Source organism: Chanos chanos, chromosome 13, assembly GCF_902362185.1.
Source record: "Chanos chanos chromosome 13, fChaCha1.1, whole genome shotgun sequence".
Lineage (NCBI taxonomy): Eukaryota > Metazoa > Chordata > Actinopteri > Gonorynchiformes > Chanidae > Chanos > Chanos chanos.
In genome coordinates, this window is record NC_044507.1 from 15,538,898 (window position 1) to 15,797,003 (window position 258,106).

Below are 258,106 nucleotides of genomic sequence, written 5' to 3' on the forward strand. Positions count from 1 at the left end.
GCATTTCCGGATTCTTTATAGTCTAACCGCTCCCATTTTGTAGCTTAGGGTAAGCCGTTTGCTAAGGTTCTTCCAACCAAAGCAGGAGTGGCGATTAGGTAACAGTTAACTCAGTCTGCTCCTACTCCTCCTCCTCTTATACACCCAAAATGGTGTACACATTTTGCTGTTTCAATGTCAGTCTACGCGGCTTCCACTCCAGTCCCCTCCCCTGGTTGCTGCTGTTTTTGCAAGCCCTGCCAATTCGTCAGCTGATCGCGTTTGTTCACTTAACAGTGTAGCGTAACTATAAACGTCGCACAAAACCTTTCATTCATGTCTTGCATTCGTAGAATTCAAACGAGATATAAAAAACTAAGCCGTCTAATGGTTTCAAGTTTTGATAAAATGATTATATTTATATTTTTGCTGTTTATAGTACTCAGTAATGCCTGTACACACACTAGCTTTTTAAAATCAGAGGATTTCTTTTCTGGAATATAAGTAAGGCGTGTATTTAAATAGTTCTTTGTTTACATGCAGTCCCTTGCTCCGCGGAAGGAGGCATTTGGTAGTGCTGTGTGATTCCTACCAGCTGTTTCCCGCCTTGAAAGACATCCGATCAGCTGCAAATACACACATACACGTACATGCAGAAGGAGGGAGAGTGAGGGGAGGGAGATAGAGAGCGCCACACACTACGAGGGAACCCCATCAGCTGGAAGTAGAGTAACATTACAACTCTTAACAGTCAGCTACATTCATATGCGTAGACTAAGAAAATCATAATATTCACATTCGTGAGACTGCATATTAAACACACAATTGCTTGCATGATTTTACACATCGACACCACGAGAAAACATCATAAATAAAACTAGAAGAATCGAGGAGTCAAAGCTGGAGAGGAAAGCATGGAGTATTTCATGGTACCAGCTCAGAAGGTGCCCTCCTTGCAACATTTTAGAAAAACGGAGAAAGAAGTCATAGGGGGGTTGTGTAGGTATGTATGCGATTCTTCTTCTTTTTTTCAAAAAAGAGATCGTTTTCCGTTTATCTGCTTTGTGCTTTCAGCACCCGCCAAGCAGCAGTAGTGTGTAACATGCTTGATCTGATTCGTGTGTTATTGTGTACACGGGCGAATCCCATGGAGCCAGACGGATATTACTCACATTAAGACCCATTTTTTTTCGCTAATTAAGCACAATGAGATTCAACGCAAACCTGAGACGTGTTAGATCACTGTTACTTTGTCAATTTCTTAGTGAAATCGAAACATTTTGTGTCTAACAAACATAAACCACGTGGTTCCATGCACACCACGCTGCTGATCTGTTGCATGGCGATTCCAAATCAATGGGTATATTTTGAGAATATATCGTCATGTTTCTTTGAAGTTGATTGTCTTTCTAAATATATAGACATGATCCACAGCCATTGTAGGCATGTTGTAATCAAGTTTGACCGGAAAGATTCGATCTTACGGGTCAGTGTTTGTTAAGCTGCGAGAGCGGGCTGAAGTTATTGTGGGCAGTTGCGGCCATGCTTGTGGCTTCTGCTAAAGTAGTGAGGGATTTGGCGTCGTCTGTTTTTTCGGTACGGTCAAATGTGTGCCCATTGTGTACCTAAATATTGGAGGAGTCGAAGAATATGGCCTTGTAAAGTGCTTTGCCTTCGAAGAGGCACCAGTTCGTATCAATGTAGTGTACTGTTTTGCGATTTGGATTGCGTCTTTATCCCCGCTGCTCTGCCATGCTGCCGCATGGACAAGCGAAGAGGAAGCAGTAGTCGCATTGTTGTAATGGCGGAGGGCTAGAAATGGTGTCTTCGAGCGCGACTATACAAGGTTAAACTGTTGGTAAAGAAGGTGAAATAAGCTATTTTTTCTTATCCCCAATTATAATGCAGTTTTGTGTAGAGCAACTGATTCGTGTATTAATAAGTTGTCGTTTTAATAAGGGGGTGTGTATGCAGAGGAAGGCCCGTCAATGCGTCCGCAATCCTTTCTCTAGAGGTAGGCGGAGGACGAATATGCCATAGCCCCATGAGCATTCTGGGAACTGTAGTCCTTCCCTCTAAAGCGCATTCTATTCACCCGCTGTGGCTTGATCTTAGAATTCAGATGAAATTTACGCAAGCTTTTGAATCGTGATTTGTAGAAAAATAAGTGCACTCAATTACGAAAACTGGAGAATGGAAATACATGTGAACAAGGTTTTTTTTTTTCGTTTTGTTTTTTTTAACAGGAGAGTTGAAGTGTGCATCAAATGAAGATATTTCTGTTCCAAGTGCATGGTTCTGTTAAAAAGACCGCTGCTGACTGATTTGAAACAAATGTGTAGTTGAACATTTTTTCCTCGCAGGCCCAGAACGACTACAGCCGTGCTGTTTGCGTTTAGAACCGAATGTATGATGTATAACAAGTTTATAGTTCATCAAAATTTGTTTAACATAAATACATTTTTGACATGGGAACGTCTTTCATACATCCAGTTAAGTTTTCTAGTTGTTTTATTAACATTATGTCCATCTAATTGATTATGGCACGTGGAGTGCAGCTCCTAGCATAAACTGACTTTTGATTTTGAAGAATATCAAATAACAATGTTTACTATCAAAAATTTATGAAGAAAGGCAGAAAGACGACATGTCTTTTAAATATATGTAGCAGCGCTTACTCATAGCCTACGCCAAACTTAGGCTGTTCACTCTTGGCACTGATATTTTGTCTCGAGACAGAGAAGAGTACCTATAAACATTTCAGATAAATATCAATTTCGGCAAAATAAATACCTTGCAGTTTGCTGTCTGATTGCTTGTGATATCTCTGGTATGGTTGGTGGTCCCATTTGTGATTTGGCATTTTATATGGTTGATGGATTTATGTTTTGAGTATGCAGGTAAGCTTAGACACCGTCACTTCACTCATCTGTGTTTGCACAATTGTTCCCTGTGTTTGCGTTGAAGCAGCTGAGTCACTACTGATAAGGAAGCTGCTAGAAAGGTTTCCAGGAGGATGCAGAGGGTCTGGGCTAGTTTAGTAGAATTTTTTTTCTTTTGTTTCTTGTCCCTCATCCAAAGCGTGATTGAGTTAGGCTGAGCGGCACAAGCTTTGATGGGTGGAATGTTCACATGCTAAGCTTCTGTGAGTCCGGTTTTTGAGACAATAGGGTAGATTGGAATTTACTGGAATTTCCAGGAAAATCAACATAGTTTTCATATCGGGGGACATATCTCATCCACGCAAAGAGATTCAACCACAGATTTCTGAACGTGGTTAGCCTTCCTTTAAACTTCAGCGGTAGTTGAAGTTTACACTTCTTTCGGAAAGTCTAAATGGTGTTTATATGTAATTTAAAAAGCTCTGAGTGAAGTTTACTCCAGGATTGTTTTCAGTCTGTCCGCGACTGATATCCTGTCACTTTTCTCGCTGCAGCTTGGCAAACATCCCCCTTACACCTGAGACAGCGCGGGACCAGGAGCGGCGCATACGCAGAGAGATCGCCAACAGCAACGAACGGCGGCGCATGCAGAGCATCAACGCTGGCTTTCAGTCACTCAAAACACTCATACCGCATAGTGATGGAGAGAAACTGAGCAAGGTGAGGGAGACACACAATAATAATAATTAAAAAAAGGTATATAAATGGAGTTCGTATTTGTATTGTGTTTTTCCCTGCGATATTTGAGAACTGTTCACAAACTGTAACGCAAACCATCCAAAAAGGCTTGTGAGGAATAGATGAACGTTTGTTGCGCAGTTTCTTCATTTAGCATCTGGGGGATATTCTGAAAAATATTTCTCAGTTAGCCTGATAACGTGAGCCAAAAGTCAAAACTGTCCAACAAGGACGACAGTCCTGATGTTAAGGAACGTTTCTCTTGGATTGCCTCGACTTTTGGCTCAAGTAATCTGGCTAACTGAGACAGTCTGTTCTGTGGAATACCCCCCAGGGATCTCCACCTCATGGGGAGCTGTACCAAAAATTTTGGTAGAGTTAGTTGGATCAGATGGAGTGGTGGTGATGGCTGTTGAACTGAAACTGTTGGTTAATACTGTGGCTCATGGTAGTGCATTGCAAAGAATGTAATGTGATCTCCTCGCTTCCCTCCCTCCCTCCCTCCCTCCTTCTACCCAGGCTGCCATCTTACAGCAGACGGCTGAGTACATCTTCTCCCTGGAGCAGGAAAAGACACGGTTACTGCAGCAGAACACCCAGCTCAAACGCTTTATCCAGGTGAGCCATACACATTCCCACCTACTCTGTAACATACTTGTCATTCCTCTTGTCAGTCACCCTTTTACAAGTTCAAAGGTTTAAGACAAACCATCAATATTTTGATACCTTTGTGTATGTATCTTGATATTTTATGTCATTGGAAACCTACAGAAGATTACAGCTGAATAACTGGACAAGCTGAGTAGTTAAGTTAGTTGACAGGAGAAATGATGATGGGATCCATGATGGGTGACCTGGGGTCTCTTGTCATCTCTTAGCTCAGTCCTCAACGTTCTGCACGGTTCTTTTTCCTATTCAGGAGTTCAGCGGCTCCTCTCCGAAAAGGAGGCGCGTAGAGGAGAAAGATGAAGGAATCGGGTCTCCAGACATCCTGGAGGAAGAGAAAGTGGAGGATTTACGGCGAGAGATGATTGAACTGAGGCAGCAGTTAGATAAGGAGCGCTCAGTCCGCATGATGCTGGAAGAACAGGTGAGTGACGGAGCAGAGCAGGGTGGAGCATAACGCAACATTTCAGCTGCTTTTAGTTTACGCAGAGGCCTGGGGAATATGACCAAAACTCCAGGTCAGGTTAAATTTTCAGATTTACTGCAGTAACAATAAGTGCATGTTTTTTGTTTGTTTGTTTGTTTTAAATAATCTGGTCCACAGTTATGGCATCTCCATTAGCACTATTGTTAAAGAACTGTGATTACAGTCATCTGAGAAACATGAGGGTACGGTGGTTAAAAGCGGCTTCCGAAACAGGGCGCAGTCACAGTTTGAATGGAAAGAGATCCTTGTTTGTTTTGAGAAAAAAAATTGATATACAGTTGAGCAGTCGTGCACAAACATTTAGTTAACAGCGATGCATGACTCAGCGCTGACATATACCATGTTTATTCATGGAATTTCAGTATCCTAAATAATGTTGAATATATATATATATATATATATATATATATATATATATATATATATATATATATATATATATATATATATATATATATATTTTTTTTTTTTTTTTTTTTTTTAATCTAAAATTAATCACAGCAGTAGCTACACCCAGAGGATTCAAGGAAGGAAACTGTTCACAGAAAATGAGGGGGTTTTGCTGTTTTTGGACTCCATAAACCAGAAATATGATTAATGTTACTTTATGGATAGATGAAGTTCAAGTCACAGATCTTGTGGGTGGAACTGGCTTTGTTTGTACTCTTTCACAGGCAGTATATCTAAAAAATATTTTTCAAGCTGAGGTTAAATGAATGAGGAATTAAAGTCCTCTTCCAAACCAAATATCATCAATGGCTAAACTCCTCTAGTGTATGGAAACACCCCAGAAAAGTGTTTGAAGCACTCTGATCTTCAGAGTCCTGCCGGATTTGCGCTTTCCATGTATTTAGAAGCACTTTGTGTGAGTAATGGCTGTTTTGTTGCCTGTGGGAATCAATATTACTCTGGTCATTAAAAGCACTAGTTATGCAGCCAGAAATAACTCTGACATTGTGTATTTTCATAAGGTGTTCACAGAAAGGACGACATATTCTTTGTCGTAATTCATCATGTAAACTGCGTTTCTCTTTTCTGGGTCCCCCCCCCCCCCCCCCCCCCCCCCCCCCCATGTCATGTGAATTTGTGAATTCTTTATTTTCGGTAGTGTTCTGACCCTGTGTCGTGTGTCTGACAGATTCGTTCTCTTGATGCTCACCTATACCCTGAGAAGCTGAAAGTGATTGCCCAGCAGGTGCAAGAGCAGCATGTTCAGACACAAACACTGCTCCGCCTGCAACAGCAGCAGCAGCAGCAGCATGAGCATGAGCAGCTGGAGAGAGAGACAACCCCAGCCCGAAGCCCTCAGGTTAGACATCTTCGCACGCCGCACACACTGACGTCACGAAAGAACTGTCCAGAGCCGAAAGCCACGGAAAAGGTGTCACACCACATTTTTTAAATAAAGGCAAATGAAGCGACGCCATATTGCGGCGTTTTATTTATTTTTTTTGGCAAGCAGCCCACAGATATTGGCAAAAAGCCCTCATTAGAGCATAAGGCACATGCCAAACGCAGTCTCGTTTCACTTGTTAATATTCAAATCATACCGTGGCTCCTTTTTTTTGTGGCCCTTGCCCATGAGAATTTGTGTCTCACAGACTAATTGTTAGGATTGTGCACCTAGCCTACAGGCTTTATTCTGTAACACACCTGCTCCCACTGCTGGGTACCAACTGACAACCTTGTAGTGTCTGTGTGGGTATAACCAGCTTTAACAGGGATTTTAAAGTGGATGTTGCAGTTTACTTTTGAGCCACCAGAGGGCATTAGTGATTCTTCATATAGTTTTCTTACAGCGTGCTTGGCCGAGCCTTCCCTCTATACATATTCTGTTTGTTACCTTGACGTGTAATGACCTGCATTTTTTATTATTGTCAAACACATTCTGCAGGCATTTACCCCTGCCCCCGCTACGCCCCCTGCCCCAACTCACCACGCTACAGTTATTGTTCCTGCCCCAGCGTTGCCACCCCCTCCACACCACGTCACCGTGGTAACCATGGGCCCATCATCTGTCATCAACACAGCATCGACATCACGACAGAACTTGGACACCATCGTGCAGGTACGATACAGAGCTCAGCAGCCATGTAAATGTTTCATTGCAAAACATTTTCTTAAGGGTCTATGTTTTATAATCCTTTAGAGGTCCTCCTAAGAATTTTTTTTTTTTTTTTTGGCCGTTGCCATCCGGGTCTGAACTGCACGTCTGTTCTCTTCTAGGCCATCCAGCACATCGAAGGCACACAGGAGAAGATGGGCGTGCCCGAGGAGGAACAGCGTCGGGCCGTCATCGTCACCCCGGGCCGCGTCCAGACAGACACCGCCGATTCCGACACAGCCTCCGACACCGAGGGGCTAGAGGACTGTTAACTGCCCCCATCTCTCCTTCTCAGCAACAGGGCATGGGGAGCGGGTCACAGGAAGGGGCTTCCATAGACACTCTCCCTGTCTTTTCTCTTCTTCTCTCACACACACACATGCACGCACACACACACACACACACACACACACACACACACACACAAACACACACAACAACACAGCTCTTACGTGGCAGACAGTTTTGCCTTTATCGAATATTGACACGCAGTACTCTAAAGGTTTGTAAAACAGTACCAGTAGGTTCAGACTTCATAACAGTTTTCATCCGGAGTAACAGTGTAACCCACCGAAACACAGGTAACAGATACAGTAGAGTTATAGACTCACATTATGGATTTAGTCATTCCCGCTCGGCCAGATATCCACGCTACACGCTCTCCTTCCCGTCCCTCTGTTCACGCGTACTCGTTTAACTGCAGTTTGATATGACACTTGACAGCATCACTAAGAATTTGAGTGTTCTCACCGGTCTCTTCCCCACATCACCGCTCGGTCACGTTCTGTTCATGCTTCGAAGAAATCATCACAAAGAAGGCGAGAGAGTGCTCTGATAGGAAGCATACCCAACACAGCAGAAAAAAAAACATCTCCACTCCTTTGACATCTCATCTAGCTTACAAACTTTTTTTTTTTTTTTAAACTTCCTTTTCACCCCACTCCTCCCTTACCCCATCTTCCTTTTTTGTTTGTTTGTTTGTTTGTTTGTTTTTCTTGTTCCGGGGAGGTTTTGTACAGCATCACTGTGAGCAAACAAGACTTAAGAAAAATCGGTTCCACACCTATGGCTTCCAAGCTTTAGAGGAAATGTTACTTTTTTTTTTTGTCTTTTTTTAACGCAAGTGTCCGTTTTGTTTGGCGGGTGCTCTGGGGACACCTTGTAAATTTCAGTAATTGTACTACAGCGAAACTCTTCTTTGAGTTGTAATTTTGCGGAGGGCCAAAGACACTCATTGCTTTGCGGAGCTTCATTGTGCACCTTGTAAATAATAAAAAAAAAAGCGAAGTCTGTTGAGGATATTTAGAAGAGAATACGTGCACTTCATCGCTCACCACATACTGGGCTGGGTTCCCAGTAGACACACTAGTGTGGGTGATGCACTCTTTACTCTTCTATCGCGTCAGAAAAAGACACACACACCCACCCCTACTGTTTTAGATTTGAGTTCTACAAAATCTGGCCTCTCAGACATTTTTTTTTGTCTTGTTTATGTGTCAAATTGAATAAGCTAAACCCGCAGGTACACAGTCCTGCTAGGAGATTTGTGTATTGCCTTTGTCGTGTGTGCTTAAAGAAGAAAAAAAAAAAGGCACACAGATACACGCTGGCATAGACATGCGATTAGAAGGTTGCTCTTGTTTTGAAATAGCACTACCAGGGTTCCCTACCATGTACAGCCTATGCAGCAAAAAAAAAAAAAAAGAAAGAAAAACTTTCAGCTGTTTTTTGTCTTCTTTGTACCCTATTTTTCATACCCCCCCACATCCCCAAGTGTAGTGTTTTGTTGCCCTCTTTTTTTTTTATTGTTATCACTCATGTAAAAATCAAAAGGATTTTTCATCTGTGTCTGTCATTGTTTTTCCTAACTAGTTTAGATACTTGGCGCCCATTGAAATTGTTTACAGTTGCGCTTAAGAGTGGCTGGCCTGATCACATCCTGCACACTTGCTCTATGCACTCAATGGTCCGCTCCTCTGGCATGAATGTTTCTCTTTTACTGTGTACGACGAGAAGTTTTTTTAAATTTTGTACACGAGCCACAGCTAAGCCCTTGGATCACGTTCTGTGGAGCGAGAGGCGCGGGTGCCTCCCCCCCCCCCCCCCCCCCCCTCCCCCCCAATACATGAGTCTTTGCTCCATTTTTGTTTTGTTTTTGTTTTTTTGTCCCTGAATGGCCGTAGCCTGCCATGCTTTCAAGCCATGTGTCACTGAGGACTCTGTTGCCCCTGGTGGGTAGAGAGAGAGAGAGAGAGAGAGAGAGAGAGAGAGAGAGAATGCTGACTGAAATTAATACTGCTCCAATATGTCTAGAGAGAAAGAGAGAGAGGCAGTGGCTTGCCTTAACACCACCTTAGCATGTGTGACAAGCACACAGGCCAGCCTTAACCTAGCCCTGGAGGTGGTGCTAGAGAGAGACGCTGGCACGACGCACTCGGTATTCAAACGGACACGTGTACGGCAGGCCTGTCGTTCAGAATCTCTCAGAATCCTCGTTTCACCTTCCCCGCTCACTCAAACTGAGTACGGGGGGAAAACTCCAAACATTCCAGAACATTCTACCGTTTAATTTGTGTCGCATCTCTTCACAAGCCCTTCCCAGGCCTGCAAGCTTGATTAGTTCCTGATGCTGCAGTTGTTTAAAAGATCGTGTAAAAATTGTTGAATGACTTTGACTGAAAAATATGGAAGAATGCATGTTTCTCTCCCTTTTTTTTTTTTTTTTTTAACAGAACAGGGAATCCTATGCTGCTGGACAGATTGCTTGTCCTTACTGACTTATCAAATGTTGTCAGCATGCTGGCTGAGGCACCTGTTGTAGAGTCTGCTGTGTCGTCTGCTGGCAGTCAGGGCCAATCAGAGACATGGGTGGATAGGTAGTGGATAGTTCTGTTCAATATTTCCTTTTAAAAAAAAAAAAAAAAACTAGAGCTATGGTTGAATTGAGTCATGATGTGCTGATTTTTTTTTTTTCGTAGTCAGTATCGAAATTTATAACGGTTTTAAGTGTGAAGAACATGGAGGACCTTCTTAGCTCTTGGATTTGAACATTTCCTCTACAAAAGCCACAGGGTGTCTCATTTTTATGAGTGTTTTTTTTTCCCTGCTTTCTACTCTAAGCATGGAGAACATTTCAGAGGTGTGGGAGCAGTAAATGAACGAGGGTAAAGATTATTCTCTAGCACTTAACTCTATTAAAGAGGAATTTCTCTTATTTTTCTAAGAGATGTCTCCTCTGGCAAAAGCTCTTTTTGCTGTGAATTCAAACTGCACAGCTGTCTAACCCTCTCCCTCTGTCTCTCCACTCTGCATCCTACAGCTGTCTACGTATCTGTAGTCAGCAGCCGAATTTCGTTTATCTCTCTCTTTTTTTTTTTTTTTTTTTTTCTTTTTTTTTTTTTTCCCTCATCCACCCTCCCCTTCTCATCCTTATCTGTCATCTTTACTTTTTGTCCTGTTTTTCTTTGTTGGACAGTCAGTCCAGTTGGTTGTTGAGAAGCTATTATATATTTTTTTTTTTTTAAGAAAAAAAAAAACTGGGGAAAAGAGGCTTGTGCCTTTGTAAAGACAGAATAATAAAGTTTGTACTTTGTTTTTTACAGTTTGTGTTCCTGTGTGTTTTTCTTGTGTTTTATTCAGTTTGAGTATGTGGCTGTCAAATGACGTTTATAAAAAGAACATCAGTCCACTTCCAAGTATAATCATTGGACGGCTATAATAACTGTAGTCAGTATGCTAAACCATAAAAGAATATATATTAATTCATCCTAATTTCACATCAAAAGCACTGTTTAGTCCATTTAGTCAGTGAGTGACTAAAAAGACCCCCACATTTTATATGCATCCATGTTTCGTGGAATCTTAACAAAAGACATAATTATGGTCGTGAGAGGTACAATCTTATAATCCAAAACCATGCAGGTCAACATCTCTCAAATACTCCAGGTGCTTACTCACACAGTGTGCCTATTCTACAGATGCGTACTCATACAGTTTACCCATTCTACAGATGCATACTCATACAATGAACCCATTCTGCCGATGCATACTCACACAGTTTATCCATTCTACAGTGAGATCAGGAAATGAGTCAGTAGTGTGTGTTGGTAGCAGAGCTGTAGCAAGGTGATCATTCACTCTCACCAACACGTTTTTGTTATTTGTCTGGCTTTTGTTATGAGAATTTGCAAATACAATCCAACATGACGCAAATCATCTAATTTGCCTTTGTTGTGTTTCCTTGAATGGTGATGTTAAATGATTGCAGATGCCAGTCAAGAATAAGATTTGGGTGGTTTGCATTGTGGGACGGAGTGGGTAGCGTTTTTCACCTCACAGCAAGAAGGTCCTAGGTTCAATTCCTGGCCAGACGGCCAGGGTCCTTTTTGTGTGGAGTTTGCTTGTTCTCCCTGTGTCTGTGTGGGTTTCTTAGCTTTCGCCCCGTGTCTGTGTGGGTTTCCTCCAGCAGTCCAAAGACATGCAGGTTAGGTGGACTGGAGACATTAAAGTGCCCCTAGGTATGAATGTGTGTGTGTTTGTTTGTGTGTCTGCCCTGTGATGGACTGGCGACCTGTCCAGGGTGTTTCCCCGCTTCTCACCCAGTGAACCCTGTGACCCTAGTTAGGATAAGTGGCTTTGAAAATGAGTGAGTGAAAGTGGTTTGCATTGTAACATTGTAACAAAATTGTCATGAAACACAAAGTCTGTTAATGGGCTGATATTTACATTCTCTTGTGACACATCCTACAATTGCCCTTTTGCTTGTCCACTGTCAAAGACTTTTTCCAAACTCTGTCAGTGACACATCTTATCAAAGCACATTAGGTTCACATAAAACCTCAATGGGCTCAAGGCTCCGCAGGGATCATATTCATTTTGCAGGTAAATCTAAAGATTGCATTTGGCTGTCTGACCTATGAACCACACCAATATTCTTTGCCCTTTGACGGAATTTGTAATCTCCACAACTTCATACATGGAAGCTTTATCCTTATAGGAGAACTCATTCAGAATCATCCATGCCTGTTCTGATGTTGGAATCGTGCGTTTTGAAGACGTTTGAGATTAAACATGGATAAGTCTTTAAATGACCCCCCCCCCACAAAGATTCAAAACACACACACACAATTAAAAATTGCAAAATATCTTGTGCAAATGAAGCATTTGTGGAAAATTCTGATTTATATTCATGGATTTATATTGGCATAAATCCCGGAAATGGTGATTTTGCTCAGACCATGTCTGTTTTAGTGTGATAAAGCATTAATCCGCTACATCCCGCTGCTTCGGTAAGTCAGAGGCACTGCTATAGTCTTACTGCACGTATTCCTCTCTGTGATCCACTCTTGTTTAAACCAGCGACACGCTCTGCTGCTTTGTTGCCACGATATTTTTTTTTTAATAGCTTCAGAATTACGCAGGTATGGTTTCAGAATGGGTGACTCCCTTTCATAGTAAATCTCATTATTAAATGAAGATATTCACTATGAATTACAGTTACAATAACAAACATAAATAGGCTTGATTTTTTGATGCCTGAATTTTACTAAAGAATGTAAAGCGGTCTCATAGCACCAACATTGCTACAATAAAAATAAGCCATTATCGATGTTAAATGATTTTAATGGTAATTAATGTAAGATTTTTTCTTTTAATTATCATTTCAGTAATTCATAATACAGGATTGACCTAATAGTGTTTCTAATCGTAGGACAACAGGCCAATGCTCTCTAATAATGAGAGTAGGAACAATGGCGATACAGCCTTGCTTTGACGTCACAGACATGACTGCATTGCTAAAAGAGACAATCAGCTGCTCTTGTGCGTAAAGATCCTCTGTGGCATGCCATCCTGCTCTGACGCCTGTTACACCAGCACCCTTGACACACACACACACACACACACACACACACACACACACATACACGTCCACCCCCTTGCCACCCGACCAGTCACTGCCTTAAGCCCATCCCTCTCTGCATGCCCTTTGACCTTATCTGTCCAGTATATATAGTCACTCAGGCTATCAGAGTTCTCCTGGCAGCCATAATGAAGGGTCTTGTCTCCATCTGCTGCTTCATCTCCCTGCTGGTCTTGACCACAGCAGGTAAGAACGTTCAGTATTTATGTTATTCGTTTTTTAAATACCTGTTGTTGTGGGTTTTGAATGAGTGAGGGAACAAGTGGAGGGATGTCTGGTAGAACTCCATCTGTTTCCTTGAAGTGAAAACCAACCAACACTGAGTTCTGTAGCCTTGACGATAATTCAGAATCTGGCCATGCTAACAATACCCAAACAGTACCCTGAATTTTGACTGTCAAGTGGAAACTTGAATGTATGTTACAGGGACAACAGGTAGATGCTACTTTAACGTCATGTCAGTAGAAATCAGTGGATCACATGATAAAACATTAACGTTGACATGCATTTAAACAACTATATTGATGACATGTGGGCTTTTAGTGAACAGTAACAGCTGTTTAATCAGTATTTATTGTCTCTGTAGATGTTTGTTCTACATGATGGAAATTGATTTATAAGGCAGTCATGGAACTTTATATAAAGCTGCGTTGGGACAAGAATATTTTCTTCAAGTGTCGGTAACTTTGTCATCTATTCTAGATTATATCAACACGTGCTGTCCTCTGCCACTGGCCAGACATATTTAAACTCAGAGGTTCAAATATAACCTGAATCTAAGATGCACACTATATTTAACTCATTTCACTACGGACTATCCTAAGGGCTTATCCTTCTCTCGTTTTTACACTGTTTGTTTCTCTGTTTTAGAAAAAAAAAAAAAACCTCACCCGTGGATTTTGGTTACCTCTTAAAACGTAATAAGTTAGTGCGTATTTCTTTCTAAGTGTGTGAAGGGAAGCGTTCGTCTGCGTGCAGGAGTGTATTTTAGTTTGGCTGGGGTACTAGCTTTAGCTGTAGGTGTCAGCTGTCCTGAAGCATGGCACCAGCTGATGGAAAGTCCTAGAGTCTCAACACTGGAAGGCTAAAGACAGCAGTCTGTCTGCCTGTTTCTGTTTCTAGGCCTCCTCTTTTCCGTTCTTGAGAAGCACGCATGCCATTGGTCATGATTTATATGTCCCATGTTTTCTTTTCTCTGTGACTGGTCTTGACATTGTGTATAAAAAATTTAGCTGCTGTTCATTATGGGCTTGGCATTTGGATTATTTTACGAGCGAGATTTCACAGATTTCTAGAAGGTTCTTCGTGTCCGAGCTGGCTGAGGTATTCCTGAGACCGCTAAGAGCTCTGAGTTGTGAGCCGCTTCTCTCTGCGACAGTCGTTGTTACCCTTGTCCGTCCTTGGGCCCATCTCAGCCCACGAGGCAGGTCTTCAAATCCCGAGCTCCCATCAGGTGTCTAAGATTGGAAGGCGTTCTGTAACTGGACACTGTCTACAATAGATCCCCATCACCCTCATCACCCCTCCTCTTCCTCATCAATGCCCCCCACCCACAACCCCTCCCATACTACCCTCAGGACACACTGCACAGCTGCTGTCACCCTGTACTGTCACAATCACGATTTATTCCCAGCTGCTGGCCATATAGGGACATGCATTATTTAACCAGGAGGAGCCTTTTACTCAGGCCTACTCCAATGCCAATGCATAAGCACTGCTTTATATGTGGGCATATATTGTCTATATGTATGAAGAAGTGAATAGGTTTTATATGATATGAATGGTATTGACCTGTTTGGAATACAAAAAAGTGAGTGTACAGATAGTATTAAGTAAACTTCATCCAAATCTACAGTGTTTAATTTTGAGTATATACTGTTATGGACAGTATTGACAGTATCGACAGGGTTCGAGAAAGGGGACCGCTGATGCATATTGTCATAATGAGTGATCGTGTTACATGAATTAAACGAATAAATGAGAAATATTGTGGGAAAAAAAGGTAGGGGGGCCATTCTCTAAAAATGTCGTTGAATTACGTATACATGGAATGATCACAATATATTTGTGTTTGGTAAGGGGCTATTATGAATACCTCTTCACAAGCTATTTATTTTGTCATGTGAACAATGAGTTGATATTGATATGTGATGCCCCCAGTTGACACTGTAGATGGTCTAATTACACTCAAAGCTCAGAGGAAATTTATGTCTTCATCGGGTCTATAAACAGATCTGTGTAAGTGATACAGTGACACGTCCTGAGCATCACCATAAGACCTAGTATTGTGATGATGATGATGATACCCTTTGTCTCATTTTTTTAAGGCTAATTGACTCTCTTTGAAACAGACAGGGGTATACTTACATTTAGAATTCTCAGAGTTTCTTAGATCTTCAGAATGGTACGTACAGACTGGGTTTGTGTTGACTTCCTGTCATTTGGAAAAGCAGTTACTCAAGGAACTTAAGACATGATGATTGATTAGTCTGAGTGGTGGACTCAGTTGTCACAACAAGCATTGAATCCAGTTGCTGGATTTAGGGCTTGAATAGTCTTGAGTGACCACCTGCTTGAGCAGCAGTGAAGTTTAGTCTCAAAGTGGTAAGCCATGTCACGGTGTTTCTCAGGAAACTGCTGACACAACAGGTGGCTCTGCTCTCAAGAGGTGTCCTTTGCATCCTGAGGTAAAGTGTCCCCTACTTGGAGTTTGGATCCGTTCTATTCAAAATTGAATTGATTACCAAACTGAATTGCTCAGGTGTGAACACGGTCACCACAAAAAGCAAATCATTTTCCTACTTGTTCATTTTGTGTTTAAGTCCCCTGTTGAATTACAGGTGCTGAAGTTTACAGACCAACCAGCTTCAGGGAGTGAATTAGTTAAGAGAGATAGATATGATGTGCTCATGAAGAGGTTGGCTGCCTGTTCCTTGCTGGAACCTGCATTAATGGCATATGATGTTATAGAATGTTGGGGGCTTCCCCAAAGCCTGCAGGACACCCCATCAGTTAAAAAAAAAAAAAAGATGAAGGGATAAAGGACAAACCTCATTTAAAGGTCATATGAGGAGCCTCCATGAATCTGTGACAATGACGTCTGTATCCATTGACTTTCCTTTTGTGCCCTTGTGATGATCCTCGGTAACCCTTTGTGGAAATAGCACCAGGATGCGATCCAGTGGGCTTCTTCCCTTTTCACAAGAGGCTTGCTCCTACAGTGTGTGATACTGACTACTGAGCTTTGAAGTCTGCAAGAGAAAATCCTAAAAAAAAAAAAAACCAAACAAAAAAAAAAAACAGGCCAGAAGTACTACTCAGCAAGGAAGACTCTCCTGAATTTTCTGAACCGTGAACAAAGGTTAAATTTGTCTTTTATCTTATGTTTGGAGGTATAACTTTTGTACGACATGCACATGGCTTTGTGTTGCATGTGAGCCGATAGTATTTGTACATTCAAGTCTGTATATAGATCAGCATCAATACATTCTACTATGAGCTAATGAGCTGTTTGGACTCAAATTTAGGCAGAAATTTTGAACCTTCAAAAAGGAGATCCATTCTCCTCCTGCTCCTCCTCCTCTTTCCATGGCTTGACTCATTGTGGAGTTATTTTAGTCCTCGTGTGGGACCAGCTTTCATAGCCGCAACACCTGTTACCATCCATACCTCAAATACAAATACGCTGCATTTGCCACTTGGTACACCCTGCATTCTCCATTTGGTCTACTCTTACTGCACACCATAAGAGCTGGCCACGGTTTAATGTCACAGTGAGCTACAAACCAGAGTTAGTTTTACTCAGCTAAAATTGCTAACCCAGACACTAGAAGATGCTTTTTTTGTGAACTGTTGATAGTATGTGAACTGTCCATACTATCGGCATAAACCTACAGATAGGAATTCTGAGCTTTGTCAAGTTGAGCCAGTGTGTAATGGAACACTTTTAATCCTGGTGTAGCTCCCCTCTCATGGAAATCCCTTGGCCCACTTTAAAGGTTGTGTGAACCTCCCTTTAGCCAGCGGTAAATCCTGTGGGTTAGGAGAGGGCTCAAGACTCACCTCCCTAATCATGTTAAACTTAATTGAATTTGAATTTCTCTGGGGTATAGCAAGCACGACTCAATCTGGGGGATTTCATCTCCGTACTAGCTCGCATTCACAATCACAGATGAATTTTATACCAATGGGAAGAAAAGAGACCATTCAGCAGATTTATTATAAACAATGTTTCACACACACACAAAAAATAATTTATTCAAGCATTAAATGTCTGTTCCTCATCCTGGTCCTCTGTATTAAGATACAAAAGTAAATAAACTGATTGGTTTGATTGGTTGGTCACTGCTTTCTATTGTGGTGTAACTAACTCTGCTTAGTGAGCATGATCTTAAATGAACACCTGCACCAGTCTTTTAGAGCTGCTGATGAAATGATCAAATATTGCAATAAAATTTGAGTTTCATTGGAGATCTCTCAAATGTACAGTTTTGCTGCAAACCTCAGTACATCAGCATGCTTCTAAAGTTGCCTGGTGACACTAAACTTCCAAGCCTGTGTCAATGCATCAGCGTGTATTTAACCAATAAGCCAGGGACTAGAGCAGATGTATTAAGCATTCCAAATGGATGAGCTGTTGCAACCACTGTTTTTTTCCAAACTGAACTTGTTGCCTGGTAACTGACTCATCAACTGCCCCTGGTCCCTGTGGCAGATGTCGAGAGTCCAGATCTATTTCGCTTTGCACCTAGGGAGTTGATTTAGAGTTTACACTTGCTGATTGACATCCTGTCTCTCTAAAATACATTGTATCTGATATATGATTTTGAAAGATTGTACTTGAATGAAATGAGTCTTTGACATAACTTGTAACGGGATAAGTTTTAAACGGAGCTGACTCTAAGATTACCTCAGCTAATTTCCCCAGTTACAGACAAGTTAATCCCCACTTAAAATGCAAATGACTGCCTGTATTTCATTAAATTACACTGTTGATAATGTTGTCCCCCAGGCAGTCAGATGTATACTCATCTTAACTCAGCCCACAGATGTCCAGACAGTCCCTATCACCAGCAGCAGCAGACAGGAGCAGAGAGAATGCTTTTGAAATGGCCTATAATCAGCACCTCCCTGAGCTGCGTTCCTCTGTTGTTGCCTCTTCCCTCTCCTCCACATACTGAATTGGAGAATTGCCATCTCACTTAGAAATATCAGGCTAAAGACATATATCTTAGCTAAAAAGATCTTAGCTAAAATCTTAACTAAAAGCAAGAGAAAAAAAAAATGACAGTAACAGTGCATTGTTCTTGGCAGTGTTAAATCTCCGTACCTCCCTACTAACCTTTAGTCAGTCTTGCATCGTGCTACGCCTAGCATTATACCGCGTATTTTTAGCAGCTTGACTCGGTGAGCATCGCACATACACAAGTATGCTTTAACCAGCACGTTGTGTCATCACTACGGGTTTGCACGCTGCAGCGCTGAAAGGTTCATCTGTTTAAAGCTCTTTTTAGGCAGAAGCAGGATGATAGGCTCTCATGAATACATGCAACAGTTTCTCCACAGGGCTTTGCTGTTGTATTATATACACCCAATCAGAGTCCCGTCAGCAACAGGGGGGCAAGCTTAGTATGCAAATAGATTTACTCTGAGTGTAACACATATGCATTCAAAACGATTTGATGTGTCTCCAAAAGTACTTGAATCATTCACTTGGAATAATATATGAACCCCTATTGCAACAACTAGAGTATATCTGTGGCATTTGTGTATTTATATGTCACATATATACATGTATTTATATCACTCATACATTTATCATAAACAAATAAACAACCACATGTCAGATCTGGTATATTAATTTTCCTTGCGAGTCTGTAATGTGATTCCAAGACCTTTAGATTCTTGGCTGAAGTAGGTTCATAGACAGTCTGTATGTTGTCACTCCTGTCACTACTTTGATATTGGACAAGATGTGTTACAAAGGTCATGACCTAGTGGGAAAGCAAATTTAAGTAGGTAAATATATGCCAAGTAACACCCAGGAGAGCTAGACTGAATGTTTACATCAAGGGTCTGCAAAGGGGGTTGTAGGAGTGTGTGTGTGTGTGTGTGTGTGTGTGTGTGTGTGTGTGTGTGTGTTTGCGTAGTCTGAATGTCAGGGCTGATGTGGATTTCTTCCACTTGAAGGGTAGAGTTACCTGTTTACCCCCTACCCATCTATTCCAGAACTTTCGTCAGGAACTAGATTTTTTTCTCCAAGAAAGTAGCTCAGGATATAGATGATGACACAAAGACTGTCCTCTCATGTGTTTCAATATAAAATTTTAGCCGGTGATGAAATACAAAGCAATCAACATTGGCTGATTTCAGTTACTTGCTCTAACAGAATGCGGAAAGAGAAGATGCACGCGAAGATCCCTTGCCAAACTGCCATGAGCTGTTATCAAACGCAACTTTTTTGTATGAGACCTTTTCTTTCCCCTGAGATAAAGCTGATTAATGTGGACATAAGGCTTTGAATGAAAAGCAGCCACAGAGACTCAGAGCAGCCTCATAGCTCTTTGGCTCTCTGTTACACTGTCCAAACCCGTGTCTGACCCGAAAGCAGACTGCCCTCATAAAAACTGTTACGCAATCTTAAAGGGCATGTGTGCGGCTGTGCTGTGAGTTCAGTTATTATCTAGTTTCATTTGCTGATGCATTGCCAGACGTAACTCGTTATCTTGTAATATTAGTGCTTTTTACATACTTCATATCATTGTCATGGATTTTAGATCTAAGCATTCATTTAAAGGTTTTAATGTTTCACAGAACTCCTTGGAAGAAACCCAGCCTCTTCAACTTCATATGAACTTTGATTTCTGTAATAATGATTTCCCGAAGAATTAATAGCTTGCTGCCATATCTTTAGACAGTGGAATAGACTAGATTTTTGAAATTGGTTACCCAACAAGGAAATTATACAAATGAACCTACAACTTCTCCTTCAAAACAGACTTGCTGTTGATACAGTTTTCTTATAGAAGGACAATGATGAATATCCCTCGCAAATTCAGCAGTAGTGTCACGTTTTACATTAGCTTATCATTTTCTTTGCATTCATATAACGTTCATCTCTTTCTGGTATCCAGGACATTATACTTGTTATCGCTGGCCTATTTCTCCTTACATAGACATAGACTTAGATTTAGGATTAGACTTAGACTGCTCATATTGTCATTTCTGCATATGCATACAGGGGAACGGGATTGCATTTCACATGGACCACAGTGCCACATAAAACAAATAACGCACAATAAATATTAAAACAAAAAGTACTGCAGGACTGTACAACATACAATATACAATATACAATATACAATATACAAAACCCTGAACAATACACAAAAACCCTGTACATACACACTATACAACAAATGCCACTATACACATTGAACATTATTTTTACAAACCTAAACATAACAAACACACTTAGCACCTGACACAGAGACATAATATTTCTCTGTGATCTGTAATTGTGGTATTTCTTCATCAGTTGAAAAAGTGAAACTCCTTGAGCCCTGAAATAACTCTCATTTTTCGGCAGTATCAGATATGAGATTAATAGACAGACAAGGAAACCTGGCTTAATGTCAGCTGTATGCATAAAGTTATCGTCTGAAATAGAGAGATGGACAGAGAGAAGAATACCAACATCTTCTTCAATCCTTATATTACCATTTTCAGCTTGTTTGATCTGGACAGATAGTGCTGGTGCTATGTATTAGCACTACAGGGAATTAACTTGGGCTTACTAGTTAAATTCAATTTGTTGTTTGGTTTTGTTCCATGAGGGAAGGTATGAAAAAAAGTACAAAAAATACATTTTAATGTGCCTTGAGAAAGTTTCCGTGAGAGAGTGTTTGTCCAGACACAGTACGTATGGGATAAAAAAACAACAACAAACAAACAAAAAACAAACCTTGTATTTCAATTGGATCACACTGTGATGTCCAGCATTGAATGCATATTGGTGTGGATGCCTGAATCTGTCCCTTTGTCTTACTTAAGCAAGACATCATAAACGGTATGGTCTGCACGCAGAATAACACAGCACAGACATCGAAATGGAGTGGTACTGGCACAGACATCGAAATGGAGAGGTACTAGCACTGACATCGAAATGGAGAGGTACTAGCACAGACATCGAAATGGAGTGAAAGACCCAGAACTTCCTTCCATCCCCCTCAGCCCCTTTGGGCATGGAGGTGTGAATCAGGAAGATATTCTGGCAGTCCCTAAATATAGCAGTGTCCGTAGTGGCACTGTGAAACCTGACCCGTGGCCTGCTATTCAGTGACCATAAAATGATCCATGTTCCTGGGCACACAAGGACAGTCTTAACAGGCTGATAAGTCCTCATCTGTGGGTATATATAGAGTGGGATGGACAGGGGGAGAGAGGCTGCTGTTATCTGTGTCTGTCCCTGCAGGATGGTGGCCGTTTGGGAAAAGCCAACAGACTCTGATGTTATGAAACGGGGGAGTCCCCCTGCATTCAGCAGCCTCTGGTGTTGTGAAACCATGGTAACGTCATCCAAAGCCTTTGTTTAGGTTTTTATTTTTGGATATTGATCTCTTAAAATAAAGAGTTGATCAAAGCGGCTGCAAGGATGATATCAATATTGGAATTCAGATCTGGCTGTGTCAGCGGTGACTGACTTTGTCCCATATCCTGAGAGGGTCAAACAGAATTGTTCTCATTGTATTGTAATTACCTGCCCCCCCCCCACACTTACCCAAAAGGGGTCTGATAAAGTGTATCAGTTGCAGTGATGTTCATGCATGAGTGAATTATTATTATTAATACTACAGGAGGTTTGATGCCTTCCAGCTGCTTTTCATTCCTGTCATCACATCTGATATCAGTGGGTGGGCAGGAAAGACTCTCAGGCCATGCAAGAAAACACGTGAAAAAATGAGGGAGAGTTCGTGCTCAGAATATGAAAAAATACCAGATTAGCACTGCAGCGGTGCGCTGGGAATAGACGAGAATGCAAGTAAATCATACCATCAGGTCAGACATTACATGCTCCACAAAACCTGTTATGACCGAATTTAGTAAATGCATCCAAGAGTCCAACATTCCTCTATTTTACTGTTAACTCTATATTTGACTGTTAATGTTATTGGCCCTCTCTTTAAAAATTACACAGGCACAGAATTATATGTCTATTGAAATTTGAAATGCATCATAGTGACCATATTTTGCAATGTTGTATATTTAGTCTGTGACTGTCTCCTCTATAAACAACACTGTCTGGCTGATCAGCACCAGCTTTTGTTTCAGTTATTGGTTTCACATGATTGGGAAGAGAAATGATGCATGTGTCTTTCCTCTAGCAAATGATCATTACAGCAATCAGACCTTTGCATTATAAGATATTATATGAATGGTTTGGTGTATTGGTAAAGGAAGTGTGTCACTGACTGGAGGGCTTGTGAGTTTGGCTCACTTTTGATGTTTTTCTTCAGCAAAGCACGTAACCCAAAGGTCTCTCCAGAGGCGTCTCTAACTTATAAAGTAATAAGTTCAAGTCTGAGCATGAGCTGAAATGAATAAATGTGATTTAAATATTTTTTTACTCCATGACTTTGTTTAACCTGGGTGTGTTTTTCCATCTTACAGAGGAGGAGGTGTTGGATTCAATCCTGAGAGACAGATCTCACATTGAGCAGACACTGAGGCTTGCAGCTGAGGAGAACTCAGGAGACTATGCAGGTGAGAGAGGAAACTCCTGTGCCACGTAGCACTAAGTTACTCCAGATGACTGCAACACTGAAAATAATGGAAGCAGATCAAGTATTTTAGCGTTTTAGATCTTAAAGAAAAAAGAATTAACCAGCTGGAGGGGGCCGAAAGCCGAAAGGAATAATTTGAATTCTCACCTGCCAGATTGACAAACTGAAATCTGGTGAGCGTGGTCTTTGCAATGCAATGTCTGTCAAATGAAGGGGGGGGGGCATTATATCGTAATGACGTATGAAGTGCAGAACTTTGAAAGTACATCTGTGGTAGAACTGGAGTCTCAGATTGATAGAGTATGTGAAGATAACAAAAAAAAGAAAAGAAAATGTTTCTTCAAAGTTAGATTGTGATGCAGCAGATATGACATACATGGATGAACATGTCCTCATTCACTGTATTTCTCATGTCCCTCTTCCGGCCTCCATCTGTTCACTCTGTCAGATTTTCTTTTTAATGACCACTTCTATTCTCTCATGCAGTCCCGCTCTTAAAAAAACAAAACAAAACAAAAACCACTCTTCCCATTTCCTCGCTGTGACTCCTACCACATACACCTGTTCTTTCTCTTTTTTCTTTTCTCTGCTTACTTTGAATTTTCTCTCTCTTAGCGGCTCTGCAAAAACTGAGGAAGATCTACCACTCCTCCATCAAGCCCATGGAACAGGCTTATAAGTACAATGAACTGAGACAACATGAGATCTCAGGTATTGCTCCTGCTTGGTTACTAGCTTGGCTTCTGCCCCCTGTGCTGTGCTGTCTATGGTTTCACATTGTGTCTGAATGTTGATTGGGTGCTTTTATGTCCTCATTTTTCCACAGTCATCAACATCCAGTTGATTACTTTCCAAAAACAATTTTTTTTCTTATTTTCTCCTCCACATCTGTTCTATCAGGCTCTTAGACTGGCAATCTCACAGCAAGAAAGAAATATTCATAAGGAAGAACCCATAGCCAACAAATGTGGTGATGCTACTAAACACTAAATCTTTTTTCTTTTTCTTTTTTGGTGTTACACCAATTGAACTGGTATGGTTCTTTCATATGAGTATAAGTTAAGGCACTTATATAAGGTGGAATTAAAAAAAAAAAAAAAAAAAAAAAAAAACTTAAAAAGGGAAATTCTTTTTATTTCCAACTTACACTCCAGATATTTGAATAGTGAGACAATTTACATTGCACAGACATAAAAAGTATATTATCTTAACTAACACTTCCTCATTGCTGCGGAGCAAAGTTTGCAACATTCCTGGCTCAGTGTTTATTTTTACACATTTATGGGACAGTTGATGTTGTGAAATATAAGTATAAGGGAACTAGTTTATTGTTTTATGATCAAAGAGCACAGAATCACAGAACATATCATTTCATGACATATATGCAGTGCAGTTAATATGATGTCCTGTGCTGGCCAAATGGTAGCAGACCAACTGCTGTGTATGAATACTGGCTACAGTTTTTCATCAATGCTATACCAAAAAAGACCTCTTTCTCTGGTCAAAATTTTTATTTACTATATGAAAACCAAGAGGTAATCCGTTGACAATGCAGGAACATACATATGTACACATAGAGAAACGGACAGAGCCACATACACAAGCAGACTCATCCTCATAGACCCTCCTCCCACAGCACTATCTCTCACAGGAAATCCACAAAAACGGGTCGAAAGAAAGAAAGAAAGAAAGAAAGAAAGACATGAAAACGTGATCTTTTTTTGTCTGTACCCATCTACCCAAAATTTCAAGTATGGTAGTCCAGGCCATACCTAAAAATGAAAAATGACAGAAAAGATTAAGCTAAAGACTTTTTGCTCAAGAACTTTCCAGGACAATGCCACAAATTTTGTTTTCTAACAATCTGTAAGCCAAGAACACCTTTCCTCAACAACAAGTGAAGAGACAAGTGACTATTTAACGATAAGACAGAGGATAAATTTAGTTGTTGATGAAAAAAGATAAAATTGATGATAACTTTGAAGGACAGATCTCCAAAACTAAAGACCATGTGGACACTCCCACACCATATGTAAAATGTTCCTGGGGACTCTTGAGAACACATCATGCAGCTTGGGCTGGGCAATCTTATAATCTCAAAGCAAACGCAGAATACTCTGTAATCGGAGAAAAAAAACGACACCATTTGACGATATGCATTTGCATTTATCAGAGGATTGGTAGCATTTGCCCAAACAGAGATTGAGGTGATAGAAATTTCAAGAATGGCTGGATCTTTACTCCATACTGTATTAAGTGATCATGATGTACAGAAAGGTTGCAGTAAAAGGAAGCACAGACTAGTAATTCACCTTTTGTACTTACTGCTAAAGACAATTTTAAGGAGCACAACCCTTTTTTCTATGGTACATAAAAGCACAAACACACACACACACACACACATACACAATTGCAAATAGAAGGAAAAAGATGCCTCATTTAAACTGAATTGTATCTGAATGTCCTTGAGAGCAAGAGGATCATTGCCAGTAATAACTGAGAGAATGTGTACTAGACTTGTGCTCCACTGCAGGAAGGAGTTAAGAATTATAAAAAGGAAGAAAAGGGTTGAATTAGATTTAATTTTTGACAAGACTGTCAGTAGAAAGCCCAATATTAATCATAGCAGAAACAATAGGGGAAAAAAAATTGGGTTTCAGAAAGTTTGAATGAGATATTTGAAGGCCGTGACATCTAGTTATATCTAACTATTTTCTGCTGGACTGTCTGGATTCAGCCAGAGAGAATACAAAGGACCAAGCATCAAATTTATTGCAAAGTTGTAAGCCTCCTGCACATTTTGGCTTTTGCAGAGCCGAATATTTATTCTTAGGATGTTTGCCCCCATTTGTCTCCACTAAATGTCCCACTTTGTTCAATATCTGAGGGCACATAGATCTATCAGTGCACCACAGAGACAAAACAAAACAAAACAAAACAAAACAAAACAAAACAAAACAAAACAAAACAAAACAAAACAAAACAAAACAAAAACAAAACAAAACAAAAGACAGGCATGTTTTTAAAGATACTTATATAGTCATCATTATTCAATTACTGTACAGTAAGTATTCATCCTTCTTTCCACCTGTTTTCTTCAAGTTTTCCTCAAACACTCAGTTCTGTAAAGACTGTATTTCTTTTTTCCACCCTGTTGCGTTAAAAAGCTTCTATGTTTGATTCAGATTTAAACGAGTAAACCATTTGCATTGCATTGTGGCCACGTTGCAAGATAGGCAAAACAAATGACCACAGATAGCATATGAAACAAAGTCTATATTTGTAACTGGACATGAAACAATGCTTATCTGAGATGCCTTTAGTTGCAGGTTGGCACTCCACAGCTGTGAGACTGGCGCCCATCCACTTAGATCAGAACAAAAACTGTGAGGGGGGGAGAGAGAGAGGGAGAGAGAGAGGGAGAGAGAGAGAGAGAGGGAGAGAGAGAGAGAGAGAGAGAGAGAGAGAGAGAGAGGGAGAAACCCAAAATAGAAAACAGTCAACATGCTCATTAAGGAGTGAGAACAAGAGCAGAGGCTCCATCTGAAAGTAATCATGAGTTTCTCAACAACGGTCTGTCTGTGTGAGACTAAAAGCCAGTGCTCTGTGTTTTAAATCCCCTTTTCCGTGAATAACATGAGGTTAGGCTTAAAGAACCATTTTGGAACTCCGGAACAAAAAATCACTTAAGCCAATGCAATGCTCAGCTTTATTGTACTTTATGGTTCAGCTCAGTTAATTGTCTGCAGTGAGACGTTGACAGCGGAAAGGTTTCATTAAGATCTTTTAATGTTTCATTCAAACTCATTTTGGTCCAAAATGTTACACGTGCACTTTAAACATCCATGTCTGGATTAATAGTGCTATGCCCTTGCTGTCTTCATGGTATCTTTCAGTTTCTCAAGTGTTGTCCAAAAGTCAAAGAATCTATAGTAAAAATACTTTATACATCTAGTCTACATGAAGAATTGCAACTGACGAGTCTTTCTTTAAAACCAATATTTCAAACCTTACTTAAGGAATATGTTTAAGAAAACCTCCATTGTAGTGTCCTCTACAGGGTCACTTTCATGGTGTTTGTCACTAACCTCTGTGGCTCTGAATTGAAGCCAAATTATTCTGGTTCCTACTGAGCCAAAGCTTGCCCTCTTGTGGCTCAGCGTGGTACATAACCCTCACACCTCAAATAACATGTAGCACTACTGATCCAGTGTAGTTTTTATGACCAAGTAACAGTCTCAAGATGACCATCAGCCGATGAAGTTATTCTTGAGAAAAAGGATGTCTGTGCTCCATGGATACATTATTAGTGCCCTTATTTGAATTCTGTGTGAGAATACATTACTTGTACTTGTGTGGCACATTAATTAAGGACCAATATGATCCCGTGGGGTGAAAAACATGTGAAAAATGCTTCAAACATAGATCAGAAATGCAGAGGTGTGTCACTGAACTGCCAATTTATTATTCCATATAAAACCTCTACATGTTTGACTACAACAGTCAAATATGTCTTTTTATTCAAACTCAGAGCAACCCATTTTTTCTTCTCCTCATCATGCCAGTCAGATCTCAAGTACATGATCTCAACATCCTTCATTTGTGAAACAGGATGACATGTACTGTACATTTATTCACACTCATCACACATACTCCTCCTTCTTCTTCACAGAAAAGGTGTGCTTTTCTTTTTCTGTCTTTCTTACTCTCTCTCTCTCTCTCTCTCTCTCTCTCTCCTTCTCTCTATCGCTCTCTCTCTCTCTCTCTCTCTCTCTCTCTCTCTCTCTCATTCTCATTCCCTCATGTTTCTGTTCATCTCCATTCCCTTTCATTGCACCAACTCTTCCTGTGTTGCTCTACATGCCCCCCTGCTCACCCACCCTCCACATAACAGCCTACCCTGGACGAACCCTGGGGGATTCAGCCACAGGTGGGTATGAAGGGGCAATCTTATGCATGGCATTGCCTGATCCTCTGCCCCCTCCTCCATACAGAACACTGGCACACCACGTAACACTGGTGCATCGCCATAACGATCCATCTGCGAAAATCAGCCTTCCTCCAGGGCATCCGGATTATTGTCTCAAGTTCATGTATCATTTTGGACATGACATGAATATTCATCCATCAACCACTGGAGTAACCAAGTGGCCAAACTCATCAATCCAAATTTACTTACAAGCCGTGTTTGCATTCATAATAAAAACGCAGAGCTGTTCTGCAAGAACAGTTTTCTACCATACCTCTCATGATCAATAATGAATCTTTACGAATTCAGTTCATTAAGTTTTTGAGTGCTTTATTCCAAAAAAATGTTTTGAATAGTTTCTTTAGATATTTGAAAAGGGCAGTGAGCTTTTTAAAAATGTGTTAAAATTGTGTGAAAGCTCTTGATCAGCTTGATCAGCAGTGTGATCAGCTCTTGATTTTTATGTGTGTGTTATGTACATTTTATCCTAATAATCATCCATTTCATCAATTTCTCAGCAGTGATTCTAATTACCACCTAATTGTCCAATTGTCAGTCAGTTGTTGGCAGTCCAAAGGGCCTTATAGCTAGTAGTGTGTGTGTGTGTGTGTGTATGTCCATAGACTGCTAGTGGTGGTGGGGCTGGATTTGATGGGCAAAGGGCTCTTGATGGGTGCATGTGCAGTTATGGCATGAGTTGAAATTGTTTTTCTGGGAGCAGGCATGAGTGTAAGTCTTGTTCTCGGTCTTAGGTGTGTAATGTATGTATTACATTTCTCAGAGTTAGAATGCTGATCTGGGATGAGGTTTAGTTGATCATAACCATAATAAGTACAGATACATGAACCCAACGGAAGTGGTGTGAGATCAGCCCTCTCGCTCTCAGATGTTTGATCTTTATAGGCCTAGGTCTCATACAGTACAGATGGCCTGAGAAAGACATCAGTTAAACCTCAGCATTAAAGGCTACTGTAGGATTTGATCTCATAAAGTTTGAGGAGGAACTGTTACGCTTGCAAAGTGTTTCTTCCTTTGTTTGCCATGTCCATGCCCCCACCCCCCCACTCACCCAACCGCTCTTTCAGCTTTTCTGTTACAATGGGGAGCAGATGACAGGATTAAATTATGGATATAAAAAAACCCTTCATACCTGTTTTAGGCTTGCTGTGGAGACGGTGCTTATGAGCTTTTGTTTACTCTACTGCTATGCTTCAATTTGTCATTGCGTTTTAGAGGTGTCCTATTTTCTCCCGCTGTTTCTGGTTTCACATTAATTGATAACACCAACAATTTCCTTCTTGCGGTGAGATTTGGGGAAATTTGAAATTATTTACCTATTGAACATTTATGTGAGCTATATTTAGGACGTATCTTAAATAATTATATTAAGACCTGAACTCCAGTCTATGCATGTCTGTCTATGTGTATACCAACACAGTGTTAATCAGATCTACGGCACAGTAGGTTTTCTCTTCACAAATTTACACTGCAAGATAAAGTTACACTTAGTGATGTAACAAATGAAAAGACACTATCAGCTGTCGATTGAGCCCACAGAGACTCAGCCTGCAGCTGTTTGTGTCTATTTGAAGAAATCTCACATACGCTTGTGCTGGTGCTTTCTTACAATGCATGAATTTGTCTCTTTTGGCACATAATACATGCTCTGTTCAGCTTGTGTTTGAGGAATGTATCCTTCTCATCCTTTTTTTAGTGTTTGTCACGACACAGCAGTTTGTCTCCTGTGGTTTTTTGACTCCCGAGGACATGTAAGTGTGGTAAGGTTAGGAGGGTCCTCAGGCAAACCTTTAAAAAAAATCCCTTACCATTGTAACTATAAAGGAATCACGGACACCAGGAGATGAGTTTTTGCTGTGGGAGGCTCTCTAAAAGCCAGCAAGAAATTTAAAAGAACCACTCAAGTTTTTTGATATGGCAAAACAATTTAACAAAATTATAATTTCAAAAAAATCTAAATAAAAAAATATTTTCCTGATGACTATTGGTAGAACTGGAACAGAACATTGGAATAAAAGAACTTGAGTTGTTCTGTGATTTTTGGTGGAATTTTATTTGATTTTTTAAGGTTGACCCATTTCCATGTTTCAATTTGACAGATGGAGAAATCACCTCCAAACCTATGGTGCTGTTCCTTGGGCCCTGGAGCGTGGGCAAGTCCTCCATGATTAACTACCTACTGGGCTTGCAAGATACTCCTTACCAGTTGTACACAGGTGGGCTTCAGTCCTTATTTTGAATTACCCTGTTCGTTCATGGTTCATTTATAATTCTTTTGCACTACTCCACATAATTTTTTCACCCTCTCCATACTGTCATCCTTTCGTCCTCATGATTTTTCCTTTTTCTTAACCAGGTGCTGAGCCCACTACCTCAGAGTTCACTGTGATCATGCACGGGGAAAAGATCCGCTCCATAGAGGGCATTGTCATGGCTGCTGACAGCTCTCGCTCTTTCTCACCCTTGGAGAAGTTTGGCCAGAATTTTCTAGAAAAGCTGGTTGGCATTGAGATGCCCCATAAGCTCCTGGAACGCGTCACATTCGTGGACACTCCTGGAATCATTGAGAACCGCAAGCAGCAGGAAAGAGGTAACTGAAAATTTACTTACAGTCAGGATTGTTTGTGGTTTTCACTGCTTTACTTATCCTGTAAGGCTAAAACAGGAAATAACAGAGGGTGACATGTAGACATTATCAAGTTTTGTTTTAGAATCAGTGTCAGAGAATCACTCAACGGGCTTGGTCTTCACGGTAGTTATCATACGCTTTTTTTTTTTTTTTTTATCTGTCTCCACATCTACACAGGTTACCCCTTTAACGATGTGTGCCAGTGGTTCATTGATCGTGCCGACTTGATCTTCGTGGTGTTCGACCCCACCAAGCTGGATGTTGGTCTGGAGCTGGAGATGCTGTTCAGGCAGCTGAAGGGCAGGGAGTCTCAGATCCGTATAATCCTCAACAAAGCTGATAGCCTGGCAACTCAGGATCTCATGAGAGTCTATGGCGCACTCTTCTGGAGCTTGGCACCACTGATCAATGTGACTGAGCCCCCACGTGTCTATGTCAGCTCTTTCTGGCCCTATGAGTATGCACCTGACACTAGTCGGGACCTCTTCAAGCGTGAGGAGATCTCCCTTCTGGAAGACCTCAACCAAGTGATCGAGAACCGACTGGAGAACAAGATCGCCTTCATCCGCCAGCATGGCATTCGTGTACGCATCCATGGCCTTCTGGTCGATCGTTACGTGCAGACCTTCAAAGACAAGATGAGCTTCTTCAGTGACCCAGAGCTGGTGTTCAAGGAGATTGTGGAGGATCCTGACAAGTTTTACATTTTCAAATCCATCCTCGCCAAAACCAATGTCAGTAAGTTCGATTTGCCAAACCGCGACGCCTACCGTGACTTCTTTGGCATCAACCCTGTGAGCAGCTTCAAACAGCTGTCGGCTCAGTGCTCTTACATGGGCGGATGCCTGCTGGAAAAGATCGAGAGGGCCATCACCCATGACCTGCCCACCCTACTAAGCAGCATCAACTCAGGCAAGAACCCCTCCCTGTCATCCTGTGAAGTCACTGGCTGCGGGGAGAAGCCTAAGAACCGATATCGGAGAAACTGAGAGAGAAGAGAGAGAAGAAGGAGGGAGAAGGTGGAGGAGGAGGCTGTAAGACAGATAAGAAGTGTGTGTGGGGAAAAAGGTCAAGGGGGAGCAGTCGAGGTAATCCTGCTCCTGCCACAGGTCCGTCTCAGTGTCAGAAGAGATGGAGAGGGGATGAATTTTTTTCTTTTTCTTTTTTTTTTTTTTGTTTGTTTTTTTTTTCAGAGGAATGAAGGGATTGTGTGTTAAGGGTTTGGAAAAAGGGGACAATTGGGAATGGATTATGATAGTGGTCTTCTAGTAAGGTTATAAGGCATGGGTGCTTAAGAGATGAGGTGAATTTACTTACAAAAAAAGTCCATCTTTTCTTTGATGCACCATGTTTCTGAAGTATCGGCATCTCTGAAGGATGTGTGTACACATAAAAATAGCATACACAAAAATTGTAAAAGAATAAAAATGGAAAAAAAAAAAATCTAAGACTGAAATAAGTCATTACCAGCTCCCTTGTATGCAAATAAAATGGGAAATTGGAACAAAGGATTGAAAAACTTATTTGCAATTTTTATTTTCAAAATGTTTATTTAGGTTTGCCCAATTGAACAGCTCAGCTCTCTCATGCACATGCTGTATTTTTTTTCTAACTTTTGATGTCCATTTCAAAGACCCTTAATATGATTTTTTTTTTCTTTTATGAGGAAATAAGCTAATCCTATCTCTGTAAAGATCATTTTGGACACTGCATGTCAGGTGACAGATGTTATTAAAGGTGCATGTAATACCTTTTTCACATTTTCCTTTATTCTCTTCAATACACTTGCCTTGGTACTAATTTCTGTATATACATATACACTGCGAGTTGAACTGGCCAAGTATGATCATGGTTGACTAGTCAGTAGAACTGATTTTTTTTTTTTTTTTTTAAGATTTTTGAATTATTGTTAGGAAAGGAAAACATATCTTCCCCCACCTTAATCCTATTAATGCTAAATTTAGCATTCCTGTTTTTATAATTAGGGTTTTGTTAGTGTTGAATTCAGCAAAGAGTAACTGTAAGGTCAAAAGGATAGCATAAATTCTCAGTTTGTGAGCGGGTGAGCATGATAAACACCTGGTGACATAACAGCCAGATTTTGTGACCATACATAATCTGTTGAACTGACTCCAGCATCCCCAGTGATTCAGTGAACTGAACTACTTCTGGGGCCCCTTTTCCAATCTATGTACTGAATATCCAGGCTGTTCTCAACATCACCCTGTCAGCTCCCTGAAGCACAGAGGAAAAGAACAAACATAGAGAGCAGTTTGACCCCTGATCTCTGTGGCAGGTAATTGAGCTGGAACCATTTTGCTCCCTTCCCAATTTAAGTGCTCTCTATATGAACAGGTGAAAGACTGAAATATTTATCAGACGCGCACAGATACCATTAAATATTCACAAGCCATTCTTTTTCACTGAAAATGCATTTTGCTCCCTGGGTTTGACATATTAATATTTATCAAGGCAGGTGGTCTCCTCAGTAAGGAAATCACATTGCTGCTTAAGATCAGTCAAATTGTATGATGATAATACTATAATGAAATCTAAAACTTAGCTCACTATTCCTCTAACCAATTACATACACATCGCCACGCAAAGTTGGCACACTCCCCCTGAACAGACAGGGGGTAAAAAAACCCAACTAAAACTAAACTAAAAGCACGATTTGCCACATCGTTCTTCCATAAACTAATCAAAGTGTAAAAATTGACTGATTTTACTTTGGCCAAGACATTAAATCTGCCATTACATGAAGTGTCCACCAGAGTGAGCAATACGTGTGAAAATGGTGCCTCTACACAGCCCCAGTTGCTATATAAATATCACAACAGAGTCAAAAGAATTACAAACCCTCACTCTAACACTTTGTGTTGCCAGATATTTGAAATTAAATGACTAAGTACAGTAGAAAGCCTGAGCTGATAGGCTCACATTAACCAAACACAATCTGTAAAAAGGCATGTAAAACTACACTAAATAAGAGCTTTGTGTCTGTATGTTGTTCAGCGTGCAACAGCCTTTTTGTTGTTGTGTATATGATAAAAAAAAATAAACAACACAAACCTGTTAGCGGGACGTCTGTTAATGAGATCTTTTTTGAATGAATGTGGAATTAAGGAATGTATTGGTCTTTTTGTGATTTTCAATAACATACAGGGAAAAAGAATGCATGCAAACTTCCAATAATACAGTATGGAGCAGAGCATGTGAGGGATTCTACAGTTTTCTCTCTCATAAACATTGACCACTTCTTGTTTGATCAAAGTCTCCTGGCACAGACCCAAGCATCTCATCATTTCAGTAATTACCAGCCCTCCAGAGTCAGAGGCTGTCAGTTCAGAGGCATGCATCCAGTGTTCACACTTTCAAGTCAGGGATTCTTGGCCAGGCTGAGTTTCTTGCCGCGTCAGGGAATGCCCAGCTAGTAGATTAGTACCGCCCCCACCTCCCCCACTCCTTGTCCCCATCTCTCTCTCTCTCTCTCTCCATCTGTCATCGGAGAGCAGGGCAATGTCTGAGATGATCACCAATGTGAACACTCTCCCAAGGACAGGCTGAAGTTTTTCTCATGCTTTGATGTGATTGGTGAGGATATCGGGCAGCTGCATTGCAGCAACACCAAGTCTGTCGTGACTCAAACAGTGTGGGAGGTGTGGGAGGGAAGAGAGAGGGAGAGAGGGGAGGGGGTTAGACAGAGGTAGATCCTTCAAGTCATTCAGGGTTCATATGAGTTATGAGGTTAAGTTATTTTAATCAAAATTGTTTTTATGGGGAAATTTTCATTCAACAATGCAGCATTGTCAAGAAGAGCTTGAACTAGGCTCTGTATACATGTGTTTGTGTGTGTGTGTGTGTGTGTGTGTGTGTGTGTGTGTGTGTGTGTGTGTGTGTTTGTGTGTGTATGTCTGTGTGTGAATGAAACCAGATAGTATGCTCCAGTGTGTCAGCATTTTTTAACAATGTTCATGCCTGACATCCACCTGCCAAAACGTACTTTTCCTCAGTTAAATCACTCACAGAGGAGAGAAAGAGCTGGGAGACCCTTGGGGCTGAGTCTGTCACTGGTCTGTGTAGTGCAACATGCACTCTCTCTCTTTTCTGCAACGCTCCAGGGAAGGAGACAGCAACTTGCTCCCCAGGGATGGAGTTGTTTCAGGCAGTCGTTTTTTCAGCGCACCAGACCAACTCTGGCACTGCGTGTTCTACCAGAGATAGAAAGAATATAAATAAATTCAGATGAAAATGCGGTGCAAAAGTCCAAATACAACTGGATTAAGGGAGTGGATGACTGACAGTGACCAAGGAAAGACATGTCCACATCAAATAACCATGATAGTGAAAGGCATACACACTGGACATGTGAAAAACAAAGCTAGCTAACAGAGCTTTTCTGCCATAAGTGCATCGACATACTTTGTTCCTGTGAATAAACTGAACACCAAGTTTTCCAAACACTTGTTTGACATGTAATATTTGTGTGATACTACAGAATTTTGCCATGCCAGTTTGACCCTTTGAAAACTTACCCCATGCTTTCAGTGAAGATTGACTGATTTACAGACTAAGGTAAACTATCACACACACTATCTTTCTCTCTCTCTCTCTCACACACACACACACACACACACACACACACACACACACACACACACACACACGAATTCATGTAACATATTATCTAGGTGTTGCTAAAATACAAAATTAAAATAAAAACGAAGACAAACGTAATCTTCCTTTACTATCAAATTACCACTGTATTGACTATCAGAGATTTGATAAATTAACGGATGACTTGGCAGGATCTACCTATGGCATATTCCGTTCTGGACAGGGTCATCGGGTGCACAGCTCTTTACTGAAATTTTGGGCAAATCAGCTTTTCTGATACTGCTGTCTGGCTCTGACAGTTAGCTACCCCGCCCAACAACGCCCCGAAATATACGTCATTATAACTGGAACCCTCACACCCCGTTGACAGAATGACGGTAACGAGCGTAATGTTAGAGAAAGGCAATGATGGGGGCGCGCTCGGACGCGCTCATTGCGGTGTAAGAAAAAAAGAACACCCCACCTCCTTCCGAATGCGTGCTCGCCACCCTCTTGTATTTCTCCTAAAAACGTGCACGTACCTCTGTATCCCCTCCTCTCCTTCATTATACTGACATAGCTCGCCTCACTCTTCGATACGCACAGACAAGTCGTCGGATCGCGTATTCTGAAATCCTGTAAGAAGAGGGTGGTTGCAGCTACGGCGTTGTTAAATGTGTCTAAACCGCTTTCACTGTCCTAGCTGCCTTCTTTAGCTGCTGACAGAACCGAAGAGAATGACCCAAGGGATGGTCAGTCAACAGGGATAAGATAATTATGACGTGAAATTGGTTTTGCCATTAATAAGGAGTGTAAGGGAACGTCCTGTTGAAGAAAGCCACTGATCTGCTCAAAGAAAATAAGGCGAGCATTAAGAAAAACAGTTTACCAGTCATCCCATGTCAATTCATTTGCGCCGGGGACTAAGAAGACACTTTTACATGGGACTCAGACAAAGCAGCGCGTAAAGGAGGGAAAGCTTTTAATTAGCATTCACTCTCCACGCGCCTACTGTCTGTAGACTGATGAGGAGAGGCGTGGTGTGGGAAAACTTCAGATTCCGGATATGAACTGAAGAAAGCAGACAACTCGCACTGTATAAAACACCCCATTAAACAAAGAAGCGGGACGTTTGCTGATAAGGATGCTCAAGAACATTTTGCAAAGTGGTCCTGGAGTACAGGAATAGCATATGGACACTCAAAATAAATAAAGAAAAATATTAAGGTCTTGGTATGTGACATTAAAGCAGTATACAAGGATGGATCTTCGGAGAACAAGTTTGTGGACACATGTGCCAAAGCAACTCGAGGTTCGCTGCGAGACCGCTGTTCTGGTTATTGACAACCTGCAATAGTTAATATACCTTGTGTTTCTCATTTTTAACTCCAGTATTCACGCCTGATCTGGAATCCAAGGGCTGGAGATCCGGAGTGGGAACTCAGGAAAGGTCGGGGCTCTTTTCAAGGGAATACTTCCGAACAGGCCCCTTCTGTGAATAAGGGGTAAGGGTAACGGGAGTTTCAACTGAATGTTGTTTACGCTTCTCATTTACGCAATATTAGTAATAATAAAGGCCACAGCGATGAAATCTACTGCACTATAAAGACCAGTGCGACGGCAGTTAGTTTGCAAAACAAGTCTGGCGGAAGGTTTATTTTTAGGAGACAGGACGAAGTTTGGTGTTCTACATAAATAATGTACAAAGCCAAAAGGTTTCAATGAATTACTATACAAGAGGCAAAGTTTAGACTCCCACATGATAACCCTATGAATTCTTTTTCTTCAGGGGGCGGAACTCTGTCTGGAACTGCTTGAATACTCTTTTTCTGCATATGGCTTTACTGAAAGGAAAACAGCTATAGTGCAATGTTGAGAAGACAGACGAGCAGAGACAGACCTTGGAATTCCTGGACTTTGAAAAAAAGTGACAGAGATGCTCTTTCATATACAACTTTTCGCTACAGTGTACGAGGGGAACATCTGACTGGTTTGTAAAGTTAGAGGGAAAAGGAAGATTAGCGGTTTAAACTTTTAAACCTCAAATCAAGTATATTTGAAATTCTTGGCATCGATTCAGAACGTTTTAGTGTCCCTGTAAGTGAGTAGAACTTCGTTAAGACAGCAGCTGGATGCGTTTGGTCGAACCTTGACGATCCTATTGCGTCAACACGGGAAAGCAAGTAGTGGAATGCGTGTATTGACGTCATGAGGTGGAATAACGAACTTTTAAAATGCTGGAACAGTCGAAATACATGAGTGTACTTCTCCAAAAGGACACATCAGTGTATTTTAAAAGAACATTTCTCTCCTGCTGCTCTTACAGTTAGAATTTTCATCGGATTATTTTACTCTGATTACTTTGAAGATTCCTTTTTGAACTTTTAATTTTTTTTATAAGTGGTTCCAGGCTAGACAAGCATCTGATTAAAACTTAGATCATGGCTTCACCGCAACATCAGCAGCTTCTCTTACACAACAGTGAGGTAAGCTGTGACTCCAGTGGAGACGGGGCAGTGTCTGTCCGAATCAGCAGTATCAAATCGCACAAACAGCCTCATGGCCCCAGTGGCTTGGGTAGCAGCACCGTGTGCAGTATAATTGGAGGCTCAAAGCACTGCAAATACAGCATTTCGTCCAGCTGTAGCTCAGGTGAGTATGGCGTGCGCAGGCCAGTTGTCAAAGGGCTGCGGTCACAGAGGAAAATGCCTCAGCTCTTTGAAAGATCGGCTGGGCAGTTTTGGAATCCAAAGTTTGACTCTAACATCTTGGAGGAGGCATGCCGCGAGCGCTGTTTCCCACAGACGCAGAGACAGTTTCGCTATGTGCTCTTTTATCTGGCCACTGCCAGCCTTCTGTGGGGCGTGTATTTCAGCGTCAGCCCTGCCCGATGCGATCGTGTCACTTTTTTGATACCCACAGCTTCATTCCTCCTCTTCTGCCTCTTGCTGTTTCTCTTCACGTTCACACAACATTATGCCCAACACTACAATCAAGTCTCTCTCCTTCTTATAGCTGTAACATTCGCACTGACCCTTGCACCCCAGATCCAAACACATGGCTTCAGAGACGAGATCATTCCTGATGAGGAAGAGGGAGATGGAGGGGAATTCAGTGGGATGGGTATTAGAAACCTCACAGGTCAAGAGGCCCAAGATGGAAGCTCTTGGACGCCGTGTCTGTCCCCAGTTGGGACTTTCTCCCTTGGCATGGAGGTCCTTTTACTGCTCTACAGTGTTCTCCATGTCCGCCTGTATGCCTCTGTGCTGCTGGGACTGCTCTACTCGGTTCTCTTTGAGGCACTTGGATGGATGCACTTGGCTAAGGGCTCCACTGAAAAGCAGAGTTCAGACTGGAATACACTATGCTGGCTTGGCCCAGCCAAAGCTCTTCTGCACCTGTGTGCTCATGCTATTGGCATCCACCTTTTCATCATGTCTGAGGTGCGTTCACGCAGCACTTTCCTCAAGGTAGGCCAGGCCATCATGCATGGGAAGGACTTGGAGGTGGAGAAGGCGTTGAAGGAGCGCATGATCCATTCCGTGATGCCCCGCAGGGTGGCGGACGAACTCATGAAACAGGGTGACGAGGAGAGCGAGAACTCAGTGAAGCGCTACTCCACAGGTGCCGCCTTGGCCTCGGCCTCAAGTCCCAAGAACACCAAACGTAAGAAGACCTCCATCCCCCGCGGTCAGATCATCTTTCGTCCCTTCAACATGAAGCGCATGGAGCCCGTCAGCATTCTCTTCGCAGACATAGTGGGCTTCACCAAAATGAGCGCTAACAAGTCGGCACACGCTCTGGTTGGTCTTCTCAACAACCTGTTTGGCCGTTTCGACCGTCTTTGTGAGCTGACGTGCTGTGAGAAGATCAGCACGCTTGGTGACTGCTACTACTGCGTGGCTGGCTGCCCTGAGCCTCGTGAGGACCATGCTTACTGCTGTGTGGAGATGGGTCTGGGCATGATTCAGGCCATTGAACAGTTCTGTCAGGAGAAGAGGGAGATGGTAAACATGAGGGTTGGGGTCCACACAGGCACTGTGCTGTGTGGCATCCTGGGCATGAAGCGCTTCAAGTTTGACGTCTGGTCCAATGATGTCAACCTGGCCAACCTCATGGAGCAGTTAGGTGTTGCTGGGAAGGTACATCTGTCTGAGGCCACTGCCAATTTCTTGGATGACCGGTATGTTCGAGAAGATGGAAAGGTCACAGAGAGAGTTGGCCAAAGTGTGGTGGCAGATCAGTTAAAAGGTAAGTTAGGCTTGAGGGTCTAATATAACACTTGTAGACACATAAGACACTCTGAGATAAAAATAAAAAACAACGACTTCTTAATCTAGCTTAATCTTTTTGTGATCTTGGTTATTATTAGATGAACTTTGTTAATCAAGGTACTCAATATTCCTTTAACTTCAAAAGATGTGGTAAGTCAGGCATTCACTTACTCACTTTGTATGAGGTGACACTATTGTGCTTAAAATATCCAGAAATAATTATTTTTACCTCCCCTGTTTAATCTGCTAAGAGCGCACTTGACTTTTTTTCTTTTCCACAGGTTCACTAGTCTGTAGATATCCATTAGCAGTAATTTATCATTGGCTGTGGTCTGGTTGAATATTATGTTCTTGCAGTGATGTAGTTATTATGCTCTTGTAATTATGTGAGTAGATAATAATACTGGCTTTGTAAAATCTCTTTATTTCCCACAAAACGGGCCACAGTCATCAATAAATGGACTTTTCATTATCATGACCTTTATAATAGGATTGTACTGTTGGATAGCTAAACCTCTTAAAAAATTTGACCTCTGCATGTCACATCATTCAAATGTACCATAGACACAAAACCGAAGTCACAGCGTAGGATCAAACATACAGTGGATATATATGGCATGTGTTTTTTACAGACTAAATGACCATTTGATTCCTGTATGACCGTTTGCCAGGCTAAACGCGTGTCTGTGTTTTGAGTCAGGGCTGTTGTCTCGGTGGAGAAAAATCAAAGCGCCATTGCAAATCTCAGTGCTGTGGCACCATCATCACAGCATGAGGGGGCAGAAGCCTCAGCAGGTGCAGTAGGTCATCTCCAAATGACAGTGCAACTCCCACTGCTCAGCATGCTGCCCTCTCTCCCTGCCACACTTTCATGCTGGTACTCCACTATAGCAAAAAAGCCTATGATCTTGTGAGGTTTAGGTCCTCTCTTTTACTTTTTTTTTTTTATGTCATCCTTGGCTCCATTCATGCCCTCGTTTAAAGGAGCTAAAATGGACTCCTTCAAAAGCTCCCTTGGTGCCTGTTCCAAAGAGCCTGTCAGTACTTTTCTCAGTTTATTTTTCCTCATTCTGTCGTTCTCTCTGGTTCCAACTGCCACTCAATTCCACTGTGTATGTATTTTTTTTTTTTTGTGAGCTCTCAGAGCATGGCATACTTTTCATTTTATTTTTTTCACCACTTTTTAATGACTCATGTTACCGAGAGGACAGTTTAACATTACATAACAAGACATAACAAGACAATCTTCATTTCATTTATTCCAGTAAACTGCCTACATGTTTTACTGCCTCGGTCAGCTGCTTTAAGCATCTCCTGGCAGAAGAGCTACTATCAAAAGCTTAGCTAGCTTAGTGGAATGTTTTCTGGCTACCCTAATGTAAACTGCTCTTTGCCTTATCATCAGCATAACGATTTTGGAGGTCCACGTTATTCTACAATATCTTGGTTTCATTCGATTTCTGCCATTGCAATCTTTCATTCTTTTTTTCCATGGGATGAATGTGTAATTCCCACTTTCACGCCGCCTTCTTCATTGATGTGTGCAGTTCGCTGGCCAGGATTTATACCTTTCCTGTGGATTTACTGGCCCAGTGAGAAAGCTCTCTGTCAGAAGAGAGTTGTGCTCCAGTGCTGTTAAAAATCCTCCAGAGGCTCACAGTAGCTGCATAAATCATGCGGGGAGGTAGCTCTCGTGGAGTCTGGCAGACTTGTCTGCCCGATGTGTTTGAATGTTAAGTGTTGAAATCCTGCCCACATCTGCAAGTAAATCGCTGTGACCCAGACAGCAATCATAAGACTACAGTCTCTACTTTGTTGGTAATGCTGTTTTTGTCTTTGACCTGTATCTATGAGAACGTCACTGTCTGCCTAAGATCTGGTGATTACTGTGTTATAACCTGTGTTTGATTTGTCAGGTAAACAGCTTTCAGACATGGGCATAGAGTGAGGACATGCATGTGCAGTATGTAGATTTCATATGATGAAAGATGGCCATTTTTCCCTCTGTGTCCTGGCCTGGAGTCAACAGTATTGCCTTGGTGAGCGTTTACATTGATTCCTAGCATTAGACATTATTCCTGATTGTCTCCCTTAAAATATAATATGTTTTTATTAAAGATCATAAATGGACAGTCAGGGATTAAAGCCTTTACCAAGAATATCAGTTTGACCAAGATTCTGCTTAAAGAAGGGGGGCGGGGCTGAATCTTCTGGTGCTCAAGTACGTCCAAGAGAACATTACTAGTGATTGATCAAGATGAGGAAAGATGTTTGGCCCTCAGATGAGAACATCTCGTCATTAAACGTTCTTGAGCATCTCGTTCAGTTCTTTGCATGCCCTCTGTTCCCATCAGCCCCCTCTGGCTCTACCCACTCTGTGTGTGGCAGACCAACCCCTGCTGTGTTGTGTGTTTACCTTAGTGGAAATTGGAGCTATTTTTGGTTGTTTCCCTGGAAAGTACCTGACTGTGCCCTGCCTCTGTGGCTGTTTCACAGCCATGCCACCTTTGTCTGAAAAAGCATCAAATCAGTGTTTCTATATTTTCTTTTAGGGCGAGGATATGGGTCATGTTTTCTTTTTTTTTTTTTAATTAATCTTAACTCATGTCACCGTTATGCATTTTCTGTGTTTCATTTCAAGCGTTTTTTTTTTCTTCACCATCTTAGACCCATGTCACAGGCCAAAGATGTCACTGTGTTTTATCCATTGAGACGAGCTGGTCAGATTCTTGTCTAAGTGACCTTCTATAAGCTTCATTTGCTAAGCCGAGTCACATAAGGTTCAGCTTCCCTCTCCCAGGGGTGTTTTTTTTTTTTTTTTAATTACACTAGACAAGGCAATCACATCTGTTAAAGTGATTAATGTATATAATTAATACTGGTTATTTCCCTCACAAGAAATCAATGTGAAAATCAATGTACGGTGTTGGCAAACCAAAACTACATCAGCTGTTGTTATCTTTTGATTATTTCAGTGTTTTTTTTTTGATCAGTTGTTTGTTTAGTCTAGTATTTAATATAACCACGTTGGGTTTTACAGTCTGACTCAGTGGTGCTGATCATAAGAAGCTGTGTTGAACTGTAGTAATCCACTTCCCTATCTTTTTTCGTACAGCGCTGTAGTCAATAGGCCAACCCCAGAGGGACTGTGTTTGCATTGGCTTATAATCACATTAACTCCTCAAAGACATTTACTCATTGGGATCAATATGTGTAAAACCTCAGAAGAGCTTTGATTAATCATACATGACCCAATTGATTTTTATGTTCCATGTCCCTCTCAGCTGAAGCACAGGCTCATTTCTGAAATTCACCACCTTCACCCAGAGGGCATTTCGAGTCATTTTTCCCGACCTGTTTGTGATTCAAGCAATACTCTTAAGCTTTAAAGCTAACAACATGGCTAACGTTGACCTTCACAAGGAGAACTGAGGAGACTGGAGGAATGAGAGGGAAATGAGCAATGGAGCGAGCTCTTTGAAGGTGAAGCGAAAAACACAGAGAGCAGTTTCTGTTGGGTAGTGCACTGCCTGAGGCAGTTTTCCTCCTGGGGTTTGATGAAGTTGGTTAGAACCACAGATATGCACACATAGCCTACATCATTCAGTGTTACAATGCACTATGACCTCAGAGCACAAACAATAATGTAAACTGCAAACAGGAAGACATGGTCATTTTAGCCTGTGGATTTAGCATCTAGAGATAAGTGTGTCTGTGTGTGTAAGAGAGAGGGAGAGAGGGTATGAGCTTATGGGTACAAATGTATGTCAGAGTAAAGAGTTAGCAGGAGCAGGAAAGAGTTGACTGCATTGTTTTATCTCAGCGCTGTGAGCCGCTGATGTAGCCCTGTGTGAAACTTGGCGAGATGCGAGGTAATTTGTCGAGCCATTGAAATCGTTTTGTTGTGGGGGTATTAGAATCTGAATGGGAAAACAGTTGGGGTGAAGCGGGGAGTCAAGAGGAGGGTGAAGTAGAGGGAGATGTACAGATAGGGCGCTTAAGCTGTGTTGGCAGCTGCTTTGGCACTTTGTAAGGCCAAGAGTAAATAGATCCTAGAGGGCAGACATTACACGATGTACTGTTAGAGCTGAGGTGCCTTAATCTGAGACTGAGGCGTGATTGTGCGATGGTTAGATGGAACATAGTGCAAAATCGCTGCCCTGCCAAGCAGCACTGAGAGACAAACTGTTTCACTTGGTATTGTACACGGACTATGCCTGTACAGCATGTTGTAGAGAACTACCATTACCTGTCTGTATTGTAAAAGTGATAGCTGTTGATCAGCTTGGTTATTTGGTTGTTTCTCACTTGCTAAGTGGTCTGTCTCATGCAGCTCTGGATTTGCATACCGTATCTGAGCCACTGAAAATAGTGAATAGTCAAATTTTTTCCTGGTATGAGGGACATTTTAAAATGCCTTTTTTCTGTTCTCCTCCACAAATACAGCCATTATGCATCAGTTATTGATAACACTGTGAAAACTGTATGTGTTAATGTTTAATTAACATTAAACAAAACAGGGTGTCCATGTGTAGCTGATTCCTGGTGAAATGGCGCCTTCATAATTACGGTGTGGTGGGCTCTATCAGTTTTGTTGTGTGTAGCACATTAGGTCTGCAGAGTTCACCGTGCATGAAACCATTTCTGGAACTCCATACTGAGTCAGCACAACAAGCTGTCATTCAGTTTTATAGCTTTGCATGGTGATGTCTTTATTCAGTGTTAATCCCAGTAAACTCAAATGTATTGCACTGTTCTTGACATTAGCTAAATTCAGCATTTTATAGCAAAAGTCAGCAAACAAAGGAATTGTTTATTTCTTAATCTCGATCATGACGGAGTAGATGCTGAGGGGTTTGGAGGAGGATCATAACGGACCCTGCATGATGTGTCAAAGCGCAGTCATCTCTGAAAATCCCATTTTACATATGAGACATAGAGAGGGCATCTGCCTTGGAAGGCGAGTGTCATCTTTGCTCTAACAGGAGGCCTTAGTCAGACACAGGCTATTAGAGGGACAGCAGCCAGCTGGAGCCTGAGAAAAATCAGCCAAGCTGCTCACCAAGCATCCCTGGGTTGCCCCTGACAACGGGGTCAAAGGTCGGACGGCATGGACGTGAGCGTGGCAGGACGGCAGCAGGGTGCCACTGGGTGCACGCTGGCACAGGTGGGCCAGACACGCCCAAGGGCCCGTCAGCACCAGCTGGTCCCTCCAAACCATCCTCTAATGAGGACATTGCCAGTTTACTCCACTCTCTAAGAGACTAGAATTGAGCAGTGGCTTTTTTCATGCCTATACAGATAGACGTTGAAAGGGGATCTGCCCTTGAGTCAAAAAATGATGTTTTGTAAAACTTTGTTGTTGTTTTTTTTTTTTTTTTTTATAATGAGTGCCGAACTGTGGATGCCACAGAAGAACACTTGAGTGTAATGAATCTTCCACAGTGTAAAAGGTTTTTTATTACAGAGCTTGATTTGTTGCATTAGCCTGAAATCTTGAGTATGACTGATTCTGTTGAGGAGAGCATTGGCTTTGTGAGCTTGGATATGGGAGAGGAATGAGCTTCTAATGTAATGATCTGTATAAATCACTAGAAAGCCATTACTGCAGTTGATAGGTTCAGCCCCAGCATACAGTAATTGATGGTCTTTGTGTTTTTTCTTCTCAGTATTCTCCTGCTTATGGTTTGCTGGTTTGATTCTTTTGTATGTCTGTCAGCTGTGTTTTGTTATCTGTGAAATGTTATTGGTTGAAGATTGTAGATAAAGTTGCAAAAGTTTAAATCCACAATGTTAGAGTTTATGACTTATGTCACAATGCAGTGTGTAATCCTCTCAGAATGACAAGTGAGGGTATGATGTCGGCCTATCAGAAAACAAGTGGTATAAAAGTTCTATGGGTTTTTTTTGTTGTTGTTGTTGTTTTACTGGCTGATATGATCTTGTGTCCTTAGTTTCAACAGCATTGCATCCAGCTGAGAGTGTGGTTCTCCTTGATGTCCTTTCACAAGCCCTTAGTGTTGACACAGCTGGCAAAAAGTCAGAGTGCCAGCCTCAGCCAAACACATGACATGACATTTCCCAGATCAGGGCAACAGGGACGCATGAACCATCCCACCACCGCTGTGTCCCATCCCGGGGGAACTGAATCGCCATGGCAACAGACTACTGAATGCTTGGGGAGGGGGGGAGTTAGATGTTGTCTGAAGTGTCATTTTGGAAGCCGGACTTTCTGGAGGCCTGATGTAGTAACCGCAGAGTTTTGGGGGAAATTCCACGTTTTGAATGTATTTTATGTAAGTTTCTTTGGTAATGATATCAGATGTCCCATGTAGTATGTCTTATCTGGTGCCTCCCTTAAAAACACACACTTTGTCACATGTGCAGGCTCGCACAGACGCACATATTTCTGACCAGACGTTTTCTAACCCCAACCCACTTATACTCCTGATGTTGCTTTGGAGTAGCTCTTTAGCACACGCTGCAGGGAAGTTCTGTGATAAAGGGCTGTGTGAATAATTAATGTGAGATGCCAAATGGAAGCCACTACACACTTTTTTAAACAACCATGAGCACACCAGCAATGACTCCCTCAAAATGTGTGCAATCTTGGCAGACTATGAATAGAGCGCAGAATTTGAGGGTGAAGCGTAGCCAGAATAAAACGTGTCAGAGAATTGCTGAAAGAACAAGAGAGACCCTGGCAGAGGAGGAGACAGATAGCGCTATTATGGGCCAAATAAATGAGTAACTCGTATGAGAGAAGAAGAGCAGTTAAATGTCTATTGAGAACTTTTTGTTTTTGGAGCTTGGCCTTTGTAAGACTTTTAAATTCGCATGGCAATATAAACTGGTTTATCATTCCACTCAGTGCCCCTCCCACTGCGCTCTTTGTCCCGTAGAGGTTAGCACTCCCTGGCACCCCTCCAGCCGACTGCTGCTGCTGCTGCTGCTTCATAATTTATAGCCAATTTCTCAAGGATTTCCCACAGTCACATTTACACTGGAGCCAGGGGGAGGGGCCCAGGCTAATACAGGTTCTGTATGTGGAAGGGGAGAAGGGGGGGGGGGGGGGCATTGATATATGAGAGCCCAGACACAACTGACCTTTATGTATCTTGTCTGCAACGCTCTCATTCCACACTCTCATCCTTTCTTTTGTTTTCTTCCATTCTTTTTCCATTTTCTTCTCTCTCTCTCTCTCTCTCTCTCTCTCTCTCTGTTTTTCTGTATCTCCTTTTTTCTATCTCTATTCTTTCCTCTCTTCAGTTGCTTAAGTCTTCCAAGTTCACATCTCCCTTCTCACTTAGGAAACCTTTGCTGAGCGAATGGGTTTTTGACCTTCATTCAGAATGACACAAGTGCGCCTTTGGCATAATGACATGGAAACATTTTAAAAGCAAAGGGAAAACTTTCTAAAGGATTGCGCACTCATCCTAAATTCAGCCGCATATTCTAAATATAAACAACAGGTTATTGTGAAGATATGAAAATCGTTTCACCTTAGCTGTACCTCTGTGGGAAACAGATATTAGAACTCACAAAATCAGGATGAATAATGCAGTTGAAATAATTTATGGCTCAATCACTTAGTTTAAAATGGTCTCTTGTGAAATCAGGAAAAGAATGAAAGCCTTGAGTGGTAGAATGGACCTTTTGGTTTTTTTTCCCCCACACACACAGAATCACTGCCTAACACAATATAATCCAAATATAAAACACTAAGTCTGTGTCAATGAAATACTAAGCTGTTGCCCTTTAATCCCACAATGTCCTGCTCTGTAGATCTGGGCACCTTGAAAATGACTCTGTAGTGGTACCCACCAGTGTCTCCATATCTGCAGTCGTTTGTACAGACCCATATTGACTATTAGCATCCTACACCTTAACTGCTCTGATCACCCTCACAGTAAAGTCAGAGACTCAAGGTACCCACTCCTCTCATATCTGTTAACTGGCTCCCTGCTTTCTCTGCCGTCCCTTATCTCTGAGAAGTCCTTGCTGTGCAGCGGCCCCTGCAAGGCCAGTGTGATAGCAGTTGGGGTTCACTCAGGGACGTAGAGAGGAGAAGCTACGGAGCAGTTTCAAGTGCGGTGGGAGGTGATCTGGCACTATCACGTCTCTTTAAGACCTGAGTGTAAGCATTATCACAGCATCATTTTCTCCTAGTCAGCCATCCCAGACGGACTTTTGGGGATTCAGCATCCTTAGCATGCGGACATTTAGCCATGTGGAGTCCGGCGTTCTGGCTTTTAGCACAAAAGCAGGTCTCTCTGCTCTGCTGTTCCAAAAGGAGAAATAGTAGAAAAGAGACTGAGTCAGGCCTGTATTCAGTCCTTCAATAAAAGCACGGCTGCACGGAACAGAAAGCGCCTAGGTGCTTCTGCAGTCTAACTCTTTCATGTCATCAAACCTGTTGCGTTTTTTTTTTCCAGACTTTGACTCGGTGGAGTCTTTGTCAAAAGTGACAATTAAGGAGAATAAAAAGAAAGAACTAAGAGATATGAAAAGAGACATGTGTTTGGTTCAAATACAACAGAGCTGCACTAACAGATGATTCCTGTGGCTTAATATGGTAATCATAGAGGAAGTTTTTGGTTTTTTTTGGTGGGAGCGTTTGTGTGGCACGACCTGGTTTTCTTTGCCATGGTGCCGTGTACAAATAAGGCTGTGTCTCCGTAACGCTGGCCACGCTCGCCGAGACAGACGTGAAGAGGAAAAAAAGAATGTCTAAGGTACTAGAGCTTTGGTGTATGAAAAGCAGAGTGCTGACTCAGAGAAAAATGTAAATTGAGTTTTTTCACACTTGGCCTGGTGTGTGTTTGTGTGTGTGTGTGTGTGTACGTGCGTGTGTGTGTGCGCGTGTGTATGTCTGTTTCAGAGCAAACTGCATTATTGCTCTGAATGAAATCACATCGTGAACAATCTGAAGACTTAAGTTAGAAGCAAAGTACTACAATTTTGGGCATAAAAATGAAACCTTTCATAGATGAAGGGGTGTGGGTGTGGGTGGAAAAGAGCTTATGGGAGATGTGTCATTAGTTGGTGATTAGGTGAGCACACAGTGAGAGAGAGCAGCTTTTGTGCCTGCAGTCTCACTCTCTCCTGCAGAGAGATGGCTGCCTGTCTTTAGTTTGACATTACTGAAGATGAGCCTCAAATATTTGCTTAATCTCGTTTGAGTGCTGGCCTTGCCTCATCAAACACTCACACACACACACACACACACACACAGCACGCACACACGTGTATGCGTGTGTGTGTGTGTGTGTGTTTGAAATATAATCTTTCAAATATATCTTTTTTTATTTGTTACATTAGTTATGCAAACATGCGCTGTCTTTTTTACAGACTTGAGACCCCTCTCTCCTTTCCATGCAGAGAAGCACATAATAAACCTGCACTTAACATCGCTGGAATAAACAAAACTCACACACACTTGTATGGTCTTGTGTAAACACTATCTGTTGACTTTTTTTCTACACTCTCACAAGCAAAACCTTTTCACAGCGGTTTAAGATCTCATCTCTGTTCTCTGCGGTTGGCTACATGTAGCGACAAATTCCCAACATGAGATGAAGTGTAATTTGGCTGGTAGCATTAATTATTCAACGGCCAGCGCTTTGTTTGAAAACAAAGCATTTAGAAGTTTACACAGATTCTGCTCTTTGTCTTTACTCACAAGCTTCACTGTCTTTGCTTCCACTGGGGAAAAAATGCAGAGTATTCTTGACCTGATATATTTTTTAAAAACGTTTTCAGTTAGTCTGGGGAGTCTGTCAAGCACCAGTAGCAGTACTTAAAATAGTGCCATTCAGCTTCCTTTATAGGTAGGTCACTGTTTTGCCCTTGTGAAGACTGTTCCCTTACTTAAATTTAACTTTTCCCATTCAATCCGCATCCTCCCGTCAGTAATAGATTCCCTGCTGCGCGCAAAAAATAATGTATTCTTGTCAAACCCTTATTCTGTCTCTCCATCTCACTTGTTTTCTTGTCTTTCTCTGTCAGAATCAGAAATCGGGTGTTTTGGTGTACATCCATCATGAAAACTGAATGCCGAGCCCAAGGGATCAACACTCTCTCGTTTCTTTCTCTGTCGCTCAATTTCTCATTTCGTTCTCTGTCGCTTTCACAGAGTCACCGTGCCTCCTTTTCATTCATTCTCTCTCTCCTTCTATCTCTCCCTTATTCCCTTATGCTTGTAGCTCTGCTCTCTCTCTCTCTCTCTCTCTCTCTCTCTCTCTCTCTCTCCTTCTCACTCCCCCCCTAACCCCTCACTGCATTCGTCTCCTCTGTCACATTGCATAGTAATTTGTAATGTGTGAAATCTCTTTTAATGAACTGGCCAGGCAAGCATGCAGGTCCCCTCTTGTACCAACCACACCCCCTAACAGTGCCGGATAAGCTTTCTGGGTGGGAAGATGAGCTGCTTCCAAACGCTGGCATTGCCAACTGGCCGAGTGCCCCAAGCATGGCTGCCAGTCCTGCCACCTGCTCACACTGCTCTACCTGTACCCGCTCGGTTTGTCTGAGATAGTGACACCACCAGGTTCAGTCCCCATCCACATTACTGTTTTATGAGGCTTTTTCATAACTATAATCTAGTCTCTGAGCTCAGGGCTGTCTCTTTTCATTTTAATTTAGTGCTCTATAGAAGTGATCTGAATGTTGGAGAGAGAGTGTGTGTGTGTGTGTGTGTGTGGATCTTGAATTGTGAGGGCTCTTGTCTCAGCCTGTTCTCATTCTATGTCCTGATTGAAATATAAGGACAAGAGGCCTTTAATCCAATCCAGTCACGACACGTGTGTGTGCACGTGTGTGCGAGTGTGTACGCGTGTGCGCCCGTGTGTTTATGTGTTATGTGCTGTTTTTGATTTGTTTATACATGTATTTTCTTTTTTTTTTTACGTACGGTAGGGAGTGCATTTGACATTGAGAAACTCTCAACACTGACCTTTCTCTGGGCTGTGGACAGGATGGGGTCAGGGCCTGCTATTGTCCTGTAAGTGTCGCAGATGAGAGAGGTGAAGAGGAAGGGTGGGGGGTACAGGCAGTGCTTTGGACTGAAGTGCTGTTCTCATGTGCGCTCCTCATTTTGGGACAAAGGCGATTGTTTGTGAAAAATGGCAGAGTTGGCAACAGGGAGGGTGATCTGTTCATGTACTCTGTGGGAAGGGAACTCACTACTTCACATCCACCGAGAAAACGGCCGGCAACAACGTGACACGGACTCTTCTCAGTTTTAACAGCATTATAAACACGCCAAGATGAATCTCCAGACAGGGGCTAAAGCAGACATTGATGAGGACAGGCTGGAGGAGAAACCTTTGGATTTAAGGATATTTACCCCAACCATGAAGCACCATAATACATATAGCCTCTTTGTTCAGGGATCTTTATTTGCCTTATTTAAATTTAATTGGTCCAGTACAGCCTGGTTTACAGGCCGCAGCTTCTTATGCATCCCATTGTGTCCAATGGAGCATTTTTTTAATGGGAGAGATGCGGTGAAGTGATGTACCGAGCTCAGACTCGTCCAGTGATCAATAAGATCGATCGGCGTGTTATACGGCTGTCAGAGGCGGGCTGTGTTAAGTATTGCTCTGTGAGAGCGGAAACCCTCTGGAGGCATCGATGTGAGATGAATGACTGGTCCGTTTGTAACCCCTGACTGCCGCTGCGATTTGTCCTCACCTCTTCAAAAGGACTGACAGCTGGAGGCAGTTGTTCATTTGCCCTCGCCCCAAAAAGGGGCGGGCCGGACCGGAAACGGCAGTATCGGCTGTCGCGGACACTGAGAGATGGACAAACGATCTGTCCTGTGTTTTTTTGTCTAATTTTTTAGATGGCTGTTGTTTGTCTTCAGCAGTTTCAGACAGTGAGGTTCTCACAACAGCCCTTAGTTTAGTAAATCAGATTGCAGTACTGAGCAGTATTGAAAAAACTGTGGGGGGGTTTTTCACCTCGAGTTTACACAGCACACAGACACACACACACACACACACACACACACACAGACGAGACATAAACTCTAAGGTGAAACTTAGAAACATCACCAGCTATCATAATATTCCACTGATGAAAAATTCTTCCATTCACTGTGGCATGCTTGACTGACTCTTAGGACAGGACGTTCGCAGTGTGTCCTTGAGGTTTCAGTTGTGCTCCTGGCATAGCTGTATGGTGTCTTTTTTCTGTCTGAAGACCTACGTCTTTGTGCATGCTGTTTAACCTACACTAATTTGCATTTAAATTATTACGCTTTTGTCCTGTCCTTCTCCTTGTCTCTTATACACAAGGTTTGCCTACCACATGGAAAGTCTTAAAAAGAACCCAGTTAAAAAAAAGGAAGATCATGTATGATATTAAAGATTAGGAGTCCTTGGCCCCTTGCCCGTGGCTGGTTGACACTCCCACGACTCGTTGCAGCTGGGCTCCAGGGAGAGCGGGCAGCTGAGAGAGAGGTCAACTCGTCCCTGGGACAGAGAGCCAAGGACTGCCCTCAGCTAAGACATGGTTGACTGTTACGTCACTGTTTGTCACAACTCTGGTCCTCGACCGGAGCCGCTGTTGTTGTGTTGCGGTGGTTGTTTTGCTGCAGGTGATGTTGATTAGAAAGATGTTGACATGCAGATGTCTGTCTGATATTGTTGTCGCTGTGTCCGGAAAAAAATGACATCTTCTGATAGACGTATGTGCTTACTGTGGTGTACATGTGGCATAATACCTTGCTCTTTCCTCATACTTATTCTAGACTTTCTCCTGTCATCTCTGTCCCTTTTCTGTCATCCATCTTCCATCAAATTTCTCTCTCTCTCTCTCTCTCTCTCTCTCTCTCATACACACAGTTTCTCCCCTGCTTACACACTGTAGGGAGTTATTGTCAGGGTGCTATCCTGAGATATGACCTGCTTGTCATCTTTGCTCCGTCCTTTTTAATTATGTGCCAGTTTGCAGGAGGTGAGGTTGATTGTCTGTTAATTACTGTGAAGATAGATCCTCAATTCCTTTAATTGCCAGCTTTTCTTTCACAATCCCTGGATAATGATAAATGTGAATTAGACTTTAAAAGTCCTCTCAGATTTTATATGCTCAGGTTATTGGAGTCATACACTTCACTGTCTTCAGCTATATTTAATCCTTATCGTTATCGTTGTTGTTTTGTATTTATTTGTTTTTAGTCCAGTTCCCACGGGGTGTGGGGTGGGAGAGAATCTGTCCGTCTGACTGTTTTCTTTGAGTTAAAATAAGATAATCACATCATCATTCATAGTCAGACTAGATTTGTTCTTTTCTCTGAGTTTCCTCTGAAAACATGGATGAATGCATGAATGGATGGATGAGTGGTTGAATGAATGAATGAATGGATGAATGCATTTCTCTAGGTTTTTAGAACTGCACAGGCAAGGATCAGTTGTATATATAAAGAGATCAGTTTGGCTCTCATGATGTAAACATAACCCGCTACAGGCCCTATTGGGTTAGCTGGTGAACAGTGCTGACAACTGCTGACAACAAAGCTAGGCCAGATATTGATAAACCCATTAACCAATCTGTTGGGTGACAGTAAACAGCCTAATGATTTCACGTGTCTACTTATTGTCATGTTGTTGTTGTTGTATGAGTGTGTGTGTGTGTGTGTGTGTGTGAGAGAGAGAAAGAGATAAGACAGTAGTAATGGACCTGACATGCACCCTTTTTGAACAAGCATATCAGCATCTGCCCAAAAATCAGAAAACTTGCTTGTCAACAACAAAGTGCTTTTTGTGATAAAGATGTGTGAATTTAAATGATACCTACATAAAACCGACACTTTACAAAGTGCATGTCTGTTCCTAGTCACCACAGCTCTGTGCCCTCAGTGAGACAGTTAAGTGACTGGAGCAGGCTGGCTGTCTGTGGAGCTTGTGGCTGTCGTGCTTTGGGGGCTGTTTTCAGTGACAGGTGAATTATGTGCGTAAAGACAGCCACGCAGATAGTTACCAGAGCTGGTGACATTGGCCTAGACATTTTACTTCCTCTGCTGTCAGCTTATTCGGTCTGGCTAGAATTAAGAGCACACGGGGCATGTAACACTTGTACTTGTCTTATGTTACAGTGGAAAAAGAAAAAAAAAAAAAAGAAAAAAACAATTCTCACCTTCTTATAGTGTCTCATGGCACTCTGTCAAGCTGCCATGTAGAAGCACTTTATTTCCTACCCAGCCTCCTCAGGAGAGGCCTTTCCAGACGATAGACTTCAGGTATTCACCAAGACACTCTGAGAGAGGTTTATCACCTCAAAGACAGCACAGGGACCTTTCATGAAACAATATTTCTCAACTGGCTGCCTAAAGATGGTGCCAAAAGCCAGCTCTGGCCAGTAGGAGACACCATAAGAACCTGTTTCTTAATAGCAGAAGACTGATTGAATAAACTGACAGACAATATAATGTCCATTGTATTTAATGCTGTTTCTGTGTATTATTTGCTGTAAACATCCTATGCTGTCTCTTTAAGCAGAAGAACATTGAGTGGATTCTCAAAAGCTCTTGGAGAGCACTCATTTCCTTTTCAAATCAGTATGTATTTAAAAAAACAGATATCAGCATAATTACATAACCCTGGGACTACTTATTTGTTTAGTGCTGAATTTGCCTTAATGTGGTTAGAATTGATTCATTTCTCTTTACAATTTTCTGTCTTTCTCTCTCTCTCTCTCTCTCTCTCTCTCTCTCTCTTTCTCTCTCCCTCTCTCTCTCTCTGCCCCCTCTCTGCTTGTGACACACAGATGACTGATGATTGTATTTGAGCATTGTCAGTGGAGGTCAGTGAGTGGAACATCGCTCATACTCTGTGCTGATGTATATATCCCCATGCCTGTTTTTGTTTTTCAGGCCTGAAGACCTACCTGATCTCTGGGAGAAAGGTAGAGCACTCCCAGTGTAGCTGCTCTCAGCTGGGTTTGGCTGGGGCAGAACCTGGAGAGTCCCTTGGTACCACACCCAGTACCCACAGCCCTGAGCTCCAGCCTTCAGATTCGACTCAGCCTCAAGGTCCAGACAGAGCCAAGGTCAGCCCCTGATCACCCTACCGCTGCTTCTCTGTATATGTACAGTCTTTTGAGTCATGTGATTGGTTGCAGTGTTGCAATGTAGTTGTCGCTGATTGCTCCATGATATTTTGGTGGTGAAAGGTGATTTTTGTGTCTCTTTTTCTTTTTTTAAAGTTAAGTTGAAACTTTATTGTAAAAAGTTAGGGATAAACAAGCAAGCTGTGCTTTGCTGATTTGCAATTTTCCCAAAGGGAACAGCTTCTGATGAGACCTCCACATCATTAACTTCCTTTGCTGATTCATTGACAACACCACAGCAATGATTTAAGAGGAGGCTGTTAAGAATCACAATCATTCAGTCACTTGGTGATTGACATCAGTTACTCAGGTTTAGTTGTAGAAGTGGTAGGTGTAAGTGCTTCTGCATTTTGCAGATGTCCTTATCTGAAGCTACGATCAAAAAGCGCATTCAGTTAGGCTGCCAAACCACCATAATATGTACAGGCTCCGTTATAAAGCAACCGCTGAATGCATCCAGGAAAACAACCCTTAAAACGACACCAATTACCCCCCTGCTGCTGCAGTACTAGTGGCCCATATTATGGCTACATTCTTTGGGTCTGTTGGTGGGGGGTGATGCTTAGAGAACGACAGATCTAAAAAAAAAAAAAAAGAAGGAGGAAGGGAGAGGGGTGTCGGCCCAGCTCTTCTTCTTAATGAGGTCTCATGCTGAGAGAGCATGAGGCTTTCACCTTTTTCTAATGACTCCTCTTTGAAGCCGTATCTTTCTTCTGTTTTTGTCCTTTAGACATGCACATGCACACGCACAGCTTGAGAAGCAGGTTTCAGTTTGTGAATTGATAGTTTGGTGTACAGCTGCTGGTTGCTTCACTGCTTCACACCAGTTCGGAACTTGTGCTAGATCTTAAAGTGAGATAGCATTTGTTTGTGTGCGAGAGTGTGCGAATGTGTGTGTGTGTGTGGATATATGTGGGTGTGTGAGTGTGAGAAAGAGAGAGAGAGAGAGAGAGAGAGAGAGAGAGAGAGAGTTGAAGTCTCTCTGCATCTTTCATCTGTGGGTAGCTCTGCTTGTTTGTGGTTTTTGTTTGCCTTGACCATTCATGTCAGGGCCGTTTTATTTTCTCAGCGGATGTGGAAGAGCTTTTCACACACTGTGAATGGGGAGAGAGAGAGAGAACCAGAGAGATGACAACAAAGCTCTGTAGTCAGCCTCGTCCTCCTGTGTCATTCCATCTCATTGTCATTGTGCCTCCTCTTTTTCACACTGTACCAATTTGACTTTGATTATTTTTCTACAGGTAGATTGGGCTTAAATTATTTTGACATTATGATCCTTAAAACCTTTCTATGCAATGTTTATCCCCGTCTCTGCTGGTCTCTCCATCAGTCCCCGTGCCTCTCATGCAGTGCAGCACTGCTTCCTGGGGAAGACCCGCCTCTGGACGATGGAACAGTCCAGAACGGTTGTGGCGAGGACCATAAGAGCAGCACCAATAAAGTAGGCATCTCAAGACTCAACCAAACTTCTCTAGGTCATACTAAACTTGTTCTGACAGCCCTGACCCAATACAACCAGAACTTCACTCTGTGCTGTTGCCTTTCCCAGGGTCCTCCAGGCAGGGGGGCCAAGGCCCTTAACGGTTTGTTGAGCCCCCATCTGGAGGTGGCAATGACCAACAGTCAGACCTCCCTGTGCGAGATGCTGCAGGAGAAGGAGAAGAAATGGGGAGGTGGAGGGGGCATTGGCACCATGGACCACTCCGCCCTCATTCCTCTGCGCTCTAAAAACTTCAGAGAGAGGAGTGATGCACATTTTGTGGATGTCATTAAAGAGGACAGGTATTTTACACTCTTATAGGTTCAGACTTGCAGTAACGACTGGCAAATTCTGAAGAATGTCTGAGAGTTAAGTTGGAAGGCAGTGATTACTAAATGAAAGAATATATAGTACTGTCTGCTCCCCAGGGACAATACCGATTATGGTTTATAATCTGTATCCATTACCCTCTTAAGTATTTTTTATCTCCTCTTTTTCTCTCTCGGGTGGGCAAAAAAACTTCTCGCTCCATTCCACAGTTTGATGAAGGATTACTTCTTTAAGCCTCCCATTAACAAGCTTAGCCACACCTTTCTGGACAAGTCTCTGGAGACAGCCTACCGAACCAGCTATCAGGAAGAGGTGAATGCCTGTCTGTGTGTGTCCATTTCTGTCTGTTTGTGTGCTCATCATCAGTCTTTCTGACTGCTTCTTGTCTGTGTGTTTCTCTTTTTTTTTCAGTTGTCTCTGTTTGTTACATGTCTCAGGTTGACTTCTTTTGACTAGAACAACTTTTCTTATATATTGTTACATGAGTGCAACACACACACACACACACACACACACACACACACACACATATGTTGATCACTGGTCAGTCAGGGACTGCGGCAAAAAAAAGCACTGCAGGGCACCACACCAGAGCAGTCACATAAGAAGCCTGTGCTGCCACCTGCTGGTCAGCCCTATAACATGCTCTGTCACCCCCCCTTTGATAGTTGAACGTTTATAAACACGGCCAAAAAACAACAACAACAACAACAACAACATGATTATGAGTCTGAGTATCATCAGTTGTGCTAAGAGAGCAAATGCAGCACAACCTTACTGTTTATTTCAGCTTTTTTGCTTTGTTTGTTTCCCAATGTTTCTATCACTTTCTCTCTCTCTTGATATCAGGTGAGAAATCAAGCAGCAGTCCAGACGTTTGCCAGTCCCACGTTCAGCTCTTTCCTGGACATGCTGTTGTGCTGCTGTGTGTTCCTTGCGCTATCCCTGGCCTGCTTCCTCAGGCCCCTGGTTACCCAGCAGCCTCTGCCCACCCCTGCCCTTATCCTGACAGCAGTGGCTTCCCTGCTGGAGTGTCTGGCACTGGTGCTGACTGTCCGGTGAGTGGGGAGGCTGAATAAGAGAACTGACATTCTCCTTCTTTATGTGTGTTTGTGTGTGTGTGTGTGTGTGTGTGAGAGAGAGAAAGAGAGAGGGAGAGAATTATTTACATTTTATCAATTTGCTGCTGCTGTAGTTACACATATCAGTTGTTTAGATTTAATTTACACCTACATAGGTTGTTTCTTGCATTTTGATTGACTTTTGAATGACACTTACTTGCGACGACACGATGGCAGTATTTATGACAGGTTACATGACTATGTGGTATGTTGAAGAACTCATACAGTTGTCGCTGTAGTTTTAGTTTTTATGTTTGTCAGTTTTGGACAATGAGGTCTCACTAACATGAAATCCTCACGTTCTAGCATGGCCTTTTTCCTGGACTACATGTTGAGCTGTACTCGCACCTTGCTGTGGGCAGTCTCAGGATGGGTCCCCAGACACCTGATCCTGGCAGTCCTGGTGTCTCTCCCTGCAGTGTCTGTGTTCTCACACATCACTTGTGACATGAACCAGTCCATACAGGTGAGACAGAAAAATAAAGCATTTTAGAGCAGTTCTGCCTGCCCCAAATGAGAAGAACTGGTCTGTCATGGAAATATAGGGAGTTATACTGTAACAACAAGAAAAAACAGAGTGATAGAAGTCACTGTTACATTGCTACAGCTCTATCAGAAACTTTTTTTTTCACTTGTCTTTCATATCTAGAGTAGATGTTGGGAAGAGAACCACGAGAAATGTATCCACGTGTAATCTTTTTCTCTGTTATGGTACTGATTAGCTTCCATCATTTGATTGTCTAGTTCACAATGTTCACCTGCTGTGCGGTCATCATTGCCATCATCCAGTACTGTAATTTCTGTCAGCTGAGTTTCTGGATGCGATCTACCCTGGCCACACTTACAGGACTTGTGCTGCTTGTTTTGCTTTGGAGCCCCCCCTGCAGGTTGGTCACAGTAGGCACAATATATCGCATGCTTCATAATACAATTTAAATGCTTAGTACTAAAGTTTGAAAATCAGTGACAGTAAATATCATTATCGATTCTGCTAAAGGAAGTCTTTAATTTTTTCTCATCTGTACATTCAGCAGTTTCTGTACCAATCACAGCAAAGAATGAATTGCATGAATACCTCTAATATGTGATTGCTTTCCTTGATTAATCTCTAACTGTCATGCTTATTTTTTCTTTCTAATATCTCATCTCTCATAGTACTTTGGATATTTTGTTTCTCCGGTAAGTACTAAGCTGTGTTTTGTTGTATATGTAATATTTAAAGTTTAAATGTTAATATTAGACCAGAATGCCCAAACGTTAAAATTAAAAACATTATTTCCCTACTTTTTGGACACTGACTTCAGTAAGAGAAGTTTATTTACAGACAGAGACATTTAAATTTGTTATAATACAGGAGCTATTTAAATTTCTCTCCCGCTTGCTCTAGGTCCAGTGACTTGGGTAATAACAACAGCAGTGCTGCTCAGACTCCAACAGAGCCAGTGCCTGATCTACAAGACTTGTTGGGGCCTGAAGTTTTAGTGGCCTTTTTTCTGCTGTTGCTACTTGTCTGGTTCCTCAACCGGGAGTTTGAGGTGAGCTACCGGCTCCACTACCATGGCAATGTAGAAGCAGACCAGCACCGTATCAAGATCCAAAACATGCGAGACCAAGCCGACTGGTTGCTTCGTAATATCATCCCCATCCATGTAGCTGAGCAGCTGAAAGTGACACAGAGTTACTCCAAGAACCACGATAATGTAGGTGTCATCTTTGCCAGCATAGTCAACTTCAGCGAGTTCTACGAGGAGAGTTACGAAGGCGGAAAAGAGTGCTACCGAGTCCTCAATGAGCTCATTGGTGACTTCGATGAGCTATTGCGCAAGCCTGCCTTTTCCAACATCGAGAAGATCAAAACCATTGGCGCCACATACATGGCAGCGTCAGGTCTTAACACACAGCAGTGCGGTGATCAGGCCCACCCTCACTCTCATCTACAGGCCCTCTTCGAATTTGCCCTGGAGATGATGCGTGTGGTTGACGATTTCAACAAGAACATGCTCGGTTTCAAGTTCAAGTTGCGTATCGGCTTCAACCATGGCCCGCTCACTGCTGGAGTCATTGGCACAACCAAACTGCTTTACGACATCTGGGGTGACACCGTGAACATAGCTAGCCGCATGGACACCACTGGAGTGGAGTGTCGTGTGCAGGTTAGTGAGGAGAGCTACTGTGTACTCAGCAGCATGGACTACGAATTTGACTACCGCGGGACTGTTAACGTCAAAGGAAAAGGTCAGATGAAAACCTTTCTGTATCCCAAGAGTGCCGACAGTGGGCCTGTACCGCAGTACCAGCTCTCCGTCTCACCGGAGATCCGAGCTCAAGTGGACGGCAGCATTGGGCGTTCACCCACGGATGAGATTGCCAACCTGGTGCCTGCTGCTGCTTCTGCCAGTGGCGTGGGCACATCCTTTTCAATTAGCTCAGAACTCACTGCGCAGGAAATTTCTGTTAAAGAATTTGTTGGAAAAGTTCCTTGCGGTGAGGTTTGTTCTAGCGAGACTAAAGCTGGACGATCTACATCTACCAGTGGGCTGCCGTCTATACCAGAAACCTCCTTTAACAGAGCTCCTGAGTTGTATATGAAGCAAACAGATGCAGTCTTGTCTGTGCCTACTCAGAATCCCACCCAAACAGGAAGCTTTGAGTCGGAAAAAGGGGTAGCAGAGGAAGAGGAGGACATCGGAGAGCTGACTAGACTCTAAAACTATACTAGTATCTCCGCTAGTGCTTTTCGTGCCAACCCTCAACCCTTTAAGTGTGATCCTGCATCCCTGCCACTCTCATCTCTTTATGGATTAGGTGTGTGCGTGAGTGTTTTTTTTTTAATGCTTGCGCATGTAAGCGTTTTTTCTATGTGAGGGATGAAAAAAAAATCTCCTAAGTACTCAAGCACACCATTTTGGTGAAACGCATCTTAAGCAGTCAAACCAATCTGGCAGCATATAGTTTAGAGGCCCTCAGCTGGCTTTCACTTACCATTCCTTTGGCTGACATTTGCATCAGTCCTGGACGCTGTGTGGATTGCAGTGAGAAAACATGGCACAGAGAAAGCTGTAGGTGGGATGATTACACAGGGGTGGAGGAATGGGCCCTTAATGAGCCAGTGCCTCACCAACTTGACCTACTTGATTCTCACACAAAACATTTTGTTCTCCTGTTATATTATCTTTCATATTTGTTTGCCATTGTCAACATATTCTTTTTTTTTTTTTTCAATTAAGTGCCTTTAAGGGTGAATCCATAATGCGCGTTGGACAGTTTGGAAAGTTAATACTTTTGGGTGTGAAATGGGAAGTCATGAAATATCGGGGCGATGGCACTTCATAATTCAGCATTACCTTTTCATCTCTGGAGCTGTTTTATTGTGTGAGAGAGAATTTCCTGCTTAAATTGTTTTTAGTCTTATTTACTATTCTCTTTTTGTTTTGATTTTTTAGTACTACAGTATTGTGTCTCTTTTAAAGTTCCAGCAGTGAAAAATAACTGTAACTTGCAGTGGGATAACAGCAACAGGATCACTGAAAGAGAAGGATCGTGAGAAATATTGCATTGTGTGAAAAGTCCAAGTGGTTTAAGAGCAGTTTGAACAAAATTCCTCTTTTTATGTGACATACATACAGCATTGAGGTTCAAAGGTCTATTTCGTGAGTGAAAAAATCTAAAGCAATGCACAGTAATCTTCTATAATCAAACAGTAATTACATTGCAACTGGCACGCACGTGCATGTGTGTCTCCGCTCGTGTCTGATACTTCTACTTGCCATTGCCAGCCTCTTCTTGTGAGGTGCCTATTAATATTCATCTTGCAGCTTAAAATTAGGTGGGATGACTAAATCCTTTGGATTGCAGGCAAGAAATACTGAGTTTCCTTTTGCTGATGTGGCCAGTTCACCTCAAACTTGTGAGGACTTAGCTTGTATCTTCTCCAGACACTGTACAAGATCAGCTATATTAAACTTTTAACTGTAGCATTGTTGTGATATAGAAAAAGAGAATGTTAGAATAGAGATTCATAAGACTGTACAGTAAGTTAGTTCATAGCACAAGACAATATTGCAGTTCATTATAGAATCATGATTTTTGTCATCTTTCCTTTGAAGTTAAACTGAAGTTCAAGGGAAGCAGTTGACTATTATGAATATGAAGAAGGATTATCAAGGGAAAACAGTAAGAAAAAAAAGTGACTAAACTTTTTTCAAGGTAAATGCACTTCGCAATGGAAAAACAGATGATTTGTTGTAGACAGTTTTAAGTATTTCTAAATGGTAGGAGAGAGGAAATGTGCAGAAATGATGCAGAATCGAAAAGTCTGTCAGTTCATTTCGACGCGCAGTTTTGTGAAATCAAAATGAGTTCCTTGTTAAATTTTGATTTCGGCACAGTAATTGTGTGTAAGAAATTGAATACATATCACATGAAAAAAGCCAAGGATGAATTCATTGATTGACTCTTTATCATTAGTAGATTGCAGTGACAGCTGAATTCATTCATGGAACATTTTAAAAGAGACTTCTAAAAAGTGGAGCAAGAAAAAGTGGAATTAGTAAGTGTAGATGAACAAATTCACAATTTCAGGAAGGTTCTTCTGCACTGATAATAGTTGCATAACATTTCAAGCAGGACAACACTGGGCTAAGTGGTCATTCTCTTAGCAGTTACTACTTACTTAGCAGTTGTTTCAGAAGAAAACGTTTGGATTACATTTTGATAGCTTCAGCATTTTTTAATTTTCTAGTTTTGGTACAGTTTCTAGTATTATAACTGGGCCAACTTTCTCTCTATGTGTGGACAAGGGTTGTGTGCTCAGAGTTGTACTCTCAATTCACATGATCTTTGTTTTATTTCCTTGTGGGAGGAGAGGCAAGAAATCCACTTCTGTGCTTTTTATAAGTGTCATATTGTAGAATATGTGCAAGTGTATGTTTACTGAGGAAAATGTTTTTATTTACGTATTTACAAAGTTGAAATACCATACATCGATTTTAATATTAGTGTTTGTGGACGAATATATTGCATTTCTCATTCTTAACAATTGCATTTTCATCAACTGCAGCACTCACCTTTAGTCAAAAATACATCTCAATGTAAATATTTGTCAGTGCCTTTTATTCGAACAAGATAAACATTTTGCGCTTAACAGCATGAGTGCAAAAGGCTTGTTGGATTGTTTTTATGATTTCTATTTTCGATTCTTATTTGGTTTTCACATAAGCATACATAAAGTTTTTTTTTTTCCATGATCACTTTAGTTTAATTTTATATGAATCAGAGCACCGTGCCTTTCACTGAGGTAAGGGAATTGAGCTACTTTATTGAATTTATACATTATAATGGGTCCGTTTTTGTACTGTGCAAAACTGATACATCGAGGAAGTCACTTAAAGTGCAATAAACCACTCCTGTGTTACAAACTGTAGAGCAAAAATCAAAAGACAAAAAAGGGAATGATTCTGAAGTTAAAACGTTACCTGTAGGGACTACGAGCACACAACCCTTATGGCCTTCTCTATTTCAGAGTTGTAGAGCAATATTAACCTGTAAATAAAGCAAACGCTTTAGCCTGTGTTACAAATGTAGTGACTTTTCAAGGCAAAACACAAGGGAAATGCATAAACTTTTGCTAATGATTTTGGCAAGATAAGCACAGGCATTTCAGGTCCTCACAACGTATGTGAATGGTCTTTTATTGAAATGAGTTTTCCACAATAACATATAAAGGGGATGTAAAATTATCTATGGTGCAAAAAGAAGTACTGAGGGGATTGTATGTATACATAGAGATGTCCACATCTTAACTGCTCATGAATTCCTCCTTTTCAGTGTTATTAAATGACCTATTTCTTGCCTTCGCTGCAAAAAGTCCTCATTGATAATGAATGAGTTTGGTCCAGCCTGTGTGTATACATGCAGGAATTTGTGTGTGTGTGTGTGCATGTGTCGAATGGAGAATGATACACTGGGAATTCTTGTTGCCAAAGAATGAACTTGTTCAAATATGTATAATTTTGCCTTATTCTTATTTCATATTGGATGCTCTGTTGGACACATTCTAAATGAGTCATTTAGAAACTCACGGATAAATATGTGTACATTTGCACAAAGCACCCATTCATTATGTACATATTCATTTACATTGTACTGTATCATGATTTTTTTTTTATTATTATTTATACATGTGCATGTGCCAACTTGTTACGTTGTCAGAAATGGATGAAAATGAGGGAGAAGTACTAATACATTGCTTTAGTCTCTGCCAAGTTGTGTATAAGTGTCTTAATCTTTTTTTTTTTTTCTGGAAAAAGGTCTAGCCACCTCTATATTCTGCATGGTGATGTCCTCAGAGACATTCATGCAAAAGGTGGAAGTCGTCACCATTCTCTCTTTGTCACTTACTCAGGCTCTTAACTCTTTGCTTTTACTTGCAATGATTTTCTATGAAATGAACTACAAAATCACTTAACTGATAGATGTATAACATGTATCCAAGATATGTGTGTGTGTATTTATATATATATATATATATATATATATGTATATATACATATACATATATATATAGGCAGATAGATAGATGTCTGTGTATGTGTGTGTGTGTATACTTATGTAGTAAAACATTAGTTTAAAGCAGTTTCTCTCAATCCTGCTCCTGGGGGACCCCTGCTCTCTGCATATCTTCTACCTGTCCTTGCTCCGAACACACCTGATTAGTGTGATTAACATGCTCTTGAGTAAATTAGGTGTGCTCAGCCAATCAAAAGTGTCACTGATGAGTTCGGCCAGGTAGGTGGATCAGGGAAAGATGGAAAACGTGCAGAGCATGGGTCCCCCCAGGAACAGGATTGAGAAATACTGGTTTAAAGTAACATCCTAGGAACACCAGCTTGCGACTGGTTGCAACACAATTTCATTACAATTTAAGAAACTTTGCTAAAATAACTTAACTAAACAACTACACAAATGGCATTGCATCAAAAAGTATTAGAAGTAGACAGTGTGCATATTTCAAATAAAATTAAATGATTTTTTCCCCAGTAATTCTTAACTTTTATCCCGGCTTCGGAAAAACATAGCTCCTTTCGCCCCTAGCGGCTATTCGCTTTATGTCCGTGTGACGTACATACAGCAAGGCATGGCTTTGCGTAAAGGGCGTGATTGCGCGTCCCCTCCCCCTCCAGTCTGGCTGGAAAGAAAAAAAAAACTTTTTTTTGTATCGAAGGAATCAACAGCCGCCATCTTGTCGCGGCTCAGAATCAGGTTTTCGGAAGAGCATTATTATTTTTTTACAGGCACAAGTCACTTAGAATTAGACGAAATAGCTTCATTGCGATACATATTAAAGACAGTTCAAATTTTGGAGACATTTCTTGCGAACAAAGGTGGAATGGAGCGATTTTTGACGGCTGGAAAACCCCCGTATATCTGATTTCCCCCTTCTGCGAGCGCCGCTTCTCATAATTTCGCTCCGATGATGCGAAATTTTAACAGGGGTTTGCGGATAGCAATTTATATCGAATCTTAGAGAATAGTTTCCAGTGTTTTTTAATCTGATTACAGTCCGAAATGGGGCTTGAATGTATTTATTTGGACTCGAAGAAAAACGGTTCTGTGAAGATACTCATGGTTACAACTTAAGAGGAAACGGACAAAAGCCAGTATAATTTATGCTTTTATTATGTTTTAATTTATTTTTTGAACCGATGAAAAATTAGTTTGGGTTAATATTACGGATAATTATGAGGGTTTTGGGTGTTGGATTATCATGGGGTGAATGGCGGTGGCGGAGCGGGGCGCTGTTGCTTATCTTTTGAAGCATTTTACTGGATGGCTAGTGCTCGCTAGCTAATAATTTGCCCCTGTCTTACGGGGTGTGCTAACGTTAGATAGAAAAGTCTTCTGATTGTTTTCATTTATCTTCGCCTGGGATTTTTTCATTATACCCCAATTGCAAATAATATTCAAAGCACACAATGGCTGACAATATACTGGACATGGGACCTCCCAACGCGAAGCGACCAAAGCTGAATTCACCTGCTCTGTCTACATCAGACGGCCCAGGTAAGGAAGGCCCGCCGCCTTAACGTAGTAACTCAGCTAGCATAGCTGTCGTTGGTTAGTTAGACTTTGCTTTACTTTTCGTGTGAAAGTGACATGACTTTAAGTAGGATGTCCCCAGCTATTGCAAGCGGACTTAAAATTTGATTAAGTCAAAATAAGGTTATATAATCTTACTAGATAGAGTTCAGCTTGAGAGTGTAGCTAGTTCGAGTCGATAATTCGCCTAATGTCTGGCAATGTAAAGTTTAGGTGCTTGAACATCAGCTTACTAAAAAGCGGTAGCTGATTAAAAAGTTACCTTATCAAGTCGACATTTGTGTCGATGATACTTCACCCCTTGAGCGTAGTACTCAAAGCTACTAAGTTTGTTGTTTCGGCTAGTTATGCTACTACCAAGTTAGTCATCCTACAAAGTTACCTTGATAGCGACGTCATTTGGATAAGACTGGTAATTCATGTTGAGGTTAATTAGCCTGGCATTCGTCCTGTTCCAACGCATTACATAGCTATGGTGCTAACAGTATTGAACATGTAGCAGATTTACATGCACTTACAAACTATGACTTGTCGTGTGCATCCTATGTAACTATTAAGATATACAACGAAGGATAATATATTAAGCAATTGTTCGCTTAAGCTGTTGTCTTTGACGGCTTATTAGGCCATTATGTATCGAGCTCGATAAGCGGTGTAGTTTCCCAGCTCTGACAAAGAGTTTCACGGCACCGTTGTTTGTACGTTTTGTCGCGAAACCGAAACATCATATTTTGTATATTACGACTTCGCGGAGGCCTAATTGTCGTGTAATTTGAGACAGTAGTGACGAGAGACTAACTTTGTTGCATTTACAGCATTTCATTTTCTTGATAAATTGTTTTCCTACGTGTTGCAAGAGACTAATGTCAGTATGTTCGTTTGTAATGCAGTTACTCTGAGCAATAATGGTCTTAAAAGCCGCCGTAGGAATTGAAAAAGCAGTACAAGTAGCAGTTGCCCAGCTTATGTTTGTCGCACTCCTGACCATAACATTGAACTTTTGGTGGGAAAGTAGGTATATGAGGCAGTAAGATGTGAATTCTCACACGCAGTGGGTAAAAGTTTTGTGAAACTGGTGAGTCCTGTTGAACGGCGGCACCTCATTGAATAAAATGGCAGTGCATCGTGTTTGGTAAGCCAAAGTGCGGGCAAAATCGCCAAAGAGACTAATTAGTCAAACGAATAGACTCATAGAAATAAACAAACAGTTTCTGTGAGCGATAAAGGCCCTTGCTAATATCACAGAAGATATTTTAGAAAAGGTGTGTCGGCGACCTTATTTGAATGTGGTCATTTTATTCGGTTGAACATGCTAACCAAACTGTCAGTACATCTAGCATCACCGCAGAGTCTCAAATGGTCCCTCACTTTAATGCTCAAACAGCATTAGCCTATTTGCTATGGCAGAGGCCTAGAAAATTGTAGAATTTTAAAATTGAATGAATTCTCTTGTTGCGGGTTCGTATTACGTTGTTTGCGATTGAATTGTTATACTCGCACTATTTTGGATTACTGTGTTCATTGAGAGAATCTCGTGCATCTGGGGGTGTGCACAGATCTCAGACCTGCCTGTGATTTCAAGATTAATTTGAAAACGCTATTAAAATACCGTTGAAGTCAAAGATACTTAATGGTAAGAAAAAATGACTTAAATGTTCCTGAGGCTGTGTTTCTGTGTGTTGGTCCCTGAAGCTGTGTCAGATTAAGTTGTTAGAAGTTGATGACTGACTGAACCACAGATAGGTTAGAGAACCATGAGTCAGGGACTTGACAGCCACCTAGCCTGTATGGATCACTCTGCAATGTATTTTTTGCTTATCCTGACGAGCATTCAGTCTGCTTAAAACCTTTTCTCATTTCTGATGTGGTATAGTTATAGCTGCAGGGACTCCAACTCACGTGCACTTACAGATCACCTGCTACTTCTGAATGGCAATATCGTTTTATATGAGTATAACGACCTCTTAATTTTATGACTGTCATCTTGTATGATATAAAATAATAATAGTATGCCTGCCTACCAGTGTCCAGTGTTAATGCATTCTATTGTTACTGCTATTTTCCTAAACCTAAAAGAGTATATTGGTCTCCAGGGCTGGTATAAAGCAGAAATGACTTTGTGATGTCACTTACCAAACTAGCAGGATAACCACAGTGATGAGGCCTGAGTTTCTAGATATACAATCATAAAATTTTGGTTTTGCTTTTGCTCCCTTTGCCCTGGTTGTTGTTGTATGGAGCCCCTGGAATTGACACTGTAACTTTATTTTATTTCACGCCAACCCTGTAATGGAGATGGAATCTTCAATGGCTCTCATATCAATCCACAGTGACACTTAGTGTACCTGTTAATATTAGATTATGTTGTGTGTGGGAACGTTAAGAAAATGTCATTTTCCAGAATGTGGTATGTACGTCTAGCTCACATTGTATAAATTTCGAAACTATGAAACCGCCTGTCTTCCAGTTCGGCTTCCTTGATGTGGAAGAAAAGTGGATAAAGTTAAGGTTTTTGGCTGTCAGTATGTTAGGCTCAGTGGTATATTCTGCTGTGTTTTTTATTTGGCAGTGAATCTACAAGATTAAATGTTTTATTGTGAGCTAGTAAGTTACTATTCACCCATTATCACTTGCACTTAGGCTAAATAATGTTATGTCTGAAAAAAGAAACACTGGTCCCTTTACAGTCAGGAACGTCTTAAGGTAGCATGTGTTTGGGGTGCCTGCGTGATGTGGTTCTTGTGCTTGTCTGCGTGTGTTGCTGAACACATGTTTTTGTTTTTGTGTTGTGCTTTTTTGTGTCTGAAATGGTTTGTCGGAGATGATTCCAGCGGGTATGCTGCTTGCCAAATGGGTGTTCCTCCTCTGTCTGGATGATATGAATGAATACTAGCCATGGGTGAGCTTTATTCCAGGCATGTTTGCATTAGCGTACATACAAATACAGTCGAGCGTAAAAACGCTGTCTTTCCTCAGCTTAAGGCAGGCTGCAATCCGTGATGTGCTTGCCATTCGGGTTAATGTCTCGGCTGAAGTGGAACTGATTTGACAGAGGATGCAGTGGGGAGGACTCCACTGTTCCCCATGCCGAGACAGAGAGATATCCAAAGCGAGACCCCCCCCACCCCCCCGTCTCTGATACATGGAACGTTCTGGCCCAAGAGCGTACTAATACTCTGATGTGCGACTCTCAAGATTATACTTAGAGCACTGTATTCTCGTTTAGTCTGTGAGGGAAAATAGGGAGAGAGGCTGTTCTTCTTTTTCGGATGGCCACTCGGATCAAATAAGACCCTTTGAGTGTCTGCATAAAAGTGTTTTGGTCCATGCTTGTAGCATGCCTTCTCAAGTGAGCTATGCTGCTAATTTTGGCCATCTTGAAGTCATCACACTCTGTGTATTAAGCACCTTATTAAAATTTTTATAGGGGTTTTGGTTCACCCTTGAACCGGGGAAGCTCTGGAAATGACGCTCTCATTATCATCATCAAGTTAACTAATTGAACCTGACATTTTCTCTTAAACTGCCTTGATCATGCAGATGAACACATCTCAATAAACCTGTTGGTAATGAGCCTTGAAAACGTTTACAGATTACATTGAATATTAAATGCTTAGAGGCGTTGTAACCAAATATTTTCTTCTGTATGATTTTTCTTAGTTTCTGGCAGATCAGCCATCCTGATTATTGTCTATTTTTTTTGTGGGCTGTTGTCAGTTGTTGGCTTCTTCTCAGTAAGTTTAGTGTCTTGGAAACATCCTAGTCTTGTGGTATTTCAAAATACTGAACAGTTGATTGGTCCTATGTTCAAGCAGACTGTGTGGTTCACTGAAGCATGTTAACTTCCACTTTACAGTGCCATTGGTCAATTTACATGCAGCGTTTTAGTCTGAATAGTCAGAGACTGAATAGCGTCACTTTCAAGCAACTAAAAGAAAATATGGAGAATACTGTGGGTTCTGTCTGTGGGCCAGGTTTCAAACAATTTAACTGTTCAGTCTGTGCTTTTAGAGTGGTTATGTAAACGTAGGTGTGTCTGTGGCTTGGCGTTTCACTGATGTGATGTGTTCATGGTTTTCAGACCACCTAGGGATAAATGTGAGTGCTCTTTTCAAGATGGAAGTGGGCTCTCTGCTCGGGTTTAAGCATGTGTCAGACTGTCATACTCTCATGAACCAACCACTGAGCTGAGTAGATCAACCTCTGACTAAATCCTAAATTTATGTACTTGGCCAGCTTTAAACTTCATTTCCCCTGCCTGTCATTTACCCAGTCTTAGCACAGAGTGTATGCAGAATTACCAAGATGATTTGAGGAAATGGGATTTGAGTGCACGAGAAGCCACTTTGTAGCAGTTCGGTCTTATGGGCATGTCTCTAATGTGTGTGTGTGTGTGTGTGTGTGTGTGTGTGGGGGGGGGGGGTTCAGGGCCTGGTGAAGGAATTTCATTTGAAAGATGAAGGCAGCAGATTGCTGTCACATCTTTGCACCAGGGGGTCTCAGATCAGCACTATTCTTGTAACAAAATGATGCTTGAGGATTTCCTCTCTTACCTGCCACTCTGTCATCTTTGAATTAATTTGATGGGGGTGGGGGTTGTTGATATAACTCTTTGTTTTGGGCAGATACCGTCCAGGCAGTGGCACTCATGTGCAGGGTGTCTCAGTACCCTGTGATTTATCTGAAAGAGTAAGGACAGAAACATTTCTGCAGTTGAACTCATCTATTCTCTGAAAATTTGTTCACCCTGCAGTCCAAGTTCACTTCTCCCTAAGACTCCAAAAACCACAAGAATGCACACTGCTCTTTTGGTGAGCTTGTTGGTCGGTTGCTCGCAGTGTGTAGTTGATATACCTCAGTCTGAGTCTTCAGCCCCCGACTCACTGCATGCAGCAGGAATGAAATGCTAGAGGACCAGTTTTAAGCAGAACATCGGATGGCTTCTCGCCAAGGTCGTTCTGTGAGTAGAAAAGAGAGAAGTACTCTCAGATGTGGTTATTTCTTTCCTAATATTATGAGAATTTTCCCACTTGGTGTTCTTTATTGTTACCAACAATAAAGTTGGAGGTATGGAGTTGGAGCTTCAGGTGTGGTCAGAGACAACCAGAAGTTTTTTTCCTCAACCTTGACATTTTGGACTATGGCATGATGAACGGTAACACCTCGCGCACGTGCATGCACAAGCGCACACACATGCGCAGAGTTTATTTGAATTTATTCAAGTATTATCATAGTGGTTAACTGCTGTGCGTGGTGCAGTAAAGTTGTTTTATCTTGTTCGGTGGTTTCCTGTAGTATAGTAAATATTACAAATATTATGTAGCCAAAGGTACTTACATATGTTTTTTCAAATGTCATGGCTGTTTTACATGCACAGAGAATCCTGTTAACTATTGTAAATTGCATCTAAATTTCTTTTCTGTAAAAATAAAAAAAATAAGAGAATAGACTGGAGGCATTAAGGAACCTGGATGACTTCAGAATGGCTGAATGCCTGTATGTGGTTTGAACAGAACAAATGATTGAAATGAAAGCATATTTGAAGCAGGTTAAATCACTGTAGAAGCACTTTTTTAGGGTTGGCCTTGGAACGTGATTGCTGTCAAACATAATAACGGCACACGAGGTGGAGAGTGGTTTAACTGGCTCCCCGAAGCAGAAAAACAAAGCAAGAGATTGATGTATTCGATAAATACTTTTTCAAGTGTTAGGATAGCTTCTTCTTTTCTTTTTTTTAATCTTAATTCTTTAGCTGGTACTGGCTGCTTGTCTGATGCTTATAAATGGATTTAACAAGATTTTGGTTGTTCTGAGCACCTTTATCCTTAGCTAACTGGGGCTACTAGTAGGCCTACTGATCATGCTGAACTGATATTGTGGTCATTGACCTGTGAGATTACACACCCACATAGCTATTTCTGCTGCTGTGTTTGGGTTATGGCTGTCACTGTAACCAGAATTTATGTGTCAGTGACAGTGATGCAGAGATCCGCGGCAAGGTTGGTTTTGCAAATCATGTGATTTGAAAAAGAAACATTAAGCAAGAAGTTTGCCCTTGTTAAAGTATGGACCCATTTTGGCAATTACATCATAGTATTTAAATTGTCAATTTTTTTATGTGTTTTTTTGGGCACTCTGTAGTTACCAGTGTTCTTTCAATTTCAGTATTTAGTAATACAGGCTTCTGCTGAGATGTGTCCTTTTGAGTTATGAGAGTTTGACTTGGAGGAGTTTAATTTCATACCACTACTTCGGTTTGCAAAGCCTTTTTTTTTTTTTTTTTTTTTTTTTGGAACTTACCAGGGCAAATTTTGGGTTTCTGTGCCTCACAAGCAGCCAAGTACAACCACCAAAGGTTTGTGAGCACTCGCCCTGTGAACAGATTAAACATTACATATTATAATGCAGCGTTGGGTGTCGTGGCAGCTGAGGAAGAGACAGCAGTAAGAGAAAATTTGTTGTCTTACAGTAGTTTGCGCACAGTATCTTTTCAAAGAGACTGTTGAGCAGAATTGTCAGTAAAATGTCTGTAATCATCAGCATATCACAGTAAGACACCATTTATGGGCAGGGTAAACACAATTGCTGTTACAAGACAACACATGACTATTTACACACAACCATGATTGACACGTGGAATAGCCCTGTAATCTTAATTGTATGGTGTATTAAAAACTATGAAAGAGCTTAAGGAGAGCAGATAAACATCTGTGTTACCCTGCACTCACACCAGCAGTGACTTTTTGTAGCCAAGTCGCTATATCACTGTGCTTGTGTGCGTTGCTAACGCAGTTTTGAGGAATCGGGCTGCAAATGTGCTGACAGGAGATGCATCAATTTTCCTAAAAAAAAAAAAAAAAAGCAAAAAAAAACCTATATGCAAATAAATATTATAAATATATATTACTTGTTATATTTATTTATATGCTATATTTATGTCGTCTTTAATATATTTGTCATGGAGTTGTATGTTTATTTTGTGAAAGGTAGGCCTATTAATATATAGCCCACTATGTGTGAACAAGTCAAATTTTGGAGGCAATTTATATTGCTATAAACAGTGTGATCTAGCTTCAAATACCACCGTTCCACCATGAACCGCAAAGTAGCATTCGCAATCGCTGCTATCAATGTGCGGAGACAACGTTGGGAACTAAAATGCTAATATAGGAACTAAGATTTAAGAAAACATTTCACAGCAAGAGAATATCACATCTGCCCTCTGATTGGCTAGACTATTTCGCTGCTCATTTTCATAAAGTTTAACGTTGGTCAACTTTCTTTTGTCGCCAAGTTGCGGTGATTTTTTCGCCAGGCGACGAGGCGTGCCACGTCGCCCAGCGACCATTGGAAATGAATGACTTCCTGTCACTTTGTTGCTTGTTGTCCCTGCCAGTGTGAGCGCAGGGTTATAGAGCAGTGTTTCTCAATACCCCCCCCCCCCCCACCTGAATCAGTCCAATTGTGAGAGCATTTTAGGACATTTCAGAAAATTACAAAAATAGAGGAAACAGCAAATCAAATGGTTTGTTTTAAAAACATACAGTTGAGTCTCTGACAAGGATCAAGGCCAAGGTTGTAATGCATTTTAGAATTGTAGCTGAACGCATCTACTGGCATACAACAAAGCTTTTTGTAATTTACAGATGTGTTGGCTTTGCTACTTCGTAATATTTGACAAATTTGCACACCAAACTGGGTGTAATGGTAGTATACTGGCCTGGAATTTCCCATTGACAGTCTTGTCTTCAGTGATGTCTTGGTGCATGCTCAGTGATATTTAGACAAGTGTATTGAGGCTGATTTCACATTCAGCACACCTAAAATGGACCATTAAATGTATTGGCATTCAGCTTACAGAAAATAGAAACTGACAGGCAAGGTTCACGCAATCACCAAAAGAGTGTTGCCATGTGAAGCACTGTGGCCACTGCACGTCACTGTCAGAAATGTCGCTCATAGCATTTTTTCATTGCTGCTCTTAAAAGAAATTAGAAACTTTCTGAGGAAACAGTGACGAGCCTTAGGACGACCACAGTTTTTAGCCTCATTGTCATCATACTGTATTAGTCAAGTCCAAAGTGAACAGAAATGATAATCCATCACACTGGACACTCTCAGAGCTTGAATAGGCATGGAGTTACTGTATGCTAATGGTCAAGAGTACTGAAAAGCAATACAGATTTGTACAGCTTATGCACATTAGCATGTCAGTGTCAGACATTGTCAGTTTGCACCAAGTTATCTGCACGGAACACTGGCTGGTTTTACAGTGCGTATGTTCTCTGCCCCCAGCAATGCTTTAGTTAAATAAATAGGCTAATGTTGTGTTAAATTTAAACTCGGATGTGATTTCCCCCTTTTTCTATGCAAGTTTAAAATTGTTCCAATTAGGGCTGTGCGATATGACCAAAATCTTGAATCCCGATAACTGTCATTTTATATCCCGATAACGATACAAATCACGATATAGCACATTTTCTGTAAATTCAATGAATAAATAGTTTGTCAAATGACCACATGGAAAGGCCTACTTCTTGTTAGGCTATATTTTGAATTATATGTTCCACCAATAAAAATACGACGGAATAGGGCCACATTGAAGGGGAAAAATTCTGGGATTTTAAGAATAAGGTCAAAATATTACGAGAATAAAGCTGTAATATTATGAGAATAAAGTCGTAATTTGACAAGAAAAAGTCATAATATTATGAGAATAAAGATGTAATTTTGCGAAAAAGTAGTAATATTAAGAGAATAAAGTCGTCATTTTAGGCTACAAGTTATTTTAGAGGGGAAATATCAGAAGAGCAGCCTGTCGCCTACATTAAAATGAGGAATGTGGAGCATCTTGTGAAGTTATACTTCAGTATAGGTTTCACAAATAATGAGATACTTAATCCTTTGGCGCGTCAGCACCACATTATCATAAGTATCAGGACTTTGAAAAGATGAAAAGAAATATTGCCGTAAAGAGCGTGATTTGTGATACAACGCAGTAAAACATAGTATGGAATGATAGACGTTTTTCTGTTGTCACACGATATATACCGTCATATTGCACAGCCGTAGTTCCCATGGAAACCGCTAATGAATATGAACGAGAATGATTTAATGCAGACATCTGTTGCAGGGACTACTAGAATCATGATACTGGTGTGATTGTATGCATCAAAGGGGTAAATCAAGCATTTATCAAGTGCTCTAGAGGAGATTTCAGAATATCGAGATGTATACCGTGTATTGCGATATAGCCTAAAATATCACGATATTATTTGTAGACCATGTCGCCCAGCCCTACTGTGTAGGGCACCATACGGTGTGCAGGTTTCATCATGCAGTGTAGACAGATCTTTGCTGATACAGAATGCATTGTTTGGCCTCAACAGCTATGTGATCTGCTATTTCCTGACCAACATGAAATTTGCATTTTTGGCATTTCTCCAGTAGTGATGTGGTTCACTGATGTCTTGCTCTATGTGTAAACAGTGATGTCTGTGGCCCAGCATCTGAATTAGTGTCTAAATGTTTTAATGGACCAGGCTAACATTTTTTCTCTTCCGCTTTGCCTTTCCTCCAGTAGATTTGGGGTCCCTGTTTGAATTGGAGAATGACCTCCCAGATGAACTGATTCCCAATGGGGACCTGGGTCTGATGGGCATGCCCTCCAACGGTGATGGAGGGGTCGGAGCCAGAATAGGAGCGATGGTCCCAGATGCCGCTGCCAAGCACAAGCAGCTGTCTCAGCTCCTGCAGGCAGGGAGTGGCCCCAGCCTGGCCAGCGGACTCAACTCAGTCAGCCCTCAGCCTGGCATTGGCGGCCAGCTAGGCGCTTTGGGAAAGAGTCCCCTGGGCCAGGGCTCTCCCAGTCACCCATCTCAGCCTCAGAAACCTGTGGGCACTCCCACAGGTCAGGGCAACAACGGCAGCCCTGGCATGGGCCTCAACACGGGCTTCAACCAGGCCATGATGAACAACAGCCAGGCTCATGGGCTCCTGGGCCAGAACATGCCCCAGCCAGGTCAGATGATGAACGGCGTTCTGGGACCGGCTGGGCGAGGCCGTGCGGCACCAGGGATGCAGTACCAGGGCCAATCCATGCAAGGGGCACCGGTGGGAGGAGGAGGTGCTGGACCGGGGGTCAGTGTGTCAGGCAGTGCACTGGCAGAAACCCTCACCCAGGGGACACCACAAATGGGGGCACATAACGCCATGAATGCGCAGCAGACTGGAAACATGAACAAGGTTAGTGAGCTCTGATTAGGGGTGTACGATATTGACCAAAAATGATATCTCGATATTTTCTGGGATTTTGTCGATAACGATAAGTAGACCATATTTTGCTTCCTTCAAAAATGTGTTAGTCTTATGTTGTACCAGCTCGCTCTTGTTTATAGGATATTAGTTGCTGCTTACTAATGATAATAATGGAAACAATATATTTAAGGAAAACGGGTCTTATTTATTTATTTAAAGCTGAAACATTCAAGTAAAAGTAATCCAAAAACATTGAAATCACCAGTGCAAGTATTATTGAGATCAAACAGTTCGAAGATGGTGAATCAAGTTAGTTGTTGAGCTGTCTTTAACGGCAACCGATTTCCAACACAGTTTGCAGATGAGCAACATGTCTTTTCAAAGCCAAACCACCTCCATGCGAGTGAGGATGGTACACGTTTAGCAATTAAATCTATTCTAGATTACAAGGCTGGTGGTGTCAATATTTTGTCTCCTCGCACTGTTTGTTCACTCATTTTTAATTTCAGGCCTGCATTTTCAGGCAGCTACGTGAGTTTAACTTGTGGTGCGTTGACCATGTATGCCTATACTAGCACACTGTTTGCACTCTCAATGTGCATGCACAGTAGTCTGTCCTACTAGGCTACATGACACAGTGAATGCATGGACTCTCAAGGCGTGTTTGTGATTGGTTTTTGCAAAGTGAGTGACATACTTGATAATGTCAGCTCGCATGTCGTTAAAACAACAATGAAGATGTTACTGTAGACAATAAATATTGCACACCCCTAGCTCTTACTGGGTTTGTGGTTTTCTTAAACCTTTCAAGAAACTGAAGAAAAGAGTAGTTGTTCAGTGTTTGTTCTGGATCTGGTAGACAGACACTTCATATTTGATTTAGTGTCATTTTTATCTGCCTCTGGAAATTGGTGGTGATTTTGTGTGTTGAACTTTGGAGCCAGTCTGGACATTGTTTGCATAAGTGAAAAATTTGCAAGGTATGATTGTCTGTATGTCTCCATATGCAATTAGGCGTTTCCAGTAGTTGACTACACCATCAGCAAATGTTGATGTTTTATTTTGTTAATTATCCATGCTTAGTCAGTTTTGCCTTTAGAAAATGGCACAGAAATATACAAGCTTTCATAGATGTTTCTTTGAATCTCACTGTTGTGGTTTCACGGGGAAACCAATGGGAAACCCGTCTACTGCTTCTCACAGAGACTGATCAGGCTGATCCTCACCACATGAAAAGTAAACGTCTCATGAGGACTTCCGACATGGCGATGAATATTTGAACGCATTTCACAAAGAGATCACTTTAAAAGTGCATGTAGTAATGATGCCAGCTCAGCAGTACATATCCACATAATAACCAGCCTTTATTAAATTGTCATGCAGAACTGTTTGATGATAGATGTGTAATATCACTCTTGATACAGGTCATATGCAAACTCTGATCTTGAGCCTGAGATGTAACCGCAGTGTAGAAGCATTATGCTTGTGAAATGCACGTATGTTTCCTGGCAGGTTTTCTTCTGCCTGCTCTGGTGCTGTGCGTCTGATGATGACAGCAAGTCTCTTATTTATTTTGCACTTCTGTGCTACGGCAGTAACGAGTCCTGCTGAAGTGTGTAGGCTTAAACTGCAACAACATGACAGCGCTTTGTTTGAGCGATCTGCTAGCTTGTTCAGTTCAGTGTCTGGTCTGTTCTGTATTGCTCTCCAAGTTTCTGTGTGCCTCAACTTTGTCTTTTACTGCCTTGTTTTCCTCTCCAACTTCCTTGTTCTGTGTCTTTCTCTCCATTTCCCCCCCTGTTAAGCTGTGACTTGTGTCGTCTGTCTGTGGGCCTCTGGGCTCTGAATAACGGGATACTAAATCATGCTAAGTGGTGTGTGTGAAAGAGAGAGAGAGAGAGAGAGAGAGAGAGACTGACTGTGGAGCAAGAGAGAAGTGAGTGGCTGAGTGAGCAAAAGCATTAGAGGGAGGGAGGGTGGGAGGCTGTCTTAGAGGCCAGGCGGTAAGAGTAAAAGACTTCCTCAGTCTTTCTCATCTGGTTGTGGAGTGCAGAGCAGAGTGCGACGGGTTTTTCTGCAGCATTGTGTCTATTGCCTGTTTGTGTTTGCTGATATGTGTTCAAGAAGGAGGGGGGAGGGGCACTTACTGTGCAAGGCTCAGCTGGACAGAAAGCTGATTTCAAGACGCCTAGTGGATCTTTTATCTGGTCTGCTGGAGCAGAGACAGCAGCAGGGAACCTGGCCAGCACAAACAGCTGCTGCAACTGCGCAGGCAGAGAAGCTGTTATGCTCTGAAGATAATCAGCCCGTCTGCGTGAATGTTTAACGAGATAATGAAGTGATTTACAGCTATGTAATGGCCTCAAATACATCTTCCTGAGCAAGTGGCTGTACAGGTCAGGTTAAAATCTTATTAAGCAACTGAAGAATGGTTTAAAAACTTGTCATTCTAACTCATTCAGGCATACCTGTATTTACACAGACAGCTTCAGTGCTCCTTAAGGATACATACACATTACAGGTACAACCAAATACTGGGCTAAATTTCGAATTAATTTAAAAAAACAGGTCTGACCTGATATTACCTTGTATAGTATTTTGTAGCTACTTTTCAGCCCCTGGGTGTTGGGGCAAAGTATGGTATGCTTTGAGGGTTCACTGAGGTACAACATGGTATTTTGTCAAACCCTTTTTTCTTTTTAAGAAGACTTCCTTTGGTGTTTGTGTTCTCTGTAGCATGTTTTCTCAGGTGTTTTGGTAGTGATCGCATGTATGTCCTGTGACCTGTTTCTTCCATTTTTAATACAGCTGTTGCAGCATGGATCTGTCCTGTCCTCTAAGAGAAGCTTTGGTTACTATTGTTGCTCATTATTGTTCCATTATGTTGGAAACTATAAATTAGTAAGAAGCATCTGATCTACAAATTCTAGATTGTCTAATACCCATCCCTTCACTTGGTTCCCATGTGAAATGTGTTGTAGTCTATCTAAGTTTGGCCTCGTCTCTTTCTGTAGATGGGTCTGCCAGGGAATAACAGTCCATTTGGGCAGCAGTACGGGCAGGGGGCGGTTCAGCAGATGACCGGTCCTGGGGTTAATGCTCAACTCCAGAACAAGGCGGCTCTCCCCAGCAGTCTCCCGTCCAATCTGAAGGGTGCCTCCAGTGTCCCAAATCTGGTGAGTAAATCCCAAAGCCTTGCTTATCTCAAAGCGCGTACATTCCATTGTCAAAGTCAAACAACGTATTTGTCAGTTTTTCGCCTGTTGTTTTTTTCTTTGCCTCCCTATTAGGGAAGTGCTCTCAGATGATTATTATTATTTTTTTTTTTTATGTTTTTATTTTTTTCCATCAGTGTTTCTTGTTCTGAGCTTTCAGCTTCTTTAGAAAGCAAATGTGTTTATGCACATTTGAATGCATCTAAATATCTGAATGGAACTACATAACTTTGCTTTGTTTCCTCATATACCCCATACAGCTGCAACAGCAGGTACAGCAGCAGGTACCTCAGGTGGGCATGGTTCCGGGCCAGGGGGTGTCTACAGGACCCACTGCTGATCCAGAGAAGCGCAAGCTGATCCAGCAGCAGCTGGTCCTGCTGCTCCATGCACACAAGTGCCAGCGGAGGGAGCAGGCCAATGGAGAAATGCGTGCCTGCACCCTACCCCACTGCCGCACCATGAAGAACGTCCTTAACCACATGACCCACTGTCAGGCCGGCAAGTCCTGCCAAGGTGAGTGCCTGTGATTGCCTGTCATTCCAGTACTCTAGTATTATACAGTCAGAATGTCTCCAATGCTGTGGTAAATTCATTCAGTAGTGAGAACAAAAAAACTCCCATCTTTAAAATGGATAAGCAATGCTGTCCTTTTTTTGGCAGACCAAAGGAGCGTGTATAAGCTCTGTATCTTGGTCTCTCTAAAAATAATCCCTGGAGAGAAAGCAGAATTAGGTCTTTAACGTGCAGTCCATGGTAAAAATTGAATTAATGTGGGCAAAACTCACATGAGAAACTATGTGACAAGACTGTGAGAAGCTATGTGCTCTCTGATACTATTGAATTCACACAATGGTATGATCATGCATTTATATACCTAGTTGATGTGGACACATTTTGCAAGTACTGGAAACTAGGATGATGCGTTTGGTAGTTTGTGTTGGGTTCAAAAGATTTCTTTGATGTCTTTTTGGGGAATTCAAGGTCTGCTGCACATTAGGGATGTTTATGTGAAGAAATATGACAGAATACGGTGAGAGGAAACCCAACAACACTGAGACACAGCTTCAACTAGGGCTGAACAATTAATCGATTTCAAATCGAAATCGCAATTTGAAACAATCCGATTAGCAAATCACGAAGGCTGCGCTTTAAGATTTATGTTATGCAGCGCGTCTAAACCAGGGCTTTAGAGTGTCGTGTCTATGGTGTTGCAAATTTACGTCATCCTCCTTGTGTGACAGTCACGCTAACCAATCAGAAGTACTGTGCTTCTCGTGTGCCAGTTATGTTAACCAATCAGAAGTGACCCAAGGCGACTGCGTATACGCCCACCAACAACAAATACGTGAAACCCAAGGACAACGTTGCATTCGTGGTGCGGAAAAATCGCCTCGGCTGAGCTTGAAGCAGCGTTGGACGGTTTAGTATGGAAGAAAAGCAGCACTTTGGTGGTATGGGACAGGCTTTCTGCTATGATTTTTTTTTCTTGCCGTTCCAGTGTCCAGAGAGAATTTATTTTTCAATTTTATCCAGTAACTTACCAGTCACGTTTCAATAACAGTCTATGTTACAAACACAAATATAATGTAGGTTACACCTAGGTTAACAAAAGAATGACAACAACCTCAAGTTAGTTTGACTATTTAATGAACAGTAACGATTAAGCAAAATGAACCATAAAGATTGGGCAAAACCTTGACATTAGCCGCTAAAATGTAGGCTATTATGAAACATCTGTAACCTATAACATCTGTAGGCTGTTTTTAAAAAAAAAAAAAGGCTAGGCCTGCATGGCATCATATGTAGGCTGCTAGGTAACATTTTTTTTCTTCTTTTTTTCATTGCGGCAAAGTCCTCTGCTGCCGACTTGAAACCAAACGTGTCCGGTGTGTCTTTGCAGCTTGCAATGCGCATAAGCAGCGTCAGTCTCTCCTGCTCTGGGCTGTCAAAACACAGATGTCTTGTTTAGGGATAGCCTTTGTTATAGCCACTTTTCTTATGAGCGTTATGTTCTGTGCCAATTAAAGAAATATAATAAATACATGTTGGAAGCAATTCATATCTTTAAGTTCTCATCCTTGCGTAGAAATATAGAGCAGTTGATATTTTGATGGTTTCTCATGTGGTAATGCTCTATCACACAGTGAACACTGAGCTGAAGCTTGACTTAAAAAATAATATCGCAAATCAAATCGCAATCGCAATATCTGTCAGAAAAATCGCAATTAGATGTTTTCCCCAAATCGTTCAGCCCTAGCTTTGACATTCTAGTATTGTGGTGGAAAGAATGCAAGTGAAAGTGAAAAACAGCAGTAAACTTTTATTGGGGATTAGTTATCTAGTTCTGTTTCAATTCTGTTCGTACCTTTTAGAATTTTTCTGGGATTGTGTTTAAAGCGTGCAGACTTCTCCTCTGTTGGTGGCCCTAGAAGACATTTGTCGTCATAAGTCTTAAAGTTGTCTTTGTGTGGCTAGGTCTGTAGACCTTATATAAACATTGTATTGGGCCTGGTCTTCAATTATCATTGTGCGTGTCTGTGTGTGTGTTATTCTTTTTTAATGTGAGCTGTGGATGCTTAAGTGTCCCTTCTGTTAATGACCTTTACCCTGCTTATTGTCACAACCTTGTGTTATTATGCCCCCATGCCTCCCTATTCAGTTACAGTAGACTTTTATTGAATCATGCATTAAATTGCAGGATTTCTAACTGTATATTAAAGGATAGAATTGTATTTAAGTTTATCAAACAAAATAAGTGTAAAAGTGGTATTTATTGTATAGTATTTACATATAGGATACATTTTTTGTTTTGTATATCATGTTTTTATATTTTTCAAACAGGCTGAGAAATAAACTAGTACTGCAGCTATTGCATCAACAAAAGAAAGCATATATAAGTGACAATGCAAAGATCACAGAAATTGATGCAAACATCTCAAAGAAGACATGAAATGTTTTAGTGCTCTAAGAAGATTAAAAAAATACAAAACAAAACAATTACTGAAGATTAAGTGACTGAAGTTAGAGCAAGACCCTATGTACAGTTTCTCTGCTTTTAAAATCACTGGTGTTACATGGCTAATGCATGGCTTGCATTGCACATCATTATACATTAAAAGTTGTGGTTTTATCAGCATCGAGGACAAAGGCTGGGAGCCTTACCATAGTGTCACTGAGAGATTCAGATGGTGTTCAGTAGAGCAGCAGGCACGTGACCCCTGTCTGAACATTTTTTCTCCTTTTGGTCGCAAATTCACGGTCACAAACAGCCATATAAATGTCTGGGGCCAGTTCCATGCTTCTCCATTATAGGAAGAGCAGTCCTACTGAAGTTTAAAGGACACCTCCAGCACATGTTTCTCATGGCAAGTCATGCTTAATTTCTCATGGTTAACTATACACTGCACATCTGTGTGATCCCCCAGCTTTAAGAGATGAACGAGATCACCTTCTGACAGAAAAATGATTTGCACTTGGGAGAGAGACTTTATGTATTTTGAAGTGAGAGTAATGTGATCCACATGCAGTGCCCAGGTCTAAAATAGCTAGAATGCTGAGGTGACAAACATCTGTACCAGGCTGCACTAGCCAGCTGCCAATCATTGACCAAATGAATTTAAAATGGTAGCGTGGTGTGGGCAAGAGCCAATCTGATATTTCTGTTGATTGTTTATTGTCTTTAACAAGTTGTACAAGTGCAATCTTTTCTCATTCTTCTCATTCTTAATAAAGAAATTGATGGGGTTTTTTTTGTAATGGACTACAGTTGCCTAAAATAGTGATCATTGAACTCTTGAGCTAGGGTCTGAGGAGGACTGTGTTTTTAGATCTGTTTCTGAAGATCCCTGTGGACACTGAGCTGTTTACAACAACCAATCTCTCTCCAGTCAGAGTATAAGAAAAGGCTTTAAAAATTGTTCTAATTTTCAAAGGGGTCAGCTGTTTTATGTATTATGCATTCCTGTGTGGTTATTGTCTTGGCCAAGGTAAGGGATAATTCAGAGGTTGTCTGTCTCTTTTATTCTGATTGCTCTCTCTCTTTTTGTCTCTTTCAGTGGCTCACTGTGCATCCTCTAGACAGATCATTTCACACTGGAAGAACTGCACCAGACATGACTGCCCCGTGTGTCTGCCACTGAAAAATGCCAGCGACAAAAGAAACCAACAGCGTAAGTCCTGCATTTCCTCACTCTCTTACTTCAGTTATATCATCGCCACCTTCACTCTTTGGTTTTGCCGTGTCACGTTATTCTAGACCATATGACTTCACCACATCTCTGACTTCCCCTTTCTGTTAAGGTGTTTTCTCTTGTTTTGTTTAGTCTGCTGTTTTCTTAACCAGGGTTTTTTTTTTCTCTGTTGGGCTGTTCTCATCTTCTGTAACTTTATGGATATGCTGTGCAATTTACGGCGTTACTTGTGCAGTTAATGTCATTTTTGATGCCATCTCTGCCCTTTTGTTTTGATAACGTATTTCACTGTGCAGCTGAGGAATGAAGGAAAGGGAATGAGAAAAATGAAGTTTCTGTTTTGAAGTCAAATAGATCAATAAGAAATCAAAATGGGGAGCTTGTTTCAGTATTTTGGTTACAATCTCTAATACTAGCTGATGGTTTCTTTTAGCTCTAGAGGAACGGATGCGAGTTGAGCTTTGAGAACAGTGCTGCCACCTGCAGGCTGTAATCTTTGCTCTACTCCACATTGGCTGTGAAAGCATGAGCAACCCTTCAGATTCCTGCAGGCAGCGGGGGCGTAATCTGATACCTTGGGGGCGGGACCTTGCAGCTCAGTTGTCTGAATGGGCAGGGCATTTAAATATTCTCTTCTCTGATTGGTTTGATGGTCTCTGACTCGTTTAAATCCCCCACAGCAGCAACAGAAGCACGCTCCTTGATTCACTCAGCCTTTCTAGTCTGCCACTGTTGAACTGTATATTCACAGTAGTTGACTACTGAAGTTATATGTGTTTATTTCAACAAAAAAATTGCCTTTAAAATTTACTTTCTCAATTTAAAGAGATCAACCTTTATTTATTTATTTTTAAATTTAATTTAATTTTTTTTGTTTTTGCTCATCCTTACATTTTCATATTTAACTCTTCCTCTTCTTTCCCTCCAGCTATGCTCAGCTCACCCAATGCTGGCATGCAGACCCCGATGGGCACAGTTGGCACAGGCCAGCCGACAGCAACTAGCATGAACAGTGCAACACACATAGACCCTAGCTCCATGCAAAGAGCCTATGCAGCACTGGGCCTTCCTTTTGGTAACCAGTCCCCTGCGCAGACACAGGTCCCAGGACAGCAGGCGGCACTGCCCCAGCAGCAGCATCAGCAGATGCGCACCATGAATGCACTAGGTAAAGCACAGGACATTCCGCAGACCTGTATCGGTCTGAAAATGTCAGATGACATGGTTTCACCATAGCTAATCAAACACATGATTTTTGATCAACATAATTTGATAACTGCTGATGTATATGTTAGTTATTACATAAGGTAAAGACAGAGTACTACAGTACTTTTGAAAGACACTGAAGAGATGGAAGGACATCCATCTCTTGGATGAACTAGTTTAAGAAAAATGCATTCAACTTCATGTCTTTTCAGCTTGAATATTAACAATAGGCATGCAGGAGTAATGTGACAAATTTGTATAGAATACTATTTTGTTAAGGTTCTTGTAGTTTTGATGGATATTGGGGTCATTATTATTTGTTTTGGTTATCGGTATGTTTTAAAATGTCATGGTTGATTGTGTCTCATTTGGTGTGTGTGTGTGTAACCCCGTCTGGTCTCCCTGACCCCTCAGGCACTAACCAGATGAACATAGGAGGTAACGGTATGGGCGTTCCCACATCAGATCAGACGAACCTCCACACTGACACATCCCTTCCCTCATCTCTCAACAAGTGAGTCTTTTCACTTTTCACCACTCACCTCTAACCCACTTCAGACAGCAGCTCGTCTGAGATATCATCCTCTAGGACAGGATTTCAAATTTAATTATTCATGTTCAGTGTTAACCTGCTGAAATGAAAGGGATTTCATCCTTTGCAGGCCAAACGAGACATTTCGATAACTATGTTTCCGTGTTGAGTCGCCAGTCATTTGTGTGCTTTTGTCTGTCCTTTGTCCTTCAGTCAGCTGATGCCAGATGGGTCAGGTGTAGGTGGCACTGGGAACCTGCCTACTGCATCTCCACTCTCCATGCCTGGAATGAAGAAAGCATGGCATGAGCATGTCACTCAGGATCTGCGCAACCACCTTGTGCACAAGCTGTGAGTCTTTAGAACCTATCGTCACAGCTTCTGCTGAATGAACTCAAGTCTGTCTTCACATTATGACTTGCTCCTCTTTAGAGCACACCCACTCATTCTGTTCATTTCTGATGTTTTCATGCAGAGTACAAGCCATATTCCCCACTCCTGACCCTGCAGCACTGAAAGACAGACGGATGGAGAATTTAGTAGCTTATGCCCGTAAGGTTGAAGGAGACATGTATGAGTCAGCCAACAGCAGGGTATGCAACTGCTTGATTTAATATCAGAACTCTTTGTCTAACTGTCACAGCTTCATCCTAAAAATGCTTAGCGTAAGATCTTTGTTTTGTTCATGGCTCTTCAATTGGTTTTTTATCAGGATGAGTATTACCACTTCTTGGCTGAGAAGATCTATAAAATTCAGAAGGAACTGGAGGAGAAGAGAAAGTCACGGCTTCAGAAACAGCCTCCAATGGCCACACAAGGGACCCAGCAACCTGGTCTGCCTCAGCCCAATGCTATGGGAACTACACAAGCCATACGACCAACCAGTGAGTGTCCAAACACGTTCATACACGTTATGAGTTAAAGTTGTTTTGATTGGCTTTCAGTATTTCCTGAATGTAATGCCTGAGACATGATTGCTAACAGTTTGTGTTTGAAGGTTCTTGTCTGAATTTTCCTATTTCTCTTCTAGATGGACCCATGCCCATGCCCAATGTGCCAAATCAGATGCTGAATCGCATGCAGGTCACTCAAGGTACTCTATCTGACCCGTCTCTCTTTTTCTTTTGACTGATGATTCCAGTCAGATTGGGCATACAGACTTTGAAGATCCAGAACACTGTATTCAGCTATCATTAATTAACAAACCATTTATATGTAACTGAGTGGCTTGAGTCCATTTGCTCAACCTAAACTTTGTATATTGCAGTTTTTATTACTGTATGTGTTGGATTGTTTGCTGTAATGATTAGGATGGCATTTTAATTAGCGGTCAATCAAATTAGCTTATAGTGGCTCGGGATGTAAAATTGTCATTTGCTCTGGAACTATGTTTATGTACTGATTTACTGTCCTTCTCAACCAACAGGAATGAATCAGTTCAACCCCATGACGATGCCAAACGTACCGATGTCTCAGTCACCCGTAGGGGCCCGTGCTGCCTCCCCCATGAACCACCCGGCACAGATGAATATGACCTCTGTACCAGCGGTGGGCACTCTTCTCCACACTTACTATTGCTTTTACATTTCATATGTTGTTGAGAGACTCCCTGTTTTTGTTTTAATGTGATGTTACAACTATACTTGCACTCAAAGGTTCTTGCGTTGTTCTTTTTTTAGTTGTGTTCTAATTGAGCTATACAGGTCTTTTTAGTCCTTTTCTTTCTTCCACTCCCAGATGGGCATGTCACCTTCTAGGATGCCGCAAGGGCAAGGAATGATGGGAGCTCACACTAACAACATGGTTGGGCAGACGCCTAACCAGAACCAGTTTATGAATCAGACCCAGTTCCCAACCTCTGCAGGCCCCATGAATGTGAATGTAAGCCTGGCACAGCCGACAGCACCGGCAGCTATCACACAGGTATGCACGTTCACCTGCACTGTGACTGCATGTCTGACCAATGATCAATTTTCTCTGAGACAAAGTGAGAAAAGACTGTCTTAAATCATATGAAGTATATTTAATCACCTGACAGTGGGAGCCTCTGAATTAGTCAAAATCCCAAGTAAACTTGTCAGTGTTTTTCCATAGATGATGCCATGTGCAGGTGTGAAAGCTGTTGCCCAGTACCATTAGGAGATGTGCTGTGGGAGAGAATGGGATTTAGTGATGGTTGAAAGGGTTGAAACATGCTGAATGGGTAGTGATATGTGTGGAGGTGTTTACTTTAACTCAAGCCTGTGTGACCTCTTTCTCTCCAGCAGCAACAGCCACAAAACTCTAACCTCCCCCTGAATGCATTGGGCTCCTTGACTCCTTCACTGCTCTGTGGTCCCACTGGCCAACCCACGCTCTGTCCAACGCCTCCACCCTCTGCCCCCACCCAGTCAGCACCTAACCTGCAGCAGCACCAGACTCAACCCTCCACCCCTGCCTCAGCAGGCGGGCAGGCTACCCCCACACACATCCCCAGCGGCCTCCCCCGTCCTCCCTCTGCCATTGGCTCCTCGCCCGCCCCCTCCCAGCCGCTCACACCCATGCAGTCCCAGCCTGAGCCTTCAATGCAAATGCAGCAGCCCAGCTCTGTCCAACCGCAGCCCCCAAGCACTCCGGTGAGAAACCCTTTGCTTCCTCAGTCCACAGCATGCAGCCATGTGGTGTCAGAGATCATGTAGTTAGTGCAAAGTGCAGCAGTAGATGCGAATTTGTTAGTGGATGATGAGGGGAAAACCTCAAATTTTTTGTTGTTGTTAAGTTAGCTTCACCTCTGTTAACCCTGGTGAAGTTTTGCGTCTGTATTATTGATTTCTTTTGGCTGTAGCTCATGTCCACCCTGTGTTTCCAATGTTCCAGCTCTCCCAAAAGGCGGCTAGTGTTGACAACAGAGTTCCCACACCTGCATCCGTGGCTGAGACTCACTCCCACCAAACTCTGCCTGATTTTCCTGCTGCTGAGCCCAAACCAGAGCTCCGTGAGGACGATCAGGACTTTGAATCTGGAAAGAAGCGACCTGAAGTCAAAACAGAGGTGTGCAAATCACACAGAATTCACTGTCTCCAGTGATCCATATCACACACCACTCAATGCCATTCATCAACTCAAACAGTTCATCCTGGACCCAAGGGTGAATGTCTTTTAGACACTGGATAGTTTGATACTAGTAGATCAGTTACAGTTTTCTGGACTACTAGTAGTCGTTCTGTCAGCGCAGATACATATCAGAGAAGCCTGTGAAATGAATTAATGTGTTTATACCACTTCAGGACGAGGATGTGAAATCCTCTGAGAAGAAGGAGGAGACAGATGGTGTGGAACCAAAGCAGGAGCCAATGGAGGTGGAAGAAAAGAGGCAGGACATGAAGGTGGAGCCCAAAGAAGAGGAAGAGAGTGGAGCCAGCAGCACAGGATCATCTACTCCAGCTGCACAGTCACGCAAGAAAAGTGAGGAGTTCACAACAGTTTTTAAATGCATTGTTAACATGTCCTTGAGACTAAAGATGTACAGTTTCATCAAGAAGCATGAATTAGTAAAATTTATTTAGATAACATTTTCTAACCAATAGTACCTTGAATTATACACATTATTTGCTCTACCTGAGTATCAATGCAATAACTTGTTCCCACTGCAGTCTTTAAGCCTGAAGAACTCAGACAAGCCTTGATGCCCACATTGGAGGCCCTTTATAGGCAGGACCCAGAGTCACTGCCGTTTCGCCAGCCTGTGGACCCCATGTTGCTGGGTATCCCGGTAAGGTCCTGCTGACCTCATGGCCACATGACCTGCTGTCATTATATTTACCGTTCATGTGCTTGAGCTAGTTTACAGATATGATGGCATTTGATTAATTTCAGCAAGAACAAGAAAAGGAGAGATCAACCCTGGTTACACATAAACATGGGGATATAATTTAGAAAACAAATGGATGGTGTGGAGTATTATAGGATATTAGTGTACACTAAAAAAACAAGCCTGGATTTGTGTATACGTGCCCTTTAGGACCAGTGTGCATAAAATATAGAAAAAATAGGGCATTCATCCTTAGTCCATATCAATTTTAATAACTAAAACTGATCCTTTATCAGCCCTTCTGCTCTGAGAAACTTTAAGAATGCCAACCCAGATGGGAAGAAGAGTTAATGATTGCACACTTGTGTTAGCAGCTTTGAAAAGATTGTTTGAAACTGTCAGAACAGCACTGACCAAATTAAGAGACATCTTTATGAGCAAGAATTATTTCCGCTGAAGTCCTCTGTGACGGAAAATGTTTTTTCAAGATAAAATTGAAGTATTTGGTTGAACTGAGTGCAGCACTGTTTTTTCTTCTTTCTGCTCTCTCAGGATTACTTTGACATTGTAAAAAACCCGATCGACTTGTCCACTATAAAGCGAAAGCTGGACACGGGGCAGTATCAGGAGCCCTGGCAGTACGTGGATGACATCTGGCTCATGTTCAACAACGCCTGGCTCTACAACCGCAAGACTTCACGTGTTTACAAGTACTGCTCCAAACTGGCCGAGGTGTTTGAGCAGGAGATAGACCCTGTCATGCAGGGCCTGGGCTACTGCTGTGGAAGAAAGGTGAGGACCACACATGATGTGTGAAAAGTGTGAAAAACTCAAAGTAGAAAACCTCCTAAGAGAAGAGCCCTATGACTTTGTTCCCCTAGCAAAACAAAGGCATGCGCTCTTCTATCAGAAGGTTTACTACTTGCTGTGAGTTAACTAACTCAGAGTTTTCACTAAACCTGCTTTCTGGAATACCTCCCTGAACCCTTTACTAATTTAGTTACCTGTAGCTGAGAGTGATTTTGGGTTGTTAATCTTTGCATTTGGACTCTGAGTAAGATTGGTATAGACACCGGAGAGATTGTGTACAGAGATTATGAAGGCCTATATTAATGTAATGATCTGCTGTTTGTATGTCTCCACAGTATGAATTCTCACCTCAGACTCTGTGCTGCTATGGGAAACAGTTGTGTACTATTTCCAGAGATGGCACATACTACAGCTACCAAAACAGGTAAGAGCATGCTGAACTGTGTGGAGATGGGGAAGCTGTGGTTTTGGATGGAGGCCGTGATGTACGAAGGGAGTGAAAATCGGGCTGGTCGGTTAGGCTGATGATTATAGCATCCAGCTAGTCTACACTATCAAAACAGTTGTTTTCTCAGTATCTTAAAAGGGTGGCAGGTAAATTAAATGTCTTGCTTTGTTAAATCTAAATGAGCCATATCTTGCATGTCTCTTTAAAATCTCCTGAGTGTCTACACAAAACGCAGCTCCTCCTGGTGGTCAGATGGTGCCACTGAAATCCTTTTTCCCTCTAAGTGTGTTACCACCACCTCACTAGGGTTGGGTATCGTTTGGTTTTTTCCAACACCAGTGCTAAAACAATACTTTTAAAATGGTGCCGGTGCCTGAACCGGTACTTTAAAGGAAAAAAAAGCACAAAACAGAGGCTGACGCCATTAAAGAACAGCTTTTTTAAAAATCTCTAAGGCAACTTTGGACTTCAAATTGAACAGTATATTCATTTAACTTAACACACTAAATAGGTAAGTATAAATATATGCAAAACACTCAATAAATTTACCTAACTAATTCACGTACTAATTAAAACCTAACCTAACTACAATAATTTAACACTTAATAGCAGTTATAGTAATTCTAACAGCGAAATAAATTTAGTGTTGGAGTTCTTTGTATTCTACAAACTCCAGGTTCAAACTTCAGCAATTCTTTTGCAGAAACATTATGTTTGCTTTCTCCGCCATGTTGTGTCACCTGACCTGAATACTGCGTGCTGATTCACTGAACGAATTTATCGGGTTGTGTTCATGAACAGCACTGCCGTTTGACGTTTCCAGCTGTAAAATGTGAGCTTGCAAAGCCTTGACAATGGACAATAACGGCTTTTGTCACAAAATGTTTTTAGGGTTCAGAATGTGCTATGTGTTAAGAATAACCCACGACAGTCAGTTCGTTTTTTTTTTTTAAAGGGTGGCGTTTATTGGTTTTTGCAATAATGCAGTCATTTTGCAATATTTCGAATATTTCAATCGGCAGCTCGGGCATTTAAGTGGCACTGAGGTGGGGCACTGAAACCTGCGTTGTGCTTCGGTCTGGTAGATACCAGTCGTATAGGTTTCGGTGCCCAACCCTACTCACTATTCAGTTTGTGGAATATACACTTTCTGTTTGGTGGTGGACAACTCGCTCTCTTACTCAGTGAAAATAGAATATGAAGTGTAGGGGAGAAAAACGGCAGTTTTACTGTTTGCTCTGTGTTTTTGAAATCCGTTTTCAAGCATTAGGAAATGCTTATCTGCTGGGGAACAAAAGATCTGGTTTGAAATTGAAAACGGCGAACTGTTCCCTCAGCCGTTCATTTTACCCCTGGTTCTACTGCCTCTGTGTGCCTCCCCATCAGTAACACCTGAGCATGCCCACTAATCATTAAAGCACATCTCTGAGCACAGCACATATCTTCTGTTAGCACTGAATGAACACATCATGTGTCTCAACATTTTTATTTTTTATCCCTCAACTCCAAACATTCAGTTTTATAAGCAAAATATACATACATATTTCCATTTCTATTTCAGACAGATTTTCTTTGATTTATTAGTTTGATCTTTAATGATTTAATCTGTTCATGAATGCATGAGTAGAAATTCATTAGTCATCTGTAGTTCATTCTGTAACATCTTCTCTGTTTCCCATTGTATGTTTTTTTTTTTTTTTTTTTTTTGATGGTTTGCCATTGTGTCATGACTTTGATTTTCTAACCTGTGCTCTGCCTTGGCTTGTCTGCTCCGTGTCGTCTCTCTCCACCTGGCCACCTGTTCTGCGCTGTTGTGCTGTGCTGCCTTCCATGGTTTGCCTGTGCTGTTGTGTGCTGGGTCCAGTTCACCCAAATATGGCCTTGTTGCCGACAGGTATCACTTCTGTGAGAAATGCTTCAATGAGATCCAGGGGGACAGCGTCACCCTGGGAGACGATCCTGCACAGCCACAGACGTAAGTACTGTCTTATAGAGAAAGAATCAACTAGAGAATGTATTTACACTTCAGTGTCTGTATGTGCTCCTGCCAGTAGTATTGGTGTTGAAGACAGTGTGCTGTTAAAGTGCCAGTGGTACTTTTGGGTAGAGCACAGCTGGAATCTACAAGAGTCTGGGCTGAATCAGCACCCGATTAAACATTGCATTTTTTGTTTGACGGCTTATGCTAAATACCATCTCACATGTCTCCATCCAGTATGATATCCAAGGATCAGTTTGAGAAGAAGAAAAATGACATGTTGGATCCTGAACCGTAAGTGATGCTATAGGTGTATCATAATGTTTGGTTTTTTTTGTTGTCATTCCACTGTTTTAATGTAGAGTAGCTGTGTTCATCTGAAGTCAAACGTAGGTATGTTTGTTTTCCTTTTTTCTTCAATGCCCAGGTTTGTTGAATGTAAAGACTGTGGGCGTAAGATGCATCAGATCTGTGTACTGCACTACGAAGTCATCTGGCCTTCAGGGTAAATGCATTTTGTTTTTTCGACCAACGTGTTTGCAGGTGTTCTTTTTCTATTTAGCGTTTGAGAGGAATGTTAAAACTGAAATCTTTCTCTTTGTCCCCGGCCTCTTAGCTTCATCTGTGACAACTGTCTGAAGAAGTCAGCCAAATCAAGAAAGGAGAACAAATTTACAGCTAAAAGTATGTTGATTCGTATTGTTTTTCTTGTTTTTTATTTACTTTGTCCACTGTCGTCTTCTGTTGTACCGTTATATAGTATGTATAGTTGTATTCATTGAAGAATAGTGGATAACGAATCTGTCTAATGGAAATGGCAGGATTACAGAGCACAAGGCTGGGGAACTACATAGAGGACAGGGTGAATAAGTTCTTGAAGAGACAGAACCACCCAGAGGCTGGGGAGGTGTTTGTGCGAGTGGTTGCCAGCTCTGACAAGACTGTGGAGGTCAAACCTGGCATGAAATCCAGGTAAGAGTTTCTAATGACTCATTAAAACTGACAGCGATGTGTTTCTTCCTGTTTAACCTGAGGGTTTGAAATGGAGAGCTGAGTTCTAGGCTGATATTTGTGTAAAAGGCTTGCGCTCTCGTCTGTCTAGACCAAATCTGGTGACAGAAGAGCAGAGATGCTTGTCACAGTTCCTCTCAAACAGATCTGTTTGATGGTACACGCACATAACATGGTTATGACATTTGCAGTTCGGTATCTGAAGCCTGCATCATTGTTCTGTTTCTACAGGTTTGTCGACGCAGGAGAAATGTCAGAAAGCTTTCCTTACCGAACCAAAGCACTTTTTGCGTTTGAAGAGATAGATGGGGTGGATGTGTGCTTCTTCGGCATGCACGTCCAGGAGTATGGATCCGAGTGCCCTTTCCCCAACACCAGGTAACACTACTGCACACAAACTGCTGTGTGAATAACCCATTTGTGTACTATATGAGAGTTAGATTCCCAGGAAGAAGGATGAAGGTGAAGTCCTGTCCTCTGTTGTACCTTTCCACAGACGGGTATACATATCGTACCTCGACAGTATTCACTTCTTCAGGCCTCGGATGCTGAGAACTGCAGTCTACCACGAAATTTTGATTGGCTATTTGGAATATGTGAAGAAACTTGGGTATGTTGCGCACTGTGGTCAAAACTTGGGGTTTTAAACAGGAAAAAAAAAATTACAGTTAATCAGGAGAATTTGCAGTTTGTTTGAGTAAGATGAAATGTGTAATGAAAAGCAGAAGATTCTAGACTGTAGGAGCATTTTCTAGAGTCAGTAAGACGTGGTTAACCCTGACGACTTTCTTTACGTAGATATGTGACCGGCCATATCTGGGCATGCCCGCCCAGTGAAGGAGATGACTATATCTTCCACTGTCACCCTCCTGATCAAAAGATCCCCAAGCCCAAGAGACTTCAGGAGTGGTACCGTAAAATGCTGGACAAGGCCTTTGCAGAAAGGATCATCCATGACTATAAGGTAAGCATGTCTGACAAATGTGTGGGGTCTAGTGCATACAGTAAGTGACATTTCATAAGTGATAATGACACATAATAGCATGAGGTGTTTACTTACTTCAACAATCAGGCAGAACTCATCTTTTAGGTATTACTTTAACATGTCGTCTGTACGTTGGTTCAAGAATACATATTACAGTGTTCTACAGCAGTGCAATATACATGACTGGTTAAGGAAAAATTTGTTACTTGTTTAAAAAATTAGTGTTACATTAAATTTCGTTTTCATTTTAAATGAAGAGAACACTGATCATCAGTTTGCAGTTCTACATATAAACCAACAGTAGTACAAATGATTTATATTTTAATTTAGAAATAGATCATATTTCGGCAATAGTCTCTGTTTCTAGATGCGCTTATTTGTGGAAATGCTCATAACTTAGTGATGGAAGGCGTTAGCATTTGCCATTAGGCAGGATTTATTATAGCAGCCAGTGTTTTCAACAGTTTGCAGCTTCTCTTCAATTCAGAATTTTGGCCAAACACAGACCTCTTTGTTTTGTTTTTACTTGTGTGATTTAATGAAGTATGAAGTACAGATGTGTGAGAACTGTTTGTCTTTACAGTGTTCTTTATTCAGACCAAGGGCAGCGAGTATGAGTGCCAGCACTGGGCATAACTAAATCCTTTGATTTTGCAGGACATATTTAAACAGGCCACTGAGGATCGTTTGACAAGTGCCTATGAGTTACCCTACTTTGAAGGCGACTTCTGGCCCAACGTGTTGGAGGAGAGCATCAAGGAGCTGGAGCAAGAGGAGGAGGAGAGAAAGAAAGAGGAGAACACTGCTTCCTCCGAGACAACAGAGGTGAGTGTGAATGATGAAGTGCTTTTTAGAGAGGCAGAGGAAAAGTCATGCCAGGCTTTTTTCTCAGCTGTCTGACTTCCCTCCCTCTAGGGAACCCAAGTCGACAGCAAGAACGCCAAAAAGAAGAACAACAAGAAGACCAACAAAAACAAGAGCAGCGTGAGCCGAGCCAACAAGAAAAAGCCTGGGATGCCGAATGTAGCCAATGATCTGTCCCAAAAGCTTTACGCAACCATGGAAAAGCACAAGGAGGTAAGAGATGAAAACCTTTCATTTCTGTGATGCAGATAAAACCTTAGAGCTGTGACTCAAATCTCCTTCTCTCTCCCCACCCTCTCTCTCTCTCTGTTACCAGGTTTTCTTTGTGATACACCTGCATGCTGGTCCAGTAATCAACACTCTTCCTCCTATCATGGACCCTGACCCGCTGCTGACTTGTGACTTGATGGATGGACGAGATGCCTTCCTGACACTCGCACGGGACAAGCACTGGGAGTTCAGCTCGCTTCGCCGTTGCAAATGGAGCACCATGTGCATGCTGGTGGAGCTACACAACCAGGGCCAGGACCGCTTTGTCTACACGTGCAATGAATGCAAACACCACGTGGAGACACGCTGGCACTGCACTGTTTGTGAGGTCAGTCACTCTTTTATGTCTAGAGAACACAGTACATCCCATAGAGTATACTAGTATGTTGATGAACGAAAGATATCTTAGATTATTTTAGCCAGCCAAACATGCGTGCTATTAGTTGACATTAGCCCTGTTGCTTCTTGATTTAATGGTTGGTAATTTCCTCTGTTTGGTCTTTTTCAGGACTTTGACCTATGCATTAACTGCTATAACTCAAAGGGCCATGAGCACCAGATGGTTAAGTGGGGTCTGGGTCTGGATGACGACAGTAACAGCCAGGGTGGAGAGGCCTCCAAGAGTCCGCAGGAGAGCCGCCGCCTGAGCATTCAGCGTTGTATCCAGTCCCTGGTGCACGCCTGCCAGTGTCGCAATGCCAACTGTTCCCTGCCGTCCTGCCAGAAGATGAAGCGGGTGGTGCAGCACACCAAGGGCTGCAAGCGCAAGACCAACGGCGGCTGCCCCGTGTGCAAGCAGCTCATTGCGCTCTGCTGTTATCATGCTAAGCACTGCCAGGAGAACAAGTGCCCCGTACCATTCTGCCTCAACATTAAGCACAAGCTGCGGCAGCAGCAGATGCAGCAGCGGCTGCAGCAGGCCCAGATGATGAGGCGGCGCATGGCTCTCATGCAGGGCAGAGGCATGCCTCAGAGCCTGCCCTCTCCTCCTACCTCAGCAGCCCCTGGCACGCCCAATTCCCAGCAACAGCAGCAGCAGCAGCAGCAGCAGCAGCCCCCGCAACAGCCCAACACACCTCAGACCCCTCAGCCCTTACCCAGCCAGCCCCAGCCTCAAGCCCCTAATGTGGCAGGCATGGCTCACGCTTTCCCCAACAACGGCCGCAACAGCCAGCCCCCCACGCCGGGCTCTCAGGGCAAGCCGGGCTCGCAGTCCTCCCCTTTGCATCAGCAGCAGTCCCCTTTGCCCATGGCACCCCAGCAACAACCACAGCCACCCCAGCAGCAACAGCAGCCTCCTATGGCTGCCCTTACGTTTGCACGGCAAATGGAGATGGCGACCAAAGCCAAACAGCCGCAACAGCAGCAGCAGCAGCAGCAGGACTTCAGAATGAACGGGCTCCCCATGAACCACCAACGCATGGTTGCACCCATGCAAATGATGGGGCAACGGGTTCCACAGGTGATGCAGGGCATGCAGCCTGGCCCGTGGGGCTCTGGGCTCCAAGGTCCCATGCAAAATCCGCAGGCCCCCGCACCACAGCAGGTGCCGCCGCAACAAACTTCCATGGCGCCGCAGCAGCAGCCTCAGGTAACTCAGGCAGGCCAACGATCACCACTAATAGGGCGACCCATGATGCAGCAGCCCCGCCCGATGCAGGGCGTCATGCCTTCGCAGCAGGCGGTACCACATGCTCCGCAGCAGCAGGGTATGCAGCAGCGAGGGGTGGCTAGCAGTATTGCCCCAGGGGCCCTTCAAGACCTTTTGCGCACCCTCAAATCTCCAAGCTCCCCTCAGCAGCAACAGCAGGTCCTCAACATCTTGAAGTCCAACCCCCACCTCATGGCTGCCTTCATCAAACAGCGGACAGCAAAGTACCAAGCAAACCAACCCCAACAGGCTCAGCAGCAGCAGCAGGGACAGAACCCACAGGGCATGCTCGCCGCTCAGGCCGGGATGCAGAATATGGCAGCAATGCAAGCTGGAGCAGTGCAGAGGCCTGGAATGCCCCCGCAGCAGCCTCAGCAAGCTGCACCTCAGGGCATGTCTGCTATGGGGCCTCAGGGACAGATGATGAACGCTGCACACAATGGAAACCCTCAACTGTTTCGCCGGCAGCTCATGCGACACTTGCAACAGCAGCAGCAGCAGCAACAACAACAACAACAGCAGCAACAGCAGCAGCAACAAGGAGCTTTGCCCCAAGGCCATGGGAAGTTCCCCCAGCCACAAGGCACAGCTAGCTACTCCCAGATACGCATGCAGCAGCAGATGGCGATGCAGGGAGGCAGTGGGCCCATGGGCCAGATCCCAGCCATGGCACAGATGGGCCAGCCCGGCATGGGCATGGATGCCTCTCCGAACCTCCTGCAGCAGCGGATGCTCCAGCAACAGCAGCAGCAACAACCGCAACTGCCCCAGCAGATACTGAAACAGCAGATGGGTTCTCCGGCGCCACCCAACTCCATGAGCCCGCAGCCCCACATGCTGCAGGGACAGCCCCAGGGGACTCACATACCAGGGCAATCCATGGCCAGTACGCTGGGCAACCAAGTGAGGTCACCGGCCCCAGTGCAATCACCCCGTCCCCCGTCACAGCAGCCCCCGCATTCCAGCCCGTCCCCGCGTATGCAGCCGCAGCCCTCTCCTCAACACGCCTCCCTTCATTCCAGCTCGCCACACCCTGGCCTGTCTGGACCCATGCCTGGCTCCATGGAGCAAGGCCACCTGTGTACCCCGGAGCAGAGCGCCATGCTCCCACAGCTTAACACACCAAATCGTGGAGGGCTAAACAGTGACTTGAGTATGGTAGGGGATACCACGGGAGACACGCTAGAGAAGTTTGTGGAAAGATTGTAGCATTTTGAGAGACACTCAAAAACAGAGGATGCCCGTGGTTTTCATTGTGATCTTTGTACTGTCGCTTACAGAAATCTAAAAAAAAAAAAGGAAAAAAAAAAAAGAAAATGAAATGAAAAAAAAAAAAATTGATGACAAGATTGTGGACTGTGAATGGTTATCTTAAACCAAGGGACTGCTACTTTCCTCTGACATGTGGAGGGACTGTTTGAAGAACAGAATCACAAAGAATATTTTTTTGGTTCAGACCAGCCATGAAAAGAATCCTGGTCTTTGTATTATGTTGTTTTTAATTTTTTTTTTGTTGTTTGTTTTTTTTTGTTATTTTCTGGTATGGACTTTTTAATGAACATTTCTCAAGACAAAAAAAAGAAAAAAAAAGATTTGATTTTATTATTAAAAATTTTCATTTTGTACGTTTGCAAACTGCATTTTTGTGTTTGAGAAACTGTAAGATAATTAATATGGGAATATGATCCTCATTCCTGTCTGATTTGTTCTGATGCACCGGGTTTCAAAAGGTCATGCCTTTGGGAGACAAACCCTTTTTTCTCTCTCCATACTGTAGAGTCTTTATAGGAGATTGGTATTCATTTGTACAGAGAAGAGCTAGGCTATTGCACACCGAATGTGGCAATAGCTCTTTATTCTAAGGTGCCCAAATGTGTAATATACTGGCCAGGATCCAGTATCTGTCTCTCTGATGTAGAAAAAAAAAAAGTTGCTTTGTTTCTCCTTTGATTTCTGAAATCCGTCGATTCTAATCCTCAGCCTGCTCTTTGGTGAGATGGATTACCTGTTTGACTGCTGATCTGTGCAAAGAGAGCTCTTCTGCTCGATCCCTTTTCCTCCCACATTAAACTTGAATTGAGGGTGAACTATTCTCTAATGTAAATCATGGGACAGGTTGATGAGATACTGTACATACAAGGAAAAAAATTGAAATCACTGTATAAACTGGTTAAAAGAACTCATTTCGTACTTATATACCACGTTGTTAAATAAACTGTGTGCAACAGACACTGTGGTCTTATTCCTTTCGTGCATGTGTGTTGGCCCTTATGCATGTGTAGTTCAGTGTGAGCTGATTGTATCACCAAGTGGTATTGTTTCCCAATCCCAGTCGTTGGGTTTCAGAGGACTGCATGGTTTGTTGTTGTTGCCCAACACTAAGGGCCCTTATTCAGCTTATGACTGGCTTGTTGAGTAGTTGATGGGATGGATCCGGTTTGTTAATGCTTGGCTGGGAAAAGTCATTTAGGTTCCCAGTGCAAGATTGGGAAAGGACTGATGGCCGTCTGCACCGCATCCTGTCTCTTAACACTTGTAAGCAGCATTGTTTTAGGGTTAGGGTTTGTTTAGCGGTAATGCCTATACTGTTATGAATTCCACGTGAAAGCGCTCTGGGCGACAGATTCGACTTCGGCTATCTTGACTATTATCTCGAAAAATCCCTATGCTGAATTATTAGCCTTGACTACTCCTTCAGCTTTGACTGCTTTATTTTTATACCCTGGATTCAGTAGGCACACAGGTTTTTACGTCAGTGCATCAAAGACGGCAGTTCGTGTTCATAAGCAAACAGGACACTTCGGTTGCAGAAAATGGATTGTCATCCCAACTAGAATACCTTGCTCTTCTATCAGTGCATGACGGCAACTGCCAGCTTATTAATCACGACTACTCTCACAGCTCTTGGGCAATTGGGTTTTGTGTCAAGTATCGCATAAAGAAACTTCACAGAAACAATATAACCAGGTTCTCAGTCTGGAAGCACATACAGGAAGCAGACCAAACAATGGAAACACCTCATGAAAAAGCATTTCTTTTGGAGTAACCAAGTCAGTTTAAAACGATTCTCTATTAATTTCAGTATTATTTGTCATGTTGTTTTTGCTGTATGAAACGTATTAAAATACTGTAATACATGCGTTTCTTAAACATAAAAGATCGAGCAGATTTGAAAGAATTTGAATGTTACTGCCGGAATTGCAGGTGCGTCAGTCATGGAACTGGCAAAATTTGAAACGTCTAGAGAAACAGGGTTGAAACCTGAAACAACGAGCACCCAACATTTTAAAACGCATGGAGAGAGTCGGTGGTAAATTGACGATAATCGACCACGACACGCGGATACTTTAACAGAACAGCTTCTGCAAACCAACATAAAATTCACCAGAGAACTAGGCTATATCTATACTTCCGTGATCCAGTTGCATCAAATACTGTCCGTCATTAGCCTCTCAACGCTTGAAGCACGACGAAAATGTTTGTAACCACGGTAAACACGTAGCAGCGTACAAAATGAAGCAATCACCACAACAACCCACTCTATGAGCGATGGAACAAAGTAAAATGGCCAAATGGGTCACGTTTTACTCAGTTTCAGTCAGTGGGCTGTACTTGGAAAAGTCTTAAGAAAACTGGGAACGGACACTGTGAGTTTTAACATGGTGGTGGCCCTGTTTGGAACACCGATCTCGTTGGAGCAACTGGTAATGTTTATTACTTGCAGCGCAGAATTACAGTGAAAAAAATGTTAAATGATTTTATGCAACTATGTACACATTGTTTCCACAGTACATTCCTGTGTTCCGAGATAATAACGTCCAACAGTCCGCGCTTTGGATTCGAGACTAGTTGTATGATAAAGAGGAACATGTCAGATATTTTGCATGGCTTCTCCCAGACCTGGACGATAGTTCATTTGAGAAATAGTGTACGGTGCGAACTAGATTTCCAACTTCGTGAAGAAAGGTTCAAAATCCTACTAAAAGAAATTAAAATCTGTGCAACAATAAAATGAAAAGTATTGTGGGCTCTGGAGAGTATACTTCAGTTCTTTATCGGTTAATAATCACTTATTGTTTGGCGTTTCCATTATTTTGACAACCCTGAGTACGTCAAACCCATCGCACAAGAACACGATTGGACTTCACCCTCAAAGACGACTAACAATGGAGAAATGACAGTGTGCGGCCCCTTGGCCTCTCATGATGTGCATATTTCTGGTTCCATTGCTCCTCCTTGTGTCCAATAAGAGCAACTGCAGTTCAGCGAAGGCTAATGTTAAGTCATTTGCTGCAATATTTTAAGATTCACATCCATCGAGGATTTGATATAACGTCTGAATTTGTGGAATTATTTAGAACTTTAAGTAACGGGACTGGTTAGAGCAGGTTAAACATTTAGCGTAGAAGAAAAACGTCTACCCAAGCTAATTGGTGTTCATGAAACTAGTCAAACAAAATGGCAACTAACACATTTCAAATAAACTTTATTATATACATCAATCTTCCATATAAAAAAATGTTGGCTGATAGAGGGGTGGGGGTCAAGAAACAGACATTATCATTAGATTTTACCAAAATTTTCATAATACGGATCATTTACTAACAAAACACAATCATGGAAAGTAATATGTAAATAAAATGAACAGGTAATAATGACAATACAGATCTCTGTCACACACAGGCCTACCGGCCTTTATCCTTGAAGAGTTAGCAATGAATCGACTTCTCCTGTATGGGATACTATGGAATATGAAATCTTTTTTTTTTCTTTTCTTAAAACGAGTTCTCGGGTACAAACAGAGCCCAGTCTGACAGAGTCGCATATCATTCATCAACCAAAATACAGAATTTTATATGGTCGCTTTCCTTTTCCACACAGAGTGCCTCTTCTTGCTTTCCGTCATCCCATGGCTGCGAGGCTGTTTCATCTCACTGAGGGGGGTGCAGGGTTTAGTGAGACCAGAGTGAACTGTGGAGGATGAAGCCATGGAACAGTGTGGGACCACTGAGAAACGGTCCTAAGGACTAGCATGGTAAGTTAATACAGACACAGGAGGCGGAATCAGTGCTTCTCCAGGGCTTTAGTTAACAGGTCATTCAGACGTGAAATCATAGGCCGAGGGTCGTCGTTAAGCCCGGCCGCAATCATGGCGTTATCATAGATCTGCGAACATGGAGCAAACAGAATTTTGTCACAGAGCCATTTTAAATGTACAAGGGGAAAATGTACAAATTAAAATAGTGGTAAATATTAATTATAAAAGCTTACATTTACAGCTAAAGTACTTGATGACATGAGGTATCAGATTTTAAACTGGAATTGCGAGTGTTGCCCACAGGTGTGTCTTACCTGCTCAAGCAACAGCTGGGCCAGGTCAGGGTTTGAGTCTTTCAGTGCATGAAGCTTCTTTATCAGGTCATGTCTAAAATCCAAAATGAGAGAAATGTCCTCACGTGAAGCTCAAACATACGGAATCCCACACATAAAATATTTCGTAATTGCACGTTTACAGAAGCGCTGCTGCAGAGAGGGGTTTAGTCTTGTCAAACAAACTGATGTAGTTTAACCGATGAATATTTATGCTGAACATAAGAAACACTGTGTAGATCTTCTGTCTATCATAACACTCCCTGTTTTCACAAATTACGTAAATATCCGAATTCCTTCCATGTATCCAGAGAATTCGTCGTGTGTTCCTCATTGTTATTCTCTCTCTGTTCCACTCTTGCAGTCTCTGTCTTTTCTCTTTACCCAGCGTTAATCTCCAGCGTGGGCTGCAGTATCTGTGCCCTCTCCTCTGAGCTACGGGCCAGCTGTTGAGTACGTAGGAAGTGACGCGCTGCCCCCATCTCCAGCACCGTGATCATGGCTGGATGCGTGTCCAGACGGGGGGTCACCTAAGTGGATCACAAGCCAGAGAAAACCATTCACTCACCGGGCAGCACAGAGTGCCATTAACATACATATGAACACGTTCACTAACCTATGGAGAATTTAATGATCCTGTGTCATGGAAATGAATGAACTTTTCTGTGAAGTGGCTAGAAACTGTGTTAGTATGTGTAGTTGATGTTTAACACAGAACTGGATCTTCTGTTACCTTGATGTTTGTCACTTTCTGGCCCAGTAAGTTTCTCATCCAGGCCATCAAGTCTTCTGCCTGCTGTTCTGTAAGTCTCTCAGATGCTACGACAGGCACAGATATATGAATTTCACTAAAATTCTGTGCTTAATCTTAAAGTGAACTGTTTAAATGATCATGGGAGCTTACCAGGCTTGCTATCTTGAAACTTCTCTTCTTTGTAGTGGTCTACCACAATGTCTGTTTCCACAGAGATGAGCTTCTTCTTGTCAAACTCTCTGAGGTGGAGCATGGTGAGCTCATCAAACTGCTCAAAGCAAAACAGAACCTGCAGGGGGCGAGAGTGGGCCAAGAACATCAGGTTCCGTTCAGCATTCCTCTGTATATCGTAAATTTGAGTAATATCCAAAGAAACCTAACTCCCTTAACACAAAACACAGATATTAAACCCAAATGTAACCCAAATCAGCGTTGCCCACTGTTCAGTACATGTTAGACAGTGTTAGCTTCACTCTCACCTCCATGTCCTTCTGTTTCATGGCTTCAAAGTAGGGGGAGTGCTCAGCTAGGTGGCGATTAGGAGCACACAGGTAATAGATGTTGCGGGTGCCTGCCTTCATGCGAGAGCCATACTCCATCAGACTGGTCTGCTGTCCCGCGGGCAAGGCCGAGGACTCAAAGCGCAGAAGTTTTGCTATATCTTCCTGTAGCATATATAAAGACACGGGTCAGGATCGACATCGACGAATACCTGTATCACCTAACGCAGATGGGGAAACTGGCCGACTGAATGCTATCGTCAAGCTTTGAACTAAAACCCATGTTTAAAAAAATTCCAATCTTCCCCCAGAACGCTCGTGTCCTGTCACCTTGACGTCCTGCTCAGGGGTGGTGATGATGCCCTCCCTAATGAACAAACCGAAGTCCTCAAAGAAATGGCCGTACTTCTCCGGCTCCTTCTTGCTCTGGTCCAGCAGAAATTTAATGACTCGCTGCTCCAAAACATCTCTCAGCTTCCTGAAGGGGAAATTAGTTGAAAAATCAGATACAAGTGTTCAAAAGAAAGACAGGAGAAGGAAATAAGTGGATGGGGAACAGGAGTTGAGGGGGAGGAAGGTACAAAGAAAGAACAGGAGGAGAAAGGGAGCAGTTGGGGTAGAGGAGAAGATTATGAGAAAGGAAACAGTAAGAAAATGCAATTGTAATTATGTTTGGAATGGACAAAGCTTTTACTATGAAGAGAGGGATTAGAGATATGAAATAATCTTACTTGATGAGAGCACTCTCCTGAAGTAACTCTCTGCTGAGGTTTAAGGGGATGTCTTCACTGTCCACCACGCCTACAGATTAACACACACAAACACACCTTAGCAAATGCACTAGCTAACACAAACTGAGCTTAAGTACTTTTCTGAGGCTACTTCTTCAAATCAGAACGGTTTTTGACAACTGGCCAAAAATCTCCTACAAGCTTCAGATGTGGGATGGAAATAAGTTTGATGCCCAAATTTAACCAAACGATTACTGAGAGAGAGACAGGACTGTGTCATGATTGTATTGAGCAGGAAAACACTGAGAGAAAATAATTATGCTGTGATGTGTGAGGGCACTCAAAGACAAGAGAGAAGTCAGAGAAACTGACCACGTAGGAAGCGTAGCCACTTAGGCAGGATGTCAGTGGCTTTAGTTTGAATCAGGACCTTCCTGCTGTACAGCGCTACACTGGAGCCCATCTCCCTGCTCACATCAAACATAGATGGTTTCTGTTTACGAACGAGAGTGAGAGAAAGACAAGGAGAGAGAACAACAGAAAAAAAGATTGAATACCTCCATCTTACTCACTATATTTTAAAATAACGTCAAAAAAAAAAAAAAAGGCGCTGACCCTCCGTCAAATGTTTGCTGACTGGTAAAGTACAATTCCAACCCGTTTCTGTGAAACGGCGCCACCTCCTTACCATTTCGGGAACGTAGAAGATGCTGCGAATGTTAAGCGGGGCGTCGGCACGGTAGTGCAGGGTGTAACGGGGCTTGTCGTACGCCTGTGCCACATAACGATAAAACTCCTCATGCTGCCATTCACTGATCTCTTTAGGTTCCATCATCCAGAGAGCCTGGATACACAGGCAGAGAGAGAGAGAAGAGGCCAAATGAATGTGAGGGAACTGACCAAACAGTACTACCAACATAAGTATATGAGAGAGAGAGAGTGAGAGAGAGAGAGAGAGAGAGAGAGAGAGAGAGAGAGAGAGAGAGAGAGGTTTCAGTAACAGTGCCAGACTGAGCTCTCGCCTGTAGTGTGTTGAGTCGTCGACCATTCAGAAAAATTGGGAAATTGACAAAGTTGCTGTACTTGGTCACAACCTCTGCAAAATTAGAAAAAAGCAATTGTATGTAGGAACTCAGACCACAACTGAATTGATGCCTGTAATACAAAACTGATACCGTCACTGAAAGTAAAAGTAAGTTGATAAAATAAGTTGAAATATCCTTTAAAGTCTCATAGAGTTCTTGTACCTTTCACACGGTCCTCAGAAGAGAACTCTTTGCAGTCGGCTTTGAGATGGAGCACAATCTTGGTGCCCTGTCTGACACCGGTAGCCTCTGCAATCTCAAACACTCCAGACCTGGAGAGACAAACATCAGATACTGACCTGTAAATAACTGACACACAGATTGACATACACAGGCTTCCCACACCTTCTTAAAGATCAAATTCAAGGACTTTCCAGGCCCAATTTCCTCAAATTCAAAAACCCAACACGGCATAGTTTGAGACATGGATCAAGGTTAATTATTGTTACAACACTGAGAATTTTTATACTGAGAACTAGCAGGCTTTACAGGAGCTCACAGACAACAATTAAAAAGATTAAATAAATATACTAAATATATAAATTCAAGCACTCTCAATAACCCATGTCTATTTATGTCTATTTTCAAAAACTTTCATGGATTTGATTTTTTTTTTCTCAAATTCACAAACTTTCAAGGATTTCAAGGGCTCGTGGGAACCGTGCATTCAAATAACTGACAAACGAAGTCATCATGATGCTATAGTTATATTTATTTAAGAAAGTGAATTGGTTTCAAACATAGAAATCTGACAAAGAGAATTAAAAATATTGTCTATCAACAGAATAAGAAAAGTATGTCTCTCAAATACATGTAACGTCTGTTTTAATAACCTGATAACTTTCTAAATGATTCTATTTTTATGATATACTTCCTTCCTTAGAAGCCAATGCTCATGTTATTGAATTCTCTCTCCTTCAGTCCCTATTCTCTCCCATGACAAGCAACTATTTCTAAATCTTACCCATCCGAGGACCACTTGTATCCAGGACTGCCTGGCTCCGCTGACTGGGAATAGACCTCCACTTTGTCTGCGACCATGAAGGCTGAGTAGAAGCCCACACCAAACTGTCCAATGATAGAGCTGCTGGCCTCAGCTTGATTCTGCAAGGCATCCAGGAATGCCTGCGCAGGAAACGACCGACGCAACAGACAGTAAACGGAAGAGGTCAGAACACAAGAGAATGGAAAGGAAATGGAAGAGAGAAAAAAATAAGAAAGTGAAAGGAGAAAGACATTTAGGAGCAGGTGATTTAATTGTCATAATTTGAGATTTAAAACACGAAAAAACCCATTTGTGAAAGAGGTGTAATGGACATGATCAACAAAGGGAAGACATCACAGAAATCAAGACGTGCCTTTGAGCCAGAACGTGCAATGGTACCCAAATTTGCCACCAGTTCCTCTTGAGTCATCCCGATCCCAGTATCCTAGAGGAGGGAAAATAAGTATAGTTGGCGACAGTGTTCTCCTGTGGTCAAACAGGTTTAAATTCATTTAGTCTCACAGAACAATAATACAACACCACAGTGACCAGGTACAGTGTTAGTAATGGTAAACATACGAGTGATAAACACCTATACAAGTATTCCATAAAAGACACAGTGGGATTGTGGATTTCATGCCTGCATATACCTGAATAGTGAAGGTGCCTTTAGCTGCATCAGTCTGTAGATGGATCTCCATGGATGCAGTTTCTCCTCCTCCGGATATCAGCTTATGTCGTAGCTTCTCCAAGGCATCGCTTCCGTTAGAGATGAGCTCTCGGATAAACACCTAAACAAGGGACATGTGGGATGTTAATAAGTTTGTAGTGAAACAATGGAGACTGCTGCAGAGAATCTTAAGATAACAGTATTACAATCACAGGGACTTTTCCCTGTGATTGTAATATTATTCCTAGCAACACTGGGATGGGCAATTTGGTATATTCTCTTATTATGACATCACATACATTAATCACCAGCAAGAGTGTGCTCTCTTAATCAAAACTGTTTTGAAAAAAGATGCTAGATTTTGACACCAAAACAACATTCTAACCTCTTTCTCTGAGTACAAAGATCTTGCCACAATGTCCAACAGTTTCTTAGTCTCTGCCTGGAACTCATGTTTAGAAAGGGAACCTTAACAGACAGGAGCAAAGCAGAAAAACACAAAATGAAAAATGATCAAACTTAGTTTGTTACACATATCCCGAACAGACTGGAGGACAAAAAGTGAATATTTAGCTTTTCTGTCGTATGGTGGAGTCTACGAGAGACAAATGATATGTCCGTTACCTTGAACGCTCTCAGTATCGCTAATGATGGTGTGCAGCGGTTCCTCCTCCGCACTCTCTGCCTGCTGTGTGCTGTAGGCGCGATAGGTCACACTGGCACCGGGATAGAGAGAGCCCAGCAGTCGGGATCTCGTATGATACTGGAGCCTTGCATTTGCATCAGCTGTCAGAGATATTAGTAGTTTATATGCAAGAGCACCGATCTGAGTATGCATGTAACACAGTCTGTCGATGTCAGCGAGCAATGACACCTTATTTAGATATGAAGATACAACTGATTTTCATACTTTTTGCATGCCATTCTACAGTCAATTAAGCAGACATCTGTCAGTCATGTATCCGTATTTCATAAACGCGTTTAAAAAGTCCATAAATCGGCTCATACACATCGTGACGTTATACCTTGACAGGTGGACAGGTTTCATATGACAGCTTAAAGTTTAACTGCATAACACCTAGATAAAACAGTTTACCTCTGCTGAGCGCTCCTGTCACAATCCTACTTCTTAAACTTCGAGTGGAAGAAACGAGCCGCGAGCTGACCCGTTGAGAGGCTCCAAGAGCAAATTTCGCGAATGTTAGGCAACGGGACATTTTTGCTATGTGCTATGCTTTGACCTACCGCTGGAAAATACAGCGTGAGTGTTAACCAAGTATGCGTCGTCGCTGAGCTCGAGGACCCTTTCAGCGCTTGCTGATGATGTCATAGAGTAACCAAACCTTTGCCGGTGTAAAATTACTCGTTTTTATAAGATCCGTTGCATAATATATACCATTAATTAATTAGGAACATAAGGTATGATAGAAAATATCTCATTAATTTACCTCAAAACATTAAAATCGGGGGATCTAAAGCCTTTATTTGAAACAAGCAGACAGCGGATTCAAAATACTAAAATTAAGAACTGAAGGACTGTACGTTCAGCACAGTAAATTGGAAAAAAAGCACTATAAAATTTTTCTAGTTTCGCCATATTGCCAACATGCAGCAATATGGTTCCTATATAAGACCAAACAAACATCAAGTGATTTTTGACAAAAGAAGACTCTTAATAGATCGGCCTGGTATCTGTAACGTTGAGGAAAACTGAGTTAACATGACTGGCTAAATTACATGACTGTCAGAATACATAAAGAGTCATTTTAATGATGCTTAATAAAGAAATAAATTCCATAGAGTGAAAGGACCACCAATATTTATCTCGTAATTAAAATAGATAAAAAGGGAAGTTTACTTAAACGAGAAACAAACAAGTACAAAATATACTTTGAAAATAGAATTTACTGCATATTAAGGAAATACAGGCATATCATTTTGTTACAATGTGCGGCTCACATAAAGATATGGAAAAAATATTAATCAACAAACTTTTTTTGTTCTGACTGAACAAATGAGAGAAGGTTAGTGTGTAGCAGAATCTACTTATAGGACAAAAGGTTAGACTTCACATGGATGAAACGCCTTGGCAATGTGTCAGTGTCCTAGAGGTTCTTAGATGTCTTGCATAATGCCTGTCTGGCTGTTCAGTGTCATCGGTCACTTTTTCTGCTGGATCTTCAAAATCACTCAGTCAACTTTGTGTGACACTGTCCTGTTTTAGGCACTTTTGGGTGCCTGCCGCTCTTTGATGCGTCTGTCCATCATGAAAGGCTGTCAATGTTGGCCAGGAAACGCTGAGCCCACCACTCATCCAGGTCAATAGGCACAAAGTCTGTGGAACAAAAAAAGACACAATTATAAAGTACTCTAATACCAACTACCATTGTCATCATTACCATCTTGCTAATTATCATTGTATTTATCACATAATCTACCAGCATATATGATCAAATACATGTTTAGGAAAGTACCACTGTTTAGGTGATAAATATTGCATTTGTTATCTGAACAGACCATTCACTTATCTAGGACACCAGGCAAAAAGTTCATGGAAAAGACTGATATTTGAATTTGGATATATTTGAGAGGTACAGTTATGGTTATCCTGTGGAGCTACAGTCATTAAAAGAGATCTCGGTGAAATATTCTATTTCAATTATACCTGTGTGTGTGCATCTTCTTATTGACTAAACACTAATCACATCTATTTCTATCAAAGATAATGATGTCATATATGGCATATAGGATTTTAACACTGATTGTCTTCTGATGAGCATCTCATGCTGAAGGATGTTTTGCTTAATCATGACTGAGTCTCATGAGCTCATTGCGTTCTGGATTAATTAACCAGGTCCATTATCCTGTTGCATAATCTAGGAAGTGAAATGCAGGTTTGCAGTATAGACAGAAGGATAGAGAGGTAAAGTAGAATGAGACTGAAAGCCACTCACTTTTCAGCTCTGGGTTGGGAGTTTTCTCAGTGTATTGCACTGGTCCCTGACCACTCGCTCCCTCACCATCATCTCCTAACTGCTGCTCTACCTCTTGCCAGGCTGCAGGAGAAAACAAAAACAGTAAACTCTCATCAGTCTCAGCAGAGTGAAATTATGGAGTCCAAACAATTCATTGATATGAATTTGTTGAAATGAGAATCGCGCTGAAGCATATTTCCCTGTAATTCTACTACACTGTAAAATCTATAAACATCAAAAAGTATCAAGGTAAAAATCAGTTTACACAAGATGTAAAAGCAAATAATAAAAAAGTTCAAGGTTTTAAGGTTTATTTTCTCATATAAATTCCACTGGCTTTGTTTTCAGTGTCATGGTTTTGATGACAGAGAAACTTCCATATTAGTGACCAGAGAACAGCTTATGTATTAGCTTTTTTTAATGATTAAATTTGAGTTGACATGAATGCTACACCTATCTGTAATCCTTCTTTTGAGAATATTTCCTTTTTTATTCCAACAATTTATCAGTCACAACATATTAGTCACAATAAATCTGTTTCTTTTGTTCATTCTTTCTTTTTTGTGCATTCACGCAGTTAGCAGGAGAAAGTGTGTGCACTAGCAGTGACATTGACTGAGTGTGAGAAGTAGGACTTGGCATATGACTATCTATAGTGCTATCTGTGTCAGTACAAGTGCGTGAAGATAGACCAGCAGCACAGTAAGTAGGCTACATAACATTATGATTGCAGTGAGACAAGAGTGACATAAGAGAATCTCCATATGTTTATGTGATCTTCATTTGTCTACCACAGCTGGGGCAGTCCAGCTCACAGGAACAGTTGAATGAAAGATATATGGTCAAAATCAAGTTTAAGTATGTGACAACCAACTTGCACTGACTTTAACAGAATTAGGCTTACCACCATTAAACTGTATTAACATAAAATTATTTGATTCCAAAATGTCACAAGAGCACTGGATCACCTTCATATACGAACTTGACATTCTCTTCATGTGCTGAAGTGAAGCCCTCAGTTTGTAAGTTGAGTTGAGGGGTAGGCAGGGTGTGATATTTTTTCTTGTTCAATCCATTGAACACAAGTTTTGGTGAAGGGGAACTGTAAAGAAATTATATTATTTTTATGTCACCAATATTGATCTTCACCGATAATAAGAAACCAGGACTATAAATGCAGATGTTATATATTTATTTACTTATTTACTTACTTACTTATTTATCAAACAAAAAACAAATCAACTGTACCTGTTCTCAGATATAATATTCATTTCATTCCATCTGTACATAACTCATATATGCCTTATCCCTTGCACATTATCTGTAAATATTGCCTCATCAGCACCTTATTCTACCATTTGCACTTTCTGGTAAGATGTAAAATTGCATTTCGTTGTACTTGTACTATGTGTAATGACAATAAAGTTTAATCCAACCTACTCTAATCTAATAATTAACTTCAACTCACTCAAAATGAACTAATCCAAGAAAACATTACACTGGACGGGACTGTTCTTGAAATGTGAAACAAATGGAGAACAGTGCGCTTTCTTAAAAGAAGATACTGTCAAGGTTTGGCGTGAACGGCCAGGCATTTTTGCATTTGAACCTTCGTTGTTGCCATACTTCCGATACATCCCAAGTTACTATGGGGACGCAGTTACGAAAGGCAGGCATGCTGAGCAGGCTACAAACAAAATAACGATTTAAGAATTAAGAATTCTTCCCTATCCTCTGTTATGAATTACGATTCGTAAATATTAATCGGTTATTTAACCGGGTCTTTCCATAAGCTCCACCTTTGAGATCAGACTAGCTAACTATCTGCCTAGCTAGCTACCTTTACTCCTAAATACTTAAACACAACCTTTTAGCCACCACACTCCATTTAACTCGCTACTTTTTCCACACTTATAGAGATTTCCTCGACTGTCGGACAACAAAACTAGATGACGACATAATAATCTGTGGGTAAAAAACTGCTATAAGCTCCAAACAGATTTTGTAACTGTTAATGGTAACAGTGAAGTCTCACAAGCATGAATAGCAGTGCAGTGTTTTGACCTAGCAGCACACTTGCAACGTAACCTTGCATCATGCAAGGTCATACCATGCTTCTGTTAAATGGAAGTATTTTGGAAACAGTCTCATTGACAGTATTTAAAGAGTCAAACTGTTTAAAGAGTCAAACTGACGCTCTACGGACAAAATAGTACACTTGCTCCGAATTTTTCTGTGCTAAGATGACGACTCGACTGGCGTAAAGTAATGTAAATTTAGTGCCATAACACAGATCAGTTAATTGATAGGCAACGGTAATTCGCTCGATGCTGACTGTCTCTGTTACATTAACAGTTAAATGGACATATATACATATTCGCGTGTGTCCCACCATGGCTGCATTAATTTGTCTTTCTCAGGTGTCCTACCCACGTGCACAGACTTGAGCTGAAGATATGGTTACCAACCTTGATACTGACCAAGAAGTTTGTTTATTCTTGAAGCCGTTGTCAATCTGTTGTGTTGGGCCTGTAATAAAATATTTTAATTATACAACTAAGTGACATGCTAAACATTATATAATTGCGACAACACAACATTAGTTGTTTTATTTTCATGTTTCACATCATCGTGGAATGGAAACGAAAAAAGTCTGAGATGGCCAAAATGATAAAATGATTGCATTTGTATGGCGAATAAACTGTGAGAAATGATTCCGATGCAGGCCAAAGAGTGCTTAACACTCACCTGTTCGTCGCTGTGTTACAAGTTTGCTGGGACCTCTTGTTATTGTGTACATAATGTGGTAACAAACTCCGCTCAAGGGTCTTTCAAGTACCCCGGGTAATGTATTAGTTCAGTGTTCACAGAGGTTCCGTTGATAAGAAATATGTGTAAATGAGAACCAAACTAAGCTCTCTTTGACAAGTTGCCCGTTGTCGCATCCAGTGTGGTAAAAGAAAAAAAAGATATTTGATAAATTTGTTATTTATTCGTCCAGTCTCCTTTAAATGGGAGGCTTTAAAGTTGTCCTGGCATGATAACACTTCTACGCTCAACGCAGACAACTGTTCTGTAACTTACTGATCGACGCAAAATAACCAGTGGAGTGTATGAATATATAACTATATATGTTGATATTTGTTGGTCCGCCCAAGTTGCATTCGAAGTTTGTCTGCTGGATTTGTTCGGTTTGCACCAAGCTCGAACTGGCGTTTTCTTGCAATATCTGCGCAGAGGCAGTCGTGACTGTGATCGTAGAAGTCCTCTGGGGGTGCGATACCAAATTCTGTTGAAACAGAACTTGTCATTGAGCTGCGGACTGTTCGCGCACACCGACAGCCAGCTGACGTCGCTACACGCCTCCTTTAAATCTTAAAGGACTCGCGTCTTAATTCTTGACTTCTGATATCCCTTCTATGAATTTTTAGGGCGCATTATATCTCTTATTCATTATGATTAACGAACAAAATACCATGGCTCAACTCTATAGTCTGATTCTGCAGATAAAGTTCTTTAACGAGGAGAACCATTGCTGTATAGTATTCTTACCTCAAGTTTTCAGAATCATACGTACATATTATATGTTATATGTTACTGTGTTATTAACTCTTTCGCTCATGCTAGGCCACAGAACGAGCATGCTTAGTCATAACTGTGTTATAGAGCAAACATACTGAGAGTATATTTTACGAGTGGTGTTTTAAAATGTTTTGTCATTTCTCATATCAGTTCTCATGTCAGTTTGTCTGGCACCCTTTATGTCCACTGTCAACAAATAGTGGAAAGAAGAAAAAAACCATTGTGTTTGTTGCTGAGGGATTCCTATCAGACCAACTGTGAAGAACAGCTGTTTTCGAGGAGCCAGCAATACTAACGCTCTGTTTGGTTGAATTCTTGTGAATAACTGCCTGAAACAGCAGGTGTTCACATTACTTTGATATCTCCCCACATAATAGTGTTGGATGTGTTCTATTACCACTCTAGATAAAACCCTGATTACACTGTTTGTGGTTGTGTCTGGTTACAGCACTAGACAACAGGCTGATCTTTACACTGGCAATCTTTGTCACGTAACTTTATCCACAATAACTTGGACTTAAAGCCACATCATGTGCTGCTAGCAGTAATACAAAGAAGCCTATAAAGTTCAGAATTTTAATTTAGTAAATATCAACTAATTTATACCAAAGATGTTGGACAGTGCCTATACATTTCACCCAAAAATGTTATACTGTTTTTGTCTGGAGGAGATATTCCATAAAAATCATAACAGCAATTGATTCATTACTGTACTAACATCAGATGATAGCAGATGTATTGGTCATGGTCTGACCTGAAACTTTTGTTACATAGCATGACCTCTCAATAATTAACTCACATGACTAAATAACAGCATGTAAGTTGCTGGACACATTAGGTGGAGAGGGAGAGAGAGAGTTATAGGAACCTTTTAGAAATAGATAACAATTCACACTGCACGATAATAACAAAGACATCATTACATTGTTTATATCATACCAGCCGCAGCCTCTGGCATAACTGTGAAATTAACATTAATTAGACTTGAGAGTGCTCAGCCTCAGGTATGAAAAAGTTGGATCACTATAAAAAGAGAAAAAGAAGTTACACTTGGGCTTTTACACAGAGGTGATGGCTACATCTAGTGGTACATATAACAAAATGCAGCTAGTATCTTCAGATTAACAGTGTACCAATGGGTTTGTTGCCATGTGTCAGGGAGTGAGCTGTATATATATATATATATTTTTGTGACACAGTTTCACTAGTGTCAGTCGTGCACTGTATTCACCACAGTGTACCAGATTTCATTAATGTGTTCCTGTGCTGTTTGGATTAGTTTTTGAGTCCCTGTGTGTGTTGAAATAATGCCACTGTTTATTTATTTAAATAACACTAACTCTAAAAAATCTTTACTGTAGTATATGGGGAAAAAATGAGATGATAACAGTTTTTTTCCCTTGTCTTCGCAAACGCCATTGTAATATGAGAGTTTGCACTGATTCACTTCTCTGTGATCAAATCTGTCATTTGCCCATTAACAAGACTCTTTGTGACCATGTGCTCTACGATCAGGCCTTGGGAAACGTGGTCTGTCTCAGCGTGTACACATGTCTCCTTAAACAATGACACACCTCAGACGTTTAAGTAAGGCTTTAAAGGGGAAGAGGGATGAACAATAAAAGCCTCATAAGGTGCTGAGACCCATACAGCTCACCGTTACGCACATGCAAACTAGGACACCCTGCCCAATCATTAGAGAGAAAGGGGTCCAACAGAACTGCTGATCACTTTTCCCAATCTTGTGAATCTGTGTGACTGTTTCCATCTTAGAACTATTTTCTTTTACCTGTTACATCCTTTAGTAGCCAGGTTGCGTTCGCAGTGTCTTAGTAGAATGCTTTTATTCCAAAAGATGGTGACTGTCCAAACTGATTAGAATGGTTCAGTATCTTTGATGATGAAAACCGAAAATTCTCAGGCTGTGCTTTTTGTTAAAATGAATTACAATAAAATTTCAATGCTTGCTTCATTAAATGTTTATTCTCTGTTTTTGTCCAGCTTTGTGTTTACCGCTGCATTGCGGAATACACTGAGATCTGCTGGATGTGGGGTTAATCCATAGTCTGAATGGGTGGAGACGCTGGGATTACCAGTGGTGTGCACAGAACACAGTCTGTGACACTGCTGATGAATAAGAACTGCGGAAGGTGTAAGTGGGCCATTGAGAAAAGGGTTGCGTAACTGTGATACCGGGGATAAACACATGGCGCCTGGGAAATATGCATCGCATTCTGGAAAGTTCTGACAGATGTGGTCAGGGCCAGAGCCTCTTAAAGCTTTATCAGCAGATCTAAGATGCTTCCTGTTGTATGTATCTCTGGAAACTTCTAGTCTTTAAAAAAGAAATGGTGTTCTTTGTAGCTTTATACTGCCACACTATAAAATATGAAATTTCAATTTGTTAACATTGGTTTCAGCTCACATGTATATATATGTGTGTGTGTGTGTATATATATATATATATATATATATATATATATATATATATATATAAGTCCTATGATCTTAAAAAAGAAAGTAGGATTTCTAGTAATCAACTTGCTGTATGTAAACTGCTGCATCCTGGGAAACTCATATGACCATATCTGCCACTCGTCACTCTTCATTTAATTTGCATCTGCAATGGAAAACAAAAGGGGATTGTTTCTCTCTGAGACTGCACAAATGGTTGTGACCACATAAGCCCCTTCTCTATCACCCTATTGGTACAGGTATCAACAACACTGTTTGGGAGGGAACATTTTCAGGACAGGTGCGAGGCACAACCATAATCCCCATAAGATTCCGGGGGGGTATAAAAGGCTGTCTGAAACATTCTCCCATACAACACGCTTGGACCTGCCAGCCACATCATACCTAGAGGAACTGAAATCTACAGCCAAAGTAAGTCACACTGGTGCCCAGAGCAGAGTAACTGACAAGAGTAAATTATATCTCAATGATAGCTCCTTAACAGCTGACAGATATTTATTCTGCAGATTGGGAAAAATATGACTTTTTTAAGGGTTTTTTTTAATGCTTTACTGTGACAACTATATTCAGTTGATGTTGGTGCATTGCTTAGGAGGATTGTATTAACTAAAAACGTCAGCGTTAATCATATGATTTTTAAATGTATTTGGGTTTTTTTTCTCCAGTTCTGTCTTTTTGTGACTACTCTGGGTTTAGTCTGCCAACACTGCAGAATCTGAATGCAAAGACAGCAAGGCCTCTATTAGTAGCACATGCACTCATGTGAATGAATTGATCAGATGAGGCAAGAAACTGAGCTCCAGCGAATTCAGCATAATGGGCTCTGCCCTTTCTCTAATGAGATTAATGCAGATCAACAACAGTGTAGAGGGCTGCTAGATTATTTAAAGTGAGGATTAGAGAAATCTACCCACTACTGTGGTACTACATAGAATCTGCACCCTGCCAAGGATTTCTGATTACAGACAGAGAGAGTGATTTACTTTATGCAGGTAATGGAGAGGGACAGACTATCCCCTATTGTACTCAGCACAAATTAAGTATCACTTAATTTAACACATGTTTTTATAAACAGACAGGGTAGACAGGTGAGAAGCAGAGTCTGAGACTGTGCCCTGTTGTTAGTAAGTGCTGAACTGTCGGGTTGTAATGACAGGTTGCTATGACTTTAAATTAGCTGTCCCTGATAATATTGCGAGTACATAATAATTCCACAACTGCATAGTAACCATTCTGTACGTATGGACTGTTCTAACAGAATCAAATTGTTACACAAGACTTCACTCTGCGAGCAGACTCTCTGAGCTAATGCACGACTAATTGTAAAATTCAACATGAAGCACATATGATATATCGAAGTGACAGAAAAAAAAAAATTAACTTTGAGATGGAGATGCTGTTTTGTAGATTTTTTTTTTTTCGTCAAATTTGTTTCTCTTTTAGACAAGCACCCCATTTACGGTTCATTTACAAATTTCAACAGAGCCTCTTACCAATCGCAACATAAAATCTTGAACATGGACATCTCCAAGGCGGCACCTAAGACTGCCAGCAAACCCGTCACCAGGGTCTCGGGTGTTACGGCTCCTGGCAGCCCTCGCAAGGGACCCCCTAAATTTAAACAGCGCTCAACACGCCAGTTCAAAAGCAAGCCGCCAAAGAGGGGCGTTCTTGGGTAAGCCACTTTGATGAGCTTTTTATGCAGTTGTGTTGATTAGATGTTTTAAATATAAGATTTGATATTAAGCATGCGTTCTGATTACATACTTTTGTCTATTGTGCTCAGGTATGGTGAAGACATTCCTGGAATGGAGGGCTTGGGCACAGGTGTGTATTCATTTTGACAATATTTTAAAAATATGTGTTATGTTTTAAGCAGTCCAAAATTTTAAACAATTTCATTGATCGCCAGGGATGCGTGTTTACGTAGACATGTTTGGGTTTTACTCACTGGTGATTAATGTAACTGTGATATTGATGATATTGGTCTTCTCCACAGATATCACAGTGATCTGCCCATGGGAAGCCTACAGTCATCTGGAGCTGCATGAGTTAGCACAGTATGGCATCATTTAGGCTGGAAACCTGTTCAATAACACACAACAGATCTGGCTCCCCTTCATCAACAATGGATTTAAATCACTTTCATTCACTCAGTCAGTTGATTGAAAATATCAAAGAGGATTATCACGACATCAAAAAGGAAGCCAAGAAAAACATTAATCAAATGGATTATTATTCCCTTTTGATTAAGCTGTACTATCCCTAATACTTTGTGTGTCTTTGTGTATCCTGTCAGTCCACACTCATTTGTAAAGATATTTTCTCTTAGTGGCACAAATTCAAATGTGTAATACTTCAATCTGTGGACCCGATCCCACGAAAGAGAAAACTAATTCACGTCTGAATCTAAATATCATGTGCCACCTATGATATGAATAGGCATATTGTCAGGCTTACAATGCTAGGCTGTATAGACATAGTATTTATATAAGAGCATATTATGTTCGATTTTAGTGTTTGACTCTCACTCTCTCTCTCTCTCTCTCTCTCTCTCTCTCTCTCTCTCTCTCTCTCTCTTTTCATTTTTGCTTGAATGGTACACATATCTATGAGTCCTTCTCAAGCTGCCAAGTTGTGCAGATTCTGTTGAGTGCTGGAATTATGAATGCCTGTATCTGCCTGTGGAGCGTAAACAGGGAGCAGCTCTATCTGATGAGCCTGGCCCAGTTTACTGGCCTTAAGGGTGTTTGTTTGTCAGGGGACTCTTAGTCTGTATGTGAGGAGACTTGATTGGGCACAATTCTCAGCAGCGCAGTAATGGCACAAATTCAAAATAAAGCTTATTTTTTCATATTTTTGAAATAAAATGAGTTTTTGAGTGTTTTTGTTCAAGAAAAATATTAACTTACAGAATTGCATCATTTTTGGACTTGGCTGAAAACATTTAATTCTGCGGACTGTAGAATTGGATTGAGTAACCATTACTGAAAAAAAGGACTGAATGGCCATTTTGAAAACTCTTTTGAATTTAGAACCTCCACTTCTTTTGTTCGCTATTACGTCAAAAGTCATGAAATGAAGTGAAGATTATTTAGTGCACTATGAAACAAGAAATTTAGTTCATATCAACACACAAGATTAAAGAAATATAAGAAGTCAAACCAGTGACATATCACCATAAATTAAATTGCTTTGAAATGTTCTGTTGTATTGTACAGTTACGGACAAATTGAATATGCAAATCTTTGACACATCAGCATTATGTGAGTTTCAGCTGTACTGTGACTTATTAACATGGAAAACGCAGCTTTTAACATTTGTTTCTGGATCCCAGCATGTTCATTTCAATTAAAGTCCACAATGTTCAAGTAACTTTACGAACTGCATCCCATTGACATCACGACTGTCGAACGGCTTGTCTTGCTATTGCCTTACTCCACTGAATTTTATCCAACAGTCGTGCAGTTACGATAAGAGTTAGGATCTGAACCCCTAAAAGAACGATGGCTACGGTTCCGATGAGTCCGGAATGCTGCTGAATCCAGCGGGACATGCCTCCGAGGCAGCCTCCCAGAAAGATCACACTCTGAGCGGAGAACTCATCCAGCTGCTGAGCCCCCACACCACACTGGGAGTTCCAGACTGTTCCATTCTCCATAGGGTCCACACAGCATGAGGGAGGCACGCTACAGGCTTGGATGCCAGGGGCTGAGCAGTTAAAATAGCTGTCATAAAAAGACCACAAAGAGTTACTCATTCTACAGTCCACAATGCTGCCTCACATCATGTTTATAAATTACACAGGTCTTAGAGTGTACAAGTGCAAAACAGTATTAGTGTTGGAATGGAGTGTTGGCAACTGCAGAGCAGTTAGGATAAGCAGTTATATAATTTCCTACACAAGTCGGAGATTATCATGCAAGCACTGCTGAAAAAGAACCATATCCAGAATATTTAAAAAGTCACTTTTCTTTTTTCTTTCTTTCTTTTTTTTTTTTTTTACTATGATGAACTTTTTTCTAGTTTTTCTGCTGGGCTCTGTTAGCATATTAGCTCCATACTGACTCACATGTTGATTTCCCAGTCACGGTAGTTGTCTGCTCCACAGCACTGCAAACCCGTCTGTATTTCATCCGTGATGAACCTCAGGTCCAGGTCATCCTGGTAACGGACCATGGCGGCCAAAATTCCGGACCGCATCAAGCCCACGATCTGGCCCTGAAGGCTGTAGGCCACAATGGCGACTAGAACCTGTGCCGTGACCAGAATCAGCACAGCCGCGGAGAAAGAACGGAGCAGGCAGCTGTTCTCCCTCAGAGCTCCAACACAGCCCGTGAGACAGAGCAACGACAGCACGAACCCCAGAAAGACAAACAGGAACATGGGATCAGTCCCAATGCCACCAATCTTTTCCTGGGCAAAGCTCTCTTTAGCCACCAGACCCCACAGACCCAGGACCAGAGTGACCAGACCCAGAGCAGTAAAGAGCAGGTTACTTGTGAAGAGACTGTACTTCAGCAGGTAGTCACACAGGCCGGATAAACCATAGACTCCGTCCCTCTCCCCTGTCTCAGGGAGATTTTTAACTTCTGGCTGGTGACTCTGTGGGGATTGTGTACCATCCTCAGGGCCCAGGTTCACAATGGATGAGGTACCCTCCTTTACTGCATCTCTCTTAATGGTATTACACAAAATAACCAACTTATCAACAAACAGGATCGGAAATTACAAAGAAAATTTACTATACTTTGAGGATGCAATAAGAATTTTCATGTAAAATTGCATCTTGAAGTTTTTTTTACCAAGCCTATAGATGTGCCGCATATTGAGATGTCAGAGAGCAGGAGAAAGGAGGCAAGCAGATGATGTTTTACCTTTGGTATGAGCGGACTGGTTTCCTCATTCTGTGCATTTCCCCTGTGCTTCCAGAAAGAGCGAAAGAGTGGAAACCAGCTCATATTTCCCAATTAACGGGAGAGGACTCTGTACACCCTCTCAACCGGTCTATCCTGAGATTTCTAGCCACGTGAAAAGGAACAAGAGAATGAGAGAGCAGAGAAGAAAGTGGACTTCTGAGTAGGCTTCCACTCACTAATGTCTGTGTTGCTGTGAATTGCAGAATCATGTGACAGTCAGCACACTGAGATTAAGGAGCCCTTGTTGCGCTCTATTGATCATGTGTGTACGTGTGTGGACGGGAGGACCAGTGGTTCAGCCTGCACGGAACCGGTGTGGATCACACGGCCCACAGCCTGAGGCTATGAATTTATTTCAACGACGTCAAAGGAAAGCACTGTGTTAAGACAACGGCTTGACATCAGAATTTTATATAATGAATATGTGAATAATCCTTTTAATGAGTGAAGAAAACCCTCTCTCGCAAAATATTAGATAAACCATCTAAAATATCATACAGGCATATAACTAAAATATATGTTTGTTTTTTTTTTAAACAGCACTTTTCAAAAGAAATTCCTTTAAAATGACGACCCCTGCGGTTGATTCTTTTATGCCCAGAAATGTCATGGCAACAGTAAACTGTAAATCCTGTGACGATGGTAATATATGTGGTAATATTAATAAATCTGTCCCTTTTAGGCCTATTGTGTCATGTAAATCAGTAGCATCTGTATGCCTGAGAATCTCAGTCCGCACTACATAAAACATTCTCCAAACTTGCCAAACTAGCAGCACAGGGCCTGAGACAAAGCAACGCAGGATACCGCAGGACTGTAAATTTCCAAGTCCAGTTCTCATAAATTCAACCAAAGTGTACAGTACAAAGTTCTCGCAATTTCTACTTACTGAAAAAGCACCTAAGAGGATAGTGGCAGATACATTTTTTTTTGATATTTTTCTCTGAAACAAACACATTTCAATTCTGATAAAAAGTTAAAATGGCCTTTAAATGAGCCTGAATGTACTTAATGATCATTAAGGACACTCTCTCACCCTCAGTAATGACCTAATCTGCTATTTTCCGGACTGACAATATTTAACCTTTCACCTAACACTTTATGTTGTTAACTGTATGTCCACGAGGGGGCACCAGAATGACACGATAACTGGAAAACTGAAATCTTTTAATCTGTTACAGGTGCAACCGTTTGTTACATTATCCAACAATCTCCTTGCAAATTCTCTTAGGGGAATTTCAGTGACTCTACACTCTCCAAGAATAGAGAGGGAAAAAATGCAGAATGTTACAAATCATACTCTTTGGCTCCAAAAGTACCTACACTGCAGACTCACATGGCCTCAAATACCAGATTTGCACCCATTACAGCTGCTTTTTCAAACTACCTTGTCCATTATCAGAATTAAAGCATACCACATTTTTCTCCTGACAGTGGTTTATCGGGTATGCTGATGAAGAACTCTTGGCTTTCAGATTGCCTGGTAGTCTTGGCTTGTATTGTCACTAAGGAGGTTGTTAAGAGGATAACCTAACGCAGTAGGCATTTAAGGAATGAGATGAACAGATTTTCCTTCTCCAGAACCAAATGTAAATTTCACCACTTTAAGACAGTCCCAGCAGGGCCTACAGCTATAGTGCTACCCCTGTATTTCCAATCAAACGTAATGAATGGCCAATTTATCTTGTCCTTTAATTGGCACAAAATCACTCATTAATCTAACGGCAAAAAGTTATTTGACTTTACTCACATGGATCCTGTATGACTCTTTAATAATTCAATATGATTCCCAGGTCATTGCGTTTTAAAAAGTTTATTTAAACATTTGCGATGTAGAAATGTATTTCAATACATTTTTTTTTAACCAGCAGCAATCATTTATATTACGCAATTATGTGGCATTAAAAATAATTTAATTAGCAAATAATTCAAATGTACATTGGCAAAAATAAAAAAAAGAAAACTTTTATCTGTATTCTAAAGCAAATTTCAAGTTTCATGGGTTAAACGGCGAGGAATTGTAACTAAAGGGGTTTCCAAAAAATACTACATAAATGAAATCACGATATGGCTCCTTGGATATATTTTTTCTCTTCTTTTTTCTTTCCTCCTTTTTTTTTTAAACAAATCTAAAGTTCCCTCTCTTATACAAACAAAACCGGTGTGATAATTGCATATTAGCAAGGGGGAGAGTAAGAGGAAAAACAGAGGGAGAATGAAAGAGAGAGAGAGAGAGAGAGAGACAGAGAGACAGACAGAGAGAGAGAGAGAGAGAGAGAGAGAGAGAGAGAGAGAGAGAAAGACTGTTTTCCACCTCGCTGGCACTGCTGAACCTGTGTGCTGTCATTCTTTCCTCAGGCCTATGCTGGTCAAGGTTGGAGAGAGTTTCTGGATTTACCCCAGGCATTTGCGCATGATTCGGCTGGCTGGCCATGCTGAGAAATAGGGCCAGTGTTGTGATCTGGCTGGCTATGCTGAGAAATAGGGCCAGTGTTGTGATCTGGAGCTCAGCGTGCAACTGAAATAGAAAAACGGAGATTGAAGCTGTACTTGAGCCTACTGACACAAGGTCAGCTCATCTGCGTTCATACGTCCTCGTTTGGGTCGCGAACTATTGGCTGTTACTTCTCAATCCAGACTGTACCAAATGCTCTGCCGTATGGTCATGGTTTTATCGATTAAGGAGTATATTTTTTCCCAATAACTCAAGATTATAAATGTCCTGAGTGTGTTCAGGGCTGCATGGACACTAAAACAGATGGTGGTCTGTCTTTAGATGGGATAAACACAACTTTTAAAATGATCGCTTGGCGCTTGTGTATTCCCTCAGCAACATTTCTGTTGGATGGACAATGTCAGCATGTGTATCTCACATCCCTGTGATGTTCCACTGTTTTGGTCAAAGACTTTATGTCTTCTGACAAGAGAATCTATTGTGCCCAATAGAAATTAACTGAATTGTTTGAACTGATTTTTTTTTTTGGCCTTTTTGAAAAATGTAATTTTTCTTTTCAATGGCTACACAATGTTCCTTCATGCAAATGGTTTTGTGTAAAAAGGATTTATAAAATATTGTTGCCATTAATTTAATTCATCTCCGGTTTCTTCCCCATCTGTGGAGACCCTTGAGATTTACAATGACTGCTCACTGGATAGATTCCCAGCACTTCTGATTGGATGGTTGCCATGGCATTATTCCACATTGTGCTATGCCTGTGAGGCAAACCAACCCATTACCATTCTCATTTTGGCAGAAGAATTATCTTTTTTGGGGGTATTTGTCTATTTTTTTAACCCAGATTCAATTTGTGATCGTTGCCCAAAGATGATGTTTTTGCTCTGGTAATGCCAACGGCTGATTAGTGGTGAATCTTGATGAGAACTCCTTTGTCATGGAGATTTTAGGTCATTAGAGATTATAAACACTTGTCATGTTTGTTGTCATGAGTCATTCCCTGAGGCATTTATTATTAAGAATTATCCATTACTGCATGTAACCTGACCACTGCAAAGTCTCTTCTCTTCTCTTCTCTTCTCTTCTCTTCTCTTTTCTTTTCTTTTCTTTTCTTCTCTTCTCTTCTCTTCTCTTCTCTTCTCTTCTCTTCTCTTCTCTTCTCTTCTCTTCTCTTCTCTTCTCTTCTCTTCCCCTCCCCTCCCCTCTCCTCTCCTCTCCTCTCCTCTCCTCTCCTCTCCTCTCCTCTCCTCTCCTCTCCTCTCCTCTCCAAGAATAAAAATAATCTTAACTTGTAATGCAAGACATGACATTGACCAACATAATCTTAACAATTACCCATTTCCTGTCTCCTGTGTCATCGTAGTTTGAGAGGAGAACATGCCAGAACTATTTGAGTTATATTCTATTTAACCCATACATAGCAAAATGATCTGTATCATGCCTTATTTCTCTCAGTGGGTTATCTCTCATCATGGCAAGCTGTCGCATTATGGTTTCAGCTGCTTGTTTTTGCGCAATGGCTACTGATTCACCGAGTCAAAGTTTCCATACCCAGCTCTGACTCTGTGCAGTTTTCCATCAAATGATTTATTCTGATCACGTGGCTGCTTCGGAGTGTCTGCATGGTTTCTTGAACTAATTTTTCCCCCATTTCAAATAAATCTCAAATATGCTGCTAATATTTTCTGTAGCCAAGAAGGTAGATCTGCATTTTTTAAATGACCTTATTTTGCTTACAGTAATGTAATTTTTTGCAGAGACACAATATCTTTTCGCTACTTTCTCCAAACAGATGCAATAGAGGTCCAAACATCTGTCATAAACAAGTTTATTTGGAGCACAAGACCTAAAAGTACTGCATATATGTGTGGTAAGATTTCATGAAAATAATGTTATTAAAATCTGATTATCACTGTAAACGGGGTAACAGTATTCTGTTGTTTGTTATTGAAACGTTACATAAAAAGAGTTCTGTTGACGTATCCTGTTATTTTTTGCTAAATTACTCAGCCGGAGACAAAACTTTTTGTTCCGAGCTTTTTTTTGTTTGCTGTGATATATTACATAACTGAAACTAACATGTCCATGTCCGACGACTCCAAAAGCCTTGAGACTTGCATCATTCAACAGAGAACAGAGAACCTCAACACACTCACAGCACATTGGGATTATGCAAGAACTGGACTTTTCTGTTTAAAGCACGCACATCTGAACAAACAGAAATCAGACCCCCACACTCCTATGAACAAAGGTTCGTATTAAACTCACTCTAAAGAACTGAAAATCCCCACGACTGCTACGAAACCACTCATCGACCAGTACGCAAGATTCAACATAATATCTTTTTAAAACCTGTTTACAATGCTTGACTTTCAGAGACCAATAATGTTGTCACCTGAATTCAAAGTTTTCAGCAGCACAGTCTTTAGCACCCTCTTCCATGCAAAAATTGGCTTTACATGTTTGTCACAGGACTTTTATCACATTTCATGTACTCTGTCCAGACCATGATGTAAGTTGTTATTCTCCTTTTTAAAAGCTTGGCTGTACTTATATGAGTCGTCACAGAGAGAACGGGAGAACTTGGCTCTGCTGTCACTTGGCTTTACTGACATTCTCTCTCACATACATATTTAAATGTATATGAGATTGACTTGGCTCTGAGTGGTGCAGATGTTGGACAGACAGCTACAGTCAGCTGTAGGAATGCTGCATTGGAATGATGCTCCCGCTTCAAATGCTTTGACTGGACACCAGCCTGGTCCTGGAGATTAGGCAGGGCCAGATATGATAAATGCTTTACGCCAACTCCGTCTTAAATCAGTGAGGACGATTACTCTGAGCCAAGTATCCGGCTGTGTGGTGTCATTGGTCAGTACAGACATGAAAGGAGGAAATTCTCATTAAATACACATGCTCTTCTGGGGGATGGGTAATCCTGTGTAGACAGACACATCAGGACAAACTTTTTTGGGCAAACTTTCAGCAAGAGAGTCAAACAGCATGTTGGTTTTTCCCCCACCGCCCATGCTTATCTGATTCTCTTTGGAAAATTGATCAAGAATGCCCAAAGGACAGGGACACTTATCTACACACCAGTCTGAGCAGAGACCTATGTATGAACATTTTTGAACTAGCTAGTGTGGTGTGCAATTGTATGGAGTAGGTGTGTGAGTGAGAGAGATGGCTACCATTCAGTCAGAATGAATATATGAGTGTGCGTGTGTGTGTGCGTTTGTGTGTGTGAAAGGGAGAGAGAAAGAGAGAGAGAGAAAGAGAGAGAGAGAGAGAAGGAGACAGAGACAGAGAGAGGGAGGAAGAGAAAGAGAGAGTGAGAGAGAGAGGGAGAGAGAGAAAGAGAGAGAGAGAGAGAGAGAGACAGAGAGAGAGAAGGAGACAGAGACAGAGAGAGAGGGGAAGAGAGAGAGAGAGAGAGAGTGAGAGAGCACAAAAGGATGCAATATTCTCCTTGGGAGTGTCCATCCAATTCTGGTGAAGGGGTGGGAACAGCGTGGATATGAGGATTAGAGATACACTTATAAAACTGCAGTTCAAGTGAGATTACATCAGTCTTAAAGATCGACGGGATTATACAGAGCAGGAAAATCATACGGCTTATTACAGCTAACCAGCCAGGTATTTACAAACGCATTTACATCATAATGAAGAACTTTTGATTTAAGCTATAAAATAAAAATATGCTCTTTACTAATTAAACATATCTCCTTGTGAATGCTAAATAAATCTTTAATAAAGATCTTTATTTGCTGATGCAGGCATATAAATGTTAAGCTTTACTTTAGATAAAATGTCTTTTCTAAACTTGATCATGTTTTTGTTTCTGTCTATGCATGATAATCCTTGTGAGCTAATCTTAGATCATTTTATTTTATGATACTTTCATTGCATCCTCAGAAGCCAAGTTTTGCTTTGAAAATGTGCAGCACAAAGTTTGGCAGTGATTAGTGATGATGTGAGCTATGCAGCGTTTCCAGGCTTTTACTAACATGATGCAGATTTCCAGTTACCAGAGTAACCGCAAAACTTCTATGTAATGTTTTACCAAGCATGCACGCAACCTCAGGGCGAGAATGTGCACAGCACATGTTGTGTCTTAGCGCTTGTGACCGGAATGAAATGGGCTTAACTTGTTTGTTTGTTTGTTTGTTTGTTTGTTTTGTTTATCTTTGGAACGCAACTGAAGCTGTAATAAGAGTGTCATAGGTTAATAGAAGTCTGTTATTGTTTTTCTGGGAAGGACGATGATGAGGAGTTCTGTTGCCTTGCTGTGTCTTCTCTCTTTCTCTGTCGCTCAGAAGAAGTGGAGTCAGGAGACATCAGAGTGGGAGCTCGGAGGTAGGAACCGAAGCTTTAGTTGTTTTTTTTTCACAACCCGCCCAACTACCTCCGCACCCCCACCCATCCCCCACCCAAGCATTTCACCACCCACCCAACTACCTCCGCACCCCCACCCATCCCCCACCCAAGCATTTTGCTGCCCCCCCCCCCACACCTCTCTCCCCTCCAATTTTACCATTGTTTTGTTAGCAAGTACAAAATTGCATACCATGACTTTCATAAAGCATGAAGGCGGAGACTTCTTAGACTCTATCCAAAGTCTGATTACCAATAAATAAAACCCTGTCCACTTTTTGTCTCTTGACATTTGAATGTCTTTAAATGTCCTCCTAACTTGGCTAAGGGGAAAAATTGGTTTACATGCAGGTCTAAGGTGTCACTCCATATGTTTTTAACACACGGGAAATGAGTTTATGATGAGTATGAAATGTTTATTCTTCGAATGATTTTCTCTGCAGCAGACCAAACAAATGGCAAAAGTTGCTCCAACCTAACTCAGGTGTTGGATAATTGGAAGTATGCTATCATGTACCAGGTTAAAGATCTACTCATCAATGACCATGCCTCTGTTTTACCTGAGTATGTCAGGTAAGTAAGTCCGAATTCTGAGTAAAATCAGTAAATTCCCATTCATTGAGCAGGGGGGCGTGGGGGGGGGGTAGTGTTGAAACTAGATCCTGAATGTTGGCATGGTGTTTGCTCCATATAATGTGTTGTTCCATCAAGAATGCAATTGAAACTCACATTTTCATATGCTGCTGAAAAGCCTTTGATTTTTGGTGATGAGTGTGCTGATTCAATATGATGGCTTTGTTGTTGTAATGAGCTCATTATGGAACTATCCTGTTTTTGCCAGTAGAAGTAATGAGACCTGCTTCAGGCTGCAAGACTGATATGTGCAGTCTACTGTGTGTGTGTATGCGTGTGTGTATGTGTGTGTGTGTGTGTGTGTGTGTGTGTGTGTGTTTACTGCAACAACTGAGTAGACGATTAGACACATACATGAATATGAGTGATGCTATAAATGTGCGTTTTGGTCATGGGTCTTTTGCACCGCACCATTTCTTTATAGTTCCTATTTTTTCAGTTCGCTTTCCTCAGTTTTAAAGCTCTTTAGATCTCAAGTTGCCACACTGTTTTGTGCGAACTGCCATTTATGTTAGTCCTTTCTCTAATACTGTGTTTCTGTTTGTGCTTGATGTAGAATCCAACAATTGTCTGAGGCAGTGGGAGATCTCTACAAACAGTTCAACACGCTGAAGGACAACTTGGTTAAACTCACCTCCAAGTTTGACAAAGTGGAGAGCTTTGTAGATGACATCCAAGCAGGAAACCTCCCCAAGCCTCCGCTGTGGATTGCTCCAAGACGCCCTGTAAGGAGGGTTCCTCCACGGGCACCACTCAGAGTGCCTCTCAGAGCCGCTGCCATGGAAGCCTCATCTCAGAAATCAAGAGGACACAGAGTTCCGAGGGTTCAGAGGACTGGGTGAGGCTAGCTCTGGACAGGAACTCAGACGCACACAGTAAAGATTAAAACTTGGAGTTCAAGACGCTGGCGGAGGCCTGTGAGAAGACTCTTTAATCCTTTTCTTCCGTTACACCTTGAATGATAACCATACCCTTCATATTCTTAAATGTTTTTGGGATATGTATGTTTTGTAATGACAGAATTGTTTTTTTTTTTTACAATTACCTCACGTTTTAAATAATTAAATGATTATATTGCTTTATATTGCTTTGACGTTATGCTTTTCTGCCACAGGGTGGCAGTATATTAAAGGACATAAAATGATAGCAAGCCTCCAGATGTGACAGTAATTTCACAGTTTATCTTAAAATGAGAGGCTGTTATGGATATATTTAATCTTTGCCTCAAATATACTTAGGGAAATTATGTGATACTGTTTTGATACTACTTTTGTGGTGATTTTGTCCAGGCGGGGATTCAAAAAAATATCTGGGTTCATTTCTTTAAATGAGCTTGATATTGATTTGATTACTGCATAATGATTTAGAACATAATTAATTTGAAATTGAGAATTGCTAAGGTCAGCTGTTGGCTCCATAGAGCACAATTAGTCATCAGCTGTTTTGATTCAAAACTCCTACTTTTAGGTTGATTAAAAATATTACAAATACATTTTTATAGATTTATAAGACAAGATTTTTGTAAAGAACTGAAATAAATTTGTGAAAAAAAGATAATGATGCTCATTTTTTTATTACACACTCACACAAAAGAGGATAAACTTCCCTCCCTTCAGAATGTTTTGCTGTGGTTTCCGCACTCAAAAATCGTGAAACGTCAACACTGTATAATCATATGTCATTCTGCTTAGATTGTAAAGGAATGGAACACTGACTATGCTTATGCTTGAAAGTCCGTGAGAATGTGCACATAATTTTTTAATTAGTTATTTTACAAAAACTGAATTTGAGAGCAAAGTTTTTGATCGCTGAGACTTCATTTAAAATCTTCTCAAACTTCAAAAGTTTCACAGAGAACAGAAACTGACACTTACGTTAGAAAGAAAAGAAAGGTTTGGTGCTTTTAAGGATTTGCTTAGCGGACAATCGTATTTACCATTCAAAGAAGCAAAACAAAATACAATTTTAACATTCAGCCCTTCACATCAGTTACTGCAGTCAGACTTCTTTATCTTTTTCTCAGAGGATTTGGATCCAACTGACATTTGACATGAAACCTCCTTGTCACTCTCCCACTCAGAGGTTGGAAGACTCAAATAACTGCTCACTTTGAATTTCTGGTTGCTCTGTTTTTCAGCAGAACTGGTGAAAACTCCATCAGTGACTGATTTCCCACTCACAGTCCAACTGACATCAGCAAAATCTACAGAGAGGTCATTAGCCACACAAACCAGAGTGACCTTGTCTGACTTCAACTCCTCACTGGATGGAGGGAAGAGAGTCAGAACAGGAGCTGGGAGGACAGAGTCTGTACAGAGACAGAAATTTAAATCAGAGATAAATTATTCAGAATTTGAATCAAATTTAAAATAGGCTAAAAGGTAAATTAAAATCATGGACTCAGCTATTGCCAGAGACAGTTTCATCTGAGGACAGACATAAACTTTTATAAATACATTATTAAAAAAATCTGATCGATACCTTTTGTTGCATATTATTTACAGGTACCAATAAGGAAATCAAATAATGAAGAATAATATTCTAGCTGAGAACAGCAAAGAATATTCAAAATTCTATGGGATGATACAACAAGACTGTCCTGACAAATAATCTGGTTGAATTATTTTTAGCAGCTGTCTAAATCACATAATACAAATTAATTGAAAAACTAATTATAAATTATAAACTATAAATTGATATAATTTCTTACTACAATCATTCATGATGCCTCTTTAAAACTCTACATTTCAATGTTTTTAACTGTCACATTTAACAAATCTTGCAGTAATTTTTAGTTCATCAACAACTGTGAAATGCCTCAGAGATATGAGACATGTCAGTAAAAACAATTCTTCTACTGAAAACTACAATTCAACTGATATCAAATTAAATTTAAAAAAGCTTTAGCGTTGAATTTCATGAAAGCGCTCTGAGAATTTTAGGCCCTTAAACTGTTACTATTAAAAAATAAAGAAATGTTTCTTTACAGTGACGATGAGTTTTGCTCCTTGGTCGAATACCACAGTGACTCACTTTCATATCTTCACTTGTACAAAAACCTCCCCAGTTACAGATGGAAGAGGAGTGAAACTGAAACTTCTGCTTCACTTCAACTGATCAGGTTCTCCTATAGTACAGTGAGAAAACAACTTTTAATCTTCTCTTCTAAGCCATTACAGTGTTCAGAATATCAGTCTCTTCTATTGCTTACATTCCTCTCACACTGGATGTGTAGTGTGAAAGGATGTAGAATTCCTTAAAGGTAAAGAAAGGAGACTTGTCGTGCAAATCATTGTTTCATGTGGTCATTAAAAATGGCATCGTGTGTGTTATAGAGCACAATCTTCCTGCTCCACTTTTATTGATTATCATATCATAATCTATTTGACATGTTTTTGTACATGATTTCGTTAAGGGAGAAATTTGATCCATACTTCAGAGAACTACAGCCATTTTAAGGCCTTTATATGTGCACAAGAAGTTTTCCTTGCCAAGTGTCTAGAGAGCTGACCTTTGGTTTCAACATCTCATGTAACATGACATTTACCAGGGAGTGTGTCCCCATTTTGTGACAGTGAGTCCTACAGATGTCTGTGTGACCATCCCCTGACATCTCTGAAAGCCAGAGAAACACATGTAAATAAATTTTATATATCAAATACCTCACAAAGACATTTAAAGTTTTAACTGAAATTGTGAAATAAACACAGACATAAAGTAACATGACAAAAATGTGAGAAAGTAGTGATGAAGTACAGAACGCTGACAGCTTGTTGTCAGTGTGTGGCATCAGGAGATATATCTAAAAGTCCATACCAACTAAGAGATATGTTGGGGAGAGATATATTCTAGCCTAAAGACTGCAGACTCTTCTGAATTCTTATGACATGAAAACACAAATGAACAGAGTTTGAGACCTGAGTAGAGAAGATTGAGAGAACTTCATTTGCTTCATTATATACTCCTCATAATATGACAATAAATTTATATTTGCACTGCACTGTGTATTACAACGAATTCATTGCTTTATGATATGAAAGATCAGCAAATGTGATTTAAGAAAAACACTTGCAGCTTAAATCCACTTTTCAATCACAGAAAGAAGAATATTGCTGTATTATAAACTTGAATATAAAATGTAGACAGAGACTGTAACTTGCCCTGGACTGCCTGTAAATGCTGTTTAAGATGTTAACTATACTGTCAAATTTATAACTGCGTAGTTTTGTCTTTCTTCGGCGAGTGCATAACAGTAGTTTTTACTTTTTGGATTGTCTTCTGCAACTGAGCGGTTCGAAAGCAGAAGTGAATGTGAGCAGTGAGGAGGTTTTTGTCATGGTGTGAATCACTGTGATATATTCTCTTTAGCAGAGCTGTCCCATGTGTTACAGTAATACACTGCAGAGTCTCCCACCTCCACATTATTAATGATCAGACTGTAATCTGTTTGGGATGAGTGCTTTGATGTGAATTTGGGAGAGGAGAAGCCAGAGCCATATTCAGGAGAGCTCCAGCTATGACTGAATCTTAACACATGCTGAGGGGCTGTTCCTGGAACCTGTTTATACCAACGTGCACTATTGATAACAGTCCCCAGATTACAGTCCATAGTGGCTGTCTGTCCTTTACTCACTGTGAGAACAGGAGGCCTCTGTGTCACCACAGTCACACCACTGACACCTGAGAAGATTACATGTGAAATATATGAAGATGTAACATTAAATACTGCTTTAATAGCTTACTCTTCTACTTTGGCATACAGAGCTGAACAAATGAAATATCAAAGACTTGATCGCATCTTACACGTCAAAGCATTGACCAGAGTACAGAGTGTTCTCAACATTTTAGTAGAATATGGTCTAAAGAGTTTTGACTGTCCTTTTGAGAGAAGATCAGTATTGAGGTACGAGGAGGAGACAGCACCATTGTCCTATGAGAGACACGTCAGGATATCCAGAGGGTGGAGCTTTAAAAATGTGCCAATCAGAGCATGACATTTGTCAACATGTCTGACTATAAAATTGCGCCTTCAAATATATTCAATGTAATAGTTTTTCTTGTCACAAAAATTGCGACTGATGTGCAGCATTTTCTTTAAACACATTCATAATCATTTTTTTATGAATCAATAAGTAAGCTGGGTTCCCTAGTTCTGTGACTCTAAATCGAAGTTCAACTCAGCGGAATAAATGGAACCGACGGTTACATATCTTTCTTGCTTATTTCACAAAGTAAGAATCTAAAATCATTTACCATGGACTTTGTATTGAGGAAACTGAAACACAACGACTGTGAATGAAAGAGTGATAAAGTGGATGACAGTTCTGAGTCATGATCTCCTCAGAGTCACAGGGCCATGACCAGACTGGGTGTGTCCCTGTTCATCCTTAGAGAGAAACAATAACCTCATCATTTACATACAGCTAAAATTAATCTCATCAACCTGCAGGTGCATCCTGGGTAAGAGAGGACCAGTCATGCAGATGTAACAGACATTTCACTAACATTAGCTCAGAAAATCTCCTCTTTTAGGTCCTCCAGTGCCCTCTTATGGTCACTCACATGCATGAGGAGAAGAGTTCCCTTACAAATTTGTGTTATGACATTGTGACACTAATCTCAAAGATTTTGTGATTATTGCTCAAAGTTGCAGTAAAGAAGGACATGTTTCCAAGGCTGAAACAGAAACAGGCCAGACAGAGTGTGTGGACCCTTTTCACAATCATCATAATCATTTTGATTATTCTTTTTATTTCAAAAAGAGGTGTTGACACACAATTAAGTATTGGTCAAAACCATCCACACAGGTAATTTGCAGAAATATTTGTTTATTTGTAAGAATTTCATTAAAACATATAACACTTACAGGAAACTGAAATGAAATGTTATTTCATAAAAATCAAAGGTGGGAGAAAGATTTGCTGTCTTAGTAACATTGTTTCTACCTTAAGAACAAAGCAAAACAGAATCAGAGACATTTCTCATTTCATGCCACTGATTTCAGTTACTGCAGTCAGACTTCTTTATCTTCTTCTCAGAGGATTTGGATCCATCTGACATTTGACATGAAACCTCCTTGTCACTCTCCCACTCAGAGGTTGGAAGACTCAAATAACTGCTCACTTTGAATTTCTGGTTGCTCTGTTTTTCAGCAGAACTGGTGAAAACTCCATCAGTGACTGATTTCCAACTCACAGTCCAACTGACATCAGCAAAACCTACAGAGAGGTCATTAGCCACACAAACCAGAGTGACCTTGTCTGACTTCAGCTCCTCACTGGATGGAGGGAAGAGAGTCAGAACAGGAGCTGGGAGGACAGAGTCTGTACAGAGACAGGAATTTAAATCAGAGATAAATTATTCAGAGTTGGAATAAAATTTTAATCAGTCAAAATGTAATTAAAATCACTGTCATCATAACTGCAAAAAGCAATTTCTTTGACTGGACAGAAATAAACATTGATTGAAATGACTTCAAAAATCAGATAAAAATCAGAACAAAATCAGAGAAACTGTTTCACTCGCAAATAATTCACAGGTTTACTTTAGGAAAGAACGAGTCTGAGATTTCACACCCGTGAGGAAATCGGTTAAGGACGCTTAACATTTTAGTCTTAAGGTCACAGAGTATTGAGAATTCAAAAGATGTAAAACAACCAAGTCTTCTCGACAATTGATCTGTCTGAATTATTTTTAGCAGTTGTCTAATCCAGATAAGATAAAAATGTTTTCTAATTATTTTTACTGTTCATGATGCTCCAGTGAAAGTTAATATTTGAATGTTTCCAACCTTCAAACTCATAAAATCTCATCCCAAAATTTCAGTAATGAAATAGCTACTTGGGGGGCTACAAAACTATGTAATTAATGTAATATATTCAACTGCTCTTTCACGTCTCAGGAATTTCAAACGTAAACAAAAGTGAATTTCTTTTGAAAACCACAATTCAGCTCAGATCAAATGAATTGTAAGAAATACATTTTTATTGAAATGCCATGAAAATTTCAGGCGCTTAAACTGTTATTGTCAAAGGAAAAAGAAAAATTTCTTACCAGTGACGATGAGTTTTGTTCCTTGGCCGAATACCACAGTGACTCACTTCATATTTTCACTCGTACAAAAACCTCCCCAGTTACAGATAGAAGAGGAGTGAAAGTGAAACTTCTGCTTCAGTTCAGCTGATCACTTTCTCCTCTGGTGTCCATGATCCACACAGAGACATCAAACTCCTATAGACCCTCTTTTAATCTTCTCTTACATGTCATTAAATTAATAATAATCCCACTCTTTGTTGCAGGCCTAATTTTCTTCTCACATTGAGCGTGTGACAACTATGAGATAAATAATTGGGAAACATTTGTTCTATTAATCCTCAGGACACATACTCCTTAGCAGAGATGTGATACCTATTGCTAGGAAAACCGTTGTATGTACATAGGAAGTTTTTCTTGTAAGTGTTCATTCACCTGACCCTTGATAACATGATATTTATAGGGGATTGTGTCCCCATTTGAGACAGTGAGTTATACAGGTGTCGTTGTGATCATCCTCTGGTACATAACAATTATGAATAAAGTGTCAAAAAACACACTCAATAAAACATGCATTAATAATTATCTCTATTGATACTCATAGCGATATACTGCATGCATGTTCTCTCCTTGGCTGTCTGATGACATAAACAGCCATGTTCCACAGAGATGAAGAAATAAAAAGCACATGAAAAGAAAAGAAAACATGTGAATGTGACAGGACAGACATATTGAGTTTGACTCCCCATTACTTACAGCATCTTTTAAAACTTGCATAAAACTTGATTAACTCATTAGTTCTTGGAATAAATTTATTTCAGTTGTAATTGGACTATATATCACTATACTGATTGAATAGAAACCAGATATTAACTCACCCTGCAGTAAACATAATAATGATTAAGATACAGATGATATTTCATTCCTTACAACCATATTTCACTTTTTTTTTCTGGGGTAAGGGCACTGGAGTGTTTTTTTGCACTTCTTGTCTGCAACAAAGTTGACTGAAGAAGCAGAAGTGAATGTGAGCAGTGAGGAGGTTTTTGTCATGGTGTGAATCACTGTGATACGTACTCAGAAGCAGAGCTGTCCCATGTCTGACAGTAATACACTGCAGAGTCTCCCACCTCCACATTATTAATGATCAGACTGTAATCTGATTGGGATGAGGACTTTGATGTGAATTTAGGAGAGGAGAAGCCAGAGCCATATTTAGGAGAGCTCCAGCTACGATAAAATCTTATCACATACTGAGGAACTGATCCCGGAACCTGTTTATACCATGGTACATTATTAGTACCAGTCCCCAGATTACAGTCCATAGTGACCATCTGTCCTTTACTCACTGTGAGAACAGGAGGCTTCTGAGTCAGCACAATCACACCACTGACACCTAAACATCAAATCAGACATACAGTCTTCATTAAAGATCATTCACTCATCAAAAACAAACAAATGCCTTCTAGAGAATTCTTACATGACAGAGCAGTGATGAGAGTACAGAGAGTCCCCAGCATGTTGTCAGTGTGTGGAGTGAATGGATCTTCCAGTTGAGTTTGAATGTGAGGAGAGGAGAGAGTGACAAAGCCTTTCTTAAAGAAGCCAAAGATGATGTGGGAGGGGCTTTGTCAAACAGTCAAACAGTTTCTCCATTTCTTCTCTGTATTTTTCAGAAAACTGATGTCTACCCACAAAAACGTAATTCAGAGGACATAAATGAATGGCTCTGAAACACACTGGTTTCTTGAGTTCTGATCTGCTGTAGACTGAAAACAAAAAATAGCTGAGAGAAATGTGGAGCCCACTACTACACCACTTAGGCAAAGGATAAATGGACATTTAAATTTGTTCATTTAAAAAGCAACAATCATTTCGAACCACAGATGATAGTACATTGTTAAAGCTTTGTTGAGAGGCTGGAGATTTCAAAAGTATGTAGGGCAAAGACATACCAATGACTATGATGAGATTCCCCAATATACTGTACACACTTAAAATGTTTTTTGCAAAGACACAGTTCATGAAATCTAATCAAAGTGAAAAAAAAAAATCAAAACTAAGGACACCAATTGTCATTTTTTACCATTTTAAAAAATGACCACTTCATCCTGAATCCTGAATTTTACCAGATTCCAACACAAACAAGCAAATTGTTAATGTAACGAAGTCTGTGTTAAATTTATACAAATCATATTATTGTTAATTATAGCTGACCATTATTTTTCTAATAATTGATCTTGATCTTAATTATTAGCGCACTGTGTGAATCACTGTGATACCCACTCCTCAGCAGAGTTTTCCCATGTTGTATAGTACTACACTGCAGAATCTCCCACCTCTAGATCACCGATTTTAAAACTTCAGTCTGATTGTTTAGAATCGTAATACATTCTAAACAAAACATTTAGTTACTATTAAATACTGTTAATACTCAAATGATATTTTTTTCTAAAACACTGTTGTTCAAAGAACGTTTTGGAGTTGACTGAAAAAGCAGAAGTGAATGTGAGCAGTGAGGAGGTTTTTGTCATGGTGTGAATCACTGTGATACGTTCTCTTTAGCAGAGCTGTCCCATGTCTGACAGTAATACACTGCAGAGTCTCCCACCTCCACATTATTAATGATCAGACTGTAATCTGATTGGGATGAGTGTTTTGATGTGAATTTAGGAGAGGAGAAGCCAGAGCCATAGTCAGGAGAGCTCCAGCTATGATAATCTCTTAGCACATACTGAGGAGCTGATCCTGGAACCTGTTTATACCACGCTGCATGATAATTAGTAACAGTCCCCAGATTACAGTCCATAGTGACCATCTGTCCTTTACTCACTGTGAGAACAGGAGGCTTCTGTGTCACCACAGTCACACCACTGACACCTAAACATTAAATCAGACATACAGTCTTCATTGAAGACCATTCACTCATCAAAAACAAACAAATGTCTTCTAGAGAATTCTTACATGACAGAGCAGTGATGAGAGTACAGAGAGTCCCCAGCATGTTGTCAGTGTGTGGAGTGAATGGATCTTCCAGTTGAGTTTGAATGTGAGGAGAGGAGAGAGTGAAAAAGCCTTTTTTAAAGAAGCCAAAGATGTGGGAGGGGCTTTGTCAAACAGTCAAACAGTTTCTCTGTTTCTCAGCTATATTTTGCAGATAACTGATGTCTGCCCACAAAACATCATTCATAAGGCATAAATCAAGAGTTCTGAACACATTTGTACCTGAGGAGTGACATTGGCCGTAGACTGAAAAAAACATTTGAGAGGAAAGTGGAACCCACTACTGTATCATTAAAGCAAAGGACAACTGGACAGTTCAATTTGTTCATTTAAACAGCAACATTTGTTTCAAACTGCACCTGATCATACATTGTTGAAGCTTTGTTGAGAAGCTGGAGATTTCAAAAGTATGTAAGCAAAGTTATAGCAATGACTATACTGAGATTCCACACTATACTGTGCAGAGTTAAAATGTTTTTTTTTTGCATTGACTCAGTGTATGGCATCTTATTAAATTAAAAAAGGTAAGTAAACTAAAGATGCCAATCTTTATTTTTAACATTTTAGAAAGTAACCCTTAATCCTGAACTTTGAATCTTAACTTTGTTTGATATGTTTACACAGTGACAAACTTTCAACACATATAAACAATTTGTCAGTCTGTGTCAGATATAAACAAGTTATATTTTATTTTCTGATCATTCTGAGAGAAGATACTGTTTTGAATTGAGTGAGTGGATAGCATTGGGAGAAAATACATTTTTCCACATTGCACATGAGTATATGTCTGACATGAGGGAGTCATGCATTTTTATAACAGAAGTAAATGTCTTCTCTCAAGTCAACTAAAAGCAGAAGTGAATGTGAGCAGTGAGGAGGTTTTTGTCATGGTGTGAATCACTGTGATATGTACTCAGAAGCAGAGTTGTCCCATGTGTTACAGTAATACACTGCAGAGTCTCCCACCTCTAGATCACTGATTTTAAAACTGCAGTCTGATTTAGACTGGTATGATATGGTGAATTTGGGAGAAGAGAATCCAGATCCATATTTTGGGGAACTCCAGCTGTGATGAGAGTTTAAGACAAACTGAGGAACTCCTCCAGGGATCTGTTTATACCAACGACAACCATCATCAGAGGTCCCTGTGTTACAGTCCATAGTGGCCGTCTGTCCTTTACCCACAGTAAGAACAGGAGACTTCTGTGTCACCACAGTCACACCACTGACACCTGAGAGAATAAGAACAGGAGTCGAGTTAAATTCATCTGAACACCTTACTGAATAAAATGTAAACTAAATGAATCCAATAACGGGACATATCTCACATGACAGAGCAGTCATGAGAAAGCAGAGTTTTCCCAGCATAATGTCAGTGTTTGATATGAGCAGTTTTTGCTCTTCAGCTCAGAGATGAGGAGATCTGAGAGTGGATGAGGAGAGACTGAGTGACCTTTATAGACACAAAAAGGAGATGAAAGGGGAGGAGCACGTTCCGTACTTCACATATATCACATCACATCTTTCAGTACAGTGTATAAAAACTCTATGGATTTGGTCCAGAACTATGTTTTACAAAGTAATCACCACTTTTATCTTTTATTTAAATCTAAATTCACAAAAAACACTTCTCAATAAAAATCAGAGTAAATGAAGTTAAGTCAGTTTATACCACAGTTTATATAACATCTGCTTACATCATTTATTAAAAAAGTAAATAAAACAGATAGACATATGCATTGTGTATTTATCCATCATAAAAAATATATATGTTTGAAAAGATGTTAAAATATGTATATATGCACAAAAAAAATCCAAGGAACAAGACGTGTAATTGGAACATTGTCCTGCCTTGAGAGATTTAAGTGAGACATGTGAGATGTGACAGAGCAGTGATCTAAATACAGTGTGTTCTCCGCATTTTATCCAGGACTGTAATGTATGGGTCTTGCAGTTCACTTGATATAGCAGTCTTAAAGAATGAGAACTGAAGAGAATTGAGGAGATCTGTTCCATAACAGAGAGAGAAAGGAAGGGCCATGTGTTCATATTTCCCCTTTTCCACTTTTGTAAAGGTAATGCTGTCAAACTGATGTGGAAATGGATCAATATATTGACCACCCCCTGCTGTAACTATCACTATAGTGGTACTAATTAGGAGAAAATAAAGACCAGACTCATTCACCTGAATGGGAAAGTGTATCCAAACTTTTGACTGGCACTGTATGTCTATTTTAATTGGGTGACAGCATGAAATACTTTTAAATGAGCAGTTGATGACAGTCATAATTTTAGCATATGACAATTTTGACAATGACACAGCTGAAATTTAGCCAAGATGGTAAGTAACTCAAGGGAGAGACTGTTTCAGAGATACAGATATCAGGACTGATCACCTTTAATGCCAGTGGTGACGGTACAAATTCAGTGAATGTAGGAGCTGGAGGCCAAGTGAACAGGATCACATAAACAGTCATGACACTCTTTATTAAAAACATACTAGAGTGAAAATAAATGGTTAAGTCTTATGCCTTGTGGGTTTATGTAAAATTTCAGTGTAAGAGTAGCACAACAGAAAAGCCTGGAATAAATGGTGCTGCACATAATGTCTTTTCTTTTCTTTTCTTTTTTTATTATTTTAGCCAAATCAGTTATTGTCTGGTCTTAATTGGGGTCGCGTGATAATGCATTCCCCTTCTAACTTGCGGTGAAATTTAAGTATATGTCACTTTTTGTTCCTGTTGTTGCGCATGTAAGGTTGACAATGGTTGATTGTCAGCCAATGGCTTATTTCTTTCCATTCAAGTTTTGGTTGTGTTACAGCTTTCTTAAGGTCTCTTGGCTGTTGCTGCAGTGTTAACGGTAATGAATGTTTAACCAATGCTCATTGCATGATAGCGCACAAGACCGTCCACTGGTGGTGTGCGAGAGAGCGGGATCTAAAGAAAAAAGTAAAAGCGATGCAAAATAGTTTTATGCACTTTCCTCTGCAACAAAGTCGACTGAAAAAGCAGAAGTGAATGTGAGCAGTGAGGAGGTTTTTGTCATGGTGTGAATCACTGTGATACGGTCTCTTTAGCAGAGCTGTCCCATGTGTTACAGTAATACACTGCAGAGTCTCCCACCTCCACATTATTAATAATCAGACTGTAATCTGACTGAGATGAGTGCTTTGATGTGAATTTGGGAGAGGAGAAACCAGAGCCATAATAAGGAGAGCTATAGCTATGGTGAAATCTTAACACATACTGAGGAGCTGATCCTGGAACCTGTTTATGCCAACGTGCACTCTGATCAGTAACAGTCCCCAGATTACAGTCCATAGTGACCATCTGTCCTTTACTCACTGTGAGAACAGGAGGCTTCTGTGTCACCACAATCACACCACTGACACCTAAACATCAAATCAGACATACAGTCTTCATTAAAGATCATTCACTCATCAAAAACAAACAAATGTCTTCTAGAGAATTCTTACATGACAGAGCAGTGATGAGAGTACAGAGAGTCCCCAGCATGTTGTCAGTGTGTGGAGTGAATGGATCTTCCAGTTGAGTTTGAATGTGAGGAGAGGAGAGAGTGACGAAGCCTTTCTTAAAGAAGCCAAACATGATGTGGGAGGGGCTTTGTCAAACAGTCAAACAGTTTCTCTGTTTCTCAGCTATATTTTACACATACGTCTGCCCACAAAACATCATTCATAAGGGATAAATAAATAGTCCTGTACACATTGGTACTTGAGAAGTACAAGTAGGGACGACTGGAAAATTAATCTTGTTTATTCAAACAGCAATGTTTGTTTGGAACTGCACCTAATCATACATTATTAAAGCACTGATGAGAGGTTGGAGATTTCAAAACTATGCAGGCAAAGATAAAGCAGTGAGTCACGACTATGTCGAGATTCCACAAAGATACTGTACACACTTAAAATGCTTTTGCACTGACAGTTCATGACATCTTGTCAAATTAAAAAAGATAAACAAAGGATGTCAATTTTTATTTTTAACAGTTTAGAAAGTGACCCTTAATCCTGAATTCTGAAACTTTAGTTTGACTGATATGTTTACAAAGTGATAAACTTTCAGCACAAATAAGCAATTTGTCAGAGTAACAAAGAGAGTCCGTGTCAGATATAAACAGGTTATATTTTCTTCACTGATCATTCAGAGAGAGGATATTTTGAATTGAGTGAGTGGATAGCAATGGGAGAAAAGAAATGATTCCACATTGGACTTTTTTTGTTTAACAGTGGGTCAATATCTTCCCTCAAGTTGTGTGAAAGCAGAAGTGAATGTGAGCAGTGAGGAGGTTTTTGTCATGGTGTGAATCACTGTGATACGTACTCAGAAGCAGAGTCGTTGTTGTCAGTGTGTGGAGTGAATGCATCTTCCAGTTGAGTTTGAATGTGAGGAGAGGAGAGAGTATTAGAGTAATACACTGCAGAGTCTCCCACCTCCACATTATTAATAATCAGACTGTAATCTGTTTGGGATGAGTGTGCTTTGATGTGAATTTGGGAGAAAAGAAGCCAGAGCCATATTGAGCAGAGCTCCAGCTATGATGATCTCTTAACACATACTGAGGAACTGATCCTGGAACCTGTTTATACCATTGTGCAGCACTAGTAGCAGCAGTCCCCAGATTACAGTCCAAAGTGGCCGTCTATCCTCAGCATTTTGTCAGTGTGTGGAGTGAATGGATTTTCCAGTTGAGTTTGAATGTGAGGAGAGGAGAGAGTGACAAAGCATTTCTTAAAGAAGCCAAAGATGATGTGTTTGGCTTGTGAAACAGCCTAGTGGATGACTGAAGTTTGCACATGAAGCATAATTAAGGATGTATGAATTTATGGCTCTTAACATGTTTGTCTCTTAAGGTGTGACATCTGAAATGGCACCCATTACCAGGCCATTGAAGCGATCGACAACCAGACAGTTAAATTTCTTCACTTAAACAGCAAGATTAGTTTCAAACTACACATATTCACTGCTAAAACTGCTGAGAGTTTAAATATTACAAAGTTTGTGGGGAAAGGCATACCAGTAACTATGCTGAGATTCCACAAATATACTGTACATGCTAAAAATGTTTTGTTGCGCTGACATATTGTCATGAACTGAAGGAGATTCTGGATGCATGTGCAGATCACTCAGTTTATGGAAACAAAACAAGGTGAAACAAAAGACTTTTTGAAACGTCCGGGTTTCTGGTTTCGTGACAGAGGCTTCACGATTCTCAACTCAATATTCACAACACATTGATTATGTGATTCCACACCAAAAACAAGAGAAAACTGTTACGGTTTCAAAGAGAGAATGTGTTACAAAGCCATGTGTTCATTTCAGCCATCTTTATTCAACAACTGTCCATTCCCCCTTTTACCACTAGATGTCACTTGACATATCATTACACCTTCCCTCTTAAAAAATAAACCACTGACAAAGAAAAACTTTGAAGAACTGCAAACTTGTAAACACATAATGTCTTTGGAATGAATTGTGATCAACATCAGGTATCCCTATATAGTCAGTGTCTTTAACTTACATCAAAACAAAACTTCTAAAATATTGAAAATATAACAAAACTTCAGCACATGTTCTTTGCCATGTCCATACAATTATCAACACTAAGACTACTGCCACAGCAGTAATGACAGTATTGCTGAACATTGTAATAGAATAAACACCCATACATTCCATTATTACCCTATTAAGGGTTACTTCTTACTTTTCAGTCTCTGTACCTAGCTGGAGTGTGAACTTGTCGTCCACTTCTTGTGCGTTCGACCACTGTGTCGCTCTGTGTTTGCTGTCCCGTGTTGTTACCATGCGTTTCTCCAGATTCCCCACTGGAGTTGTCCTGAGTTATGAGAGCGGATGATGGTGACGTTGTCAAGGATCTTTTCTTAGATCTGATCATGACGTGAGCTATGAGGGATTTTTGCAATGTATCAGTGAACAGCTGTGAACTTCATTTCTGGCTGAGTAATAAATAAGAGATTTCATTTGAACTGAAGAAATGCATGAACACTGATGCTACACATTCAGGATTAAGGTTTTGTTCATTCATGTATTAAAATGAAAGAGTGCATTTAGGTGTTCTTAATCACGTGAAGTGAGTAAATGAAACAGATACATAGGAATAACAACTGCTAGCCTCAAGATAAAGTCAAATATCCAGAATAGATATTAAATATGTTTATTGCAATGAAACAATTTAAAGCAACCTGTTCAAGTAAAAAGTTAAGGAAAACTACAGACACCAGTTTGTATTTTTTGATGTTGTAGAAAGCTACTCTTTACTCCTCACTTTTATAATCTGGATTTTGTGTAATGTTTTTAAAAAGATACAAAACTACAGCACAAACGAGCAAATTGTCAGGGGTCTGCATCAGCAAGACATCCAACAGTACCAGCTGGGTGTGGGTTAAGATTTCACTCTTGATTCTTTTTACACAAAGATCCAAAATAGCGGGACAGGTTGCCCATCTTCATCAGATGCTTGGACATGTTGAGCACATTCAAAAAAATCCTTCAAAACTTACCTCTTTCAAATTTTTAAAAACATATATAAGTAAATATGTTCCATTTTGTATTCTGATCATTCAGAGAGGAAATACATTTGTGAAATGGACTGAATGAGTAACAACTGGAGAAAGTGAATCTCTCAGAGTAACATGTCCTTACCAGAACCATCTATTGTCTTCACTGAAGCTGACTGAAAGCAGAAGTGAATGTGAGCGGTGAGGAGGTTTTTGTCATCACTGTGAATCACTGTGATACCCACTCAGTAGCAGAGCCGTCCCATGTCTGACAGTAATACACTGCAGAGTCTCCCACCTCCACATTATTAATGATCAGACTGTAATCTGTTTGGGATGAGTGCTTTGATGTGAATTTGGGAGAGGAGAAGCCAGAGCCATAATTAGGGGAACTGTTACCATGGTAAAAGAATATAACAAACTGTGGCATTCCTCCTGGAACCTCTTTATACCATCGTGCACCACTACTAGTAACAGTCCCCAGATTACAGTCCATAGTGACCATTTGTCCTTTACTCACTGTGAGAACAGGAGGCTTCTGTGTCACCACAGTCACACTGACGCCTGAGAAGATAACATGGGTATTATATGAAGATGTAACATTAAATACTGCTTTAATAGCTTACACTTCTACTTTGGCATACAGAGCTAAACTAATGAAAAATTAAAGATTTGATCACATCTTACACATCAAAGCAGTGACCAGAGTGCAGAGTGTTCCCAACATTATGGTACAACGTGGTCTAAAGAGCTCTTACTGTCCTGTTGAGAGAAGATCAGTATTGAAGAATGAGGAGAGGAGAGACAGCACCATTGTCCTATGAGAGACATATCAGGATATCCATAAGGAGGAGCTTTAAAAATGTGCCAATCAGAACATCACATTTGTCAACATGCCTGACTATGAAATTGCACCTTCAAATATATTCAGTCTAATACTTCTTGTCACAAAAATTGTGACTGATGTGTAGTATTTTCTCTAAAAACATTCATATGCAATTTTGTTTATTAATCAAGAAGTAAGCTGGGTTCCTTAGCTCTGTGACTCTAAAACACAGGTTTCTTGCCTATTTTGCAAAGTAAGAATCTAAAAACATTTGCCATGGACTTTATATTGAGGAAACTGACACACAATGACTGTGAATGAGAGAGAGATGGAATGGATGTAAGTACTAAGTCATGATCTCCTCAGAGTCACAGGACCATGACCAGACTGGGTGTGTCCCAGTTCATCCTTAGAGAGAAACAATAACCTCATCATTTACGTACAGCTAACATTACTCTGATCAACAGATAGGTGCATCCTGGGTAAGAGAGGATCTGGCATGCAGATGAGGTTTGTTCCATGGCCGAATACCACAGTGACTCACTTCATATCTTCACTCGTACAAAAACCCTCTTTTACTCTTCTCTTACATGTCATTAATGTATTCAGAATCCCTGTCTGTGTTGTGTGCTTCTTATTCTTCTCACATTGACAGGTGACAGCTATGAGATAAATAATTGGAAAACATTTGTTCTATCAATCCTCAGGACACATACTCCTTAATAGAGATGTGGTACATATTGCTAGGAAAACTTTTGTGTGTAAATAGGAAGTTGTTCTTGCAAGTGTTCATACACCTGACCTTGGATAACATGGAATTTATAGGGGATTATGTCCGCATTTGAGACAGTGAGTCCTACAGGTGTCTGTGTGATCATTCTCTGGTACATAAAACACATAAAAAAACACGTATCAATAATTATCTCTATTGATACTCATAGTGATTTACTGCATGCAGGTTCTCTCCTTGGCTGTTTGATGACATAAACTGACATGTCCCACAGAGATGAAGAAATAAAAAGCACATGAAAAAGCAGAAGTGAATGTGAGCAGTGAGGAGGTTTTTGTCATGGTGTGAATCACTGTGATACGTGCTCAGAAGCAGAGCTGTCCCATGTGTTACAGTAATACACTGCAGAGTCTCCCACCTCCACATTGTTAATGATCAGACTGTAATCTGATTGGGATGAGTGTTTTGATGTGAATTTAGGAGAGGAGAATCCAGAGCCATATTTGGGAGAGCTCCACTCATGATAATTTCTCAACACATACTGAGTTACTGACCCTGGAACCTGTTTATACCAATGTGCAGCACTAGTAGTAACAGTGCCCAGATTACAGTCCATAGTGAGCGTCTGTCCTTTACTCACTGTGAGAACAGGAGGCTTCTGTGTCACCACGGTCACACCACTGACACCTAGGAGAGAGTGACGAAGCCTTTCTTAAAGAAGCCAAACATGATGTGGGAGGGGCTTCATCAGTCAAACAGTTTCTCTGTTTCTCAGCTATACTCCGCAGATAATTGATATCTGCCCTCAAAACATAATTCAGAAGGCATAAATCAATTGTTCTGTTACACTGGTTTCTCGAGGTCTGACATCTGCTGTAGAATGAAAACAAAAACTAACTGAGAGGACAGTGGAACCCACTACTACACCATTAAAGTAACTGGCCAATTAAATTTGTTCATTTAAACGGCAAAAATCATTTGGCTTAAACTGATTTCTCTGGACACATAAGGTGTGACATGTGTGGTAGGGTGAAAAAATGTGGAACCCATTACTACAAAATTAAAGCAAAGGACAACTGGATAATTCAATTTGTTCATTTAAACAGCAACATTTGCTTCAGACTGCACCTGATCATACATTGTTAAAACATTGTAGAGAGTTTGGAGTTTTCAAAAGTATGTAGGCAAATATATAGTAATGACTATGATGAGTTTCCACTATATATGGTACACACCTAAAATATTCTTTGTTCTTCTTTCTGCACCAAAAATGTTTATCTTATCAAATTAAAACAGATAAGCAAACTAAAGATGCCAGTCTTTGTTTTTAACAGATTAGAATGTAACCTTTAATCCTGAATTCTGAATCCTGAATTTGTTTGATATGTTTACAAAGTGACCAACTTCTTGCACTCATTAGCAATTTGTCAGTTATCGTTAAAAAGTTGACCTCATCTTATGTTACATAGCGGTGACAAGAGTGTCCCCAATATGTTAGCAGTGTCTGGTTCAAGGAGCTCTTACTGTCATACTTAGAGATGATCAATTCAGATTTGAGAATGAGGAGAAGGCAGACAGTGGGATGGTTCGATAAGAACTCATTTTGACATCTAGAGGGAGGAGCTATTAAATGTGCCAATCAGAAGATCACACATATTATCATGCATGAGTATGTACTCATAACCTTAAATAGAATCAGTCTGATATTTGCTCCATAAAGTCAGGAAAAGTGTAAATTAATCAACAAATATCCATTTGAATCCATGTACTGTATAAGTTACTGTAAGTTGATAAACTAAACAAAAATGTATTCTTTACTTTGGTCAGAAATCTCATTTACTTTGTCCAGACATTTCTTCAACATCATCCAGTCAATTTATTGACTGTGAATGAGAGAGTGATAAAATGGATGTCAGTACTGAGTCATGATCTCCTCAGAGTCACAGGGCCATGATCTGACTGGGTGTGTCCCTGTTCATCCTGAGCGAGAAACAATAACCTCATCATTTACATACAGCTAAAATTACTCTGATCAACCTGCAGGTGCATCCTGGGTAAGAGAGGACCAGCCATGCAGATATAACAGACGTTTCACTAACATCAGCTCACAAAATCTCCTCTTTCAGGTTCTCAAACGCCCTCTTATGTTCACTCATATAACTGCAGGAGAAGAGTCCCCTTTCATACCAATTCTATGACACTGTCAAACTTTACTATTAATGTTTCTGAGACTGTTGCCCAAAGTGTCAGTAAAAAAGACTGTAGTTCCCAGGCTGAAAGAGAAACATGTCAGACAGAGTGTGTGTGTCCTTTTCACAGTCACCTCAATCATTCTGATTTCTCTGAACAATTTCACTTTGGCCTCCTTGTTCAATTTACAATTTAAAATTTGGTATTTAGCAGACGCTTCTAGCCAAAGCGAAATTACAATTCAAAATACATATGTTGATTCACAACTAACGGTTAATCATAGAAAACAACACAGTGAAATTGCATAAACAGTCATTTATTTGTAAGCATTCAATTAAATTTAAACAAAGTGCATTGCATAAAAAAAAAGAAAATATTTCAGACATTTCAAAAATGGAAAGGTTTTGCTATATAAGTATCATGAATAGAACATAGGAAACTCAGGAAACATTCATCACTTCATGTCACTGATGTCAGTTACTGCAGTCAGACTTCTTTATTTTTTTCTCAGAGGATTTTGATCCAACTGACATTTGACATGAAACCTCCTTGTCACTCTCCCACTCAGAGGTTGGAAGACTCAAAAAACTGCTCACTTTGAACTTTTCTGGTTCTCTACTGAAAAGCCAGGACATAAAATTCTGGTTGCTCTGTTTTTCAGCAGAACTTGTGAAAACTCCATCAGTGACTGATTTCCCACTCACTGTCCAACTGACATCAGCAAAACCCACAGAGAGGTCATTAGCCACACAAACCAGAGTGACCTTGTCTGACTTCAGCTCCTCACTGGATGGAGGGAAGAGAGTCAGAACAGGAGCTGGGAGGACAGAGTCTGTACAGAGACAGAAATTTATATCAGAAAACAATTATTCAGAGTTGGACTCAAATTTAAATGAATCAGAATGTAAATTAAAATCACTGCCATCCTATCTGCAAAAAGCAATTTCTTTGACTGGACAGAGATAAACATTGACTGTAACTGTTAAGTCACTGAATTCATAAATGAAAAAAGATAGTTTCATATATTGTGTAGAGATAAACAATGAGTGTATTTTGAAAAATCAGACTTGAAACAGCTTCAGCTGCACATAGTTAACAGGTATACATTAGGAAAAGTAATATATAAGATTTCACACCAGTAAATCTGCTATTATAGAATGATGTTCTTGCCGTTGAACCACAGAATACTGAGAAATCAAATGGTGCAAAACAACACAGTCTTCTTCACAATAGATCTGTTTGATTTTTTTAACAACTTTGTTAAGTACACGATAGAAATTTTTCTTCTCCTGATTTTACTACCGCTATTCTGGACAATACAATGACACTACTATTATGACACAACAATTTCAGTGTTTTTGACCTTCAAACGTATAAAATCTCATTCCCAAATTTTCATAATGAAATGCTACTTCAAAACTTAAATGTAACATGCTTAAGCAAATCAAGAGCTCCAACATGTCTCGACAATTTCAAACATGTCTGCAACAGTAAGATTATTTTATAAAGTACAGTTCAGCTCAATTCAATTAGCTGCTGGAATTATATTTTATTAAATATTATTGAATCATCATGAGAATTCCAGGTACTGAAACTGTTGTTGGAAAAAGATTAAAAAAGTATTTCTTACCAGTGACGATGAGTTTTGTTCCTTGGCCGAATACCACAGTGACTCACTTCATATCTTCACTCGTACAAAAACCTCCCCAGTTACAGAGGAGTGAAGAGGAGTGAAAGTGAAACTTCTGCCTCACTTCAGCTGATCACTTTCTCCTCTGCTGTCCATGATCCACACAGAGTAGACCTTCTTTTACTCTTCTCTTACATGTCATTAAAGTACAGAATCCAAGTCTTTGTTGTTGTTGGTGCCTCATTTTCTCCTCACATTGGATGTGTGACAACTATGTCATTCTAAATAACTGAGAAATGGTTGTTATTTTACTCAACAAGACACATACTGAGATGCCATATGTATTGCTTTGCAAAATCTCCCTGTTCCACCTTACCACTGACCAGAGTAGGTTCCATAAGAGATCCTTTTGTTCAAAATTTTGTTTGGGGAGAGCGTTTGACTCATAGTTCAGAGATCTCCAGCCATGTTAAACCCTGAATATGTACATAGAAAGTTTTCCTTGCAAGCGTCCATACAACTGACCTCAGATAACATGACAATTATAGGGTACTGTGTCCTTATTTGTGACAGTGAGATCTAAAGGTGTCTTTATGACCATCCTCTGACATAACAACTATAAATAGAGTGTTAAAAACCAAATTCAACAGCCCCCACATATTAATAATTATCTCCATTCACACCAGTGTACTGCATGCAGGTTTCTTCTTTGGATGTATGATGACATGAAAAGCCATGCCCCAAAGAGATGATGGAATAAAAAGCATATGGAAAGAAAAGAAAATGTGTGAAAGTGTGCACAAGATCGACATACTGAGTGTGGCTACCCACTATTTACAACATCTTTTAAAACTTGCATAAAAATGGAGTAATATATTAGTGTTTGAGATAAATTTAATCCAGTTGTAATTCAACATTCATGAGTATTAGTAATGATTAATGGACAGACTATATTTCATTCTTTACAGCTGTATTTTTTTTTTCTGAGGTAAGGGCACCACAGCTGATTTTAGCATTTTCTTCAGCAACAAAGTCGACTGAAGAAGCAGAAGTGAATGTGAGCAGTGAGGAGGTTTTTGTCATGGTGTGAATCACTGTGATACGTTCTCTTTAGCAGAGCTGTCCCATGTCTGACAGTAATACACTGCAGAGTCTCCCACCTCCACATTATTAATGATCAGACTGTAATCCGTTTGGGATGAGTGTTTTGTTGTGAATTTAGGAGAGGAGAAGCCAGAGCCGTAGAGAGGAGAGCTCCAGCTATGACGGAATCTTATCACATGCTGAGGAACTGATCCTGGAACCTGTTTGTACCAATGTGCAGCACTATCAGTAACAGTCCCCAGATTACAGTCCATAGTGACCATCTGTCCTTTACTCACTGTGAGAACAGGAGGTTTCTGTGTCACCACAATCACACCACTGACACCTAAACATCAAATCAGACATACAGTCTTCATTAAAGATCATTCACTCATCAAATACATACAAAGATCTTTCAGAGAATTCTTACATGACAGAGCAGTGATGAGAGTACAGAGAGTCTCCAGCATGTTGTCAGTGTGTGGAGCGAATGGATCCTCCAGTTGAGTTTGAATGTGAGGAGAGGAGAGAGTGACAAAGCCTTTCTTAAAGAAGCAAAACATGATGTGGGAGGGGCTTTGTCAAACAGCCCCAGTAGATGACTGAAGTCCACATGTGAATCATAATTCAGAACACATTGGCTTAAACAGCAACATTAGTTTCAAACTGCACATAATAATGCACTGCTAAAATCTTGTCTCTTGAGGTGTGACATCTGAAATGGCACCCATTACCAGGCCATTGAAGCAATCAACAACCAAACAGTTAAATTTCTTCACTTAAACAGCAAGATTAGTTTCAAACTACACATATTCACTGTTAAAAACATTGTTGAGAGTTTAAATATCACATAGTGTATAGGGAAAGACATACCAGTAACTATGCTGAGATTCCACAAATATACTGTACATACTTAAAATGTTTGGTTGTACTGACAAAGTGTCATGAACTGAAGCTGACTCTGGATGCATGTGTGCATTGCTCAGTTTATTGAAGCAAAACGGGGTGTAACAAAAGACTTTTTGAAAGTTTCTTGACATAGGATTCAGGATTCTCAACTCAGTATTCACAACACATTAATGACACAAATCCACAGCAAAACCAAGGGAAAACTCAGAGTATTTATAAAAACAAAACAGGACTAGATAAACTGAACCAAATGCAACTAATGTTACTAAGATTAACTAAGGGAAGTGCGCATCTAACAAAATGAGCAGCAGAGAGGGGAGAGGAGAATGAGGGCCTGACATAGTTCATAACATCTTATTAAAGTGAGAAAGCAGAGCTAGACATGCCAATCTTCATTTCTAATACTTTAGAGAATAACTCTGAATCCTGAACTCTGAATCTTGATTTTAAAGTTACCAAAATCCAGTCCTAAAAAGCAATGTATCAGTGTAAGAAAGAAAGTCTGTGTCAAATATAAGTAAGTTCCAATTTCTTTGCTGATCATTCAGAGAGGAAATAGCATTGTGAAATGGACTGAGTGGGTAAGGATTGGGGAAAGTTAGTTGTTCCACGTTAATTACACTTCTATGCCTTTCAAGAGATAGCCCTTTATTTTTATAGCAGCAGTTCTTGTCTTCTCTCAGTTTGACTGAAAGCAGAGATGACTGTGAGCAGTGAGGAGGTTTTTGTCATGGTGTGAATCACTGTGATACTGAGTCCTCAACAGAGTCATCCCATGTCTCACAGTAATACACTGTAGAGTCTCCCACCTCCACATTATTGATTATTAACTGATAGTAACTGGATGATTGGGCTTTAGATGTGAATCAGCTGGAGGGAAAATTCTCTCCATATTTATCAGGGGCACTGTGAGAGGGATACAGTCTCAACACAAACTCTGGACTCTCTGGATGAACCTGTTTGTGCCAACTAACATGATAACCTTCATCCTTTGCAATGTTACAGTTCAGAGTGGCAGTGCTCCCCTGAGTTAATGTTAGTCCTGGAGGTCCCTGTGCCAGAACTTTCTGACATGTGATGCCTGCAAAGGGGAAACAATCATGAACAACCATTCACAGAACATTACTTGTTTGAGATCTTTAAATAATACAAAAACTCTCAACAATTTGTAACTGCAGGCTTGCATTGGCTATCGGGGGAGGTGCGACCTCTCCTGGAGGGCCACTGGCTGGCATTGGTTGGCTGCAAAACTATATGGGACCTTATTAAATTCAAATTTACACTTTTGTTATTACAATTTGTATTTTTAATCTTTTCTATTGCTGCATATACTACATTTAATGCTAAATATTTTGGGGGAAAAATGAATTTCTACATGATCTTTTGGACCTCTCACGTCATCATTATGTTCCAGTTAGCGAACGCATGCATTTTGGGATCGGGAAGCTCTTTCAGAACACACATAAGTCATTGGAAGTGCAAGATATGTACTGCGCATGCGTGCGTTTATGGTCAGGGTTATGGTTAGGGTTAGTCGCCTTTTGTGCAAGTGCACACATGTACAGAACGGATTAGGCAGCCAGGACGGATTGGGCATATTAGCTATATACAGGACAAAAATTCGACTGCAAAAAACGGAAAGGAGGGGCTGAAAAAATAAGACTAAAACGAAAAAACAAAAAAAACCCTTGGAGATTGATGCACTAAATTGTGCTTAACTGGCAGACATGAGAACATGTTACTTTAAAGAAAATGTACTTAACATAAAAAAATTACTCTAATCCATAAATCGCAGAAGTATGGAGGATTACATGCCGTTTGTACTTCTCGTAGTCTGATCTTGAATAATTTTTCAGAAACCATGTCATTCGAAATGCTGTGACAGAGGTAGAAAACTCTCCATTATGTTGCGAAAATTATTCTCTCTGTACAGGATAGAATAAACAGAACTATTCAAAGCAAAACTAACATATATCTACAATGCAACATTTAGTCATCTTTATGACTACTAAACACCTTCACAGTGTGCACAGGGATATCACAATGCATGCTGGAGAAAGACCGGTCACAGTACTTTGGTGAGAGTACACCTGATATTGACTGAACAGGGACACAGGTGTAGAAAGTGTTCGTTGTTTTGTTCTTCTGTAAGGTTCTGAAACTTTCACTCTTAATGTGAAACCCACATTAAACTCTAAACTCACACTCAATTGATTGACCAGTGGGTAACGCGAGTCTGCAGTGTTCAGGTTAACATACCGTTCACTACTTTGACGCTGTTTTCTTAGAAGCAAGGGGCTATTTTTGTACCAACGTTTCTCAATCAGAGCCGCATGGCTTACCACTTATCACTTTTCGCAAACTTGCTTCTTTAGCTACTATAAGCCACTCTTCTCTTCAAGTGCGCTCAGCTGCCCCAACTGGTCAAACAGCGTAACTGTATGTAAATCTAGCTTACATGTGGAAAAAAAATGAACAATGCAGTGGTGCTGCAGGTGAATAGAATGCACTCTATATGACTAGTATGTAATGTGACAACATTTCAGTTTGTTGCAGGTCCTACATAAGCAGTTGCGGATTTAGGTATGGGTGACATGGGAAGCCGCCCAGGGCAGCATCTTGCCGGGGGCGGCACAGAACGCCCCCACAAAAAATCGGTATGGTTACATTCGCGCGATTGGTTTTCTATTGCTCATTTGCATGTCGCATCACGACACGTGAAGTGATATCAAGTCAATGTGAGGGTCAGTTCAAGTTGTCCAAGTGGGCGCCCTGATTCTAGTTTGTTAGCTAGGCAGGTTACTGCCTTAGTAGTACGAGATGGAGGAGGAGGAGGGGGGCAGGGGTAGGTTGGCCTCAGGTCTGATCTGTTATGATGGCATCTATAGCATGAGGGTAAGACATGATTTTCTTCTTCTTATGTGTGTCTTAACATGCTGCTATACACGGAGAATAACTTTATTTGATGGTGGTTTATTATTGGGCTTTTATTCTGCAATGATATGTGAAAGCACGCAATATATTATTATAATTTGGCTATCCTGTCAAATTACAATAATATATAGTAATACACTATAGAGTCTCCCACCTCCACATTATTAATAATCAGACTGTAATCTATTTTAGATGATTTTGTTGATGTATATTTAGGTGAAGAAAACCTAGATCCATACTATGCAGATCTCCAGTCCTGGTAAAAGCGTATGTGAACTGAAACCTGTTTGTACCAGTTGGCACTGGCATCATCATCCCCTTTCAACATTACACTGAAATGTGACTGTGTCCCCCTTGTTTACAGTGAGGACTGTAGGTGCCTGTGTTATGACCACTTTAATTTGTACTATTTTTACCTCCTGACCACTTCCATCTGTAAAGAAATGTAGAGATACGGTTAACATAATCGGAGCATTTAAATGTTTCGTTTAAGTATGAAAAGCAAAAACACAACTACATGATAAATGTTTCATATTAGTAGCGTGTTATCAGTATGTGGTGTGAGATCCTTTTGGTCTTTAGCTGAAAAGTGAACAGTGTGAGGGTTGTTGGGGAGAAACTGAAGGAGAAGTTTTAAGGGGAAAATTAGGAGATGATAGAGACGGAGCTTCTCAGAGAGCCAATCAAACAATTTGCATCTAACAATTAAAGCGGTAAAAACAAAACAAAGCAAAACAAGACAAAACAAAACAAATAAGTTCACACAGATATGGAATGCCATTCGAAATTTGAAAGAATGCATGAGCACTGATGCTGAACAAGCTTTCTGAGAAAAGGGAGAGGGGTTCATCTTCAGGATTAAGATTTTGTTAGTTGATGTATCAAAATGAAAATAGGTGTTCTTAATTACTGGGAGTAACTGAAATACATACATCAGAATAACAACTGCTAGTCTCAAGGTAAGCTCAGGTATCAGGAAGAGTTACCAAAATGTATTTATTGAAACAATTTTTCACACCCTACTTATTAAAAAAAAAGATAAGTAAAACTAAAGATACCAATTTGCATTTTTAAAAATGTTTTACAAAGTACCTGTTTACCCCTAAATTTAAAACTAGATTTTGTGTAACTGTCACACTGGTGGAGTGGTGCAGGACCCAAGCGCAAAACACGAAGGTTGTGGTGACAAAAAGAAGGACTTTACTTGCAAAATGAAGATAAAAATACAGGTGCAAACTGGAACAAAACCGATGACAAAAAGATGCAGCCTAACAGTGTGCACAAACACAAACAACGATAGACAAAGGACAGGTGAAACACAAGGGCTTAAATACAAGAGGAAAACTAAACAGGGCAAACATGAATGGATAAACTTAACAAGGGGGGAACGAGGTTAATAAATACAACAAACAGGATCAGGTGAGGGGTGGAAACACACAAGGAACAGGAGCACAAGCCATTTCAAACTAAAAGTCTAAAATGAGGTGCAGGCCGTGACAGTAATGTTTCTAGCAGGTTATAAAATTCCAGCACAATCAAGAAAATTGTCAGAGGCCTGCATCAGCAAGACATCCAACAGTACCAACTGGGTTGGGTCAAGATTTCAGTCTTGATTCTCTTCACACATAGATCCAAAATAGCAGGAGAAGTTTCCTGTATCCATCAGATGCTTGGACATATTGAGCACATTCAAAAAATATCTCAAAAAATACCTCTTGTGGAATGGACTGAGTGAGTAACAGTCAGAGAAAGTGAATCTCTCAGAGTAACATGTCCTTCCTGAGAGAACCATCTATTTTTATAGAAGCAGTCGGTTGTCTTCACCGAGGTCGACCGAAAGCAGAAGTGAATGTGAGCAGTGAGGAGGTTTTTGTCGTGGTGTGAATCACTGTGATACGTACTCTTTAGCAGAGCTGTCCCATGTCTGACAGTAATACACTGCAGAGTCTCCCACCTCCACATTATTAATGATCAGACTGTAATCTGTTTGGGATGAGTGCTTTGACGTGAATTTAGGAGAGGAGAAGCCCGAGCCATATTCAGGAGAGCTCCAACCATGATAATTTCTTAACACATACTGAGGAACTGATCCTGGAACCTGTTTATACCAACGTGCACTCTCATCAGTAACAGCCCCCAGATTACAGTCCATAGTGACCATCTGTCCTTTACTCACTGTAAGAACAGGAGGCTTCTGTGTCACCACAGTCACATCACTGAGAAGATAACATGGGTATTATATGAGGATGTAACATTAAAGACTGCTTTAATAGCTTACACTTCTACTTTGGCATACAGAGCTTAACTAATGAAATATTAAAGATTTGATCACATCTTACACGTCAAAGCAGTGACCAGAGTGCAGAGTGTTCCCAACATTATGGTAGAATGTGGTCTAAAGAGCTCTTACTGTCCTGTTGAGAGAAGATCAGTATTGAAGAATGAGGAGAGGAGAGACAGCACCATTGTCCTATAAGAGACATATCGGGATATCCAGAGGGAGGAGCATTAAAAATGTGCCAATCAGAACATCACATTTGTCAACATGCCTGACTATGAAATTGCACCTTCAAATATATTCAGTCTAATAGTTCCTGTCACAAAAATTGTGACTGATGTGCAGTATTTTGTCTAAAAACATTCATATTCAATTTTTTTATTAATCAAGAAGTAAGCTGAGTTCCTTAGCTCTCCTCAGAGTCACAGGACCATGACCAGACAGGGTGTTTCCCTGTTCATCCTTAGAGAGAAACAATAACCTCATCGTTTACATACAGCTAACATTACTCTGATCAACCTGCAGGTGCATCCTGGGTAAGAGAGGATCTGGCATGCAGATGAGTTTTGTTCCATGGCCGAATACCACAGTGACTCACTTCATATCTTCACTCGTATAAAGAGCTCCCCAGTTACAGATAGAAGAGGACTGAAACTGAAACTTCTGCTTCACTTCAGCTGATCACATTCTCCTCTGCTGTCCATGATCCACACAGAGACATCAAACTCCAATAGACCCTCTTTTACTCTTCTCTTACATGTCATTAATGGATTCAGAATCCCAGTCTGTGTTGTATGCCTCATTTTTTTTTCTCACATTGTGGACGTGTAGAATGACTTGATATATGAGTATATGGAGATGTTACTGATATTAATCATTCTGACTCTTTAACGTAGCCATCAGGTGTGTGATTATATTTGACAACAGCATCTCCTACATCCACCTTACTGATTATGAGCTTGTAATAAGTTTGAGATATTTTTGTGGCGTTTGTGAAGGAAAGAAAAATGATTCCTACTTCAGAGACCTCTATCCTTGACAGAATTGTAAACGTACATACACACACACACACACACACACACACACACACACACACACACACACAAAACGTTTTCCTTTCACATAACTGAACAGGGACTGCATCATCTCAAAAATCACATTTGTGAATGTGTGCCCTTTTTTCAATGTGAGTCCTGTATGTGTGTGTGAGACCACAACTTTGATCTTTTGTTGTGAAGCTGATAACACAAAGGAAGCAGAAACTAATTCAGCTATTTGCACACCTAATATATACACTGTGAGACAGTTTTGAGATGTTGATTATGTAATTCTCTTTGTCATGGAATCTCTGTTGTGAAGTGGACTGAAGAAGCAGAAGTGAATGTGAGCAGTGAGGAGGTTTTTGTCATGGTGTGAATCACTGTGATACCCACTCCTGAGCAGAGCCGTCCCAGGTGTTACAGTAATACACTGCAGAGTCTCCCACCTCCACATTATTAATGATCAGACTGTAATCTGATTGGGATGAGTGCTTTGATGTGAATTTAGAAGAGGAGAAGCCAGAGCCATAATAAGGAGAGCCCCAGCCATGACGAAATCTTATCACATGCTGAGTTACTGATCCTGGAACCTGTTTATACCACGCTGCATGATAATTAGTAACAGTCCCCAGATTACAGTCCATAGTGACTGTCTGTCCTTTAGTCACTGTGAGAACAGGAGGCTTCTGTGTAACCACAGTCACACCACTGACACCTGAAAAGATAAGAGTGCTTTCATTAGTATTATTTTTAACATTTACAAAGACTGATTTGAAGCCGCAAATATGTTTTTTTCTTTGGTTGTTTGTAATGTTTACTGACAAAACTGAATTTCAAAAAGTTGAATTTACCTTACATGACACAGTGCTGAAAAGAGTGAGGAGTGTCCCCAACATGTTGAGTGTGGTTCAAAGAGCTCTTTCTGTCCTATTTAGACAGGATTAATTTACATTTGAGAATGAGGAGAAGACAGACAGCGGTATGGCCCTATAAGCAGCACATTCAGACATCCAGAGGGAGGAGCTATTAAAGTGTGCCCATCAAAATATCATACATTTAAAAATGTTTGAATCTACCCTCATACCCTTAAGTAGAGTCAATCTAATATTTCTTCCATAAAGTTAGGGGAAAAGTCAATCAATTAATAAATAAAAAATAAATAATTTGAGTCCATTAATACTGTCTAAGTTATTGTAATTTGTTGAACCAAGCAAAAACAAATTTTCTTGTCATTTACAGATCATTTATTGTGGTGAGTAATTTCTTCAACATCATCCATTCGATTTAATGGCTGTGAGTGAGAGAGTGATAAAATGTATATTAGTACTAAATCATAATCTGCTCAAAGTCACAGGGCCATGTTCTGACTGGATGTGTCCCTGTTCATCCTGAGAGAGAAACAATAACCTCATCATTTACATACAGCTAAAATTACTCTGATCAACCTGCAGGTGCATCCTGGGTAAGAGAGGACCAGCCATGCGGATATAACAGACACCTCTCTCGCAAATGAACTCAAAAAATCTCCTCTTTCAGGTCCTCCACCACCCTCTTATGGTCACTCACATAACTATAAGAGAAGAGCCCCCTTCACTTCAATGGTATTACATTGTCAAACTTTAATTTCATGGATTTTTTTTTTTTAATTTTTGTGCTTGTTGCTCAATGTGGCAGTGAAAAACATCCATGGCTGAAAGTAAAACAGAGTGTGTGGATCCTTTTCACAATCATCGCAATCGTGTTTATTGTTCTTTTTATTTCAGAAAAAGGAACTGACCCATAGTTAAGTATTAGTCATAAAAATCGACACAGTTAATTTGCGGAAATATTTGTTTATTTTGTATGAATTTCATTAAAACACAATGAAACACACAACACTTAGAGAAATCTGAAAAGAAATGTTATTTCAAATATTTCAAAGATGGAAAAAAATAAACCTTAAAGCATTGTTGAGCAAGTAATATTGTTTCTCCCTTAAGAAGAAACCAAAACAGAATCAGAAACATTTCTCATTTCATGTCACTGATTTCAGTTACTGCAGTCAGACTTCTTTATCTTCTTCTCAGAGGATTTGGATCCAACTGACATTTGACATGAAACCTCCTTGTCACTCTCCCACTCCGAGGTTGGAAGACTCAAATAACTGCTGACTTTGAATTTCTGGTTGCTCTGTTTTTCAGCAGAACTGGTGAAAACTCCATCAGTGATTGATTTCCCACTCACTGTCCAACTGACATCAGCAAAACCCACAGAGAGGTCATTAGCCACACAAACCAGAGTGACCTTTTCTGACTTCAGCTCCTCACTGGATGGAGGGAAGAGAGTGAGAACAGGAACTGGGAGGACAGAGTCTGTACAGAGACAGAAATAAAAAAAAAAAGATTTACAAAAATCAAATTTAAATCTTTTAAGAAGTCAATTAAAATCATTGACTTACTGCATTACTCTAAAGATCAGTTTCATTTAATGTATAGAGATAAACATTGACTGAATGTATTTGCCAAGATCAGACCGATAGTTTCTACTGCAGATCGTTAACATGTATACAGGAGGGAAGAACACAGCTCAGATTTCATATTATTTCATAATGTTTCATATTTCATGGAGAAATAATATTCTAGACCTCAGTCCTCAGAGTTCAAATGTCATAAAACTGCAAAATCGTCCTGACAAGCAATTCTGTTCAGTGATTTTTTTTTTGTTTTGCAGTTGTCTAATCCAGATAATGTAAATGTGTTTTCATATAATTTTTACTACAAGTGTTCACAAAGCTTCTATGTAGTTTTAGATTTGAAATTCTGATCTTCACATTTATAAAATCTCATCTCCAAATATTGATAATGAAATAGTTAATCAAGGACTCCACAACAATGCAATACATTTTAGTTAATGAAGAGCTTTAACATGTCTCAGCAATATCAAACATGTCTGCAACAGAAGAATTCTTTCAAAAACTGCAGTTCAGCTCATATGAATTTAATGTTAAGAATGACCTTTATCTAAATGTTATGAAAGATTCATGAGAATTCTGGACACTGCTATTGTTAAAGAATAAAGAAAAGTTTCTTACCAGTGACGATGAGTTTTGTTCCTTGGCCGAATACCACAGTGATTCATCTCATATCTTCACTCATACAAAAACCTCCCCAGTTACAGAAGGAAGAGGAGTGAAAGTGAAACTTCTGCTTCACTTCAGCTGATCACTTTCTCCTCTGGTTTCCATAATCCATACAGAAAGATCAAACTCCAATAGACCCTCTTTTACTCTTCTCTTACATGTCATTAATGTATTCAGAATCCCTGTCTGTGTTGTGTGCTTTTTATTCTTCTCACATTGACAGGTGACAGCTATGAGATAAATAATTAGGAAACATTTGTTCTATTAATCCTCAGGACACATACTCCTTAATAGAGATGTGGTACGTATTGCTAGGAAAACTTTTGTGTGTAAATAGGAAGTTGTTCTTGCAAGTGTTCATACACCTGGCTTTGGATAACATGGAATTTAAAGGGGATTATGTCTGCATTTGAGACAGTGAGTCCTACAGGTGTCTGTGTGATCATCCTCTGGTACATAAAACACATAAAAAAACACGTATCAATAATTTTCTCTATTGATACTCATAGTGATTTACTGCATGCAGGTTCTCTCCTTGGCTGTTTGATGACATAAACAGACATGTCCCACAGAGATGAAGAAATAAAAAGCACATAAAAAGAAAAAAAAAAAGTTTGAACCTGTACACAAGATATATATATATATAGAGAGAGAGAAAGCATGACAACATCTTTTAAAACTTGCATAAAACTCAATTAACGCATTAGTGTTTGAAATAAATTTATTTCACATGCAACTGCACTGCATTCGACTATACTTATTGGATAGAAACCCGTGATTTTAACTCACCCTGTGCTGTGTATTAGTAATGAGTAAGAGACAGACAGACTATATTTCATTCTTTACAGCTGTATTGTTTTTTTTCTCCTTCAGGGGTAAGGGCACCACAGCTGATTTTAGCATTTTCTTCAGCAACAAAGTCAACTGAAGAAGCAGAAGTGAATGTGAGCAGTGAGGAGGTTTTTGTCATGGTGTGAATCACTGTGATACGGTCTCTTTAGCAGAGCTGTCCCATGTGTTACAGTAATACACTGCAGAGTCTCCCACCTCCACATTATTAATGATCAGACTGTAATCTGATTGGGATGAGTGCTTTGATGTGAATTTAGGAGAGGAGAAGCCAGAGCCATAATTAGGAGAGCTCCAGCTATGATAATCTCTTAACACATGCTGAGGAGCTGATCCTGGAACCTGTTTATGCCACGCTGCCGCAATATTAGTAACAGTCCCCAGATTACAGTCCATAGTGACCGTCTGTCCTTCACTCACTGTGAGAACAGGAGGCTTCTGTGTCACCACAGTCACACCACTGACACCTAAATATCAAATCAGACATACAATCTTCATTAAAGGCCATTCACCCATCAAATACATACAAACAAACGTCTTCTAGAGAATTCTTACATGACAGAGCAGTGATGAGAGTACAGAGAGTCCCCAGCATGTTGTCAGTGTGTGGAGTGAATGGATCTTCCAGTTGAGTTTGAATGTGAGGAGAGGAGAGAGAGACAAAGCCTTTCTTAAAGAAGCCAAACATGATGTGGGAGGGGCTTCATCAGTCAAACAGTTTCTCCATTTCTTCTCTGTATTTTGCAGAAAACTGATGTCTACCCACAAAAACGTTATTCAGTAGGCATAAATGAAGGGCTCTGAAACACACTGGTTTCTTGAGTTCTGACATCTGCTGTAGACTGAAAAAAATAACTTAGAGGAAAGTGGAACCTACTACTACACCATTAAAGCAAAGGACAACTACAGTATTACATTTGTTCATTCAAACAGCAACGATCATTTCAAACCACAGATAATAATCCATTGGTAAAGCTTCTTGAGATGTTGAAGATTTCAAAAGTATGTAGGTAAAGACATACCAGTCAGTATGATGAGATTCCACAATATAATGTACACATTTATTTTTTTTTTGCAAAGACACAGTTCGTGAAATCTAATCAAAGTGAAAAAAGTTAAAACTAAGGACACCAATTGTCTTTTTTTTTTGTTACTGTTTTAAGGAATGATCACTTCATCCTGAATTTGGTGAGTTTCCAACACAAACAAGCAAATTACTAATTTAACAAAGCCCGTGGTAAATATAAACAAGCCATTTTATTATATTTATAGTCGATCATTATTATTTTAATAATTGACCTTCAGGATTGATCTTGATCTTAATTATTCGCAGTTTGTTTGGTGAGGAAACACTCTTGAGAAATGGACTGAGCGATTAACAGTTGAAGAAAGTGGTTGATTCCAAATTGCACAAAACTTATACTCTTCATGATGGAATCAGTTTTTTAAAAATAGAAATTGTTCACTTCTCTCAAGTAAAAGTAGAAGTGAATGTGAGCAGTGAGGAGGTTTTTGTCATGGTGTGAATCACTGTGATACCCACTCATCAGCAGAGTCATCCCATGTTGTACAGTAATACACTGCAGGATCTCCCACCTCTAGCTCACTGATTTTAAAACTGCAGTCTGATTTAGAGTGGTATGATATGGTAAATTTGGGAGAAGAGAATCCAGATCCATATGCTGGGGAATTCCAGCCGTGATGAGAGTTTAAGACAAACTGAGGAACTCCTCCAGGGATCTGTTTATACCAACGACAACCGTCCTCAGAGGTCCCTATGTTACAGTCCATTTCAAAGACAAAGTCTCTTTAAAAGATGTAAATATGACACTTTTTAAACATGTGTTGAATGTATTTAGCAGAAAACTGAGGACTACATGAAAAGCTAGATTCAGACTGTATGAAGAGGGAAGAGGAGGTCTGACTTATACTGAGTTTATTGTGTCGATTAGTTTGGCATGTTGTCGTGATGCAAATTATAATCTTGCATCCACTATTGCTTCGGTCTCAAACAAAATCTCATAAATGACCAAATGACATTAACCCAACTTTATATCCAGACCTCAAAGTTCCAAAATTTCACACTGCTGATGATGTGTACTTATCCCTGTGATAAACAATGTCAAGACAGTTATCTAATACAACAAATCTCTTGACAGAATTGTAATATATTCTCAACAAAGCATTTAGTTATTATTGAATACTGTTAATACTAAAATGATATTTTTTTCTAAAACACTCTTGCTCACAGAATGTTTTGGAGTTGACTGAAAGCAGAGGTGAATGTGAGCAGTGAGGAGGTTTTTGTCATGGTGTGAATCACTGTGATACCCACTCCTAAGCAGAACTGTCCCATGTCTGACAGTAATACACTGCAGAGTCTCCCACCTCCACATTATTAATGATCAGACTATAATCTGACTGGGATGAGTGTTTTGATGTGAATTTAGGAGAGGAGAAGCCAGAGCCATATTGAGGAGAGCTCCAGCTATGATGGAATCTTAACACATACTGAGGAACTGTTCCTGGAACCTGTTTGTACCATTGTGCACTCTCATCAGTAACAGTGCCCAGATTACAGTCCATAATGACCATCTGTCCTTTACTCACTGACTACCCTTTTTCCACTGACACGGTGCCGGTGCTGGTGCCTAACCTAGCAATGGGGCCACGCTTTTCCATTGAAAAAATACTGGTGCTGGTGCCAAAAAGCTGGCACTGGCATGGCACCGCAGAATAGCTGGTCCCAAAAGTTGGAACCCCTGACATCAGTGCCTGTGCAAATAAGAACTGTGTGAGAACCAATCAGTTTGGCGTGTGATGTGTTTGATACGTGACGTTCTCTGACCAAGATGGCAGTAGGCTAAAGGCTATATGTAGCATGAAAATGTGTATGATTAAAAGATGTATGGGCAACCAGTTGTGTCCACATCAACACAGGCTGTTGTTTACATGTTGCATGGGCATAGTCAGAGCCAGAGCGGTTGAGATCAAGAGAGATCAACCTACACTAGACCCTCTTCTACTCTTCTCTGATATGCCAGTATAATATTCAAAATCCCAGTCTGTGTTCTATGACTCATTCTCTTCTCACATAAGATGTGTAGAATGACTTGATATTTGCATATACGCAGATGTTAATGATCTCAATCATTTTGACACAGACCCTTTAATGCAGCCACCAAATGTGTGATTATATTTGACAACAGCATCTCCAATATCCACTTTATTAATTATCAGTTTGTAATATGTGTGAGATATTTTTGTTCTATTTGCGAGAGAAAGAAAAGTGATTCATACTTCAGAGACCTCCAGCTGTGATCAAATTTTAACACACACACACACACATGCAAAGTTTTTCTTTTACACAACTGAGCAGTAGGCTCATCATTTCAGTCAAACAGCACATGTGATCGTGAATGTGTGCCCTGTCATCACAGTGAGTGCTGTATGTGTGTGTGTGACCATCCTCTGGGATTAATGAGAGAAGACACAAATGAAAGTGAGAATGCACGTGGTTCAACTTTTGTTATGAAACGTGCAACACTTAAGCAGAGATTAACTAATTCAGCTGTTTCTACACTCAATATATACAGTGTGGCACAGTTTTGAGATGTTGATTATATAAATTGCTTCATGATGGAGTGTTTATTGTGAAGTTGACTGAAGAAGAAGAAGTGAATGTGAACAGTGAGGAGGTTTTTGTCATGGTGTGAATCACTGTGATACGACCTCCCTAGCAGAGCTGTCCCATGTGTTACAGTAATACACTGCAGAGTCTCCCACCTCCACATAACTGATTATTAACTGATAGTCTGTGGATGATTGGGCTTTAGATGTGAATCGGCTGGAGGGAAAATTCTCTCCATATTCATCAGGGGCGCTGTGAGAGCGGTAGAATCTCAACACAAACTCTGGACTCTCTGGATGAACTTGTTTGTGCCAACTAACATGATTACCTTCATCCTTTGTGAGTAGCAGTGTTCCCCTTAGTTAATGTTAGTCCTGGAGGTGTCTGTGTGACAGCTTTCTGACAACTGACGCCTGCAAAAGAACAAAAAATAATGACGATGATGAAAAGCTATTCAGAGGTGTTTAGTTTCACGAGATGTTGAAATATTATAAAAACTCCTCTAACTTACATGACAGAGCAGTAATCAAACTGTAGGAATATGCCCAACATGTCTCTCTGAATCACTCTTCTACTGCTAAGACATACAGTGTAGGAGACCATGAGCTGAAAACAAATTAAATATCCTCCTATATGACAGAGAGAGAGAGAAAAAAGGAAGGAAGGGTAATGTGTTATCAACCAATAGGATGTCTTACTGCTTAAGGAAAGAACAGAGGGCGTGTTTTTTCATTTTTTTCTACCTTGCATAGATGAATCTTATTTCAAAACTTTTCTATAGTTGTTGAAGTTAGTGTACTGTAGACAGCTCCAAAGAGCGGATACTATGCAGTGTGTTTACATGTCATCCTGATGAGAATGTTAAATCTAACGAAAGCACTGTCACAGTGAAGAAATTACAATAGAAAATTAAGAGGGGTCTTCAGGCTTAATATATACAGTTTGACACAGTTCTGAGATGGTAATTCTCTTCATTATAGTCTCTGTTGCGAAATGGACAGAAAGCAGAAGTGAATGTGAGCAGTGAGGAGGTTTTTGTCATGGTGTGAATCACTGTGATACGTTCTCTTTAGCAGAGTCGTCCCACGTGTTACAGTAATACACTGCAGAGTCTCCCACCTCCACATTATTAATGATCAGGCTGTAATCTGATTGGGATGAGTGCTTTGATGTGAATTTAGGAGAGGAGAAGCCAGAGCCATAGCTGGGAGAGCTCCAGCCATGATAATTTCTCAACACATACTGAGTTACTGACCCTGGAACCTGTTTATACCATTGTGCAGCACTAGTAGTCACAGTCCCCAGATTACAGTCCATAGTGGCCGTCTGTCCTTTACTCACTGTGAGAACAGGAGGCTTCTGTGTCACCACAGTCACACCACTGACACCTAAACATCAAATCAGACATACAGTCTTCATTAAAGACCATTCACTCATCAAATACTGACAAAGATCTTCTAGAAAATTCTTACATGACAGAGCAGTGATGAGAGTACAGAGAGTCCCCAGCATGTTGTCAGTGTGTGGAGTGAATGGATCTTCCAGTTGAGTTTAAAACTGAGGAGAGGAGAGCGATAAAGCCTTTCTTAAAGAAGCCAAAGATGATGTGGGAGGGGCTTTGCTAAACAGTCAAACAGTTTCTCTGTTTCTCAGCTATACTCCGCAGATAATTGATATCTGCCCTCAAAATGTAATTCAGAAGGCATAAATCAATTGTTATGTTACACTGGTTTCTTGAGGTCTGACATCTGCTGTAGAATGAAAACAAAAACTAAACTGAGAGGACAGTGGAACCCACTACTACACCATTAAAGTAACTGGCAAATTAAATTTGTTCATTTAAACAGCAAAAATCATTTGGCTTAAACTGATTTCTCTGGACACATCGGTTTCATAAGGTGCGGTAGGGTGAAAAAAAAAAAGCTGAGAGGAATGTGGAACCCATTACTACAAAATTAAAGCAAAGGACAACTGGATAATTCAATTTGTTCATTTAAACAGCAAAATTTGTTTCAGACTGCACTTGATCATACATTGTTAAAGCATTGTAGAGAGTTTGAAGTTTTCAAAGTATGTAGGCAAATATATAGTAATGACTATGATGAGTTTCCACTATATATGGTACACACCTAAAATATTATTTGCTCTTCTTTCTGCACTGAAAATGTTTATCTTATCAAATTGAAATAGATAAGCAAACTAAAGATGCCAGTCTTTATTTTTTAACAGTTTAGAATGTAACCTTTAATCCTGAATTCTGAATCCTGAATTTGTCTGATATGTTTACAAAGTGACCAACTTCTTACACAAATAAGCAGTTTGTCAGTTATCGTCAAAAAGTTGACCTCATCTTATGTTACATAGCGGTGACAAGAGTGTCCCCAATATGTTAGCAGAGTCTGGTCCAAAGAGCTCTTACTGTCTTACTTAGAGATGATCAATTCAGATTTGAGAATGAGGAGAAGGCAGACAGTGGGATGGTTCTATCAGAGCACATTTTGACATCTAGAGGGAGGAGCTATTAAATGTGCCAATCAGAAGATCACACATATTATCATGCATGAGTATGTATTCATAACCTTAAATAGAATCAGTCTGATATTTGCTCCATAAAGTCAGGAAAAGTGTAAATTAATCAACAAATGTCCATTTGAATCCATGTACTGTATAAGTTACTTTAAGTTGATAAGCCAAACAAAAATTATTCCTTACTTTGGTCAGAAATCTCATTTACTTTGTCCAGACATTTCCATCCAGTCAATTTATTGACTGTGAATGAGAGAGTGATAAAGTGGATGTCAGTACTGAGTCATGATCTCCTCAGAGTCACAGGGCCATAACCAGATCAGGTGTGTCCCTGTTCATCCTGAGAGAGAAACAATAACCTCATCATTTACATACAGCTAAAGTTACTCTGATCAACCTGCAGGTGCATCCTGGGTAAAAGAGGACCAGCCATGCAGATATAACAGACATTTCTGTAACATCAGCTCAGAAAATCTCCTCTTTCAGGTCCTCCAGCGCCCTCTTATGTTCACTCATATAACTGCAGGAGAAGAGTCCCCTTTCATACCAATTCTGTGACACTGTCAAACTTTACTATTAATGTTTCTGAGACTGTTGCCCAAAGTGTCAGTAAAAAAGACCGTAGTTCCCAGGCTGAAAGAGAAACATGTCAGACAGAGTGTGTGTGTCCTTTTCACAGTCACCTCAATCATTCTGATTTCTCTGGACAATTTCACTTTGGCCTCCTTGTTCAATTTACAATTTACAATTTACAATTTGGTATTTAGCAGACACTTCTAGCCAAAGCGACTTACAATTCAAAATACATATGTTGATTCACAGCTAACGGTTAATCATAGAAAACAACACAGTGAAACTGCATAAACACTCATTTATTTGTAAGCATTCAATTGAATTTAAACAAAGTGCATTGCATTATATAAATGTAAAAAAAAGAAAATATTTCAGACATTTCAAAAATGGAAAGGTTTTGCTATATAAGTATCATGAATAGAACATAGGAAACTCAGGAAACATTCATCACTTCATGTCACTGATGTCAGTTACTGCAGTCAGACTTCTTTATTTTTTTCTCAGAGGATTTTGATCCAACTGACATTTGACATGAAACCTCTTTGTCACTCTCCCACTCAGAGGTTGGAAGACTCAAAAAACTGCTCACTTTGAACTTTTCTGGTTCTCTACTGAAAAGCCAGGATATAAAATTCTGGTTGCTCTGTTTTTCAACAGAACTGGTGAAAACTCCATCAGTGACTGATTTCCCACTCACTGTCCAACTGACATCAGCAAAACCCACAGAGAGGTCATTAGCCACACAAACCAGAGTGACCTTTTCTGACTTCAGCTCCTCACTGGATGGAGGGAAGAGAGTCAGAACAGGAGCTGGGAGGACAGAGTCTGTACAGAGACAGAAATTAATAAAAAAGATTTACAAAAATCAAATTGAAATCTTTTAACAAATCAAATAAAATCATTGATTTACTGCATTGCCCTAAAGATCAGTTTCATTCAATGTATATAGATAAACATTGATTGAATGGATTTATCAAAATCAGACTGATGGTTTCTATTGCTAATCGTTAGCATGTATACAGGAGGAAAGAACACAGCTCAGATTTCATACCAGTTAGGAAACCTGATATGGAAAAATAATATTCTAGCCCTCAGTCCTCAGAGTTCAAATGTCATAAAAGTGCAAAATCTTCCTGACAAACAATTTTGTTCACTAATCTTTTTTTTTTACTACAAGTTTTACTACAAGTGCTCACAAAGCTTCTATGCAGTTTTAGATTTTAAATTCTAATCTTCAAATTTATGAAATCTCATGCCCAAATACTGATAATGAAATCGAGGACTCCACAACAAGGCAATACATTTTAGTTAATGAAGAGCTTTAACATGTCTCAGCAATATCAAACATGTCTGCAACAGAAGAATTCTTTCAAAAAATGCAGTTCAGCTCATATGAATTTAATGTTAAAAATGACTTTTATCTAAATGTCATGAAAGATCCATGAGAATTTTGGACACTGCTATTGTTAAAGGAAAAAGAAAAGTTTCTTACCAGTGACGATGAGCTTTGTTCCTTTAGCCAAGATGGTAAGTAACTCGAGGAAGAGAATATTTCAGTGATACAGATGCCAGGACTGATCACTTTTAATGTCAGTGGTGACGGTACAAATTCAATGAATGTAGGAGCTGGAGGCCAAGTGAACAGGATCACATAAACAGTCATGACTGTCTTTATTAAAAACATACTAGAGTGAAAATAAATGGTTAAGTCTTATGCCTTGTGGGTTTATGTAAAATTTCAGTATAAGAGTAGCACAACAGAAAAGCCTGGAATAAATGGTGCTGCACATAATGTCTTTTCTTTTCTTTTCTTTTTTTTATTATTTAGCCAGTTATTGTCTGGTCTTAATTGGGGTCGTGTGATAATGCATTCCCCTTCTAACTTGGGGTGAAATTTAAGTATATGTCACTTTTTGTTCCTGTCGTTGCGCATGTAAGGTTGACAATGGTTGACAATGCAGCATGAAACTGCATCTGTACTTAACTGCCGAAATACATAGCTGGCTAGTCTTTAATAAGACAAATGACTGCTAGGATAATAACAGTGGCAAGATGAGCTTATTTCTTTCCATTCAAGTTTTGGTTGTGTTACAGCTTTCTTAAGGTCTCTTGGCTGTTGCTGCAGTGTTAACGGTAATGAATGTTTAACCAATGCTCATTGCATGACAGTGCACAAGACCGTCCACTGGTGGTGTGCGAGAGGGCGGGATCTAAAGAAAAAAGTAAAAGCAATGCAAATGCACACACAATGAATGGCGACTGTGGAAAGCAAAAGCCAAATCCCGGGAATTTCTTTGCCGATTTAGAAGTCCGAAAAAGAGGGCATGTCCGGGAAAAAGAGGAGGTATGATCACCCTAGTTTATCAGGACGTGACCCCATCATAAATTGAGCATTACCTGTACACTGTAGAGTCTCCCACCTACACATTATTAATGATCAGACTGTAATCTAATTTAGATGATTTTGTTGATGTATATTTAGGTGAAGAAAACTCAGATCCATACTATGGAGATCTCCAGGAATGGTAAAACCTTAGTACATGTGCTGGAAATTGTAATTGTATACATCCTGGAACCTGTTTGTACCAGTTGGCACTGGGGATGAGTGCTTTGATGTGAATTTAGGACAGGTCAGAGCCATACACAGGAGAGCTCCACCCATGAAAAACTTAAAATAAACTAAGGCACTGATCCTGGAACCTGTTTGTACCAATGTCCATCTTCATTAGTAACAGTGCCCAGATTACAGTCCATAGTGGCCATCGGACCTTTGCTTGCTCTGAGAACAGGAGGTTTCTGTGTAACCACAGTCACACCAGTGACATCTTAGAAGATATGAACAATTTCATAAGTATTATTTCAAACATTTATAAAGGCCACTTTGAAGGCATAAATATCTGTTTTGTTTGTTTGTTTGTTTGTAATGCTTTCTGACAAAACTGAATTTCAAAAAGTTCATTTAATCTTACATGACACTTCAGGAGTGTCCCCCAACATTTAGAGATGATCGAGATTTGTCAACAAGGGGAAGGTGGACAGTTGATTGGTCCCATAAGTAACATATTAGGACATCCAGAGGGAGGAGCCATTAAAATGTGCCAATCAGAGGATCATACACTCTACTACGTATGAATATGCACTCATAACCTTAAATAGAATCAGTCTAATATTTTCTCAGTAAAGTCAGGAAAAGAGTAAATTAATTAACGAATGTCCATCTGAGTGCATCAATACTGAATAAGTTACTGTAAGTTGTTAAACCAAACAAAAATGTTCTTTACTCTGTTTAGAAATTTCATTTTTGTTCCTGTTCATCCTGAGAGAGAAACAATAACCTCATCATTTACATACAGCTAAAATTACTCTGATCAACCTGCAGGTGCATCCTAAGTAAGATATAACGCAGATAACAGACATTTCTCTCACATTAGCTCTTTAAGGTCCTCTACCGCCCCCTACATTCATTTACATAACTGCAAGAGAAGAGTTCCCTTTCAATTAAATGCTAAGACATTGTCAAATGTTGAGTTTACATACTTTGTGATTGTGCCTCAAAGTGGGAAAAAAAATCATGGTTCCAAGGATGAAATAGAAATGGATGGGTGGGTGTCCTTTTCACAATCACCTCAATAATTCTGATTTCTCTGAACAATTTCCCTTCAGCCAGTTATTTGAAAATACATTTGTTGATTCGCGACTAACTGTTAAATACAGAAATCCACACTCTGAATTTGCAGAAACATTTATTTGTCATTTATTTGAATACATGTAATTAAACTGAAAGAAAATACATTTCATTACTGAAATCAAAAGACATTTCAGATAAGTCAAAAATGGAAGGCTGTCAAAGGTTTAATATAACATTTTTTTCTCTATTATGAACAAAGGAAAAAAAACTTGGAAACATTTCTCATTTCATGTCACTGATTTCAGTTACTGCAGTCAGACTTCTTTATCTTCTTCTCAGAGGATTTTGATCCAACTGACATTTGACATGAAACCTCCTTGCCACTCTCCCACTCAGAGGTTGGAAGACTCAAATAACTGCTGACTTTGAATTTCTGGTTGCTCTGTTTTTCAGCAGAACTTGTGAAAACTCCATCAGTGACTGATCTCCCACTCACTGTCCAACTGACATAAGCAAAACCCACAGAGAGGTCATTAGCCACACAAACCAGAGTGACCTTGTCTGACTTCAGCTCCTCACTGGATGGAGGGAAGAGAGTCAGAACAGGAACTGGGAGGACAGAGTCTGTACAGAGACAGGAATTTAAAAAAAGATTTACAAAAATCAAATTGAAATCTTTTAAGAAGTCAATTACAATCATTGACTTACTGCATTACTCTAAAGATCAGTTTTGTTTAATGTACAGAGATAAACATTGATTGAATGCATTTATCAAGATCAGACTGATAGTTTCTATTGCTGATCATTACCATGTATACAGGAGGGAAGAACACATCTAACATTTCATACCAGTCAGAAAACCTGATATGGAGAAATAATACTCTAGACCTCAGTCCTCAGAATTCAAATGTCATAAAACTACAAAATCTCCCTAACGAACAATTCTGTTTTGTGATTATTTTTTTTGCACTTGTCTAATCCAGATAATGTAAATGTGTTTTCATACAATTTTTACTACAAGTGTTCATGAAACTTCTATGCAGTTTTAGATTTTAAATTCTGACCTTCACATTTACAAAATCTCATTCCCAAAATATTGATAATGAAATAGTTAATCGAGGACTCCACAACAATGCAATACATTTTAGTTAATGAAGAGCTTTAACATCCCTCAGCAATATCAAACATGTCTGCAACAGTAGAATTCTTTCAAAAAATGCAGTTCAGCTCATACGAATTTAATGTTAAAAATGACTTTTATCTAAATGTCATGAAAGATCCATGAGAATTTTGGACACTGCTATTGTTAAAGGAAAAAGAAAAGTTTCTTACCAGTGACAATGAGCTTTGTTCCTTGGCCGAATACCACAGTGATTCACTTCATATCTTCACTCGTACAAAAACCTCCCCAGTTACAGATGGAAGAGGAGTGAAAGTGAAACTTCTGCTTCACTTCAGCTGATCACTTTCTCCTCTGGTGTCCATGATCCACACAGAGACATCAAACTCCAATAGACCCTCTTTTACTCTTCTCTTACACGTCATTGATGTAATGATGATCTCAGTGTGTCTTGTGTGCCTCATATTCTTCTCACATTGACAGGTGACAGCTATGAGATAAATAATTGGAAAAACGGTTGTTATATGACTCACTTCTGCTGACCAGAGATTCCATATGAATTGTTTTGCAAAATCTCCCTGTTCCACCTTAACGATGATCAGATTATGGTCTATTTTTTTGTGAAAGATCTTGTTTGGGAAGAGCATTTGATTCGTAGTTCAGAGATCTTCAGCCATGTTAAAACCTTTGTAAGTACATAGGAAGTTTTCTTTGCAAGTGTTCATACACCTGACCTTGGAAAACATTACATTTATAAGGGACTCTGTCCCCATTTGTGACAGTGAATCATACAGGTGCCTGAGTGATCATCCTCTGGCACATAATTGTGAATAGTGTCAAGAACCATGTATAAAAAGACACACATTAATAATGATCTCATCTGATACTCTATTGACCAATAGAGATACCGGTTTACTGCTTGTAAGTTTCCCCTATAGCTGTGTGATGACATAAACAGTCATGTCCCATAGAGATGAAGTAATAAAAAGCACATGGAAAGAAAGGAAAACATGTGAATGTGAGCACAAGATAGATTTGTTGAGCGCATCAATCCATCACTTATAACATCTCTTAAACCTTACATAAAACTGGATTAATTCATTATTCATTCATTCATTCATTATCTAAACCGCTTATCCTGATTAGGGTCGCGGGGGGTGCTGGAGCCTATCCCAGCGCACATAGGGCGAAAGGCGGGGAAATACCCTGGACAGGTCGCCAGTCCATCGCAGGATTAATTCATTAGTTTTTGAAAAACATTTATTTTAGTCATAACGGGACTACATTTGACTATTTGGATTGGATAGAAACCAAAAGTTTTAAGCTGCCCTGCTCTGAGTATAAGTAATGAATAAGGTATTGACTATATTTCATTCCTTACAACTCTATTGTACTTTTTTCCTTGTGGGAAAAGGGCACCAGACTAGTTTTATGCACTTTCTTGTGCAACAAAGTCGACTGAAGAAGCAGAAGTGAATGTGAGCAGTGAGGAGGTTTATGTCATGGTGTGAATCACTGTGATACAACCTCCTTAGCAGAGCTGTCCCATGTGTTACAGTAATACACTGCAGAGTCTCCCACATCCACATTATTAATGATCAGACTGTAATCTGATTGGGATGAGTGCTTTGATGTGAATTTAGGAGAGGAGAAGCCAGAGCCATAATAAGGAGAGCTATAGCCATGATAATTTCTCAACACATACTGAGGAGCTGATCCTGGAACCTTTTTATGCCACGCTGCCTCAACATTAGTAACAGTCCCCAGATTACAGTCCATAGTGACCGTCTGTCCTTTAGTCACTGTGAGAAGAGGAGGCTTCTGTGTCACCACAATCACACCACTGACACCTAAACATCAAATCAGACATACAGTCTTCATTAAAGACCATTCACTCATTAAAAACAAACAAATGTCTTCTAGAGAATTCTTACATGACAGAGCAGTGATGAGAGTACAGAGAGTCCCCAGCATGTTGTCAGTATGTGGAGTGAATGGATCTTCCAGTTGAGTTTGAATGTGAGGAGAGGAGAGAGTGACAAAGCCTTTCTTAAAGAAGCCAAAGATGATGTGGGAGGGGCTTTGTGTAACAGCCTTGTAGATGACTGAAATCTGTACATGAAGCATAATTAAGGATGTATGAATTTATGGCTCTTAACATCTTTGTCTCTTGAGGTGTGACATCTGCAGTGGCACCCATTAACAGGCCATTGAAGCAATCGACAAACAAACAGTTAAATCTCTTAAACAGCAACATTAGTCTCAAACTACACATATCCACTGCTAAAAACTGCTGAGAGTTTAAAGATTACAAAGTGTGTGGGGAAAGGCATACCAGTAACTATGCTGAGATTCCACAAATATACTGTACATACTTAAAATGTTTTGTTGCACTGACATATTGTCATGAACTGAAGGAGATTCTGGACGCATGTGCAGATCACTCAGTTTATTGAAACAAAACAAGGTGAAACAAAAGACTTTTTGAAACGCACTGGCTTCTGGTTTCGTGACAGAGGCTTCACGATTCTCAACTCAGTATTCAGAACACATTGATTATGTGATTCCACACCAAAAACAAGAGAAAACTGTTACGAGTTCAAAGAGAGAATGTGTTATAAAGCCATGTGTTCCATTCAGCCATCTTTATTCAGAAACCGTCCATTCCCCCTTTTACCACTAGATGTCACTTGACATGTCAGTACACCTTCCCTCTTAAAAAATAAACCACTGACAAAGAAAAACTTTGAAGAACTGCAAATTTGTAAACACATAATGTCTTTGGAATGAATTGCGATCAACATCAGGTATCCCTGTATAGTCAGTGTCTTTAACTCATATCAAAACAAAACTTCTAAAATATTGAAAATATAACAAAACTTCAACACATGTTCTTTGCCATGTCCATACAATAATCAACACTAAGGATCCTGCCACAGCAGTAATGACAGTATTGTTGAACATTGTAATAGAATAAACACCCATACATTCGATTATTAACCTATTAAGGGTTACTTCTTACTTTTAGGTTTCTAGCTGGAGTGTGAACTTGTCGTCCACTTCTTGTGCGTTCGACCACTGTGTCGCTCTGTGTTTGCTGTCCCGTGTCGTTACCATGTGTTTCTCCAGATTCCCCACTGGAGTTGTCCTGAGTTATGAGAGCGGATGATGGTGACGTTGTCGCCTCCTCTGCTGTCTGTCTTTCCCCGTCATCCCTGTCTTTGCCGTTCCCACATATGTGGCAGCGGTTCCTCCTCAACAGCCGACTCTCCTTCTTTCTCAGTGTATATGACTGTGGCGTATCAGCTATGTCCTTGACCTCTGCAGGTTGCCATTGACCGCGTGAGCGGTTTTGTACTCTCACCCTGTCACCTATGTTAAGAGTTGGGAGATCTTTTGTTTTTCTGTTATAGAGAGTTTTCTGTTTCTGTTTGATCCTACTCAATCCCATCCTCACTTCTTCAGTGTCTTTTACAATCTGGGGCCTGGGATGCTTTTCTGAGCATGGTGTGAGTGACTTCAAACACCTGCCCATCAGCAACTGTGTTGGTCACCCACTCTGCCCTACTGGGGTATTGCGATATTCTAAAAATCCAATATATGGATCAGAGCCATCCATGTCCGCTTCATCCCTAATTCGTTTGACAATTACACTCTTTTCAACAAGTCCATTTGACCGACAATGTCTTAGGGAGACAGCTGTGTCTTTGAAGTTCCCGTCTTTACTGAATCTCTTGTATTTTGTCAAGAATTGAGGTCCATTATCTGACTTGATCTCATTTGATCTCATATCTAGCTAGTATAGACTTTTTGTGTGTGTGTGTGTGTGTGTGTGTGTGTGTGTGTGTGTGTGTGCATTCGTGCACATGCATGCATCAGGCAGACAGTGGTATTTCTGTAGATGCAGCTTCCTCAGAAAATAAAAAATAAATAAAACAGCCAACCTACCTTAAAATCCCACACACCTCTAGCTTTATAACTGCCCAACAGCAACACTTCTTTAAGTAAGACAAAAAAAAAAAAAAACCCTTAATAAGAATTGTCTTAATACACAACCAAACAAAACATACACTTCTACTTTCAGACAAAGAAGTATTGCAAACAATTTGTTTTGACTCACTTCTACTGTACTGTCAATCTCACAGGTCTGTAGTGGTGAAAAATGTTTACTGAAATTGAACAATTGTTTGTGTAGCTGTATGGAAAGTAAGGTTATAATTTAAGTTGATACATTCATAAAAAGAGTAAATAGTATAACAAGAATTAAAAGATTAAAAACATTCAGTGTGATATCTTACAGTTTGTGCATATTTTGCAGAGTGGATGTAATTTCATGGTTAAATTCGTGGAATATATTGTTTATATGGTGTGAAATATATTTTTGTTGTCTAACACAACATTTATAGTGATGGCCATGCTGTAATATTACTTGATATTGTGCACAAAGAATGTGTAATTAATTGTGTAATTTTGTGTTATTTGTAATTAATGAACCAGTCAGAAGTGAGTTGGAGGTCATGGGGTTAGCTGGAAGTGCATAAGAGACCGAGTGAGGGAGCTGTGAGCTCTGTTCGGCCGTAAACTACGGGGATGAAGGAGTTGGAGAGATAAAATGTTTCTTTTGTTTATGAAAACATCGTAACAGTTATGCAATGATTTTTGTGTGAGTTAATCAACATAATCATTTTTTCTTTATCAATAATCATTTTGTATTAAGAATTCATAACTATATAATCATTTATATTAAAGTAAATGTATGAAGTTCTTTTATAAAGATGTGATCTGTAAATGGAGGAATATTGAGGTAATTCGAATTTGTCTCTGTGCAGAGAGTGCTGATGGTCAGACATTCAAGGTTACATGGTGTGAGCCTTTTTTGGAGAAAATGAGAACACTGGCTGTTTTGGAGTATAGCTAAGGGCACTATGATAACCACTATGATAAATAGTGCTCTCAGTTATGCTTTGTCTTTTATTCTCTAACAAGCGCTCATTCATTTTGTATTTTAATCATCGCAGGTGTTAGTGTGAGACCCTATTCCTTGTATTCACCTTTGTTTATTTATCAATGCAGGTGCTAATGTAAGACAGTATTCTCAGTTATTTCTGAATTAGGCCTAGGTCAAGGTGTCAGTTTCTGACCACGTCATTAGGAAATGATGGTGTCTAGCAAGATTGGCAAAGAGGAAGGGGGAGGCCAAGATGGCGTCTAGCTAGGTGGGCGCATTTTTCAGCGCTCTTCAGGTTCAGGGAGTAATTGCAGGAATTGCCGTTGTTTCTGAATGCCCTTTATGTATTAACTGCTTAAACTAATAGCTATTAGTGGTAAGCTGCTTTGCTGATTGATGGGTTGAAGGAAAGGGAGAAAGAATCAATCCTTTGAAACTATGTAGAGCGACGACAGCATGAATGTTACACAAGATACGGATGCTTAGTGGTTCGATTCAGATAGCAACTCCCAACCTGATACTCTTGCCATGCCACTGCCCGAATCACCTCGATTAATACCCTCCCCCAAAAGGGCAAAAGCTGAGGTAATATCTGAGTCCAGCAGCTCTGAAAGAAATGTCGCTTATAATGATGCAGGCGAAATTCTCGTAGCGATAAAGATGTTAAGCGACAAACTTGACCATACTTTTACCAAAGTAGCCACCATCTTCTCAATTGAGGAGACTTCAAAGATTTCATCCTCAAAACTAACTGAACTCGTATTGACTGCGCAAAAACTTGCCTTAAATGTCAAAGAGCATAGCGACAAAATGTGCTCTTTGGAGCAAGAAATTACCAGACTGAAAATGGAATATTCTACACTGAAAGTTAGCAGGGCAGATTCTCAGCACTACACCAGAAATTGGGCACTGAAACTCCATGGCTTGAACGAGGATGATCGGGAGGATGTCAGAGCACGGACTATTGATGTACTGTACAAGGTTGCACTGAATATTCAGGTTGAATTTGAAGAAGTGATTGATGTTGTTCATCGGGTTGGAAGAAAGGAAAACACACCAAGCACAATGTCACAACGCTCAATTATAATTGAGGCTTCCTTTCGTAGCCCATTTGGATTTGTGGATGGGAAAAGAATCGACTCCAATGGCACATGCAGAGGACCCGAGAGGACGAGACTAGAAGCTACGTTGATGGATCATATGGTCTATACTGCTATCCCATCTGTAGGTGTAGGTTAACTTTAGGCTTGCCTAATTATAACTTCTTGACTTTTGTCTAGGTTTTTTTTGTTGTTTTTTTGTGCCTTTTTACTCCTTTTCTTGTTCTTCTTGTTCTCTCTTGATTATGGTTCTTAAATTTAATTCCATGAGTAAATGTTAGGAGACTTCATGACTGTTAAAAGGAAAGCACTTTTTCTTTATTGCAAATGTACTGATGCAGATATCATTTTCTGCCAGGAGACACCCTCTACTGACTCTGATGTCAAGTTCTGGAAATCTCAATGGGGAACTCTGTTTACTTTAGTCATGGAACTTCACACTCAGCAGGAGTAATGGTGCTGTTACACAACTTTAAAGGTAATGTTATAGACTCGGTCATCTCAGATGATGGACTTGGATAATTTTGACTCTTAAGGTGCACAGTATTTTCTTTATTATTTGTAATGTTTGTGGGTGTAATTCTGTTTCACAAAATAGGAATTCATTTTTTGAAATAAATAAAGTGGTTCAGGAAAGTTCCTCAAAATATAATGATCCTTACATTATTATCCAAGGAGATCTCAATGAGTGCCTCGACAATTCTACTGACAGATACCCTTGTCGTTCCAGGTTAAGTCTTAATAGCAAAAATAACATTACAGCACTGTGCACTAAATATGCCTTTTGTACCAATTTTGAAGAAAAATTATTTTTGCTAATGATGTTACAATTATTCCAAAGAAATGCACTATGAGGAGAAAAATTGTGAAGATAGCAAATTTTCCAAGCCAGAAGTGCTTGTTTCACGCTTGTTTCACGCTGTACCACACAGGCTACAGACAATATAGTTTCAGATTTGTTAGACAGTAAGGGTGATACTATCATATGAACAATTCATGACTCAACATAATTTCCCACTACCTTTTAAAGAATTCAGAATGGTTACTACTGCTATTCCATCTGGGTTGAAACAACTACTGAAAAACCATTGTAGTTATAATTCCCCTCACGGTACATCCTCTAAACTAACACCGAACAGTATATCAGTAACTGAAAATGAATGTAATAATAAACATATCCATAATATATTGCAGGAGAGAAATAAGATTACCCCTAGAGGGAAATTGTTTTGGGATGCTGTCATAGGATCCATAAACTGGCATAGAGCTTGGTTAACCCCCCTTAAATATTGTATAAATGATAAGATAAAAGAGGTGCACTTTTAAATATTACATGCTATTTACCCTGTTAACTTCATACTTCATTAACGAGTAGTCTGGTAATACTGCATTACCCTTAAGGGATGTGAGCAGGACATGATTTGGTGGAGCATAACTCATGGAGGTCCAATACATTTAAAGTGATTTAAGTATAGATAAGTTAAAAGTGTGAGCAAAAATAGACATACAGGTAAAAATATACAGTTTATTTACATTTAGTTTATTGGAGTAAGAACTACAACATAAAAAGGACATTCGATTTAATATAAAGGCTACAGAACCCAGGGCGCCCTTGCAGTAACAAGTATATGGTCTGGGGGGGTGTTACATCTGCATACCTCGACATGCTTACTCTGGTTGGATGGCAAATTTTTGAAGGCATTCAGGAAGTTTGGGCACGGTAAGCAGAGCAAACATTTAAAACGATACAAATCTTTCTTCATTTCAAAAATCTCAAACATGGACTTCAGATATGGCCATGGGTGCTCTAGTGAGGAACCTTTGTTCTTATCATCTTTTTCTGCTGTAATAGTAGCCATCATTACAACCGCCAAGTTCAACTGTTCAAAAAATGCAGCACAAACTTAGATCTTGACAGACTGTGTAGGAGTAGCTAACTATAATTATTTTTTCTCCTGTGACGAACACAATATGGCCTATCATATTTTAGAAAAGAGGATTCATCTGCTGACTTCAAAGCTATGCTTCAAAGTAATGAGTAATGAGAACCTTCATAGAAATGTAGTGGAGTCAAGAGTACAATATTTGTCTTTCAAATGTAGTGGAGTGAAAGTCATTAGTTTCCAAAGAAACTGAAACTCAAGTAAAGCACAGATACACAAAAAATTTACCTAAGTACAGTACTCCAGTGAATGTACTTCGTTACTGTCCACACTTGAATATGACACCTGAAGACAAGCGAGAATATAGAGTTCTCATATGGGAGGTGAGGTGAGATATGAACCAATAAGATTCAACAATTTTCTTCAACCATTTTAAAGACAGATTTGTCCAAAAATATTTTTTGCTGTACCAAGATCAAAACAGAGAATCCTACTTTCCATTGTAAGACCATGTCAGGCAGCGTATTTTGTCCCTTCACTGACTACAAACACAGAATACCTCTAAAAACCTCTTTGTTCTCACGGGTGCCATGGTGGAAGTGTATAATATGGTGTCTGTCAGTTCTCACTGTCATGCTGGAAGAAGACAAAATCTAAGGATCTTTTCTTAGAGCTGATCGTGATGTGAGGTATGAGGGATTTCTGCAATGTATCAGTGAACAGCTATGAACTTCATTTCTATATATAAATAATAATAAATAAGAGACAAATCATATCATGCTTCTCTCATTCTCTTCATAAGCACTGCTCTTTTGGCTGATACTCAAGGACATTCCCCTGCAGAAAACTGAGAAAGAATGAAATATAGACAATTTCACAAAGATGTGGAATTTCATTTGATCTGAAGAAATAAATGAACACTAATGCTGAACAAGCATTTTTGAGAAAAGGCAGAGGTGTTCATTTTCAAGATTAAGGTTTTGTTAATTCTGGCATTAAAATGAAAGAGTGAAAGTCTGTGTGCTTAGTCACTGGTGAGTAATTGAAATAGATACATCAGAATAACAACTGCTAGTCTCAAGGTAAGGTCAAATATCAGGAAGAGATACCCAATATATTTATTGGAATTAAACAATTCGTAACATCCTATTAAAGTAAAAAAGATAAGGAAAACTAGACACCAATTTACATTTTGAAATGATTTTAGAAAGCTACTGTTTACTCCTGATTTTTATAACCTGGATTTTGTGTAATGTTTTAAAAAGTTACAAAACTCCAGTGCAAACAAACAAATTCTCATAGGTCTGCATCAGCAAGACATCCAACAGTACCAACTGGGTGTGGGGTAACATTTCATTCTTGATTCTTTTCACACATAGGCTAGATCCAAAATAGCGGGAAAAGTTACGTGTCTCCATCAGATGCTTTGACATGAGGAGCACATTCAAAAAGTCCATCAAAACTCACCTGTTTCATGTTTATTGTCTTTGCTGAAGTCAACTGAAAGCAGAAGTGAATGTGAGCAGTGAGGAGGTTTTTGTCATGGCTTGAATCACTGTGATACCCACTCCTTAGCAGAGCTGTCATATGTGTTACAGTAATACACTGCAGAATCTACCACTTCCACATTACTGATCATCAGAGTATAATCAGACTTAGTTTTATGATTTGAGTTAAATTTAGGAGCTGAGAAGCCAGAGCCATATGTAGGGGAACTGTTAGGATGGTAAAAGTATAGAATGAACTGAGGAATTCCTCCTGGAACCTGTTTATACCATCGTGCAGCACTATCAGTAACAGTCCCCAGATTACAGTCCATAGTGGCCGTCTGTCCTTTACTCACTGTGAGAACAGGAGGCTTCTGTGTCACCACAGTCACACCACTGACACCTGAGAACATAACTTGTGTTTTATAATCTAATGTAATATTAAAGACTGCTATAACAGCTTATTCTTGTATTTTGTCGTACAGTGCTAAACAAATGAAATGTTAAACATTTGATTGCGTCTTACATGTCATTGCAGTGACCAGAGTGCAGAGTGTTCCCAACATCTTAGCAGAACGTGGTCTAAAGAGCTCTTACTGTCCTGTTGAGAGAAGATCAGTATTGAAGAATGAAGAGAAGAGAGACAGCACCATTGTCCTATAAGAGACATATCAGGATATCCAGAGGGTGGAGCTTTAAAAATGTGCCAATCAGAACATCACATTTGTCAACATGCCTGACTATGAAATTGCACCTTCAAATAAATTCAGTGTAATAGTTTTTCTTGTCACAGAAATTTGGACTGATGTGGAGTATTTTCTTCAAAAACATTTATATGCAATTTTTTATTAATCAGTAAGTAAGCTGGGTTCCTTAGTTCTGTGCCTCTAAATCGAAGTTCAACTCAGCGGAATAAATAGAACAGACAATTACACATGTTTCTTGCCTATTTTGCAAAGTAAGTATCAAAAATCATTTACCATGGACTTTATATTGAGGAAACTGACACACAATGACTGTGAATGAGAAGGTTATAAAATGGATGACAGTTCTGAGTCATGATCTCCTCAGAGACACAAGGCCATAACCAGACTGAGTGTGTCCCTGTTCATCCTGAGAGAGAAACAATAACCTCATCATTACATACAGCTAAAACCTCATCATTACATACAGCTAAAATTACTCTGATCAACCTGCAGGTGCATCCTGGCTAAGAGCAGACCAGCTACGTGGATGTAACAGGCATCTCTCTCAAATTAACTTATTGCATGGTCAAACTTTAATTTCACAGATTTGTATTTTAACTTTTGTGCTTGTTACTTAAAGTGTCAGTCAAAAAAATACATGGTTCCAAGGCTGAAACTGAAACAGAGTGTGTGGATTCTTTTCACAATCATCGCAATCATGTTTATTATTCTTTTTATTTCAGAAAAAGGAACTGACCCACAGTTAGGTATTAATCATAAAAATCTACACAGTTAATTTGCAGTAATGTTTGTTTATTTTTAATAATTTCATTAAAACACAACGAAACACAACACTTAGAGAAAACTGAAAAGAAATGTTATTTCAAATATTTCAAAGATGGAAAAAAGTAAACCTCAAAGCATTGTTGAGCAAGCAATATTGTTTCTTCCTTAAGAAAAAACAAAAAACAGAATCAGAAACATTTCTCATTTCATGTCACTTCAGTTACTGCAGTCAGACTTCTTTATCTTCTTCTCAGAGGATTTTGATCCAACTGACATTTGACATGAAACCTCCTTGTCACTCTCTCACTCAGAGGTTGGAAGACTCAAATAACTGCTGACTTTGAATTTGTGGTTGCTCTGTTTCTCAACAGAACTGGTGAAAACTCCATCAGTGACTGATTTCCCACTCACTGTCCAACTGACATCAGCAAAATCCACAGAGAGGTCATTAGCCACACAAACCAGAGTGACCTTGTCTGACTTCAGCGCCTCACTGGATGGAGGGAAGAGAGTCAGAACAGGAGCTGGGAGGACAGTCTGTACAGAGACAGAAATTTAAAAAAAGATTTACAAAAATCAAATTTAAATCTTTTAAGAAGTCAATTAAATTCATTGACTTACTGCATTACTTTAAAAATCAGTTTCATTTAATGTATAGAGATAAACATTGATTGAATGTATTTATCACGACTAGACTAATAGTTTCTATTGCTGATCATTAATATGTATACAGGAGGGAAGAACACAGCTCAGATTTCATACCAATTAGGAAACCTGATATGGAGGAATAATATTCTAGCCCTCAGTCCTAAGAGTTCAGATGTCATAAAACTACAAAATATTCCAACAAACAATTCTGTTCAGTGATATACATATATATATATATTTATTTTTTTTGCAGTTGTCTAATCCAGATAATGTAAATGTGTTTTCATACAATTTTTACTACAAGTGTTCATGAAGCTTCTCTGCAGTTTTAGATTTTAAATTCTGATCTTCAAATTTGTAAAATCTCATCTCCAAATATTGATAATGAAATAGTTAATCGAGGACTCCACAACAATGCAATACATTTTAGTTTATGAACAGCTTTAACATGTTTCAGCAATATCAAACATTGTCTGCAACAGTAGAATTCATTCAAAAACTGCAGTTCAGCTCATATGAATTTAATGGTAAGAATGACTTTTATCTAAATGTTATGAAAGAGTCATGAGAATTTTGGACACTGTTATTGTTAAAGGATAAAGAAAAGTTTCTTACCAGTGACTATGAGTTTTGTTCCTTGGCCGAATACCACAGTGATTCACTTCATATCTTCACTCGTACAAAAACCTCCCCAGTTACAGATGGAAGAGGAGTGAAAGTGAAACTTCTGCTTCAGCTGATCACTTTCTCCTCTGGTGTCCATGATCCATACAGAGAGATCAAACTCCAATAGACCCTCTTTTACTCTTCTCTTACATGTCATTAATGTAATGCTAATCCCAGTGTGACTTGTGTGCCTCATATTCTTCTCACATTGACAGGTGACAGCTATGAGATAAATAATTGGAAAAACTGTTCTTATATTACTCACCAAGACAAATACTGCTGACCAGAGATTCCATATGAATTGTTTTGCAAAATCTCCCTGTTCCACTTTACCAATGATCAGATTATGGTCTATAAGGGTTTTATTTGTGAAAGGTTTAATTTGGGGAGAGCATTTGACCTATAGTACATAGATCTCCAGCCATGTTAAAACCTTTGTAAGTATACAGGAAAGTTTTCTTTGCAAGCGTTCATACACCTGACCTTGGATAACATTACATTTATAGGGGACTCTGTCCCCATTTGTGACAGTGAATCATACAGGTGTCTGAGTGATCGTCCTCTGGCACATAATTGTGAATAGAGTGTCAAGAACTATGTATAAAAACAAATATTAGTAATTATCACCTCTGATACTCTATTGACCAATAGAGATAACAGTTTACAGCTTGTAAGTTTCCCTTTCAGCTGTGTGATGACATAAACAGTCATGTCCCATAGAGATGAAGTAATAAAAAGCACATGGAAAGAAAAGAAAACGTGAATGTGAGCACAAGATAGATTTGTTGAGCGTATCTATCCATTACTTACAACAGCTCTTGAAACTTACATAAAACTGGATTAATTCATTAGTTTTTGAAGAACATTTCTTTTAGTCATAACTCTACTACATTTGACTATTTAGATTGAATAGAAACCAGAAACTTTAAGTCTCCCTGCTCTGAGTATAAGTAATGAATAAGGTACTGATTATATTTCATTCCTTACAACTCTATTGTACTTTTCTCCTTGTGGGAAAAGGCACCACATTAGTTTTATGCACTTTCATCCGCAACAAAGTCGACTGAAAAAGCAGAAGTGAATGTGAGCAGTGAGGAGGTTTTTGTCATGGTGTGAATCACTGTGATACGTACTCAGAAGCAGAGCTGTCCCATGTGTGACAGTAATACACTGCAGAGTCTCCCACCTCCACATTATTAATAATCAGACTGTAATCTGATTGGGATGAGTGCTTTGATGTGAATTTAGGAGAGGAGAAGCCAGAGCCATAACTAGGAGAGCTCCAGCTATGATCATTACTTAACACATACTGAGGAACTGATCCTGGAACCTGTTTATACCAACGTGCAGAACTACCCGTAACAGTCCCCAGATTACAGTCCATAGTGACCGTCTGTCCTTTACTCACTGTAAGAACAGGAGGCTTCTGTGTCACCACAGTCACACCACTGGCACCTAAACATCAAATCAGAAATACAGTCTTCATTAAAGACCATTCACTCATCAAAAACAAACAAATGTCTTCTAGAGAATTCTTACATGACAGAGCAGTGATGAGAGTACAGAGAGTCCCCAGCATGTTGTCAGTGTGTGGAGTGAATGGATCCTCCAGTTGAGTTTGAATGTGAAGAGAGGAGAGAGTGACAAAGCCTTTCTTAAAGAAGCCAAACATGATGTGGGAGGGGCTTCATCAGCCAAACATTTTCACCATTTCTTCTCTGTATTTTGCAGAAAACTGATGTCTACCCACAAAATGTAATCCAGAAAGCATAAACTGATGGCTCTGAACAGACTGGTTTCGTGAGGTCTGACATCTGCTGTAGACCGAAGAAAAAATAACTTAGAGGAATGTGGAACCCCCCACTACACCATTAAAACAAAGAACAACTGGACAGCAAAATTTGTCAGAGTAACCAAGACAGTCTGTGTCAAATGTAAACGAGTTATATTTTATTTACTGGTCATTTAGAGAGGAGATACTATTTTGAACTGAGTGGGCAGACAACAATGGGAGAATTAATTACTTCACACTGCATATGAACATGTTGGTCAATACAGAGTCAAACATTTTTTCTGACAGCAGTGAATGTTTTCTCTCAAATCATCTAAAAGCAGAAGTGAAGGTGACCAGTGAGGAGGTTTTTGTCATGGTGTATTTCACTGTAATACGTTCTCTTTAGCAGAGCTGCCATATGTCTGACAGTAATACACTGCAGAGTCTCCCACCTCCACATTATTAATGATCAGACTGTAATCTGATTGGGATGAATGTTTCAAGGTGAATTTAGAAGAAGAGAAGCTAGAGCCATATACAGCAGTGCTCCAGCTATGATACAATCTTAGCACAAACAGTAATTCCTACTGTAAGCTGTTTATACCACAGCACCTCAGCATCAGTAACAGTCCCCAGATTACAGTCCATAGTGACTGTCTGTCCTTCACTCTCTGTGAGAACAGGAGGCTTCTGTGTCACCACAATCACACCAGTGAGCCAGATAAGATAAGAACAATTTCACAAGTATTATTTCTAACATGCATAAAGGCCACTTTGAAGGCATAAATATTGTTTGTTTGTTTATAATGCTTCCTGACAAAGCTGAAACATCAAAACGTTGACCTCATCTTACATTACATAGCAGTGACAAGAGTGAGGAGCGTCCCCAATATGTTAGCAGAGTCTGGTTCAAAGAGCTCTTACTGTCTCACTTAGAGATGATCAATTCAGATTTGAGGATGAAGAGAAGACAGACAGTGGGATGGTTCTATCAGAGCACATTTTGACATCTAGAGGGAGGAGCTATTAAATGTGCCAATCAGAAGATCACACACATATTATCATGTATGAGTATGTACTCATAACCTTAAATAGAATCAGTCGAATATTTCCCCCATGAAGTTAGGAAAAGTGTAAATTAATTAACAAATGTTCATTTGAATCCATGTACTGTATAAGTTACTTTAAGTTGATAAACTAAACAAAATTGTATTCTTTACTTTGGTCAGAAATCGCATGTACTTTGTACAGACATTTCATTTACAGATCATTTATTGTGGTGAGTAATTTCTTCAACAACATCCTGTCATTTAACGGTGAATGAGAGAGTGATAAAATGGATGCCAGTACTGAGTCATGATCTCCTCAGAGTCACAGGGCCGTGATCTGACTGGGTGTGTCCCTGTTCATCCTGAGAGACAAACAATAACCTCATCATTTACATACAGCTAAAATTACTCTGCTCAAAACCTGCAGGTGCATCCTGGGTAAGAGCGGACCAGCCATGCGGATGTAACAGACATTTCTCTCAAATTAACTAAGAAAATCTCTTCTTTCAGGTTCTCCAGTGCCCTCTTATGGTCACTCACATAACTGTAAGGCAAGAGCCCCCTTCAATTCAATGGTATTACATTGTCAAACTTTAATTTCATGGATTTTTTTTTTTTTTAATTTTTGTGCTTGTTGCTCAACGTGGCAGTGAAAAAATGGAACTGAAAAGGCTGGAACTGAAACAGAGTGTGTGGATCCTTTTCACAATCATCGCAATCATGTTTATTATTCTTTTTATTTTAGAAAAAGGTAATGACCCACAGTTAAGTATTATTCATAAAAATCTACACAGTTAATTTGCAGAAATATTTGTTTATTTTGTATGAATTTCATTAAAACACAATGAAACACACAACACTTAGAGAAATGTTATTTCAAATATTTCAAAGATGGAAAAACATTAAACCTTAAAGCATTGTTGAGCAAGTAATATTGTTTCTCAATTAAGAAGAAACCAAAACAGAATCAGAAACATTTCTCATTTCATGTCACTTCAGTTACTGCAGTCAGACTTCTTTATCTTCTTCTCAGAGGATTTGGATCCAACTGACATTTGACATGAAACCTCCTTGTCACTCTCCCACTCCGAGGTTGGAAGGCTCAAATAACTGCTCACTTTGAATTTGTGGTTGCTCTGTTTTTCAGCAGAACTGGTGAAAACTCCATCAGTGACTGATTTCCCACTCACTGTCCAACTGACATCAGCAAAACCCACAGAGAGGTCATTAGCCACACAAACCAGAGTGACCTTGTCTGACTTCAGCTCCTCACTGGATGGAGGGAAGAGAGTGAGAACAGGAGCTGGGAGGACAGTCTGTACAGAGACAGGAATCAGAAAAAAAAGATTTACAAAAATCAAATTGAAATCTTTTAAGAAGTCAATTACAATCATTGACTTACTGCATTACTCTAAAGATCAGTTTCATTTAATGTATAGAGATAAACATTGATTGAATGTTTTTATCAAGATCAGACCGATAGTTTGTATTGCTGATCATTAATATGTATACAGGAGGGAAGAACACAGCTCAGATTTCATACCAGTTAGGAAACCTGATATGGAGGAATAATATTCTATAACTCAGTCCTCAGAGTTCAAATGTCATAAAACTACAAAATCCTGACAAACAATTCTGTTCAGTGATTTTTTTTTTCTTCAGTTGTCTAATCCAGGTAATGTAGATGTGTTTTCATACAATTTTTACTACAAGTGTTCACAAAGCTTCTATGCAGTTTTAGATTTGAAATTCTGAGTGAAAGTGAAACTTCTGCTTCACTTCAGCTGATCACTTTCTCCTCTGGTGTCCATGATCCACACAGAGACATCAAACTCCAATAGACCCTCTTTTACTCTTCTCTTACATGTCATTAATGTAATTATGATCTCAGTCTGTCTTTTGTACCTCATATTCTTCTCACATTGACAGGTGACAGCTATGAGATAAATAATTGGAAAAACGGTTGTTATATGACTCACCAAGACACATACTGCTGACCAGAGATGCCTTATGAATTGTTTTGCAAAATCTCCCTGTTCCACTTTACCAATGATCAGATTATGGTCTATAAGGTTTTTTTTGTGAAAGGTTTAATTTGGGGAGAGCATTTGACCCGTAGTTCAGAGATCATCAGCCATGTTAAAACCTTTGTAAGTACATAGGAAGTTTTCTTTGCAAGTGTTCATACACCTGACCTTGGATAACATTACATTTATAGGGGACTCTGTCCCCATTTGTGACAGTGAATCATACAGGTGTCTGAGTGATCATCCTCTGGCACATGACAATTATGAATAAAACGTTACGAACCATGTATAATGATAATAATGATCTCATCTGATACTGTATTGACCAATAGAGATAACAGTTTACTGCTTGTAAGTTTCCCCTTCAGATGTGTGATGACATGTCCCAAAGAGATGAAGTAATAAAAAGCACAGGGAAAGAAAAGAGAACATGTGCATGTGTGCACAAGATAGATTTGTTGAGCGCATCAATCAATCACTTACAACATCTCTTAAAACTTACATAAAACTGGATTAATCCAGTAGTTTTTGAAAAATATTTATTTTAGTCATAACTGGGCTACATCTGACTGTTTAGATTGGATAGAAACCAAAAATTTTAAGTCGCCCTGCTCTGAGTATAAGTAATGAATAAGGCATTGACTATATTTCATTCCTTACGACTGTATTGCAATTTTTTCCTTGTGGGAAAAGGGCACCACACTAGTTTTATGCACTTTCTTGTGCAACAAAGTCGACTGAAGAAGCAGAAGTGAATGTGAGCAGTGAGGAGGTTTTTGTCGTGGTGTGAATCACTGTGATACGGCCTCCTTACCAGAGCCGTCCCATGTCTGACAGTAATACACTGCAGAGTCTCCCACCTCCACATTATTAATGATCAGACTGTAATCTGATTGGGATGAGTGCTTTGATGTGAATTTGGGAAAGGAGAAGCCAGAGCCATAGCTGGGAGAGCTCCAGCTATGATAATCTCTTAGCACATGCTGAGGAGCTGATCCTGGAACCTGTTTATGCCACGCTGCCACAGCATTAGTAACAGTCCCCAGATTACAGTCCATAGTGGCTGTCTGTCCTTTACTCACTGTGAGAACAGGAGGCTTCTGTGTCACCACAATCACACCACTGGCACCTAAACATCAAATCAGACATACAGTGTTCATTAAAGACAATTCATCCACTCATTAAATACAAATAAAGATCTCCTAGAGAATTCTTACATGACAGAGCAGTGATGAGAGTACAGAGAGTCCCCAGCATGTTGTCAGTGTGTGGAGTGAATGGTTCCTCCAGTTGAGTTTGAATGTGAGGAGAGGAGAGAGTGACAAAGCCTCTCTTAAAGAAGCCGAACATGATGTGGGAGGGGCTTTGTATAACAGCCTTGTAGATGACTGAAATCCGTACATGAGGCATAATTAAGGATGTATGAATTTATGGCTCTTGAGGTGTGACATCTGAAATGGCACCCATTACCAGGCCATTGAAGCAATCGACAAACAAACAGTTAAATCTCTTCACTTAAACAGCAAACTACACATATTCACTGCTAAAAACTGCTGAGAGTTCAAAGATTACAAAGTGTGTGGGGAAAGACATACCAGTAACTATGCTGAGATTCCACAAATATACTGTACATGTTTTGTTGCACTGACATATTGTCATGAACTGAAGGAGACTCTGGATGCATGTGCAGATCGCTCAAAACAAGGTGAAACAAAAGACTTTTTGAAATGTCCGGGCTTCTGGTTTCATGACAGAGGCTTCACGATTCTCAACTCAATATTCACAACACATTGATTATGTGATTCCACACCAAAAACAAGAGAAAACTGTTACGATTTCAAAGAGAGAGTGTGTTACAAAGCCATGTGTTCCATTCAGCCATCTTTATTTGAAAATATTTTAAAATAAAAGATTCATAAATGGTTTATAATTAAATTGTTAATTAAGTTGTAAACACTTTATAAATGATTAATAAGCAATTCTAAACAAGTTATACCTCAGTTTTCAAACATCGATTTATATTTATAACGGGAAAAGGGAACTTTATCGTAAAATATAAAACATATTACCATGAGTTGCTGGGTTTTTTCTAGAGTGATGACACGGCCTCTTATTTTGCAACAATGCAAACCAGTAAACAGCATACTTAAAATGCTTAGATGGTAGGAGGGAAGTACATCATTCACACAGACAATTACATTTATGGTACACAGATAACATTAAACTATCACAAGAATTAACAACACAACACAAAGACTACATGATGAACAATACACATACAGTTCTACTAGCCACAACAGGAAACATAAACTGAACAACAGGGAACTGGGGTTAAACAACAGTCCATTACCCCAAAGAATGCTGGGAAGCTCCACTCATCCCCCCCCCCCCTTCCCATGTCATATCAACACCCATGATAATAATGATGACGGCTGCAAATAGCATGCTGAAAATGTCAAGGTAAACAATATTGCAGCCTTAGTGTATGAATCTGGTAATTTGATATGAAAATTTAATATGCAGTAATTTGATATGCCAAATGAAACTTTTTGACTATTAAGATATGCTATTGGTAGTTAAATGCTAGTAACATATTAACAAATAAATGATGGGGCTGACAGTTATAAATGCTGTCTGATGGAGAAGACAAAAGAAGCTAAGTAACCAATGAGATCAGAGGCTTAAAGGCACAGATAAATGTGGGAACTCTATTTGGCAAACAACAGGTCAATGTCGTGCTTTTTATCTAATGGTTTATAACAGCTTATTAATTTATAAAATGTCCACTATCTAATTAATAATCTAATTATGAACCATTCGCAAACCCTTAGGGTTGTCTTATTGTATAGTGGTACCGTCTATTGTGATCGTTTTTTCTCCTGTGACGAGCACAATGTGGCTCATCACATTTTAGAGAAGAGAATATGTCTGCTGACTTCAAAGCTGGATTTCAAAGTAATGAGTAACGAGAACCCTCATAGAAATATAGTGGAGTCAAAAGTACGTTATTTGTCTTTCAGATGTCGTGGAGTGAAAGTCATAAGTTTCCAAAAAAATTGATACTCAGCTAAAGTACAGATGGTCGAAAAATGTACTTAAGTACAGTACTCCAGTAAATGTACGTCATTACTGTCCACCCCTGAATATGACACTATAGGATAAGAGAGAATATAAAGTTCTTATATAGGAGGTGAACCAGCTTATGGAGTATGGCAGCAAATAAGATTCAATGATTTTCTTGAACCATTTTAGAGACAGATTTGTTTATTACTGTATATTTATTTATATATATATATATTTATTTATTACTGTACCACAATCAAAATACAGTATCTTGTTCCTTCCATTTTAAGACCATGACAGACAAGGCATTTCCTCTCTTCACTAACTACAAACACAAAATACTTCCAAAAGCCTCTTTGTTCTCACGAGTGTGATGGTGGAAGTGCATAATGTGGTGTCTGTCAGTTCTCACTGTCATGCTGAGATCAAATTTAAGGATCTTTTCTTAGATCTGATCATGAAGTGAGGTATGAGGGATTTCTGAAATGTATGAGTGAACAGCTGTGAACTTGATTTCTAGTAATAAAGAAGAGACAAATCATATCATGTTTCTCTCATTCTCTTCATAAGCACTGCTCTTTTGGCTGATACTCAAGGACATTCCCCTTCAGAAAACTGAGAAAGAATGAAATATAGACAATTTCACAAAGATGTGGAGTTTCATTTGATCCGAAGAAATAAATGAACACTGATGCTGAACAAGCATTTTTTGAGAAAAGGGAGAGGGGTCACCTTCAGGATAAAGGTTTTGTTAATTCATGTGTTAAAGTGAAAGAGTGAAACTCTGTGTGCTTAATCACTGGAAGTGAGTAACTGAAAGAGGTATTTCAAATGTCCCTGTTGGGGAAGCTGCACCTCCGTTCCCGACCTTCGTAGACCTGGCTGCTGTTATGTGTGGCGCACTGTGCGTTCTATTTGTGTGTGTCTGGTTTCGTCTGTTTTGTTTTTTTTTCCCTCTCCCCTCTCCGCTCTCCTGACACAGGTACCCAGCTGTGGCATGAACCTCTGTCAGTCACATCTGGCCTGGTGTGGCGCCCCGCCTCCTCGCTCTGCTTGCTTGCGTGCTTTAATTTTTTTTCCCCCTCCTTGTTTTGTTGCTTTCTTTAATTTGGTTGTTGTGTTGGTGTATTGTTTTTTCTTTCTTTCTTTTTTTTTTTGTTAACTTCCCATCCGTGTGGGTTTGTGGGTGCATCCCCCTTTCGTCTGTGCGTGTCTTAATGTATCCGCTGTAGTTACCGCTGCCCACGGTGATTGTGTTCAGCTGGAACATGATGTTGGGGTGACAGGAATACAACACCGGTGTTCTCCTTTTTAAAATATAAGTGGTATTAACTGAGGACCTGGCCATTACCAGTTTGGGTGCTTTAATTTTTTTTTTTATTATAGGTGGATTCGCATCTCTGGCCTCTTTAGGACCTACAAACCTGTGTGACCTTGGTTTCAAAAGTGTTTAACCCTTTTAATAACTTCCTGGGGGTGAGATTCCCCTAGGTGGCGTTGACGACGTCAAATTTTTTATAAATTAAACAAACCCTCTGCTCCACTGGCCACACTTGGACATGATGAGCACATTCAAAAAATCTCTCAAAACTCACCTCTTTCATGTTTTTAAAACAAGTAAATATGTTCTATTTTGTATTCTGATCATTCAGAGAGGAAATATGTTTGTGAAATGGACTGAGTGAATCTAGTGCCGAAGGTGAATCAAAGTAACATGTCCTTCCTGAGAGAACCATCTGTTTTTTATAGAAGCGGTTACTTTGTCTTCACTGAAGTCGACCGAAAAAGCAGAAGTGAATGTGAGCAGTGAGGAGGTTTTTGTCATGGTGTGAATCACTGTGATATGATCTCTTTAGCAGAGTTGTCCCATGTGCCACAGTAATACACTGCAGAGTCTCTCACCTCCACATTATCAATGATCAGACTGTAATCTGTTTGGGATGAGTGCTTTGATGTGAATTTAGGAGAGGAGAATCCAGAGCCATAACCAGGAGAGCTCCAACCATGATAAGAACTTAAAACAAATTGAGGAACTGATCCTGGAACCTGTTTATACCAATGTGCACTATAATTATCAACAGTCCCCAGATTACAGTCCATAGTGACCGTCTGTCCATTACTCACTGTGAGAACAGGAGGCTTCTGTGTCACCACAGTCACACCACTAACATCTGAAAGGATAAGAGCATTTACATGTGGTTATATAACATTACCAAAACATGCTATTAGTTCCAAAGCTCTTTACTTTTATTTATCTTCTAACAACAGCAAAACAAATTACAGATATGGTCATATCTTACATGACATAGCGGTGACAAGACAGAAGAGTGTTCCCAACATGTTTGCTGAGTGTGGTTCAAACAGCTCTCACTGTCCTATTCAGAGATGATCAAGATTTGTTAACAAGGAGAAGACAGACAGCAGTATGGTGCTATAAGCATGTCAAGACATCAAGAGGGAGGAGCTACAAAAATGTGCCAATCAGAATATCACACATTTGAACATATTTGGATATAAACTCAAACACTTAAAAAGAATCAGTCTAATATTTGTTTCACAGAGTCAGGAAAAAGTCGGTTATTTAACAAATGTTCATTTGAGTCCATTGTGACCAACCAAACAAAAATGTTTTCTGTTCTCATTTACAAATCATTTATTATGGTGAGTAATTTAATCAACATTATCCAGTCATTTTAATGACTGTGAATAAGAGAGTGATAACATGGATGTCAGTACTGAGTCATGATCTCCTCAGAGTCACAGGGCCATGACCAGACTGGGTGTGTCCCTGTTCATCCTGAGAGAGAAACCATAACCTCATCATTTACATACAGCTAAAACTACTCTGATCAACCTGCAGGTGCATCCTGGGTAAGAAAGGACCAGAAATGCAGATATAACAGACATTTCTCTCACATCAGCTCAGTAAATCTCCTCTTTCAGGTCCTCCAGTGCCCTCTTATGTTCACTCACATAACTGCTGAAGAAGATACCCCTCAATTCAATTCCATGCCACTGTCATACTTTCCTCTAAAAAAATTGTGATTGTGGCTGAAAGTATCAGTAAAAATATTCCAAGAATGAAACAGAAATTAGTCAGGCAGTGTGTGTGTGTCCTTTTCACAACTACCTCAATAATTCTGATTTCTCTGAACAATTTAACTCTGGCCGCCTTTTTCAAAATACATATGTTGATTCGCAACTAACAGTAAAATATAGAAAAAAAACACAGTGAATTTGCAGAAACAGTCATTTATTTGTAAGCATTCAATCAAATTTAAACAATCACATTGCATAATTTAAATCAAAAAAATATTTCAGATTAGTTGAAAAATGGAAGGCTGTAAAAGATTTTTGTTATGGATTACAAACAAAGCAAAAATACTTGGAACTTTTATCATCTCATGCCACTGATGTCAGTTACTGCAGTCAGACTTCTTTATCTTCTTCTCAGAGGATTTGGATCCAACTGACATTTGACATGAAACCTCCTTGTCACTCTCCCACTCCGAGGTTGGAATACTCAAATAACTGCTGACTTTGAATTTCTGGTTGCTCTGTTTTTCAGCAGAACTGGTGAAAACTCCATCAGTGATTGATCTCCCACTCACTGTCCAACTGACATCAGCAAAACCCACAGAGAGGTCATTAGCCACACAAACCAGAGTGACCTTGTCTGACTTCAGCTCCTCACTGGATGGAGGGAAGAGAGTCAGAACAGGAGCTGGGAGGACAGAGTCTGTACAGAGACAGAAATTTACATCAGAAAGAAAAAATGATTCACAGAAATCAAATATAGATCAGTCAAAAAGTAAATTACAATCACTGACTTACTGCATTACTGTGATCAATTTCATTTAATGTACAGAGATAAACATTTATTGAATGGATTTATCAAGATCAGATTGATAGTTTCTACTGCAGATCATTAACAGGTATACAGGAGGGAAGAACACATCTAAGACTTCATACCAGTTAGGGGAAATAATATTCTAGCCCTCAGAATTCAAATGTCATAAAACTACAAAATCTTCCTGATAAACAATTCTGTTCAGTGATTTTTTTTTGTCTAATCCAGATAATGTAGATGCATTTTCATACAATTTTTACCTCAAGTGTTCACAAAGCTTCTATGCAGTTTTAGATTTTAAATTGTAATCTTCACATTTATAAAATCTCATGCCCAAACATTGATAATCCATCCATCCATCCATCCATCCATTTTCTCCCGCTTATCCGGGACCAGGTCGCGGTGGCAACAGGCTGAGGAGGGTCGCCCAGACATCCCTTTCCCCGGCTAAATCCACCAGCTCCTCCTGGGGGATCCCAAGGCGTTCCCAGGCCAGCCGAGATATATATTTCTCCCAACGTGTCCTGGGTCTTCCCCGGGGTCTCCTCCCAGTTGGTCGCGCCCGGAACACCTCCATAGGGAGGCGCCCAGGAGGCATCCTGACGAGATGCCCGAACCACCTCAACTGACTCCTTTCAATGCGGAGGAGCAGCGGCTCTACTCCAAGCTCCTCCCGGGTGTCCGAGCTCCTCACCCTATCAAATATTGATAATGAAATAGTTAATCAAGGACTCCACAACAATGCAATACATTTTAGTTTATGAAGAGCTTTAACATGTCTCATCAATATCGAACATGTCTGCAACAGTAGAATTCTTTCAAACTGCAGTTCAGCTCATATAAATTTAATGTTAAAATTGACTTTTATCTTAATGTTCTGAAAGATTCATGAGAATTTTGGACACTGTTATTGTTAAAGGGTAAAGAAAAGTTTCTTACCAGTGACGATGAGTTTTGTTCCCTTGCCGAATACCACAGTGATTCACTTCATATCTTCACTCATACAAAAACCTCCTCAGTTACAGATGGAAGAGGAGTGAAACTGAAACTTCTGCTTTACTTCAGCTGATCACTTTCTCCTCTGCTGTCCATGATCCACACAGAGACATCAAACTCCAATAGACCCTCTTTTACTCTTCTCTTACATGTCATTAATGTATTCGGAATTGTAGCCTGCGTTGTGTTTCTCATGTTCTTCTCACATTAGATGTGTAGAATGACTTGATATGTGCCTATATGCAGATGTCAATGATCTTAATCATTCTGACACAGACTCTTTAATGCAGCCATCAAATGTGTAATTATATTTGACAACAGCATCTAAAACATCCACTTTATTAATTATCAGTTTGTAATAAGTGTGAGACATTTTTGTTGTTTTTGTGAGAGAAAGAAAATTGATTCATACTTCAGAGACCTCCAGGTGTGATCAAATTTTAACACAGACACAAAGCTTTTCTTTTAAGCAACTGAGCAGTGGGTTCATCATCTCAGTCAAAAATCATATTTGATTGTGAATGTGTTCCCCATTCTCACAGTGAGTCCTGTATGTGTGTGAGGTGTGAGTGTGTGTGTGTGACCATCCTCTGGGATTAATGAGAAAACACACAAATGAAGGTATCTGGGGTGCTTCAACTTTGATCTTTTGTTGTGAAACTGGTTGTACAAATGGAGTAGAAATGAACTAATTCCTCTGTTTCCACACTTAATAGATACACTGTGGCACAGTTTTGAGATGTTGATTATGTAATTCTCTTCATTATAGAGGCTCTATTGTGAAGTGGACTGCAAGCAGAAGTGAATGTGAGCAGTGAGGAGGTTTTTGTCATGGTGTGAATCACTGTGATACGCTCTCCTTAGCAGAGTTGTCCCATGTGTTACAGTAATACACTGCAGAGTCTCCCACCTCCACATTACTGATTATTAACTGATAGTCTGTGGATGATTGGGCTTTAGATGTGAATCGGCTGGAGGGAAAATTCTCTCCATATTTATCAGGGGAGCTGTGAGAGTGGTAAAATCTCAACACAAACTCTGGACCCTCTGGATGAACTTGTTTGTACCAACTAACATACTGATTCTCATCCTTTGCAATGTTGCAGTTCAGGGTGGCAGTGTTTCCCTTAGTTAATGTTAGTTCTGGAGGACTCTGTGTCAGAACTTTCTGACAACTGATGCCTGCAAAAGAACAAAAAATGATGATGATAATGATGATGATGAAAAGCGAGATGTTGAAATATTATAAAAACTCCTCTAACTTACTTGACAGAGCAGTAATCAAAATGTAGAATATGCCCAACATGTTGTCTCTCTTTGGTCTGAATCACTCTTCTACTGCTAAGACACATACAGTGCAGGAGACCATGAGCTGAACACAAATTAAATATCCTCCCATATGACAGAGAGAGAGAGAAAAAAGGAAGGAAGGGTAATGTGTTATCAACCAATAGGATGTCTTACTGCTTGAGGAAAGAACAGAGGGCGTGTTTTCTCCGATCATTTTTTCCCACCTTGCATATTTACATGTCATCCTGATGAGAATGTTAAATCTAACGAAAGCACTGTCACAGTGAAGAAATTACAGTAGAAAAGTGGGAGGGTTTGTGCTCTGTTTGAAGCGTGTGTGCATGTTTTCCTTTTTGGAGCATACTCATATGGGAGGTGAAGGGAGCAGTTAGGAGAGGGACGGTCATCATTATTAGCCAACAGAATGCATGATTTGTTAATGGACATCAGCTATTTGATTTGGTCTTATTCTTTTTCATTTGCCAAAATAATAGTATCAGTTGACAAATGTTGTGTAGTAATTTTGGACAGGTCTTGTCATTCATTTAATTTCATGTCTTAAAACTGGAGAACACCACTGCTTTCTGTGTAACAGAATATTTGAAACTATGAGACAAATGACATTACTTGGCCTAGCTGTGATAAAATGACATAAATAGTGAATAATGTCAAAAGAAGTATTAGCCTCAGAGATAAGATGAATTAGGCTGAGTAATTAAGGTAGGGGACCCCTTCCACAAGGTTAAATAAACTTTTCTAAAGGATGATTTAGCTCCTCTGTAGGACTGTACATTTCCTATAAAGGATAGGATGGGATAGTTCCATATGGACTTCTCATAATTTATGCTGATTTTTTTTTTGAAGAAACTACAATACATCAGTACAAATTACAATCTGCTAATGTACTCCTTTTCACACGAATGTCTATTGTCCTTTCCTACACCACCTTTGTCCCCTCCATTCTTCAGAAAGAAAAACATACTAGCAGGGATGTAGACCCAAACAACTCTTTTCTTTAGGCCTGAATAATGCATCAAATTAAAAGACACTTATTTACTCTGAGAATGAGTGGTCAAACAGACTGTGAAATTGAAGGGAAGATTTTGCTGCTTCTGTACAGAGCTGACAGAGGTTTCATTGAGAGTTAAGATATTCAGCACAGTTCTTCACCTGTCTGTTTCATGAAGTGCTGAAAGCAGAAGTGAATGTGAGCAGTGAGGAGGTTTTTGTCATGGTGTGAATCACTGTGATACGTGCTCAGAAGCAGAGCTGTCCCATGTCTGACAGTAATACACTGCAGAGTCTCCCACCTCCACATTATTAATGATCAGACTGTAATCTGATTGGGATGAGTGTTTTGATGTGAATTTAGGAGAGGAGAAACCAGAGCCATATTGGGGAGAGCTCCAGTCATGACGGAATATTAACACATACTGAGGAACTGATCCTGGAACCTGTTTGTACCAGCGTACAGCATCATTAGTAACAGTCCCCAGATTACAGTCCATAGTGACCGTCTGTTCTTTACTCACTGTGAGAACGGGAGGCTTCTGTGTCACCACAGTCACACCACTGACACCTGAGAAAAAAAATGAGCATTTTCATGGGTATTACTTGAGCATGGAACATTAAAGATGGCTTTAAAAACTTTTCTTTCTTTTTGGATTGCGATGTTAAATAAATGAATTATCAAATAAATGAAATAACGGTTGACTGCATCTTACACGTCATTGCAGTGACCTGAGTGCAGAGTGTTCCCAACATTATAGCAGAACGTGGTCTAAACTGTCTTGTTGAGAGAAGATCAGTATTGGAGAACGAGGAGAAGAGAGACAGCGCCATTGTCCTATAAGAGAGCTATCCAAAGGGTGGAGCTTTAAAAATGTGCCAATCAGAATATCACACGCATCAATATGCCTCAACATGTTTCATTTACAACAATTATAATCGATGTTTAACATAATGGATTAAGTGGACCGGGCAATTCGACAAGTTCCACGGCTATATAAAAAAGTAAACATCAAAAGTCATTTGTCATAATCTGTGTATCCACTAAATTCACACTTCATGAATTTGAGTGATAACATGGACTGGGTGTATCCCTGTTCATCCTGAGAGAGAAACCATAACCTCATCATTTACATACAGCTAAAACTACTCTGATCAAACTGCAGGTGCATCCTGGGTAAGAGAGGACCAGCCATGCAAATGTAACAGAAATTTCTCTAACATCAGCTCAGAAAATCTCCTCTTTCAGGTCCTCCAGTGCCCTTATATGTTCACTCATATAACTACAGGAGAAGAGTCCCCTATCATACCAATTCTGTGACACTGTCAAACTTTCCTCTCAACGTTTCTGAGACTGTTGCCCAAAGTGTCAGAAAAAAGACTGTAGTTCCAAGGCTGAAAGAGAAACATGTCAGAGTGTGTGTGTCCTTTTCACAGTCACCTCAATCATTCTTATTTCTCTGAACAACTTCACTTTGGCCATTTTTTTTCAAAATACATATGTTGATGCACAGTTTACAATTAAACATAACCACTGACACCATGAGATTGCAGAAAGAGCAGCTTTATCTGTATGAATTTCATTAAAACAAACACAAAACACAACACTTACAGAATATTGAACTGAAAGGTTACTTCAAATAAATCAAAGATTGAGAGGTATTAAACCTTAAGGATTTGTTCAGCAATCAACATTGTTTCTACATTAAAAACAAAGGAAAAAAAAGACTCAAAAAGACTCAGAAACATTTCTCATTTCGTGTCACTGATTTCAGTTACTGCAGTCAGACTTCTTTATCTTCTTCTCAGAGGATTTGGATCCAACTGACATTTGACATGAAACCTCCTTGTCACTCTCCCACTCAGAGGTTAGAAGACTCAAATAACTGCTCACTTTGAATTTGTGGTTGCTCTGTTTTTCAGCAGAACTGGTGAAAACTCCATCAGTGACTGATGTCCCACTCACTGTCCAACTGACATCAGCAAAACCCACAGAGAGGTCATTAGCCACACAAACCAGAGTGACCTTGTCGGAATTCAGCTCCTCACTGGATGGAGGGAAGAGAGTCAGAACAGGAGCTGGGAGGACAGAGTCTGTACAGAGACAGAAATTTAAATCAGAAATAAATTATTCAGAGTTGGAATAAAATTTAAATCAGCCAAAAAGTAAGCTAAAACCACTGTCTTGATAAATGCAAAAGACAGTTCCGTTCACGCAACAGAGATAAAGATTGATTGAATGGGTTTTCCAAATTCAGACTGATAGTTTCTGTTGCTGATCATTAACTAGTACACAGGTGGAAAGAACACATCTAAGATTTCATACCAATTCGGAAATCTGATATGGAGGAATAATATTCTTGCTCTCAGACCTCAGAAGTCTAATGACACAAAAAAAAAATAAAAAAATAAAATAGGTCACACTTTACTTGGATAGTCCGCCCACAGAGGGTTTATAGAGTACATGTGGCGATTCATGAACATACCTAAATATCTTCACAATAATTTAGTTGAACTTCTACTACGGTTAGGGTAAGGGTTAGAGTTAGGGTCAACCTATGCTACACAAATGTTCAATAGCCTAATGTATATACACATATTCAACAATTTAGTAAATCATTTCATAAATTTTGTTGACCATTCTAATGTTCAATGAATGTTCAACAGTGTATATATGGATGGTTGAATCTCAACTAAGCTGCAGCTTATTTAAAATGCTGAACTGTTATAAATATCCTGTAAATCATTTGTGGGCACACTAAGTAAAGCATTATAATAAAATATACCTGTTTTCTCATGATTTTTACTACAGCTGTTTATGATCTATGCTGTTCTTTATGTTTTCCTATTTTCTGATGATGAAATAGCTAACTGAGGACTCCACAACAATGCAATAGATTTACATCAATCTACAGCTCTAACACGTCTCAGCCATATAACACATGTCTGTGAGAATTAAATTCTTTCAAAAATTCCGACTCAGCTCAGATCAAATTCATTTTAATAGTGACTTTGTCCTTATGTTTCATGAAAGTGTCATGAGAATGTTTTGTCACTTAAACTGTTGTTCTCAAAAGATAAAGAAATGTTGACAACGAGTTTTGTTCCTTGGCCGAATACCACAGTGACTCACTTCATATCTTCACCGTACAAAAACCTCCCCAGTTACAGAGACATTTTTGTTGTTTTTGATTCATACTTCAGAGACCTCCAGGTGTGATCAAATTTTAACACAGACACAAAGCTTTTCTTTTACCCAACTGAACAGTGAGTTCATCATCTCAGTCAAAAATCATATTTGATTGTGAATGTGCTCCCCGTCCTCACAGTGAGTCCTGTATGTGTGTGAGTGTGTGTGTGTGTGTGTGTGTGTGACCATCCTCTGGGATTAATGAGAAAACACACAAATGAAGGTATCTGGGGTGTTTCAACTTTGATCTTTTGTTGTGAAACCGATTTTACAAATGGAGTAGAAATGAACTAATTCCACTGTTTCCACACTCAATGTGAATACTGTGGCACAGTTTTGAGATGTTGATTATGTAATTCTCTTCATTATAGAGGCTCTATTGTGAAGTAAACTAAAAGCAGAAGTGAGGAGGTTTTTGTCAGGTTTTGTGAATCACTGTGATACGACCTCCCTAGCAGAGTCATCCCATGTAGCACAGTAATACACTGCAGAGTCTCCCACCTCCACATTACTGATTATTAACTGATAGTCTGTGGATGATTGGGCTTTAGATGTGAATCGGCTGGAGGGAAAATTCTCTCCATATTTATCAGGGGCGCTGTGAGAGTGGTAAAATCTCAACACAAACTCTGGACCCTCTGGATGAACTTGTTTGTACCAATTAACATAATAACTCTCATCTTTTGCAATTGTTACCCGCTCTATGTTGTGTATACCACTGGACTCGAACCGGTGACCCTCGGGATGGGAGGCCGGCGTGCTAGCAAGGATGCTAAAACCCATGGGCACTAGTGTCAGTCGTTAGTACGCCTTTTAAGGTGTCGGGGTAGTGAGGTATACTCACTGCGCAGCACTCTACTCGCTGGCTACCGTTACACAGTGTTGCAGTTCAGAGTGACAGTGCTTCAACTTTGATCTTTTGTTGTGAAACCGATTGTACAAATGGAGTAGAAATGAACTAATTCCACCGTTTCCACACTTAATGTAAATACTGTGGCACAGTTTTGAGATGTTGATTATGCAATTCTCTTCATTACAGAGGCTCTATTGTGAAGTGGACTGCAAGCAGAAGTGAATGTGAGCAGTGAGGAGGTTTTTGTCATGGTGTGAATCACTGTGATACGACCTCCCTAGCAGAGTCATCCCAATTCTCACAGTAATACACTGCAGAGTCTCCCACCTCCACATTACTGATTATTAACTGATAGTCTGTGGATGATTGGGCTTTAGATGTGAATCGGCTGGAGGGAAAATTCTCTCCATATTTATCAGGGGCGCTGTGAGAGTGGTAAAATCTCAACACAAACTCTGGACCCTCTGGATGAACTTGTTTGTGCCAAGCAATGGGATAACTTTCATGTTTTGTAATGTTGCAGTTCAGAGTGGCAGTGTTCCCCTTAGTTAATGTTAGTCCTGGAGGTGTCTGTGTGACAACTTTCTGACAACTGACGCCTGCAAAAGAACAAAAAATAATGACGATGATGAAAAGCTATTCAGAGGTGTTTAGTTTCACGAGATGTTGAAATATTATAAAAACTCCTCTAACTTGACAGAGCAGTAATCAAAATGTAGAATATGCCCAACATGTTGTCTCTCTTTGGTCTGAATCACTCTTCTACTGCTAAGACGCATACAGTGCAGGAGACCATGAGCTGAACACAAATCAAATATCCCCCTATATGACAGAGAGAGAGAGAAAAAAGGAAGGAAGGGTAATGTGTTATCAAACAATAGGAAGTCTTACTGCTTAAGGAAAGAACAGAGGGTGTGTTTTCTCCTATCATTTTTTCTACCTTGCAAAGATGAATCTTATCTCAAAACTTCTGCTTAGTTGTTGAAGTTAGTGTAGTGCAGACAGCTCCAAAGAGCAGATAATATGCAGTGTGTTTACATGTCATCCTGATGAGAATGAACAAAAGCACGTTCACAGAGAAGAAGTTGCAATAGAAAAGTAGGAAGGGTTTTTGTTTTGTTTGAAGTGTGTGTGCATGTTTTCTTTTTTTTTTTCTTCAAGTTTTTGTTTTGTGCTTTGCTCTGTGGGATGAAATGTTGGTGAGAAATAAAGATGTTTAATGATGACTTTTGATTGATCATTCAGGGGATTATCATTCAAATCTAAAATGAAGATACTGAATGAACCTGTCCAAAAATGAATATTACATGATCTTACATGTGCTTACAAGTTACTCACTCACTCACTCATTATCTAAGCCGCTTATCCTGATTAGGGTCGCGGGGGGTGCTGGAGCCTATCCCAGCGCTCATAGGGCGAAAGGCGGAGAAACACCCTGGACAGGTCGCCAGTCCATCGCAGGGCAGACACACAGACAAACACACTCACACACGCATTCATACCTAAGGGCAATTTAGTGTCTCCAATTCACCTAACCTGCATGTCTTTAGACTGTGGGAGGAAACCGGAGTTCCCGGAGGAAACCCACGCAGACACGGGGAGAACATGCAAACTCCACACAGAAAGGACCCTGGCCACCCAGCCGGGAACCGAACCCGAAACCTTCTTGCTGTGAGGCGACAGCGCTACTCACTGTGCCACCGTGCTGCCCGCTTACAAGTTAGTGTTTGTTAAATTCTCAAACTGATTTATTTGCCGTCAGGTCATTTGGAAATGTGTCTTATAAGATTTTGGGAAGAGTTGTGGTGTAAGAGAATATCATGTAACTTGATGGCATATTGATTTTCTTTCATCTCATCCTGTTATGAGCAGGCATCAGATTATAACATTTTAAGCACATACAGGTCAATGAGAACTTCAATAATAGCTTTTCATTGACTATAATGCTCATCTCAGTCTCAATATTAATAACATAACATTTAGATACTGCAGAGAAAGACTCTCTACAGGAGAGTCTCTGTCTCTCTACTGTAGTAATCTGACATCATAGTCCATCCCTGTGTCTGTGAAAGATATTTGCTTTCAGTTTTTCTTCCCCTGCCATCTGATTGGACAATACAAAGATAATACAAGCTAAGAGTGCTTGTTTTGGTTATTTTACTGACCAATTACAACAAATTCAGAGATCCCTGCCTAGCCATACACCTTTTTATAGTTCATGACTTTATTTGTTATATTAATTACTGATTCATTTTGCAAGTGCCATATTCAGGAAAGATTTGATCAAATCAAAGCAGTGACAAGAGTGCAAAGTATTTCCAACATGTTAGAAAGGTGTGACATAAACAGCTCTTACTGTCCCGAGAGAAAATCAAGAGTTGAGAATGAGGAGAAGACAGACAGCAAGATTGTCCTATAAGAGACATGAGGATATCCAGAGGGAGGAGCTACTAAAATGTGCAGATCAGAATATCACATGCCTTAATGGGCCTTAATACAAACTCACAGCTGTAAATATACTTGATCCTTAATGGTAATTTCTGCACATGAGGGTTAGGTATCAAATGTTTTTCATCTTTGTCCATGACTGATAGCTATCATAACGTTAACAAATGTCCACATGGGATATTTTCTCTTTTGATCTGTTGAGAGAATTATTGTTTTTGTTTGAGTCCTATGACTGTAAACCAATGTATAACATACTGGAACAAATGTTAATGACAATAAATCATGTTCTCTGAAAATATCACAAAGAGAAAATGTAAAGCTATTAGCTATAAACTGAGTTTTCTTTAATGTCACTATCACAGGACCATGACCACATCCTGAGAGAGAAACAACAACCTCATTTACATACAGCTCAAATTACTCTGATCAACCTGCAGGTGCATCCTGGGTAAGAGAGGACCAGCAATGCAGATGTCACAGACATTTCTCTCACATCAGGTCAGAAAATCTCCTCTTTCAGGTCCTCCAGCGCCCTCATATGTTCACTCACATAACTGCGGGAGAAGACTGGCCTGGCTCTAGACTTCCCCAATTGGGAGGGCAATTATAGTTTTGGGGTGTTCTCCTTGGGATTATACACAGCTGAACAATGAGCTCATCATCTCAAAGTAAATTTCGATTGTGAATGTGTGCCCTTTTTTCACAGTGAGTCCAGTATGTGTGTGTGTGTGTGTGTATGTGTGTGTGTGTGTGTGAGACCATCCTCTGGGATTAATGAGAAAACACATCAATAAAAGTAACTGGAGTGGTTCAACTTTGATATGTTGTTCGTGCAAATGAAGCAGAAATGAACTAGCTTTTTGCACAATTAATATATACACTGTGACAGTTTTGAGATGTTGATTATTCTCTTCATTATAGAGTCTCTATTGTGAAGTAAACTAAAAGCAGAAGTGAATGTGAGCAGTGAGGAGGTTTTTGTCATGGTGTGAATCACTGTGATACAAACTCTTTAGCAGAGCTGTCCCATGTCTGACAGTAATACACTGCAGAGTCTCCCACCTCCACATTATTAATGATCAGACTGTAATCTGTTTGGGATGAGTGTTTTGTTGTGAATTTAGGAGAGGAGGAGCCAGAGCCGTAGAGAGGAGAGCTCCAGCTATGACGGAATCTTATCACATGCTGAGGAGCTGATCCTGGAACCTGTTTATACCATTGTGCAGCACTATCAGTAACAGTCTCCAGATTACAGTCCATAGTGACCGTCTGTCCTTTACTCACTGTGAGAACAGGAGGCTTCTGTGTCACCACAGTCACACCACTGACACCTAAACATAAAGTCAGACATACAGTCTTCATTAAAGGCCATTCACTCATCAAAAACAAACAAATGTCTTCTAGAGAATTCTTACATGACAGAGCAGTGATGAGAGTACAGAGAGTCCCCAGCATGTTGTCAGTGTGTGGAGTGAATGGATCTTCCAGTTGAGTTTGAATGTGAAGAGAGGAGAGAGTGACAAAGCCTTTCTTAAAGAAGCCGAACATGATGTGGGAGGGGCTTTGTCAAACAGTCAAACAGTTTCTCTGTTTCTTAGCTATATTTTGCAGATAACTGATGTCTGCCCACATGTAGCACCCCCTTGCTGTACTGGCATTAAATTGAGGGAGCTACCCTGAGTTCTTTTAACAAGAAATATATTATTGTCTTCTTTAATTACCTTCCTCTTTTAAGGTGTTGGATCCCAAAGCATATGTATTGAACTTATCCTACAATGAACTGCACTATTACCTCTCTAGTAAAGAGCTATGTTAATATTATAAAGCTTAAATACGAGAAAACCTTAAGATACAATACAGTGATTTTAGATTTAAATGACCTATTTAATTATTTACAAATGTGGCAATACAGAAAGTACTTCAATATTTTACCTTGCAGCTTTTAAACAAACCAAAAATGTTGTCTTTTACGTTGTTTACATTAAGTTCTTAAATCATATGAAATACACTTCAAATTAAATATACGTTCAAATATCAATAACTTCACTAATGGGCCCGAACAACCTCTATCAAAAGAAAAGCTGGCAAAAATAAAGTACCCCCAGTGCGGTGCGTTGCAGGCCTGGTGTGTAGCTTGTGTGCGTTGTAGCCTAAACTACTGCAGCGCCTTCACTTTACTGTGGAAAAAGGAAAAACAACTCACTCACAAGTTCCACTATGCAGCATAGTAAAAGTCCACGGGTTGTGCACCTACATTATTATAACACTCAAACACAACTAAATACGTGGGTAACATATTGATACTGCTCCTGACTCGCACACAATTGCCCCTTCCACTTTTACTCTCTCGCTCGCTCTCTCTCTAGCATCTAGTTCCTGCTAACCCCATGACCTCCAACTCATTTCTGATTGGTTCATTACTTAAAAAATAATGCAAAATTGCAAAATTACACAATTAATTACAAATTCTTTGTGTACAAATCAAAGCAATATTACAGCATTGCCATCACTATAAATGTATTATTAGACAACAAAAATATATTTCACACCATGTAAACAATACAATCCGTGAACTTAACCATGAAATTACATGCACTCTGCAAAATATACACGAACTGTCAGATATCACACTGAATGTTTTTAACCTTTTAATTCTTTTTATACTATTTATAAACTTAGTCTATTTATGAGTGCATCAACTTAAATTATAACCTCACTTCCCATAGAGCTACACACAAACCTAATTCAGAAGGCATAAATCAATAGTCCTGAATACACTGGAACTTAAGGAGTGACATTGTCTATCGACTGAATAAAAGGTCTGAGAGGAATGTGGAACCCACTACTGCGCCATTTAAGCAAATGACAAATAGACAGTTAAATTTGTTCATTTCAACAGCAACATTTGTTCCAAACTACACAAAATCGTACATTGGTAAAGCATTGTTGAGAGGTCGGAGATTTCAAAAGTATGAAGGCAAAGACATGCCAATGTCTATGCAGAGATTCCACAAAAATACTGTGCACGCTTAAAATGTTTTTTTGGTTTTGTTTTGTGTTTTTTTTTGCACTGACACAGTTCATGACACCTTATCAAATTAAAAAAGACAGGCAAACTAAAGATGCCAATCTTTACTTTTAACAGTTTAGAAAGTAACCCTTAATCCTGAATTCTGAATCCTGACTTTGTTTTTTCTTTTTGTTTTTGTTTTGACGTGTTTACAATGTGACCAACTTCCAGCACAAATAAGCAATATGTCAGTCTGTGTCAAATATGAACAAATTAAATTTTCTGTGCTGTTCACTCTGAGAGAAGATGCCGTTTTGAATTGAGTGAGTGGATAGCATTGGGAGAAAATGCATTTTTCCACATTGCACATGAATATATGTCTGACTTGAGGGAGTCATGCATTTTTATAACAGAAGTAAATATCTTCTCTCAAGTTAACTGAAAGCAGAAGTAAATGTGAGCAGTGAGGAGGTTTTTATCATGGTGTGAATCACTGTGATATGTACACTTTAGCAGAGTCGTCCCATGTCTGACAGTAATACACTGCAGAGTCTCCCACCTCTAGATCACTGATTTTAAAACTGTACTCTGATTTAGATTGGTATGATATGGTGAATTTGAGAGAGGAGAATCCAGAGCCATATTTTGGGCCCCTGTGTTACAGTCCAGAGTGGCCGTCTGTCCTTTACCCACAGTAAGAACAGTCACACTACTGACACCTGAGGGAATAAGAACAGGAGTCGAGTTAAATTCATCTGAACACTCTACTGAATAAAATGTAAACTAAATGAATCCAATAACGGGACATATCTCACATGACAGAGCGGTCATGAGAAAGCAGAGTTTTCCCAGCATAATGTCAGTGTTTGATATGAGCAGCTCAGAGATATACATATATATATATACATATATAGATATACAATGCACTGCCTGAAATGAATTTATGAGAATTTGAAAAGAATTTTAAAAGCTGAAAATTATTTGAGGTGAAATGAATTAAAAGAGATTAAATGTTAGAGGACTACTAACTTTTAATGTTTTTCACTTACAAAATTGAGACTGTTAATTGCCATTGCTTATAATGTCTTTGCTCGTAGGTTTTCCCCTGTAGACCGAAAGCAGAGGTGAATGTGAACAGTGAGGAGGTGTTTGTCATGGTGTGAATCACTGTGATACATACGCTTTAACAGAGCTGTCATATGTTTGACAGTAATACATTGCAGAGTCTCCCACCTCCACATTATTAATGTTCAGACTGTAATCTGATTGGGATGAGTGCTTTGATGTGAATTTGGGAGAGGAGAAGCCAGAGCCATATTGGGGAGAGCTCCAGCTATGAAAAGAACTTAAAATAAACTGAGGAACTGATCCTGGTATCTGTTTCTACCAATGTACATCTTCATTAGTAGCAGTCCCCAGATTACAGTCCATAGTGGCTGTCTGTCCTTTGCTTACTCTGAGAACAGGAGGCTTCTGTGTCACCACAGTCACACCACTGACAAGTGAGAAAATAAGAACAACTTCACAAGTGTTATTTCGAACATTTATAAAGGCCACTTTGAGGGCAAAAACATCTTTTTTGTTTGTTTGTTTGGATGTTTGTAATGGTTTCTGACGAAACTGAATTTCAAAAAGTTGACTTTATCTGACATGACATGACAATGACAAGAGTGAGGAGTGTCCCCGATATATTATCAGAGTGTGGTTCAAAGTGCTCTCACTGTCTTATTTAGAGATCATCCAAATTTATAAATGAGGAGAAGATGTACAGCTGATTGGTCCTACAACTAACATATTAGGACACCCAGAGGGAGGAGATTAATGAGATTAATGATAAACATGCAAGTGAAAGTATCTGGAGTCATTCAACTTTGATACTTTGTTGTGACATTGACTGTACAAATGGAGTAGAAATGAACTAATTCAACTGCTTCCACACTTAATGTGTACGATGTGGCACAGTTTTGATAAGATGATCATATCATTCCATTCATCGTCGAGTCTCAGTTGTGAACTGGACTGAAAGCAGAAGTGAATGTGAGCAGTGAGGAGGTTTTTGTCATGGTGTGAATCACTGTGATACGTACTCTTTAGCAGAGTTGTCCCATGTCTTACAATAATACACTGCAGAGTCTCCCACCTCCACATTACTAATGATCAGACTGTAATCTGTTTGGGATGAGTGCTTTGCTGTGAATTTAGGAGAGGAGAAGCCAGAGCCGTAGAGAGGAGAGCTCCAGGCATGACGGAATCTTATCACATGCTGAGGAGCTGATCCTGGAACCTGTTTATACCATTGTGCAGCATCATTAGTAACAGTCTCCAGATTACAGTCCATAGTGACCGTCTGTCCTTTATTCACTGTGAGAACAGGAGGCTTCTGTGTCACCACAATCACACCACTGACACCTAAACATAAAGTCAGACATACAGTCTTCATTAAAGGCCATTCACTCATCAAAAACAAACAAATGTCTTCTAGAGAATTCTTACATGACAGAGCAGTGATGAGAGTACAGAGAGTCCCCAGCATGTTGTCAGTGTGTGGAGTGAATAGATCCTCCAGTTGAGTTTGAATGTGAGGAGAGGAGAGAGTGACTTTCTTAAAGAAGCCAAACATGACGTGGGAGGGGCTTCATCAGTCAAACATTTTCACCATTTCTTCTCTGTATTTTGCAGAAAACTGATGTCTACCCACAAAACATAATCAAGAGGGCATACATCGATGCCTCTGAACAGACTGGTTTCTTGAGGTCTGACATCTGCTGAAGATTGAAAAAAAAAATATCTGAGAGGAATGTGGAACCTCCTACTACACCATTAAAGCAAAATGGACAAAACAAATGGACAATTATATTTGTTCATTCAAAAAGCACCAGTCTTTTCAAACTGCACATAACAACACACTGGTAAAGCTTTTTTGATTGTTTGGCCACTTGAAAAGTAAACACATAACAAAGACATCAAAAACAATCACAAGCAAGCAATTTGTCAGAGTAACAAAGACAGTCTGGGAGAAAATTAATCATTTCACATTGCACACGAACGTACATTGGTCAAAACAGAGTCAAGCATTTTGTTTAATGCAGTAAATGTCTTCTTTCAAATCGTCTGAAAGCAGAGGTGATCGTGAGCAGTGAAGAGGTTCTTGTCATGGTGGTCACATCAGTCACAGCACTGACAACAAGTATTATTTCTAACTTGTATAAAGGCCTACTTTGAAGGCATGAACACTGTTTGTTTGTCTGTCTGTTTGTTTGTCTGTCTGTCTGTCTGTCTGTCTGTTTGTTTGTTTGTTTGTAATGCTTCCTGAAAAAACTGCATTTCAAAAAGTTGACTTTATCGCACAAGACATAGCATTGACAAGATTGAGCAGTGTCCTCAACATGTTAGCAGAGTGTGGTTCAAACAGCTCTCACTGTCCTACTTAGCGATGATCAATTTAGATTTGAGAATGAGGAGAAGACAGACAGTGGGATGGTTCTATCAGAACACATTTTGACATCTAGAGGGAGGAGCTGTTAAAATGTGCCAAACAGAAGATCACACATATTACCATGTATGAGTATGTATTCATAACCTTACATAGAATCAGTCTAATATTTCCTCCATAAAGTCAAGAAGACAATAAATTAATCAACAAATGTCCATTTGAATCCACTAATACTGTATGAGCTATGTAAGTTGTTAAACCAAATGGAAATGTGTTCTTTTCTCTGGTCAGAAATCTCATTTACTTTGTTCAGACGTTTCCTCAACATCATCCAGTCATTTTAATGACTGTGAATAAGAGAGTGATAAAATGGATGTCAGTACTGAGTCATGATCTCCTCAGAGTCACAGGGCCATGATCTGACTGGGTGTGTCCCTGTTCATCCTGAGCGAGAAACAATAACCTCATCATTTACATACAGCTAAAATTACTCTGATCAACCTGCAGGTGCATCCTGGGTAAGAGAGGACCAGCCATGCAGATATAACAGACATTTCTCTCACATCAGCTCAGAAAATCTCCTCTTTCAGGTCCTCCAGCGCCCTCTTATGTTCACTCACATAACTGCAGGAGAAGAGTCCCCTTTCATACCAGTGCTGTGAAATTGTCAAACTTTACTTTCACAGATTTTAAGATTGTTGCTTAAAGTAGCAATAGAAAGGCCAGCCAGTGTGTGTGTGTCCTTTTCACAGTCTGCTCATTAATTCTGTTTTCTCTGAACAATTTTACCTGGGCCATTTTTTTAAAATGTGTATGTAGAATTACAACTGACCTTTAAATATTGAAATCCACGCTACGAATTTGCAGAAACTGTAGTTTATTCATATGTATTTAATTAAAATGAAAGAAAACACATTGCATATTTAGATTTAAAAAATTAGATAAAACAAAAATAGAAAGCTGTTGTAGGTTTTGTTATAAAAAGTTTTGTTAGAAAAGTAACATTTTTTTCTCTGAATTACAAACAAAACAACATAAATTCAGAAACATTTCTCATTTCATGTCACTGATTTCAGTTACTGCAGTCAGACTTCTTTATCTTCTTCTCAGAGGATTTGGATCCAACTGACATTTGACATGAAACCTCCTTGTCACTCTCCCACTCACAGGTTGGAATACTCAAATAACTGCTCACTTTGAATTTCTGGTTGCTCTGTTTTTCAGCAGAACTGGTGAAAACTCCATCAGTGACTGATCTCCCACTCACTGTCCAACTGACATCAGCAAAATCCACAGAGAGGTCATTAGCCACACAAACCAGAGTGACCTTGTCTGACTTCAGCTCCTCACTGGATGGAGTGAAGAGAGTCAGAACAGGAGCTGGGAGGACAGAGTCTGTACAGAGACAGGAATTTAAAAAAAGATTTACAAAAATCAAATTTAAATCTTTTAAGAAGTCAATTAAACTCATTGACTTACTGCATTACATCAAAGATCAGTTTCGTGTAATGTATAGAGATAAACAATGATTGAATGTATTTATCAAGACCAGACTAATAGTTTCTATTGCTGATCATTAATATGTATACAGGAGGGAAGAACACAGCTCAGATTTCATACCAGTTAGGAAACCTGATATGGAGAAATAATATTCTATAACTCAGTCCTCAGAGTTCAAATGTCATAAAACTACAAAATCTTCCTGACAAACAATTCTGTTCAGTGATTTTTTTTTCTTCAGTTGTCTAATCCAGATAATGTAGATGCATTTTCATACAATTTTTACTACAAGTGTTCACAAAGCTTCTCTGCAGTTTTAGATTTTAAATTCTGATCTTCACATTTATAAAATCTCATTCCCGAAATATTGATAATGAAATAGTTAATCGAGGACTCCACAACAATGCAATACATTTTAGTTAATGAAGAGCTTTAACATGTCTCAGCAATATCAAACATGTCTGCAACAGTAGAATTCTTTCAAAAACTGCAGTTCAGCTCATATGAATTTAATGTTAAAAATGACTTTTATCTAAATGTCATGAAAGATCCATGAGAATTTTGAACACTGTTATGGTTAAAGGATAAAGAAAAGTTTCTTACCAGTGACGATGAGTTTTGTTCCTTTGCCGAATACCACAGTGATTCACATCATATCCTCACTCGTACAAAAACCTCCCCAGATGGAAGAGGAGTGAAACTGAAACCTCTGCTTCACTTCAGCTGATCACTTTCTCCTCTGGTGTCCATGATCCACACCGAGACATCAAACTCTAATAGACCCTCTTTTACTCTTCTCTTACATGTCATTAATGTAATGCTAATCCCAGTTTGTGTTTTATATCTTGGATTTCCCTCATATCTCATGTGTGTTATTGTTTTAGTGTATGGAGATGTTACTGATATTAATCATTTTGACACAGACTCTTAAGCACAGCCATCAACTGTGTAGTGATAGTACACTACAAAAATATCTACATCCACTTCATTGATTATCAGTTTGTAACCAGTTTAGGATATTTTTGTCATTGTCTTTTGTCGGAGGAAGTGATTCAGACTTCGGGGGGCAGCCGTTCTGATACAAATTTAACAAACACATAAAAGGTTCTCCTTGGGATTTTATACAACTGAACAATGACTTCATCATCTCGGTAAAGGTAAAATTCGATTGTGAATGTGTGCCCTTTCTTTACTGTGAGTCCTCTATGTGTGTGTGTGTGTGTGTGTGTGTGAGTGTGTATGTGTGAGTGTGTGGGTGTGAGACCATCCTCTGAGATTAATGATAAACACGCAAGTGAAAGTATCTGGAGTCATTCAACTTTGATACTTTGTTGTCATTGACTGTACAAATGGAGTAGAAATGATCTAATTCAACTGTTTCCACACTTAATGTGTACGATGTGGCACAGTTTTGATAAGATGATCATGTCATTCTATTCATCGTCGAGTCTCAGTTGTGGAATGGACTGAAAGCAGAAGTGAATGTGAGCAGTGAGGAGGTTTTTGTCATGGTGTGAATCACTGTGATACCCACTCGTTAGCACAGCTGTCCCATGTAGCACAGTAATACACTGCAGAGTCTCCCACTTCCACATTATTTATAATCAGACTGTAATCTGTTTGGGATGAGTGTTTTGTTGTGAATTTAGGAGAGGAGAAGCCAGAGCCATAACTAGGAGAGCTCCAGTCATGACGGAATCTTAACACATGCTGAGGAACTGATCCTGGAACCTGCTTGAACCAATGTGCCACACTATCAGTAACAGTCCCCAGATTACAGTCCATAGTGACCGTCTGTCCTTTACTCACTGTGAGAACAGGAGGCTTCTGTGTCACCACAATCACACCACTGACACCTAAAAATCAAATCAGACATACAGTCTTCATTAAAGTCCATTCACTCATCAAAAACAAACAAATGCCTTCTAGAGAATTCTTACATGACAGAGCAGTGATGAGAGTACAGAGAGTCCCCAGCATGTTGTCAGTGTGTGTAGTGAATGGATCCTCCAGTTGAGTTTGAATGTGAGAAGAGGAGAGAGTGATAAAGCCTTTCTTAAAGAAGCCAAACATGATGTGGGAGGGGCTTCATCAGTCAAACAATTTCACCATTTCTTCTCTGTATTTTGCAGAAAACTGATGTCTACCCACAAAACGTAATCAAGAAGGTATAAATCGATGCCTCTGGACACATTGGTTTCTTGAGTAGTGACATCTGCTGAAGACTGAAAAAAAAATATCTGAGAGGAATGTGGAACCCACCACTACACCATTAAAGCAAAATAACAAACGGACAATTAAATTTGTTCATTCAAAAAGCGCCATTCTACTCAAACTGCACATAACAACACATAAAGCTTTTTTGAATGTTTGGACACTTGAAAAATAAACACATAACAAAGAAATCGAAAACAAACACAAGTAAGCAAATTGCCAGAGTAACAAAGACAGTCTGTGTCATACGTAAACGAGTTATATTTTCTTGATTGATCGTTCAGAGAGGAGATATTACTTTGAACTGAGTGAGCAGACAACAATGGGAGAAGATTAATTATTTCAAATTACATATGTACGTATGCTGGTCAATACACAGTCAGGCATTTTGTTTAATGCAGTAAATGTCCTCTCTCAAATCGTCTGAAAGCAGAGGTGATCGTGAGCAATGAGGAGGTTCTTGTCATGGTGTGAATCACTGTGATACGTTCTCTTTAGCAGAGCTGTCCCATGTCTGACAGTAATACACTGCAGAGTCTCCCACCTCCACATTATCAATGATCAGACTGTAATCTGATTGGGATGAGTGCTTTGATGTGAATTTAGGAGAGGAGAAGCCAGAGCCACATACAGCAGCGCTCCAGATATAATTTTAACACAAACTGTGAAATTCCTTCTGGCACCTGTTAATACCACACTGCCTCAGCATCAGTAACAGTCCCCAGATTACAGTCCATATTGGCCGTCTGTCCTTCACTCTCTATGAGAACAGGAGGCTTCTGTGTCACCACAATCACACCATTGACAGCTGAGAAGATAAGAACAATTTCACAAGTATTATTTCTAACATATAAAGGCCTACTTTGAAGACACAAACACTGTTTGTTGGTCAGTCTGTCTGTTTGTTTGTTTGTCTGTCTGTCTGTTTGTTTGTTTTAAATGCTTTCTGAAAAAACTACATTTCAAAAAGTTGACTTTATCTCACATGACATAGCATTGACAAGAGTGAGTAACATCCCCGATATGTTAGCAGAGTGTGGTTCAAACAGCTCTCACTGTCCTATTTAGAGATGATCAATTTAGATTTGAGAATGAGGAGAAGACAGACAGTGTGATGGTTCTATCAGAACACATTTTGACATCTAGAGGGAGGAGCTGTTAAAATGTGCCAAACAGAAGATCACACATATTATCATGTATGAGTACGTACTCAAGACCCTTACATAGAATCAGTCTAATATTTCCTCCATAAAGTCAAGAAAACAATAAATTAATCAACAAATGTCCATTTGAATCCACTAATACTGTATGAGCTATGTAAGTTGTTAAACCAAATGGAAATGTGTTCTTTTCTCTGGTCAGAAATCTCATTTACTTTGTTCAGACGTTTCCTCAACATCATCCAGTCATTTTAATGACTGTGAATGAGAGAGTGATAAAATGGATGTCAGTACTGAGTCATGATCTCCTCAGAGTCACAGGGCCATGATCTGACTGGGTGTGTCCCTGTTCATCCTGAGAGAGAAACCATAACCTCTTCATTTACATACAGCTAAAATTACTCTGATCAACCTGCAGGTGCATTCTGGGTAAGAGAGGACCAGCCATACAGATATAACAGACATTTCTCTCACATCAGCTCAGAAAATCTCCCCTTTCAGGTCCTCCAGCGCCCTCTTATGTTCACTCACATAACTGCGGGAGAAGAGTCCCCTTTCATACCAGTGCTGTGAAATTGTCAAACTTTACTTTCACAGATTTTATGATTGTTGCTTAAAGTAGCAACAGAAACAGGCCAGTCAGAGTGTGTGTGTCTTTTTCACAATCTGCTCATTAATTCTGATTTTACCTGGGCCATTTTTTAAAAATTTGTATGTAGAATTACAACTGACAGTTGTAACATCGAAATCCACGCTACGAATTTGCAGAAACTGTAGTTTATTCATATGCATTTAATTAAAATGAAGGAAAACACATTGCATATTTAGATTAAAAAAATGGATGAAACAAAAATAGAAAGCTATTATAGGTTTTGTTACAAAAGGTTTTGTTAGAAAAGTAACATTTTTTTCTCTGAATTACAAACAAAGCAACATAAATTCAGAAACATTTCTCATTTCATGTCACTGATTTCAGTTACTGCACTCAGACTTCTTTATCTTCTTCTCAGAGGATTTGGATCCAACTGACATTTGACATGAAACCTCCTTGTCACTCTCCCACTCACAGGTTTGAAGACTCAAATAACTGCTCACTTTGAATTTCTGGTTGCTCTGTTTTTCAGCAGAACTGGTGAAAACTCCATCAGTGACTGATCTCCCACTCACTGTCCAACTGACATCAGCAAATCCCATAGAGAGGTCATTAGCCACACAAACCAGAGTGACCTTGTCTGACTTCAGCTCCTCACTGGATGGAGGGAAGAGAGTCAGAACAGGAGCTGGGAGGACAGAGTCTGTACAGAGACAGAAATTTAAATCAGAGATAAATTATTCAGAGTTGGACTCAAATTTTAATCAGTCAGAATGCAAATTCAAATCACTATCATCACAACTGCAAAAACAAATTTCTTTTACTGGACAGGGATAAACATTGACTGAAAGGACTCTAAAAACCAGGAACAAATCATATCAGAATCAGACAAGTAGTTTCAGTTACATATGAACAGCTTTACATTAGGAGAGAACATTTCTGAGATTTCACACTAATGAGGAAATCTGTTAAGGAGGCTTAATGTTTTTGTCCTGAGATCACAGAGTATTGAGAATTCAAAAGACTTAAAACAACCAAGGTTCCTGGACAACTGGTCTGTTTGAATTATTTTTAGTATTTGTCTAATCAAGATAAATATTTTTCTAATCATATTTACTGTTCATGATGCTTCATTTTAATATTTCTAACCTTCAAACTCATCCCAATCTCATCCCAAAATTTCGATACTAAATTAGCTACTTGGGGGCTACAAAACTATGTAATAATGTAATCTAATCTTGTATGTCACAGGAATTTCAAATGTGTCAACAAAAGTGAATTTCTTTTGAATTTCATGATTCAGCTCATAGTACTTGTAGCTCAAATTACTTGTAAGAAATACGTTTACATTGAGGTGTCACGAAAATGTTAGACACTTAAACTGCTCTTTTTAAAGGATAAAGAAAAGTTTCTTACCAGTGACTACGAGTTTTGTTCCTTGGCGAAATACCACAGTGACTCACTTCAAATCTTCACTCGTACAAAAACCTCCCCAGTTGCAGATGGAAGAGGAGTGAAAGTGAAACTTCTGCTTCACTTCAGCTGATCACTTTCTCCTCTGCTGTCCATGATCCACACAGAGACATCAAACTCCAATAGACCCTCTTTTACTCTTCTCTTACACATCATTAATGTAATGATAATCTCAGTCTTTTTTGTTGTTGCTGTTGTTGCCTCATATTTTCCTCACATTGGACATGTGACAACTATGAGATAAATATTTGGGAAACATTTGTCCTACTAATCATCAAGACACATACCCATTAACAGAGATTCCATAAGTATTGTTTTGCAAAATCTCCCTGTTCCACTGTACCAGTGATCAGATCGTGGTCTACATATGTGTTTTTTTGTGAAAGATCTTGTTTGGGAAGAGCATTTGATTCATAGTTCAGAGATCTCCAGCCATGTTAAAACCTTTGTATGTACATCGGAAGTTTTCCTTGCAAATGTTGGTTCAACTGACATTTGATAACGTGACATTTATAGGGGGCGGTGTCCTGTGGAAAATATTTCAGCGTTAACACTGCCTGAATGTATATTCTGCTTAATGAAGTCCTAAGCTGCAATGCTTAGTGTCATTTTAGGTTGAACAGTGAACAATAACAAAGAGGAAGTTATGCGAGAATGCAATGGTTGAGTGTGTGCAGGAATGTGCCTGCACGTCCAAAAGAAGTCTTACTGATCTGTTGTAACCTCCATATAATCAAGAGTATCGGTCACTGCCTCAACTGTCTATAACCTTGGGTGAAAGTATTTTAGATTAGACAGGTGAAACTGAAAGGGATGTCAGGGAGTGACCATCTGTCACAGTCTAAAATAATGTCTGTGTTATTTTGTCTGTTGTGAGGGAGCATGCGGGGTTCACTCACGTTGTGCCAGAGTTCAAAAGCTAGACAGACCAGTCCCATCCCCACATCATGCCACCTCTAAAGTTGTTTGCATCACTGTATAAATATCTTGTACTTCTCTCTCTTTGAAGAGACTGTGCTCACAATTGACTCTCCCATGATCATGCTATTAGAATAAGGGTAAATGATTCATCACATCTCAAGTTTGTAGTGTCTGAAACTTAACAACTCTTCATAAGGAGATTCCAAATTTCCCTTACCGTCCCCATTTGTGACAGTGAGTCCTACAGAGGTCTGTGTGACCATCCTCTCATATAGACCAATTATGAATACAGTGTTAAAAACCACATACACCCCCCCCTCCCAACACAAACACACATGTTATTAATTATCTTTATTTATACTCATACTCTTACTGCATGTCGGTTCCCTCTTTAGCTGTGTAAACAGTCCCATAGAGATGAAGTAACAAACATTTGTGAATGTGTGCACAACATTTTTTAAAACCTGCATAAAACTGGATTAATACCTTAATATTTTTAATACAATTGTTTCAGTCATAATTGGACTATATGCATTGTTGTATTGACTGAATAGAAATCAGAGATTTTAACTCACCCTACAGTGAGTACAAGTAATGATTAAGGTATGGACTATAAATTATTCTTTACACCTATATTGTACTTTTTTTCCTTGTGGAGAAAAGGGGACCACAGTCGGGGTTTTTTTGCCCTTTTTTACTGCAACAAAGTCGACTGAAGAAGTAGAAGTGAATGTGAGCAGTGAGGAGGTTTTTGTCATGGTGTGAATCACTGTGATACCCACTTGTCAGCAGAGTCGTCCCATGTAACACAATGATACACTGCAGAGTCTCCCACCTCCACATTATTAATGATCAGACTGTAATCTGATTTGGATGAGTGTTTTGATGTGAATTTAGGAGAGGAGAAGCCAGAGCCATATTTAGGAGAGCTCCATCCATGATAAGAACTTAGCACATACTGAGGAACTCATCCTGGAGTCTGTTTATACCACACCGACTGATAAGTAGCATCACTATCCGTAACAGTCCCCAGATTACAGTCCATAGTGGCTGTCTGTCCTTTACTCACTGTAAGAACAGGAGGCTTCTGTGTCACCACAGTCACACCACTGACACCTAAATATCAAATCAGACATACAGTCTTCATTAAAGATCAGTCACTCATTAAATTCTGTCAAAGATCTTCCAGAGAATTCTTACTTGTCAGAGCAGTGATGAGAGTACAGAGAGTCCCCAGCATGTTGTCAGTGTGTGGAGTGAATGGATCTTCCAGTTGAGTTTGAATGTGAGGAGAGGAGAGAGTGACAAAGCCTTTCTTAAAGAAGCCAAAGATGATGTGGGAGGGGCTTTGTCAAACAGCCCAGTAGATGACTGACGTCTGAATCAGAACATTGGTTTCTTGAGCTGTGACATCTGTTGTAGAATGAAAGAAATAGAACCCATTGCTACACCATTAAAGCAATTGACAACTGGACAGTTAAATTTCTTCACTTAAACAGCAACATTAGTTTCAACCTGCACATAATAACACACTGCTAAAAACTTTGCTGAGAGTTTAGAGCTTATAAAAGTATGTAGCCAAAGACATACCTGTGACTATGCAGAGATTTCACAAATAAGCAGTAAGCACTTAGAATGCTTTATTGCATTATTATAGACAACATCTTATGAAGTTAAAAAAGACAAGCAAACTAAATGCGCGAGTCATTATTTTTAATGTTTTAGAAAGTCAACCTTCATCCTGAATTCTGAATCTTGACTATGTTTGATATGTGAACAAAGTGACCAACTTCTAGTACAAATAAGCAATTTGTCGGGGTAACAAAGAAAGTCTGAGTCAAACATAAACAAGCTTTTTTTTTTTTTTGCTAATCATTCAGAGGGGAAGTACTATTTTGAATCGGAGTGATCTGATAACAATGGGAGAAAATACATTATTACACAGTGCACATGAATATGCCCTTGACTGGGGAGTCACGCATTTTTATAACAGCAATTAATATCTTCTCTCAAGTTGACTGAAAGCAGAATGTACTATTTAGCAGAGCCATCCCAAGTCTTACAGTAATACACTGCAGAATCTCCCACCTCTAGGTACCTGATTGTAAAACTGAGTCTGATTTAGATTGGTATGATATGATATGGTGAATCTGGGCGAAGAGAATCCAGATCCGTATTTAAGGGAACTCCATCCGTGATGAGAGTTTAAGACAAACTGAGGAACTCCTCCAGGGATCTGTTTATACCAATGACAACCGTAATCAGAGGTCCCTGTGTTACAGTCCAGAGTGGCCGTCTGTCCTTTACCCACAGTAAGAACAGGAGACTTCTTAGGTTTAGACTGCTTTTATTGTCATTTCCACATACGAGATTGTGTTACACAAGGACCACAGTGCCACGTAAAACAAATAACAAATAAATACCACATAAAACAAATAAATAACACATAATAAATACTGAGAACAAAAGAAAAAAAAACCCAAGAAGTATTGAGTAATAAATATGACAACAGAAAGTACTGAGTAAAAACAGAAAGTACTGAGTAAAGAGTAAAACAAAACAAAACAAAACAAAAAACCCTACATATTACAAACCTAGACATAACAAGCACACCTGACACAGACAGTGAATTACTAGCAACAGCATTGGCATTGTGCAGGCAGGTGAGTTGTTTGGGGTGTCAGTGCAGTTGATTGTGCAAAAGTGTAATTTATTGTGCAAAGGAGAGGTCAGAGAGTTGCTGTTTGGAAGTTCAGAGTGTTCACGCTGTTGAGGAACCTCACAGTCTGAGGAATGAAACTGCTGCATAGTCTGGTGGAGGCAGCACGGATGCTATGGTACCTCTGTGTCACCACATTATAATAATTAGAACTGTGTGTCTGTGTCTGTATTTAGAGTCTGTGTTGTGTGCCTCACACACTTCTCATATTGGATGTGTAGAATGACTTGATATGTGAGTATATGAGATGTTACTGATATTAATAATTTTGACAAAGACTCTTTAATGCAGCCATCAAATGTGTGATTATATTTGACAACAGCATCTCCTACATACAGTTTACTGATTATCAGTTTGTAATAAGTGTGAGATGTTTTTGTTGTGTATGTGAGAGACGGAAAAGAGATTCATACTTCCAGACCTCCAGTTGTGATAAAATTTTTAACTGATATACACAAAGTTTTTCTTTTACTCAACTGAACAGGGAGTTCATCATGTCAGTGAAAAATCACATTTGACTGTTAATGTGTGCGCTTTCTTCACGGTCAGTCATGTATGCTTGTGTGTGACCATCTTCTGGGATTAATGAGAAAATACACACATGAAAGTATCTGGAGTGGTTCAACTTTAATCTTCTAAAACTGATCATACAATTGGAGTATAAATTAACTAATTCAATAATTTCCACACTTAATATATACACAGTGGCACAGTACTGAGATACTGATTATGTAATTCTCTTCATTATAGAATCTCTATTGTGAAGTTGATTGAAAGCAGAAGTGAATGTGAGCAGTGAGGAGGTTTTTATCATGGTGTGAATCACTGTGATACAACCTCTTAAGCAGAGCTGTCATATGTCTGACAGTAATACACTGCAGAGTCTCCCACCTCCACATTATTAATGATCAGACTGTAATCTGACTGCGATGAATGTTTTGATGTGAATTTAGGAGAGGAGAAGCCAGAGCCATAATAAGGAGAGCTATAGCCATGGTAAAATCTTAACACATACTGAGGAGCTGATCCTGGAACCTGTTTATACCACACTGTCTGAGCATCAGTAGCAGTCTCCACATCACAGTCCATAGTGACCGTCTGTCCTTTAGTCACTGTGAGAACAGGTGGCTTCTTTGTCACCACGGTCACACCACTAACAGCTGAGAAAGTAAGCGCACATACATGTGTATTATCTGAAGATGTAACAGTAAAGGCTGCATTAACGGTATTTTGATTGCATCTTACAAGTCATAGCAGTGACCAGAGTGCAGAGTGTTCCCAACGTTTTTACAGAGTGTGGTGCAAATGTCTCTTACTGTCCTATTCAGAGATGATCAAATTAGATTTGAGCATGAGAAGAAGACAGACAGTAGGATGGTCCTATGAGAAAAATATCAGGACAGCAAGAGGGAAGAGCTATTGGAATGTGCCAGTCAGAATGTCACATGTGTTAACATGTTTGAATATGAGCTCATACCTTTAAATGTAATCACTCTAATGGTAGTCTTTAGCCAAAAAACAAACAAACAAAAATCACTCATGGGCATCAGATTATTAAGAAATATGCAGATCATGTATTTTCATGACAACATGAGTTTTCTGTGAAAGAATGTTTCATTTGCTGGAATAAAGGAAATTGATGGTTATTATAAACCTTACTCCTCATCAATTAATTCAAGCAAAGCCATTAGCGGCGATCCTGACTTTCCGCATCAGTGTCTGTCATATATGTGAAGCAGAGCATGTAAAACACTGCCAATACGAAGTCATTAAGTTAAGTCATGATCTCCTCAGAGTCACAGGGTCATGACCAGACTGGGTGTATCCCTGCTCATCCTGAGAGAGAAACAATAACCTCATCATTTACATACAGTGAAAATTTGCTGGTGCATCCTGTGTAAAAGTAGGGTGTGCAGGCATATGTAACAAACCTTGTTCATTTAGTGCCATACAGAAGCCATTGTCACAGGACAAAATGATCATCGGAGGAGACTCTACCCTCCCTTCATCATGCTTATCTTGAGTGTATGTGGTCCTATACCGCCCTCTAGTGCTTGCTTATATAACTGTCACTTGAACATTGTGTTTCCTTTCCTTTTGCTGTGAGGTAACAAATGTGTTTTCTTGATGCATATTATATTAAAATACATTTCTCATTTGGCATATCTTCTTGTCCACAAACTTTACCCTTGTCCATTACTCTGTCTGTAAAATAAATACTTATGATAGTTAGCAGCGATACAGGAGGAAAATAGAAACAAAATAAACCAGGGGTGTAGTGTACTCTGATCAATTATATTTGGATCTTTCCACACATTTTTTGAAATCTAAAAGCGACTCTCTCTTTCAGACACAAAGAACACCTTTTTGTCCACAAACTCATGTCTTGTAACTACTTTTACATTTTCATAATGTAACCCATGTATGTAACCATAGACTCTAATTACCAACTAATTTCAAATTCATTCATCACTGATGCTCGCTTTTAAACCCCAGCCACTGTTTACCGATCTGTTACTTATTGTATTTGATTTGTATCTGTTTCAGTGCTGTGAAGATTACCTGCTATGGACAGCACGGGCTGTGATATTTTCCAGCTGGTTAAATAACATTTTAAATGTAAACTGGTCAAAGCAAACTATAAGCAGGTATTAAAAGAATTAACAGCAGTGTATTTGTGTGTGTGTGTGTGTGTGTGTCTGTATGTGTGTGTGTGTGTGAGAGAGAGAGAGGAAGAAAGAAAGAAAGAAAGAAAGAAAGAAAGAAAGAAAGAAAGAAAGAAAGAAAGAAAGAAAGAGAGAGAGGGATGCTGATTAACTGAGCTCAGAGAGACGATAATGGAAGTCTACTGACGGATGAAGCTGAGTGTAAGAGAGAAGTGTTTGTAAAACTCGCTCATTATAACAGACGACAACTCTTTAATGTTTCTATATGCCATGAGGCACAGTTTGATCAACATGTAAGTTCCTAGAGTGTCACATGACATGTTCAGACATGCTTCTTTATGTTAAGGTAATAAACCATTTAAATGTCCTTTGTGTCAAGATAAAGAGTTTAAAATGTTGTGTTGTGCAAAACAACCAAACACAACATTCTTAGATAACATCAGCTTCTGCAAAAGATAACAGATCTGATCACACATTAAAATTAGAGCACTGCTTCCATTCACTTCATACACAGTGTTGACTTGAAATCTGAGGCCAGAGCAGAAATCTGATGCCAGAAGTGACCAGAAGTGTGTTCACCACAGCCTTCAAAATTCAATAAATCTGATCTTGCTCTCTGTCCTTTTATAGTAAGTAACTTATACTGATCCAGGACATACTGTGGTGAAGAACCAGAGTATTGCCTGTGAACAGTTGGGTTTTATTTGACTGCAGATTACTGTTACGGCCACAAATTCTCAGAAAAGTTACACCCAGTTCTTCTTGCAGTCCAGAAGAATATTACCTGACTGCATGTTTCCTTTCAAACATGCATACCAGTACTAGGTACTACTATACTGTAGTTAGTGCATTCTAACTTGAAGATGCTATTTTACAGAAATAGGATCAGATGAGATCCAATGCAGTTAATGGACTGCCATTAAAAAGCTGTACCCAGAACATACATTTTATATTTAGAAACTCTAAAGCAATGGAAATGTAGTATTAAAATAAGAAAGAGAAATTATGCTATGAATCATTCAAATTTCTCTGTATAACATAGACCCTGAAACATAGTGATGAATTTATACTGCTGGTTATCAATGAGTCATCTATTGTTTAGTCGTGTGCTATTTGTCAATACGCTTTGCTAAACAACCTCTCTCATCCTCTTGTTTTTACTTGTTTCATATCCATAGTATCCTGTTTGTCTTGGATTTCACTGCTGCAGAAAAAATACTTAAAACTACAACCTGCTTTGTTATTTCAGTTGAAGCAACAAGTGCACATTCACTAGAGCGTTTAATCTCAGTGGTTCATTTAATGTATCTGAGAAGAGCCACAGTTTCTCGTTGACTCAAATAAATGTAATAAATCCATACAATTAGAGACAGTTAGAATACATCCATTAAAACACGTTCGTCTCAAGAGCTCGGTCTAAATTGAAGAAATATGGTTATTAGAGTGTAACTGCTTATAATGAATCTCCTAAAGAGATTTTAGAACTCAAGCAGTTCCTTATAGCAGCCGCCCATCAGAGTGCCTTAGAGAACCACTCACCCAGTTATCCTCGCTTATGTTCTTCAGCAAACGCACAGCCCCATGCTTTGTCATGAAACACTCTCACTGTTACGACGCCTGAGGGGTGGGGGGTCGTGAATGAGAGAGTGTCCCATTCTCCACGTTCTTTTGTATACCTGCAATTAAGTTTAAATATGCTAAGCGTTGTACTGTGGTGTGGAGATATGTTTTGAAAAAAAAAAAATACAATGAGAAAAAAAAGCAAGTAATCATGAAACACAGTTAGTATCTTACGACACTGTCGCTTGGTTCCCACTTTGTCTTTGCTTTGTCGTAAAAATGGTTTAGAGTCTAAAATGATTCATCCGTGAATTTGTTATACAGGTGTATAGGAATTGATATTTATTGCTTACGCACCCAAAAGATTAAATCAGGGATTGAATCCAGATCAGTCAGAAAAGGAAGATAGAAAACTAAATAGGCCTACAAAATATGAAAAGATCTGCAGCTCCACTTCTGTTTTGGTCTAGACCGTTTGTTCCCTGACACGCTCCAGGTAACACTGAAAGAATTGTCATGGAGAATGTGGAAATGTGGAATTTGGAAATAGAAATTCGTCTGCCAGTTCTGACTACTCTGAAAACCTTTACGTTGTACAAGTCATATTATTTAAGTGAGTAATATCACCAAAACTGATTCTGTGAATCATCATGTTTTTGTGATGGCGTTCCATTCCATAAAGACACGGCATTTCCATGATCCCCTTCTACGTGTTTGTAACTCAGTCCCCTTACAGTATTATACAGAGAGAATTCTGAGGCTTCATATAACGGTCCTGCTGAAAGATGGCGCTCTCCCATGCTCCACTCAAGCAAAGACGCTACAGCTCATCCAATTCATTAGCTACCCTATGAGCGGCGTAATAGCTTGACAGTAGCAGTGGAAGAATTGCTGAGGGTTGAATTGACTATGTTCGGCTGATCTGATGTAAGCTTCCCGAGGAGGGTAGTAGTAAAGAAAAATTTGATTTAATCTGGAATGAGACTGGATGACAGCCAAAGACTTGGTGCAGGGGAAAGGAGAAAAGCGATTTAGGAACAGCATCACGTTGATAAGGCGCCCGTCGAGTGTGCATTGGCTTTGCACTGAGAACCTCACCGCGCACAACCTAATGGATGAGAGAAATGCGTGGGAAACACCGCTGTTTATAGACTCTGTCAAACAAATGACTGTGGTCTCAGATACAGAAACAATACGAACGGAAATGTTTCCCAGCATCTGTTTCTTTACTCGATGCATCTGATGAGTACAAGAGTACTGCGGCTTGCTCGGTGTCACGGAGCAAAATGTTGCATTTGACAACGATCTCGCAAAATTTTCTTTAATTTGTATTTTTCCCCCCCTATTTTCTATTTGCTTCACGCTTCAGTGCATCTCAAGCCTTACAAGGAGGATGACAGCGTCCGTGTTCGTTGTGATCATGTCCTCAGCTATTTTCAGCCCCAGTTTTGCCTTCACTTCACATTTTGACTCAGGTGAGTGATGCGTTACAACTGTATCAGTGGGTGCGCTAAAGCTGATAACGTTCCAGTGTCTATTTTAAAGAGTGTCCTCATATATGAAGATATGTTCATGCCAATTCACACCCCGTTATTTAATATTCTGCTTCTTTTTTGTTTTGTTTTTTTCCCTTTGTGCGATCGTTCAAAATGTATAGGCTAGGCGTCTGAATGTGCCTGTGTGTGTGTTTGTGTGTGTGCGTGTGCGTGTGCGTGTGAGTGTGTGTGTATGTGTGTACCTGTGTGTGCGCGCGCTTGTATGTGTGTGTGCCTGTGTCTGTATGTATGTGTTTGTATGTGCGTGTGTGTGTGCTCACTGCACACATGTGTCTTCAAGCATGCTCCCTGTAAAACATTTGTGTCATTTTATAGGCACCTTTTTAAATTTGTAAATTCGTGATTTGTTGAGCTGTCTTTTCACCGGAATCATTGCCCTGTGGGAGAAATGCATGTAGAGACAGTGATTAAGGGCTGCATACTTTGCCGCTCTACACCTCTCCGCAGGGCAAGTGAAACCCAAGTCAAAGACAGCTTAATCGTCCAGACTCTGAATGTTTCAGTTCCTGTCTGCGGTCATTTGCTTCTTAAGCAAGACCGTTGTGTAACATATCTATAAGTTATTTTTTGTGATAGCTCAGCAATAATGGCGACTGCCTTGTCGCTTCAGCATTTTGCGGTATTTTCTCTGGTTCGTTTCTAGACTGTGAAGACCAGTTTCATGCTGAGCTCTTTCTCGCATCTTCGCTTTCTGTTGCTGAAGTATCGCTCAACAGCAGAGATGGAACGGTTCGCCCGCTTGTTTCTGATATTTGTGTAGCGTTGTGTGAGGATCTGTGAAAGATACAGACCCTGTAAAGCACTTCCCTGCATATATGCCCTACAGCTGTGTCAGTGAAGGCTAACCAGGCACACTGTGTAGGGAGGTTCTGATTGGACATCTGTGTTGGGTTCATTCTAAGAAACGGAGCTCAAGGTTTCTGCTGTGTGTACATATGCAGGTGGGTGGGATGGACTCTTAGGGGCTGCAGCATGCTGGGATCCCGGAGGGGCTCCTGTAGGATCAGTGCCAGCGACTTCAATTAGAGCAACAGAGACAAATGGGTTGTAGTATAAACAGAAATGTGAGCGTCCCTGTGCAAGGTGGTGCGTGTAGAGCATATTAATGACTGTTCCTCTTACTCTGGATCTGTTGTGCTTAGGGTAGGGTAGCTGTTCCTCCTTTCCTCTTTCACTGCCTCATTTACTGACTTGCCTTCTCCCTCCTCAACCCCCCTTCACTCTTTTCTCCCTTCCTCAGGATTTGTGGTGTATGTGTGTGTGTGTGTGTGTGTCTGTCAGGGCTGTGCTCTGCATATGCTGAGATGCACTCTGCATACAGAGCAGAGCTGTCTGTAGTGCTCCAAAGATAGGAAGCTGGCTCTTCTGTAGTGCACTATTATGTAAACCCAGGTCTAACTAATTAGATTGTGTAATGTGAGGGACTAGAGACACTCCAGATCACGCCAGGGAAATTATGGGTGAAAAGCTGTGTTCACTGTGGTACTGTGTTGTGCTTGATTAAATTGCATATTCACATTCTTTTACATAGAGGGGTGTTTTATTGGCTGCTGTTGGAGTTCCCTAGCTTCCCTCTGTATCTTAAATGTAGGTAAGTGGATTAGGTAAGAAAGGTAGGTAGGAAGGTAGGTAAGATTTTTTTTACAGTTCAGAAGGTCACTGTGAGAATTATGGTGTTGTACTCTATCTGAAATGAGTCACAGTGATTACCTTAATCCTTGTAGGATGTTCTGGATAAAACATCATCTGGTATCAATTTATCAGTACGCCAATTTGATCTAACTTTTTCCAGGGTTTCAAAAATTCTTTGTATCCTCAGCAAAAGCAATTGTAAAATGTAAAACTGACTCGAAACAACATGCATTTATCTATAAAAATGTAGCTCGGGTCAAAATGCGTGAAGATTTGCAATGACATATGCCAGCACACATTCACGTGCACAACCGCACACAGATACCATCCCACACAGGGACACATGCACACATGTCCGCACTCTCAAACACACACAGTCTCTCTCTCTCTCTCTCTCTCTCTCTCTCTCTCTCTCTCTCTCTCTGTCTCTCTCTCTCTCTCTCTCTCTCTCTCTCTTTCCCTCTCTATTGGAGATGAGTCAGTTAAATTTAAGCTGAATATCCTTTGAGGTTCAAAAAGTACAAATGTATCACATGGCCTTTCATGGCTTGTTTTTTGTGCAGCCACACTGGATCCCTGCTGCGGACTGCCACTGTGATATACATGCCCCATAACAAGCCTGACTCAGTAGTCATCCGTTACTTTGACTGGCCAAGTAATGGGATTGAGAATCAATGTTACCTCGATGACAGATAGCGCGGCCTGTGACAAGCAGCTAATCAGTTTGATGGCATCCTCTCATTCAAAGCCTTAAAGACAAGGACACGGCAATGTCATTTCAGCTTTCTAATGGACTTTCAAGTCTTCTTTCTGTTGTCTTATACAGCTATGTGTATATGTAGTGGCTCACTGTAGATGCAGAGCACTAAACATGTCTTTTATTTTTTGCTCCCTGTCTTGTTTTGCGACGTGGGGAGATTTGGACTGAGCGGAACAGTTTTGAAAGGCGGTGAGCTGATCTGGGTTTTATAAACTGGCTTGCTACAGAAGGACAAGTAGCACCTGTCCAGAATTGTGCTGCTGTGCACAGCAAGGTTGTCATGCACCTGCGCCAGAATTTCAGCACCATGGACAGGTCCAGGCTTTGTGAAGATGACATAGGAAGGCTTGAGGGAGGAAGCTTTGCTGATGTAGAGAGATAGAGATCAATGCACAACATCTCCTTAGTTCATCTACAATCCATAACATATGAGCTCAGCGTAAAAACATTTAGCAGGCATTTATATAAAACTGAAGACGGTACCTGGTTGAGTAGACGGTTATTATTATTTAACGAGCTGAGAATGGTGCACTTTTGAGCCGTGCTATGTTTGATTTGTTTATTTATTTATTTATTGGAGTCGCTAAAACCACTCTTAGAGGTAGAGACAACCATTTGAATATTAAAATAGCAGCTTGACAGTGTCGTATAGTTCACCTGAAAGATTAATAGCAAACATCCGTGGTGCTATGATAGTTACAAGCCATCTTCAATCCGATTCACCCCACTATCCTTCAGCCCATCGCTTTAAAAGGCCAACATGCTCCACGATTCCTGTCTTCTCTGATTAATTCAACCATATACTGTGTTATGTAAGCTTCTCCCCTCAAGGCAGCTGAGACTGGAATGGAGTGGTTTTGTCCAGGATTCCCGGAGACGAGAATTCCCAACACGTAGCCATGTATATGGTACACATTTCTGGAGCCCTGTGTGTGTGTATCTGTGTGTGTGTGTTGTGGTGTGTGTGTGTGTGTGTGTGTGTGTGTGTGTGTGTGTGTGTGTGTGAGTGTGTGTGTGTGTGTGTGAGTGTGTGTGTGTGTGAAGAACTTCTGCTGTTCGCTCTTTTGTTCCCTTTCCTTGCCTGCTTCAGCGGCTCTTAGTGACAGATGAGCTTGTGCAGTATTTAACACATTACGCAGGCCTAGATTGTCTCCCCCGATCACAGCCTCCCTCCAGATCATCACCATAGCCTAAAAACCGCCTCCTAGACTTTCACTGAATGACAGAGGCTTAGAGAAGGAAGAGACGGTCTGAAACTTATAGTATGTGAGATGAAAGAGAAAACAGTAATCTGTAAGTGTGTAATCCAATGAAGGAGACAAAAAAGGAGGATGGGAGTGTGGCAACCTCTTTTAATATGAGTAGAGAGAGGGAGAGAGGCCAGAGAAGGTTTTTAGAGTAGAGAAGCAACAATAAAGCAGAGAATACACCACAGGGTTTCTGAGAAGAGCTAGTGTGTAAAACTGCAGCGTGAATTTAATGGCTTTGTGAAGAACGACTCATTCAGCACCACCTTGTGCGTGTGTGTGTGTGTGTGTGTGTGTGTTTGCGCGTGTGCGTGTGCGTGTGTGTGCGTGTGTGTGTGTGCTTGCGTGTGTGTGTCTATGTTTCCAGCACTACTCTCTTATCTGTGGCACACATGTTGTTCCCAGGGAAGGAACAGTTATGTAAACACGTAGCCTACCTCCTTCCTGAGCAGCAGAGACTTTACTGAGTCTCAAACACATTGTGTGTAAGAAACGCATTCTATCTTTAAGTCAGAGTGTGTGAGAACTTGACAGAACCATAAATAAACGTAATGTTTAAAACACAGTTCCTTTTAGTCCACCGACAGTGCCCAAAACGGAATACACTGTCAACATACGCCGTGGAGTCTCTTAATACGGTCGTAGAAACAGAGCATGAAACCTAGTCGTATTTTTAGCATGTCAATTCCGGTTCTTGCCATTCTAGAACATTTATTTTCCCAGCGTGAGGGAGAAACAGCTTGTGTAAGAGTGTCTTGAAGATTAGGCGGTAATGATTGTCGTGACAACCTGTGGATAACAGTGATCACAGAGAAAGAGGGCTGCCGTCTGGGCTGAACCAGGGGGTTGTTCCTTTATGATGAAAAAAAAAAAAAACCCACATAGCCCTCCTGTTTCTCACCTCTCAGACTCATTGAGTATCTTTTCCATTCTTATAGAGAGAAAGGAGGCTCGCATTCAATGGAGAATAAGAAAAAAGCTCCATTCATTTGCCTCCTCCATTTTTTTCCACCAAAGGAATAGAATAATATTTCATTTTACCTCTTCCATGCTCCTCTTCATTCAGCTGTCTCTTTTTTTTCTAATCTTAATCTTGTAACCATCGTCAGTTTTAATCTGTGTGTAATCTTCTCTCTCTCCCTCTCTCTCTCTCTCTCTCTCTCCTGGTCTTTCGGTCTTTGACAGAAGGCTACTGTCAGCATCCTTCTATGGGGTAGGAGGCAGAGGAAAAGCAGTGCACTTTTCCACTGAGACAGCATTTCGTAGAATGGCTATTTAGTAAAGATTAGAGCACCTCTCTCTCTCTCTCTCTCTCTCTCTCTCTCTCTCTCTCTCTCTCTCTCTCTCTTTCTTTTCTTTTTCTCTGTCACTATGCCACTATGCCAGAGTCACCAGACCCCAGACAGTCCCCTCAGCATCACCACGGATACACTCTTTTATCGCAAATCCCTCTCTCTGTCGTCCACAAATCCTTTGACATTATAGACACGCTGTCTATTAGTCCGTTAGAGACCAGACGGGCAAGGCAGACATTTTACTGATACATTTGTATGCTTTGATGAAATTGTCCTTTTTGAAGATTTTTTTTGCCCTCCTCCACTCTTCTCCCCTGTAAATATCAATTTCCCTGCCTCTCCCAGACCTACTGTCGTGTTAGCCTGTGATGAAGTCTACCCTACATCACCTTGTAAAGGTCGGAGAGCCCACTTGTCCTTATGCATGTGTTTGAACGAGGCTGGTCACCTTCCCCGTCTGTGTCTAGGTAATTATAACCTGTGCCCTGATGGATGTCTATTGATGAGTGGTTATTAAGGAAAATGGAGCTCGAGATGGCTTAGCATTTTTTCCCCTGTAGAAAGAAAGAGAGAGAGAAGATACAAGGTGAAAGAAAAAGAAAAATCGAGCTCAATTTCTCATCCCTTCATGGAGCAGAGTGGAGCTTTGTGTGTCCTCTGTCTGCATCATTTACACAGAGAGGGGAAGTGCCTGTTGCATAATGTGGGTCCCTGGTCTGGAAGAATCCAGTGTCCTCTCTCTGTCTCTCTCTCTCTCTTCCTCTCTCTCTCTCTCGCTCTCTGTCTCTTGGGAATTTGATTGCAGTGGTGTTTAGCTTGGCACAGTGCCCATCCTGCGGTATTGTCAGCACCTGGTCCCAGGGTTTTTGAAGAAGGAGATTTGTGTGTGTGTGTGTGTGGGTGTGTGTGGGTGTGGGTGTGTGTGTATGTGTGTGAGCGCGCGTGTGTGTATGTGTGCGTCAGATGGGCAGAGTGGCCGAATGGAGGAGGGAAGCAGGGCTCAGCTGGAATGTCTGCCACAGTTATAATAGATGGAGAAAGAGAAAAAGAGAGAGAGAGAGATGAAGTGGGAAGGAGCTAAAAAAGGAACACAGGTGGCCCTCTCTTTTCTGTATTAGAGCGTGTCACATTGTTACATTCCAGTGGTGTGTGAGGCCCCTCTCTCTGTCCCTCTCTCTCTCTCTCTCTCTCTATCTCTCTCTCTCTCCCCCTCTCTCTCTCTCTCTCTCTCAATCTCCCTGTCTCTCTCTCTCTCTCTCTCTCGCTTTAGAAAATTGTTTACTTCCAGCAGAGAATGTACCAATGGCTCACTGCTCGCAGTTACCACAGAGAGTCATTTCTCTTTCCTAAACCGTTTGGAGGCACCAAACTGCCAACACGCTTTGTCTGAATTGGATATCGCTCCGTCTCACTGTGTTGGTACCTTACTCTCCATGTTGGCATGCACCCAAATCTGTGTGATCTTCCACCATAGAATTTCATCTGACTCTCCAAACAATACATTTCTGACTTAGCCTAAAGTTTAATAGCTCCGTTATCCCTTAGCTGAGGACACAGCAATATTCTACAGTCGTCTGCAGAGCAGCGTTCCGAGCCGTAACTTGGCCTTGCATGGAGCAGGCCTAGCAGAGATTTGTTGTGACAAGACTTTGAATTCTATCCACAGTGTCACACTGTTTTTTCCTAGTCAGAAACATTATAGCCCTGGTTTAAGAGAACCTTGGACATGGATTAAACCTAATGAAAGAATTCGTCCGGTATCTTTGTGCCCATCAGATTTATTTTGCTGACTGTGGCACAAGAGCAAAGAATCAGGTTTTTTATTATTATTATTATTATTATTGTTATTATTATTATTATTATTATTATTATTATTATTATTATTATTATTATCATACTACTACTACTACTACTACTACTACTAATAATAATAATAATAACAACATCAACAACAACAACAATAATAATAAGTAGAAGAAGAATGATAATAATAACAATTATGATTATGATTATTATTACTATTATTATTATTATTATTATTATTATTATTATTATTATATAATTTTACTAAATACCTGAAGTCTTCAAAGCTGTGTTGTACGTAATACTGTTGGTCAGCAGATTTTATTTTAAAGAAAAACATTTGTGCTTCAGTTTTTGTTCTACTTCTGTTATTTTGTTATCAGATCAGATTAACCTCATATGTCTAGTAAAAAACTACCGCTTACTTTTATTTATTTAATTTTTTACATATGTTGAACAGACACATCCAAACAGCGGGAAGGGCTATCTTATGTTCTAATGTAGCCATGACAACAACAATGATGTTAATAGGTTTTTTTAATGGATTTTTTTAAAGGCCTCTTTAAGGACAACTAAGAATAACATTTGAAAGCACTGTGGGATTTAATCAGCAATAGAGGGTTGTCCTCCTCTTTCATATGGATTTTGGAAAACATTCCACATCACCCTTCGTGCATGAATCCCTATATTAATGTAGATGATCCAGATGGAGACTCTGTTCTAAATGAAACTCTCTGGCTGGTTCTCAGTCAAGAATTTAATCATTCGGTGTCCAAAAAAAATGGTAAAATAATTCATATAGACTTTATTGTGTATTTATGAAACAGAATTCATGAATCCCACAGGACTAACATAATCATTCTTTTTTAGTCTCTGCTGGTGAACCCATGGCTGACCGAGCTGTGACAGAGAGAACCGTTCTCTTTTAACTCTTTCATTCCCTTCCATCTTTCCCACGGTGACACAGAGTAAAAGATTTACCCGGGGTTCTAGAGTCTTCCGCCAAGCAGCGATGCAGCTTCATTTTCAAATTCTTTCTCTGGAGCTGCTCTTCAAATGGGGCTCAGTCTTGCATTGTCTCATGCCTGTGTAATTTGTGGACAGATATTGAACTAAACCTTTTGTGATCATGCTCTGCTGTCCAGAATGGGTGTGTTTGTGTGTGAGTTACTTCATCCTAAATTAACCAGGTTAAAATGTCTTTTTTTTTCTTTTTTTTTTTACGCCCGGCCTATTCACCGTGGCAAATGATGAATGATGTTATACCTTTGCCTTTTCTCTCCCCCTCGCCGCCCCCCCCCCCTTTCTGGAGTCTCTTTGGGTTCATTAGTTGTAAGTGCTGTGTTGTCCATTGCCTCTGTAACCACCGGTAACCCAATGCCGGGATGAGGACGAGGGTTATCCTTCATCAGCTGCTCTCTGTTTAGACAGCTTTTTAATAAAGGGGATGTGAACTTGGCTTAAGTGCTTTATTTTCATTTTTGTGGCACGGGTAGAGTGGTAATGTGTGCTCCTCAAATATTTATGGAGGCCCAAGTTCCCCACAGGGTAGTGGGCAGATTTATACAGACTGTAAAATGGCGCTGTTTTAATGAAAGTGTCCTGTTCCCTTCAAGCAGAGAAGGGCAGCGTGATTGCCACTGTTTCTTAGAGAGGTCCAGAGTAAAAACCATGATTTACACATTGGGCTTTATCCAGTCGTTTTAAATCTACACATTATATATATATATATATGTATACATATGGCTTGGTTAACAAGAGTAGAAGGCTGAGGTGTAGGTCTGCATGAAGGTTGGCAACAAGGACAGGGTTGAGAGGAGAGAAGCGCTTGGTGAGGATGTAGTCTGTTTTAAGCTCTTGCCTGCTCTATTTTTAAACGTTTGGTGTGTTTGTTGCTCGACTCATCAGCCCATTAAGGAGGGCCAGAGCTCTGACTCACAGCTCTCTGATGCATCATCAAACCAGCTGCCTTCTCTGCCTTTGCAATCGCTCACTGGCTTTATTCTATATCCTACACTCCCTTTCTTCCTCCCTCATCGTCTACACCCTCCTCCTCCTCCTCCTTCTCTCTTTCCTCTGTCCCTAACTTCCTTCCCTAGGAAGAATTTGGTTTCATACCTTGTAACAAAGTAACCCTTTGTACTACGGAGTCAGTGACCTAAACACTACAAACAATTACTTTTACTGCAGAGAGAGTGACAGAGTGAGAGAGAGACAGAGAAAGAGTGAGTGAGAGAGAGAGAGAGAGAGAGACAGAGAGAGAAAAGCAGAAGAGAGACCAGCTGTTAAAGCATCAGCAAAAATCTGGCATCATGTTATGAAAATAGGAGGGGGGGGTTGGGAAGAGATTTACTGCACTGTGAGAGGCAGTCAAACAAGATGGATCAGCCATCCAGGCTGTTACCATGGTGATGCGTGAGCGGGTAACATTTTGTGTTTCTCAGTTTTAGTTGCTCCCACTGTGGAACATTGACCTGCTCTCAACAAAATGCAATAACAAACATCATTCCTCTTCAACACCCACATCACCCCTAATCCCATTGAAACCTACAGGGTTTTCTGTGTATTTCAGTTTGGGTTTTTTTTGGTAGGAGGGTTTTGTGCCACTTTAACCACACATCGTAAACAGAATAAAGCTGTGGCTCTCATAACCCCCCTGTGATCCTCTGTTAGCTGTCATGTCCGGAACACAGTGTCCTGACTGAAGTATGTCAATGCCTTTAACTTCCCAAATATGGAAATCGGGAAATACATTCAATGTGTTTGTGTACATCGCAAGGCAAGAGAGATTAAGAGAACGTGAATATATTTTGTGATTGCCCATGTGTTTGTTGGCGCGCTTTTGCCTGTCATCACCAACTGCCCTCCCAGCCATGCCCCCTTCCCTCCATCCCCAACAGGAGGTTTAAACTGTAAATCAGATTATAACTGAATGGTCCAAAATGTGACATCTGGCCCCCGCAGTGCTGCACTCAGGCCGGTCGACAGCGTGTTAAAAGAGCTGTTTGCTATTGGCTGGAGACCCTTTGCCTCTGTCAGAATTTATTAAGTCAGAGCCTGTCACATCGGAAAAACCGAGAGACTCCGGAATCAACAGTGTCAGATTACGCGACACTTTTAAATGATCCTTACCTCAGTTCACTCAAGGTGGTAAAGGCACTTTAATCACCGTTTGATGACTGATAAAATGATGATGCCTCTTTTTTTTTTTTTATTAAGGTGAACATCTTAACCGTTTCTATTCAAAGCTAGGAGTAGTGTGTGTGTGTGTGTGTGTGTGTGTGTGTGTGTGTGTGTGTGTGTGTGTGTGTGTGTGCGAGTGTGTGTGGTTTTTTTTTTCTGTGAAAACAGAATTTGATGTACAGATTGTGTTTTCGGAGGATGACTGCAACAAGAAAAGCCGATTTAAATTCCATTAAGGCCATTTTCATCACGGGAAGGCAAAGCGATCCCCTGTAAAAACACGGAGACGTCCAAATTAAATCGCCTAAGAGCGGCTACATACTGTTTTAGAGCGTGTTATGAAACATCTAGATATGCTGGCTTTAGAGCTACTTTAAACACACCACCTTGTTGTTCCCCTGTTCTGTGTCTGAAGAATGGAACAACAACAACAACAAAAAACCTCTTTACATCATTGTAGTTTAGTTTTTTTTCCCACATTCCTCATTTGTTTAATGAGAGAGATGTCAAACCAAGTGAAGCTGAACTGTAAACTCACAACTTAAAAGTGTACATTGTCATCTTTGTTGTTAACATCCTGCCTAGCTTTGTTGTTTAGTTCTTCATGCAATGTGAAAGCATGGCACGTCATACTGACTGTATTTCTGTGTGTGTCCTCCAGGTGGCGCACCCCTGAGTGAACTCTCATGGCCATCCTCTCTGGCTGTGGTGGCTGTTTCATTTTCTGGCCTCTTCACATTTGTCTTCCTCATGCTAGCATGCCTTTGCTGTAAGAAAGGGGACATCAACTTCAAGGTGAGTGCTCTCTCCTCTACCCCTACTGCGTCAGGATGTGTCTCATTTATCAAATGACGTCTCAGGGCTCAAGTGAAGGCTGAGAGAGAGAGAGAGAGAGAGAGAGAGAGAGAGAGAAAAAGAATAATTCTTCATGTCTTTATTGCATCATAATTTTTAGAAGTGGATCCTTTAGATTTTTATCTCTAAGCATTTTTTTTTATACATGAAAAACTTGATGGCAAAAAGTGATGCAATCTCATGGTCCAACCCTTTCTGGTGCAGACTGAACTTTCAAACTGCATATGGAAAATAAACCTGTGATTCAAGCAATGATCCACTGATTCATGTTTGATTTTGTTAATAGGTTTTTATTCATTTTTTCTATTTTACGCTTGTTTCAGTTTTTTTTTTTTTCTAAGGACTGCTTTAGGCTACAAACATAATTAAGAATATAAACTTTATTCCAAGGACATTTCGATTTTAGAAGAAAAGGACATGCAAGGCTTCGCAAAAAAAACCCACATACACACACACACACACACACACACACACACACACACACATTCTTACCACAGATTTCTGCACTGGCACATGGTTAGCTGGGGAAAGAAAACAAGAGACTTTGTCATGGATAAACAAACTTCTCAAGGGTGTGTGTGTGTATGTGTGTGTTTTAATGAACACAACATGTTTTATGCTGATACTGAGCTACATGGACAGGGCTCTTATCTGAGATGTTTTGTCTCAGCACCTTTAGTCTGGAGGTAAGGATTACTGCATCTTATTAATAGGACTGATAACATTTACCACTATCAAACCTAGATGTCTTCACTCTTGGCATTGCGCATTGGATTGAAGGCGCTATACTATGAACCCACTCTCATCACTGAGTTACCTCCAGCAACATTCAATTAATTTACCAAGATCTTATCAGACTGGACTTCTGTGCCATGTCAAAGCCAGTTAATGGAGGCATTTCTGCTCTGACTGCTGCCATTACAGCAATGTGTGTGTGTGTGTGTGTGTGTGTGTGTGTGTGTGTGTGAGTGTGTGTGTATGCGCCCGCTGCTGTCTGTTTCTTGATATAACTGTGCACATTGCTTGTCCCACCCACATAGAGATGTTTGTGACAGGCTGGGGAAAGTGGTTGGGCTACAGTTGTCACTGTGTCACAGATAATTAGAATTTCTTTAAGTTTTTTGCTCACAATGAATGTCTCCACCTCTTAGTCAGGTGACTAGCCAGTCATCAGATAATAGAGGCAGACAAAATTGGCTGTAATGTGTGTATGTACATGCATGCGTGTGTTTGAGTGAGTGTGTGTGTGTGTGTGTGTGTGTGTGAGAGAGAAAGATAGAGAGAATCCTAATGAAAATTATACAATTATTTGCCTCAATACCTAGCTGCGACTGATCTTTTTCACGAGGAACAATAAGGTCCTGGAAATCCACACTGACCATCACTGCTTCTTATTGAAGACCATCTGCTTTCATTCATTTTGAAGCCTTATCATGGCATTATTTGACAGAGATGGAGTAGATCTAGACTGTGTTTGGAGTGAGAGGGCAATCAACAGTAACATTAGTGTAAAGACTGGCAGTTGCTGACATAAAAAGACCTTAAAAATGAGAATGGAATGAGACGTGGAATATTAGTTCTTGGTATAAAAATCATGTCCCATAATTTAATATCTGAAAACGTCTGAACACATGCGCTGGTGTCGTGCCATGACACTAAAATGAGCAAATTCAATGCAAATTCAACGCCTAGTTCTCTGAATTCTTTCGCTCTCGCCAGTCCTTGGCTTTGGATGCTTTAGCAGGTATTAAGTGTTGCTAAAGTATGCGCTCTCGCGGGACCTGTCAGAGTATTGAGTCATTGCCAGACTCTCTCAGTTATACTGCTCCTGTAGAGAAACAGGTGCTTCTTCTGAATGAAAAACAGGCCTGGCTGTTTAAAGGAAGCCTACCGGTGAGAGACTTTTGCCTACAATCGGTCCCCTCCCGCTACTGGTTGTGTAGATACGGTTGTTCTCGACTACAGCACATTATTGGGTAAAACGAATGGTTTGGCTACTGGCAGTAGAGTGTGACAAAAGCTTTTTCTCTCCTTGGTCACTGCTCAAAAAAAAACAAAAAAAATACACATTGACTTATAAAGCCAACTGAAGATCTGGAAATTCTGTACATTCCATACTCACTTGTGGGGCTGCATTGACAGCCTTGACAAAGCTCTTTAAGAAGAGTGAGTCGGGCTCAGAGGTTGGCGGCTGTATTACGCAGGCTGAAAATGAGCTGAGTTAAACAGGGGTGTCTTAACAATGTACAAGACCTAGCAGGACAGATGGCCTTCAGAATGGAATCACACTTTCAGAGAAGCGTTCTGTCCACGCATGAGTCGGGGAGGCCAAGCTGGACCGTGTGAAGAGCTGGACGTAGAGGAGTCCCTACAGAGTCAGAGAGAAAGGATCCCAGGGAAGAATAGGGATAGAGGGGAAGCAGGTCACAGTTTTCCAGCCTCTGAGCTCCCCTCCATCCCGCGTGGAGTTTCCCTCCATCCACCCTCCAGTGGACTCTAAACAGGATGTAGCAGCAGCTGGCTGTACAATCAAAGCACAAACCCTCTGTCTTCACTGGAAATCAATGCCATGACAAGGGCTCGTACCACACAATGATTTCACACAATACCACAGAGACAAATGTTTTTCCTTTTCAGCACACCCACAAAAAAGACTGCCTCATTTTGACATATAGTGCACAGAAACTGAGGGGAAATTGAAAGAGAACAAGAGAGAGAGAGAGAAAAAAAAAACATATGAATTGTTGGCACTTTCAAACTCCAAATGGTTTCAATTGATTTTACCTCCTGAGAAAACAGTGCTACTCTGTGAAGTTTCATCTATTGTGTTTTATAGGAAAATATACAGTCGAGAAAATGTTGTTTCATCAAGTATATATTTATACTATGTATAGCAGTAGTTGTATTGTACATCTCTGTTTTATCGTGTAGTAGTCAGTAAATTAGTTTGCACCCTCAAGTGGTTTTAAATGAGATTGCATCAATTTGTTGGAGAGAAGGCATCCTGGTGGTAATATACTCTTTGCATCGAAAGACTTTACAAAATTACCTGTTTAAATGAAAAACATGTTAAGGCAAAAATGAAAATCATATCAATGTTGCCTTTCTGTAGAAGGTAGAGATATTTACTGAACCTGTTTACACTGAGCATACTGAAAGAATTTCCCCGGTGATTCATTTGTGCCCACAGGGGGGTTTAAGCGCTCATGGTTTGTTGTACATAGCAGTTTACAGACAAGCATCTGCTGTCTGAAGTTAGAGATTTATTTACATCTCGTTAACACTAAAGAATTAGAGTATAATTTACATATTGACTTTCTTAATATTGACTGACTCTTTACAAGATAAAAATGATACACACACATGAATACTTAATTCATAATGTCATGACTGGTCAATCCATTGTCTTCCTGCTCTAGGTTGAAAAATATGTAATGCCTTTATCATATTAATGCCGTGAGGAGGATGATATATTTGGTAATAGTTGGTAATACAGTTATTAATGTAGATGGGTTAAGTTTTAATGAAGGTATTATGTGTTGCTAATGAATAATTCATACTGAATTTATGAACCCCCAGTAGGGTATCCGAATTTCTCATTTCCCATCAACAATTAATGGTTCAACACTCTGCAACAGTAATGTGTGTGTAAGCTTGGATAATGCCATTGTTTAACAATCAACAACACTCTAAGGAGCTACCAAAACATTCTATTTATTCTGTCCAACCACAGAATCTGACAACTAACCCTTTACTCAGTTGTTAGCAAAAGACACTTACAATATGTCTAATATTTAAAGATCAGATGTCTTCCTTTAGGTGCTCACACAGAGAGACATGAATTCAAACTGTTTTGCGTTAGGTCTCGGTTGTCAGTTCGGTGGCGATGTAGCAAAAGGTTAAAGTATTTTTCCCCTCACATTCGTTCAACTCATATTACATTTCATCCCAAACCTTTACCAATGTTGCCCTGTCTACTGGCTAACGAACTGCTCTGTTTTCCATTTCTCTGTATCCTAAAAGGAGTTTGAGAACACAGAGGGTGAGGAGTACCAGGCTGACCTGTCCACACTGGCCTCTCCAACCTCACAGAACGGCCCAGAGGTTTACATCCTTCCCTTAACTGAGGTCTCCTTACCTGTGTCCAAACAGCCAGGTAGATCAAGTAAGAACCTCTTTTTAGCTTTTATCACTCATTTCACATGCTCCATAACATTTTTCCAGCCATATGGAGTCCCTATGTATGGGGGGTTTCAGTAATCATCTCTGCCTTAAGCAAAAATCAGTATTGGTTGGCTATTTCTGGAGAGAGAATAATAATCCAGAATTTACATTCGCAGGGATGCAGCTGATTTAGCTAAAATTAAAACAGCATTCACAAGCTAGGCTGCTAGTACAAAAGGGTCTTCATTTTTCAACACGCATTCATCAAACCTTTGAACATTGAAACTCTGCTTCCTATTTGGAGAGCTCTGCTTTCTATTTGAACAATCCGAATCGCTTAAAAAACGAGTCCTTAATCAACAAACTCTTTTTTTTTTACTGGTTGAAGTGATAAAAGCAAAAAGGCAACAATGAGACACAGAATGTAATCCACGTTACGGATAGCTGTCCTTTCTCTATTGTTCCAGCCAGTTCCAGCCAGATTTTTTTTTTTTTTTTTTCATTCTTCTGCTGACCTTTTCTAAGTTTCAATTAGCCATAACTGCCCAACCCTGGGTTCCTGATTGAAAAAAAAAGAAAGAAAGAAAGAAACACTGCTGGTATAGAGGCGGTACACTGTTTAAATTGTCTGAAAAAAATGACATAAAAGTTTGAAATGTTACGGTCACCACTCTGTGGAATGCCACGGCGTAATTGTCATGTGTTTCTACTAATTATTATAGTTTACAGGCAAATAACTTGTACACTTTCAGTAGGAGTCATGCCATACTGAACTGACATTTTGAATTTCCAAAATACCACTCTATATCTTAATCATCTTGTGACCGGAATAAATAGGACTCTTGCTGCGTCCCGTGTTAAACCGTTGTTTGTGGAAAGAAAGCAGTGGCTTTGTTTGTCTTGACTCAAGCTTTCTCACAATGGAGAGGAGAGCTGGTTGGGTCTGGTTGGAAGCAGGACACACATCTGTCAGTTGTGTAACATGCAGTAATGCTTGTAGAGACAAGTGCTCAGTGACATGAGAAAAGGCATGTGAGAGGAAACAAAAGGACACATAGCCTTCCCTTCTTTGTTTTCGTTTTTTTGGTTTTTTTTGGTTTTGTATTGTTTTGTTTTTTTTCTCAGTCAGTTACATGTGTGTATGGATTTCAGCTCTGCAAATGAGCCTCACCTAGGTTTATTGTGCAAACGTGAGGTTCCGCATGAAAAATTCCCTATTTTTCTGTCTCCATGTAACTTTCCTATGGACTGTCTCTCTCTCTGCTCTGTCACTCCTTGTACAGTATTAGTGGACTATGTGGGGGCTTTGTACTGTGCATGATCACTGATGCATTAGAGATAAACACCAGCTTGTAGATGGCTGTCTCTCGGTAGGAGCCCAAGCTGCCTCTAGACCAGTGTGAGCAAGATCCTGTGTGCTCACTGCTCTCTGCATGACTCACACACTCTCTCTGTGTAGAGTCTTAGGAGGGGTGGGGATGGGGAGGGGGATTGGGGGAGGGGAGGGTCAGATCCTGAGTGGGAGCGCAGGCAGGGATTGGACCAGAGAGCATCAAGCCGTCAGCCAATGGCTTCTCTCCCTCATGTCTTCCATAGTTACGGCTGTGTGATTGGTCCAGGTGTTGTGTAGCGAGGGCGGGAGGGGTTTTGACTGGGTCTCACTTCAGATTTAGGAGGGCTTGGTCATAGCCAGGCTGATTTCTACTCACCTCCCACTCTTCCTCATCCCCTCATCTCTGCGCATTCTTCACTGTGCTAACACTGTCGTGTTAAAGAAATAGTAAAAAAGGAAAGGCAATTAAACAAAAAAGGAATCTCTCTCTTTCTCTCCATTTCTCTGTTTATTTGCAACTAACACTCTCTCCTCTAAAATAGAAAATAGAACATGACACGTTTTGCAACATCCACCAGGGTATATAGTATACATATGTATCCACTGTCTTACATATTCTCTGTCCGCTTATAGATATTCTCTGTTCTCTCTGGTTGGGAAGGCCGGGAACATAAGAACCTTTGTAATCTTTGTTGCAGCCTGGACAGTATAGCTTTGTTATCGTCCGATGTGCCTTTAAATGAAACTGTACTCCGGATATGATCTATTTTGCATAGAGCTTTATGAAACCCACTCAAATAAAAATGTGATCATAGTATAACATTTGCATTGGCTTTTTCCATCACTCTTGTATATAAACCTGTCGATGTGAATGCCTGCACACATAACTAGCGTACTTTCCTCCTCAAATTCACACAGCCATATATCTGTTCACACAGACATCTAGATATTCTCAAAGGATTTTCAATGCTTTGTTTATAGATTAAGTAAAACCTTTCTGTTTAACCATGTCTAATGTTGTGAGTGTGTGCGTATGTGTGTGTGTGTGTGTGTGTGTGTGTGTGTGAGAGAGAGAGAGATGGGAGAGTGTTGTCTTTTTGTGCGCTGGCATTCTGCTGCACTCTAATGCATTTTTAACATGTCTCTTGGCCTAAGCAGAACTGCTCTGGGAATGCCAGGAGTGGGATGGGAATGCACAGCTCACAGATTCCACAGGAATGATATAAAAGAACAGTTGAGGGTTGGGAGGAAAGAGAGGAAGAGAGACATCTCTGTGTCTTGGTGTGAGCAGGGAGGAGGAGGGGGGGAGGCTGTTATCAGCTATGACAGTCCCTGCTGTGAGGACCAGAGAATGGGCCTTGTGTCTGTCCTGGTACCCTGGTACCAGGCGCTGCCTCTTTTCAGACAAAGGCAGTGATTTAGCTGTGGAGGGGAGAGCGTGAGTGTGTTTCTGGAATGAGCAGCCTCTGGAATGAGCAGGATGGGAATAACGGGTGGCAACATGGACGCACGCACACACACGCTCACACACACACACATACACAGGCGCGCGTTTGCGGCGATCTTGGAGTGCGGGAGAAAGAGGGGGCTTCATGTGTGTGACAGAGGTCTTTCTGCCACTCACAGAGATCTGTTTGTTTACCACAGCCCCTGCAGCACTGCTGCCCCCCCCCCCCCATCCCCCCCCCACCATCACCACAGAGACAGGACAGAGAAGAGAAGGCTATTATGTCGCTCTTATGTCACTGCTGGTGTGTCAGGAGAGCAGAAGCTGTTGGCATGTCATAGGCTTCACAGCAGACATGCGTCACGGAGCCAAAGATGGGACCTCAACAGCTCTTTAAACATAGTGAACCTCCAGCTTAGTTTCATTCGGAGCAAGTTTTGTCTTAGACGGCACTGAAAATGTTCGGGAACAGCATGTCTCTTAGCGGGAGAATGTGTGTCAACGCTGGGAAGGGAGAAAGAGAAGGATGCTTTTTCAGCTGTGGTTTGAGGGCTCGGAGTGTTAACCCCCTGCTGGGTGAACAAAGACATGGGGAATCAGAACGGGATAGCAATACCACACGGCATCCTCTCAGACCTCGTTCACTGACTCACTGCGCCGAGAGGACCAGTGTCTCTCGTTATCATCATCATCATCATCACCATCACCATCAACATGAGGATACGTCGAGGTATATTAGATAGAAATTCATTGGCTTCACTTAAGTGTTAGAGTTAAATTTAGACAGTTTGTTTAAACAGTTGACTCGCTGTCTTTGTTGGCTTGGCAAGGGGTTTTTTTTTTATCACGTTGTAATCTGGAGCAGTTTTATTTTCAGACAGTTGGGTGAAAAAAGTTTGAGATGTATTGCCTCGGGGAAGTCTAACTCTTTCATTTAAAGATAATGCAGCATTTTTTCTCCACGCAGTTTTATCTCTGACTGAAATCTCACCGGTCAAATTTCAGAGAATTACTTGTACAGAGAATTCATTTTTGTTCCTTTTCATACTTTGGGTTGCTTGCTGAGGTCACATTTAACCCTCACATTCGGGGTTGGTGAGTTGGGTCTCAGTTCATTCATTGTGTGTTGATGTTCTTGTTCATTGTTTCACAATCGCACGACCACCGTTTCATGTGATTGCAATCTCTTGATTTCTGCTCTCACTCCTTTTCTTTCAGTCCAGTTGCTGAAGTCGGCAGATCTTGGACGACACAGCCTGCTCTACCTGAAAGAGATTGGCCATGGCTGGTTTGGAAAGGTAAGGTGTGATGTGAACAGTGAGAACCAGTCCTCCAGTTGAACATTTTCAGGGAGTTAACATACTGGAATGTGTGGGTAATGTGGGGCTGATTCAATTTCAACACAGTAGTGCCAATTCCAGTTTTGATGTGTGAACGGCTTTAGGGAATTTACACAGTGAATTCCATGCAATCTGTATGCTTCATAAATCATAACTTCTACGCCACAGTCCTTGAACATGTGTATGAGTGCGTCTGTGTGTGTGTGTGTGTGTGTTTTGTCTCAGGTTCTGCTGGGTGAGGTGAATGCTGGGCTTAGTACCACTCAGGTAGTGGTAAAGGAACTTAAGGCCAGTGCCAGTTTGCAGGACCAAGTGCAGTTCCTGGAGGAGATCCAGCCATATCGGTCAGAACCTTAACCCTGCTCATCTTACCTCTCGGTCCGTTGTCTGGTCTATCTCTCTCTCTCTCTCTCTCTCTTTCTCTTTCTCTTTCTCTTTCTCTCTCTCTCTCTCTCTCTCTCTCTCTCTCTCTCTCTCTCTCTCTCTCTCTCTCTCCCCCTTCCTTTCCCTCCTCCCTTTCTCTCTCTTTGTATGTCTTTCTCACCCCTATCAAATATCAGTATAATTTACACAAAGGTTGTTTAACACTGTATTTCTATTACAGCGCTCTTCAGCATCCTGCCCTCCTGCAGTGCTTGGCACAATGCACTGAGGTCACGCCCTATTTGCTGGTCATGGAGTTCTGCCCTCTGGTGAGTGTCCTTTGTCACTTTCCAAGTGGACACACATTGCTTTGTTTGACTGTTGGAACAAATGACCACACTAATTTTAGCATTCCTTATACGCAGTGTGCCTTTGGGGGACAGATGACTCCCTCTACTGGCCACACAATAGAGTACCATGAAAAATATCTCAATAAATCTCAGCGAAAATCTTAGCATACCACCACTCTGTTCACAAGAGCAATATTGTACATAGAGACGTTTAATCACAATATAAAACAAGCATAGATTACACTATTTGTATTGTGTAATCTATACAAATGACGTTTTATTTGTCATGATTTTCAACATTTGTGCGTCTGTACTTCCTTTTCGAACACAGGGAGATGTTAAAGGGTATCTACGTAGCTGTCGGGCAGCTGACACAGTCACTCCTGATCCTTTGATTCTCCAGCGAATGGCATGCGACATCGCCTCTGGCCTTCTGCACCTCCACAAACACAACTACATTCACAGGTGAGGAGACTACAAAGTTTAACCAAAAACGCTACGTATTAAAGGTGATTTTTTTTTTTTTTTTTTTTTTTTGAGGCTTTCATTCCTATCCGGGCCCTGAGGATCTTAGCATCTTTGTGCTGGTCTCTCCAAGTAACAATATCCTGGTGCTGCTTGAGTACATCTCACAGACTCCAGCATCAGTGATTTTGTTGCTGGGGGGGAACCCCTCTCTCTTCAGAGCTGTCACCAGTGACCAACAAAGCTTTGTTCTGTTTGAGGAAAACAAATATGACTTTCAATACTTCCTACCAGATTAAATGAAGACAAAGACATTATGTTGGAAAAATTTATACTCTTATTGTTATGGAGTGCTTAATCAGTGAAATAGATTATTACAAAAAAGTGACTGTATGATGTCAGGATGTATAAGGTGAAATGTTGATTGAATTAAAGTGTGGATTTATCATTGCCTTCCTGCTTTCTCCTACAGTGACCTGGCTCTCAGGAACTGTCTGCTAACCTCAGAAATGACAGTGAAGATTGGAGACTATGGCCTCTCCCACAGCAGGTACAAGGTGAGTTTAAGATGAGCTTTGGATTGACATGCCTCTCAGGCTATTATTGCTGGCTACTGCACTACTTCAGACTTATATTCTTTCCAATCCTGCTGTTTCTAATCTTTCCCGGTCTCTTGTATTAGGATGACTACTTTGTGACGGCTGATCAGATTTGGGTGCCGCTGCGCTGGATCGCTCCAGAGCTTATTGACGAGGTCCATGGTAACCTGCTGGTAGTGGACCAAACCAAAGTCAGCAATGTTTGGTAAATAAACTCCATCAAAATATAGTGTTATGTGTTTCTGATATAAATGTCAAGTTGTAAAAATGGCATAGCGCTTGGTTTGAGACTCTAAAAAAAAACTATTAATAGGCAGGCAGATTTCTTTAGACCTCTGTGGGAAACAGGGGTTTCTATGGTAACCAGCCTTGAAGCACTGTGACTGAGCAAGGTTGTTTGACTCGGCAGGTCATTGGGCGTGACAATCTGGGAGCTGTTTGAACTGGGTAACCAACCATACAGACACTACTCTGACAGGCAGGTGTTGATGTATGCAGTGAAGGAGCAGCAGCTGAAACTGCCCAAACCCCAGCTGAAGGTGCCCCTCTCTGAGCGCTGGTGAGTTCTAATGTTCTTACACAAGTAAAAATGGCCCACGGCTTTCCAGCATTTAAGTACTTATTACTCCCCTCATTCCTACATAGCAACCAAACAATGTGTTTTGACCAAAGGCATACCAACCACCAACCACCAATCACTTCTCTTCAAACATATGCAAACAAAGCAACCAGTGTTTTTTTAACCACATTCCCCCATCATTCATTCCATTTTCACATAGCAGGGCCAACAAATCAATACCACTCAAACGTAGTGTGGTCAATAATTAATTTTCCTCTTTCACAAACCCATGAATCATACATTTATCCTGTTCTAGAGCCCAACAACCATTAATTGTACTTCCACACACTGGTATTCACGGTCCATTTAATCAAGTGCTGCACTGCATTCTGACATACTCACTCCTCCCACAGTGCACAACCAGCAATGAATGACCCGGCTTTCAGAGTGCATGACCACCATTATAACAGCTGCTCCATATGTCAATTCATCAGCATACAGGCATCTGGCTTGCATCCATATTGGCACAGCCGGGTATCTGACCATGGGCTCAGCTTATTGATATCATTAACTAATGATAAATGAAACAAGTGTCGAAGTCTGACTCCATGACAAAAAATGCATTACTGTTATGCCAACAACTCCATAGTAATTTTCAGTGGAATCTGTCTTAAAAGCTTTTCCTCATTAAATTCTTTCTCTGTGTGTGAGCAGGTATGAGGTGATGCAATTCTGTTGGCTGCAGCCTGAGCAGAGACCTGTGGCTGAAGAAGTTCACTTGCTGCTAAGCTACCTGTGCGCAAAGGGTGCCAGTGAGGCTGAGGAGGATTTTGAGAAGCGCTGGAACTCTCTCAGGCCCAGTCTGGGAACCAGCAGCTCCCATAGAGCCCCGGCAGTAGAGCTGGCCTCCTCTGCCTCCTCCTCCTTCCCGCTACTTGAACACTTCTCAACAGCTGACAGTTTCCATCTGGAGGCTGGGGATGACATCCTGACTGTCATGGAGACCAGCCACGGGCTCAACTTTGAATACAAATGGGAACAAGCACGGGCTGAGCAGCCCTACTGCTCCTCTTCTGCCACTGGGCCCCTTGGTCGAGCCAACCCTCACTATCAGGACATCTACTACCCTATTAGCAATGCTGCTGCAGGCAGCAAAGGAGTAAACCTTACCACAGGGGTTTCCCCATCTTACTATGAATCAGGCAATCATGGGGTTGTTCCAGTGCTTAGTGCTCACAGCCCTTCTGTAAGCAGTGAATATTACATCCGCATTGAGGAGCCAGTTGAGTGTAACATCAATCTAGAGGACACCAATTTAGACTACAGTCCAGGGCTTGAGGCTGGCAACAGTAGTTTCTCCACAGGAGAAGGAAAGAGTCCCTCAGAGATGCATTCAAACACCTACTGGACGGCTGCTAAGGGCTCAAAAAGCTGTGCCTCTGAGTCTGACACAAGCCCAACCATGTCCATCAACATGGAGAGAGCCCACAGAGGAGAGTCTAGCACCAGCCCTGATCAGTCTGGAGAGTACTTCTCTCCACGTGATAGAGACAGGTTCAACTGTGAACAGTCACCACCAGATGAACTTGTCAGGCACCAACAGAGTTGGGTGTCTCAATGTTTGCAGCACAAACTGAGCATGCCGGAAAACCCTATGGTGCTGTCCGACTCACTCAGCAGCCCAAGTCTGGGATGTTGTGATCCCTACCTTGAGGCAAGCCAAGGGAACATTGTAGAAATGAATTGTCCAAATGAAGGATACTATGACACGCTGGGTCCCCTGCAGAAAAACTTCTTGCGGCCCCACAACGTTGCTGTTGATGTTGAGACTAGAGATGGTTTTCTAATAATGCAAGGCAGTGCCAGCCCGGAGGATAACAGTGACCTGTTCTCCGAAAGTGACACTACTAACTGGACCTCCAACCACTCTGCAAATAACAACAGTTTAAACTTTGATAGCAGACAAGCAAGTGGTTTTCAAGACTCTTACCTTGATTTACATCATGCGACACCTTCCTCCCATGTCCAGAGCTTGTCAGCGAGAGACAAAACTCTACTTCATACCTCGAGACCACTTTCCTACTTAGAAGCCACAGACAACAGCATCTCATCCATCAACCCTTCTTGTACAAACCCAGCAGACTGTGAAACCTATATTCATTTGTGCCATGACAATGGACAGGAAGAGTCTTCACCTCTCAAATGCCACCCCACAATAGCAAATCCCACAATTAATCATCCAGTCTCATGCACTGCTGAAACTAGTTCTGGACACAAACTTGTTAAAGAGGACACAGTGAAACTTTCAGTGGAGGGCACAGTGAAAAGTACACTGTTTTTGCCAGATATGAAAGCTCCATGTAAAGGAGAGCCTCTCTCAGACACAAATATTATCTCTGCACGAAGACGCTCTTGGGTCTCTGAAAACACTGAGCAACACACGTGCATTACCCTTGGTGATCCCGTCTCTGAAAAAGTAGCGGGAGGGGCACTGTTGTGGGAGACAGATGCGCAAATGACTAAAAACACGGGAGACGGTTCCATGGTCCTTTGTGTGAAAAAAGTATGTTATCCCGAAGCCCTGTCAGAGATGGTCTCGGAGTGCAGTGGCACATCAGATAGCGCAGTGGAAGCCGGCTGTTCCAGCATTAGCTTGGCGGGCTTTGATGACGGAAGTGATGATGACATCACTGACATCACATCTGGAATATTTGTAGACTCCCCTGTAGACTATGCCGAAGTAGGGGACATAGGCCACAGATCCAAACGCAGAGAAACCTTGGACTCAGAGGACACCATGAACCTTGCCTCAAGCTGCAGCCCCTGTGAGACTCTCAGTCCAGATGCCTACCACACATCTATCTTACCCAAATCACTAGACAGTGGCTATGACACAGAGAACAACGAGTCTCCAGAATTCATCTTAAAAGACCTAGAAGGAAAGCCCATCCTCAGTGCCAGCATGGAATCGGATGAGCCTGAGATGGTCCTACAGATGGACTTAGATGAAGATATAGATGGGGTGGTTCTTAACCCATCCACCAATGCTAACCTGCAGCTGACCAGCATGAGTGACAGGAACCAATACAGGGATTCTGCTTACTTCTCTGACTACGATACAGAAAATGACAAAAGCCCCTGTGAAGGAGTGAACAGTTTCTTCAATCACCCAGAGAAAGATGACATTATGTGCCATAAAACTGAAAAAGAAGGACCTCTCAGAATGGCAGGGAGAGAATCATACAGCTCAGAGAATGAGCGAGAGGAGGGATATCATTTTGCAGTGCTGAAGGACAGTGCAAACAAAGCAGTAGTTAATGCCACGCAGTTACATCCAGACAGGAACAGCTCAGACCCAGATCCTTATTTATCACCTACTGAAGCTCCAGGACTCACCATGTTGTCCCCTTTTCCCCCAGAGATGGGGGGCTGCTTGACTAAGGAATCAACCCCAGATGATGGCCTGGCATTAGAATCTGAACATTCTGTAGAAGAGCCATCTTCTGAATGCTGCTCTTCCACAGTTGCTGAAGGATCAAACTCAACACAGGAGGCTGCAGCCACAGAGGACCAGCCTAACAGAAGTTTCGAGGGCTGCTCCCCTGCAGAGTCACTAGGTTCTGACTCCACCCTAGTTGACTTCAGTGAGGGGCTTGCCAAAGAGACTGAAGACAGACAGGATCATGTGGATGGGGAGGAAATTCTAGAGTTTGAAAAGAAGGGAGCAGATGAGAGTGTAAGTGAAGAAGATGGGAGCAGAACAACAGAGGACGAGGAGAACACTGGGCAAACAAATTTGAGCTCTAAGGATGATGGCTCTCTTGAGAACATTCTTCCCACTTTTCTTGAAGATCTGGAAATGAGGGCACCTCTGGGGGACAGTGAAGAGGTGGATGAGGAAGATTCGGACGACAGTGAAGAATCAGATGAAGAGTTGCGCAGCTACAACATCCAGGAGCAGAGCGAGGACAGTGATGAGGATTTCACCACGGTGCCTGTAGTAGTGAGTGATCGCAGCGGAGCACGACACCTACGTAGCCTCCTCAAGATGCCCTCTGTACTCACACAATCCTTCTGTGATGAGTTGGAGCACAAGAAAAAAGCCGTCTCATTCTTTGATGATGTTACCGTATTTCTGTTTGACCAGGTCAGTTTCCTCTTTTCTAAGATCGATGAACAATGAATAGTTGAAGCACTGGTTGTTCTGGCCATTCGGAAAGTTTACATAATATTTGTCTAAATTTAAAGCTCATTTGAGTGATTTTTGAAAAGTGCCATTTAGACTGATTGATGGCTGTTGTGTTTCCCAGGAGAGCCCTACAGGAGAGTTGGCTGACTACAGCTTTCCTTCAGGGACAGAACCCAATGGCCAGGTTTCAGCAAGGGAAAATCATCAGCTCCAGGAGAGGGACAGTGCCTCCAATTACTCAGATGAAAATGCCGTAGAAGAAAGTAAGTGCATGCAGTGCTGTGTGAACAACCCCCCCCCCCCCCCCCCCGCCAATTGTACGGAAGTTTTATAGATAAACATTCTTTTGTGTTTTAACCATGATTTGCTAGTTTTGATTTTCAGACACAAAGACAAAGGTTACAGTTCCATTTATGTTTGAACCATGATTTATTAGTTACGTTCCATCAAACTGTTAAATATGCTTTGTTTATTGGAAAAAAGAGAAAATGTTTGCATCCAAAGTTAGCTTTTGTTGTAACCCAGCAAAATGATAAAAGTTCACCATAGAGTGCATCTTATATGAATTTGTTTAAAAGGGAAATGGATGAACGTGACTAACTCTCTGTGCAGGTCGGGCACTAGAATGGGAGAATAATTTTCCACTGATGCCCAGCCCATCTACATCAGAGCCACCCTCTGATGACATCACAACACCTCCCAATTCCCCAATCAAATCTCCAGAGGACAGGCCAGCGCCACCATTCTCCCGTTTTAGCGTCTCCCGCTTCTCGATAACACACGTCTCTGACTCTGACGTGGACTCAGTAGGAGGTCAGTCTCATCCTTGACCAGTCAGCATCATGGACTAACCTTCGCAACCATACATTGTTGTTCACAGATTGTTGTCTTTCTGGGTCGTTCTCTGTCCTTGTCCTCACGGGTCATGTACTGTGTCTGTTACACATCACCCACCCCTCTTTCATGACAATCAAGGCCCCAAATACTTGATGAAGTCATTAGTGAACATTCGCTCATCTTGTGTGAAATTATCTCTGTGAAGATTGCTGATGCCGTGTTTGTCAAGTATAAGTGACTCTCTTTTCGTCACACAGGGAACAGTGAAGAGGGAGACCGGGTATAAGATGGCCTCTGCAAACCATCAGAAGGAGAACACATGTAGATTTCATTTGACCTAAACAGATGGAAGGTTCAGTCATTGTTTTGTCATGTTCTGAACATGAGATCCCCTGAACCAGTTTTCCCTCGTGGAAACAGTGCCTAATATTGTAGTGGAATGCCATTAGTGAGCCCCTCCCTTATGTTATTTTTCAGGTGGCATTAAAAATGACATAGTCTGATGAGGACAACAGTTAAAAGAACAAAAACTGACTCTATGTATTACAGAACAAGAGTATTACCTATATATTAAAAATAAATAACATGTATGCAGATTATATTACATTTGCACAATTCAACATTGTCATTCATTTTGCAAGAAGCTGTATTTTAAAGAAATCAAATGATAGTGAAAAAAGTGCAGATGATTGCTTACTTTGCTGCTTTCCTCATTGGTTTGCCTTGCCCCATCTTGTTGCTCATTGGTCAGATCTTCCAGAGGACTGCTGTAGCTATCAGAATTTTTAAGTGCTGGAACCAATGAACCAAGTCCTCATGCAGGACAGAGCCACAGGATGCCTCTGTGGTTATCCAAAGACGACAAGCCCCTAGCTGAGAGTGACAGATTATATAATGATAATCCTATCATTATGATATTTTTAAAGAGGGAGGAAAAATGAAGGAGGTTCTACCAGTTTTCTCCATGGACACAGAAAGTCACAGCCAATTTCAGCTAAAGCGTTTCAGCTCAGGGGATGATCATATCATGTGAAAGTCAGCAAATCATATGAAAACAGCTAATGTAAAAAGAAAGTCTAAGTCTGTTCACACTTTATTGTGCAAGATGCGTGTTCCTACTTTGCTAACAACAAAAATACTGTTTTAAATCCCAAACTTTACCCTTTGTGCTGCTATCCATCTGAAAGGCAAAGAGAAGATCAAGTAGTTGCACTTTCTGCACTGAAATCAAGTGGTTCTATGTGCATCTCCATGTCCTGTTACACCCTTTTCTCCTTGGTAATAAATGTGAGGTTCAGTGTTTGTGTTTCACTAGGATACTGTTAAAGTGACATCCTTCTGACTTCTACATCCTTCATACTTCTCTAGAGCACTTAATGAAATGTCTAACCTCATCTTTAAGAGCCCGGTCGCTGAAGGTCATTGAATCTCATTGACTGAAGCTCCTTAGAGTTCACTGAAGATTGATGTTGTTTCAAACCTTTTTTCCATAGGACTGCAAAACATGCCTCTGTTCTCAATTTACATTGACTAACAAGTGGGTGCAGTTCAATTCCAACACTGAAAAAATAAACAGGAAAGTTTCCC

The 258,106-nt window shown here is 40.3% G+C and overlaps 13 protein-coding genes, 7 pseudogenes and 2 gene segments (V, D, J or C); 6 read left to right on the forward strand and 16 right to left on the reverse strand.

Annotated features, from left to right (window-relative positions):
* Positions 1-751: 751 nt before the first annotated feature.
* On the forward strand, positions 752-7,210 carry tfap4 (transcription factor AP-4 (activating enhancer binding protein 4)). Its single transcript, XM_030790732.1, has 7 exons — positions 752-982; positions 3,416-3,581; positions 4,119-4,217; positions 4,519-4,689; positions 5,891-6,044; positions 6,669-6,820; positions 6,979-7,210. Exons 1-7 carry the CDS (start codon positions 894-896, stop codon positions 7,126-7,128), a joined length of 981 nt encoding a protein of 326 aa, XP_030646592.1. The 5' UTR covers positions 752-893; the 3' UTR covers positions 7,129-7,210.
* Positions 7,211-12,904: 5,694 nt separating this feature from the next.
* On the forward strand, positions 12,905-31,163 carry srl (sarcalumenin). The gene is made up of 6 exons (XM_030790940.1): positions 12,905-12,962; positions 22,446-22,538; positions 23,174-23,269; positions 29,645-29,761; positions 29,902-30,135; positions 30,352-31,163. Exons 1-6 carry the CDS (start codon positions 12,905-12,907, stop codon positions 31,161-31,163), a joined length of 1,410 nt encoding a protein of 469 aa, XP_030646800.1.
* A 6,048-nt stretch (positions 31,164-37,211) lies between these two features.
* Positions 37,212-59,794, forward strand: LOC115826018 (adenylate cyclase 9). The gene is made up of 10 exons (XM_030789704.1): positions 37,212-37,884; positions 37,918-39,021; positions 53,920-54,095; positions 55,486-55,596; positions 55,705-55,937; positions 56,175-56,277; positions 56,815-57,023; positions 57,393-57,552; positions 57,831-57,973; positions 58,474-59,794. Exons 1-10 carry the CDS (start codon positions 37,212-37,214, stop codon positions 59,792-59,794), a joined length of 4,233 nt encoding a protein of 1,410 aa, XP_030645564.1.
* A 5,224-nt stretch (positions 59,795-65,018) lies between these two features.
* crebbpb (CREB binding lysine acetyltransferase b) lies at positions 65,019-97,691 on the forward strand. 2 transcript variants are annotated; one of them, XM_030789789.1, is made up of 32 exons: positions 65,019-65,147; positions 74,767-75,428; positions 78,455-78,616; positions 78,928-79,171; positions 82,714-82,827; positions 83,777-84,016; positions 84,469-84,568; positions 84,800-84,937; positions 85,062-85,179; positions 85,299-85,470; positions 85,617-85,679; positions 86,013-86,134; positions 86,324-86,509; positions 86,851-87,201; positions 87,443-87,616; positions 87,853-88,030; positions 88,219-88,337; positions 88,929-89,168; positions 89,522-89,610; positions 91,529-91,609; positions 91,850-91,906; positions 92,040-92,117; positions 92,229-92,296; positions 92,434-92,584; positions 92,855-93,001; positions 93,120-93,233; positions 93,422-93,587; positions 94,266-94,433; positions 94,524-94,685; positions 94,789-95,070; positions 95,251-96,165; positions 96,223-97,691. In XM_030789789.1, the coding sequence occupies exons 1-32, from the start codon at positions 65,060-65,062 to the stop codon at positions 97,600-97,602; spliced, it is 7,329 nt and encodes a 2,442-aa protein (XP_030645649.1). In that variant the 5' UTR covers positions 65,019-65,059; the 3' UTR covers positions 97,603-97,691. The 2 variants fall into 2 exon arrangements, with proteins under 2 accessions (XP_030645649.1, XP_030645648.1); XM_030789788.1 differs by having other exon boundaries at positions 74,764-75,428; positions 78,916-79,171; positions 95,251-97,691.
* A 3,221-nt stretch (positions 97,692-100,912) lies between these two features.
* On the reverse strand, positions 100,913-107,732 carry trap1 (TNF receptor-associated protein 1). 2 transcript variants are annotated; one of them, XM_030790679.1, is made up of 18 exons: positions 107,585-107,732; positions 107,113-107,274; positions 106,874-106,956; positions 106,469-106,609; positions 106,192-106,263; positions 105,798-105,958; positions 104,996-105,105; positions 104,771-104,844; positions 104,437-104,592; positions 104,121-104,241; positions 103,749-103,818; positions 103,348-103,495; positions 102,997-103,182; positions 102,668-102,806; positions 102,497-102,582; positions 102,148-102,293; positions 101,746-101,818; positions 100,913-101,559 (listed from the first exon to the last, which is right to left on the reverse strand). In XM_030790679.1, the coding sequence occupies exons 1-18, from the start codon at positions 107,703-107,705 to the stop codon at positions 101,458-101,460; spliced, it is 2,151 nt and encodes a 716-aa protein (XP_030646539.1). In that variant the 5' UTR covers positions 107,706-107,732; the 3' UTR covers positions 100,913-101,457. The 2 variants fall into 2 exon arrangements, with proteins under 2 accessions (XP_030646539.1, XP_030646540.1); XM_030790680.1 differs by having other exon boundaries at positions 107,113-107,258; positions 107,578-107,732.
* Positions 107,733-108,424: 692 nt separating this feature from the next.
* Positions 108,425-112,289, reverse strand: LOC115826834 (MAPK regulated corepressor interacting protein 2-like). 3 transcript variants are annotated; one of them, XM_030790750.1, is made up of 5 exons: positions 112,212-112,289; positions 111,944-111,992; positions 110,432-110,565; positions 109,443-109,544; positions 108,425-108,823 (listed from the first exon to the last, which is right to left on the reverse strand). In XM_030790750.1, the coding sequence occupies exons 1-5, from the start codon at positions 112,261-112,263 to the stop codon at positions 108,753-108,755; spliced, it is 408 nt and encodes a 135-aa protein (XP_030646610.1). In that variant the 5' UTR covers positions 112,264-112,289; the 3' UTR covers positions 108,425-108,752. The 3 variants fall into 3 exon arrangements, with proteins under 3 accessions (XP_030646610.1, XP_030646609.1, XP_030646611.1); XM_030790749.1 differs by having other exon boundaries at positions 111,932-111,992; XM_030790751.1 differs by lacking the exons at positions 110,432-110,565; positions 111,944-111,992 and having other exon boundaries at positions 112,212-112,263.
* A 4,748-nt stretch (positions 112,290-117,037) lies between these two features.
* On the forward strand, positions 117,038-117,596 carry LOC115826486 (retinal cone rhodopsin-sensitive cGMP 3',5'-cyclic phosphodiesterase subunit gamma-like). The gene is made up of 3 exons (XM_030790349.1): positions 117,038-117,195; positions 117,307-117,347; positions 117,520-117,596. The coding sequence occupies exons 1-3, from the start codon at positions 117,038-117,040 to the stop codon at positions 117,594-117,596; spliced, it is 276 nt and encodes a 91-aa protein (XP_030646209.1).
* A 1,324-nt stretch (positions 117,597-118,920) lies between these two features.
* tspan10 (tetraspanin 10) lies at positions 118,921-123,642 on the reverse strand. The gene is made up of 4 exons (XM_030789705.1): positions 123,589-123,642; positions 122,838-122,957; positions 119,593-120,197; positions 118,921-119,248 (listed from the first exon to the last, which is right to left on the reverse strand). The coding sequence occupies exons 1-4, from the start codon at positions 123,640-123,642 to the stop codon at positions 118,921-118,923; spliced, it is 1,107 nt and encodes a 368-aa protein (XP_030645565.1).
* Positions 123,643-129,886: 6,244 nt separating this feature from the next.
* On the reverse strand, positions 129,887-132,744 carry LOC115826020 (immunoglobulin lambda-1 light chain-like). Its single transcript, XM_030789706.1, has 4 exons — positions 132,705-132,744; positions 132,262-132,581; positions 130,893-130,924; positions 129,887-130,214 (listed from the first exon to the last, which is right to left on the reverse strand). The coding sequence occupies exons 1-4, from the start codon at positions 132,742-132,744 to the stop codon at positions 129,887-129,889; spliced, it is 720 nt and encodes a 239-aa protein (XP_030645566.1).
* A 1,157-nt stretch (positions 132,745-133,901) lies between these two features.
* LOC115826021 (immunoglobulin lambda-1 light chain-like) lies at positions 133,902-145,204 on the reverse strand (annotated as a pseudogene).
* A 3,487-nt stretch (positions 145,205-148,691) lies between these two features.
* LOC115826350 (immunoglobulin lambda-1 light chain-like) lies at positions 148,692-151,412 on the reverse strand (annotated as a pseudogene).
* Positions 151,413-158,474: 7,062 nt separating this feature from the next.
* LOC115826023 (Ig kappa chain V-VI region J539-like) lies at positions 158,475-158,993 on the reverse strand. The segment is given in 2 exon segments: positions 158,475-158,812; positions 158,954-158,993. Coding segments are annotated over 2 exon segments (378 nt in total).
* A 1,132-nt stretch (positions 158,994-160,125) lies between these two features.
* On the reverse strand, positions 160,126-167,207 carry LOC115826024 (immunoglobulin lambda-1 light chain-like). Its single transcript, XM_030789707.1, has 4 exons — positions 167,168-167,207; positions 166,765-167,083; positions 161,168-161,208; positions 160,126-160,448 (listed from the first exon to the last, which is right to left on the reverse strand). The coding sequence occupies exons 1-4, from the start codon at positions 167,205-167,207 to the stop codon at positions 160,126-160,128; spliced, it is 723 nt and encodes a 240-aa protein (XP_030645567.1).
* A 2,037-nt stretch (positions 167,208-169,244) lies between these two features.
* LOC115826025 (immunoglobulin lambda constant 6-like) lies at positions 169,245-171,514 on the reverse strand. The segment is given in 5 exon segments: positions 169,245-169,619; positions 170,287-170,329; positions 171,192-171,198; positions 171,300-171,402; positions 171,505-171,514. Coding segments are annotated over 5 exon segments (522 nt in total).
* Positions 171,515-172,721: 1,207 nt separating this feature from the next.
* Positions 172,722-175,522, reverse strand: LOC115827027 (immunoglobulin lambda-1 light chain-like; annotated as a pseudogene).
* A 9,126-nt stretch (positions 175,523-184,648) lies between these two features.
* LOC115826026 (immunoglobulin lambda-1 light chain-like) lies at positions 184,649-187,325 on the reverse strand (annotated as a pseudogene).
* Positions 187,326-189,563: 2,238 nt separating this feature from the next.
* LOC115827028 (immunoglobulin lambda-1 light chain-like) lies at positions 189,564-191,859 on the reverse strand. Its single transcript, XM_030790980.1, has 3 exons — positions 191,814-191,859; positions 191,400-191,725; positions 189,564-189,885 (listed from the first exon to the last, which is right to left on the reverse strand). The coding sequence occupies exons 1-3, from the start codon at positions 191,851-191,853 to the stop codon at positions 189,565-189,567; spliced, it is 687 nt and encodes a 228-aa protein (XP_030646840.1). The 5' UTR covers positions 191,854-191,859; the 3' UTR covers position 189,564.
* Positions 191,860-196,984: 5,125 nt separating this feature from the next.
* LOC115827026 (immunoglobulin lambda-1 light chain-like) lies at positions 196,985-201,559 on the reverse strand (annotated as a pseudogene).
* A 1,015-nt stretch (positions 201,560-202,574) lies between these two features.
* Positions 202,575-208,749, reverse strand: LOC115826027 (immunoglobulin lambda-1 light chain-like). The gene is made up of 4 exons (XM_030789709.1): positions 208,710-208,749; positions 208,307-208,625; positions 203,895-203,930; positions 202,575-202,902 (listed from the first exon to the last, which is right to left on the reverse strand). Exons 1-4 carry the CDS (start codon positions 208,747-208,749, stop codon positions 202,575-202,577), a joined length of 723 nt encoding a protein of 240 aa, XP_030645569.1.
* A 6,055-nt stretch (positions 208,750-214,804) lies between these two features.
* LOC115826456 (immunoglobulin lambda-1 light chain-like) lies at positions 214,805-217,229 on the reverse strand (annotated as a pseudogene).
* Positions 217,230-218,137: 908 nt separating this feature from the next.
* LOC115826028 (immunoglobulin lambda-1 light chain-like) lies at positions 218,138-222,837 on the reverse strand (annotated as a pseudogene).
* Positions 222,838-229,935: 7,098 nt separating this feature from the next.
* On the forward strand, positions 229,936-256,890 carry aatka (apoptosis-associated tyrosine kinase a). Its single transcript, XM_030790644.1, has 15 exons — positions 229,936-230,017; positions 240,680-240,813; positions 244,897-245,038; positions 249,036-249,115; positions 249,383-249,501; positions 249,762-249,849; positions 250,202-250,335; positions 250,808-250,892; positions 251,018-251,139; positions 251,344-251,493; positions 252,208-253,853; positions 254,001-255,640; positions 255,804-255,945; positions 256,295-256,495; positions 256,777-256,890. The coding sequence occupies exons 1-15, from the start codon at positions 229,936-229,938 to the stop codon at positions 256,803-256,805; spliced, it is 4,794 nt and encodes a 1,597-aa protein (XP_030646504.1). The 3' UTR covers positions 256,806-256,890.
* The last annotated feature ends 1,216 nt before the right edge of the window (positions 256,891-258,106 follow it).

Coding starts and splice junctions, on each gene's coding strand:
- tfap4 (XM_030790732.1), top strand. CDS start 894: ATGGAGTATTTCATGGTACCAGCTCAGAAGGTGCCCTCCTTGCAACAT. Junction 4,218..4,518: donor AGCTCAAACGCTTTATCCAG/GTGAGCCATACA, acceptor TTTCCTATTCAG/GAGTTCAGCGGCTCCTCTCC. Junction 6,045..6,668: donor GCTGGAGAGAGAGACAACCC/CAGCCCGAAGCC, acceptor CTGCCCCCGCTA/CGCCCCCTGCCCCAACTCAC.
- srl (XM_030790940.1), top strand. CDS start 12,905: ATGAAGGGTCTTGTCTCCATCTGCTGCTTCATCTCCCTGCTGGTCTTG. Junction 12,963..22,445: donor GCTGGTCTTGACCACAGCAG/GTAAGAACGTTC, acceptor TCCATCTTACAG/AGGAGGAGGTGTTGGATTCA. Junction 29,762..29,901: donor TCCTTACCAGTTGTACACAG/GTGGGCTTCAGT, acceptor TTTCTTAACCAG/GTGCTGAGCCCACTACCTCA.
- LOC115826018 (XM_030789704.1), top strand. CDS start 37,212: ATGGCTTCACCGCAACATCAGCAGCTTCTCTTACACAACAGTGAGGTA. Junction 55,597..55,704: donor ATAAGAGCAGCACCAATAAA/GTAGGCATCTCA, acceptor TGCCTTTCCCAG/GGTCCTCCAGGCAGGGGGGC. Junction 55,938..56,174: donor GATGTCATTAAAGAGGACAG/GTATTTTACACT, acceptor TCCATTCCACAG/TTTGATGAAGGATTACTTCT.
- crebbpb (XM_030789788.1), top strand. CDS start 65,060: ATGGCTGACAATATACTGGACATGGGACCTCCCAACGCGAAGCGACCA. Junction 88,338..88,928: donor CCATGTTGCTGGGTATCCCG/GTAAGGTCCTGC, acceptor CTGCTCTCTCAG/GATTACTTTGACATTGTAAA. Junction 94,434..94,523: donor CTTCCTCCGAGACAACAGAG/GTGAGTGTGAAT, acceptor CCCTCCCTCTAG/GGAACCCAAGTCGACAGCAA.
- trap1 (XM_030790679.1), bottom strand. CDS start 107,705: ATGTCCCGTTGCCTAACATTCGCGAAATTTGCTCTTGGAGCCTCTCAA. Junction 105,959..106,191: donor TTGCACGTTCTGGCTCAAAG/GCACGTCTTGAT, acceptor TTTCCTGCGCAG/GCATTCCTGGATGCCTTGCA. Junction 102,583..102,667: donor GTTTCAAGATAGCAAGCCTG/GTAAGCTCCCAT, acceptor TGCCTGTCGTAG/CATCTGAGAGACTTACAGAA.
- LOC115826834 (XM_030790749.1), bottom strand. CDS start 112,263: ATGTACACAATAACAAGAGGTCCCAGCAAACTTGTAACACAGCGACGA. Junction 109,545..110,431: donor TGTCAAGTTCGTATATGAAG/GTGATCCAGTGC, acceptor TTTCTCCTGCAG/CCTGGCAAGAGGTAGAGCAG. Junction 108,824..109,442: donor TCCCAACCCAGAGCTGAAAA/GTGAGTGGCTTT, acceptor TTTGTTCCACAG/ACTTTGTGCCTATTGACCTG.
- LOC115826486 (XM_030790349.1), top strand. CDS start 117,038: ATGGACATCTCCAAGGCGGCACCTAAGACTGCCAGCAAACCCGTCACC. Junction 117,196..117,306: donor CCAAAGAGGGGCGTTCTTGG/GTAAGCCACTTT, acceptor TATTGTGCTCAG/GTATGGTGAAGACATTCCTG. Junction 117,348..117,519: donor AATGGAGGGCTTGGGCACAG/GTGTGTATTCAT, acceptor TCTTCTCCACAG/ATATCACAGTGATCTGCCCA.
- tspan10 (XM_030789705.1), bottom strand. CDS start 123,642: ATGTGGAATAATGCCATGGCAACCATCCAATCAGAAGTGCTGGGAATC. Junction 122,958..123,588: donor AAGTGCTGGGAATCTATCCA/GTGAGCAGTCAT, acceptor TTTCTATTTCAG/TTGCACGCTGAGCTCCAGAT. Junction 120,198..122,837: donor ATCATGCGCAAATGCCTGGG/GTAAATCCAGAA, acceptor AATACCATTAAG/AGAGATGCAGTAAAGGAGGG.
- LOC115826020 (XM_030789706.1), bottom strand. CDS start 132,744: ATGTTGAGAACACTCTGTACTCTGGTCAATGCTTTGACGT. Junction 132,582..132,704: donor TCTGGTCAATGCTTTGACGT/GTAAGATGCGAT, acceptor TAATCTTCTCAG/GTGTCAGTGGTGTGACTGTG. Junction 130,215..130,892: donor CAAGGAGCAAAACTCATCGT/CACTGTAAAGAA, acceptor TTTCTGTCTCTG/TACAGACTCTGTCCTCCCAG.
- LOC115826024 (XM_030789707.1), bottom strand. CDS start 167,207: ATGCTGGGGACTCTCTGTACTCTCATCACTGCTCTGTCAT. Junction 161,209..166,764: donor ACGTGGGACGACTCTGCTAA/AGAGAACGTATC, acceptor TATGAGATGAAT/CACTGTGGTATTCGGCCAAG. Junction 160,449..161,167: donor AACAAAACTCATCGTCACTG/GTAAGAAACTTT, acceptor GTCTCTGTACAG/ACTCTGTCCTCCCAGTTCCT.
- LOC115827028 (XM_030790980.1), bottom strand. CDS start 191,853: ATGCTGGGGACTCTCTGTACTCTCATCACTGCTCTGTCAT. Junction 191,726..191,813: donor TCTCATCACTGCTCTGTCAT/GTAAGAATTCTC, acceptor TTTGATGTTTAG/GTGCCAGTGGTGTGATTGTG. Junction 189,886..191,399: donor ACGGCTCTGGTAAGGAGGCC/GTATCACAGTGA, acceptor GTCTCTGTACAG/ACTGTCCTCCCAGCTCCTGT.
- LOC115826027 (XM_030789709.1), bottom strand. CDS start 208,749: ATGCTGGGGACTCTCTGTACTCTCATCACTGCTCTGTCAT. Junction 208,626..208,709: donor TCTCATCACTGCTCTGTCAT/GTAAGAATTCTC, acceptor CTTTATGTTTAG/GTGTCAGTGGTGTGACTGTG. Junction 202,903..203,894: donor CAAGGAACAAAACTCGTTGT/CAACATTTCTTT, acceptor TTTCTGTCTCTG/TACAGACTCTGTCCTCCCAG.
- aatka (XM_030790644.1), top strand. CDS start 229,936: ATGACAGCGTCCGTGTTCGTTGTGATCATGTCCTCAGCTATTTTCAGC. Junction 250,336..250,807: donor AAACACAACTACATTCACAG/GTGAGGAGACTA, acceptor TTTCTCCTACAG/TGACCTGGCTCTCAGGAACT. Junction 256,496..256,776: donor TGACGTGGACTCAGTAGGAG/GTCAGTCTCATC, acceptor TTCGTCACACAG/GGAACAGTGAAGAGGGAGAC.